We start from the raw sequence: 288358 nt of genomic DNA, 5'->3' as shown, positions 1-288358 counted from the left end.
ACATTGTGTTTTTTGGGACCCCATTTGCAAGTTTTTATAGTTTGCATAGGGTATATAAAACTTTTTACTGAATGAGTCATTATTTTTTGTGTTAAAATAATACACCATCTTTGAAATGTGCAATCATAATTCTCAATGTAATAAATGTCTAATAAAGAATATTACATTGTTCTGATTTCTGCAAAATATTTTAAATGATATTATATTTTCCCCGTGGTATTTGGTTTTCAACATATTTATACATTTCATTTTTTATAGACTTTTAAACCAGACTTTTCTTAACATTTGTTCTACAGGCCTGGTGATAAATATACCAATTCACTAAAAAAATATATGTAAAAGTTATTAATATTTTAAAGTAATGATATTTTACCAATATTATATAGTTTTGATGAAAATGTATTCATTTTGTTAGCACAGAAAGAAAATTATTTGCAACCAGCATGTTTACCACAGTGTTTCCTAGTTTTTTTTTTGGAAACACAAGTGCATTAGAGAGATTACAATTTGCAGTATGGAAAGCTAACCTACTTTCTCTCTGCCTGCTGTTCCTCAGAGACCCTTAATATGGTGCCAAGTCACTCACTGAGATGCATTATAAGTGTTAGAACAATCTTGTCAGCAAAATGGGAATTGGTATAAAGTTTGCCAAAGGTAAAAGTGCTAACTTTAATGGATAAGTAAAAATAAACGCATTACATTGCATTATAAAAATAAACCTATTTTTGCCACTCTGCAGTCCTTTGCTGAAGTGAAAACCTACCAATGTAAATATCAAGGTCATTGATGCCAGCCTCACCAGTGTTTAGTCCCATATATATAGATTACTAATATAAAGTTATCACACATTTCCACCATAAAAAGATGTACTCTAGATAAGCTGTTTGCATAGCCACTCGATTTTTTGGGTTAGGCTGCAGCCTGTTAATATTGGAGGGGGGGGGGGGCAGAAAGGCCTGAACAGTGGGGTAGAATGCTTTGACTTTAACTACTAATGGACAGATTGGGTAAATTTGCACTACAGCAGTAAACCATAGCAACAAATCCATGTCTCCATGTTTCTAATCTATGGCTCCAGTTACAGTGACATTAGTCTGTCACAAGTAAAATATAATAATAAAAGACGCAAACTTTGATACAGGTCTAATTGCCCATAGCAACCAATCAGCAGGTAACAATTGCTAGTCATCTGCTGATTGGTTGCTAGTTACTGCACCAGGGCCTTGTATTACACATGGGGGATTGTATCTTAGTTACTGGAAACTAAAACTGGAAAACACATTTTCTTTACTTACATCTTACATATAACTTTTTTATTTTATTAAACTAATATCCACTTATTTTTCTTTTTACACACTAAATATAATTTGATGCCAAATATAACCCTCTTACCCCTTAGTACTCATAGTAGGGCATTTGGTACATACATTTTTTTCTATTTATTTCTGTATTAGTTCTAAATATTAAACACTAGGTTAGGCCTTTATCTTACTAAGAGCACATTCCCCCTTACCATGAACTGGAGTACATGGAACCCGCAAATAAAAAACTCAACTTCCAAGGAAAAGCCCATTACTTTGAAATAAGTATAGCAATTTAGGACAACGTAGTAAAAATGTTAGGCTAACAAATTATAGTCATCATTTATGAAGTGAATCATTGCGTACTATTAGATTCTATTTACAAGCATACTTGTGCTTATACACATGCTCTGGAATTAATGCCTGCCTTGGTATATTATTAATTCCAGGGCTCCTTAGTGAGTTGCATCTACACAAAAGATTTACTTACATCCAGTAAACAGATTCTAATGGAACTTTTGCCACTAGAAAGTAACACAATTTGCACATAAATGTGCTAAGAAAAACATGACCCTCATGCATAACTTGCCAAAATAAACTCTAATATTGCTCACATTTTGGCAAAAAAATTGGCAGTTTGTGTTTAGATTTTGCACTTTGTATTTTCAGAATAAATGAGCACTGGATACCCTTACTTTCAAAAATCAAACATAGATATGATTTTCAGCCAAGATTGCTCTTTTACTTCTACTGAAGGAACGGCACAAAATATTATTGATAAATGCAGAAGTGGTATTTATAAAATATCAGTTTCAATAATCTGTTACTCACTTAGAAAGACCCTGTCAGGGCCTTATTTGTGGGTGAAACCTGTTCCTATGGCATTAATTTAATCTATGTGAAGACTTTCACATTCCAGTCACTGTTATCCATAAAAGAAGTCGTCCAAGAATGCATTTTTACAGATCAGAAGTGATATTGTGCTGACGAATGCAATCTCCTCAGATAATTGGAGGGTAAGGGCAAGAGAAGTGAAGCAAATAGCCAACAATCAATATAACTGTGCTAGCAATTTTTTTCCAAGATTACTACTATCTAGAATGATTTCACACTATATCAAATAAAGTCTAAATGCACAGTATGTCTGATGTCAAGCAATCATGTTTTGTATTAAAAGCCCTGACCTGACCTCCAAACGGAAATCTTTGTTAGTGCTATTTGGAAAAAAAAATCATTTTGTGCAATAAATTAATAGTACCACACTATTACAGGTATGGGATCCCTTATCCGGAAACCCATTATCCAGAAAGTTCTGAATTATGGGAAGGCCATCTCCTATAGACTCCATTATAAGCAAATATTTAAAATTTTTAAAAATTATTCCCTTTTTCTCTGTAATAATAAAACAGTACCTTGTACTTGCTCCCAACTAAGATAAGATAAAATCAAGATAACTGTTCCTTATAGACCAGAAATAGCTCTAACTTTTTATTCTTATAGCTCAGTGCTCAGTGGAAAAGAGAACATTTAAACCATGTTTAATACTCAGTGTCAAAATTATATCAGTTTTTGTGATTAATATTTAGCATTTTAATGACAGATTATGGTGCTCTCCTGCAGGGATAAAAAGGAGTGCTCATTTTCACATGTCAGCAGTGCCACAAGCAGTGGAGAAAGCTAGAAACCTTGTCAGGAGACAATATGAAGTGAAAGGGGGGGGCTGGACTGCCACAGTGTGGGGGGCAAGTAAAGCCTGCATAACACCTAGTAAAACAAAATGTCAGTTTTTTCTAATTTGCCTTGTGAGGGGATGGGGACCGTAGGGTGGATCATAGGCATGGCCAGGAAGGCTTATGGGGCCCCACAGTTCCTGACTGCATCCCTGTCTTTCTCTGGCTCAGTCTGTTATAGGTAGCACGTTTCCCATTCATGTATCAAAAGAAACTGCAACCTAAAGGAAAATATATTGAATAAGGTTGCCACACTCATTTATAAAAGTTTGCTACCCATGATCTGAGGTTATAGTATTAAGGTGCCACTAAATCAGAAATGTAGCTCAGAACAAACTACGGTAATAGAGTTTGTCAATGCAGATCATCAAGATCTAAAGTGGTTTGAGGTCCTATATTGAGTAGAAAGGGATCCCAAATCTCTTCCACTATCACACAATGATTTGATTGGTGCAATTAGACTAATCCACATGTAGCCACATTGCATATGAAATAATCACTCAGCCTGTGTGTCAAACAATTGGATCACCCAGTGATCAGCCAATCTAATCATTGTTCGATAGTCGGAGAGATTTGGGATCCCTTTCTGCACAATACTGGACATCGACCCACTTTAGATCTTGATGATCTGCATTGGCCAACTATATTTTTTTGTTCTGAGCTACTATTTCTGATTCGTTGGCACCTTGAGACTATAACCATAGTCACTAGATTGTGGGTAGAAAACTTTTATAAATAAGTGTGCCCACCTTATTCAAAATCTTTCTCTTTAGGCTGCAGACAACATTGATTTACGTTAAATGCAATTATATTTGAAGGGTGGCATAATGAACCATTATAACTGCACGGAAATATGGAAAAAGGCATTTTTGCCAATGAAGAGATCTTTATGATTTCATTGTGGTGTCAGTCAAGGTGTTAATAAAGCTTACAGTAGCTAATCCGGCTTTTCAAGAGCAATATTTCAGGTAGTGAGAGGATTATCTAAACTCCAGTGACTTCCCTAATAGCCACTCTTGATATGCAGCCCAGTTGAGCTACAGATGTAGTGGGAAGGAAATAAAGTGTTCTTGCACTATTAGTTATTTTCAGTGGTATCATGCGGAAGATGAGCCTTTTGCTGGCAATTTGAATAGAATTTTTTCAACCCGCTAAAAATAAAGCTACAATAGGATTAGAATCAAGACAATCAGAAATAATGCATGTTAATTACTACCTAAATGAAATATAAATGAATTAAAAATAATAAAATAAAGTGGCGTCATTTAAAGTGTAATGCAAGTTTTGTAATTCACATGCATATAAAATATCTATGTAGCCTTAAAACATAATAACATTGTGTTTATCTCAAATTACATAAGTTATCAGTTACAGAAAAATGTCTGTAAATGTTACCACGTAGGCATATAATTGAGACTATAGGCCAAAAACATAATTTAGAAACCCCCATTTATGATTATCTAATTATTCTTAATCTAGAAACCATTTAAACAAACAATAACCTGCAATCCCCAATGCACTTATTTCTTTCAAATATGACACCATGAAGTGTGACTACATTGTTTTACACTTTTTCAGATTTGAAGAAAGGCTGTGGGAAGCAATTTTCCTTCAGAGCAGCTCACAGCTGATACAAGTATAACCAGAGCTGAGCTATTTTGGGCTGTTTAGAAAATATTATAGGAAGTGCTGATGCAGTGTGCCACTTTATACTGAGCTGAGAAACTACAAAAAACACACATTTCTTTGCTATTAAAGCTCATTCCATTCTACTGACGATTGTACAGGTAAACAACTCTGATTCCAAAAATGAGCAACTGACTGCCAATTAGAAACCAGAGGATCTCAATTACATGAAAGAACTCTACTTCTATCAAATCCTGTAATGCAGACCCTGACCTAAAAGGGATCCTACTTTTTATGGCATGTATCAGGCAAGTTTTTCTCTACTGTATTTCAAAACATTAACTCTATTGGGGAATGTAACAAAAGTTGAAAACGGAAAAAATGCACACTAATAAAAATGTGATATTGTTCATTAGACTGTTATTGCATTGCAAATTTTAATTGCAAACTTTTTGAGGCATGCTTGAAGGTGGTGTAATCTTGGAGCAAACGTACCTAGCTCATGTGTAAAATCCTGCTTCATCTAAATAAACCATTTGAATAGAAATATACATTTTAGCAGTATGTGCCATTGGGTAAACCAAAATAGAAAAATGCCATTTTAAGAATTAAGGGCCACCTCCTGGGATCATAGGATTCACAGTGCACACAAACAAGCCAAGGCTAGGCCATATCAGCCACTTAATGGACAGAGTTCTGCCTTTTGCTTTCAAACTACTTCCTGTTACAGGTAAAGCTGCATTATTTCTGGTCATGTGATCTCTAAGGGAGCACACAGCCCATCACAAAATGGAGGCTTAAGAGAAAGAATGCAAAAGACAATATTTACTGATTGAGAGAGGGTCAGCACTCACAGGACTTCAAAGTGGTGAATACAACAAACACAGTGTCTAAAAAAGCACAAAGTGGCGGGAAAAAGTGGAGATGACATCATCATACGTTGCCAGACACAGGATACCATAGATAAACCAATAAAAAAACTGAAAACATGCAATAAAAACAAAAAGCAAAATACACAAGAGAAATAATAATAAGTACAAGCAAGTAATCAAAAGGTCTAAGCAGCAGCTTAAACAGAAACCAAAGTATCAAAATTAACACGCTACTGTAGCTAGCTGTCAGGGGTGAGCCCAGAAAGTAACAAGTTTGTATCAACAATGTGAAGCAGAACTCTGTTCCCCCCTTGGCTTTGTGAGTACAGTACTGTACTATAATGCACTAGGAAATGTGAGATTTGTGTGATAACTTTTGTGTTCAGTTTACCCTAGCAAAGGGGTCTTGGGTTCAGGCCCCTCCTTGCAGTCGAAAGATTTGGTTATGCCCTTAGCTCATGATATGGATATAGTGATGGGGCCAAGCCCACAGTTTAAGAACCACTGTCCTAGAGTTATGGAAGCATATGAAAAAGCATAAGTATGTGCTTCTCTTTGGTATAGAAAAGATAGCATATGAATACAAAGCTAATGAGGAAAGCATGACACTGTTGTTTGCATTATGGGCCATATTATAGTCCCTTTATTCAGCTTTCCCACATAAAATTGGCACCATGATGTTTGCTAATCGCAGCATTTGCTGATGGCAATGTGACATTTTCTCTGTGATTCATAGCTATTAGGGGACCCTCATTTACATTCTTCAGAAAATATTTTGTGGACATCCTCTGTGGGAGAATAAAATGGCAAAGCTGAGCTTGCTGTAATTAAACCTGTGGGCTTGCTTCCGTACATATCAATTGCATTACAGCACTAATTCACTGGTGGAACAGTAGAGACAAAGAAGTAAACAAACAAAGGATAAATTGCACTACAGAAGCATATTTATGGCATAGGTTTATTTAGTTATTAATAACATCACTGGATATACAAACTATAACTGTAATTTTATAGAAAACACTTGTAAAACACAGCTGCTAGGAGAAGAAATGTTATGCCTGATAAAAGCTACAGAAACAAAAGATTCCACAAAAAATGACTACTGCAGTTAACATGTGAACTGCCAGGCTGTGGTTCTACTCCTATGCCATGCCAAGCAATGTGCTTTTTTTCTGTTGACATAAATGAAATCCAGACTTTGCTACTTTGCTGACACCATAACCTATTTAGAATTACAATTGCTGGCAGTTACATTGTTAAAACTGTTTTAGGGTGAAAAATCACTGCATTTAGCAATGCATTTAGTCACTAAGGTTGGGGGGCTGGCGCATGTATGAGTCCAAAATGAAATCTTTCCCTGACAATGTCCAGGGAAATGACTCCAGTCTAACAGAATTATAATGGCAGTTTAATTAGTTATTCAAAAATAAACATGCCACATTTTGTAATAAGAACATCTGAGGAAATACTTTCAGCAGTATTAGGGGGGTGGGAAATGTAGATAGATAGATAGATAGACAAACAGAGAGAGAGAGAGATTAGATAAATATAGGCACTGCACATCTTCCCATCCTAGGCTTTAATAAGCAAGCAAAACTCCTTACTATCAGTTGCAGGTCTTTGGAAGGATATGTACATCTCTCTCTCCAATTTATCCTAGCAACTAGGCTGAGGATGAACAAAAGAGTAAGAATATGACATTGTATAACATACTAAAAGTTGACATAAAGGTGATCTGCCCTTTTAAGGTCTCTATATGGGTGCTCATGCACTTTTACTCTTAAAATATGTACCTTTAAGGGCTCTGGCACAAGGGGAGATTAGTCGCCCGGGACAAAACTCCCTGTTCGCGGGCGACGAATCTCCCCGAGCTGCCATCACCTGCCATCCCACCAGTGAAAATGTAAGTTGCCGGTGGGATGGCACACGCAGCAGCGCGATTTCGGGATGGCAGGTGATGGCAACTCGGGGAGATTAGTCGCCCGCGAACAGGGAGATTTGTCGTGGGCGACTAATCTCCCCGTGTGCCAGAGCCCTAAGTCTTCCACATGTTTACACTATGTACATTCACACAGCACATCCATACACCTGAAAACCTAATATTCCCTATACTCAAAAACATAAGGCTCTTAGGAGTTTAGTGACTTAAATGAAAGAGTCAAGTCTTGGGCCATGTTCCTTTATACGGTTACTGATCACTTCTGTAACTTTTAATATTCTGAGCACTTTTTGTTTAATTCATTTTCAGTTACTCATTTATTCATTCCTTCGATTCACATGGGCATAAGTAACCATTAAACTATATAGGGCTGATTCACTAAAGTGTGTTAAAACGTGCGATATTTATAGCGTGCGTTAAAAATGTTATTGCGTACCTGGTGGTCTAGCGGGGACGCCCGCCTCTCCATGCGCGCTGGTGCGCGCGTCCTGCTCGTCTGGCGAGCGGAGGTACGCGCACTACCATTTAAAGCCGGCGCAACATGTGACGTCATTGCGCAAGGCGCGAATTTCAAATATTTAAAGGCGGTTTCGCCTCCTGGTTCTCATTTTCTGCTATTTTGACTCTGATTCGTGTTTTGACCCTTGCCTGACTCTGACCTTGCTGATTGCTGCCTGTATTGACCTTCTGCCTGTTTTTTGACTACGATTCCGGAATCTGATTTTGTACTTCGCTGTCTGTTTGGTTTGACCTCGGCCTGATCACCTTGTCTCTTGTCCTCAAATTCTGCATAACGCTAGGTTCCCTAGCCTGCTCAGAACATTTGCCCTGGTCCTCTCACAATAAGTCCTGGCGGCACCCGAGTAGCAGAGGGCTCCTCCCGAAGTGAAAGGTGGCTGTTATAGGCAGAAGAGTGAGCTCAGACCGGGACCTTGGCCTTTGTTCTGAGTTTTGAGATACCGTGCGTGACAGATTCACTATAAGCATACTTGCGTTAATTTACGGCATTTACCGCATGCACGCTAATTAACACCTATTATTATGTGCACTAATTAACGCCTATTATTATGCGCATATAAATATACTGCATATAAATAGTAGCATTTAAATAGTAGCATATAAATAGTAGCATAAAAATAGTAGCCGCCTATAAATAGTAGCATATAAATAGTAGCCACATATAAATATTTATATGCGGCTACTATATATATACGGCTACTATTTATATGCGGCTACTATTTATATGCGGCTACTATTTATATGCGGCTACTATTTATATACGGCTACTATTTATATGCGGCTACTATTTATATACGGCTACTATTTATATGCTACTATTTATATGCGGCTACTATTTATATGCTACTATTTATATGCGGCAAACTGGCACCTGCATCACTCTAGGGCCAACACAGACTTGAATAAATCCCACTGCAAAGTCCATGTTGTGTTGCCAAATGCTCATTAACTGTACTTTTCTATAATTACCGCCTGCCTCAAGTAGGTGTTAATTTTCGCACAGACTAATGCGATATTTAGCGCGTCTAAGGGGCTGATTTACTAACCCACGAATCCGACCCGAATTGGAAAAGTTCCGACTTGAAAACGAACATTTTGCGACTTTTTCGTATGTTTTGCGATTTTTTCGGATTCTGTACGAATTTTTCGTTACCAATACGATTTTTGCGTAAAAACGCGAGTTTTCGTATCCATTACGAAAGTTGCGTAAAAAGTTGCGCATTTTTCGTAGCGTTAAAACTTACGCGTAAGTGGATACGAAAAACTTACGTGTAAGTTTTAACGCTACGCAAAATGCGCAACTTTTTACGCAACTTTCGTAATGGATAGGAAAACTCGCGTTTTTACGCAAAAATCGTATTGGATCCGAAAAATTCGTAAAGAATCCGAAAAAATCGCAAAACATACGAAAAAATCGCAAAGTACCGATCATTACGAAAAAAACGCAATCGGACTCCATTCGACCCGTTCGTGGGTAAGTAAATCAGCCCCTAAGTGTTTGTGAATCATGCGTTAGTATTATTTCTGCTGTAGTGTAGTGAATCGCTCGCTAATTGTCACGTCTATTTTACCGCAAAAAAAGCATGCGATAAAAATTATCGAACTTTAGTAAATCAGCCCTTATATGTTGTATGTTTAACTTTATTTATAAAGCATTATAAGAAAAAATCATACCTCTTAATATTTGAAAAATGTAAAGAGGGACAAAAATAAATGCTGTACTGCGTGCTCTGATTTTGTTTTTGCCCACGCAAATTTTAGTGACCCTACCCCCTAAATACCACTCCCATTTTACAAAATTTGGCAGGTTATGTAGAGTTTGAAAATATTTCTGGGGGTTTTGGGGCCTTGTTTTATATGTTATTACAGTTACTAATGAAGGTGAAATTGCCCTTTAAGATGGGCCCAAGAGACCTGCTTAGCTCATTAGTTAGAAGTGTATCTAAGTGCAGGTATTGAGTATTCTGGGCTCTCAGCCAAAGGCCTACTGATCTAATTGAGTTTTAGAAACTTTGTATCTTTTTTGGAGTTCAGGGCAGGAGATCAAAGGGAAATGAGGGACTTTTCAATAAGAATCTGAGACTTCGGGCTAAGCTGTTAAAATCAGGAGGTATGAAAAATAAATAAGAAGATATGATGGTAGTAAGGCCCTGCCACATAGACCTGCCATCCTTGCCACATAGAGCTTACAAACTACTGTTTACAGAGCCAGTTACCAGCTGTAATACTTTATATGAAAAGTGTTGATCTACATACAGTTTTGGATCAAATAGTCATTTGGAAAGATTATATATCTATCTATCTATCTATCTATCTATATATATATATATATATATATAAATCAACTGGCGAAGGATCCACGCTCTCAGGACTTACGTGCAAAAAATAGAATCTTTATTGAGCAACAAAAACTGACATTTCGGCTGTGGCTACAGCCTTTTTTCAACTTTGAGAAAGGCTGTAGCCACAGCCAAAACGTCAGTTTTTGTTGCTTATTAAAGATCCTACTTTTTGCACGTCCTGAGAGTGCTGATCCTTCGCTGGTTGATTTTGGTGTTATTTGCCGTATGGACTGCACCCAGGCACCTTGATCTACTATATCGTGAGTGCCGACTTGCTATGGTGATTTTATATATATATATATATATATATATATATATATATATATATATATATATATATATATATATATATAATCTTATTCTAAAAACCTCTGGGTGGGGGACTGTATAGTTAATAAATCAGCTTTGAATCTAACCCACACGTTACTCCAGAATTCTCATGTCTCTTTAGGAACTAGTACGTTCAATTAATCATGTGTGGGAAAGTCCCTAATAGCCAAGTCCAGAAAAATGTAGATTCCAGCTTTTTTTGTCAAGCCAAAATAATATACACAATAATATATCATATCAGTATGTTCTTTGTTGTTCAAGCTGATTAATATGATTTTAGAAGTGAATATAAAATTGAAGATAATTGTTTCCTCTATAAGAGGGCACATTCTCTGCAGAGAAACCATGGTAACAGGAAAGGCTTATTCTGGTACCTGGCTGCGGAGTGATCACACTGCATATAGAACAGGCTTTTTGCACCTAGCAACACTATATTTCTCTGCTCTTTGCTTCCCTCCCGTGGAGTTGCCCTTAGTGCCCTTTAACATAAAAATACACTCATAGCCCCTAAGTCTTTTGGTTAAAGCATGCAGTAAACTGAGCAGGATAAAGAAGCAGACAATAGCAGTCAATAAGTCTGCATGGTCAGAAATGTTAGCTGGTGGATAAGAGGGTGTATGTCCATTGCCTGTGGAGCTGCTGTGCAGGATGACTCCTCCCCTTATCAAGTATCGTAAATGCTGACATTAATTAGGATCTTTGTACAAAACAAAAATGTACAGAATTTACATGGGCTGCATAAAATACAGCACCGGCACAGTATGCAGTGTGAACCTGACAGTTAGGCATGCATTAACTGATCCCATGACATACTGTATTTAGGGTTACCACCTGGCCATGATGCTTGGTGTTAATGTTAAAGGTAGATGACAGCCTGGGGCTTGCCTTGGTCACTCTTAGGTTCCGGTCTGACTCTGTTGCAATTAAACTTAATGGCAGGCAGCATGGGATGCTAAGGCATTCCACTGGGGCAGGAACAGCCAGATGACAGCCTAAATGGAAACTTCATCATGCAATACAGATTATTAAAAAAAGGCTTACAGGGTAACCCTTTTGAAATAAAAAATAACAAAAGTGGTATAAAGGTGATACCTTTATTGGCTAACTAAGATAACCATAGCAAGCTTTCAGAACATTTTAGTTCATTTTTCAAGCTGATTACCTGTAGCATTTCTTTTATTTATTAAAGAGTGAAGGACTTAATTTGTCCAATTCAATATAAGAGGAAAGATTAATAATGGAAATTGCTAAATGATTATTTGATACCTGGATTAGATATTTAAATATGTTTATAACAGGTACAGTACAAATATTCAAAAAGAAAAAAAAATCTTTATATTTAAAGGACAAGGAACGTGCTAGCCACTCTCCACTTCTCCAGATGGAGAATGGTCATACAGATGAAGAAGGTGGAGGCTGAATTGGAGAGGATAATATATATTAAATAACATAGAGTAATATAGAACACGCTGGAGTTGGGCTGTGTTACGATGCATAACAAATGAATATATAAACGCCGAACTTGTTTTCTTTTTGCGGGTACAGCCAAGGCGCCTGCTGTGAATTGCTGCTGTGATTTTACCTGCTTTCACTGGCTGATTCTGTCCTGAGTAAGCAGTGTGCAACAGTATAGATAAGTTGCTTTCAGTTGAAAAAATTTTAGGTTCAGAAAGCGCAGTTGTGTCTGCCATGTAAGGGCTGGCATATTGGTGGCCAACTAGCATTATGGGCCATTCAGTGACTGCAACAGGCCAAGAAAGCTCTGTATGTAATGCATATACAGTATAAGGCTGGTATTGAGTGTAGAGCTCTCTTGCAGCCAAGTGTGCTGCCCCTTGCATGAAGGTGCAATTAATACAAGCATGCTTATAAGGCAAGGGCTCAAATGTTCCCTCTAATTCCTTCTTGGATATGTGTGCAAAAAAGTACATTTTAAACTTGTGTGCTCAAGATAGAATAAATACAAAAATTTCACACAAAATGTTGTGCGTGTGTGCAGTGACCTCAAAATGTGTGTGCGCGCACGCACGAATGAATGGCAAGGGCTACATAAATAGAGTTTTAATGTGCACAATTCTGTGATCATTAACACATACATTCTGCAAAATAGCCCTATAAATGGATATTTAATTTAACTTACTGAACTGCATTTACATACCATTGTTAAAACACTACAATATTAAAAGGATTGCAAAGAATCTGACAGTATCCTTTATATAATATGAATTTTGATGATTCACAAGACTTTTAAGTACAGCCAGAATGTGATGTCCAGGCTTATCTGTATTTGTAATTTGGAAGGAATCATAGAATTCCAATTGGTAAAAAAAATAGAAATGGTCCACTGGGAAGTATGCCTTGTTTATAAACCACTTGAAAGCCACTCAACATAACCATTTCTGGAAATAAAATGATTACACAGTTTCTAATGCAAAACAAGAACACAATGTCTTTGGCTTTTCTGTTGAGAACAGCATGCTAATTGACAAACAGAACAAACCTGTGTTCTTATTATTTGTTTTAATCCCAAACAGTATGGGATCCATTCAGCAGAGTACTTACTATGATTTGTGAAAGCTACATAAGCACTAACAGTAATGGGTCTCGGAGAGGGAGAACTATAAAACATAAAGAGCTGCAACCACAAAAGAAGCAGGTTAGAATGTTGGGTTGTAACACCTAATCAAAATAACAATGCATTGTCAAAATATTATGAAAAAATATAAAAAGTATATTTAAGTCCTATGAGAAATATGCATGGCCAGTTGGTAACATACTTTATCTTAAATGAATAGTGTAACTCCATAATTTTACTGTCAAAAATAAACTATCACTCATCTTGTTCAGCAAGTGGAAGTAATACAACCAATCTGATCCAGGTTACTGACTGCAGGCTTTACTGTTAAAGCTAGGCTAATGGGTGCTGCTCAGTCCTGCTAAGACAATGAGGTAACAAGCTTAGAGTCTCAGAAGCCCTACCTGCCAGTGATCAGACACACAGAGGTTATTGTTTCAGGGCATCCCCAGGGGTTGGATTAAAATTACTATATTTTTTATTTATTAAAGTCAGAACAATATGCTCATTATCCTTTTCTATTGATGTGATCATGCGTTTCTTTACAAAGAAAGAGTTTCACTATTTAGAGCTAAATTACACTGTAGATTTTATAGGATGGATTGACAGATTTTGTGGATCAGATAAAGTCTAACCAACAAAATCAACCGTGTAGATTAGCCTATACACTAGTCACTGACCTAGAAGCTTACACTCTAATTTTCCTAGCTACTGTATATGCATTTACTCATTTTAGCACTTATAAACAGCATCTGCCTGTTAGAGATTAAGACCTAAACATGTAAGATTTTGTAGCCTGACTCAAATTTTGATCTAGTTTAGAAAAGTTCAATAGCTTGTCATAAGTATCATCACTGAAATTGTCACGAAAGAGAGAGTGTTTGGATTTCATATTTAAAACACTTCATGTGTTTAAAAAGCCATCTAAGTCAATCGAGAACAAATTATTTTACACTCTAAATGCTAACATTGCCCTTGAAGCCAGATGGTCAAAATGCCAAAGACTTAAAGCTTCAATAAACAAAAAATATCCAAACAGTGGGATCATGGTGCAACAGGAAATCTTTTACAGTTTGATTAAATGAATGCACAGTGGCAGGGCTCAATAAAGTGCTTATCAGGCAATCTATAAACTTGTGCCAACTCTGCCTTCGAAAAGTCAAGACAGAAGAGAAGAAGAAATAGGGGAGTACCCAAAGAAACCAGGCAGTCTACTAGGGCTAGAAGACTTAAGTAACTTTAACACTGTAGATGAGTAAAAGGAGACAACATACACTTATTTTAAACTTTCTAGAAGCAGATTATCTAATAGAAGAATTAACTAATATATTTGCAATGTTCGGGCAAATTCATTTTTTTAAAAAGATGCACTCTATATAAAAATACAGTATATAAGAAAATATGCAATGATTTCATTACGACATTTGCTACATTAAAACTTTTTAAAATGTGTCAAGTATTAGTAAATCTAGAGCAAATGGACTAGCTAAGTAATCAGTAAAGACGTTTCACTACTCATTAGAGTGTCTTTTTTCGTTCAACTCTCCCACTAATCCAATCCCAATAACACATTGTAAATCTTCAGAGAGGTGAAAACTAAAACTCACAGAGGTGTGAATGCTGTGGAGTTACAGTGATAGGATTACCAAGGTATCATGCAACTCATAGAGACAAGTGTTACTTGTCAAAGTTACATGAATGGATGTGTGAAGTGTTCTAAAATCACCTGGGTACACTTTACTAGAACTGACCATTCTAAAGATTCATTGACCATGCACTTGTATTATGGACATGTTAAGTGACAACCCTCTTGTAAAATATGCATAAACCTGTTTACTACCTGTTTATTATACTTACCGTTTCGACAATGTCTGCAATTTCTTTCTGTTTTCCTTCTTTCCCCGCCCCTCTTCCTTTCTGTATCCCTACCTAAAAAAACCAATAAAGAAAGAATTATAAAAAAAAAAAAATCACCTGGGTACAGATGCTAGAACAGCATTGTATGTAGCAGACAGATGAGGGCTGATTCACTAAGGTGTGTTAAAACGAGTGCTATTAAAAATTTTATTGCGTCTAATTTTTTGCGTCTTGCGTCTTAAAGGATACTTGCGTTAATTTAGATGCGATGCTGTTTGTGTTATTTAAGTCGTGAAGACTATTTTCGTGCGGTATTTGACGCAACACACGCTAATTAACGAAGCGCGCACAAATTGTCACCGCGTGTGAAAAAACTTACACCATATTAGCCATACACGACATTACTTTCGTAAAACTAATGTTCTGAAAATGACCATTTCCCTGCAAACTGGAGGATGCATCACTTTAGACATATACTTAAATAAATCACACTGCAAAGTCCATATTGTGTTGCCAAAAGTTCATGAACTGTACTTTTCTATAATTACCGCCTGCCCCAAGTAGGTGTTAATTTTCGCACAGACTAATGCGATATTTAGCACGTCTAAGTGTTGGTGAATCATGCATTAGTATTATTTCTGCATGTTAATTAACACTATGCAGTAAAATTAACACATTCGGTTGCGTGCTATTTAACGCACGCAATATACGACTTAACGCACGCGATAATACTTTAGTGAATCGTGTGTTTTTTTGCGCGTCAATTTTAATGCAAAAAAGCATGCGATAAACATTATCACACTTTAGTGAATCAACCCTATGGTATCAAAGGTTCCCACCTCTGTTTAGGGATGTATTTTTTACTTTAACAAGAATAGCCTCTTTTACCCCCTTCTTTGACCAAAATGTGAACTTTGCTATCTTCAAAGGAGTGTTTCTTGTCTTGTAGGTGTAGAAAGACAGCTTGCCCTGTAGCGTTCACCCTCCTATGCAGAGCCATTCACTTGGTGAGCAGTTTCTTCGTCTCCCCAATGTATAGGTCTCTGCACTCCTTGCTAGGCTGGACTGTGTATACCACATTACTTTGTTTTTCTTTTTTCAGAGAAGCACTGAAAGCTTGTGGCTACCTAGACTGGGCCTTTGTCAAAACAACAGCAACTAAGCCCAACAGAAACACCAAAAAACCATCCTGATACACAAAGTAGGCGCAATATAGTCATCCCATATGTAGCTGGAGGATTTTCAACAAACACTACATCCCTGTGTTTTTCAAACCTAGAAACACACTGAGACAAAAACTGGTACACCCAAAGGATCCAAGACTAAAAGAAAAATAAAGCAATGTGGTATTGTAGTCCAGTGTAGCGAGAAGTGCACAGCCCTATACATTGGGGAGATGAAGCAACTGCACACTTTACTGCTGCACTTCAAGTTGGTGTGATAGCACCCCCATCCCTTCCCCCTTCAAGAGCTGATCAGCAGACAATCGGAAGGTAACAAAATAGCAGCTCCCTGTAGATATCAGAATAGCATTCAATAGTAAGAAATCCAAGCCCGGCTTGGATTGGACACAGGAGTAGAAGAAACAATAGGTTACCTGAAAGCAGTTCTAATGAGTAGTGCTGGCTCCTACACACCAATATTAAAATTATAAGAAAATAATTTTTTTGTTTCAAAAATAACATTTTATTTTTATATTTTATTATTTGCTATGCACACAGTGTAATTTAGAAATAAATAGTACACCATAAAAATTGTGACAGAATCCATTTAAATGGAATACAGTGTGTCATTTACTAACACTGGCTAAAACAGCTCATTCTTTCCTTTCACTTTCCGCTTTCAAAACTTTACACTGCTCTTTGGAGGGTCAAGCTAAGTGAAAGCTTTAATCATACAAAATCAATACTCATTTCTCTGCAGCACTAATTTACAGCATGAAGCTGCAAGCAAATTGATAAGAGTTGGCAACGCATTTAAAAACTCTCTTACAATTGATTTATTTAGCCCTCAGGGTGAGCAAGAGCATCATGCACACTGACAACACAAGATGTACAGCAGTGAGGGAAGGGTCATCATCGTAGTTGGCATATGTGCAGATTTAGGTCAATGTTTATACTGTACACATGCTAAAACAAGTAAAAGACTTGTAATATTGTGTATTTTTTTTTCCACAAAGTCCTAATTTTGAATCCTGTAACACATGAACACGTGAGTCCATGGTGCTAAAGACATTTAACTTTTATGCATTTAAGGGATACCTGTTACCCTTTCTACCCCTCTAATAAACCCCACATTCTTTTTTTTTTATTAAAAATCCATACATGTTACAAAGGTATTTAAAAATCTTAGCTATCAATCATATATTACTTGCCCCTAAAAGCAGAGAGGCATGGTAGGCAGTTACTTTCACTTTCCATTCTGCACTTCCTAGATGTCACGGCAATCCTCTCATCCCCCCTCCCTCCTCACAGTCTATAGTTGTGTAGCCTGTGCATGGGCATGAGCATTAGGTCTCCCACTCTGGCACATAAACAAAATTTTGGGATGAGGCAAAGCCTGCCAAAATGGCACCTGCCTGCTTCCTGTGATTGCGAATTCCAAGACTGGAAACAAGATTTGTATACTTTAAATAGTGTAAATAACATTCATTTTGCTTGATTGTGAATTCCAAGACTGAAGGAAACAAGATTTATATACTTTAAATAGTGTAAGTAATGTTAATTTTGCTTGACTAACATGAAATGAATTCCTAGCATGACCTAGATCCCCTTTAATAACCTGAGTAATATTATAATATAACCGGTTGTATTGCATAGGGTGATTGAGCCAGTAGGAGATATGGGTAATGCATATTTTAATTGACTCTTGTTTAAAATACATCAGTGAGACTAATCTAATTGCTGGACACCACTAAATATAGCATAAATATAAATGGTGACCAGGCGTAACAGGTATTATAAGACACAAAAGGGCACATAAAAAATTAAATAGAGATCGCCACAGGTCACAGTGGGAAATCCTGCCCATCTCTATTAACTTGTAAGGCATATTTATCAAATAGTGAAAGTTCACAATTTGAAAAAGCCAATAGAGAGTGTGGAATTTTCCTCTGACAACCATTAGCAAGCTCAGTTTGACCTTTTGATAAACATTCAGACGTTTCAGATTTCCAGCCTATTGGTTATATGGTTTCAGTTTATGGTGAAATTATAGGGTACCATAAAATGAGCTCATGCTTTTATTCAAAGAGGATGATACTTACTTATCATCATGACATATAAACTGGAGGCCTCAGCACAGATTATCTCTTTCTTCTTTAAGATTTGACTAGAAAATGATATAAAATGATGCTGGTCTCTATAGTGTGAGAGAATTCTCTCTTTCTCTGTGCAGTGCAAATGCAATGTACATTTTCAGAAGACAGGCCAAAATCTACTGTAGCATGCAAAGGCTATATGATCCTGTAACTGCTGAAAAAAAATGTACATCCCTTAAGTGTTAAGAACTTGCCATGGTGAATAGAAGAGGGCAAACATAAGTTTGTTCTCTAAACTACAGTGACGTGAATTCAAACGTCAAAGGTAGGTCATTTAAAGAAAAGAGAAAATTGCAAAAGATTGCTTTAATGCTTTATAACGGTACGGTGATGAAAAAATCAATCAAGATGTCTGTCTGGGTGCTTGCTGAAGTTTAATCACTTGTGATGGAGGCCAGAAGATGTATCTTATGATTGGAAATGGTATTATCTAATCAGAACCCAGGAAGGATTAATCAGCAGTTTCCACAATCAACTAAAAATAAATATCTAAATAGGAAAAGAACAGGAAGAATAGTCGTCTTAGTTAAGGATGAGTCTCAAGGATCATTTGTTCTCAGCAAGAAAGGTTTTAATGTTAGGTCATGATAGTTCTCAGATGAAAGTGTTAGAAATACCATTTGCTCTGAACCAACCCACTTTTACTTTTTGTTTTTACTTTTTCACATACAGTTTATAAATGTTCAGTAGAAACTGTTAAGAGGTATGTGCTGAGAGTATGGGTAACTGTACTGCTGCAAATCTTTTTTTCATTCAAACAAAAAAGCATCATCCCCAAAAAATGTGGTCAAAGGGATGACACAGGCATGCTTTTATGATTTTAATTCTGTTTTAATGGATTGCTGAATTACAGTGCTGGAGTCCAGAGTTAAAGTCTAACTAAGGCACAAATGCAAATTTTCTATGGATTCACCCTTTATTCACACATACAGGAAGGTTGTATGGCTCCTAAATAATTGACTCTAGTCTATATAATATGGAGGTAACCGCCACAGAGTGTAAGTGACCTGAACTGCAGTGGTGTATAACTAAAAAATACTGACAATGCTATTACATCTATGTGGTAGGCCAGCGCTATCCAACTGGTGACCCGTGCCCCCCCTCCCCATGTGGCCCCCCATCTGCCTGGATGCTGTGACTGCTTACCTCCGTGTACATTTTAAATGGTATCAGTATTGAGATCATTTGGCTCCCTGCATTGTTTACACTTCAGATTCAGGCCGTAAGCCCCTGTATTGTTCACACCTGTAAGAACCTGTATTGTTCACACATGTGAACCCCTGCATTGTCCACACTTGTAATACCCTAGATTGTTTACATCTCAGATCTGTTACTGGTATAGTCATGATAGGTTTCCCTGTCTCCTTCTCACTACTTTGCCTGCCTGTTCTACCCTGTCTGTGTGTGCCATACTTTGCTTGATCTACCCTGCCTGTGTATGCCATACTCTGCCTGCTCTACCCTGCCTGTGTATGCCATACCCTATGCTGCCCGTGTGCCATACTCTGCCTGCCCTATGCTCCTTGTGTGTGCCATACACTGCCCGTCTTATGTTGTTGCTTACAGGGCCGGATTTCTACTTGGGGCGCCCCAAGGGCGGTTGCTTACAGTACCTACCTATGTATGGGGCCCTCCAACCGGCCTGACTCACCGAGATCTGGGAGTAGATCATCCAGATGATGAAAGGAAACACCACCCTGCACTTGTGAATTAGAACAAAAACAGTTATCTTACTGAGCTGCCAGATACCACAAAGTATTGGGAAAATAAACAAATAAGTTAATCACAAAGTCTACAAAAGACATTCGGCTACAGAATAAAGGTTAACATACAAATTCAGCAATATACAAAGTGCATTTATCTACAGAACGAAGGATAACATCTTCCAAGGTTTACACTTAATCTTTATAAAAAAAGTGCCAGTATATCCAGTGGTTTGAAAGAAATCTGCATATACTAAAAATTATAACAATATAAAAGCCCTAAACAGTTAAAAACACTTTAAATGGTAAAATACTATAAACCTGGCCAGGTTTTCCTAACGTTACACCCCTTTAATCAGACTTTGATATAGGAATATACTCACTGAGAGAGCATCTATGCAATTCTAATACGAGTCAGTAGCGTTGGTGTAACGGTAACCCTATCTGTTTCGCACATGCACGCTTTCTCAAGGGATCAGTGAAAGTGAGGCTTAGAGCGCATTGCATCTATAAATATGAGTTTGTTAATCACCATTGGACAAAGTGGCCGCTTGTCATTTTCATCATACTGAACAATCACATTCCACCTTGGAATACTTATTCTGTTTAAAGGCAAGGCTTAAATTGCATCCACAAATAAAAGCTACATTTTTTTTTTCATCCACAAATAACACAATAAAAACCGCCAAAGTTAGAGAGGTAAAGCGTTTACATCCACAAATAGCACACTATTAGCATACTTAATATAAAAAAGTATTATACTTTTATTAATATTATTTCACTGATACCCATAATATAATAAGAAGCTTTTAATACTATAATATTCATTCAATCCAGCTGGAGAAATTGTATTCAAGGTATATATCCAAAAAAGTTCATGTTGATCTAAAAAACTCTCTCGATTACCCCCCGTCATATCTCCTTCTACCTGTTCTAAGGCCCATGCTGTTAAATGTTTCAAATTTGTTAAATGTTTGTTCAAATTTGTACTTGTTTTATCGACCTTGTTGGCAAACATCCCGTTCTTGTTTTTACGCTTTTTATCAATATTATCAACTCCATTATTGTTATTGTGCAAACCAGAACATCTGGACCAGGAATTTGACAAAAAAACATGAAAGAAGGTTAGAATCTACAAATACTAGATACAGTTTCTGTGAGACCCACTCCATGTTTTCAGCGAAGACAATTTGATAAAGTGCACTTACATAGACCAAAAATCCATAACCTGCTACTTTTACAAATTCTCTGATGATGAGTTCACTACTATATCCCTTCTCCAGGAACCTCATATATAAAAAAAAACAACTCTGTAGGAAGAAATTTTCATCCTTGTTGTGTTTCTGTCTAATCCTAATAAATTGGCTTTTAGGTTTATTAGACAGCCACTCCAGTTTGTGGTGGCTACTTGTCAAAATGTAGGAATTTCTATCTACTTCTTTGAAGTGGGTTTTAGTAATCAACTTATTGTTCTCATTCATTATAACTCAATCTAAAAACACCACTTTGTCAGGGTCTGCAGAAAAAGTAAAAAGTAACCCCTCTTCATTAGAATTCAAATTGGAAAGAAATCTCTTTTCTGGTGACACCTTTGTGTCCCAAATTATTAAAAGATCATCGATAAATCTCCAATATAATACTAGACCCTTTAAACCTCACTTTCACTGATCCCCGAGAAAGCACACAAGAGCGAAATGCGTAGGGTTACCATTACACCAACCCTACTGACTAAAAATTGCGTAGATGCTCTCTCAGTGAGTATATTACTATACTGAAGTCTGATTAATGGGGTGTAACGTTAGAAACACCTGGCCAGGTTTTTGGTATTTTACCTCTTAAAGTGTTTTTAACTGTTTAAAAGTATATGGAGATTTCTTTCAAACCATTGGATATACTGGCATTTTTTATAAAGATTAAGTATAAACCTTGGAAGATGTTATCCTTCATTCTGTAGATAAATGCCCTTTGTATATTGCTGAATTTGTATGTAACCCTTTATTCTGTAGCTGAATGTCTTTCATGCACTGGATATAAAATCAAGTGAGTCCATATAAGACATGCAGTTTTTACTGTAATAAACTATTTCATAAAAGAGGGAAAACTTTTTAGTTTTATATCTAAGAGCGTTGTTACTAATAAATCATCCAGATGATGATCAGGCAGGTTTAAAAATCCCATCGGGACTAGGATCACCTTTCCCCAACGACCTGCATATTGTTGTTGTAATCTGATTGGATCAGCCCAATATCACCCACCTTAAGATGGGCATTCATGTTAAGATGCACTTGTTTTGGGACCTCACCTCATACATGTATGCCCAGCTTTAATGAATACTAATGTCTTATTTTTTAGGTTAAAAAAATCCTAATGACCTTTGTTAATGCTTTGTCCCCTCGCTCCAATGACCACATGAATAATAACAGTTTGGAACATGCACACTGGTGAGCTTATGCCTGAGGCAGTGTTATGAGAAGGAACACTGCACAGGCACAAGGGACACTGCATAATCTACAGAGGCCTATGTCTGTAAAGCTAAAACTATCAAGAAACAGGCAAAAGCCACTGAATGAATATTTATATTATCTTTATATAGTATCCCAAGAGATTATCTGCTTGCACATTTGATATTCAGAAGATGCAGCTATAAAATGCATTTACATTTCTGCAAAATAATTTGGTGGCCGAAATGCAAATTAACACTTTTCATATCTGATGCCAATTTCGAGATTACATGACTATATATTATTTCATTATAAAATTTGAAAGAGATTGCATTTCAACCACCAATCCTTCCATACCTCACTTTCGATCCATCCAGAATAGGATAGTAATAGTGTCTACTTGCTTTCAGTTATAATGAAATGCCCTATGTACTTTTATGGGTTGTATTAATTATTCACTAAGTACTTTTTATTATCCTGGAAATAATAATGCATTCTATTTGTATAAACTGCTGCTTTTAAAAAAATCTATGATCACTTTCTTGAACAAAATCCAGCCAATCAATGGTGAAAGGTCAATCGATAGCATACATTCGCTTGCTCATTTGAGTTTCATCAAGTGAAAGCAAATAAAAAAAAAAATCAGCAGGGCATGGGGGAGTGTTTTCATACAGCAGTCTCTATAGAAACAGTAAAAACCAAGAACAGATGGGAGCAGTTGCATTGCATTTTGTTACACAGAAGCTGATGCGACTTGACAGGTGCATAGTGTAGCCGTGTCAATTCTTCAGCAGTGCAGGGGTAGCATAACTTGTTTTTTTTTTTGGAATAATTTAAACAATTAAAAAATGTATTTACAATTATAAACAAATGAGAATTATTTTTGAAAACAAAATCTAATATGAGCTCCAAATTAAAGGTGGCCTTCATGGTTTTTCAGTTACCCCGTTTCACCTTTCCTTGCTGGGAGTTTCAAACAGACATTATTACCTTTGTTAATGTATTTGTGAACTAAAAGGAAATATGATCTTTCATTTGCATGTTATATGTATCTGTATGGATATGTTCTAATCGCTTGTCAAAATGGAATATTCTAGTGCCATCTTGTGGTCCTTGACTTTTAAACTACTGGAAAACAAAAAATGTTTTTAAAAGCCAAAGTTCTGCATTTGTGCTTGTAATGAAAGGTGCTTGTGCTTACATAAAGTAAACACATCAGATCATTTTATGTTCCCACATAATAAATATTAAAACATTCAGGTAAGGGTCTCACTAAGGCTGACACAACACAGGTAAAAAATTATAAATGTGCTATAATAAGTGCATTAAAATAACCAACATTTGAGGCTTACTGAAGAACCTTAATAAAGGGTCATTCATCTATTTAATGAACTGGCAAATATATCAAAGCCTATTTCATTTCTGTTAAGTGTTGGGGCTATGAAACATGAAACCAACAAGAGTTTTTCCATCAATGTGATATGCAGCTTTGTGGGCAGCAAAAAGCTTGTAATGCCCCTCCATGCACTCACATGATAATCGCTTCTACTTTGCCAGTGCACCGGTGGGGTCTGGTAATTACCATGTAAGTTTACAGAGGGGATATTGCAAGAACCACTGAGCAAGAAATCATAAAACACTAGTTTTGCCTGTCTGTGCCATACAGTTCAGCCGCAGGGCTGAACTATAATACAAGATCAATTTAAAAGGTCACAAAAACAAACACCTTAATAAAAATACTGCAGGTATTTGGGGACTTGCCTAGTCAATACATATAATTTTTGTTTTTACTTCGTTTAAAAAAGATTTAAAAAATCCAACAATTAAAGAGGTTAGAGAATATACCTAGAGTTTGAAGCTGAGGTATTCTGCCTTTTGGGCAACAGTAAGCCTACTGTAACTACCTAAGTGATTTTAATTCATTTGAACCTTTTCTATACTGGGCATTTTTGCTAAAATATTATAAAATCAGATTACCAACTGCACCATGCACTTTGGGGCCCATTTATCAAAGTAGATCACTTCCAAATACAAAAAAATCAAATGTTTTCTAAGTTTTCATACTGTGCGTATTTTTTGAGACTTTTTCGTTAATTTGCACAACTTTTTCGTACTTTCGAGTCCTATGGGAGGCTTCCAAAGACATGCACAGAAGGATCAAAGTCAGAAAGGTTTTCCTGCCATTTACGATCGTTCGGATATGAAAATTTGTGACTTTCAGATCGCCAATACGATATTATCGTGACTAATACAATTTTTTCGTAAGCATTTTCGTGATATTTCCGATGATCGGAAATTATCATATCCAATCTGAATTTTACCCCATAATTTGGCCAGTATTTGGATCCCAAGCACACTAAGGCAGTGTGGGAAATTTTCACATACTAGTTAGATGATCAGTTAGTCACAGCCTACTCTGCCTACTTTCTCCTTGGATCTACTCCTCCGCAGTCCCTGTTCTGCCAAATTTCTCCAAGATCCTTGGAAGAAAGGTGCCTCTCTTCCCAGCAACCCCCACTTGCAGACTCTCAATAGAGACCTGGTCTAGACACCGTTCCACTCATGGGCCTAAACAAAGGGATTAATTCATGCTTCTACTGAACTCATGAATCAGGCATGTCCTCAAATGTTTAAGATTGGTGCCCTCCATTGTTAATATAGGTACTACTGATTTCTATGTGATATTCTTGATTATTACATTTGTAGTAAAAATACTTATTTCTTTTTTAGCACTTGACCATGGACTACTTGGTACAGTTTGCTACATGCCAGCCAGAGTTTTTGGCATGGATGAAGCAGCAACACCACCTTCTACCCCAAAGGCTCATCTGTGACCAGAGGTGGCCCAAGCCGCCCACACCCTGCGTGCACAAATGCACACATACACACCATTGAGGGGGGAGTGCAGCACTAAAGCATGCAGATGGCGTGCAGAGGGGGGAGCAACCAGGAAATCAGTGGTGGGGGTAAGAGATCCCAGACTAGGGGTTGGCAACAGAGGTACCTGCCTAGTGCCCCCTCACTGTTGTGCCCTAGGCAGGTGCCTCTTCTGCCTACCCCTAGTTCTGGCCCTGTCTGTGACCTACCCACTCACTGAAAATCTACCCAGCACATGGTGAAGTAGCTTTTAGAGCAGCGATGGGTGGTCAGGAATTACCTGCTGGAGCTGTTCCAGGGGTACACAGCCTGGCTACCTCAGTGGAGAGCAGTGGCAGCAGATGTGGAAGCTCTCCTTGAGCAGGCCACTTACTTTGTTACAAGGGCCAGCGTGTTTGATCAACTTCATCCTCCTGGTCAGCATGCAGAATGTAAAGAGGCTGCCTAATATGTAGGGTGATGGAGATGATGAGTGGGTGTCTGCAGAGAAGTAGAAGCAGAACAAGGGTAATCACCACTGACATCACCTAAGCAATTGTCCATGGCTAGAAGGAGTAAGATAATGTGGTTTATACAGAAGGCATTCAGGAAAAGGTTGGTCAGGGCACATCTTTTGATGGGTGGCCACCCAGCTAAACCCATGACACAAGGTAAAGTTGGGGGATTTCCCTTTACCCAGCTAGAGAGGTACAGGAACAAATTGTGGCATGCACAAAGAATTCTGTGTGAACACATAAAATGTAATACTTATTCTGACCTGAGCACATGTTTTTAAATATTTAATATATTTAATATGCATCCACAAAATAATGTTTTGTAATATTAGACAATTGTCCAGAAGCAGTTAAATGCAGATACATTCTATGGTTGATGCACCTTCTCTGATGAAGCATTTTACCCTAAACTGACATTTCGCACCCCAGATGTGATATCTTTTGCCTCTCTGGAAACTCTGGACTATAAGGTAAGTAACTCTGGCCCAGTAACTTATTTTACTGGTCAAATATCACCCTGGCTTGTGTGTAAGGCTATGTCCTGCCATAGAATAGAGAGAGAAACAAAAGAGAATACTTAATTTCTATCCTGGCCCTCTAGCCAAGTTCTTAGTTCTTTTGCTTTTGGAGTGGAGTGGATAACTGCATTCATACCAATACCAAATGACTGCTAAATGCGATCCTGTCCTGAATATTATAAAAGTATGTTACATACATCCATATTTGATATAAATATGTTATTTATACAAAAAAATGGCCACTGGTTGGTCGGTGTATAGAGGCCAAGGCAATCTGTCAAAAATATGATTGGAAGGAAATGTGTCCTTATATGAGCAATTACTGATAATTCCCAAAATGACAATGGTCCTTGGTTAACCCAGAGTTGAATCTAAAATTACTTGTTAACAGCTAATGTGAATAAAGTACAGAGCCAGATGGTTTCTTCCCAAGGGTACTTGCAGAGCTTTGTTCAGTAACAGGCAAATATATTTTAACAAGCTTTAACTTCCTCTCATCGGGTATTGTAATATAGGAACAGAGTATAACTAATGCAGTGGCAGTTTCAAAATGTCAGTTAGATTTTAGCTACCATTCCAGAAGCATTACATGAGCCCTGACTAAAGCAATCTATCAAATCAATCAAGCAAGAACAAACATCAGACACTGTGTATATGTAGTTTGCAGAATATCTGAAGGGCTCACTCATCAATAAACGTGAGGTCAAGGTCTGTCACGCTTATCTGACCTAAGCCTTGCACTTTGAGCCAGAGACTTATGAAAAAGACTTTGTGATATTAAGCCAATCAGCCTGCACACCCATGTGTCTGAATTGTGCAGCCAACCCAGCTTTAATGTAATAAATGGTCTACAATTTGCCACTAGAAACAGCTGACTAGATTTTTAAAAAAAGACATATGGATTGGTATGGATAAACATATGTGGGGAAACTTTGGGCTTTTTATTACATTATCGTCAGAAATCCACAATTTGGCAGCACACTCCAGGCAGAATAAAAGCCGCAACAGTTAAAGTTTAAAAGTGTTCAGTCTCTTTTAGCACATCTATAGAGCTCGAGGTCTAACGTGTTTTGTGTTAGCACACTTCCTCAGAGACCTCCTTACCTTAGTCAGCACAGGAAATATATCCATAAAATAACCACGTAGTTGGGTTCAATAAATACAACAATTAATAAACTGATTAATCAATTAATCAACATATCTTCTGTAAGCCTATTTCATGTGCTGATTTATTAACATAATATTGTTCAGCATGCTTATAATAGATCAAACATTGTGTTAAGTTAAAATGTATTGTAGGAATCTTAAAACACACTTTGTTAAATACATTGTTGCAGCCCACTGGTTAAAACATTTCCACTCTCAAAAGTAGCAACTTATATCAAGTTGCTACTTTTTTAGCAAGATAGCAGCTCCCAGTAGATATCAGAATAGCACTCAATAGTAAGAAATCCAAGTCTGGCTTGGGACTCCTCCAGTTACATGGGAGTAGAAGAAGAGGTTGAGTAAGAGAAGGGTTAATGCTGGCATGCTGGGAGAAACTCCAGAACAATAAAGAAACTGGGCTTGTAAAGCTAAATGTAGTAGGGAAGCAGCAAAAATAGCAGTTCCACAAAGAAGCAGACAGAAGCATTTGTCAGCAAATGGCATTGTCTATCATACTAAAGTTTGAGGGTGGGAGTAATTAAATTAAGTACCACTAAAGCTGCTCAGAAATTAGATTGGCTTGTGGGAAGTTCAAAGTTCACCTTCCAGCCAATCTGATTTCTGGGCAGCTGTACTGGACTGGAACTTTAAGGGAAAAACCAGCAGCACTGAACCTTGCAGAAATGATAGAAGAGGTCTGCGATGCATTCTGACAGTCAGAAGATTCACTGCTACAGGGTTTTAGTTTTTTTCTTTCCATTTTTTAGGTTTGGGGATGTTCATTTTAAACAAATGTCCAAAGTTGAACAGCCTGTGCCATGACAAATATTTTTTCTAATTATGTTAGGAAAAACCCAACCTACTGTTCTTCGACTTCCGCTTTTTCTTATTATTCTTAGCACCTCCATTTTGTAAATGCTACTCCTCCTACGGTTTTAGGGGTACAACACCCAAACTCTCCACACTTCTTCGCCCTATAGTGGAGCAGGTTGCTTGTGATTTTCTAAGCGATCCCGCCTCTGTCTTTTTGTGGTGCCACTCTGAACTTTGAAGCTACAACCCCCCAAACTTGAAAATGTAATCATTGGGTCTCCCCAAATGAAACAGCGACATTTGTTAGATGACCCAAAGTGGGAGGAGCCAACAACAGCCAATCAAATTTCACCCATTGACTTTAATGGGGAAATTGAAACTGCTGCCGCACTTACAGCTTTGAGGCTACACTCCCCAAACTTGAATCACATAGTCATGGGGTCAGCCTGAATAAAAATATGATGATTGTTGGATGCCCAAAAGTGGGCGGAGCTGTGAACAGCCAATCAGATTTTACCTATTGACTTGGCGGAATTTCAACCTGCTGCCATTCTCACAGTAATAACACCAGGGTACCCGAACTTATCACAGTTGATCACTAGAGGGCTGCAGTTTTAGGTTTGAAAAAGTGGGCCGAGCATCCAACAGCCAATCATATTTTACCTATTGTATTCTATTGGTTTGATGCCAGGGTTCCCAAACTTTGCACAGACAGTCAGTCACTGGGTGACTACATACTCAAGGTTGGAAAAAGTGCATGGGGCCTCCAAAAGCCAATCACACTTTTTTCATTGTTTTCAGTGGAGAAATTTTAACTGCTGCCATTTTCACATGTATAATGTCAGGGTCCCCAAACGGGGGACAGCCAATCAGATTTCACCTATAGACTTCATACGTTTAAATTTAAACTGCTGCCATTCTTTAAATATTAATACTAAGGTCCTCAAACTTTGCAGAGCTAGTCACCAGGTAACTGCGGTTCAGAGTTAGACAAAGTGGGAAAAATGGAGCCACCAATAGCCAATCAGATTTAAACTATTGATTTTCAATGGGGAAATTCAACTTGCTGCCATTCTCACAGTATTAACACCAGGGTCTCTAGGGGACTGCATTTTTAGGTTTTGCTTGCTGCCTTTCTCACACTATTAATGTCAGGGTTCCCAAATTCTGCACAGTCAGTCACTGGCGTATTCAGGGCAAGAAAAAGGGGGTGGAGCCACCAACAGCCAATCACATTTAACCTATTTACTTTCAATGGTGAAGTATAAAATGCTGTCAGTCAATTTTTATGCCTGAGTCCCCAAACTTTGCAAAGTTGGTCAATGGGGGACTGCAGTTCAAAAATAGGAAAAGTGGGTTGGGCCACTAACAGCCAATCAGATTTTATCCATTTAATTTTATCGGTTTAAATTTAAAATGCTGCCATTCTCACACTATTGTGACAGGATGCCCACTGTTTATGCGATGAGCGGCTAATCTCCCCAAAATGCCATCTCACCGGATAGAATGTAAATCGCCGGTGAGATGGCAAATCGCGGTGACTAATCTCTCTGTGTGTCACAGCCTTAATAAGTATGCCCTGTCTGGGTAGTAAACAAAATGGCAGTTGCAGTGCCTAAATTACCTTTTTGCTGTATTCAGAAGCCCCTAGGTTATGTGTTACTTTGTTTGATATTTTGTTGGGTTGTAGTTGGAGAGCTGGTAATTGAAAGATCCTAAAAATATGAATTGGTCACTGGAGCACTGCAGTATGGAACAGAGAGATCAAAATGTTGCTCCTATTGATGCTCAATCCCGGCAAGCTCACAAGAGCAAGCTGCAGAAAGAGAGTTTGTACAACTGTATTGCTTTATTTATTTGTATTGAAACATTTGCTTTTGTGAGTGAAAGATATTTATTTGTGAGCTCAGTGTTTGTAATTCTAATTTCCTGGAGAGCTATTCAACATTAATTTGCAAGGGTACAAAGTAATCGGTGCAAATGGTTCTTCCTGTGACTGGTATAATGGAACAGAGTGTACTAAGAGAAAACATAAAATTATTGCATAATAGCTATCCCATGTACCCCCAAATCACAGATCTTCACATCTGACCAATAAGAGTGCACCATTTCACTGTACTGGAACCCTACAAGTATTTATAAGTTGTACTTCAATGTGCCCTCTATTTACCCCCCCCCCCAATCACATACTTGTCCCTCTGATCAGATACTTTTAGCTGCCGTAGTAGCTCAGTATTATAAGCATTTTGTTTTAAGCTTTGTTATACAGGTATGGGATCTGTTGTCTGGAATGCTTGGGACCTGAGGTTTTCCAGATAAGGGGTCTTCCATAATTCAGAGCATTACTTCTTAAAGCTAGTTAAACATTGTCACCCCCAAGTGACTTTAATCGCCTACCTTTTACCCCGGGCTGGTGCCCCTGTACGGAGAGAACAGCACCAGCCCGGGGTAGCTGCAGCGCTTCCTCCTACCTGCTTTGCTAGCGCGAGCATGCACAGTAGAGTGAAAAGCAGAACTTTAACAGAGAAATCGTTTAGTCGAAGCAGGAGGAAGCACTCCGCTACAGGTACCCAGGGCTGGTGCTGTTTTCTCCTAACAGGGGCACCGGTACAAGGTAAGCGATTAAAGTCACTTGGGGGTGCCTAACATTTTGGCACCCCCAATTGACTTTGCCTTTCCTTGTCCTTTAAAGAAATAGGTTTTAATATTACAAATAAAAATAATTATTTGCTTAAATAAACTTTGTGAAAAATGGTATACCCATAACTGGATGATAGATTTCCGGTTAATAAAACTGATACCCGATCAATAGAGAGATCAAAGGACAACTGCTATCATGAAGACCTGAATTAGCTCATTGATGGAGAAATTGGAAGTGGTGGGATGAATTTATTTAACATGTACATTTATTGAAAATTCAGTTATAGGGAAAGGATGCCTAGTGCAATACATATATGGGATCCGTTATCTGGAAACCCTTTACCCAAAAAGCTTCTAACTATAGGAAGGCCATCTCCCAGAGTTAGTCACTGGGTAACTGCAGTTCAAGGTTAGAAAAAAGTGGGTGGAGCCACCAACCATCAATCAGATGTCACTCATTGACTTTCAGTGGGGAAATTTAAATTGCTGCCTTTCAGACACTATTAAAACCAGGGTCCCTAAAATTTGCACTGTGTATTTACTATATTTTTACAAACCAACATGACGTTTGTTCTCAAATTTCCCTTTCTAGTCTGCTATTATTTAAATGATGTCGTATTTAAAAATGTTTTAAATCTTTACAGGACAATGACAGTGGAAAACATGTTATACGTATCCAGCTTCCTGAGATAGAAATTGTCTTGCATGAGAAGCTTGTGAAACTTCCAGGTGTCAAAATTTGTTTTATTTGGTTCCTGGTTTTCTTATGGTTATTAGTGTTTGTGATATAATTACCAACTTTTACTTACTTTACTAATTAGTAAAATTTTAAAGTCCCTTATTTCACAAGTATTTTACTAGCCTTGATGGAACAATGATGTTTGATGCCAATTAAATTAATAAGATTTAAATTAATACTAATATTTACTTTGGTACACCAGTATATCATAACAACTGTATATCATAACAGTCACCATATATAGGAGCAATCACACTAAAAAAGATATTGTCTGCCTGGGTGCTGGTAACAAATAATGTAATAGTCCCACGAAGTACAGCACTCATAAGGTCTTATGCAAGCAAAAATATATTTTTTTAATATAATTTACAAACCCGACTTTTTGGTCACTGAGTGTGACCAAATGTCGAGTTTGTAAATTAAATAGGAACAAAATATATTTTTGCTTGTATAAGACCTGTTGAGTGCTGTACATATATACATACTATATATATATATATAGTGGATTAATTATTACTGAGGCCCTGTGACAATATGTGTTTTTAAATAGTTATTGAACATTATTCTATAATATTTTCAGATTATTCAGTGCAACTCCTGCATTAGCACATGAAAATAATGTGTCATCACAGGAGCCTAGGGATTATGAGGCTGATAAGAAGAATCCTTTAGAGAGTGTTGCTCTCAGATCTCCTAGTGTAAGTGCATTATGTTAATATTAAAAGGCTGTTTTTCCTATATGCAACTTTTATTAAGCAACTTGCCCCTTCCCTAGGGACAAAGCACCTACAGTATATAACATATATTAATTTAGAAATCAAAGGCAGGCTTGGGCCTGCAATAATGCAGACTTTAATTTTAAATAGATAAAACAAAGGCAGTATTTGAGTGTCTATAGCAGCCTACAGCTTATATCAATAAGTATTCTTGCAGTCACAACTATAAACAAAAAATAAAAATATAAATAATTTATACAAATCTATCTTATCTGCATAGTTCTGAGATAAGGGTATACCTGACAGCAAATAAGGAGTAGACCAGTACCTATAATTAAAACAGAACCTATTGATTTATTTGGTTACTTTCCTGATTTATGAGGAAAGCAGACTCTTAAAAAAATTTGAATCCCTAGTCTGGGACTTTCTACAAAGAAAGACACAATGTAATTTTACATATACATTTTTGATCTTTATCTCTATTAACAGCAGTGAAGTTGTTCCTATCAGGTCTCATGGAGCAGACCATGAGAAATCTAACAAGGAACCATGCTGTAAGGAACTAGTGAATGAAGAAGGAGACAGAAAGGAAGAAGAGAATGATAGAAAATGAAACAGACAGAAAGGAAAGAAACAAACAATAAGATAGAAAATGAAAAGGCAGAGAGTAAGGAATTAGTGAATGAAGAAGAAGATGACAGAAAGGAAGAGGAGAACGATAGATTAGAATTTAAAACAGACAAAAAGGCAGAAACAAATGATAAAATAGATCATGAAAAAGCAGAGAGTGAGGAACTAGTAAACAGAAAAACAGAAAACAAGGAAAGTAATAATGAGGAAAAAAAAACTAATAAAACAATAAATAGAGAATCCTATACTGAAAATAATTAGGTATATGAAAGCTTAATTAGACAAGCTGAAATTCTTCAAGGTACAGATTTTTTATCATATTTTTATTATAATTTTTATGATAATCTAAAAAATAATCAGTATTAGTAGCGTAACTATATATACAGCAGACCCCACTGGGGGTTTTGGGGGGGGCCAATATGATAGTTATTCCATACTTTATCACCTGGTAACCATATATTCGTCATATATCCTTCCATATTTCAGGATAAAAGCTAAAAATGTTGAAATTAGCCCCTTTATTTTCTGTACTGCATATTTTCCAGACAACAAGCTGTGCAGCATAGATTTAAATCTTTCCTAGAATTGTAGACTTTATAGACGTTGTGCAACTGTAATATTAGGTCAGCACCATAGATTCTATGTGTGATAATATGTAATATGTATAGGAAATGTACATAAATATGGGCTTTAGACGTTCCACTCTGTTCCCCTTTTTAAACACTAATAATACTGTTCTTTTTTCCAGACTCTAAAAAACTTTGTGAGAGCAAGGAGAACTCAGATGTAGGATTTAGTCCTCGATTTGTAAGTATAATACATTTTTAGGATTCTTTTCTGTGATATAATACATATACTTTCTTAAAGGCAGGCGCAAAAAGAGGAATTCCTATTCCTTCAAATATTATTTTTGTTCAACATTGATAAACCCCTTTAGTGCTAGAGCCCAGGATTGAGATATAAATAGTATAATAGTGTAGTTAGCTAGGCACAATAGTCTTAGAGACTGCCCTTATAGATATGCAAGTTGATATGAGGTATATAAATAGGCATTAAATCTCATTACAGCACCCTATTGGGAGTTAGAGCTGTATTTTACTCATCAATATTATTGCCCTTTTAAAAGCCTTCTAAACTTTCAAAAAAACTTTATAATACTATTAATAATAATAATGTGATAACTGAGATTTTGTACCCACTGTATTAAATCACAAGCATAATAAAACTAATTGAGGAACTCTACTTAGTTACGGAGTATACAAGTATGTTACAACTCACTTTATAATTTCATCTTGTATCACATTCAGTCTGAGCTATGAGCTTGCAGTATAAAGGCTTATTCTGTAAATGATTGCCATCAGGGATATTAATCCCCTTCAGAAGAAGCTGTGTGTTGTAGTTCAGCAGCTGTTTGTGGATCTAATATAAAGCACTAGGCAGAACACCTTACCTAAATCAACCTATAACAATAAACATATCCAATAATGTTGTCCTATCTCCTTTTCTAGCCTGTGGATTCCGTTATTGTTGAATCAGCTCCTGTACCAGAGAAGACTAGGTATGTTCCACAGTGTGTTAAGATTTTATGCTATAAATCATGTCTAGATTCTGGTTGCATTTAAATCCCCTTTGTTACAGTAAGATGAATGTATACTAGCTGAAACTTGCAACTTCCAGGAGCAAATACATATACAGTATTTAGTTTAAACCAGTGGTTCTCAACCTTCCTAATGCCACAACCCTTTAATACAGTTCTTCATGTTGTGGTGACCTGTTAATGCTATGTGGATCACTCTCGCAACGAAACACCAGAGAAAAACTTGTAGTTGATCAGAAGAGAAAGATTTATTTGCATGCATAAAATTATAGCTAAGACCAGTGCTGTCCAACTGGCGGCCCGCTGTGTGGCCCCCCACCTGTCTGGCTGCTTTGATGGCTTACTCTTGTGTAAGCTTTAAATGGTATCAGTACTGTGATTAACTGCCCCCCTGCATGGTTCTCACCTCAGATTCAGGCTGTATTGTTTAAATATGTAATCCCCTGTGTTGTTCACACCATTTAATCTCTGCATTGTTCACCCCCTGCAGTGTTCACACCTCAGGCTCAGGCTGTAATCACCCATATTGTTCCCCTGTTCACACCTCAGGAGCAGTAGAAACCCACAAATAATCCCTGCACACTACAAAAAGAACATATACTGTGGTGGTACTTCAATTAAAAAGTTTTTTAATATATAGTTATTGTGCAGACTGTAGGAGCAGTGCCAGCATTGTGTCACTGTAGGCTGCCTGTGTGTGCCATACACACAGGCATCATAGGGCAAGCAGAGTATGGCACACACAGGGAGAGTATGGCACAAACCAGCCAAGAATGGCAAACACAGTGAAAGTATGGCACACGCAGGCAGGGTAGGGAAGGCAGAGTATGGCACACACAGGCAGGGTAGGGCAGGCAGAGTATGGCACACACAGGCCAAGTATGGCACAAACCAGCCAAGAATGGCACACACAGTGAAAGTATGGCACACAGGCAGGGTAGGGAAGGCAGAGTATGGCAGACACAGGCAGGGTAGGGAAGGCAGAGTATGGCACACAGGCTGGGTAGGGAAGGCAGAGTATGGCACACACAGGCAGGGTAGGGCAGAGTATGGCACACACAGGCAGGGTAGGACAGGCAGAGTATGGCAGGTTTTTGCTGTACTACAACCATTAATATGGGTATGGTCATGTGATAACATGGGTGTGGTTTCAAGTGGGTGCGGTTTCAAAAAGGGGAGTGGTCAAAACTGGCTTCCATTATCGGCCCTCCACCACGTAGGTCGGAAAAATTCCGGCCCTCGGTACAACAGAAGTTGGACAGCACTGGCTAAGACCATCAGAAATATGTGTTTTCCGATGGTCTTAGGTAACCCCTGTGAAAGGGTCCCAAAGGGGTCGCGACCCACAGGTTGAGAACTGCTGGTTTAAACAGTGAATGATGTGTCCTCTATTTTAGAATATAAAGATATTGTGAGTCACAGTGGAGTTCCTTGACCATATAAAATGCCCAATTGATTTTAGGTTAAGGGACCTCTAGTATCCTTATATTTTAAGAGTGGTGGGACATTATTTATTATGATACACAAGTTTCAGTGAGAATATGTATATATTTAACACTTAAATATTTTAAATTTGCTTTCAGAGTGTCTTGGACATCTGTTGAGGACTATGACCTGCAGTCTTTATTGGGTGAAGGTGGCTTTGGCAAAGTGAGTTGATCAGTCACTAAATAAGATACATACATATATGAGCAAATCTCTAGTTTTTTAATTGATTTTGTCTCTATTACTCCAGGTATACCTTTCAAGGTGAGTTAAAGAGCAATGAATATGATTCTTTTTTTTTTAACTGTTTCATATCGGCTTAATTTAAGGAAATATATTGATATAATTATAAACAGGACATCTTGACAGTGATTCATACTATTAGTATGTGGGCCAAACTGTTGGACATTATGTAATTTAAATGGAGGGTCAATCATTAGCCAGTTGGTTGAAACCAATTGGCACATTCTTTTATTTGTTTAATTTTCAGGCTAAACCTAGAGAGGAGTATACTTGAAGAGGCTAAAAGAGAGAAAAATCCTTTCCTTGTTGGCCTATTCGCCTCATTTCGGACTGAACATCACCTTTGCATAGTAATGGATTACTGTGCTGGTGGGGACTTAGCTATTTGAAATATGGTGCCTTTCCAAGAGAGAGCTGTGTAAGAAGCATTGAATGAGGTTCTTTTGAGTAAGGTTTTCGCAGTAGAGTAATAACTGCACCAATGCACTGCCATTTGCATGGGCCTACTTAAAAATATATCATGCTGTTCTGCATATTGGGACACTTTTGCTTGCCACCCCTGGTAACCTTAAGAGATGAACTTCCAATTGTCACTAGGAAATCTCTTTTTGTTTCCTGTACTCATTTGAGTGCCGTAGATTTAAGTGCAAGTGCAATCATGTCTGCCTCCTCGGATGCAAAAAATCCACTTCCACTTGTGCGTTTCTATAGAAGTGAGTGGGGGTATATTGTTTTGCAATCAACTATTAATGCAATAATTCAGAAATAAATGTGTTCAAAGCTGTCATGTAACATATGCATGCACAATTGCTAGCGCTTATTCATTATGCCAGATCTTTAACATGGCATGTTATCCCCTTTATCAGATTGACAAAAAGATAAATAGGCATTGGTTACATGCATCGTCATTGCAAGCAGTAAATTAAAATATGCAGAAATTGTTAGAGGTCTCCAAATAATTAACAGCTTACAACATGTGTCAGTCATGTTATAAACACAACATGCCACTTAAATGTGCATTATTAATTGCAAGCATAAATTCAACATAGCACATCCATTAGTATGACACAATTTTCCTATGATATGCCATATGGATAGCATGTATATCTACTAAAGTCCCAGAAGACCTAGTTAAATCACACCAGCACTTACTAGAATTAGACACACCAGCAGTAGCTGTACATATTAGTAACTCAGCTGGTATTGCTAAAAATAATTTATTCCCGGCCTATGCATATCCATATGCAAAATTGCTCATGAAGACTTCAAAAAGATCACTTTCAGTCTTTACCAGTCAGGGCCACTTTAAGATCTAGTGAGCTCAGAGCAAAGATCTCAAAAAGCAACTCAAGCAAAAAAACTTTATTAATGAGAAACAATTTTCCGTTAAAATGGAACAATACTTCAATTAAAGATTTAGGAGTCCAAATCACTGTGGCAGGAAATGTACTCCATTATTTGATACATTTGAACAAGATCTTAAAAAAGGTAATCAATCATGTATATTGTGGTTTGAGAGGATTAACATAATTTATATGCTGATCCTTTCTAAGATTATTAATGCATATAGTACCTATTATAGTCTCCTATACCTAGGAGATTTATTTGGAAAAAATATGTCAACTTGAGTAGGCTTTCTCAGTTAACAAGATTCAAATCTCTTGGTCAATGAAAGATGGCTCATCACCTTGGTTAAATTTATAAAGAGGAGACCTAGAGGTTTCATGGAACTAACTTAAAGGAGAATGCAAGTCAAAATTTAAAAAGCATACTGCCCAATAGTCCTCCTATTGTTTAGTAAAAATGCCACACTTTTGGCTCACCTAATCAAATATTTACTCAGTCACACTTACTTCACATATTCTTGAACAGGCAGCCATCTCTAAAAAGGTATTCTCCCTTCCTTTCCCTCCTTGCTTCATACTGCACATGTGTTTCATTCCCTCCCCTCTGCCAGATTCGCTTCTGATTGGCTGGTGGGCATGTGTTGCTCAGAACAGCAGACAGGATCAAGTTACACACATGCTCAGAGAATAGGAAGGCTGCCGCTGGCAGCCTACAGGAAGGGCAGACAGATTTCAGTGATGTCACTGTAGTCTTCACACTGCTGTAGGCTGCCAGCACCATATCTCAGAGAAGCAAGCAGGGATCTGGGAATTTAGATATGCAGTAAGTACTTAAAAAGAATGCCTTAGACTTACTTTTAATTTATATTAACCTTTCATTGTCCTTTAAATAGATGAATGATTCTCAAGACCTAAATTTGAGTATATATGTAAAAATGCTTACATTCACACTCTATGTTTGGGCTAAAATAAATGAAAAGCAAGATAATATATCATACTCCTCTTAGGGCCAGTCTGCAGGGCCCAATTGGGACAATTTTGGCTGGGTCCCCTACTGTTGCCAGCTGGCACAGGGTTCCATGGCTGGGTGTGCAAATAGTCTCTGTCTGTCGCTCTCTCCATGTGAATGATGTTGTAACCCTGCCTTTTTTTTTTTTACCTTTCTCTTGTTCCATTGACCCCCAAGCATGGTGCACTAACACCAGACGTACTATATACAGTGTAAGACAGTGATTATAGTGTTCTTGAGGGGCCAATACAGTAGTGAAAGTCGGTGCATACCCTGGGGTAGCAGTATGAATGAAGTGTCCACTTTGTGTTTAATGTCCCAGAACACATAGCGTAATTATCAGGCAATTGTTGTTGCTGGTGGGCAGGATAGCTTTATGTGCTTATTCCTGCTGGTGTGGGGCCCCCATGGGTGCAGGACCCTATTGGGCCCCATAGGTCAAATTGGCTTAAGGCCTGTCCTGGCCCCTCTCTTATTAATTCCTCTTTATGATAACTTAGATTTTCCACCGGGACAAGGACATATTACTTAAAAATGAGCAAAGAAGAAAGGTAAACCACTAAGATTAAATTTTATAGAAACTGGTAACATAATTTCAAAAGGTGAACTAAAATCTATATATGGTACACATCCAAAATTAGAATTGGAAATATAATCAGATTGTACATTTTATACATACATTTAAACTTACAAAAAGAGACCACTTACCTGGTGGTCCTGGTGGATAAGGAAGAGGTGGTACTGCACTGCATTGCATTTTTTTTAAAAAAAGATATTCATTATCAAGTTTTGTTATAAAATGGAAAATACACTTGAATAGGTTGTTCACAAAAATGAAGTGGAAACAAATTTATGAGGCTAATATAAGAATGAAAATGCACAAATTAGGATTTAAGCTCATATCAAGATGATAGTATCTTCCAAATTTGTATGTAAAAATGTATGGCAGATGTGAAAGAGAAAAAGGTACCTATGTACATATTTGGTTTGAATGTGAATTCATTAAACCATTTTGGAAATATGTTGAAAAAAAATTAGTGTGAATTGAGTCTAAAATAATACTGTATGCTTGTATGCTTGTACTGTATGTATCCTTGCTCTATAACACAGAAAATGCAGGTGTAATTACTGATCCACTGACAAAACATTTAATAGCAGCAGCTAGATTAATGATTCCATGTAAGTGGAGATGAAAGGACCCCATTAGTAGGGCAGAATGGTTTAAGGTTGTATAAGAACTTAGAAATATAGAAAGGTCACTGCCCTTAAAAAGGAAAAGTGGTAACTCATTTGAAAATATGGAGATCTTTGTCTGCTTTGTGTGGCTGATAGCAATAATATTCCTGCATTACAACAATATAACAGATATTGCTCTAAAAATGGAAATTTTCCATTTTTTCTCTCAATTGCAATGGTATCTTTTTACTATATGTTTATACATTGTATAATTTGCATCTTTAGAATGTATTTCTTGGTTTCTTTTCTTATTATTTGAGGAAAAAAAAATGAAAAAAACAATTTACAACTAATGGACCGCCACCATTAAAAAACGTCAGATCTTTTGTTTATGTGGTTTAATCTTGTAGATGATTAAAATAAAGGTTCTTCCATTTTTGTGGGATGCAAAAATCTAAAATTATAGCAGACAGATGGTGAGCCCCCTGTCCTGGTGGGCCTTGGGCAAATGCCTCTTTTGCTACATTGTTAAAATGAGCCTTTTAACGATTTCTCCTTTAGGGAGGACAGCTGAATGATATTGGTTTATATTTGGCTGAGATAATAATAGTGTATAGAAGAGGGCAAGGCACTGGTGGAAATTATAGGATAGGAATCCAGACTTGCATTCCTTTAAAAACGTGCCTATTTAATTTTTTTGTATGTGCCTTTAGGTGCAATCTCCGCTTTTGTTGCTACAGCTTCTTGTAAAACCTCACTATGTCTGTACCAAAGGTTTGCATGACTCTACTTCTTTCAGATTTTATTCTTTTATTTATTATGCTCAGGTAGCAATTCTTCTTCTGCCTAAATATTTTTAAAGATGTATGCAGTGTTGTTTCCAGCCTATAGGTTCTACATATAGAGAGATGAGAATTACAATTTTCTATTACCCCTTACATAAACATATACTTCTCACAACTTCTTCCCTGCAGATTTAGTTCCTAAGTCACATTGATGTCATAATGGTTTGTGCAGGTTTACAACTGACCTAAGTCATATACACAGCTTTCTGTAAGTATTTTTTAATATTAAAACTCTAGCAACATTTAGCTTGGGCAGGATCTCATTTACGTTGCACACACTGACACAGGAATGAGGGTGCAGTCCCTGCTGATGTGGGTTGCAGGAACTGTGCACTTGTGGGTGCTAAGTGACTCACAGGTGTGGCTGGAGGGAGGACCCATTGGCATGGGCGGTGGGAAAAATCCATAGGTGTTGGTGGCAGAATCCATAAGGATATATTTCAGATATGTGCTTTGTTCATCTTTGCAGAAGAATTCTAAGAGTTTTACTTAATGGCAAAATAATGTCATATGGCATAATATTTTATGCATTTGATATTGTTTATCAGAGATAGATCTTAAATATTATATTTTGATTTGAATAGGTTAGGTGATAGATTTATGGTATAACACCATCCATTTAAAAGCATTATTCAAGACAAAGTGCTAGTCTATCTTTCTTGTAGAGTTTCATAAGTGCATGAAATACTATAATGCAGGGGCTGCAATATCTTTTCACATATTACAGTAGAAAAATAATAAACATGTTAATTAGACGCTAGGAAAAAGCCATATTTTAATTTTAATATATAAATATATTTGTGTGGGGAAAATGTAAATGAGGAAGCAGAAAGAAACAATATCGTAAAACAAAACCAATATATTCATTACACCAATGCAGGTACAGGTATGGGACCCGTTATCCAGAATGCTCGGGGCCTGGGGTTTTCCGGATACAGGGCCTTTCTGAAATTTGGATCTCCAACCTTAAGTCTACTAAAAAAAATTATTTAAACAGTAATTAATCCCAATAGAATTGTTTTGGCTTCGATAAGGATTAATTATATCTTAATTAGGATCAAGTACAAGGTACTGTTTTATTATTATTATTTTATTATTATTTATTATTGTTTTATTTCATGTTGAAAAGGTAGAATTATCTGCTTATAATGGAATTTATGGGAGATGGCCTTTCTGTAATTTGGAACTTTCTGCATAATGGGTTTCTGAATAAGGGTCTCGATACCTGTACTATATAAATAGCCAACTATTAAGAAACAGATTAAGGAACTTCTCACTGGTACTTATTTCAAAATTAAATGGAAGAAAATGGACACTGAAATGTTTCTATCACTTCACTTAATTGAGAATTGTTAAGAAATCTCGAGTTGCCTTTACCATTAAAGTCTATGGAAAATGTACAGAAAAGTTGCATTTCTCGACAACGGACAGCAAGATAAATACTTAAGAACTTACGCGAGAAACACTCTGACATCTCTAACACAACAACATTAAGAAAAAAAACTTTTTCAACAAATCTTTTCTAAAGTTTATACACTTCTGGGAAGGATCTCCTCTGGATGTAGGAGTATTGTTGGTTGGATTTCATTCCATTTAGCCATAAGAGCATCTGAAGTTGGGTGATAAATTTGGGTGACCTAACACTTTGCTACTGAGCTGTTATTGTCCAAGATGTTTACACTTCAGAATAACTTTACATATTTGATAAACACATCTCATTATGCTGCAACATTCAAAGTTAACAAGATCTTCAATATGAACTATAATACTGCCAATACTGACTTATTATTCAGTTTAACTAGCAGGTGGCACCAACTGTTAAGGTTGGACTGTAGGAGATTCCCCTTCAGGAGCTTATATAAGGATGTGCATGATTCGAGACTTCCTCTTTGGCCTAAGAACTACATAACAAAAGAGGAGACCACAGGAGACTAAATGGTAGGCTGTATCCGTTGAGGGCTAGAAGGTGAGTTAGGAAATTATCAGCTCACCTTAAAATTGAGTGATATCCAGGTTAGCCAGCAAGGCTGTCTGTTTTCCTCATGAGGAGTCAGTGTTGGGGTAGAGACCCAGGTGACTGTGCACCAGTTAGGGATTGGAGTGTTCAGGAGTAGGTTGAGGAGAACCTACAGAAGCTGTATTAAAACAGCTTGGGAGAAGCTTTTGTACTGTATGCTGGACATGACAGAGAAGTAGGGGGTAAAGCTTTATTGGGAGAGGAGGCTCCCCTCAGGCTCTGCTAGTGCATTTTTCACATGTGACACTGGAGGCTTCTGGAGAGGGACCGCTGTGAGAATGTGAATGTGTGCAAATCCTCTGGAGAAGTGTTTAATAATGTAACAGATATACTCAGAGTCCAGCTTCCAGTACTCTGGTCTGCAATCTGTCATCCCTGTATAGAGCTGTTCAATAAAGTCTGCCTTGGTTCATTGCACCATCACGTGAAATGTCTACTTCTTACTGTAAATGCCTATCAAATTCCCTTTCCTGTGATGGGAGTCTACCAACCATGGCTCAAGTAAGCCCTTTGAAAAAAAATTCTTCCATAAAAGAAATGCTGATGTGCCCCATTGGATATGGTATCATTACCTCTGAGATTCTGAGTTTTTTAAAAAAAAAAATTTTGAAAAAAACAACATAAACTTCAGAAAAAAATCTGAGGCACAACAAATGTTTTCGGTCGAGAATAATATAAGGAAGATATGTCAGCCTTTTATAAATCTACACTGTTCTTTTATGGACTTATTTATCAATTTTTGAGTTTGTGAATTTGAGTTTGTTTTTCTAAATCAAATAAACTCGCATATCAAATGCTCACTAGAAAAACTTGTTTGAATAAAAAACTCGACTTTGCCTGGGACAACTCCCATTGACTTCTATAGAAACTTGCAGGCATTTAGATGGCACTTTTTTAGCAGTTAATAAATACCAGACATTCTAATTTTTGGAACTTGAATTTGAGTTTTTTTGCACAATAAAACTTGAACCTTAAAAAAAAAAAAATCAAACTTGGATGTTGATAAATCCATACCATCTATCCAATGTGTGAAAAATCATCCACATTTAAAAAAAACAAAAAAAAACTCCTGGGTACCAGGAGAAGCAACAGACTGCAGGTTTAATTTCAATTATATTAACTATTATAAAGCTTAAAATAAATTTATGATACTGTTGTGGATTAAACTATAATAAATTTTCACTTTTAAATTGAAGTACAGAGCTTTGTATCTAACTCTCTACAGGATAAACATATTTATACATTGAATTCTTTTAGTGCAATGTTCTTTACAAGCCTGATGCAAACATGCAAGTGTTTGTTTGCAGTCCAAGGAGTCTGCCTCAAATCCAGACAGTGAAAATTAATACCCATGACTATCATCTGTCAGGTAAGTATTTGCAGTGTCTTCTTTCCTTAGATATATCTATCTCAGTATCTGTATACCATTTGTGGTTTTCTTTTTCTGAGCCAGAATAATGGCTAATAATATCCCAAAGCAATATGTCATTATAAAAGGGCCAAACCTGGTAAATAAACTTTTTGAGGTTGCAGTCAGAACCACAGTACACAAAGTAATATAGATTTAAAATGCTACAAATCACCCCTTCTTCAGTCCATTAGGAACTGCCCCCCAGCAATGGATCCTGTATTGTGACTGGCATGCATTGCTCAAAAATTCAGCAGCACAATGTTTCTTGTTTGTCTAGTGTCTGTCTTCAAATAAGCAGATGCTACAAAAACTATAACACTAGTTATCATTCACACTGCACTGCACTTTCTGGTATCATGTGGTAGTTACATATCTGAGACACAGGGCTGAACATCTTGGGCAAATACCAGGACACGTTTATTACAAGTGACACCTTTTTATCTCTATCATCATAGGTTAATTTATTCATTAACGGAGACCAGGATGGATGGATTATTTTAACTTCTTCATTCTTCATGAAGGAAGAATGTCAGAAATGAACACAAAGAAGATTATTTTTTACAAGTGCCATTTTAAAGTAATTGTATTTATAGGACATTTAAATGACCATATTTTTTTATTCATATTCTAATTGATTCTTAGTTATACCAAAAGTTATGTTTACCTGTACTGCAAGTTGGTTCCCTATAGGGGTAAACTCTTCAAAATCTCTAGCACTTCAGAAGTCACATGGTGGACTTAAAAATACTTAAAGAAAAATCTTCAGCACACCACTTACATACATGTTCTCAAAGGGTGCTTGACTTCCACAGCCGCTCCCAAGCCTTTTTTCCATGTATCTTTGTAAAGGGAAAGAAGCACACCAGTGTGTCGGCAATGCCTTTGAATAATTAGTTGCAGAAAAGAACAAACAGCACAAGCTTTCGGGGGTTCACCTGAAGAAGGGGTCACCCCCAAAAGATTGTGCTGTTTGTTCTTTTCTGCAAATAAATGATTTAAAGGCATTGCCGACACACTGGTGTGCTTCTTCCCCTTTGCAAAGATACATGGACTTAAAAATACTGTCAGGCTTATGTAGGGAAGGAAGTTCTAAAAACTATTTATTCCCCCCACCTTTTTGAGGTTGCATGTGACCATAGCCTAATGATCAAGGTCAAGGACTTTTGCCCAGTTATTAAAATGGTCCTGTGGGCAGTGATTATAGAAAAGTGCCCATTTACCTTGAGCCTAAACAGGCCCATTTGAGCTTGCTTAGCCTAGTCAACAGGGGACAGCAGTTCAATTAGTGCTCACACGGAAATGTCCTGCTGCAGAGCTTTTTCACTATATTGCCACAGAAAGCTACCTTCACCACTTTCCTGATAATATGCTCTAGGCCTTCTATGCCCTCTGCATGAAAGCCTTATATGAATAGCCCTGCTTTTTTTGTTGCATATTTGTATGACCCTAATAATAACATTTTGCTTCATTAGGAAGTCAGGGCTAAATTGGTTTTAAACAAGATCCACTAAATATTTTTCCCTAGCCCCACATTCTATTTAATTACATCAATACCTTCACTGATAAATGTCACACTAAAAAAATATTTTGCTTCTTCCCTAGCATGACTTGCCATTTTTCACAGTCATGTACATAAAATATTGGGCGTCCATGCTGTAAGATCCATTTCATATTCATCTAATTAACATGCTTCTTTGTACTGGAGTACCCAAAGAAAGCCAAAGCTTGATTAGAATGGCTAATATAGATATCTGGATTGAATTAGTGCGGATATAGTAATAGTAGCAGAAGAGGTAATATGATTTCTCCAAGAAACAATGTGCAAGGAAAAACAGTTCAGCCTTTTGCTTCTTAAGCAATCTGTCACATCTTTAAAATAGGTTCAAAAATAGAAAACAAAAAGTGAAGGTATCATCTGTAATTTACTCAAGCCCTTAGTACACAGTCCCCAAGGATCCTGTTATTCTTTATTGCACAGAAAAAAAACCCACAAATGGATTATATTAATCCCTAAAAGATTTGAGATTAGTGCTTTGCTTGCTGCTTCCTGTATCTTTGTATACCATTATATAAAGTTCAGCGTTCCTATTTTTACAATAACCTCGGGCAGTCAGTATTTCGTTTTGTGACCTCTCTGCACAGAGATCAAACATGAATCACCAGCGTTGCTGAGCTGTAGAGAGGTGGGAATCCAAGTGGAAATATTGTCCAAATAACATATAGTTAGCCTACATTAATCAGATTTTCTTTTATTTCTAGAGATGTGCTGAATCACTGCTTTTATAAAACCCTGTTAAAATACTGAAAATATAGTGATTCTTTAATGGTAGAATAAACCATCAATTTAAAATGCAACAAAACTGATTTGGGCTTTTTTCACAAAGAACAAAAGTAGTTCACTTTGGGTGAAATGAACAGAAATGGCCAATATTTTCCTCAGGACTGGACAACTAATAAATCTATTACGTTGATTGGCATGTTTATCTGATCATCATGAGTATCCCCTCCAGCACAATGGAGACCGGGAGCAAACAAGTGGGCTGCGGCCCTAGCTTGGGAGGGCAAAGGCCCAGCAGGATTTTTCACTGTATTTAGGTGTACCAGTCCAACCCTGGGCACAATGTTAACTAAATAATGGGTACAAAGAATGGGGGTTATGCAGGGGGATAGCAGTGCAAAATGTATACCTGGTTACTACTTCATCATCCCTTCAAGGTACCGTTTGAGAACACCCTGATCATATGCAAAATGCATGATCTGTTTTTTTCTATTGATGAGGGAGGTGGGCACACAGAAAACACAGTAAAAACATAACTGCAAGTTTAAAAAGTGCTTCATACCCTTAACTGAGTTAGGAGTTTTCCAAAGATATCCAAGTCAGGGACACTCCATTTAGATTACTTATCTTGTCTATTCAGGCCCTCTGTGTTCATATTCCAGTCCCTCATTCAAACCAATGCTGGGTTGCTAGGTAATTTAGACCATAGCATAGCTGTTGAACATAAAGCTAAATATTTCAAAAACAACATAATAAAAAATGAAGACCAATTGCAAAATGTCTCAGAATATTACTATCTACATCATACCCATTTGGTTGCATTATTAACTACCCTTGTGAAATATGATTATTTATAACAAATATTGTAATAACTAGCAAGTAGAGCCATGCTAAAATGCACTTGTGTTTCACATGCAGTTTTTTAATCCAAAATTCGTTGACAGCACATCTTTCATAACTCCACAGGGCATATTCTGAAATACTCCATATTCACAGAAAAATGCCTTTCTGTGCTATGTGAATAATTAGGTGAAAAAAAATCCTTTGTTCCATACTCAGTAAGTCAAATGAGGCTGACTGAATCAGCATGTATGCCTGTAATATTTTATGTGCATGCCTGGAATAAATGGCTAGTATTGTAGAGAAGAAAAAAAATGTTTTTTCTACTGCAGCATTTGTGAAGGTATTGATGTAAATAAATCAAATATGGGTCTAGGAAAAAATATTTAGTGGATTTTGTTTAAAACAAATTGAGCACTGGCAGCCTAATAAAGAAACATGCTATTGATATGATTTGTTTATATATCCCCAAAATATTATGAATCACTGATTCACCACTGTTTTATATTCCCTCCATAGTAAAATACATATAATGACAATATAATCACAAACCATCAGCTGGCCTACAGCCCAGAAGGGAACTAAAATAAACATAGGAAGAATATAAAATTTGACTTTTAAAGGGAATTTTGTCACTTTTTTTCCTTCACTTAAATCTGTTTTTCAAAAGAGCAAACAAATTTTTTGAGATTTTTTTTGACATTTTAAAAATTTGACACAAGGCCAGCCCGCCACCTAAAGGGCATTTCCTCTTCCATCTGGCACAGAAGAGTGTGCCGTATTTTCTCCCCCTTGCCACTCACAAGGAAGAGCGGTCACTTCCCCCTCCCTGCAGCACCGAGCCCCATGTTACATATTGCACACAGCCAGAAAGTCCCTCAGCCTTTACAAAAATTGTTTGCACTTACTTTTGCATATAAAGTGTTTTGCCTGATATTTAAAAGAAAGAAAAAACATCGAATTTTTTTTGTCTTGTACATTTATATGTTGCAGCATATGATTTAGCCTTTGTTCAATGATTGTAATATGTCACAGAGAGATCCTTGCCCTCTTTGGTGAAATATGGACATCACATGCCAATGGCTGTTGCAATGGTGGGCACTGGTTGTTTTTTTGAGTGGTTCTAAATAAATGTTCTTTATTTACATAAATATGGTTTTTGGTGGAGCAAGGATCCTTAAATAAACATTCTAATAAATCTGTGGCCAACCTTTACCTCACAGTATCAGTCTCTCTTTACTGTTGCACTGCAAGTTGAAGTGATGTTAAACCCCCCTCTTACCCTTCCATCTCTGCTCTGGTAGAGAAACCATCCTGTATTTTAGCAAGCGTGGAAACTGCCAATACTACCTCCTATGCACTTTAGTGTGATAGTGTATGGGGAGATTTGTCGACCATGGGAAATATGCACTGCCTATAGGCAACTGTGGTGTAAAAAAGGCCCCTACAAACCCCACAGTATGGGTGGCCATCGGGTCCTAAACTTGCATTGTGCTATGCTGACAATTTGGAAAAGCAACTGAATGTTTATAATGGACTAAAATTGCTGCCTACACACTACCATTAAAAAATGTAAATAGCAGAACAAATTATTGGCAATGCGAACAGTTTACTATAGTGTTAAAAATTACACCATAAAATTTATGACAGAATCCCTTTAAAGAAAAGCCATATGCAATTGCTAGAGCACAAACTGCTAAACTCCACAGGAAATTTTGTAGTGTTTTAGTGGTGTTAAACAAATAAACAAAACGCATCCCACAAGTCAGGTGTAGTAGTGTGGGTCAAAATATAATTGGACTGATACAAAATTTGCAAGTGTAAACTACATAAAAGACTTGCCATCCACTATATTTTCTTAGTCATTGTATTATAAACAATTAACAAAACTTTTTTTTTTTTGCGTTGAAATTATCCTACCATTAGTTAGCTAAGATAATTTAAAGGAGAATGAAAGACAGAAATACTGGGGGGTTCCAGGTTATTAGCCCCCCCCCCCCCACAAGTAACTGGGTAACTTTGAAAGGAGACATATTGAATAAATGAAAAATACCTAATCTTGCAGGCAATTATGAATAATATATAGTGCTGGTTTTACTTTGCTCTAAAAATTAATACTGTCTGCAAAAATGTCCCCTTTATTGGAGTTCCTTATATATCCTATCAGGTCCCTCTTTTAAATGAGGGGTGGGCATGTCCTAATGGTCTCTGCCAGAAGCGCAGTAGAAAGGATAGCCAATTACAGCCCTGCAGTCACACAAGCAAAGACAGACTGAAGTTCCCTATCAGGTCTGCCTACCTGATTGGCTCCTATACTACAGTGCAGGGTACAGAGTGTGGCTCCCCTGCACATCTAGAGAATTTAGCCAGCACGAAGCGGATCAGATGGGTGGGACTAGTATGGTTTTGGGGGAATTTCCAGGCCCGGCGAGGCCACAAAGGCCTGGGCTTAGGGATTCCCCCCCCCCGGCGCGCATGAGTGAACAAACATCTCCCCGCTGCGGCAATTTAAAGCAGTGGGGAGAAGTCCCCATTGCTCTGTATGGCCACTAAATGTCAAAGCTTTGTTGCGGTGGGGAGGCATGCTGCCCCTAAAATTGTGCCGCCCTAGGCCTGGGCCTTTGTGGCCTCACCACAAATCCGGGCGTGTGTGTGGGGGGGGGGGGGGGGGGGAGTACAGGGTGCAGAATGGGGACAACCTCGCACCCCCAGTAGAAATCCGGTGCTGGGAATTTCTCAATAAATCAGTCCAAAGCACAACTTTTTTTTAAGCACAATCCTTCTATATTTAGAGGAGTATAATGCACTGGTACATTCTTAAAGGAGAAGGAAAGGCTACGTCACTTGGGGGTGCCAAAATGTTAGGCACCCCCAAGTGACTTTAATCGCTTACCTTTTACCTCGGGCTGGTGCCCCTTTTAGGAGAAAACAGGGTACCTGCAGCAAGCATTTCCTCTTCCTTGTTCGCGCTTGCACTTGCACAGTAGAGTGAAAAGCCGAACTTTAACAAAAAAGTCGGTTTTTCACTCTACTGCACATGCGCCAGCCCAGGGATTTCGCAGACAGAGCGAACACGGAAGGAGGAAGCACTCGCTCCAGGTACCCCGGGCTGGTGAGGTTTTCTCCTAACAGGGGCACCAGCCCCGGGTAAAAGGTAAGCAATTAAAATCACTCGGGGTGCCTAACATTTTGGCACCCCCAAGTAACTTAGCCTTTCCTTCTCCTTTAATTTTCACATGATTTGTCTTTCTTTAAATTAGAAAATCAGATGTTGATGGCATCAGGCACCATATCTATTCAGCCATGTGAAAAAAATGATTCTGTAACTTCCAATTGATTTTGTAACTTGATGCAAGTTATTGTACAGCGACAGGCCACTGTCTCAAGTTGAGTATAATAGGAGCTCAAGCAATTCCCAGGTAAGAGACCCCCAGAAGACAGTCTGCGGCTAAAGGAAGCTCATGGGACATACCAGGGGCCAGAAGTTGGCACCAGCACTATCTCCACAGCAGAGCAGCAGAAGGGGGAGGAGCCAGCTCGTTCCCAGACAATACAATCCCCACACACATACACGCAGTGTATGAGCAGTAAGAAGCCTGAATCTGTCCAGTAGCCAGAGCGCTCTGCTGCTGCTGCACCGCATACATGTCTGTGTCCCTACGCACAGGGCAGCACTTCCCCACCGACAGGAGCTGTAGCAGCTGCACCTTTCATCTCGGGAGGCAGAGACAAACGCGGCCTCAGCCCCAGAAAGCTGCATGACTGTTTGCTCGGTCTCTTTCATCTGATGCTAACAGAGGTGAGCCATTGTGTTGCTATTAGCAGGTAACGCTCTGTCCCTGCACGCTGTGCGTTGCATTGCTTTGGCGCTACACACTTCTCAGGGAGGGCAGGGATGGGGCTGTGCTGTGCTCTTGGGTCCCTCCAGTAGCGCGGCCACTCGCTGAGGTTCCTGGGGATGTAGCAAATACGACTCATACATGTTGCCAGCCAGGGGGTTGCTAGGAGGAGAACAGAGAATTAATGGAGAGGTTTCTGGCAGTGCCTGCTCTTGCACCTCATAGAGCAGGAGTAGCCCTGACTGCTGTTGTATTCGCTGTGCCGCTCGGTGGCTCTTGCTGTGCATGTATGTGCTAGTCAAGTGCTAGCGTATTAGCAGCTGCTGCATTGCTGTATAGTGTATTAGCGCTGGCATAGCTTTGTGAGTTTCCTGGTTGCGTAAACAGGCTACCCAGAGTTCTTTTCACCTGGAGCAGCAGGTTCTTAATTAACATTAACAACCATTAACTGGATTGTTTCTGTCAGAATATGATTTTTCCCTACAGGTTAATAAACACGGTGCTTATTTACAGCCAGTTCTATAAAATATTCCATACTTGCTTTTATAAAGCTGTTGGGAGTCACAATGCAGTAGCTGTAAGTGTATGTAAAAGTACAGGTGGCACACACCAACAAATCATTTTTCATGCCCTGAGTACAGGTCTCAAACACCAAGGTGACTTTTGATTACATTTTAAATTGTAATGCAGGTTAAATTACACTGCAGTAATGTTAAACTGATGATATCAGTGTTATAAGTTTAAACCAATATTATTTACTGAGCATTATGCTGTGGATAATGTATACCCCTGCTTTAACTGATAAGAAGGCATTCACAGTGTATATAAAGGCAGAAGATATACAGGGCCCAGAACTCAAAACTCCAAGTTAAATTTTCAGTATTTTAAAATACAATACACAAAGCCACCTCTTATGTATTATAATCCATTACTCTCCCACTGTCAGTTTATGCTGTTGCCTTTGCATCCCTGAAAATAGCATTGCTTAGCAATAATGCCCATGCAACCCATGCAAAATGGCTATTATTTCCACAATGCACTATAAGGTCTTTACTCCACTGGGGAAACCAGGGGAAGCTAGAATATGTATATTGCAACAGTTTCAGGAGATTTTTCATGATAATAAACTACCCATAATGCATTCTGAGATCATTGTTCACTTGATTAACACAGTGAATAAGCTACTGGTAGTTATGGTTGCTGGCTATAAAAGCTATTAGTTAAAGTCATCTTTGGTACCTTCAAAAAGGCTAAAGGTCCCATAATGCATCATGAGTTCTTCACTACTAGAGGGCAACAGTAAAATTCAAAAGTTACAGTGAGGATAGAGACTTAAATTTGACTAGTACTGGCACAGATGAGTATGGTAATGGCGATATATTGATGTTATTGAGGAATTAAGTGAATATTACACCATCATAATTTATATAGAAGTCGCAATTATCCTATTAATGTTTTTGCAACCAAGTAGTGTAAAGGCCTCATGTTATAATGGCCCTTTTCTGATATCAGTATTAATGTACCTCCTACTATACAGTGCCCCTTCTGTACAATATAAAACATTTTAGAAGTCACTTGAGCAGTTGCATGGCTATATTAAGGAATGAGATTGCCGGCTCAGTGCTTTTATCCAGGTCATTGAATTCCAAGTTGACCTCAAATATCCCCATATATATAACAAGATTATTTTTTTTATAATACATACTTTTTATGTAACACTATTTATAAAAATTATGTTACTGGTTATTTGTGACTTTTATATGGTTATTTACAAGTTATGGTAATGTTATTATTATACACTTTTTGATATTATTCATTATGTAAAGGCATATTAAAGGAGAAGGAAAGGCTAAGTCACTTGGGGGTGCCAAAATGTTAGGCACCCCCAAGTGACTTAGCCTTTCCTTCTCCTTTAAACTGCCAAAAGTTCGAGAAGATAAAAAATGAACAAAATGAGTTTTGCTCATTCTGCAGTATATAAATTATGTTGTGAAGCCATGCAAGTGATGACAGACACATTGAGTGTTATCCTTAAAGGTTCCCTCTGTAACTATGTGGCTGTTATCATTAAGACAAGCCACAGTCTAAATTTAGTATTAACTTTAAATTTACAGCACGGAACCTGGGAATCGGCCAAAAACAGACATGAAAAACTCCAGGCATCACAATTTGAAACAGGAAGGCACAATCTTACTTTTTAGATTCCAGCTATAAATCTTTTTATAGCACTAGACTCGTCCAATGAGCACAGGTAGACAATAACCAGGAACAAATTCTGTGCACCAGGATGCTATAGATAATAATTCTCTTGCTTAAATTAAGAGCTCTGGAACTTGAAGTGGGCTGTGAAAAATGTTACTGAGGACATGTACCTATGGATTTTTTAAAAGTACATTTTAGAATCTGTTCTTTTTGGAAGATACACACATTAGGGTATATATTGATGGGACGGACAAGTCTGTTTGCACATTTTGGCATATTAGGGAATTGAACAGAGAGTGCAAAGTGAAGAAGCATGTAAATGCAAGGGCATTTTTTAAAATTAGCATTTTATTTGCTGTACAGGTTGCTAGATATTGTTCATTAGAAGTAAGACGTTATGCTCTTTCTGCAGCATAAACCAGCAGTCAGAAAGTGCTTTTTCAGAACACATCTTGACTTTCTGAAGTTGTTTATATCCACAGGTAATAAAAAAGGATGATAAAAATAATTGTGAATATATGATTTATGCTGTGACTTGGCATTCATAGCAGTTTATATGAGCAATGATTATGACAGTTAATTGAAATTAAACAAATTGTTTTGTTGTCTAGTTCTGGTGAATTACAAAGATGTTCACTAATGTAGCAAACTTCTATGAGTAACTAGAAGTTCTTTATTTGTAGTAAAATCAGCATTTTACTGTGGTCAGGCATGGACATTTGCTCTTAGGAACCAGTGGCATTATTGCAACATACTGTACAGTAACATAAAACAGTACAACATATTTATTATTTTATTGTCTTGTGCCTAAAGGCCCAATAGACATCATCATGTTGGTGTTCCTAAAACATCTACCAAAAGTTGCTGAAGAAATATGTGGGTATTTAGCAGCATGTGTTTATTAACCTGTGAACCTGGTTTTGAGACTGGGCAACATGCTTGGCATGCTAATAGTATTATTCTAAACCATTGCTGTCCAATTGACGATCCGCGGGTCGCATCTGGCCCTCGGCCCTCCTTTGTGTGGCGTCCCACCTGTCTGGCTGCTGTGACCACTTGCCTTTGTGTAAACTTTAATTGGTATCTGTACTGAGATTAACTGTCTCACTACATAGTTTATACCTCAGATTCAGGCTGTAATTCCCTGTATTGTTTAAACCTGCACTGTTCACACCTTTTGCATTCTCCCTGCCCTATGCTGCCTGTGTGTGCCATACTCTGCCTACCCTATGCTGCCTCTGTGTGCCATACTCTGCCTGCCATATGCTGCCTGTGGGAGGTGAACCTATCAGGGGTTTGTTCTGGGAGTTTATTAGCATTTGGAAATAGTCATTATATGGTCCCTAAGATGTGCAATTATGTGCTGGGGGTTGCTGTGCTATCCAGAGGGGAGGAAGAGGCATATGGATTTAAGGGTGTGCCTTAATATAATATACAGGTATGGGACCTGTGGTTTTTCAGATAAGGGATCTTTCTGTAATTTGGACCTCCATAACTTAAGTCTGCTAAAAATCATTTAAATATTGAATAAACCCAATAGGCTTGTTTTGCCTCCAATAAGCATTAATTATATCTTAGTTTAGATCAAGTACAAGGTACTGTTTTATTATTACTGGGAAAAAGGAAATAATTTGTAAAAATTAGAATTATTTGCTTATAATGGAGCCTATGAGAGATGGCCTTTCCGTAATTCGGAAATTTCTGGATAAAAGGTTTCCAGATAAGGGATCCCATACCTGTACTATAATTCTTTTACATAATGAGTAATACCCCTACAGTGAGCAACAGCCATTTGGGTTTTTCCTGCGATACCACCATTAGTGTGGGTATGGTCTTAAAAGCTCTTGTGATAACATGGGTGTGGTTTAAACAAGGGGCGTGGCCAAACCTGTCTTCCATTATAAGGGCAGGCCCTTGGTACCACAGAGGTTGGACAGCACTGTTCTAAACTATCCTCAACAAGAGCATTCTCAAGAAACATTGGCCAAAATGCAAAGAACTATTTTTTAATAAAAATTATGAAAATTCTGTGCCCTACTGCTATGGCATGACTGAATGAAATGCCTTATTTTATTGCCATGGATACAGAAGTCATAGTATATCACTTTTAGCAAAAAGATACTATCATCCCATTGCAAAATACTCTTCTTATGTAATGTAATAAAAGTTGTAAATGGAAATATATGAGCAGTGCAAATCATTTTTCTTTGTCTATACAATATTTACTTCACACAAATTAAATTCTGCTTTACAAATGTTTTAATTTCTTTTATGACTGATCCACTAGTTGAAAGTTTGTGCGTTTCATATTTTGCCCCACTGTACAGTACAACATTTTTATTAAAAAATGTTTTATGTATAGTATAAAATCAGTATTATAACGGACTTGGATTTTTGTAAATCCTTTTTTCTGGGACTTTTATTATATTTTTCCATATACCGTATATACTCGAGTATAAGCCGAGATTTTCAGTACCAATAATGTGCTGAAAAAGGCACCCTCGACTTATACTCGGGTATATACGGTAGTTTACGTTCTGCGCTCCTTGACGTGCGCTCGCTCGCTCGTCGTTTGCCGCTGTGGAGGACGCGCGCCTGCTTTCAGCAGTGTAACACTGATTGCATAGACCGTATGCATAGAACGTACGGTTTCCATGGTTACGCGCCGCTCAAACTTTCGGCGCAGATGGAGTCCAGCGTGTCAGGGAGATGGAAGTGGAAGAGCTCTAGTAATAAGGATGATGTGACAGAAAGACCTTTGCCTCCTCTTTATAGAAATAAAAGGTAATTTAAAACGTCATTTACAAATGCAGTTCAGTGTGAAAAGCACAATTTTAAGGAGTGAAGAGAGAGGTGTGTGTTATGGCTAACATACTTACAGTTGGGCTTCCATTACTTCCAATGCACATCTCTAAAAGGGAGTTAATTCTATTGGTGCAAGACTGCTTTTTGACACAACTTGCAGTGGCAGCCCTAGAGTTACCATTTAGGGTGATGGTAACTTGGGGGTTCACCGGTGTAAATAGACATGCTTGGGCACAACTCATCAGAAGAGGCAGGATGGATGCAATGGCACTTAAGAGAAGTGCAAGGAGTATATATTCAAGTAACTTTAATATACACCCAATATTTGTGTCCATTTTAGTGTGACTGCACATGCGACTGCATTTGTAAATAACCCCTTATGGTCTCCATAGAATCAGTTGTTCTTGTGCCTCCTACTCCCCAGATGGAAAATCTCTTGTGTTATTACATTTGTCTAATCTAAAGCGCCTCATTTTCTAGCCCATACCTTGTTTATTAATATGGTAGTCATGTAAGCACTTATGAGTATCCTTTTATTAAATAATTTGATTATTGAAACTTAGCAGTAGAGGCTGCATTTCCCCTAGGCTTATACTCGAGTCAATAAGTTTTTCCAGTTTTCTTAGGCAAAATTAGGTACCTCGGCTTATACTCGGATCGGCTTATACTCGAGTATATACGGTACATATATTAGAAGTATATTAAAAGTCACTAAAGTTTTCCATGCCTATAAAAAAAAAAGGCATGGTGATTGAACTCCTAGGTGACGTCTTATGTATTATACCACATAAGTTTCTGTTAGTTCTCTAAGCACCATTTATAATTTTCAACATCACTAAGCACTTTTTATAAGGTATGTATCTGGAAACCTGCTATCCAGAAAGCTTTGCATTATGGAAAGCCCCACATATGTAAGGGGCACATTTACTAATCCACGAACGCTCCGAGCGTTCGATCTGCATATTTTCTTCTTCGTACCTGCGTGACTTTTTCGTATTTTTTTTTGTATTTTTCGCGACTTTTTCGTACTTTGCTACAAAATTTGTGAGACAAAATCGTATTGTCGCGCCAAGTACGAAAGTTTCAGATTCATTCAAGCTTTGGTATCGTGACTTTCCTTGGGCCAGGTTGAAACTGCACAGTGCCATTGAGTCCGATGGGAGGCTTCCAAAATCATGCACAGAAGGATCAAAGTCGGAAAGGTTTTCCTGCATTTTACGATCGTTCGGATACGAAAATTTCGTGACTTTCGGATCGCCGATACGATATTATCGTGACTAATACGATTTTTTCGTAGGCATATTCGTGATATTTGGGATCTTCAGAAATTATCGTATCCAATCCGAATTTATCCGATTCCGGATTCGAACTCGCGTTTTCATGAATGTGCCCCTAAGAGTAAATTTTTAGCAAGTAATTGTATTTCTTTTCTTTTTCTCTGTGATAACAAAACAGTACCTTGTACTTGATGGTAACTGTATCTGTATGGATTCATATTGGTAGCAAAAAAATCCTGTTAATGTTTAAATGCTTTTTAACAGACTTAAAGTCAGTCTAACAAATAATTTCAAATGCCTCTCTATCATGTAAACAAAACTGTACTATACACAATATAAATTATTTAAATCTTGTTTCCTTCCTTGGGGATCCACGGTCACAGCAAGCAGGGAGCCACTATTTTGTGGGCTAAGATTTGTGTCATCCCATAATCTTGTGTATGCACCAGAATGGGGGTCATCATGCCCATGCACTGGCTGCACAATTGTAAGCCACGGAGAGGTAGGGGGAGTGTGAGGAATACAGTGACATCTAGGAAGTGCTGAATGGAAATTAAAAGGAACTGCCTGTCCCACCTCCACCTGAGGCATAGAGGTGCGGTAAGCAGTATATGATTGACAGCTCACATATTTATTACAGGGATGGATGTTTAAATAATTTAAATAAAATTTGTGAAGTGCAGAATTATTCGCATAGTGAATATATTTGCCCTGTCTGCCTTTTAGATTCATAAAACATGACAAGACTGGGGCATTTAATGTGCAAATATAATTTCTAAATTTTTATTTGCAGTGCCAATGTCCTTAAAGCTTTTTAAATATGGCTTATTCGCAAATTACACCACAACTTTAGTGGCAGAAAAAATATTTGCTAAAATTATTTAGCAAATTGCAAAAGAGAAAATCAGTGATATATTAACGCATAATAAATGTACACAGAGGGCATGCTCATGCAAATCGCATGTCACTGCAATTTGCAAAAAAAAAGAAAGGGAAGACAGCAGCTTTAAACTTTTTAAACAGGGGGCCAGTTCATGGTCTGTTGGAGGGCCGGACTATAGTCCTCAAACTACACCCCCCATCCTCAAACTACGGCCCACTCTCGCTGCCTGCTCCCTGCTGTGGGTTCAAACTACGGCCTGCTCTTGTGCTCTCCCTGCTCCTCCACTGCATCTCCCCGCTCTGTCTCCTCTACCAGATTTCTGCTGTGTCCTCCCGCTCCGCGCTCCGATCTCCCTCTCTCAGCTCCTCGCTGCCGAATTGAGAACACAGCTGGTGCCGGGTAAATTACCTTGAAGTGCCAGATCAGGCCTGCGGGCCGTACTTTGAGGATCCCTGGTTTAGGGGAAAACATGGACAAACAACCATTTGCAAAAATATGCGTTACGGGAACTTTATAAATGACCCAACCCCCCCTATGCCCCCCCACTCCCGGGTCCTGACCTGCCATCAATTTGCAGAGCTGCTCAGTGGAGTTCAAGGGGGTCATCTTCCCTGTCTTCCAATCCTCTTCTTTTAGAGTGGCTCTGTTAGCACACAAGGAGACTTCTGAATAGAATAGCTCTTGCGGGGAGGGAGCTTGGAAGGGGGGCAGTGGAGGAGTGCCTGGGAATAGGGTAGGGTTTAGGTTTTTAAAGGAACAGTAACACCAAAAAATTTAAGAGATTTAAAGTAAATGAAATATAATGTACTGTTGCCCTGCACTGGTAAAAGTTGTGCGTTTGCTGCAGTAACTCTACTATAGTTTATATATAGTAAGCTGCTGTGTAGCCATGGGGGGAGCCATTTAAGCTGGAAAAAAGGAGAAAAGGCACAGGCTACATAGCAGATAACTGATAAGCTCTGTAGAATACAATAGTGTTTTATCTGTTATCTGCTAAGTGCCTGTGCCTTTTTTCCTTTGAATGGCTGCCCCCATGGCTACACAGCTGCATTCTTTATATAACCCATAGTGTGAGGCAAACACACCAGTTGTACCAGTGCAGAGCAGTACATTATATTGGAATTTCTTTTATACACTTGAATTTTTTGGTGTTACTGTTCCTTTAAGGGAAAAGTTACATGCAGCTCATATTCAACCTTTACATGTTGCTATACTTCTGCATTGGAAGGTATTTTCAGACACTTTTTCAGCTGAAGGAGAGGAATTTTCCCATGGGTGACATAATGCTAAGTGCGCCATTGCCCTAAAGCTGCATAATCAACATGGGGCTTTATCAGGCACAGTTGGTGCTTTTGTTACCATAACATAGTTTTGTTTGATGTGTAGTCAGCTTCTACTAGCAGTGCTTCTAATTCAGAGGAGTGGATAAGAATAGTAAAAGGGTGTACATACCATTGAGCTCTGACCTTACATTTCACAGTTCAAAGTCAAAATAGAACATTTATAAAATATGTATCAGCCTTCTGCTGGCTTGGTCCTCTCGTAATATCACATAGCCTGCTTAAATATATATCAGTTCACATTGAATAGGGGCATATTTTTTTCAAAGGTGGTATGTAAAATCCTCATTTGCAAAGCAGCAGTATCTCATTTGATCTATAGATTGTGTCTGTAATATGCAGAGAAACAGTGTTTAAACACTCATCAAAAGAGGCGTACTTTGAGAAGAAAAGCTGTATAACGTTGTGTGCTGACACTTTTATTACCAGTTTGCAGCTAGGCGTCAACTAATGCCAAGTTAATTTTAAGTTTAGCTTCATTAATATACCATATTTTTCCCTGTGCTTTAGTAAGTTGAGCCAGCAGTGGTCATAACTACTGTGGGGCTGGGAGTGCAATGGGGGGTGCAGTTGGCGGTCACAGTACAGGTACAAATTTTGCCCCAGGGCCTTGGGTCAATAGACACAATACTTTGTGTGAGTATATGGACTATAACTACTAATATGGGTCCTGGCTAGATGGGGAATATTAGCGATACAGACATTCCTATCCGTTACCTTTTAGCATTTTCTCTATTTTACTCCTTGTGCTTTTTAACTTGTTTATATATTTATTTATGAGATTTATAAATGTTTTACATTGTGACATTAAAAATGTGTGTAACAATAAACTAACTGCCAATATTCTCCGCAGTATATCTTGGTTTAAAGGGTCAGTAATGTTAGTACAAAGGGTTTATGTAGGCTTTTATTGTTGTTTCTTCTGTATTGGTAATGAATATGTGCTGTTTTATCTGGTTCTGGTGGGTGAAAAATATGCTGACTTTTCTTATCATCAACCCCTAGCTAAGGCCATCTTTTTTTAATAGAATAAAATATATAATATATATATGTGTTTCAAGAGTTTAAAAAGCTGTGGGTAAACTCTTTTTCACACTTTGACAAATATACCTCCATTGTGTCCCGTGCAGATTCCTTTTGATTAGTTTATTAATAAATAAAGACTCCTGATGAGGATCAGTTTGTCTCCTTGCCTTCCATATTTGCCAGTAGCTTCCACTTCTGCCCGAAGTGTCAATATATTGCATTCTGATTATTCTAGTTCTATATCCATGTAAGTTTTATAGACACGTTAAATGCAACAATCTAAAACTAACACTGGGGAGTGCCTAACATTTGGCGCCCCCCAGTGATTAAATCTTTACTTCTCCTTTAATACCAGTGCTATGCCAGCTGCACTCTCAGATTTTACATGTAGTTTAATGTACCGATTTCAACAAATTGAATGATTGCTGTGGGCAATTTTGCAGATTGAATGTTAGTGTCAATGTTGCAGATCAAATGATCAATTTTGTAGATCAGTTGTTAATATGATCATTTCAAAGCTGAGCAGTGACCTAGTTCAGCACATGCGCTTGCATGTAACTGGCCACACTGCGCTGCACAAATTGATCTGTTAGTGTAGGTAGTCCATAAATAAGCATCAGAATGAACACGTTAGACGCAAGTTTTGGTATGAGCAAATTTAGCTCTTACTGTGGAAATCATTGAACTTTGCGCTGGCATTTTCATCTTTGCATTTGTTTAGTATGTAAGCCCCATATAGTTTATTGGATTCTGCAGATCACAGTGCCAAAAGAACTTTGCTTTTATTATAAAATACTCTTTATTACAGTTTTGTCTTAAAACAAGAATCTTTCTCCTTTGTGATGTGCCAGTTAAACAGATATTGCATACACGTCTGAGCCACAAAAAGGCAACTCATCAGGATATTTTCTCTACATTTTTATTTAGACAGTGACTATATAGGTCAGGGGTGGGCAAACTACGGCCCGCGGGCCACATCCGGCCCCTTGGCCTTTTTAATCCGGCCCGCTGATGACGCCAAGTCTCATCACGTGAGACTTGGTGTCATTGGCGGGCCGGAATTAAAGAGACGAAGGGGGCGTAACGCTGGCCTGGCCCTGCCCTCCCCGGTCCGGTAAATGTGGCCCGTGAGCCAAAAAGTTTGCCCACCCCTGATATAGGTTGATGGCATACAGTGCATATGTGTTTTAGTAAAGAAGTGCCCTACGCCTCCCCTGCTACCTCTCAATTGGGAAGTGCCTGTGTGCCAGTGTTTTCACCCTGAAGATAGATTAGTAAGCATTTTTGGACTCAAAGGTGTAAATACTGGCACAAGTCAGGTGTTTTTCATTTAAGTGTATAGGAGGTGACAGGCAGTTTTTGCCATTTCTTCCTTGGCTGGAAAATGCCAATGGAAAAATGTCCAGCATGCCAGCAGCCTAAAGGATATGATTTCACAAAAGTCTGACACAAAAGAAGTTGAAACTAATAGATTAGATGTCAAAATAAGTCAGTTGTTTATATGTGAATATACTGATATCACTCAAACTGAAATTAGTGTTATTTTGCATGCTTGTAGCAATTTTCCGTTTGCCTGTAAGCAAAGTTTGAATTATCTGAATAATAAGCCACAACCCTTATTTAGTCATAAATTGAAATTTGAGCTTGGAGATTAAGCTATGATCCATAGCTACAGATTGATCCAAGCTACAGTAATTGCAGAATGGTTTCTATTGGTTACTGGGTGTACTGTATCTTAATAAATCAGGGCCAATTACATTTAATCCTAGTGATCTGTTGTGCCCTGTTCTAGTCCTAAGGTTTAAAGCTGTATTTATTAGCAGCAATACAGTGGTGTGAAAAACTATTTGCCCCCTTCCTGATTTCTTATTCTTTTGCATGTTTGTCACACAAAATGTTTCTGATCATCAAACACATTTAACTATTAGTCAAAGATAACACAAGTAAACACAAAATGCAGTTTTTAAATGAGGGTTTTTATTATTTAGGGAGAAAAAAAATCCAAACCTACATGGCCCTGTGTGAAAAAGTAATTGTCCCCTGAACCTAATAACTGGTTTGGCCACCCTTAGCAGCAATAACTTCAATCAAGCGTTTGCGATAACTTGCAACGAGTCTTTTACAGCGCTCTGGAGGAATTTTGGCCCACTCATCTTTGCAGAATTGTTGTAATTCAGCTTTATTTGAGGGTTTTCTAGCATGAACCGCCTTTTTAAGGTCATGCCACAACATCTCAATAGGATTCAGGTCAGGACTTTGGCTAGGCCACTCCAAAGTCTTCATTTTGTTTTTCTTCAGCCATTCAGAGGTGGATTTGCTGGTGTGTTTTGGGTCCTGCTGCAGCACCCAAGATCGCTTCAGCTTGAGTTGACCATCACACTACCACCACCATATTTTACTGTTGGTATGATGTTCTTTTTCTAAAATGCTGTGATACTTTTACGCCAGATGTAACGGGACACGCACCTTCCAAAAAGTTCAACTTTTGTCTCGTCGGTCCACGAGGTATTTTCCCAAAAGTCTTGGCAATCATTGAGATGTTTTTTAGCAAAATTGAGACGAGCCTTAATGTTCTTTTTGCTTAAAAGTGGTTTGCTCCTTGGAAATCTGCCATGCAGGCCGTTTTTGCCCAGTCTCTTTCTTATGGTGGAGTCGTGAACACTGACCTTAATTGAGGCAAGTGAGGCCTGCAGTTCTTTAGATGTTGTCCTGGGGTCTTTTGTGGCCTCTCGGATGAGTTGTCTCTGCGCTCTTGGGGTAATTTTGGTCGGCCGGCCACTCCTGGGAAGGTTCACCACTGTTCCATGTTTTTGCCATTTGTGGATAATGGCTCTCACTGTGGTTCGCTGGAGTCCCAAAGCTTTAGAAATGGCTTTATAACCTTTACCAGACTGATAGATCTCAATTACTTTTGTTCTCATTTGTTCCTGAATTTCTTTGGATCTTGGCATGATGTCTAGCTTTTGAGGTGCTTTTGGTCTACTTCTCTGTGTCAGGTAGCTCCTATTTAAGTGATTTCTTGATTGAAACAGGTGTGGCAGTAATCAGGCCTGGAGGTGACTACAGAAATTGAACTCAGGTGTGATAAACCACAGCTAAGTTATTTTTTAACAAGGGGGGCAATCACTTTTTCCCACAGGGCCATGTAGATTTGGAGTTTTTTTTTCTCCCTTAATAACGTAAACCTTCATTTAAAAACTGCATTTTGTGTTCAATTATGTTATCTTTGACTAACAGTTAACGGTTTTTAAAGAGCAGAAACATTTAAGTGTGACAAACATGCAAAAGAATAAGAAATCAGGAAGGGGGCAAATAGTTTTTCACACCACTGTATATGTGTCTAGTTTTTGACCAATGACTTACAAATATTATAGGAAGCTATGCATCATGGGACAAGGCCAGTGTATTCTACTTCACAGACACCCATTTAAGGTTTATGATGCATTTTCCAGCGGAAAGAAACAATTCACTATTTCTGTAAGACATATTTTAAAAAATGAGATTATTTTTTTTAAATTACTCAAGCAGTTATACTCACATTATTATCACAATGCACTATTTAACAAAGAATATAATACTCTCTCCTAATTTTGTAAGATGGTATGTGACACTGATACTAGGTCTCTGCTGTATTAGATAAAGAGAATGGGTGTTGGGGATTCAGTAGGCCAGTTACACTAAACAGCTGAGCGCTCCCAACTCACTATTGATGGTATAGCAAGCTCATTGTGAATGGATGTCCACCACAATTAACATCATTTGAAACTATGGTTTGTGAATTCACTGATTGAATTTTATCTTGCGGAAAGATCTAGATAACCGTGCTCACAAGCAATTAGCAAGGTAAAAAAATCACATGCCTTTCTCCACAGGGCCTATTTACCACACACTGGTCAGCCTCTGCAAAATCACCAGGTAAGACCATAGCAGATATCTGTGCAGACCTAGCTTGAAATTATTTCCATATATCAAATGAAAATCTCATTTAAGTATATGCAGATAATGTTCATAATGCCTATGAATTAATAGATAATTTATAAATCACCAAAGTTCCTCACATTGCTGTACAACGCATTGTACAGCAATTGTTTTTAATATTATTTATAAGCAAATGTTTAAGCATATACTTTTACATGCACAACAGGCCAGACGAAGACAAAGTGTTATATCATCAATTCAGCACAGTAACCCCACTCCTTAAGGTGGCGCTACATGTACGGATATTAATCGGTAAGTGTATGGCAGGAGATGAGGTGACAGATATTGGTAAAGGCCTTGTATATCAGTCATCTCGTTGATTGGGCCAGTTGGAAAATTTTGATCGAGCACCTTTGAAGGCACTTGAGTACCGCCAAACGTTTAGTACTGAATCATCCGACGGGGGTAGAATTCTTTTGTTTCTATCGGCATATCTGTTAGCGTAGTCTACAATCGTAGTCTACGCGTAGTCTATGATCTTTCCTGTGCCTATTGGTTGTAGGAAAGATCATAACTGTATGGCCACCATTAGGGTTTACTCTCTGTAAGTGGTAAAAATGACTACTTACACTAACGGAATTAAGGCTTCTCAGTATTTATTAGGGAAATTCTTTCCTAATATTCAATCTGTCAATAGATTAGAGAGCGGGGGCAGTGGCCATAGTGCTATTTGTTTTTATTAAAACATAAAATATATTGCACTTACATTATTAAAAACATTTTATGCACCTTACCAGTAACTCTGCCTGGTGCAGTAGATGCTTTAAGTCCTTTCCAAAAAAGGTATATGAAAGGCTGGTGTTCTCTTTCCTCAGTGCACAGCTGACACACAGCATTTCACTTCAGTCAGCTTTATCTGAGGCATATATCAGATAATATATTGTACTACTGCTGAATTCTACTTTGTCCAAAATTTCTACGTGAGTGCTGTAGTTCTGTAAGATCTAAAACTTAATTTATAGACGTGGTTCATAGTGCAAAACGAACATTAAGTTGCGACCATTGCATCATGTGTGCAATGCACCGGTAAGAATACAAAGTAATATCAGCCAAATTGCTCACATTTCTCCAAATTTTAGTGCGAGTGGAAAAATGGAACTACTACGAAATAATATAAATCTAGGGTTCCCTTGCATGAGTTTGTGTATATACAGTGGTGTGAAAAACTATTTGCCCCCTTCCTGATTTCTTATTCTTTTGCATGTTTGTCACACTTAAATGTTTCTGCTCATCAAAAACCGTTAACTGTTAGTCAAAGATAACATAATTGAACACAAAATGCAGTTTTTAAATGAAGGTTTACGTTATTAAGGGAGAAAAAAAACTCCAAATCTACATGGCCCTGTGTGAAAAAGTGATTGCCCCCCTTGTTAAAAAATAACTTAACTGTGGTTTATCAATTTCAATATCAATTTCTGTAGTCACCCCCAGGCCTGATTACTGCCACACCTGTTTCAATCAAGAAATCACTTAAATAGGAGCTACCTGACACAGAGAAGTAGACCAAAAGCACCTCAAAAGCTAGACATCATGCCAAGATCCAAAGAAATTCAGGAACAAATGAGAACAAAAGTAATTGAGATCTATCAGTCTGGTAAAGGTTATAAAGCCATTTCTAAAGCGAACCACAGTGAGAGCCATTATCCACAAATGGCAAAAACATGGAACAGTGGTGAACCTTCCCAGGAGTGGCCGGCCGACCAAAATTACCCCAAGAGCGCAGAGACAACTCATCCGAGAGGCCCCAAAAGACCCCAGGACAACATCTAAAGAACTGCAGGCCTCACTTGCCTCAATTAAGGTCAGTGTTCACGGCTCCACCATAAGAAAGAGACTGGGCAAAAACGGCCTGCATGGCAGATTTCCAAGGCGCAAACCACTTTTAAGCAAAAAGAACATTAAGGCTCGTCTCAATTTTGCTAAAAAACATCTCAATGATTGCCAAGACTTTTGGGAAAATACCTTGTGGACCGACGAGACAAAAGTTGAATTTTTTGGAAGGTGCGTGTCCCGTTACATCTGGTGTAAAAGTAACACAGCATTTCAGAAAAAGAACATCATACCAACAGTAAAATATGGTGGTGGTAGTGTGATGGTCTGGGGTTGTTTTGCTGCTTCAGGACCTGGAAGGCTTGCTGTGATAGATGGAACCATGAATTCTACTGTCTACCAAAAAATCCTGAAGGAGAATGTCCGGCCATCTGTTCGTCAACTCAAGCTGAAGCGATCTTGGGTGCTGCAGCAGGACAATGACCCAAAACACACCAGCAAATCCACCTCTGAATGGCTGAAGAAAAACAAAATGAAGACTTTGGAGTGGCCTAGTCAAAGTCCTGACCTGAATCCTATTGAGATGTTGTGGCATGACCTTAAAAAGGCGGTTCATGCTAGAAAACCCTCAAATAAAGCTGAATTACATCAATTCTGCAAAGATGAGTGGGCCAAAATTCCTCCAGAGTGCTGTAAAAGACTCGTTGCAAGTTATCGCAAACGCTTGATTGCAGTTATTGCTGCTAAGGGTGGCCCAACCAGTTATTAGGTTCAGGGGGCAATTACTTTTTCACACAGGGCCATGTAGGTTTGGATTTTTTTTCTCCCTAAATAATAAAAACCCTCATTTAAAAACTGCATTTTGTGTTTACTTGTGTTATCTTTGACTAATAGTTAAATGTGTTTGATGATCAGAAACATTTTGTGTGACAAACATGCAAAAGAATAAGAAATCAGGAAGGGGGCAAATAGTTTTTCACACCACTGTAATTCATAATTCATCAGAACTTGCTGGGTCCATGTGCTGGCATTGCTACATGTTCTTAGAAGCTTGTATGGACAAAAGTAAGTTTGTGAATGGCAAATGTGTGATCAATTTTGCGTCTGTTTTAACGTTTGCTTGGTTCTGGTGTGTAAAGGGTAAATGTAATTAATACCCCTAGACCTTAATAAACTAAGTATTCTGATGGCACTGAAGGTACAGTGGAAGCTCCCCGGGGAAAATATAACCTAATATAAATTTAAGAAACAATATCTAGGATGAAAGAATCACCCATGTTCAGGGCTCACAAATAATGGTTATAATACTATAATGTTATAATAATAATAATACTGGTTATAAGAAACACACTATTGAGCAAAAATGATTAAAAGTACACACCATGGTAAAACCGGTTTAATGTACTGCATCGAGTAAACTATGTTTGATCTACACACTGTATAGATATCCTTTGTATACTGACGACTCTACATGCTGTTCAGAATATGATTGTTAGTAAATGTTTCTTGTTTTGTCTGTTTTAAAACAAAATAAATAAATACTTTAAAAAAAAAAAAAAAAAAGTACACACCATGGTAGAAAATGGGACCTTGAGAATTTGAAGATATTTAAAGTTTACACTATTTTTGCAGTGTTTTTTGGTCAAATTGTAATACAAAGTATGGGTCTACTTTATCACATAATGTAATCTATATATGTGGTTATTCTTGAGCCTTATACAGTATGTGTATTTAGCAATTGCTTATATTGAACATGTAACTTAGGCAAATTCCCCTTGTACCTGAGTACAATGCATGTTATCAGTCAAAAGAAAGAGACTCCCTAAAACAGCACTCCTTACAGAAACTGGATTCTTACCACCATCTATCCCACTTGGTCCCTTGGAGGAAAACAATAATTATTATATAAAAAACTAAAATTAATTTATAATAATTGACACTTCATTGGCCCTTTCCATAAATATAATAAAAAGCTATTAAAATAATTCGGCCAGTCGATACTTAAAAACTATAACTATTTATAAGCACTCCATATATATATAATCAATAGTTTAAATTCATAAGAAACAGTAAAATTAATTAAGAAATCAAACAGGCTTTCCGGTTCATTTTAAATGTTTAAAGGTATGTGAATTAGTGAATCAAGACACACTCCCTTGTGGTGCTTCTTTTAGTTGGTTCAAGCAGGGAGAAAGTTCCAAGTATAAAAAATCTTAGATTCAGTACAGTCCCAAGTTAATATTTTGAATTACTATTAAGAGCAGAGTTATAGGCACTTTAAGGAATGGCTATAATTATGGGGTTCCCCCCCCTTCACCCACCATATATTTAGCCCTATAGGAGATCCCCGGGTTAGTCCTCTTTCACCAGACTATACCAGATTGTCTCTCTGCACTGTGCCGCTCTCCTCCTGTGTCCGTGGTGCACTTACTAATCGCGCCTCTAGAGCTCTTTTCTCCCTTGCGTTCCACTCCTTCAAGTAAGAGTATACTTGCTTCCTTCTGCCTGTGTTCCACTATGCAGCGCATCCTGCAAGCGTATATCAATATTTCCTGGAAAGCTTTTTAAGTCCATATTTTACACTGTTTTCCAATACACATGTTTTTTGAGCTGCACCCAGCGTCGAACAAAAAATAAAAGAATTAAATAATAAAAAAGTACTGACAATTGGCCACATGTGTCTTCCTTTGCTAAGTGTTTTACGTAATCACTTTGAAGTAAACAATTATCAAACTACAATTTACTAATGTTTCTAGTCCTGCCTAATGGAGAAGCAACAGCTATTTGCAGAGCTTTGAAAAATTATCATTTAAAAATAGAGCTGATCCAAGAATATATACAGATGAGAATTCTCTTAAGACACAATTAGTGGCCATGGAGAAAGCTCCTCCTGAGAAAACATACTGGAAAATAAATCCTTTGTAATTACATGCGTATACAATGGTAGTTACTGAACCAGCAGCTTCCTCATGATGTAGGTAGCCTAGCTTCCACCATCCTCTGCCAGTGGTTCAATTATGTACAACAGCTAGTGGGCAAAAAAAAAAAAAAAAGAAAGTGTGCAAGGCATCCTGAGAAATATTAGCCAAGGTTCCAGTAGGGGACTAAAGCATAGGATAAATAAACCTCACCTTTTACATTGATCAGTGCTTCAGTGTCCTGTTATTTTTGCCTATATATATGTATGTGTGTGTTTATATACATAAATATGTATACATATATACATAAAAAATATTCAAAAAGACCCAGCACTCAGAGTGCAAATGCAACTAAATTGTATTATAGAAAAATTGATTTAATATATATGTCATATAGTTGGAAAGCGGTTCAGGGCACAGGAAATGATAACAAATGACTCAAAATGCCTAGAATTAAATTTTCTTACATAATGCCAGCTTTAATATAGTATTTGGGTTTACAACCCCTTGAATTCATTTTTTTTAGGTAAAAGTAAAAAGTCTACAATCCCCTGCAAAATAGCAAATTTTTGTTTAATAAACAAAAAAAAGAAACTGAGATAAATCCTGTCAGAACTTATTACATCTTAATTACAAAATTACAATCTATACAAAGACATTTTAAACAATTCAGAAACTGTTTAGTGGGAATTAAAGAAAAAAAGAAACAATAGAAAAACCTGGTTGAATTAGTATGCACACCCCCTAAACTAATATTTGGTTGAAGGATCTTTTGATTGTATTACAGCACTCAGTTTTTTTGGGGAAGAATCTGATCAAAAATTTTCCAGATCTGTCAAATTGTGAGGGCATCTCCTGTGCACAGCTCTCTTCAGGTCACCACACAGATTTTTAATCAGGTAATTATCTGGACTCTGCTTTGGGTTGTTGTCATTCTGAAACGTGAAGTTCCTCTTCATCTTTAGCTTCCTAGCTTGAAGGTTTTGTGACAGAAAACACTGATATTTGGAGCTATTCATGATTTCCTCCACCTTTATTAAAGCACCAGTTCCAGCTCATGAGAGCAGTCCTAAAGCTTGATACTGCCCCCACCATGCTTCACTGTGAGTATGGTGTTCTCTTATTTTTGCACCAGACATATGTTTTGGATATATGACTAGTTCAACCTTGGTCTCTTCAGGCCATAATACATTTTTTTCCACATGGTTGTGGGTTTACATTTTTAGCTATGCTTGGATGTTTTTCTTTGTGAGTAAATGCTTTGTCTTGTTTTCCTACCCCAAACTCAGACAAGAATATGACGGTCACATGTAGGAAACCACCTGTACTTGTCAAGAAATCCTGCAGCTCCTTTAATGTTGCTGTAGGCCTCTTGGTGGCCTCCCAGACCAGTTTTCTCCTTGTCTTTTGATCAGTCTTGGAGGGACTTCCTGATCTTGGTACAGTCATTATTGAGCCATATTTTCTTACAGCCTGCCAAGTTAACAAAGAATTATTTGGAACCACCATTTATGGGCAGTGGCCTTGTTGGCACCAAATACTGTTTTTTTTCTCTGGTGTTTGAAAGAAAAGATAATAAAAGTATCAAGAGAGAATGATGCACATTATGGTATATAAATGAACTGAAATATACAAAATGTAGCAAAATTTGAAAACTCAATTGAATGAAATTGTGGAAAAAAAATCCAAATACCTTGAATTTATGAGTTTACAAGGTCAAAGAAAAAATTGTAAAAACTTCTGCAAGCTTGTTAAAGTGTTACATTCAAGTTTAAGTTTTTTTTAGCTTTAAAAATACTTGATTTGAAGTTGTAATTCAAGTTCATGCATTGTAGTGCCAAAAGACTTGAATGATGGTAAAAATTAAAATATGAACATTGATAACTCAGTCCCTTTAGTATATAAGGTTTTCAGAAATTTACATATTTTAGAGCAACTATATTACATGAGGCTTTTGGATTAAAACATTTGCTGATCCCCCTTCTCCCTCTCACTACTCATGATAGAAATGAATGAAAAGTGCCATATTTGAGCCGTGACTTGCGAACATGGCTATAAAAACATTTGCTTAGATCAAAATAGTCAAAACATCCATGATCTTTACTTGTGCAACATTGTTCTTTTAACTGTCATTGACTATTTTTCTTTGCCTTTGATGTATATTAACTGCTTACCCTTTCTGGGCTCAGAATCTTTAGGTGATGTAGACAGGACTTTGTAAAACCATGGATTGAATATTTTTAGAGTGGTACAAGGAATGGTTTCTGTCATTTTGTTCTCGCAACTATTTCCAGAGACAAATAAGCCAAACTATGGGAATTATCTTTAAGTGTGACAAGTCATTATGCCAAGTATGTACCATAACCATATCAGTTATTCTAAACTTTTATATCCTTGTGTATTCTTTCCATATCTTTCTCTTTAGATAATATGGCTTCTTCCATACTCTCCTTTACAACAACCAGAAGAATTTGTACAATTTATCTCAATCCTGCTTTGTCTTTTCAGATCATACTGAAACTTTAAGCTATGCATTGACCTGGTCATCCAGTGACTGAATTGGGTGTCCATCTGTGTGTATGGACCCCCCAATGTGTTTTTGAACCATCATATTCTTGTGCAGTTGTAGCATAGGGTATTGCTCAGAATGGAAAACCAGGGTGGACATTGCTGTGTGTGTGTTGTCTGTACCCATCTAACTACTGGATGGGGGTCACACTAAAGTAGTCATTAGGGATGCACCAAACCCTCTGTTTTGGTATTTAGACGAATTCCAGAATCCTTAGGTATGGATTTGGCCAAATACTGAACCAAGTCTGAACCCGGAAGAGGAAGCTGGAAGTGTGATAAATGGGGGAAATGCTGGGGCGCATGTGCAGCGTGCATAAAGTTTGACTAATTGGCACTTTTCATTTTTTAATTACTTGGGGTTTGTATTTGGTTTAGCGAAATATGAATCCTGCTAAAAATGGCTTGGTTTCACTGAATCCTAAACCAGATCCAGAATTTTGTACATCCATAGTAGTCATCCAGTTAATTCAGTGATCCCCAACCAGTGGCTCCTGAGCAACATGTTGCTCCCCACCCCTTTGATGTTGCTCCCAGTGGCCTCAAAGTTGGTGCCCATTTTTGAATTTCTTATTTGGAGGCATGTTTCGGAGGCATAAAGGCCATCTGTACTGCTAAACAGTACCTCTAGTAGTCTGCCAGTCCACATTGGGCTACTAATTGACCAATCTAAGTCCTTATTGGTCACCTACTTGGAAAGATTTTGTGCTTGTGTTGCTCCCCACCCTTTTTTTATTGAAATGTTGCTCACAGGTAAAAAAAAGGTTGGGGATCCCTGAGTTAATTGGATCAATGGAATTGGCCCAAAATGGTTAAATCACTCAAAAATCAGCTATAAATCATTAGGTGGAATGGAAGTATTAATAATGGTAATAAAATGCTTTTTTGGTCTGACACAAAACTGTGTCTGTATAGATGTGGAAACCATGTTAAGAGTTTTCTGGTTATGAGCAAAAGCATAGCCAGGAACATTATTTTCCAGCAGTTCTCCTTTGATGGAAATTCTGTGCTCTGTAGCATGCATAAAATTTAAATTTCAAAGCAGCATTTTAGTATTAATTATACATATTCCACATTCATTATTTTAAGCATGATGATCCTTTTATCATTTTACTTTACACGCCTCTTCATAATCTTTCTTGCAAAGCACCCAACTGCTTAACATAAACATAATTATGCAGAAATGCCAGAAATCGTTTTAGCATATAGTTATTCTGCTGACATCCCTGTGTGTGTGTGTGTTTAAATAAAACAAAATGGACACAAAAGCAATGGTTTATTTTGACAGGGCAAGCATATAGTGTGCACAAACTTTTATATAGGTACAAAATAGTTGAGAATAACAAAGGGTCTACAATATTTTGTTTCTATTTTCCATTTATAATTTTTTTACTGAAATTTTGCTGTTGCATATTTCCCTTTCTATTTTGTTGTCATTGGCTCTAATTTTAGTCTTCCTTAAAACTTAATTGTTTACAGTCTTCATTATCTTTTCCCATAGCACTCCTAAATTGTAATAATCCCTTATTAAAATCTAGCATAAGCATGTTCAGATGTGTAAATGATGCCTTATGTGTATTATGAATCTAAACCTCTGAAGTCAAGTTGATCTAGAGAAACAAATTTGCCTGCAGGGGGTATAGGGATACTATTAACAGTTTTTCCTGGCCTTGGGTAACTTATTTTGATTTGTAAAAACACACTCAGTACTACGAGTACAGAAGAAATTATTAATATGTACATCCGCAAGCAAAGTGCAATTTAAGCTCATGTGCCATTTTTTTCCCCTCAGTGCAGTTGTTTTTCCAGAATCCCAGCGTCATTGTGGTTGCAAAAGGGTAATGCTTTTGATGCAACTGTAGTGCATCTACTGCAATTGTATCCAATTTTGGCAAAATTGATAAAACTGAGCATCTGCTTCATTGCAAACCAAGCACTTGCCATGATTTCAAGTGTTCAGCATGCAACTGATGTGTGTGCCCTATTTTTTTAGTGAACTGAACTGTGAGTGAATGTAAACTGAAGTGTGGCAGTTAACACAGGGCGCTGAGGTAACCCTGGTGCTACCTCCTGGTCTCCTCTGTGTCAGTGGGTGCAACAGTGCTCAATTCAAAATGGAAGACATGAACAACTGAGAGGAACAGAGCACAACTACTATATGGAAGTGCAAGGAGTGCATTTTGAAGCAAGTACATTTAAAGGAAAAGTAACACTAAAAATTTTCAAGTAAAAAATCTATTCTACCCTGCCCCAATAATTGCCCTATCCTTGCAAACCATTTAGTATTTTGAATGCTATTATTACAAAATACCTGTTAAAACTTGGCTTCCGGTCATGCGATACGGCGATGCAGGGGAAGCATCCACTATGCGGCGATAGATTGATCGATCCTAGCCTGAATCCTTCCTATACTGAAGGAAGGCTAGGATCGATCAATCGATCGCCTCATAGTGTTACTTTTCCTTTAATAAAAGTGATTTACATGTAACTGGCTGTGGGGAAAGTGCAGGGACTGCATCTGCACTTGCAGATGTACATGAGCCCTATTACAGTATATGTAATTAAAGAATGAGCAATCCACTGCAGCTTTGCTATAGAAAAACATCCAATTGTTGGTTGTTGTTGTCAGCAATCTAATTAGCAATTATATTCACATCAACTCATATAGCATTATTTAGATCAGTGTTTCCTGAATGGAGCAATAAATTAGATGTCCATGTTAGAATTTCCAGTGGTTAGTTCAATATTTGTTTTTATTGGTATCCATGTCAATGTACTTCTCTTTTTGCCATGCGTTTGTTGCCTTCCCCCCCCCCCCCCCCCCAACCCTTCTGCGTCTGTTCTTTATTGAGGACTAGTATTCCAGTTATCTAATATCTAAAGGGTGGATTCTATCATGATTTCTGTATCCACAATAAACGCCTTTGCTTTTCATATATACCTTTCTTTTTATATGCTCTCCAAGATTTATTTTTAAACCGTTTTAATGCATTTCCTAATTACTGCCTAATGTCAGATCGCTGTTGTCGTTCAGTGCCTTCCTCTCTGCACCTAAAATGTTAGGCTTAAAGGAGAAGGAAATGTAAAAACTAAGTAAGCTTTATCAGAAAGGTCTATGTAAATACAGCCATAAGCACTCACAGTAATGCTGCATTGAATCCTCTATCAAAAGAAACACAGAATTTCTTGATTTCTTGGTTTTTTTTTGTAAACATGATGTTCCAGTGTCCGACTTCTCTCAGAACATCCTTAATTCCTGTGGCCAGAGTCTGCGCAGTTCTCTCCTCTCTCCCCCTCCCACCAGAATGCTAAGAACTCCCACCTCCCTCCCTTAGGAATGTGTGATCTCAGCTATAAAGGCTAGAGCTGCAGGCAGGAAGCCACTTAAAATGGCATCTTGAGCAAACGGAGAAAGCTTCTAAAGCTGTTTACTCAGGTATGTTAATTTTTTCTGCAGAATAAATATATTGTTCTAGGTGGCACTAATGTGGCAGATCTATTGGCAGTAAAATGGCAAAATAACTTTCCTTCTCCTTTTATATACATAGTTTTGACGGATGATTACTTACTAGCATTTCTACATCACTATCTGTACCTTTAGACACAGCTTTTCCCATAGAGTAATGCCATACCCGGTGACATGTGGGCAGATGAAAGTGTCTTATTTGGCTACTTTCTAAGCAAGGTGCCTCATCAGCTCATTTATTTGTATTTGAAGGAGTGGATTTCTGAGCTAAGTCGGCTCATTAACACAATTTAGATACAGATTTTAAATTCAGACTCAAATCAAACTTGTTGTTAAATGCTATGTCCAATCATAGAAACTATGGCTATCTTGTCTTTTGGTCCTGTCTTACATACATACCATTTATTTATTTATAGCTGTCTTCAAACGTGGCATGTACAAATTACCAAAAGTGGCAGATGCAGAAGGCTGAATTTGATGTAATTTTTAGAGCACATTGCTGATAGGTAAATTAATTAAAAACTGACATTGAGATTATATACACCCTATGGTTTTCTATAAAAAAAAAAAAAAGAGTAACACTATGGTCCTGTGTTTCCTCCTTCTGTAAATGATTATAGTACCCGTTTCAATGATTTCCTTCTTTTTTTACTGTAACTATGTTGCTTTGACTTGAAATGGTCTGAATTAAAATCTGTTCACGCAAAATTAGTATTCTACTACCTGATTGCCGTGGTAGTACAAATTATCATGACGATAATTTGGAGCCCACATATGGTCTGAAAGTTGTATTGGTGCATGCCAGCTTAAGTATGTATTTTACCAGGCAGGCTTGAGAAAGGGCAGAGTGCTAGCTGAAACATTAGTCTCCTCTTTAATAAAAATAATTAGTTTGTATAAGTCCTGTGAGTGCTGACCCTCTCTCAATCACATATATATATATATATATATATATATATATATATATATATATATATATATATATATATATATATATATATATATATAGCAGATTTGTAGAAAGCACTCACAGCATAGATAGAATAAAAAGTTTTCTTTATGTTTATTTAGAGCATCGCATCTACGCGTTTCGATCCTCGTGGGATCGTCATCAGGATGGGGAAGGGAAGTGAGGTGCAACCATAAATACAAAATTCAACCAATCAAAAAATCCCGGCAAATTTGCATACTCAATCACAATGTGTGTGTGAATCATTATCAATTTAAATGCCTTATTTATATATGTGTCACATGAAGTTAAAATCTCTGGTGATAGAAACAATTAAAAGTGTACATCATATTACTAATGTGAGTTAATCTTTCATACCATAATATCGCTAGCCTAAATAAACACAAAGGCTAGCTAAACCTCAATATGTCTAAAAGTGAAACAAAAGATTATCACACCCAAAAAGGAGAAGTGATATGTATTCAAATATCATAGACTTAGTGGAGCTAGCTTGCTAGCAGCATAGCCCACTCCAGAGAGTCAGATAAATAAAGTGAATAAGTGCATAAATACAAATAAATATAGGGAAACTTTAAAAAGATTAAAACCATAAGTCCTGTCCATAGCATACCAAATATCACACAGGGATCTCAAATAGGAGGACTAAATCTCAATGGCAACAAACAGTATAAAGATAATCATAAATTAGCTATAAATAGTATATTGCACTCCATCGAGAGTCATTTAGCTGAATTCATAGAAAACACGAAAGTGAGAACATTTCATTAAGACCACGCGGGGCAATAGTGTCCAATCTCCGGATCCACCGGGCCTCCCTTTGTAGAAGTAGTTTGGACCGATCTCCACCACGTGCCGGGAGAGGAATGTGGTCAATTAGAATAGCCCTCAACATGGGCAGTGAATGCTTTTGTTGTACAAAATGTCTCGCTAAAGGAGTGTCAGACTCGCCAGAGGCCAAAGCAGCACGGATCACGGACCTATGATTATTCATCCGTATCCGGAAAGATGTAACGCATTTACCTATATAATATAGGCCACACGGGCACATGATACAATAAATTACATGGTCCAATATACAAGTCAATCTGTGTCGGATCAAATACTTTTTCCCGGTGTGGGGGTGAGTAAATTTGTTGCCCGTAATTAAACATCCACATGTTATACACCCACCACATCTAAAACATCCTGTTTTGCCGGGTTTCAGCCATGTTCCACTTGATTCAGACTTGAGATCAGTCACCATCAATATGTCTCTAAGTGAGCGACCCCGGCGATATGCACATATTGGAGGAGGCATCTGGGTAAAGGGTAAGCCAGAATCCAATTGTAGGATAGGCCAGTGTTTTTTGAGTACATTATTAACATCATGACTCTCCGGCATATAATTAGTGACAAAAACCATCCGTTCAGACTGTGTCTTGTTTGGCCGGACCTCTGATGAGCTCCCCCGTGTTCTCTTAATCGCCTTTTCCATTTCACTGTAAAGAAAGTCCGCTGTATATCCCCTTTCAATAAAACGGTTACACATCTCCAAGGCTTGTTGAGAGGCAATTGCAAAATCAGTATTTATTCTAAACACTCTTAGAAACTGATTTTGCAATTGCCTCTCAACAAGCCTTGGAGATGTGTAACCGTTTTATTGAAAGGGGATATACAGCGGACTTTCTTTACAGTGAAATGGAAAAGGCGATTAAGAGAACACGGGGGAGCTCATCAGAGGTCCGGCCAAACAAGACACAGTCTGAACGGATGGTTTTTGTCACTAATTATATGCTGGAGAGTCATGATGTTAATAATGTACTCAAAAAACACTGGCCTATCCTACAATTGGATTCTGGCTTACCCTTTACCCAGATGCCTCCTCCAATATGTGCATATCGCCGGGGTCGCTCACTTAGAGACATATTGATGGTGACTGATCTCAAGTCTGAATCAAGTGGAACATGGCTGAAACCCGGCAAAACAGGATGTTTTAGATGTGGTGGGTGTATAACATGTGGATGTTTAATTACGGGCAACAAATTTACTCACCCCCACACCGGGAAAAAGTATTTGATCCGACACAGATTGACTTGTATATCGGACCATGTAATTTATTGTATCATGTGCCCGTGTGGCCTATATTATATAGGTAAATGCGTTACATCTTTCCGGATACGGATGAATAATCATAGGTCCGTGATCCGTGCTGCTTTGGCCTCTGGCGAGTCTGACACTCCTTTAGCGAGACATTTTGTACAACAAAAGCATTCACTGCCCATGTTGAGGGCTATTCTAATTGACCACATTCCTCTCCCGGCACGTGGTGGAGATCGGTCCAAACTACTTCTACAAAGGGAGGCCCGGTGGATCCGGAGATTGGACACTATTGCCCCGCGTGGTCTTAATGAAATGTTCTCACTTTCGTGTTTTCTATGAATTCAGCTAAATGACTCTCGATGGAGTGCAATATACTATTTATAGCTAATTTATGATTATCTTTATACTGTTTGTTGCCATTGAGATTTAGTCCTCCTATTTGAGATCCCTGTGTGATATTTGGTATGCTATGGACAGGACTTATGGTTTTAATCTTTTTAAAGTTTCCCTATATTTATTTGTATTTATGCACTTATTCACTTTATTTATCTGACTCTCTGGAGTGGGCTATGCTGCTAGCAAGCTAGCTCCACTAAGTCTATGATATTTGAATACATATCACTTCTCCTTTTTGGGTGTGATAATCTTTTGTTTCACTTTTAGACATATTGAGGTTTAGCTAGCCTTTGTGTTTATTTAGGCTAGCGATATTATGGTATGAAAGATTAACTCACATTAGTAATATGATGTACACTTTTAATTGTTTCTATCACCAGAGATTTTAACTTCATGTGACACATATATAAATAAGGCATTTAAATTGATAATGATTCACACACACATTGTGATTGAGTATGCAAATTTGCCGGGATTTTTTGATTGGTTGAATTTTGTATTTATGGTTGCACCTCACTTCCCTTCCCCATCCTGATGACGATCCCACGAGGATCGAAACGCGTAGATGCGATGCTCTAAATAAACATAAAGAAAACTTTTTATTCTATCTATGCTGTGAGTGCTTTCTACAAATCTGCTGTTTACCCTCTGGTCAGCACCCGGCAAATGCCTTTGGAGCGGTGAGTGCCGATTCAATTTGGACTATATATATATATATATATATATATATATATATATATATATATATATATATATATATATATATATATATATATATATATATATATATATATATATATATATATATATATATATATATATATATATTGGGTGCAGTATGTATGTATATATGTATGTATATATATATGTATATCATGAAATAATCCATGAATTTTAAGGGTGTGCCGGCCATGGATTATTTCATGCTAAATACTCAGATTTTGGCTGTGCACCCCACAGAATATTAAAGCCTTGGAGTGCAGACACCATCAGGACTGATATATATATAATGTATATGTATGCATACCCCCCAACTGTCCCACTTTCCACGGGACTCGGTTTTAATATCGCATCCCACTGTCCCGGATAGTTCAATGAATGTACCGCATTTCTGTAATAGATTACGGAAATGTGGGACATTCATTGAACTATCCAGGACAGAGGAATGCTCTGGCGACATGCCCTTTTATAAGGTTGTGCCCCATGTGTACATGTGACGTCACACGTACGCACGTGGTGCAACCTTATAAAAGGGCCTGTCGCCGCTGCACAAGGAGCAGGAGCCGCAGAAAAAGAAGATGACAACGACTTCGGGGGGCACTGTGTATGGGGCGATTGGGGGCACTGTCTATGGGGGCATTGTGTATGGGGGCACTGTGTATGGAGGCTACTGTCTATGGGGTCAATTGAGGGCACTTTCTATGGGGGCACATTCTATGGGGGGTACTGTCTATTGGGGCACTGTGTATGGAGGGTACTGTCTATGGGGGGGCTACTGTCTATGGGGTCAATTGAGGGCACTGTGTATGGGGGGCAAAACTGGTACATAGTTATAACTCACCTATAACTGACTGCCTTCTCTCTATATTTGTATTTTTTATGTAGGAGTTGCTATATTGTTTTCCTTAGGTAGTACAGTATGAGGATATAGCACATTTTGCTTCTGATCCCACCATTTCAACTATATAAAAGGAGTATTTTTTGGGAAAAAAAATAGGGTGTTGTAATTGGGGTGTGGCATGGTCCTAATGAGGACCGAAACGTTGGTTTTTAAACAATGAGTTTTCAATAAAATTATTTTTTTGAATTTTAAGGGTGTGCCGGCCATGGATTATTTCATGATATATATATATATAGAGTGGCTTGCAAAAGTATTCGGCCCCCTTGAACTTTTCCAAATTTTGTCACATTACAGCCACAAACATGAATCAATTTTATTGGAATTCCACATGAAAGACCAATACAAAGTGGTGTACACGTGAGAAGTGGAACGGAAATCATACATGATTCCAAACATTTTTTACAAATAAATAACTGCAAAGTGGGGTGTGCGTAATTATTCAGCCCCCTTTGGTCTGAGTGCAGTCAGTTGCCCATAGACATTGCCTGATGAGTGCTAATGACTAAATAGAGTGCACCTGTGTGTAATCTAATGTCAGTACAAATACAGCTGCTCTGTGACGGCCTCAGAGGTTGTCTAAGAGAATATTGGGAGCAACAACACCATGAAGTCCAAAGAACACACCAGACAGGTCAGGGATAAAGTTATTGAGAAATTTAAAGCAGGCTTAGGCTACAAAAAGATTTCCAAAGCCTTGAACATCCCACGGAGCACTGTTCAAGCGATCATTCAGAAATGGAAGTGGAGTATGGCACAACTGTAAACCTACCAAGACAAGGCCGTCTACCTAAACTCACAGGCCGAACAAGGAGAGCGCTGATCAGAAATGCAGCCAAGAGGCCCATGGTGACTCTGGACGAGCTGCAGAGATCTACAGCTCAGGTGGGGGAATCTGTCCATAGGACAACTATTAGTCGTGCACTGCACAAAGTTGGCCTTTATGGAAGAGTGGCAAGAAGAAAGCCATTGTTAACAGAAAACCATAAGAAGTCCCGTTTGCAGTTTGCCACAAGCCACGTGGGGGACACAGCAAACATATGGAAGAAGGTGCTCTGGTCAGATGAGACCAAAATGGAACTTTTTGGCCAAAATGCAAAACGCTATGTGTGGCGGAAAACTAACACTGCACATCACTCTGAACACACCATCCCCACTGTCAAATATGGTGGTGGCAGCATCATGCTCTGGGGTCTTTCACGTGGAATTCCAATAAAATTGATTCATTTTTGTGGCTGTAATGTGACAAAATGTGGAAAAGTGGAATACTTTTGCAAGCCACTGTATATAATTAATATATAATAACCTGCCTAAATGCTAGTTGATTCAGAGGAAGCCAAACAAAAACCATTCTGAAACCTCTAATTTGCTTCAGAAGGGGAAAAAATTATTTCCTGACTACAAGATGCGAGGGGACATGATTACTCTGTACAAGTACATTAGAGGGGATTATAGGCAGATGGGGGATGTTCTTTTTTCCCATAAAAACAATCAACGCACCAGAGGTCACCCCTTTAGATTAGAGGAACGGAGCTTCCATTTGAAGCAGCGTAGGTGGTTTTTCACGGTGAGGGCAGTGAGGTTGTGGAATGCCCTTCCTAGTGATGTGGTAATGGCAGATTCTGTTAATGCCTTTAAGAGGGGCCTAGCTGAGTTCTTGAACAATCTGAATATCCAAGGATATTGTTATACTAATATCTACAGTTAGTACTAGTGGTTGTATTTATAGTTTATGTATGTGAGTGTATAGATTGATAGGTGTGGGTTAGGTGTGCTGGGTTTACTTGGATGGGTTGAACTTGATGGACACTGGTCTTTTTTCAACCCTATGTAACTATGTAAGATGGCAGTTGGACCGATCCCTGGGTCAACTTGTACTAAGAGCTATCTCCCATAACCCTGTATTCCCTCACTTGCTAAAAAGCCATCCAACCCCTTCTTTAAGCTATCTAATGTATCAGCCAGTACGACTGATTCAGGGAGAGAATTCCACAACTTCATAACTCTCGCTGTAAATTTTTTTTATGGTTTTTCAGTTAACTTTTTGTTTAGCAGCTCCTCAGTATTTCAGCAACTATTTGTTTACTAGGGTCTTATTTTTTTCTTAGTGACAAGGCAGTGGTTTGATTGAGAGACTGGAAAAAGTATTTTGAAAGGACTGACTAGGTAGATAACTAATGAAAAAGTAACAATAACAATTAAAGTAACAGAGCAAAAGTTTTTTGCCTGCTAGGGTCAGTGGTTAACAGTCTATTTAAGGCTTTTACTTTCAAAAAAGACTGTAATGCTTCTTCCATAAGCTTTCAGAAAGGGTTTTGTGTTCTTAGATAAATGCACCTAGCTGGATATGATTCAGGTGTAGAAATCATATAATCTGTTTGGAGGTCATTTGAGGTTGGACAGATCTTTTGGTCTTACAGTATGTTTGGGCTATGTTAGCCAGCTTCTGCCAATCATGTTTTTCAGGTCCGAGGGTTTCTGGAAGAAAGAAGATATGGATATGGCAAGATACCCTGGAGTTATGGAGGCTTGTCTAAAGGTGCCAGACAGTTTTCTGGGACATATATATATATATCTCATTTTTTTATATATAAAAACATTGTTCTTTTGTGGTTGTCTGGTTTAAACTTTAACCACTGTAGTGAACTGATTTGAACTGTTAAAGGAACAGTAACACTAAAAAATGAAAGAGCTTTAAAGTAATAAATATATAATGCACTGTTGCCCTGCACTGGTAAAACTGGTGTGTTTGCTACAGTAACACTACTATAATTTATATAATAAGCTGCTGTGTAGCCACGGGGGCAGCCATTCAAGCTGGAAAAAAGGAGATAGGGCACAGGTTACATAGCAGATAACAGATAAGTTCTGTAGAATACAATAGTGTTTTATCTGTTATCTGCTATGTGCCTGTGCCTTTTCTCCTTTGAATGGCTGCCTCCATGGCTACATAGCAGCTTATTTATATAAATTATAGTAGACTTTCTGAAGTAAACACGCAACTTTTACCCGTGCAGGGCAGCAGCACATTATATTTTAGTTACTTTTATACACTTTAATTTTTTGGTGTTACTGTTCCTTTAATGGCATACAACTGTTTGTTATAGCCTGCCTATAGAATTCAACTATATACCTTGGTTATAACTCATATTACACTTGGGGGCAATTACTTCACTTGTAACAAAGAGCTGTGAGTATTGATTTGTACTCTATAGATAACGATGTCTCCAGAAATCGATTAGACTAAGAAGTGGTTAGTAAATTCAGGATGGTAATATATTGTAAAATGCTGTTTATTGACAGTAGAGTTATGGCCCTAAATCTTTCACATCTGGAACAGAAATATTGTATGCATCTTCTGTATGCCAAAATCATGTAGGAATTTACTGCAAAAGGCAATAGTTTTTGCCTATTTTCCAAGAGGGCATTTTACTTTCTGACTGGCTGACTTTCATTTTATTTTCTAAAACTAAAGGGGTACTAAACTGTATTTTTAAAATGAAATAATGTGAAAAATAATGAAGCATAAGTTTGCAAATATTTTTGTGCCTGCTTGTTGCCTATAAAGTACATTCAAATAATTGCATAATGTTCCCCAACTAACTCCCTACAACAATAGACAGTTTCTCCTGGCCCCATGTTTGCTACCTACGCCTAGGCATTGCCCCTTGTGAAATACCAGGAAAAAAAGTGTCTCTCTAGTATTCACTCTACTCAAGATTCTTTGGGGGAATACTCAGCCTACTGGCTCAGCATATCACTGACTATAAGGCACACTGCCCTGTACATTTATAGGCTGTCTTGCCACACTCTGTTTGCACGAAATTTTGGTAAATTGGCCTCAAGGTGTTGGGAAGGCTACCAGTCCATTGACTAATTTTCTGATAGTCGGAAACATGGACAGAGCACCTACCACAATAAAACCACCAGCAGAACTTGTGTTACATGCACTCTGAAGACATCTGAAGATGCCATGGGGATTATGGTTTTTTTATGCTTGAAAAACAAGAGCAAAGCTTGATCAATTATTAGCATAAAGTGTATACTCTCACTCTCTTGGGAAGAATGATTTGTACAAAGCAAATATCTGCAAAGTCTCAGCAATGTTCTGGCAACACCTGCAGCAAATTCTGTCTGCACAAGTTTTTGCTTGGTATAATATGGTAACTCCACAAATATTTTAGGCTATCAGCAGTTTTCTACTGTTAAGCATCAAAATGTACTTTAGTACATAACTGAACACCTGGAGACTGCACAATTTTTTTTTTTTAGTCTCATGTTGCTTTTGCATTCATGTAACCTAAAGTGTATCCTGAGTAATGAAAAGTCTAAAGCTTGACATATATTTGTACAGGTATAGGACCCATTATCCAGAATGCTTGGGACCAAGGGTATTCCGGATAAGGGATTTTTCTGTAATTTGGATCTCCATACCTTAAGTCTGCTAAAAAATCAATAAAACATTAATTAACCCCAATAGGATTGTTTTGCATCCAATAAGGATTATTTATATCTTAGTTGGGATCAATTACAAGGTTCTGTTTTATTATTACAGAGAAAAAGGAAATCAGTTTAAAAATTCTGAATTATTTGATTAAAATGGAGTCTATGGGAGACAGGCTTTCCGTAATTCGGAGCTTTCTGGATAATGGGTTTCCGGATAAGGGGTCCGATACCTGTACCAGTAAAACTGTACCAAACACATTTATGTGAAAATTTCGGTCAGGGAGAGGTGTGTTAAAGGAGATGGAAAGGTAAAAACTAAGTAAGCTTTATCAGAAAGGTCTATGTAAATACAGCCATAAGCACTCACAGAAACGCTGCACTGACTTCTCTGAAAAAAAATTAGTTGTGTCTGTAATTCCTGTGCCAGAGACAAGCAGCTTTCTGTTCTCTGCTCTTTCCTGCTCCCCCCTCCCTCAAGAATGCTAAGAACTCACTCCGCCCCTTAGGAATGAGGATCTGAGCCAATCAGCAGGAAGCTGACTCATAGGGGCACATTTACAAAAGCACGAACGCTCCGAGTGTATTTTCGCCGATTTTTTCGGGCGTCCACACGACTTTTTCGTACGGCGCACAACTTTTTCAGACGTTTGCACGAAAAAATCGGAAAGGTTTTACCGCTGTTTACAATTGTTCGGTACGAAAATTTTGTGACTTTCGGATCGCCAATACGATATTATCGTGACTAATAAGATTTTTTCGTAAGCATTTTCGTGATATTTGCGATCTTCCGAAATTTTCGTTTCCAATGCGATTTTTTCCCATTCGTGATTCGGATTTGTGGATTAGTAAATGTGCCCCATAGTCTTACTAACTGAGCATGTTCACTTGGTCTGCATGTCTGTGCAGGAGTGAGGCATTATTGGAACTTTCTTTACACAGCTCAGCGTTTTTTCTTCCTGTTTGGCTTCAGATCTTCTGAATAGGTGAAATATGGGTAGTCTTAAGGGCATTATTGAGAGAACTGAAGGTATGCCTGTAGCTTGAGATTAACTCTTTACTAGCCTTTCCTTCTCCTTTAACGGGGGTTGATCACCTTAACGTTAACTTTTAGTATGATGTAGAGAGTGCTATTCTGAAACAATTTGCAATTGGTCTTCTTCTATTTGTGTTTTTGTAATTATCTAGCTTCATATTCAGCAGCTCTACAGTTTGATGTTTTAGCAACTACTGTATATGATTGCTAGGGTCTAAATTACCAGCAACAACACGGTAGCTTGAATGAGAAAATGGAATATGAAAAGGAGTGGGTCCGAAAAGAAAAGTTTGGTATAAAATGAAAACATGGAAACTGGGATCTGGAGCTCAAGATGGAGTGCAGAGACCTGTGTTTGCATGGTGAATACAGTACTGCTTGCCAAATAATTTGTGTTAAAATTAAGGAAAAATCTGAAAAAGGACATCCTGATGGATTCTCAGCAGTCAGAATTTCATCACATTTATTAACATTTTCCTGACAGTCATGAAAGTGTTTTAACAAATTGCAACGTTTATTAAAGCCTTTTGACTTTTTAATTATGACACATTTATCAAAGCCTTTTGGCTTTTTAACTGTGCCAATTTGTCAGAATTAATTTAAACGCACTGATTACTCAAAGCCTATCCTTTTCTATTAGATGTTAGATTTGAGCAACAGTCATGAACGATACATCCCACCAATTAGTTAGCCCATGAAAATCAGTACAAATAATTTGCTGCTTTACTGCAAATTAGTAGTAGTACTGTGGAGGGGAGAAGACAAAATGCTCAATATTGTCCTCCATTCATTTAAAGAATCAAACCATCAAATGTACTGTTGCCTTCAATGGTAAAACTGTTTAAAAAATACTACTATAGTTTAAAATAGATAAATAAGTTGGGTTTGACCCACACTTGTAGGCTTGAAAGGGGAGTATATTGAACGCTATACCCCCTGTAGCTACCAAATGCTTAAAGATCCTATGTGTGCCAGTAGCCAAAGAAATTCGTTTTCTCCAGTCCTTCAGCTGAGTATTACTCAAATAGTCCCCACCAGAACTGTTGAATTAAAAATAACTGGAAGACCTTGGCTAATTGAAAAATTATATTACTATTCATAAGTTCAACTAAACCATGCAGACTGAATGACTAAACATTAGCAATATCTCCTTAAGAAGGAGCAGGAACCAGGGCTGTGGAGGCAGTACATAAATCCTTCCAACTCTGACTCTGATTTAAAAGAACACAGGTACAAGGTAATTCCTCACAGCCTAAGCTCAGCAATTTTAGAGCTGTATGAAGATGTTATCTTCTGTTGGGAACAAACCAGAGAACTACTGGCTAGGAAGCTGATGCACTACCCTATTGGCCATCCAAGCCTGTCACTGCCAACATGAATGAGGATACTTTTCAAGTTTGGGTTGAAATCTATAAATTGTGTCATTGTGGCTATTTATTTATATTATTGGGTTTTTAAATCCAGACATTTAAACAAAAGGAAAAAAATAAAATAAGGTTATAATAGCTCAGCTGGACTTTACACTAGTGAAACAACTACGCACTGGGCTTTATTCTTACACCAGAGACTCCAACTCCACATCTCTTGAGGGAACACACCTATTTGTCAACTACCCACATTCTTCTAGTGCATTTTTATTTTAGCTATCTGCCTAGGGGCAGATTTATGTTGCAAAAATAGGGAATTAAAGTTGTTCATGTTTTTAAGCGATCATGTTTTTCTGAATTTGAAAATTAATCTAAAATTCTAGTTCCAGTCTGTGCATAGAAAATGCAGCTTAGGGCAGGCAGAGTATGGCACACACAACCAGTACTGTGCCTGCCCTATGCTGCCTGGGTGTGCTATACTCTGCCTGCTCTAGGCTGCCTGTGTGTCATACCCTGACTGCCCTGTGCTGCCTGTGTGTGCCATATTCTGCTCTATGCTGCCTGTGTGTGTCATAAACAGTCTGAGCCTCAGGTGTGAATAATACTGGGGATTACATGTACATGGGTTTATAGCCTGAATCAGAAGTGTGAACAATGCAGTGGGCCTGTAAATTTCAGCACGGATACCATTTACAGTGTACACAAAGGTAAGAAATCACAGCAGGTAAACAGGTGGGGGGGGCACACAGAGGGGGGTGGTCTCAGGCCACCAGTTAGACAGCACTTGTCAAGGGGTTTTTTATCTGCTTCTTTTAGTTGTACTCATTTTAATTTAGTAAAATGCATTATTTGCAGTAGAGAGAAATGTTGATTATGTAGAAAAGGGTATTTTAATGTCAAATCGGATATGGGCAATATTGTGAAAGTGTCTGTTGTAATGTCTTTTGTATTTCACAATCCTAGTGATTTCCAAGTTTGGAATTGTATGTTGCTTGTGCCAGGAGTAAAGCTTTTGATCTGTATCCATGTTAGATGTATGGAGTTATAAAAAGAGGGTCATATTTTTTGCGGATTGTATGTCAGGCTTTATAGGTATGGATAAATAGTGGATTACCCCGGACAGCTTGTGAAATGTTCTTGAGTGGGCTGTGCAGAAAATAATTCATGAATGTGCCTTTGGTTACGATCTTACATAAGTTGTGGAGTAAACATTCCTGTGGTGAAGCCAGTTGCCTATGTACCGTATATACTCGAGTATAAGCCGATCCGAATATAAGCCGAGGTACCTAATTTTACCTAAGAAAACTGGAAAAACTTATTGACTCAAGTATAAGCCTAGGTTGGGAAATGCAGCAGTACTGCTAAGTTTTAATAATCAAAATAAATACCAATAAAATTACATTAATTGAGGCATCAGTGGGGTATATGTTTTTCAATATTTATTTCAAAGAAAACAGTAAACTAGCTCTGTAAGCGGAGAAGAGGGTCAACAAAAACAATATGAGTACTACCCCATGCTCATTGCACATTGGCAAACTGGCAGCAGACCCGGTCCCGGAGCGATGTAAGGGGTAATAAGTATTGCTAGTGGGAGCCTAGGCCAGGGCACTGGAGGGTCTGGTTGCGGGGGGCCTAATTTGCACACAAAGGAGAGAGGGTGCTAGTCTAGAGGGACCCATGGCAGCTGACTCGAGTATAAGCCGAGGGTGACTTTTTTCAGCACATTTTGGGTGCTGAAAAACTAGGCTTATACTCGAGTATATACAGTATCTTAGTAAAGCTGCTTCATTGTATCAGTTAAATTGGGAAATTAACACCTCCATGTAATTTAGTTTATTGGAGGTGAGAGATACTGATCCTGGGGTGTTTTTTTTGTTCCATATAAAGGTTCATATTTTGGTTATCTCTCCCAGGTTAAAAAAAACTTAACTTAAAGTGACAGGTTTTGAAAACTTAATTCAAAACCTGTCACTTTTTCTTACGCAATATTGCCAAAATCCGGCCCTTTCTTTCTACTGTAACAGCTAGGCTGCTCATGCATGCCCTCATCCTATCCCGACTTGACTATTGTAACCTGCTGCTAACCGGCCTCCCTAATTCCCATCTTTCCCCCCTACAGTCTATATTAAACACCGCTGCCAGAATTCTCCTCCTCTCATCCAGGAGAGTTCAGGCCCCTCCCCTGCTAAAGGCCTTATCATGGCTTCCTGTTAAACAAAGAATAGTTTACAAACTCCTTCTCTTAACCTTCAAAGCCCTCCATTCCTCTGCTCCTCACTACATCTCTTCCCTGGTGTCTCCGCACGTTCCTGGCCGTCTCCTTCGTTCCTCGCAGAGCAACCGTTTGGTTGTGCCCCCCACTACTACTGCTGTTTCCCGCCTTAAATCCTTCTGCCTGGCTGCCCCTTACATTTGGAATTCCCTCCCTGATGTCCTCCGGAGAGAATCCTCCCTCAGTCTTTTTAAAACTAAACTTAAAGACTACCTTATGGAGCACTCGCCCAGCACCTGATCTGGAAACTGGCACTTATACTGTAATGTCACCCACTGTGACCTATAGCACTTATATTTGCCTATTTGTGTCTGTTAGTTACTCTCCCATATAGATTGTAAGCTCTACGGGGCAGGGACCTCCTTCATCTTGTGTTTCTGACTCTTATTGCAACTGTACCTTGTATTTATTTGTATTTATTGTTGTACTTTGTATTTATCCATTATCTTTAACCCCCCTGTCTGTATTAATGAATTCTACTGTACAGCGCTGCGTACATAAGTAGCGCTTTATAAATAAAGATATACATACAATACATACATAATCCAAGCCAGTCATTTAAATAGCTGTCAGAAAGTTTTATAGCATTTTTTAAAGCTATAAAAACCATAATTCAACAAATGTACTTTATTGCTGTTATATAAACTTTCTGCACAAACTGCATTTTTAAGTAATTCCGAAAGCAGGATAATCAAATACATTACAACAACATATGCTATTTGGGTTTAGAAAACGTGTTACTGAACAAGCAGTTTAAGTAAATGGTGATGGTCGTTTGAGCTTATTTTGATCTTTTTAAATGCATTTTGCATATGTAGATGTAAACACATTTACCTCCAGCTGCCAGGCTGGCTGCTGCACACGGACTAAATACATAATTGTCTGTAGCTGACAGCTTATGCTTACAGACATTGCATGTGAATGTTACTTACTGTCTTTCCATATACTTTCATATGCCTGGATATAAAAAGATTTTTTTATGGTCTTGATCGTACTATTTTAGTGTGGTGTTTGATGTGTGAAAGCATGTCGTTTATAAAAGGCTAAACTATCTACAAACAAAGAAACATACATGTTTTATTCAAATAAGCAAAATAATAGCTATAGTAATATGTATAGGAAAGATTAAAGCTTGTAATACACAGCCTGATTTTGCTGCTATTCTCTTCTATGTCCAACAAATATTTGTCCAAGGATTAGTCAGATATCTATTCTGCAGGTTTAAAATATACAATTTCCCAATGTGGGTGGCCAAATCAGTCAAATAAGAAACTCAGATCATTTTGTGTATGTCTGGTTTTCTTCTCAAATTTTGTAAACCTGTACTTAGTTAGCAATATAATGTAGTAAAGCCTCCTGTAGTTAAATGTATCAGTACTTATCAGAGGTTAAGATTGAGGAACAGATTTATTATGTGGTGTAAAAAACATTGGTGTCAAAAATTTGTTACACATCGCCAGGCTTTGCATGTACCAAATTGTGTCATTTGTTGATGTTTTTTTTTTTAGGGTGACTTCCACCAGAACTTACCTACACATGGGGGCACATTTATCAAAGTACGATTGAGTTCGATTACAAAAAAATAGTATTTTTTCTAATTTATAGAACTGTGTGTATTTTCTGTGTTTTTTTTTCATTAATTTGCGAGACTTTTTGGTACTTTGTGACAAAACTTATGCAACAAAATTGTATTTGTCGAAACAAGTACGAAAGTTCGAATTTATTCAAGCTTCGGTATCGTGACATTCCTTTGGCCAGGCTGGAGCTGCAGAGTGTCATTGAGTCCTATGGGAGGCTTCCAAAATCATGCACAGAAGGATCAAAGTCAGAAAGGTTTTCCCGCCATTTACGATCATTCGGATATGAACATTTTGTGACTTTCAGATCGCCAATACGATATTATTGTGACTATTACAATTTTTTCGTAAGCATTTTCGTGACATTTCATATCATTAGAAATTATCGTATCTAATCGAATTTTACCTGTTTTGGGATTCGAACTCTTACTGTGATGAATCTGCCCCTTAGTCTTAAGCACAAATGTGAAAAAAAACTTGCAAGTATTTTGTAAAACCTCAAATAATGAGGATTTATTAAAAAAAAAAAAAAAAAAAAACATGAAAAGTCACCTAGTAAAAGCTGTCTAGGTTGTATAGTCAATAAGAATATTTTGACCCATAAAGAAAATACCACATAAGACAAAGGGAGAATTCACAAAAGTGTCGGTAAGTGCACAGTTCTTAAAGTGTTGGTCGCCAAATTGTAAAAACTTTGTAAGCACGGCAAATTCACAAAAGGTGCGTTTTATGGATTTGTCGACATGCCTCCAAATTTTAAAAAGTGTTTTTTACATGGTAAACAATTGTTGATATTGCGCTGTGAAAATGTTTTGTGCACCAAAAAATTTCCTCTATACAGACCCTCTTAAGTCCAATTAACAAATATCAACATCTTTCTACCACATTTTCGTTATGGCAGAGAAATTTTGGCTGAAAAAAATACTTAAAAAATGTCGTGGTCACAACTAAGGTACATATGACACTAAAATCACCACACCTGGTTTGTAACCACTTTTTTTAAAGTTTCGTTAGAGGCAGAAAAATGATGGAAAATTGGTGTGTGGAGTCGGCGCAAATAGGACATTTTTATAACAATTTCCCTTCAACATTGCAGTTTAGGTTTTGATAGCACAGTAGGGTCCTTTTGCTGACTGAAGGAGCTCAACTGCTGAGTTATCAAACATGGCACAGTAGTAAGTCCTCTAGCAGGTAGCTTATTGTTGTCAGTTAGACTCAACAGCATGTAGCAAATTGACTAGGATCAACCTGGCAATGAGGTATTGATTATAGAAATACTCACAATATGAATGGGTAGATGAAGACCCAATTTATATAGAATATGGGACCTATTATCCAGAATGTTCAGAACCTGGGGTTTTCCGGAAAAGGGATCTTTCCATAATTTGGATCTCCATAACTTAAGTCTACATAAAAGCATTTAAATATTGAATATACCCAGTAGGAGTGTTTTGCCACCAATAAGGATTAATTATATCTTAGTTGGGATTAAGTACAAGGTACTGCTTTAAAATCAAAAGGAAATCATTTTTAAAAAGTACAAGCTGGATTCCAAAAAAGTTGGGACACTAAACAAATTGTGAATAAAAACTGAATGCAATGATGTGGATGTGCCAACTTCTAATATTTTATTCAGAATAGAACATACATCACGGAACAAAAGTTTAAACTGAGAAAATGTACCATTTTAAGGGAAAAATATGTTGATTCAGAATTTCATGGTGTCAACAAATCCCAAAAAAGTTGGGACAAGGCCATTTTCACCACTGTGTGGCATCTCCCCTTCTTCTTACAACACTCAACAGACGTCTGGGGACCGAGGAGACCAGTTTCTCAAGTTTAGGAATAGGAATGCTCTCCCATTCTTGTCTAATACAGGCCTCTAACTGTTCAATCGTCTTGGGCCTTCTTTGTCGCACCTACCTCTTTATGATGCGCCAAATGTTCTCTATAGGTGAAAGATGTGGACTGCAGACTGGCCATTTCAGTACCCAGATCCTTCTCCTACGCAGCCATGATGTTGTGATTGATGCAGAATGTGGTCTGGCATTATCTTGTTGAAAAATGCAGGGTCTTCCCTGAAAGAGATGACGTCTGGATGGGAGCATATGTTGTTCTAGAACCTGAATATATTTTTCTGCATTGATGCTGCCTTTCCAGACATGCAAGCTGCCCATGCCACACGCACTCATGCAACCCCATACCATCAGAGATGCAGGCTTCTGAACTGAGCGTTGATAACAACTTGGGTTGTCCTTGTCCTCTTTGGTCCGGATGACATGGCGTCCCAGATTTCCAAAAAGAACTTCGAATCGTGACTCGTCTGACCACAGAACAGTCTTCCATTTTGCCACACTCCATTTTAAATGATCCCTGGCCCAGTGAAAACGCCTGAGCTTGTGGATCTTGCTTAGAAATGGCTTCTTCTTTGCACTGTAGAGTTTCAGCTGGCAACGGTGGATGGCACGGTGGATTGTGTTCACTGACAATGGTTTCTGGAAGTATTCCTGAGCCCATTCTGTGATTTCCTTTACAGTAGCATTCCTGTTTGTGGTGCAGTGTCGTTTAAGGGCCTGGAGATCACGGGCATCCAGTATGGTTTTACGGCCTTGTCCCTTACGCACAGAGATTGTTCCAGATTCTCTGAATCTTCGGATGATGTTATGCACAGTTGATGATGATAGATGGAAAATCTTTGCAATTTTTTTGCTGGGTAACACCTTTCTGATATTGCTCCACTATCTTTCTGCGCAACATTGTGGGAATTGGTGATCCTCTACCCATCTTGGCTTCTGAGAGACACTGCCACTCTGAGAAGCTCTTTTTATACCCAATCATGTTGCCAATTGACCTAATTTAGTGTTATTTGGTCTTCCAGCTCTTCGTTATGCTCAAATTAACTTTTTCCAGCCTCTTATTGCTACTTGTCCCAACTTTTTTGGGATTTGTTGACACCATGAAATTCTGAATCAACATATTTTTCCCTTAAAATGGTACATTTTCTCAGTATTAACTTTTGTTCCGTGATTTATGTTCTATTCTGAATAAAATATTAGAAGTTGGCACCTCCACATCATTGCGTTCAGTTTTTATTCACAATTTGTTTAGTGTCCCAACTTTTTTGGAATCCGGTTTGTAGAATTATTTTCTTATAATGGAGTTTATGAGAGGTAGCCTTTCCGTAATTCTGAACTTTCTGGATAATGGATTTCTGGATAGGGGAATCCTATACCTGTAGTACACCACCCACTACAGCAGGGGATCTAAACTTGTGGATTGAGACAATAAAATGGGTCCCTGTGCAGTTTAGGATTGGCCCCAATAAACTACACTTATTCTTTTTTTCTTTACAGGAAGTTAAAATGAGGTGCATAATTAATTCTGAACTAATCTTTATGTCACAAAACTGATTCACAGACTTAATCTGAGTATTAAGGTTAAGAAACACTGCTAAAGAGAATGCGTCACATTATAGTTGATAAACTGTATCCTAAGCGACCTACATTATAAATTCAGTAAGTAAGGGCTCAGAGTGATTTCTTTCCCTTTATTATTCAGAGGTTTGAAAACATGTGCCGTACAAAAAATATTTAAAAGTTATTCTTTTATGCCATGTAGGTACAATGTTTTGAATAATTTGTCAAAAGATAGCATATATAAATTACATTATAGCAACACATGTTCAGACTAGCCTCCACACACCTCTATTATACACAACCAAACCTACAACTTGCAAACAGCAAATCAAATGTGACCCCATTTCTGAGAACCTGACTTGAAACCAACTTTTTTGTAGAAAAATGGAAGGCATGTTATTTCGATGTATAAGGTCTAGCAAGATGAAGGAAGAGAAGTAAATTAGAAAGATAGCAGAATATTTTGCAAGACCCTAAAGGCAATAAACCCTCATACTTTCCTGATCTCCTACCGGTTGTCTACCTAAACATGTTTTTGCTAAAAACACAAAGCTCTGTTTTTCAGTGTACTATACATCACAATTAAGATACAAGACCTCGCCTCTGTACTCAAGATGAATTTCTGTAAATAGAATATCTTTGTTTAGAACAGATTATCAATACAAACATAAATGTCTGGTTCTTAATAAAGATTTGATTTATGTTTAGCTATTATGCACAATAATGCTTCTAAGAGATCAAGAGGCGATTACAGGTTGCAAACGTGTTTATATGTTATGTTTCTATTTATACACAGCCAGCTATGCAAGGAACACTTACTTTGCAGTTACTGAAAGGTAAAAGCAATAAGCTATACATTACTGACCTTGAAATATCTTCAATTCTTTGATCAGTAAGGATCGTATATATATATATGTGTGTGTGTGTATATACTGTATACATACATTTAGCTGTATTCTTTAAAAGGTAAAATCTGTTGAGAGTTGTGGAGTTGTTGTTCCCAATAGCCAACAGCCAGTAAGTTGGACATCCCTGTTATATTATACATTTCACTAGATTAATCTGAATCTCTACAGTTTGACTGTTCTCTATTGCTTCTAATTACTTTGTAGTTTGTGTGAATTAAAAAAAAAAGCCATCTTATCCACAGTGCTGTTTTACACTCCCTATGTTGCACTCCCTATACGTGGTTATGGTTTTCTTAATTAAACTTGCCTTGTGTTGTTGCATTTGCCCCAACTCTAGTAAGGCTACATGCAGCAGGCCAGGAGACTTATATGCTTCATTCAGAGTAAAACCACTTTAAGAGATTATAAATTGACAGGCAATTGTATTGCCAAACAAAAAAACAACAAAAAGGTCATTCCATTTAAATTTCATTCTTACCTTTTTAAGTCAAATATATAGCTTTATAGTGACTCGAATCTGAGAGACTTGATGCTGCAAACTATGAACTGCACTCATTTTGAAAACTTGCAGAAGTTTCTATATTAAAGCGACATTGGCCCACTTTAGGTGTACTCAGCTTGTGCCAAATATTTAGACTGGGCTGTAACTGCATGAAATGAACACAGTTAAGTAAGACGGCAGTGTTTCCCATTGCAAAAATATCTTACACTGTACCTATAGTATTTATTACTAAAGGAGTTGCTTCAGGGCTCCCTACTTCAACACTTGATGTGAAGAATACACCTGCGTAAAAGCTTATTAATATAACAAGTTTTGTTTTCACTAGTTTTGCTTTCTTGTATTGATTGAGATTTGTGTCTTACATATGACTGTCCTGACATGTAGTTTGCTTAAATATAATTATTATATTGACAGTATAGATTTTCAAATGCATCCATCAAAAAACACTTCATGTCCCCTAAAGGGATCTAGGGAGAAGTTGTAAATTAGCAAAAAAAATAAAATGTATTTCTACTAAAAAAAGTGTGTTACCATGTATTCAAGAAAGGAGGTTTTGGATAATTTGGAGTTCCATACCAAAATTCTACAACACACATTTAAATGTTAAAAATATAAATTACAGTTGTTTGCCACAAAGATGAATGTGTGCTGCAGTTACAAGTGTTGATGTTAATCTGTTAACTAATTTCTCTTTTGTCTTATTACCGGAGTTCTTTTCTCCTGTATCTGCCATTATTTGTATGTATGTCAATTTTTGTACATAACTTCATTTTTAATGTATACCTGTACATGCTGTTTAGGGCTTTATAATACTTCAAGTTAATAGTAATACAAATGTATAGTAGGTAGCACTCTAAAGTTCTATAACTTCAACTCCATAATATGAATGTTATTTAATTTTCTAATATTCCTACCTCTGTTTTAATTATATTTTATAGCTGGAATGCTTATTTGTTCCTTCCCTAATTCGTAAGAGTGAAGACTTAGAGGAGCAGACCTGGACGATGCCATCTGAGATATGCCTCAGGTAAATGTGTCAAATTTAGATAACATCGTGTTAGTCATAATCGTATAAAACAAAATCATGTACAGTTTTTTACAGCATGTTCTCACTGTAAACGGTTTTAAATGTTTTATATTTCATTTGAAGCTGTATAAGTGCAGTTTTTTTTTTACAGTATTTGTTTAAAATCATTTAAAAATCTGAAGTGATCTGCAGGGATGAGTGGGTAAAAATCCCTACAAGAACTGATAGTCAAGAACTCAAGTGTCCAAATATTTGCATGTGCCACAATTACTATATTCTTTGTTTCCATGTTTTAAAGTTTGTAAAATAAATTGTAACTGTGCACTTGTAGATATGTTGCTTTTTAACATGCTGGTTCCTGTAGTACAGTAATTGTTTAATGGTTTTGTTTACAAAATTAACCAAAAATGCAATTTGGCAAGGTGGTTCCCAGACTTTTTTCAACTGTCCATATGAACAGTGCTTTCCCCATTTAGGCCCTATTTGATATGGTGCTGTATCTATAAAGCTGTATAAAAAGTGACGCAAATAACTGTATGTGCAGAGCATGTCACCAGCAACTATGAACACTGAACATTTTGTTTAGTGTGATAACTGCCATTTATGTATTTTCTGTCACATTTTGTTTCTGTTTACAGTGTTCAAGAAATGCTGACAGGTCAGAGGCACTGCCAATCAATATCTCACAAAGATGCTGTCCTGTCTGCTCTGAACCAGCAGAGAAATGATGGAATTTTATGTGATATTACACTTGTTGCTGAAGAACAGAAATTCCATGCTCACAAGGCAGTGCTGGCAGCTTGCAGTGATTACTTCCGTGTAAGTAATTATTACTTATATCCCCCTATAAAACAAGAATGTCCCATGCTGTTTTGTAGGGGACTTTGGGATGGAGGGATTTCAACATCAGCAAGATTAGAGATGTGCCATTTTTCATTGTATTTATGAGCATATAGTGTACACTGAAGCTGTGTTAGGCTAGATGGAGCTAAACTTCTCTAAAAAAAAATGTATTTTATAAAAACTTTAAAAGCTGAGAGATTTTGGAGAAAGTCAGCAAGAATTTGGGACGTAATTCCATTGAATGGGTAAAGCCCTAGCAAAGTCTTGAATGCTAGCATACAGTATGAAGTGTTAGTGAGTGAGCAGTTAAGGGGTAGAACAGTATAGGAGTGTAGCAAGCGATACTGTAAATACTGGGGATTCGTGTAGAGATGTAGGGAGAAGCAGTTGTGAATTAATTTGCATGTCAGACCATAAAGACCAGAAAGATAGCAAAAGCCAGCACAGAGAGTGACATAAAGTCATGGCCAAAATTGTTGGCACCCCAGAAATTTTTCCAGAAAATCAAGTATTTTTCACAGAAAAGTATTGCAGTAACACATGTTTTGCTATACACATGTTTTTCCCTTTGTGTGTATTGGAACAGAACAAAAAAGGGAGGAAAAAAAGCAAATTGGACATAATGTCACACAAAACTCCAAAAATGGGCTGGACAAAATTATTGGCACCCTTTCAAAATTGTGGATAAATAAGATTGTTTCAAACATGTGATGCTCCTTTAAACTTACCTGGGGCAAGTAACAGGTGTGGGCAATATAAAAATCCCACCTGAAAGCAGATAAAAAGGAGAGAAGTTCACTAAGAGGTGTATTTATTATGCTGTGTAAAACTAATTCGCCGAAAAAACGGAGTAAAAAGCAGTGGAGGAACGGTAGTTAGGATGACAGCAGAAATTATTATGGACTGGAGAGATGACAGGCTCTGGTGGGGAAGTTATAGTAGTCGACATGTAACATGATGTGAGAGTGACTCAGAATTTTAGTTGCATCTTAGGCGATAAACTTTATCACATGCCTCTTCATGTGTCTCTTACTGGTCTTTGCAGCTCCTTATTTATTCCTGCTAGTATCTTTATGGTAGATCTTTAACTCAGAGTATCATTACTTATCACGCAAACACACAATTGTATGTACACAGAACAGGGTTTGTGCAATCTTACAAAATACAAAATTACACACATGGAGGACAAGTGTTACAATAAATAAATACAATATATATATACATATATATATAAAAATACAAAAGAAGTAGGTGCCATGTGGTATGCGACACAGTAGGAAAGAGGTCCCTGCCCCATAGAGCTTACAATCCTAGTCTAAGCACATAACATAAATGCACCCATGCACATATAAGTCAGGGATACTTTTTTACTTTTTAGTAATATAATAAACAAAAGCAAACTTAAGTGATTTTAAATTGCCACTTGAACTACTTGATCAGATTTTATTTTTGGCTATATTTGACTCAAATACAGCCTTTGTGAGCAGTAAATGTGCTTCTTAGGAAAGCCATTTATTTCAACTCTGTCAAAAACTAAAGGAATGCCAGTCTCCTGAGGATCGGTGGCAAATCAAGCATTGCGAAAATCCTATATGAGCATGGATGAATGCCTAATAAGTGTTCTGACTGAATTGTAAGTCTTCTGTCTAGAGGTTAGCCTCCAAATGAGAGCTGGCTTTTAAACAAGGTTATATGAGAAGAAGCTGTAATAGTGATAACGACAGACACTTTCTTTACTTTAAAGAGGAAGGAAAGGTAAAAACTAAGTAAGCTTTATCTTTATCAGAAAGGTCTATGTAAATACAGCCATAAGCACCCACAGAAAAGCTGCATTGAACCCTCTTAAAAAAAAGCCACACTGGATTTCTTGTCTCCTTTTTTGTAAACATGTTCTTCGGTATCTGACTTCCTCTCTCAGAAATATCCTTCATTCCAGGGGCTAGAGTCTGTGCAGCTCTCTCCTCTCTCCCATAAGAATTCATAAAGCTCACTCCTCCCTCCCTTAGGAATGTGTAATCGGAGCTACCAACTGCTAGAGCTACAGCAGGAATGTATCAGTAGTGCAGAGAGTTCTATTGCACTAGACTAGCAAGTCTGTGCTGCTTATTTAAATTTTGTAAATGTAAAAATTTACATGGTTTTAAGTGGTTAATAGAATGACAGCTCAGATATGCCTCATCAAAAAGTCCAACAAGTATCAAGCGAGTTTTACTCAAGAGAGTAAAGAAAAAAAAATACATTTCTAAATGCTGAAGATCCTGAAGTTATTGAAAAACAAATTTTTACTGTGTGAGGTTTTATTCCCAATTATAGAGTAAGCTATTTAACTTAATCTTTGTATTATCTTTCATTAAGCCCCCATGGTGTGTTATATTTTAAGCCATTATAACAACAGTATAACCTTTTAATCATCAAGACTAATTTAAAACATGCCTAATATCAATGCTTTTAGCTACTGTAAGATTATATGAGTGCTCTGTATGCCAACTTCCTGTATGCAGCATTAAAAATATACTAAAAGCTTGCATTTCTGTAACATTTTCCCAAACAATTTGTATTTTATTAACATTTCCATTAGCCATATTAGCTATAATTTCCACCTAATAATTTAAGGTGATTTGGCAAACAATACAGTGGGCATAATCAGGATGGTGTGATTTGGTCTCTAGGCCAACAATTGGATCATAATAGTGGTCTAGGCAGACACGTCAGTAAAGGACACGATGAACTTTCCAATGCAATCTTTACCCTAAAATATTTTCTAACCTGTTAAAAAGCTATGGCCATATGTCGGCAGGTAATTGAAAAGGTCCCATGCATACGGCATCACCAATAGAATTTGCTTTGAGTTACAGGTATGGGATCCATTATCCAGAAAGCTCTGAATTATGGGAAGGGCATGTCCCATAAACTCCATTCCTTTTTCTCTGTCATATTACCTACAATACCTTGTACTTGAGGCTAGCTAGATATAATTAATCCTTATTTGAGGCAAAACAATCAAATTGGGTTTATTCTGAAATTTTGTTCAGAAATACCTAGGTTCCAAGCATTCTGGATAACAGATCCTATACCTGTATATCATTTCATATATATGGACTGAGCAAAGTGGCTTGCTAAAAAAAACTTCCAAAACCACCTAATTATATGAGCATGCCAAGAATCATTCATATTTTGAAGCTTACTGGAGCGCTGATTTGGCAGCTTCTATCTGCCTGAGTATGGTAACCTTTAGACATAGACCTGACTAAATATGAGTGAATTAGATTTTTAGGTTGTGAGCTAGGGTCCTTTTAACCTCTTGTATCAATGTTTTTGTACACCTATTTTTGTACACTTTATGGCACTTTATAAATATTTTAGAATTAATTCTGCGAGAGCAGGCACTGAATGAGTAGTCATCCAAGGAGGTCTGTAAAAATCAAAGTTAAAGGAGCAGTTCAGTGTAAAAATTAAAAGGGCAAATGTAATCTATAAAGGCTGGAGTGATCAGATGCTTAACATAATGGCCATAACCCTACTTCATGTTCTACGCCTCTCTAAGCTTTTAGCAGTCAGTAACCAATCAGTGACATGGGGGGGGGGGGGCATATGGGACATAACTGTTTAGTTAGTTTGCTTTTGAATGTGATCTGCGTTCTCACAAACTAACTGAACAGTTATGTCCCATGTGGCCCCCTCTAAAGTCACTGACTAACTAAGAGGTTAGAGAATTGAAAGCAGGAAGTAGAGTTCTGGCTATTCTGTTAGACATCTGCTCACTCTAGCCTTTATAGATTACATTTTTGCATAACTAACTATATTAGAAATATTTTTTATTTTGCGCAGTCTATCCATTTTACCCAGTTTCATTTTTACATTGAACTGTTCCTTTAAAATGTATTTGTGTACAAATAAAGTGGTAGCTTTACACGTTTTTTGTTATTTTAACCTTTTTAGTGCCATAGGACGTAGATTCTACGTCCTAGGTACTAAAGGACCAAAGTGCCATAGAACGTAGAATCTACGTCCTATGGCACTATCGGGTTTACAAGCGCTGCGCTCGCTTTTAAAGCAGCGCAGCGCTTGTAAAGCCTGCACAACCCCCTAGGCAACGAGCAAGTTAGGTCATACTCACGGATCTGGTCCCCCAGCGCCACCGATCCGGTCCCTCAGCCAATGACAGCAGTGGACACGCATTGATGACGTGTCCACTGCTGTCCCTTTAAATGTCGCCGCCCCCGCGTCGCCTCTTCACTCCTGCTGCGCACATGTGACTGCTGGAGCCCCCCTGCTGCCTTCCTGCTGCCTTCCTGCTGGATTGGTCGCCCTGATTGCCTGCCTGCATTGTGTGAGCTGAACTACAACTCTCTAACCACTGTTTATTTTGCTTATTTTATCTCAACTGTCTAAAAATTTTTTTTTTTTTCCATTTCTTCTTCTATCTTTGTCATTATTACACTTTTGCACACATACACACTTATTTACAACTTTCCCAAGCACACACATACACTTACACACACACTTACACTTAGAAAAAAAAAAAAAAAAAAAAAATCTTTCTTTCTTTTCTTTTCTTTCTTTCTTTGCTTTCTTTGGCAGTCTTTTTTTTTACTAAAACTTTATTTCTGATCTTGCTCTATAATTATCTGATTTATTTGATTGCATTTTAGTGTTTTTTTGGCATTTTCATAATTGATTTCTGTTTTTATTGCACTGTAACTTTTGTATTGCTATTGGGTGCTGAATTTGCAGTGACGTTGGTGGAGCCAGGGCTCTGGCCACCGATTTCATTGCAATTATTGTTCTTCTGTTGGTTTAGGTGGTTTTATTGGGTTTTACTGATTTTATGGTGTTTTATCTTTGCATTGTTCTTTATTGTGTTTTTAGTGCCCCAAAAAAGGTTGCTTTTGCAGTGACATTGGTGGATCCAGGGCTCTGACCACCGATTTCATTGCAATTATTGTTCTTCTGTTGGTTTAGGTGGTTTTATTGGGTTTTACTGATTTTATGGTGTTTTATCTTTGCATTGTTCTTTATTGTGTGTTTAGTGCCCCAAAAAAGGTTGCTTTTGCAGTGACATTGGTGGATCCAGGGCTCTGACCACCGATTTCATTGCAATTATTGTTCTTCTGTTGGTTTAGGTGGTTTTATTGGGTTTTACTGATTTTATGGTGTTTTATCTTTGCATTGTTCTTTATTGTGTGTTTAGTGCCCCAAAAAAGGTTGCTTTTGCAGTGACATAGGTGGATCCAGGGCTCTGACCACCAATTTCATTGCAATTATTGTTCTTCTGTTGGTTTAGGTGGTTTTATTGGGTTTTACTGATTTTATGGTGTTTTATCTTTGCATTGTTCTTTATTGTGTGTTTAGTGCTCCAAAAAAGGTTGCTTTTGCAGTAACATTAGTGGATCCAGGGCTCTGACCACCGATTTCATTGCAATTATTGTTCTTTGATTGCTTTTAGTGGTTTTATTCCATTTGATTTCAGTTGTTCTAGAAAGGTCCAGAGGTGCTAAGTTCAGATTGTTCTGGTAGTTTCTATTGCCAAAGGTTAACTCCTGGTCATCTCTTGCTGGCTTGAGTTTATCAAAAGGTTACAGTGAGTTTTTTTTTTCTAGCTTCTCCTATTACAAGTGTTCTCCTATTACATTATTACATCATTACAAGTGTTGTCTTGCTTTTTTTTTTTTTTTTTTGCTTGCTTGTTTTGACTTTGCCTGCTGATTGCTAGATTTGCAGTTGTCTGTATATTTCTGGCACAATGGCCAAACGGTTTTACAGCACCGAGGAAGCTGCTAGGTATTGCATGGACTCCAGCTCAGAGGAATTTAGCGATTCTGGGTCTGAGTATGTGCCATCTGACCACTCTACTGAGGAATCAGAGATAGAGGATAGTGACACGGTTAGCGCAGAGTTTAGTAGTGGTGGCACGCTTACTGCTGAAGAGGCAGAGGCTAGTGGTAGTGCCCAAGATGTACCCATGGATGTAGAAGAGGGTGAGGGTAGCACTGATGCAGCAGTTGGAGAGCCTGCGTGGGGGCCTCCCTGTAATTATGTCCCTGAAATTCCCCCTTTCACTGCAGTCCCTGGCCTCAGTGTGGACACCACTAATTTTGAAATTATAGATTTTTTTAATCTCTATATTACAGAGGCCATCCTTCAGGACATGGTCCGTTACACAAATTTGTATGCTGAGCAGTATCTTGCCAGCAACCCTTTACCGGGTTTTTCAAGAGCCCAGGCATGGTATCCCACAAATATAAACGAAATAAAAAGATTCCTGGCTCTTACATTGGCAATGGGACTCGTAGAACGTAATTCTTTAGCTTCCTACTGGGATACCAATACAGTCCTTTCCATCCCTCTTTTTTCAGCCGTTATGGCAAGAAACCGTTATCAAATTTTATTGCGGTTTCTTCACTTTAACGACAACACAACGGCTGTTGCCCCTAATGAGCCCGGTTATGACAGGCTTTATAAATTGAGGCCCCTTATAGATAGCCTGTCTCAGCGCTTCGCAGAGGTTTACACCCCCTCCCAAAATGTCTGTGTAGATGAGTCCCTTTTGCTCTTCAAAGGGCGCCTAAAATTTCGCCAATATATCCCTAGTAAGCGTTCTCGCTATGGGATTAAATTTTACAAACTCTGTGAAAGCAGCATGGGCTACACTAGTTATTTCATGCTGTATGAGGGAAAGGACACTAATTTGGACCCCCCCGGTTGTCCCACTGACTTGACTACCAGTGGTAAAATTGTTTGGGAGCTCATAACTCCACTGCTTGGCCGAGGTTACCACTTATACGTGGATAACTTTTACACAGGCATCCCTTTATTTAGAGCCCTAAATTCTTTGGACACCCCAGCCTGCGGCACAGTCAACCGTAACCGTAAAGGACTGCCCAGGGAATTGCTGGATAAGAAACTGAAGCGTGGAGAAGTACATGCTCTAAGAAGCAATGAGCTCTTGGCCATAAAATATTCAGACAGCAAAGTTGTTCTTATGCTTACTACTATCCACGATGAGACCATGATTGTCCAACACAGAAGTGGCGGTAGGCCCTCAAAAACAAAGCCCCTGTGTAGTAAAGAATATAGTAAGCATATGGGTGGTGTTGATAAATCCGACCAAATACAACATTATTATAATGCCACCCGAAAAACCAGGGCCTGGTACAAAAAAGCAGCAATTTATATGATCCAAATGGCCCTTTATAATTCTTATGTCGTTTACAAGGCGGCAGTACCAGGCCCCAGATTGTCTTATTACAATTATTTGCTGCAGTTGCTCCCTGCCTTGTTGTTTGGTGATGTAGAGGAGGTTCCTGACATGCCAGGTAATGACAATGTTGCCCGAATGGTGGGTAAGCATTTTATAGCACAAATTCCACCAACACCTAATAAAAGATATGCCCAGAGAAAATGTAAGGTTTGCCGTTCCAAGGGTGTTAGGTGAGATGTCCGGTATTATTGTCCCAAGTGTCCTAGCAAGCCTGCTTTGTGTTTCCACCCATGTTTTGAAGTGTACCATACTGTGGTACACTATGAGAGGACTTGAATTTTGTGTTTTTATAGGTAGGTTATGGTTCTCTGGGTTTGTTGGTGGAATAAGGATTTAGCATATCAGAATAGTGGACTTGGCATGTTCTAGGTTTTTATGCACAAGGTTGCAGGCCTCCAAACTTAGCTGTGCTGGCAAAGTGACGCTGTTTTTTATTTATTGAGTTTATCTTTTCTGGCAGGTCCGTACTTTACTTATAACTAGGTTATAGATATATGTGATGAAAAGTTTGGTAAGGTGTGTCATATTATTGGCAAAAGTTTTTTTTTTTTAGTAAAGTAGGGTTTTATGGTATGTGATTTTGTTTTTTGCACAGGTTGTCAGAAAAACAAAGTGTGCTTGTAGCTTGTGGTTGTTTAGACTTGTTCTTGGGCATTCAGATTTTTGTGTTTGAGCTATGGTTATTCAGGCTAGTTGCAGTGTTTCTTTGGTTATGGGGTAGGAATTGTATTGTGCTGTTGGTATAGCGAACTGAGGTGCTGGGTGACTGACAGGGCGCATGATAAAACTTGTGGTGTGTGATGAATCAATGAGATGTTTTTATCTCTAAAGCTGATGCCACAAGTCCTTTTACTGGCACCTCAAAAGCATGCCTGTCAGCGCAGTTATCTGTGCATAGTTTTGTATATTACTTTGTATTTCTGGGCAGCATTTAACTACTGTAAGTGTAGGCCTTTAGTTTTTTGCAAAGGTTCTTGAGCACAGGATGACAGATACATTACGGTTTTTTGTGCTTGTAGTACAAATTGAATATCTACTGTATGTTCTGGTTAGGTTACACAAGTTGCAGTGGCTCTCTAAATATAAAAACTTTGTGTAATACTGGTGTGCCACTGGTGACTGCTGCACGGCACGTAATTGTGCACATAATTTTATCTCTGATGCTAATGCCCCAAGCTTTATTGTTGGCACCTTTAGTGCAACTTCTAAGGACACTTGCATCATTTATGGGCCAAATTACTATGGATTTTTTTGGAAAATATCCTTCTAAATGTGGTGCAGATTTTGTCATTTCTAAAGTAGTGTAGGAAGAAGCAAAAAACTGGTATCATAACACCACAGGAAAGATGGAACTCAAATCAAAGATGCTCCGCTAAACTGAAATAGGTGAGTAAAGTACAATTTAGGGGTTTATTTGGGGGGGGGGGGTTAAAGTAAAAAAACTGCAAGGGGTGCATAGAGTGCAGCCCCAATATTATGCATTTTCAGGTTTGGCGGCCATGTACTTATGTGCAACCAGACATATGGGGTGTAATTTTATTCAGGGTAACTTGCTAATTGATACTGAGCAAGTTTTTTGATAGTTGCCATTGAGATTTTGGGGAGAAATCTAACTTTATATTTTTTTTCAGACTAAAGTCCAGCTTGTATAGGGAACTGCATCCACAATTTTGCCTGTAGAAAACCAAGAATGGTGTTTCTAAATAGCTGAAGTTGTCTATTTCAATGTATAGTTTATATGGGTTTTTTCACAGGTAAGGGGCAATTTTGTCTGAAAAACTTTGAGATGTGCACATAAATTGCAGCCCCATTATTATGCATTGCCCCTGTTTTGGGGCATTTGGTGGCTGCATCTTTATGTGCACCCATACATATGGCATATCGTTTTATTCAGGGGAACTTGCAGATTGATGTTTAGTAAGTTTTTGGTAGTTGCCATGGAGATTTTGGGGAGAAATCTAGGTTTGTATCTGGTTTTTCCTTGATTTCTGACCAAAGCGCTGACTTCTGCAATGGACCGCGGCCACAATTTTCCATGTAGAAAGAGGAGAGTGGCATCCCTGAATAGCTGAAGGTGTGCACTTTTCAGAAATATATAGTTTGTGGGGGTTATTTTACAGGTAGGGGGGTTAACACTGAAAAACTGCAGGAAGTGCACATAGAGCGCAGCCCCCAAAATTTCAACTGAAATTGCCCTTATGCATTGCCCCTGTTTTGGGGCATTTGGTGGCCACGTCTTTATGTGCACCCATACATATGGGGTATCGTTTTATTCAGGGGAACTTGCAGATTGATGTTTAGTAAGTTTTTGGTAGTTGCCATGGAGATTTTGGGGAGAAATCTAGGTTTGTATCTGTTTTTTTCTTGATTTCTGACCAAAGCGCTGACTTCTGCAAGGGACTGCGGCCACAATTTTCCATGTAGAAAGAGGAGAGTGGTGTCTCTGAATAGCTGAAGTTGTCTATTTTTAATCAATGTATAGTTTATATGGGTTTTTTCACAGGTAAGGGGCAATTTTGTCTGAAAAACTTTGAGATGTGCACATAAATTGCAGCCCCATTGTAATGCATTGCCCCTGTTTTGGGGCATTTGGTGGCCACGTCTTTATGTGCACCCATACATATGGGGTATCGTTTTATTCAGGGGAACTTGCAGATTGATGTTTAGTAAGTTTTTAGTAGTTGCCATGGAGATTTTGGGGAGAAATCTAGGTTTGTATCTGTTTTTTTCTAGCTGAAGGTGTGCACTTTTCAGAAATATATAGTTTGTGGGGGTTATTTTACAGGTAGGGGGGGGGTTAACACTGAAAAACTGCAGGAAGTGCACATAGAGCGCAGCCCCCAAAATTTCAACTGAAATTGCCCTTATGCATTGCCCCTGTTTTGGGGCATTTGGTGGCCACGTCTTTATGTGCACCCATACATATGGGGTATCGTTTTATTCAGGGGAACTTGCAGATTGATGTTTAGTAAGTTTTTGGTAGTTGCCATGGAGATTTTGGGGAGAAATCTAGGTTTGTATCTGTTTTTTTCTTGATTTCTGACCAAAGCGCTGACTTCTGCAAGGGACTGCGGCCACAATTTTCCATGTAGAAAGAGGAGAGTGGCGTCTCTGAATAGCTGATGGTGTGCACTTTTCAGAAATATATAGTTTGTGGGGGTTATTTTACAGGTAGGGGGGTTAACACTGAAAAACTGCAGGAAGTGCACATAGAGCGCAGCCCCCAAAATTTCAACTGAAATTGCCCTTATGCATTGCCCCTGTTTTGGGGCATTTGGTGGCCACGTCTTTATGTGCACTCATACATATGGGGTATCGTTTTATTCAGGGGAACTTGCAGATTGATGTTTAGTAAGTTTTTGGTAGTTGCCATGGAGATTTTGGGGAGAAATCTAGGTTTTTTATCTGTTTTTTCCTTGATTTCTGACCAAAGCGCTGACTTCTGCAAGGGACTGCGGCCACAATTTTCCATGTAGAAAGAGGAGAGTGGCGTCTCTGAATAGCTGAAGGTGTGCACTTTTCAGAAATATATAGTTTGTGGGGGTTATTTCACAAGTAGGGGGGGTTAACACTGAAAAACTGCAGGTAGTGCACATAGAGCACAGCACCCACATTTTTAGCTGTAATTGCCCTTGTGCATTGCCCCTGCTTTGGAGTGTTTGATGCCCATGTCCTTATGTGCACCCATACATATGGGGCATCATTTTATTCAGGAGAAGTTTGTCTTTCAAATTTGCCTTTGTTAGAAAATTTTTATGAGATTTTTTTTTGTCAAATCCACATTTGATCATGCGTCCAAGTTTACGTTTTAGAAAAAAAAAAAAAATGTCAAAAAAAGTTCCAAATTTCACAATGCACTGACAAAAGGTATTTGGCTTTTGAGTGAAAACAACATTGCACCTAGAAACCTGAAGGTCTGTAGTTTCTAAAGATACCAAACATGAGGGGATATTCTAGATTTACATATAAGTTATGCTGCATCAACTGTTACAAGCGCTTTTCCGCTTTGTTCTGGTGTGATATTGTACTAAGTATTGCTTTAGTTTGGGGGTTACTTCTGGACAGGAACTGTGGGGTACCACCACATATTTGGTATCGTTGGACTTGGGAGTATCAGGGCTTTTACAAACAACAAAAAAAAGTGTGTAAAATTAACTTTTCTATGGAAAACAAACTCAAAATATACAGAAATTTTTCATAATTTTATTTTTTTTTTACATATTTCACCCAAAATACACATCATATCTCCAGAAAAATTATAAAATTTGGTATGTATGTCGAAGCCCAATTAGTGACGAAAAAAACAATATATAATTTCCCTAGTTTCATGGAGGTTTTCCTACCAAAAAACATTTTTAAAGTGAATGAGTACAAAATGCTTAAAAAACGTCTGGCACTGGGGGGAACTGAAATGACGAATTCGGCTGGCACTTAAAGGGTTAACTAGGGGAGGCTGTTATTGGAGGCAAAACAATCCTATTGTTTTGAACAATTTAGGCACTGAATATTCGTAAGTAACAGACTGTAGCAATCAATGTTAATTTGTATCTCCAAATATTTAAATCTTCTAACATTGTTAGGAAGCATTTACTAAGGTATTGTCATATAAAGGCTTTTTCATATAAAGCTGCCAAGCCAACTGCAAACATGTTGGGTGAAGGGAGTACAATGATAACAAAACCATAGTATTTTTGTAAAATATATTTTTAAACCACCCACTACAGCTTGGTGAATTTATATTTTATCATAGTTTCCCTGATAACTGCATAGGACTTTATAATATGACAATATTTTTCAGTGAAATTAGTTACAGATATAGGACCTGTTATCCAGAATGCTTGGATCTTCATACCTTAAAGGAGAACAAAACCCTAAAGATGAATGTGGCTAGAAATGCTATATTCTTTATAATAAACTGACTGCACTTGATTAAAATATCAGCATCTTCAAGTAGTAAAAATATAGGTCTTTAGAGTTGTCACAGGAGCTCCTCATCTTAGATTCTGTTAGAACTTTGGAGGACAGTGCACATGCTCAGTCTGCTCCGAGCAGCTGTTTAGAAGCTAAGCTTAGGGGTTGCTGCAAATTATCAAGCAGAAAATAAGGTTTGTCAAATAAGCTGATGCTACAGAGCTAATTATTCAATTCTGGTGCAATTACCCTGGGTTCAAGTCTGTCATGTAATGTGGATCTGAATGAATTACTAATCAATTTACTGTTTACTTTTTACTACATTTATAATTTATATATGCAGTATATTTTGAATTGGTCCCCAAGCTCAGTAACTGAAAGCAGCACAGAGCATGTGCAGTGAATCAGCAGGAAAGAAGATGGGGAGCTACTGGGGCCATCTTTGGTGGCACAGATCTTCCCTACTAAAGGGCTGTGGTTGCCTTGGGCTGGTACAGAAACCCAAAACATAATATACAACATTTCTGCCCTACTTTTTTAGGCTTTAGTTCTCTTTTAAGTCTACTAAAAACTATTCCCCCAGAATGAATACTTAAGCAACAGACAGTTTATATTCTTTTAAGTGGCCTATTAAAATATCTCTCCAAACTGGAACCTGGACTGCAATGTAGGAAAGTGCTCTTGGGCATGTGCAGTAGAGTGAAAAGCCAAACTTAAACAAGAAAGTTGGCATTTTCACCCTAGTGCACAATGCGCTTGCCCCAGTATTCAGAGGAACGAAGACAGATGGAAGAGGATCTCTGTCTTGTAGCTACCCTGGGCTGGTGTGGTTTTGTCAACAGGTCACAAGCCTGGGGTATAAGGAAAGCCATGATGCAGTCCTACTGTGCACCCTAGTTTTGCTATAGAAGTTTCCAGAAAACATAATTATAGATTTAAGGAAATTCACCAATGATGATTTTTTCACTTTTTAAAGCAGTTGCTGGCCAAAAGGATTTAGTGAAAAGTTTAGCAAAAGTTTTATTGAGCAATATTGCTTTAAGAATACAACCCTGATCTTGCTGGACTACAACTCCCTGTATGCCTCTGCCTTTATTATATGTTACATTTTTCTGCGATTTGTAGTCCAGCAACAGCCGAGTATAGTTTGGTAGTTCAGTGCAGCAGGGTTTACATCCCCTTTAAAAACATCACCTTGCATATCATAACTTAATTTTAGGCAATAAAAACAATATAGATTTAAAACTTGATGAAAGAGTAACATTTCAAAGGCTAAAACACCCTTGAGGCATTTGTTAGGAAAGTGATAGAACTGCAGATGTTCCTGTTAAAATAAGTCAAGTTACAGTTTTCTTAGTTGTCATATAATATATATAATATACCCTGGCAAGACTCAAGGGATAAGTATATACACAGGACAGTGCCTTGGGTTAACTGATATTCTAAACATTAGTATTACTCAATATAACACATATTCTATAAATGAATGACAGAAAGAATCTGAAAGCCATAGGTCTATATTTGCACTGCTGGAGGCAAAACAAGATGCAGGGAAAACAAAGAACAAGAGATTTACTCCCGTCTTATACAGCAGTTGTTATATCTGATTAATGGCTAAATGTATAACTATATTGTATCTAGTAGAATTAAGTCTAAAACAACTGGACTTTTCTGAGTTTTTCTTGAAAACGTTTCACCACTCATCCGAGTGGCTTCTTCACTTCAAATGACTGGTAGGGAATTCCCCGGTATTTAAACTCTTGATGGTAGTAGAGTCACAGACATCCAATCACAATGGTTCCATTGAACTTGTTCAGTTAGGTGTTAGCTGAAACTGACAGGTGTAAGAAGGTATGATCCAGTCACAATGGTACCAAGATTCTCATTGATGAAGGTGTTAATCCTTCAAAGTACATGACTGGAAGTGTGAACTGTTGTGAAACTGTCGGGGTAAGGATGTCAACGCGCCATTGTATGTTGGTGACAAGCTGTGTCTCAGGCCCCCTCCTCTGTTCAGGGATGGTTTTTCCAGGTTGGCATAAATGGCCTCTTTCACACCTCTTTCAAACCATCTGTCCTCTGGGTCCAAAATATGCACGTTACTGTCCTCAAAAGAGTGACCTTTTTCTTTGAGGTGTAGATAGACTGCTGAGTCTTGTCCTGAGGAGTTTGCCCGCCTATGTTGGGCCATTCTCTTACAGAGAGGTTGTTTTGTCTCCCCAATGTATAAGTCTGAGCACTCTTCACTACACTGGACAGCATAGACCACATTACTTTTCATGTGCTTGGGTGTTGGGTCTTTCGGGTGCACCAGCTTTTGTCTCAGGGTGTTGCTGGGTTTGAAAAACACAGGAATGCGATGTTTGTTGAAAATTCGCCTAAGTTTTTCCGATGTTCCAGCAACATACATAGTTACATAGTTACATAGGGTTGAAAAAAGACCATTGTCCATCAAGTTCAACCCATCCGAGTAAACCCAGCACACAACCTATACTAACCAATCTATACACTCACATACATAAACTATATATATATACAACCAGTAATACTAACTGTAGATATTAGTATCACAATAGCCTAGGATATTCTGCTTGTTCAAAAACTCATCCAGGCCCCTCTTAAAGGCATTAACAGAGTCTGCCATTACCACATCACTAGGAAGGGCATTCCACAGCCTCACTGCCCTCACCGTGAAAAACCACCTACGCTGCTTCAAATGGAAGCTCTGTTCCTCTAATCTATAGGGGTGACCTCTGGTGCGCTGATTGTTTTTATGGGAAAAAAGAACATCCCCCAACTGCCTATAATCCCCTCTAATGTAACATATGGGATGACTATGTTGTTTCGCCTGCTGTGTTCCTCCCTTCTGTTTGTAGGTCTGGTCTTTCTGTTGGTCTTTGATTTGGTTTTGATGAAGGCCCAGTCTGGGTACCCACAAGTTTTCAGAGCTCCTTTTAGATGTTTATATTCTTTCTCCTTAGCCTCTGCATTGGATGCCATAGTTTCAGCCCGATGATGTAGAGTCCTAATTACACCCAGTTTATGTTCCAAAGGGTGGTGGGAATCAAACAGCAAGTACTGGTCTGTGTGGGTGGGTTTCCTGTATACTTCAATATCCAGGTCCCTCCCCTCTTTGATAACTATAGCACAGTCCAAAAAAGCCAGTTTGCTGTCTTTCACATCTTCCCTTGTGAACGTGATGTTTTTGTCCACCGAGTTTATGTGTTTGGTGAAGGCTGGAACCTCGCGTTCTTTAATTTTGACCCAGGTGTCATCCACATATCTGAACCAATGACTTGGTGTTGTTCCCTTGCAGGTGTCCAGGGCTTTCTTTTCCACTTCTTCCATGTAAAGGTTCGCTACAATTGGAGACACAGGCGAACCCATGGCACAGCCATGTTTTTGTCTATAGAAAACTTCCTTGTGCTTGAAGTAAGTGGTATTGAGACATAGGTCCAGTAAGGAACAAACTTGTTCTGGGGTCAGCTTTGTTCTGCTGCTGAGGGTGGTGTCTTGTTTCAGCCATTTCCTCACTGTATCAATTGCCTCGGCAGTGGGTATGCATGTGAACAGAGATGTTACGTCATAGGACACCATTGTATCATCGATCTCCAGCTTTAACTCCTTCACTTTTTTGACAAAGTCCATGGAGTTCTGAATGTGGTGTACTGTGTTTCCAACTAAGGGGGCTAAGATGTTGGCCACGTATTTAGCAATGTTATAAGTCACACAGTTAATGCTGCTGACAATTGGCCTCAAAGGGGCTCCTTCTTTGTGTATTTTTGGGAGTCCATATAGGCATGGAGTGGCTTCGCCTGGGTAAAGGTGACGGTACAAAGCTGGACTGATGACCTTTTCCTTCTCAAGGTGCTGCAAGCAGTCTATAACCTTCTTCTTGAAGTTGCTTGTTGGATCTCTCTTGAGTTGCTCATATGTGTCCGAATCGTTGAGCAGTGTGGACACTTTGGCATGGTAGTCTGATGTATTCAGTACCACTGTACACCTTCCTTTATCTGCAGGCAGGATGGTGACACTTGAGTCCTTGGCAAGTGATGTCAGAGCCCTCCTCTCTTGCAGACTTAGGTTGGAAGGGGGAGCTTTAGCATTAGCTAGGGCTGCTGATACTTTTAACCGGATGTTTTCAGCCTCATCCACTGGTATCTTATTGTTGTGGATGGATGATTCTGTGGCTGTCATAAAGTCTACCACTGGTACATACCGTGGGGCCACTGCAAAGTTCAGTCCCTTAGCTAAGACATCCTTCTCTGGTTCTGTGAGTTCCCTGTCTGATAAATTCTTTACCCACAGATCCTTGATGTTCTGGCATGTCTTGTTTTCATCTTCCTTCCTCCCTGTTGATTTGTCTGTTCGCTGGGTGTTGTTGGTACGTGATAATAAACTGGTGAATTTGTTTATTTGCCTCTCCTTGCCCTTGGCATGTTGTGCAAGTAGCGCCCGCTCTGTGAATTCAACCACTCTTTGCAACGTCAGCACCGGTAGTTTTGCTGTCAGTCTCTGTTTTTCATTATCAAATTTATGAACCAGGACCTCAATTGAGAAGTTAGTCTGCCTCACCCGTTCATTTAACAGTTGTTTCTGGGCTTTCTGAAGGATCACCTTGGCCCTGACCTTTAACCGAAGAACCCAGACGTAGGCTGCATGGTGTGATTCCCTGATATCGGCATCGTAGGTTAAAACGAAGATGGTTTCTGTAATCCGCAAGTTTTCTGGATTGGATGAATGAGAATCTTCATAGACATATAACTATATTATTTTCTACATAACCATAGACCGGATGATAAAAACTTTCCAGGCTGCGTTTGCAGCTTAATTGGCCTGTGTATGGGGCCCTCTGATGGGCCTGCCTAACCAACCTGTGGGCTAATATCAGCCAGATATTGATAATGTTGCAGTTTCAGCCACAATTTTGGAGGATTTCTGCCCGGTTTTCAACATTCAGCCCCTGTCAGGCTGTCTTAATCAAAACCAGACAGGTAACCCTATTTAGCAGGAATGCCACAGTTTTAAGGTGGTGTGGGTGTATAATAAATGTAATGCATAAATGATAACTCTGCTTGACAAACTATGGTATTAAGATAATATAGCAGTTGTGTGTGGTTATTAGCACAGCTATTCCACTGGCCATTAGCACTGTTTAGACGCTTCTTTATTTACACTATCCCCTCCTTCACTCTCTACTTCACTTCTTTACCTCACTTTATTTTGACCCTGTCCCTTCACCCTCCATCCCTTTCCTAAATATATGTAGAATCCTACTTCTCTCCAAAAACACTGGGTGGCCGCTGAACCCATGGTGTGTGTCTGTGCATGTCTCTATAACTTATAAACAGAGCAGTCAGAACACTTTGGGGCACATTTACTAACCCACGAACGGGCCGAATGCGTCCAATTGCGTTTTTTTTGTAATGATCGGTATTTGGCGATTTTTCGGAAAATTATCGCGACTTTTTTGTTGCCATTCCGAATGTTGCGCAAAATCTGGCGTTTTTTTCGTAGCGTTAAAACTTGCGCGAAAAGTCACGCCTTTTTCGTAGCCATTCCGAAAGTTGCGCAAAATGTTGCGATTTTTTCGTAGCGTTCGGATTCATTCAAGCTTCAGTATGGTGACTTTTCTTGGGCCAGGTTGGAGCTGCAGGGTGCCATTGAGTCCTATGGGAGGCTTCCAAAATGATGCTAAGTCTGAAAGTTTCGCCCGCCGCTTACGAGCGCTCAATACGAAAAAGTCGCGACAAGATACGAGAGAATCGTAATGGCTACGAAAAACTTGCGTTTTTTTCTCGCAAATCGTATTGGTAACGAAAAAGTCGCGACAATTTCCGAAAAGTCGTAAAGGCGCCGAAAAAATCGAAAAAAATACGAAAAAGTCGCAAAATGTTCGTTTTCCAATCGGAATTTTTCCAATTCGGATTCGAATTTGTGTCTTAGTAAATCAACCCCTTTGTTGAACATTCAATGAAAACATTTCATTTTATGGTTATCACGTGAAAACTTGGTGAGATTCAATAGAGTTTTTTTTGTGATAAACAATGATGTAGTGTTCTCATTGAACTCCATCTGGCTAATTTGAAAAATTGGAATTCAATAATTAGGAAGTATAAGCTTTTCTCATCCAATTGAATCTGGACCATCGTCATATAAATAGCTTTATATATTTATATTTTTATCAAAGGACTAGGAACGGCATATGTTAGACACCACCATGTTTTTTTCCAGCCCAGTGCTGCTTTTAGGAAAAAAAAATTATATATACATACAATAAGGCTTGAAAATTGTATACAGTTGCACTTGTGTAAGTCTTAGGGGCTGATTTACTTACCCACGAACGGGTCGAATGGAGTCCGATTGCGTTTTTTTCGTAATGATCGGTATTTTGCGATTTTTTCGTATGTTTTGCGATTTTTTCGGATTCTTTACGAATTTTTCGTTACCAATACGATTTTTGCGTAAAAACGCGAGTTTTCCTATCCATTACGAAAGTTGCGTAAAAAGTTGCGCATTTTTCGTAGCGTTAAAACTTACGCGAAAAGTTGCGCATTTTTCGCGTAAGTTTTAACGCTACGAAAAATGCGCAACTTTTTACGCAACTTTCGTAATGGATACGAAAAACTTGCATTTTTACGCAAAAATCGTATTGGTAACGAAAAATTCGTACAGAATCCGAAAAAATCGCAAAACATACGAAAAAGTCGCAAAATGTTCGTTTTCAAGTCGGAACTTTTCCAATTCGGGTCGGATTCGTGGGTTAGTAAATCAGCCCCTTAGTTTGCCATAGGATGTAAGTAAGTAAGTAAGATAGCAGTGGGGCCCTAAGCAACTTTGCTTCCTGACCCGGTGCATTTTTTTCCAGAAAGGAGCATCGTCTGTTTGAAAAAATGTATACATCTGAATTCCCTGAAAGGTGTCTGACATGATATATTTACATCCCCCATGAACTTGCCTTTCCTCACCATTTAAATATGTATATTTTCATAACTACTGTATGTAACTTGATTAGATTAGAAGCATCTTTTCTTTTTTTTTTATAGGCTATGTTTAGTTTGTGCATGGTAGAAAGCGAAGCTGATGAGGTCAACTTGCATGGAGTCACCAGTCTTGGTTTGAAACAAGCCCTGGATTTTGCCTACACTGGACAGGTACCCTAATTTGCTGTACTACTTCTTATATTTTGCTCTTTTCATGATATGTTTGTGGCACTGTGTTAGTTAATCATGTTACTTAAATCACTTACATAATGGGGGTTATGTGAGGCGTCTCTACTCCACTTCAGAGTTTGCGACTTGCCTCTTCAGGTCTCTTAATGGATGCGCATGCGCAGTGGGTTGCACAGTTATTGTTTGGTGTTCCGGAAGAGGCTGCTGCTGTTGGTGATTTGGTTGACCTTCTGTGAAGATTTTTTTCTGCTTTCGGTTTCCCCCTCCTGTACCTCGCTTGTGTGGACGGATCTCTGGCTTGACTTGGCACGTTTCCTAGACTGTGCTCCTTTCCTTCATCCTTGCTTGCTTATTTGCTTTCTTGACAACTACCTGACTACTCCTGAAAAGTTTAGTGAGTCATTATTTCTTAACAGATTTTCCTTTTCTGCCTGCTTGTTCCTGCAAACTAAAGTTTAAATGCTGATTGTTTCCCTGCAAAGACTGTTCCTGTTAACCCTTGCTGCCTGTGCTTGCTCTATCTGCAAACCCAGTACAAAGACTGTCACTGTTAACATTTACTGCCTTTGCCCACTCTATCTGCAAATTCAGTACAAGTCTGTTACTGGCTGAGTTACTCTATCTGCAAACTCAGTACAAGACTGCTAACCTTTGCTGACTGTTCAATGTAAGTTAGTTGTTTACTGACAATTTTTGAGACTTCAAAAAACAGTATTCACCTTTCCTCCGGCTTGTTGCTCCATTATTAAGCTGACTATCATTCCTGCATAAACCCTTATTGCACAAACCATAATTATACTTACCTTCTGAGTTCCTGTACTGGTACCTTAAAGAACAAACTGACCATTAATAACACATTATTTCTAAGGACAATTTTCCCACTTTAACAGTTTAACTTCTCTGCATGTTCTTGCTGTCTTCTCTTGTCCTGTCAGTATATTTTCATTGCATTTTGTTATCTGGAAAGGAGAGACTCTATTATTCACTGAAGTGATTCAAAATCCATATCCCTATTGCTGCTTGCCACCGGATTCATGATATAAAACATAAATTATCCATCGGAACCTAACAGGTACTTTATCAACGTTCAAATTTTTTTTCACGATTTGAGTTTTTTTTGCAAAAAACGAACAACATGGTAAACATTATAAAAGGTATACCTCCCCCCCACTGAAAAATACTAAGCAAATTTAAGGAAATCCAAGGTGACTTCTAATATCATAAAAGTGTGAATCACTTCTGTTAGGGGTCACAAGAAACAAGAAACTTTTCTTCTATTGAGTCAAGGCTAATCAAAATCTGTTATTTGATGTATTCAAAAACATCATAAGTTTTTTTAGGCAATTGAGCCCTTATAAAACCAGGTTTGATATTTCTGGTCCTCTGACATCGAAGGAGCTGCCTCGAGCAGTTCAGAGGCCAAAAACGCCCCTGCTCAAAAGCCATGCAGCCCTCCCTTAAAGTTGTGGTTTACCTTTACGAACTTTTAATATGCTATAGAATGACCAATTCTAAGCAGCTGTTCAATTGATGTACATTAATTTTTGTATAGTTTTTGAATTATGTGCCGCCATCTTCTGTCTCCTTCAAATTTTCAAATGGAAGTCACTGACCCCAGCAGCCAAAAATCTAAAGCTCTATGGAGCCACAGATTATAGTTATTGCTACTTCTTATTACTTATTTTTCCATTCAGGTCCTCTCCTATGCATATATCAGTTGAACCTTAGCAACCAGATTGCTGAAATTCCAAAGTGAAGATTTGCTGAACAAAAAAGTGAAATAATTAAAAAACAAAAATTAATAAAAAAATGAAGACCAGTTTCAGATTGTCTTAGAATATTTTTCTGTACATCATACTAAAAGTTATCTCAAAGACTAACAACCCCTTTAATCCCCTCTACTACTAAATTTGTAAGCATGGGTGAGTAAGGGGGCAGCATTGGGAAAGGCACAGAATTGCCTTTGATATTGAAAGTTAAGCACTAACTTTCACCTATAGTCAACCGGATATATCCTCGTACCTACCACGTAATCTGTCTTTGCTTGCTACAGAAGCCTATGGTAGACAAGGAACAGCTTTTTTTGCCACATATAATCAGGGCCGCTTTAAGGTACCAGTGGACCCAGGGCAAAGATCTTCTTAAAGATCTCATTAAGATTAAAGTAAATAAGTATATATTTATATTTAGTCTGCCAATTCTGAAGGAAGTCAATTGTTATAGCATTTGAACGGTTTGATTGTGGGCCCTGTGCAGTTGCCCCTTTTGCCCATTTATTAAAATGGCCCTGCATATAATTCCCTAAAAGAATATATATATATATATATATATATATATATATAATATATATAATATATATATATATATATAATACATAATCAGACAAGGTCAGCACTCATGACAAATCAGTAATGGAAGCCTGGGTGCAGTCCTCAAAAAGTGTAGACAATCAATCAAAAAAAGGGGGCCGCTTCACACAGGTCTTAACATGAAGTTTAGTAATTTATTAAATAACAATCGAAGAACTCGTTTCGTTTCGGCTACTCCTGCAGCCTTTTTCAAAGTTAACAAACAAACAAAAAACAGACTCAAATTCCCAGTGTGGCGGGAAACCCAGATTGTGACATGAGAGTGACGTACATAACAGTAATATACACACCTATTACGTGTAATTAAGTGAAAAAACAAACCCATGTAATGTCAAACCAAAAGATAAAATCACCAATCAGCAAATTAATAAAATATGTACAAAGCATCATAATTACTTATTTGTGTATATATAAACAAATAAAAATAAATCAAGCTTATTTCCAAATGTCCGTATTCATTTACTTCCGTGTCATTGTTCAGGCCATCAACAACATTGTGTATTATTATAGTTCAACTTTTGTTCTACAAAGCTTAACAATTGGGATAAATAACAGAACAACAGAGTGTCTCAAAAGTACAGACTTAGGGGGAGATTTACAAAGACCCGAACACTCGGAGCATTCATGCAAACACTCCGAGAATATTCACACTGATTTTTTCCGCGCGGCAGCGCAATTTTTTTTAGTGTTTTGATAAATCTGCCCCTTAGTGTTTACACCCAACCCGAGACAGAAATAAGAACCGTGTGTATATCAACAAGACCAGGGTATGAACGGCGGAACTTGATAAAAAAAATAAAATAAAAAATAAAAAGAAAGAATCAATACAGTAAAGAACATCCATACCATGTATATGATGATTCTTGTGTCCAATGTCATCCATATCCCTTAGAGCGTCAGTGTGCAGTGGACTATAGATAATCAGTGTCGCTGCCAAAGTTAGCGCATCCGATGTTTCGTGAGCAGCAAGATCAGTGAATCATGGCCACAATGTTTTTAGTGATAGACGCTATGTTGAACCGGCAAGCTGAGCTTTTTCACTCTACTGCACATGTGCGCGCGAGCGAAGCAGGAAGGAGGAAGCGCTCGCAGCTACCCCGGGCTGGTGCTGTTCTCTCCGAACAGGGGCACCAGCCCAGGGTAAAAGGTAGGCGATTTAAGTCACTTGGGGGTGCCTAACATTTTGGCACCCCCAAGTGACTTTGCCTTTCCTTCTCCTTTAAGGGTTACTACACATGTCTTACAGACAGGGCTGCCATCAGTGGGGAAGAAGGGGAACTGTTGTGCTGGGTCCTGTCAAAATCTGCTTCAGAAGGGGACCCAGTGGCGGCACGAAAGTTGCACAGATTGTGTAAGTTAACATCTGCAAAAGTTGCCTATAAAACTTAAGAAACTGGCGTAACTTGCCTAGAAACTTAAGTAAGCAAAAGACAATGCAGAGAAGGGGCAGACTCCACCTACCACCAATTAATTAAACAACTTAAAGGTAAATTCTACTTCCCTCCAATGAAATGACTGACTCATTTGCACATTTATTTTTCATTTTACTATTTATATGAACTGATTATTATAGTGAAACATAAGCTTCTTATTTTGGGAGCTATTTGCTGAATTTTATTAGTGTCTCCTACATAAAGTTTCCGCAGTGGAATGACTGGTTAAGCAATGGCAGCGCAGGGGCAGGAGGGCAATTAAACTTAGGACAAACTCCAGTGAGTGTAATGAACTAATTATTAATTAGCACATTAATTAATGAAACTCTTACTATCAACTGTTTATTATAGGGGACATCAGCTTCTGTGTAATGCACACACAAGGGGCTTGGCCAAAATTTTTGCACTGTGCACTTGTGTTCTTAGAGGGCCCTATATAAATAACTTGTATGGGGTCTCAAAGTTTCTGATGGTGGCCCTGATTACAGAATATGTGGTCTACCTCATAAAGTGCCCTTGTGGATTTCTTTATGTGGGAAAGACCACACAGAGTCTTAAGGACAGGATTAGTCAACATGAATCCACCATTAGAACTAATAATTTAAAATTATCGGTACAAGCTAATTCTCAAAAACATAAATATTCTATTGCCTCTCTCCCGCTTTTGGTTATAGAGGCTGTGCCTACTCTGATAAGAGGGGGCAACAGGCTTCTGTTTTTGCAAAAACGGGAGAAATTTTGGATACATACTTTACAAACACTTGAACCTAGGGGCATGAATGGTAAATCCAATCTGACTGGATTGGTGTAAGGAGGTTTTAGTATTTTGGATGTGAACTGAAGGATGTACAATGATCATTTTTGATTATGTGTCTTATAAAAAATGTTGCACATGAATGAATGCTGATTAAAGGGTGGAGCAAGACCTTTACAAACTGGCTTTGTGGCTTGGAAAAGGAGCCTGAAGCTCTGAAACCTTGCCTGTATTTTTAATAATAAAGTGTTGGTGAATTTTTATATAAATATATAAAGTGTATATATGTATGTAAATATCATTAAAAATGATGGAATCCTTAGCTGGAATGGTAGTTTATGTGCACAAATTCAAAAGCCAAAAATAGTCACTTAATATCATTAACTTAGGCAGCATTAATTTCAGTTAGCAAAAATGCTAGTTCAGCAGCATACATTTAGATAAGGATTGTAGAGACTGATAGTATAGCAACATCACTTAAAGTTCTAAAATTGCAGCATTAACGCAAATTAGTTTTTGTGACCAACATTTGTCAACATTTGTCTATCTACATTTATGCTGCAAGTTGATGCAATCAAGTCTCAACTTGTTAAAGTATCACATTTTACCTATGAATTATTGCACATAAACTATTACAGCTAATTTGTTCATATATATTGTATACTTTTTTTATACAGATTTTTCATTTATTGCATATTTATTGATTTTGTATATTGTGAACTGTATTGAAAAAATATTTTTGAATGATAAAGTGCATGATTAGATAAATCATAAGGTTATATTAATGGGCTTATTTATAAATCTTCGAGTTTGTGAATTTGAGTTTATTTTTCTAAACTGAAAAAACTCGCATATTGAATGGTTGCTTATTTACTTATAAGGAAAACTTGAATATCTGGAATTTTTTGAGTTACGAGCTCTACAAACTTGAAAAATTAGAGTTTGGATTTGCCTATGACAACTTCCATTGAATTCTATAGAAACTCACAAGCTTTTTAGATGGAGAATTTCTACATTTGAGTTTTTGTGTTTTTTTGCATTCGAGTTTTTTAAACGCAAAGAACTCGAATCAATAACAAAAAATCAAACTCGGCCGTTGATAAATCACCCCTAAGTGTTTAATTAATAGCCACAGTTTTAAAGGAGAAGGAAAGGCTAATAAAGAGTTAATCTCAAGCTGCAGGCATACCTTCAGTTGTCTCAATAGTGCCCTTAAGTCTCCCCATATTTCACCTGTCCAGATGATCAGAAGCCAAACAGGAAGAAAAAACGCTGAGCTGTGTAAATAAAGTTCCCATAATGCCTCACTCCTGCACCAAGACCAAGGGGCTGATTTACTAACCCACGAATCCGACCCGAATTGGAAAAGTTCCGACTTGAAAACGAACATTTTGCGACTTTTTCGTATGTTTTGCGATTTTTTCGGATTCTGTACGAATTTTTCGTTACCAATACGATTTTTGCGTAAAAACGCGAGTTTTCCTATCCATTACGAAAGTTGCGTAAAAAGTTGCGCATTTTTTGTAGCGTTAAAACTTACGCGAAAAGTTGCGCATTTTTCGCGTAAGTTTTAACGCTACGAAAAATGCGCAACTTTTTACGCAACTTTCGTAATGGATAGGAAAACTCGCGTTTTTACGCAAAAATCGTATTGGTAACGAAAAATTCGTAAAGAATCCGAAAAAATCGCAAAACATACGAAAAAATCGCAAAATACCGATCATTACGAAAAAAACGCAATCGGACTCCATTCGACCCGTTCGTGGGTAAGTAAATCAGCCCCCAAGTGTACATGCTCAGTTTGTAAGACTATGGGGCATATTTATTAAAATGTGAGTTTAGAGGTTAATACATAAATACTCACCAATGTTCTATTCATTCCTATGGAATTAGTAGAAACGTATTTACCAAATAGTGAGTTCTAACTTTCATCCATTGACAAATACCTTTCTAAAAATCTTATTGGAATGAATAGAACATGGGTGAGTTTTTATGCATGAACCTCTAAACTCACATTTTAATAAATCTGCCCCATGAGTCAGCTTCCTGCTGATTGGCTCTGATCCACATTCCTAAAGGGGGGGAGTGAGTTCTTAGCATTCTTGAGGGAGGGGGGAGCAGGAGAGGTGAGAGCGATAAGAGCTGCTTGTCTCTGGCACATGAATTACAGACACAACAAATCTTCTGACAGAGAAGTCAGTGCAGCATTTCTGTGAGTGCTTATGGCTGTATTTACATAGACCTTTCTGATAAAGCTTACTTAGTTTAAACCTCTTTCTCCTTTAATGTAAAAAGCAAAAAGATTTGGTTACAAGTTGTCCCTAGCAACACAGGGTTTTCTGCCTCACTGTATTATTCCTTTAGGTTTAATCATACAAGGGGGCTTAATAAATGTATGGGAACTTTTATACAGAATGTTTGGGACCTGGGGTTTTCCAGATAAGGGGTCTTTTCATAATTTTGACCTCCATACCTTTAGTCTGCTAAAATCATTTAAACATTAAATAAACCCAACAGGATTGTTTTGCCCCCAATAAGAATTAATTACAAGGTACAAGGTAGTGATGAGCGAATCTGTCCCGTTTTGCTTCGCCATAAAATTAGCGAAATGGGGAAAAATTCGCGAAACGCATTTGTCGCATTTTTTTTTGTCATCCACTTCTTTTTTGTTGCCCGCATCTATTTTTTGACGCCACGGGCAATTTGACGCAATCGCGCCCAATTTGAACCACGACAAAAAAAAAATTTGCTGCAAATTTTCTCTGAAGCTTTGCGAAAAAATTTGTCAATGGCAAAATGCGGAAATTCGCTGCGAATCCATGCCTGCTGAAAAAATTCGCTCATCACTAGTACAAGGTACTATTTCATTATTACAGAAAGAAAAATGGTAAATTATTTGATTAAAATTGAGCCTTTGGGAGCTGGTCTTCCTGCACTGTAATTCTAAGCTTTCTGGAAATGGCTTTCCAGATAATGGATCCCATACCTGTTGAAAATTTAAGTCAGTAATTTTTCCTTCCTTCTAGTGGCTAACTATTAACCTTTCTGCCTTTGAACAGCAGCACATGTTTAGATCTGTGTCTCATAGATCTCACGTGGGGGCAGATTTACCAAAACTAAAATTTCTCATATTTTTTTATTTTAAAATTCTAAAATTATATTTTAATATGAATACAAATATTTTACAATTCATAATTTTTCAACTTGCTGCATGAAAATTGCAATATTTTCTAATTGTTACATAAAAAAACCTAACGTTTCAAAGCAAAAGAAGGATCCTCAAGGAAAGGGACATCTGCCATTGATTTCTACATGATCTCAGCAAGTTTTCAGATTTTAGCCATGTTGATTGCACCTTTTTTTTCTGTGAATTTTAGCACTAAAATTCCGAATTGTTAAAAAAAAAATCCAACAGTTAGTTCTTCTTTAAGTGCTGTCAGCTAATGCCACCTTTTCCCACAAGAGAACACGTGAATGAGCTGAATGGCTAAACCGAATTATATGATGTCTAAAAACCTTTCCTTTTCCCATTGTATTTAAATGGAATCTTTAAATATTTTCAACTTCTAAAGGAGGGTGGAATATACACCAGTAATTTCCTGTGTTCAGTTCCTGTCTATCTTGTCAGTATCCCAGGGAATACAATTTAGCTGCAGTTTATCAAAAAGCTTTATATCTCCCACTGGCCTTGTTACAGGTCTACCTCAGTCAAACTCTTTGGTCAAAAATACTCTTATGAATGCTAAAAAGAAGTATGATCAATGAGAAAATCTGGTCTTCCTGTATATACATAAATGCTGTCAGATGTGCATCAGTCATCATTTGTCTGGCTAATGCTGACAACAGAACAACATATAAGGTACACAACAGAAACTCAAAATGCATTTGGTGCCATCTAGTGGTTAACAATAACTAGACAATCTGCCATTAATAGAGAATTACTGCAGATTTTTATAATACAGGTATGTATTAGTTATCTGAAAACCGATTATCCAGAAATGTCCAAATTATGGGAAGGCCTTCTGCCATAAACTCCACTTTTAGCAACTAATTCACATTATTGTAATGTATTACAATACATTGTACATTATTAAATGTATTTTCTAATTTTCTGTATTAAAAAACTAATACCTTGTACTTGTTCCTAAACATGATATAATTAATCCTAATCAGAGGCAAAACAAAATAAATATTGGGTTTATTTAATGTTAATTTTTTTTTTTTTTTTTTTACTAGACTTAAGGTATGGAGATCCAAATTAGGGGATACCTGTAATACTGTATACAGACATATTATTTTTAAATTAAAACGTAAAGAAATAAAATGGAACCACTAATGCTATGCATGCCTTTTAGCACAAACAGTTTTCAATTTTGACAGTTTTCTTCACTGTGGTTACCATAGTTCCATCTCCTGCTTTGTTATCTTTACAAAATAAACTAACATAAATGATTCAGTAACAGCCTACCCAAATCCCAGGGTTAATTCAATGCATAATCCATACTACTATATAGGGATTTGTCCCTGTAAGGCCACAACTTTGTTAGGTTTTTTTCTCAGGTCAGTACTTTTGTTAGGGGAAAAATTGTGCTGACTTGGGGATCTTTCTATAACAGCACCATGCTGCCATCTTACCCGACTTTCCCAGTTTTCCTGATTTGGGAGCACACACGCACACACACATACACTCACACACATCTATTATATCTATTTTTCATTTACTTTTAATGAAGCTTGCTTGAGTTCTTTTTTTTTTTAACTATGTTTTTATTTGTTTTCAAAGAAAAACAAGTTAAGACATTACGAAATCAATGTAAATGTGCAATATCTATTTTTAAGGTTAAAGGAGAAAGAAAGGTAATCAGTAAGGTCTATGTAAATACAGCCATAAGCACTCACAGAAACACTGCACTGACTTCTCTGAAAAAAGATTAGTTGTGTCTGTAATTCCTGTGCCAGAGACATGCAGCTTTCTGTTCTCGTGCTCCCCCCTCGTGCTCCCCCCTCCCTCAAGAATGCTAAGAACTTACTCCCCCCCCTTAAGAATGTGGATCTGAGCCAATCAGCAGGAAGCTGGCTCATAGTCTTACTAACTGAGCATGTTCACTTGGTCTGCATGTCTGTGCAGGAGTGAGGCATTATGGGAACTTTCTTTACACAGCTCAGTGTTTTTTATTCCTGTTTGGCTTTAGATCTTCTGAACAGGTGAAATATGGGGAGACTTAAGGGCACTATTGAGACAACTGAAGGTATGCCTGCAGCTTGAGATTAACTCTTTACTAGCCTTTACTTCTCCTTTAAATAAGTACACTTGTTCATATAGGTTGTGGTAGGCGTGTATGTTAGATAATAAAGAGGAGTGAGGTACGTATATCTACTTTCGCTTTTCGTAACTATTTTTGCCAAGGGTTCCGCATATACTTTTAACATAAATTTAGTGGGTGACAGTAATTGACCTTGGGGTCTACAGTCTTATTGGTAGCTACCCTGTGCTTATGCTGCAGATTAAATCGTATCCACATGGTTGTGTAAAAGTTGTCCATGGTACGAGTCCCACAGAAACCAGTCCTCTAAGAAGGGTAATGTTTTATCATGGCCCTTAAGTAATCCATGTTCTATACATGCTGTATCTTGTTGACCAGTTCTGGTATGGATGGCATTGTGGGAGATTTCCAGTGAGCTGCTATCAGACAGCGTATTCAGCTTGCTTGAGTTCTGAAGATGTACTTCCCATTGACTTTCTTGGCATGTCAGCAGGTTTTTGGTGGAGAGATTTTATATTCAGTGTTTCACTTTTTTGTTTTTAATAAAAATCACAATTGGAAAAAAGTTTTCACAGTTGCAATTTTTGCCAATTGCACCCCCCACTGATATATACCACTGATCACCCTAAAACAATGTCATCATCATATAAGGAACTCTGAGGAAGGTAAGGGAGACTTGCACTTTTTTACATATGTTAAATGTATCCACATGTGTTCTTGATTGGTGTGTACAGAGAGGCTATGACCAATGTTCCTTTTAATTCCTTTTTGATATGTGCTCTTATGGACAGTGAATATAAGGTTGCCACTAGTGATAAGCAAAACTGATGTGTTTCGCTTTGCTGAGAAATCTGTGAAACGATGGAAAACTTTGCTAAATGGCAACATTTTGCCAAATGTATTGATGTCAATGGGTGTAGGATTAAAGTGGGAGGAATAAGTATTAAAATGTAAATATCTTCATAGTGGAATAGTTAAAAAGAAACAAGTCATTTTTTAGCAAAAGGAACCAAAATATCGGTGGTAAGTTCTACTTTCCCTTTTAATCTATGTGTATCTGGGCAATCACAGGCAAGCAGGGACACTCAATGTACTGTACATTTTGTGCATTTAACCTGTATGCACCTATATAGATTGCACGTTTGCAGGGTCAAGTGTGCATGCTCTGGTAATGTATGCAAAAGTGTGAAGTGGCACTTGTTCAGCATTCCGTTCATTCTGGAGATACGTCATTGTTGCTGATGCTTGAATTAGTGTGAAATTAAAAGGACAGACGTTTTCTCTAACACAGAATCACTTTCTCCACATGTCCAGTGCACAGGCCTGTAGTTAGTACCTAATGCATATACTTCACTTTGTAGATCCTTTTGGAGCCTGGAGCAATTCAAGATGTGTTGGCTGCTGGGAGTCACCTCCAGTTGCTGGAGCTCTTAAACCTGTGTTCTCAGTACCTTATCCAGGTAAGGCATCAATAAGGGCAAAAAGTGTATTAACTGTTATTTTATAAAGTCTTGCTCAGGCAATCTGTTTTATACTCATGGGCTAACATAAAAATTGTTGCAGTATTTCACATTATTTTAGCTGCATTGATTGCAGTGCCCCAAATACTCATCCAGTGTAGCCCAGCAATGACAGGCTGGCCATACACTGAAAGATCTGCTTATTTGGTAAGCTTGGAGATAAGTGGATCAATCCCTGATATGCCCATCTTAAAGCCCGAGAGCCAAATTATCAGATCACAGTAACGGGAATGCATGGCCACTTTAAGTCAACATTTCTACAAATTGTTATTTTTTTCTATGAACACAGGTAGGAAAAGCAGCCATGGTACATTCATTCTCCACATTCACACTTAATTACTTAAATTTGGATTTCTTACAATGGGGGATAACCTTAAAGGCCCACCCAACACTGTTAGTGATGTAGATAACTGCAACTAATAGTCCATTTCAAATATGTCTAATTGTAACCTGGCATTATATAAGTATTAAGTGCAGTGTGCTACACATGATTGGCATTTCTAAGAACATGTTTTAGAACTTTTTCAAGGGTGCTTTGACTTCCACTGTCATCAGACAGAAAACATTGGCGGTCAAAACATCCTTCTTTCCTGTCACTGATTCCTATTGTAATCTGCGCGGATATGCAGTGCCTGAACCACATGTCTGCCTGTCATCTCTATATCAGCACCACACACCCATGTCTTTAATATTGATGAAGTGACCATGGCACTGGTTTTACCTCTCAGATGGAACATTAAAGGAGAAGGAAAGGCAAAGTCACTTTAAGTAACTTAAATTGCCTACCTTGTACCCTGGGCTGGTGCCCCTGTTCCGAGAGAACAGCACCAGCCCGGGGTAGCTGCCAGCGCTTCCTCTTCTCGCGCACGAGCAATAGAGTGAAAAGCCGAACTTTAACAGAAAAGTCGGCTTTTCACTCTACTGCGCATGCGCCGACCGCTGGCATTTGGGGAAAAGGAAGGAGGAAGCTTACGCTACAGGTACCCCGGGGGCACCAGCCCGGGGTACAAGGTAAGCGATTAAAGTTACTTGTGGGTGCCTAACATTTTGGCACCCCCAAGTGACTTTGCCTTTCCTTCTCCTTTAACAATGAAGTTGCAAGCTTTTTAATATGTGGGTCCCTTTATTAAATTATATGCCAGTGTTGCCAATAGAGGTCACATAGTTTTCCCAAAATGTTTTCTACAATATGTTGTGTATTTCACACCATATGAAACTTTCGTATTGATAGTACATATTTTGCATCATAAATTGATTGAGTGTGGTTTCAAGTGATAGTAGTAGTAGTAGTATAAATGCAGGGGTAAGGTCAAGCTTCTGGTGAGTGAGTATCATGGCATACTCTACACTATAAAGACAAAGGAAGACAACAGGCAACTCCATGAAGCGGCAATTGAAAAATACACTTTAAATCTTGGTAGTGGCAGCATCATATTTTGGGGGTGCATCTCTGCAGCAGTTCCTGGAAGAATTGTAAGGCAGAGGGGAGCTTGAATTCAGCAAAATGTGGTAAAATGCTAGAGGAAATCCATATGAAGTCTGCAGGAATCCTGTGTCTTTGGAGAAGAATTACTTAATAACAACAATGTTAAAGTCCTGGAATTACTCTGGAATGAGTCAGTGTCCAAATCACAATAAAATACAGTAATTTGATGATTGCATATACAGTATCTAAAATTCTAGTTTTCTCACTGTTACTGTCCTCTCTGGTTACAGCTTTGTTTCTAACCTTTTCCCTTACTTTCTTACTTTGTAACTTTGCTGTTAAATAATTACTCTTTATGCATTACTATAAGGGAAATATTATTTTCAAAACAGATTTATTAATAACTAAGGTTTTGTGGATTTCTTTAAATGACACTGGAAAAATGACATTTCTGCATTTAAGACCTTTTTAGTGCTTTTTTACATAAATACCATACCTATATAAACCAAAAAATGAGAAAGTTAGCTTGTTTTTATGCAAATGTTAATTTTATGTATTATTATTTTTTAATTTTGTATACAAATCTTCTCCTTACCCCTAATAGCATGCTTGTAGGCAACATTTGTTACACTTCGCAAGCTGGTTTGTGGGATTTCTTCTCTGTGCACTTTCTTGTCCAAATTTCTGGATTTCAAATGGTTCAGAAATGGCCTCTTTCCAGCTCTGTATGGTCCCAGTCCTTTCCATTCCTTCCCTGGGAACAGAGCACAAGAACCCACACACCCCTTAGTGTTCATTCGGGCAGCACTTTCACCTTTTATTACAAGCTTCTGCTTCTTCTAATGTCTAAATTTCCAAACTAACAACCTAGATCGGCTTGAGTCTGCTATTTTGCTTAGGAGCAGCAGGTAATTATAGTTTTTGCATTATATTTATCAAACAGAAAATCAACAATTGCCCATACCTTTCTGCAGGTGCAATTGAACATCCAATTCATCACTGTTATTACTGACAAACGGGTCTGTTAAGAGCTTCTTTGCATTTAGTCTGTCAAAGAGTGAGAAAAACCTTGGACCAGATTCAGTTCAGTGACAAAAGTTATCTCAGTTTTTTTTCCCACAAGATAAGTTTTTCTGAACTGAATTGCATCTCAAATTGAATTTTGCCCATAATTTTTCATGTAATTTTTCTCACTGAAAGAAATCTGGCCACTTGTATGAAAAAAATGACATTGAATAAACCTCTCCTTTATAAGGGACTTGTTGGTGGTCCTAAATGTATCCATCAACGAACCATGATAATGTGATACAGGGCTTAGCACCCCTAATTACAACAGAGGCTACGTGAAGCTGTTTAAGAATGCAGAACTATAAGAACTTGTTGTGCCGGCCAAAATTTCTTGCAGTGTGTATGTGAGGGTGCTGACCAAATATGTTTTTGTCAATAAAGCACCTTTCAGCAGCAAGAACTGCATTCTGGCCCTCTCTCTCAGTAGTTTTGTATGGTTTGATATAAGGAAATATGTCAATTGCTATATCTTTTTGCTCTTTTTTTATGGAAATATTACCTTTATTCAGACTGCTACATAGAGTAAACTGCATGCAAATGTAAGTAAACCCATTCAATGTTGGTATGTGTTTATTATAGCCAGCCAATGAACAACGGGGCTTACCCCTGTGTGTTTATTTCAAGTGAAGCAATGTTTTGGGAGCAGACCCCTTTGTCAGGTCTTGCCTTTGCGTTTAAAATAGAGACTTTAGGCACAGTCCACATTCTTTTTACACCTTGCACACTGCCTTCCTACCTTGCCAAACTGCTAAATGCTAATTTGCTAAAGGCAGAGAGGGGTCGTCGCTTGGAATATTTAGCACAAAAGAGTCCATAGTCCTGTCGCTGGGGGACTGCGGTTCAAAAATTGGAAAAGTGGTTTGGGCTCTAACAGTCAATCAGATTTCATCCATTGAATTTCATTGGTTTAAATTTAAAATGCTGTCACACTATTTATGCCAGGGTGCCCAAACTTTGCAGTTTGTCACTGGGTGACTTCGACTCAAGGTTAGAAAAAGGAGAATTTTAATTACAAAAAACTATTATTTTTGTGCATATTTTTTTCATTATATTACACTGTAATCAGACATGGGCAGACTTGATCAGTGCTAAGAAGCTGTGTTTATTCCTTCCAACTCCAATTGCAAAGAAGCCAGATTTACACAGATCAGCTGGGATTCTCATGGCTGTGGAGAGTTGGGGAAAAGCTTATGAAAAGCTTTATTGAGCAATATTGCTTTAAGAGTGCAACCCTGATGTTGCTGGACAACAGCTTCTAGCATGCCACAACCTTAATAATATTTTACATTATTCTAGGGTTTGTAATCCAGCAACAACTGAGTTCCCTGTTCTTTGTCCTTGCCTTTCCTGCTATTGTCCATTTGGCTATTCAAGCTGCTGGGTATACCTCCTAACCACTAGCTAAACTTACTCTACACTACTATTTTCCACTGTGGGTTCCCAACCAACAGTAAGTTCAGCAATATCCTCTATACCAGTGATCTCCAACCAGTGGCTTGTGAGTAACCTGTTGCTCCCCAACCCCTTGGATGTTGCTCTCAGTGCCCCCAATCCAGGTAGTTATTTTTGAATTCCTGACTTGGTGGCAAGTTTTGGTTGAATAGTAACAAGATTTACTACCAAATAAAGCCTCCTGTAAGCTGGAAGTGTGCATAGAGGCTACCTAATAGCCAATCTTAGCCTTTATTTGGCACCTCCATGAACTTTTATAATGCTTGTGTTGCTCTCCAAGTCTTTTTAAATTTGATTGTGTCTCACAAGTAAGAAAGGTTGGGGGGACCCCTGCTCTATACCATAACTGAATTCTTGTCTGTTTGTCTTGCCTGTACCAGGACTCAGAGACTGCTAAACCCCTTGTGTTTCATTGTAGAATGTAGCTTGATCCACCCTGCGTTTGCCTTGTTTGTCTACTTTTATCTAGCAGTGTTGCAATACAGCTAAATTTAGTTTGAAATCAGTCCTGTCTCAGTCTCAGCTTTTTTTTTTTTAACCATAGAACAACAGAATAAGAAGTTATCAACATTAAAGCTACATAAATGACAACTAGGTCAGATGGGTCATTACAGACTGAACAATGTACAGGTATAGGGTGGGTTATCCAGAAACCCATTTTCCAGAAAGCTCCAAATTACTGGAAGGCCAACTCCCATAGACTCCATATTAATCGAATAATTCAAAATTCCTAAAAACTATTTCCTTTTTTTCTGTAATAATAAAACCAGCACCCTATACTTTATCCCAACTAAGATTAATAATTAATAGTGATGAACCAAATTTTTCACCAGTGATGGATTTGTGCGGAATTTCTGCATTTTGCCATTGGCGGCTTTTTTTTTTTTTTTAAAAACGGACAAAAATATTCACAGTGGGAAAAAAAAAATCACAGCGCATGGAAAAAAAAAAAAAATGCGGTCGTCAAAAAAAATTGTCAAGCATATCAAAAGAATGATTTGCATCAAAAAAAATTTTTTTCACGTTTCGCTAATTTTGCGCCGTTTCGCAAATTTTTCACAGTTTCACAACTCATCAGTAATAATTCGCTCACTCATCAGTAATAATTAACATTTTTGGAGGCAAAACAATACAATTCAGTTTAATGTTTAAATGTTTTTTTTTAGTAGACTTAAGGTATAGAGATCCAAAATAAGGAAACCCCCAGGTCCTGAGCATTTTGCATAACAGGTCCCATACCTGTTTCTGTAACAAATAAAGTGCTTTGCCATGCTCTGCCACAATTGTACCAAAGTTTATCATTTAAAACAAGGCTCATGGGTAAGCAGAATGACGATTGCGCACATCCTTAGTCACCTGATTGTTGCCTGGCTTGTAAGGCCCTCCATATTTGTGACCATATTACACATTTTATTATCTATTGCATAGGATGTGAGTTGATCAGATACTCTCACCAACATATCACCAAAAAGATATTTCATCATTCATCAATATGAAGAGTAGTGATTAGCGAATCTGTCCCGTTTCGCTTTTCCAAAAAAATTGTGAAACTATGAAAAATTTGTGAAACGCGGGTCACATGCAACTTTTTTTCATGTGACGGCACCTATTTGACTCGACCACACCTATTTTGACACAACTGTGCCTAGTTTGACGTGACCATGCCCATTCTGATGTGGCCATGCCTAGTTTGTTGCGACCGCACCCATTTTGACACTACTGCTACTATTTTGACACACTGAATTTTTCGTGCAAGTTTTGCGAAAAATACGCTAGTGGCGAACTGCGGAAATTCGATGCGAATCCATGGCTGATGAAAAAATTTGCTCATCACTAATGAAGAGATCATGGGTTTCTTGCAGTTGCGCTGAGCTGAAGGAAAATTGTGTTGTGTTCCTCCAGTACCCACTTTGAACAAGTGTTTCTCAAGAGAAAATCTGAAACTAAACCTAGTAACCTTTTACTTCCTGATCCCTTCCTGATGAGCACAATAAAAACAAAACAAGCAGTCTCCTGAGAAGCTCTCAGTAGTTAACTGGCAAATAATTTTCAGCATAAGCCCTTTTTATTAAATTGGTAAAATGCCCCTTAGCAAGCACTGTTATATATTTATTTTTGCAATAATAAGGATTGTCTCCTATCTAAAAAGCACAAAACAATCTATGGCCCACTTTCCCAGCTGCTTAAAAATGGTTATTTTTATATGTTTGATATTCTGACATTTAGATGGATTTTTGGGACTGTGGCCATCATACTTATTTAGGGACATGATTTCTGTGTTACTTGACACAGTGGCAGCTTGTAGATGTAATGCAAGGAAAAGTGCCAGATCCCCCCCCCCCTCCTTTATCCCCTCATTACAGTGAAATAATGATACGTTTGCTAAGCAATTGCAGAATGAGACCTGGAAATGGCTAAGGAGATTGTGAATGTCAGTACGTTTTAGTGCAGGTTAAACGCTAGTGCCAAATTCACTGCAGCCTGTTTTACAGCATCACACCTCAGCATGGCTTAAAGGGCCCGTCGTGCCAGTCTGTGATGCAGCATCCTGTGCCAAGCTTCAGCAAATCTTTAACACATTCTCTAGGAAAAGTGTAAAACGTGTAACATTTTCTCAAATGTAATCACTTAGCTATTTTTGCAAGTAGGGTATAATCAGGCCTCTTGCTGAATCTGGTTAGTAAGAACACAGTGAAAGGCTGCCTGAGCGAGCTTAACACTAATTCCTATATCGGATGGTTAATTCCCTCACATTACGGTGAAGTGTTTTCAAAATGCAGTCACATAATATTTGCCTATCTATAATCTTGTAATAACATGTTATACACTGTAGACTGTGAGAAATGCTTACTAGGATACCACACTTTTTCAAACTAATAGTCTATTTTATACCCAGCAGAATTTATATTAAACAGGACTTTTACTTGGGATGTATTGTTAGAATTCCTAACAATAATCCAGTTTCCAGTAAATATTTTTTACTTAGAATTCAGAGGTCAGAGGTAATTTTTCTTTGGCACACCACTTACTCCGGGCCACTTCCAAGTCAAACCACCCTGTAGAGACTTTTGTAGAGAAGAGAACACCAGCAACACCTTTAACACACTTTGCAGAAAAAAGTGGCACAAGCTTTCACAAATATCATTTGCATTCTTAACCAAAATGTACTCCCCTGCCCATGAGGCAGGGAGGTGCATCTTGGTTAAGAATGCAAATCATATTTTCAGTTTGTATGTCAGTATTGTCTTTCCAGTTTTGAAATGCAAGTCTCAAATTAGCACTTAGGGCCAAAGGCAGAGACAAGCAGCAATGCCTGCAGCGAGGAAGGTTTTCTGTTCCCTTGTGTGATGATTGAAAACAGGTATCCTGATATTTACTTGTATTCATTGTGCCTGGGAGTCCACTAGGTGGCAGCATAGGACCATTACTTCCACAGGGGAAAAAAAGCCCAGGCAAGTGAATAGTAGAGATAGTATTTATTCTCATTATTAGTGTTCTGAATTGTTAAGGAGAAAGCAGCCATTATTCGCACTCTGGCTAAAATGAATTGTGAATTTTAACGAATATCTAGGATACTTAAATGTTTTAACAGTGGAAATTGCCATATTTGCCCAAGGATGGCCATTCATCATTATACTTGTGAAATCATTCATTTGTTCTAATTTGAATGTAAATGACTCCAAGGTTTTACAAATAAGGTGACAGACTCACATAAATGTAATTGCTGGGTTCATCTCCCTCTTTTTATATATCACTCATTAGGTTATGAATTAAATACATCTTATTAAACTAGGGGCATGTCCAAAGATGATATTGTAATGGCAAATTACTGTGTGCTATTAGAGGTGTATTTTTATTCATGGACATTAATTTGTCATTAAAGCGGCATTAGTTTAGCACTTTTATGGGAATTACGTGACCTGAAAGAGTAGCTGACTGCTGGAACGGGGAGAGAATAGGATGCAAGTGGCAGACATATAAGGATTTGTATCAGGCTCCCAGACAACACTGAATAATATATCTGTGCAGAAATTCTTTTGTGCTCTCTAAATCTTACCTGAGATCCACACTTTTGGAGCATGATGCCATTTCCATTAAATGTGCAATTCCTTTAAATCCTGGCAGAAAGAGTGTCAATAAGTCAATCAATATCGAAAGCAAGACACGTAGTGTAATATCCATATAAATTTAACAATATAACCACCAGTAATAAAACAACTAAATGCAGGACTAAATCATGTTCTTGGTTTGTTATTGGGAAGAAGCGAATATGCTGCTCTGTGGCCTGTGTGTTCCTTTACCCCTAGTGCTTACTGGCATCAAAATTGAAAACTCTAAGGGGATGCAATAGCTAATTTGAAGTGGTAAAGCGAGGTGCCTGTAGTGTGTGCAAAAAAAACAAAGTGGTAGGTTTGCAAAATCGGTTACACTAAAAAAGGACAAGAAATTATATTTATTAAAGGCATGTTGGCATTTTACTGGCAATAGAAAAGCCACAATAGTGCAAGCTATAACACTATTTATTCTGCAGAAAGCTTTACCATACCTGAGTAAACAGCCATAGAAGCTCTCTATTTTTGTTTAGCTTGTGTGCTACAGCTCTAGCAGCTGGTAGCTAAGATTACACAGCACAGCTGGGATGGGGAGCAAATTGTGATGGGAGGAGGAGCAGGAGAAGGGGAGAGGAGAAAATTGAGCATACTCATGCCCCTGCCCGGAAGGACTTTTCTGAGAGCACGTGTACAAAAAGAAGAAAAGAAATCCTGTAGTTTTTTTTTAATAGAAACTCAGTGCAGCTTTTCTGTAAGTGCTTAGGATGTATTTACATAGACCTTTCTGATAAAGCTTACTTAGTTTTTACCTTTCCTTTTCCTTTAATGGATTTTTTCCCCAGTTTTTCTTTCAGTTTGCCTGTCTGAACTGCTGCTAACCATAATATCCTATGGAAAATAGGCTTATCACAGTTTTGTGTTGTATGCGTGATCTGGATGAAAGACACCTTTATAGACATATAAAATATTATTTAAATGATATGAAGTCTTTGGCCTAGATGGGTCTATTGCATACCTATTTTTTGTATTAAATTTACACCAAATGCTCAGATATAAGGTCGGATGCATTCTAACTGTTTTGCCTGATTGTAATTTTACAGTTAAGCTGCTTTGCAAAAGGTCCCTGTTTTAGTGCACGGTAAGCAAATAGTATGCTAGCCATGCGCTGCTGCATCTAAGTACTGCGAAGGTCATCTTTGTGTCTGTCCTCCCATAATAAATCCTCTCCAAATTGGTGTTAGATGGTGACTTTGAATTTCCCTGTCATTTGGTAACTGCATAGGGCCCATTAAACTATCAGTTGCTCTGGAGGAACACTTATGTTTACCTTTAACCCACTGAATGAACCTGCAGTGCACTGTTTTACTTTAGATGTGCTTTACTATTTGTTTACAAAAAATAAATGGTTCCTTTAAAATTAATTGTATTATTATTAATTGTATACTGTATTATTAGCAAAGATTGGTAACATTTGCCTGTTTTGTGTTCCAAGATAAAAATATTGCGGGGCTGCCTGTGTAAATGAAGAACAAACCCTACAGGAGTGCAGCTATAAATTTCCTTTTTTCTTCCTATCATGCTTCACCCACATGGTGCTTAAGCCACAAATGAAAAATTGGTGCCCAAATACTAGACCTTGCCGCATGCCTGCTTCTCTGTTAACTTCATACATATTATATTTTGTCCTTTTTCTGCATTTGCTTTGAAACATTCGCTCTGATTAACTATTTATTAGTTTTTGTGGAATCCATTTCCATCTTCTGTATTTTCTCTCCCCCACCTTCACTTTGCTGTGTTCCAGATCTAGCATTCCCAGCATGGCTTCCCTGTAGAGGCTTGTGTTTTCTCATTGCCAGACTTCTTTCAGTCTCACTTCACACTGCTGTGACTGTGATAATCAGGTACCCGCATTTCTCATGATACCACCATCAGTTCCCCTCTTAGCTGTTGGTTTTTCATGTTGAGCACATATCTGCTTTAACATCTATTTTTTACACATGAGGTGTTTCTTTTTTTCAATATTCCCATCCACACTATATACTATAATTAAATAAAGAGGATAAATTTGTTGATGTAAGAAACCAGATTTTTCTTTTACAAATATTGAAAAGCAGCCAGGCTTGTCCTTACTGGATATGGGGCCCTGCACAAATGATCCTGCGCTGGGCCCCATCATATAATAAAGTAGGAATACTCTGTAACCTACAGCATCTAGCTGTTTTTAACTAAAATGTTCAAGATGGTCTTTCTTTATACATGCAACCCTGTCAAGAATAATGATACATCTGTGGACTGCAATGATGTTTCTCTCCTGCACATTGCTGCTGCTTTCTGGTTGCAACTGCTGGCTACTCCTTTATATACATTTTATTTCATTCAATAAATTGGAGTAAAATTAACTCTAGAGTAGCAACCCAGAATTATGCTTTTGTTTTGTCTTGCCATATTTCACTGATCAAAGCTACTTACTGTGTGGTTACTATGGATTATAATTCCATAGTGAAATCACACAAATTACTCTCTAAAGGGCTCATTTACAACCACAACTGCTGTTGCACAAAAATGGACACATTTGTTGTACGCAATGACTCATTGGGGGGAAATCACAAAAGTGGAGATAGCCCTTTTTTGGAGTAAAAGTGGTGGAAAACACATTTTGTTTGAATATATTGTAAACATTTTTATTAAAAGGAAAAGTAAAGCCTCCCAGGCAAATTTTTAGTTTTAGCAGCAGCAGTGCCCCTTCTTTAATCACTTCACTGACATTTGCCCCAACTTATTTGTGCCCCCATAGCATGTCCAGAACTACAGAGCTGCTTGACAGTGTTGGCCCCCACCTGTTCCCAGCAGCCATCTTGGTGATCAGCAAACAGCACATACACACTGGCACCCAAACTGCGATACTGGGGTGCAGGGTTGGACTGGCCCAACAGGGCACTGGATAAAAACCCAGTGGGCCCTAGTCCTGTTGGGCCCCTTATCACCGGGCTTGTTGGTGTGGGGGCCGGATTGCTGCTGACCAGTAATGAGTAGGGGCTAGAGAAGACGGTATTTAGACCCTTAAATCTTGTTACAGAAGTGGAATTAGACAGAAATATAGAAAACATTAGAAAGCCCAGATTGTCCTGAAAAAAATGATGTATAGTTTTCCTATGCAAACCAAAATTACCCCTCGGGAAATGCCCCAAGGTGAAATGACAAATAGCATATGAAATGCAAAATCCTGCAGGTAAATTCCTTACCCCAAGGCTCGTGTTTATGTGGGACTGGATTTGATGGCACTGACAGATTTACTAAGAGCTAAAGGCAAATTCATAAAAAAAATGTCGGGAAAATGACCAATTCTGAAAACTGTCTGTTTAAAAGACTAATTCACAAAAGTGGAGATAGAGGTTTGTGAATTATGTGGAAAATCTGACAAATCTATCTCCACTTTTATTTTGTCTCAATATCACCACTTTTGTGATCCATATTATCCAAATAACTTCTAACATCTGTGTTTGGAACATCTGCCATCTCAGGTTTCTTTCAGAACCTGTTTTACCTTTATACATGTACAATCTATTTAAACACTAGGACATGCACCCAGCCCATGCTATTCTGTCTTGAGACCACATGTATTTCATGCCAAACAGCTATTGTCAGTAGTGATGCTGAAAAACTCTGAAAATGCAGCTAATGCACAACTTTGAACATGGCCGTGACTTTTTTTCATGCAAACGCAACTTATTTGACACACGGCTTTTTCCTCACTCTGGGAATCTTTGTTTTACAAATAATTTGCCAATGGCGAAATGTGAAATTTCTCTGCGAATCCATGCCTGGTGAAAAACTATCTCATCACTAATTGACCGTTATCTTGTGTGGTGGGTGCTATGAATATGGTGCTTTAGATGAGCTCCATTTGTTTATTGGAGCAACAGGACTGTAACTTTATTTCAAGGGGGAGCTTAATAAAGAGACCATATAATATCTTTTCAGAACAGCTCATTACACAATCAATGTATAGTTTACTTTAAAAATTAGATTTTGTATGTTACATACATTGTACCTTGTGTAGACCAATGAACCCCAACCTGTTGCTCTTCACCCCCTTTTGATGTTGCTTTCCATGGCCTCAAAGCTGGTGCTAATTTTAAAAAAGCAAAGTTTGCTGGAAAGTTTTAGAGGCATAAAGGCACTCGTTTATTCTAAACTCCTGCAGGCTGTTAGTCTAAATGGGGTTACCAAAAAATCCAATCGCAGCACTTATTTCGCAGCACGCAGGAATTTATTTTCATGTAAGTGTGGCTTCCCAACACTTATTACATCTAAATGTGGCTCATGGTTAAAAAAAAAAAGTTGAGGACCCCTGTTGTAAACATTGCAGCTGTTTTTGTGGGTTTTTAATTTTAGAGCTTCCAAACTTGATTTTATAACTACAATGTGCTTGCTAGGGCTTAATTACTCTAGCAGCCAGGCAGCATTTTGAAATTCAGCTAGAGATCCTGAAAAGAATGATTAGTAAAAAAACATTAGCTTAACAAAAGAAAATGGTTTCCAACCAGATGGAATTTTCAGCTGTAGGCCAGAAAGAGGAAGAAGGAAGGCTTATCATTCCCAAACCAATAAAAATAAAGACCAGTTGAAAAGTTAATTAGAATGGGTCCTTTTATAATATACTAGAATTTTATGTGAAGTAAGCCTACCCTTCAATGCTCTAAACTGTTCTTAGGGTGTACCACTTTTCAATATAACCATATATATTTGTCTAAATTTCCCAGATTAGCTAATCTCTCTAGTGGTGTGGCTAGCCACAAAACAGATGCTGCTGCTGCTGGCGTGACCCACCCACAGGGTACACAACCTATACTGAATTACTGTGGGTAAATATAGCTTGACCTGGTACCTTTTACTTTAGTAAATCAGGCCTGGTCAACATCCATCATCCTCTGATGTATCCACACGAAGACTCTTTATTACAAATAATGAATGTCTGCTTTTATAGACACACTACAATTTGTGAAGCTGCACTGTTTTTGCGGATGTATAATAGCCTGATTTATAATTAGTGTGTTTAATCCAGAGACAAAACAGCTGGAGCCACAACTGATTCTGGTGCAGAGTTATTGATGGCTGAGCTTGGCAGTCACATTTCTAAAGCTATATACACACTTTTTTCCTGTCTTAATTATGCATTCATTAAAAGCTTTTGTACTCAACTGCATAAAGTAAATATTTTCTTGATCTCTGTAGTGTGCTCCCAGACTGTAGATTTGCACAGCAGGGGCCTGATAATATGAATAAATTCTATATCCCCAAGGAGATTATCTTTCAAAGGAATTTTTTCTTTTTTTTTTTTTTTTAGAATTGTCGTTATTTCATGTGGTTCTTCTAGTGTTTGTTTGCTGTGGGTAACACAGTTATCTTTGCCTTAATGATGATCAGATTCAGTTATTGATTTTATTTAGTCTCTTTGGAGATTATCCATGTTGATCGGTTATGTGCACATCAGTGTTTATTTGTATAATACCTTCTGTATAAAGATAATTTCAGTGTTAACATAGGATTACCAGCACAGATCTCAGGCGGAGTGATGCTAGAGTAATAAATAGAATGTATTAAGAATAACACAATTTCAAAGAACTTACGGTCTGATTTGGATATGTGTTAAAAGGAAAATTATAGTTACTTTATTTACTGAAAAGTTTTATGACTTCAGAGTATATTTTTAAACTGCTGTGCTATTTTTTTTACTGCCCGTGGAACCAGTCGTTTATCTCACCCTGATAAATGTAGAATGATTACTGGAAAGGGTGCATACAGTTATATGTTTAAAAAAATTGGAGTTGCTCTAATAATAAAGTATAATTTATGCTGTGGTTGGAATTTGTTGGTTTTTATTTGCTTCCAGAGTCTAGCTATCAATAGTTTGCACGCTGTTAATAGATGAAAAGTCCATATTTACGTCATCAATCGCAGTTTCGGTCCCCCTGTTGTGTGTAAAACACTTTCATGTAAAGTGCTCTCCTTGAACTTCTGTATAGTTGCATTTAGCGCCACTCAGACCTTCCTGCCTTCCTTTCCGAATAGGGCACTGCTGCACCTATTGATGCAGGGGAACTGTGATGAGCAGTAGCTCCAGGGTTTCCTTTCACAGCCAGTGTCACTTGACGCCCTTACATCTAAAATATCAGCATTATTCACACGGCAAACACTGGGAATGATGCCAGGCGGACTTCTGCGGGATTTGTGCAATTTACAATTGTGTCAAGAGAAACACCCGCAGCAACACTGGAATTCTGGAAAAAAATAATGAATTGTGGTAAAAAAACATAGTGATTGCGCTCAAAATTGCACTTTGCAGGCATACACAAGCCCTTGTATTTCCAATATGCTAAAAAGTAAAATGCAATTAAAAAAATTAAAAAATTTAGAAGGTGCTTCCTGTTCCATCAGCAAAATTGTCCCCAACCTAGTAGAGCGAACTGTTGGACCCATAGGGTGTCTGTATAGGTGATTTTCCTTCCGTTTTATTAAAGCTTGGTGAATATGGATAGCCTGTAATATTTATTTTACTTTATTTTTTATTTAATAAAGTGTACTCACTGAATTATATATTTATTCAGAAACATGTAAGGAGTTAAAGCCTTTAGTTATTTTTCATCAACAGTGACTTCAATTTTTCCTTTTTCTTTTCTCTCTGTTCGCCTTTTGATGTCATATATTGTTCAAATAAAAATGTTTTACTGAAATGAATTCTGTCCCGTAATTAAAAATAAGTTAAAAATTAAAACAGTCTAATTGATATGTGTTTATTTTAACTCTTCGAGATCTGAAATTGCATGTGGTTTGTCAAAAAGAACTATTTCCGGCCCAAAAATGGCACATGGCAATAATTTGCATCTAATTTACAGTAGTTAAGTTATTGAATTGTTACTGGATTTATAATAGGTATTAAATAAATGGCAAACATATGGTAACACCAGTTGATTAGGTTTAATTGAATTCATGTTTGAGCTTCTCCAAGAGATTCAGGTTAGGAGTTAAAGTTGCTTTTTTCCCTGCTATGCCAAGGGTCTCTTAGTGGGCACCCAGGCATATAGTGAAATCCAACCTGTAGTAGGGACATACTCTTAGATGACAATTTGCCTTTTGCAGCAAAATAACAGTATCTGTGTGTTTATTCTTCCTTTATGTGATGTCATCATTGTGTGCTGTAGGAAGTGAAACAGGTAATTGTCCTGAAGGTCAGATAATAAAAAGTGCTTTCTTGCCTGTATGCTTGCTTACCCTGAATAAGCTGAATTCCTTTTTCCCAATGTAATTTCCATCTGTGAAGCAGAATTAATGAGACTGATGCTTTGCCTTGGGCGTGTGTGCAAATGAAACAATGATGTCACACAGACATAGCAGAGAATGGTAGAAAACAAAAAGCAAATATATTCTTAAACTGAACATTTTCCAAATACATATTGGAAACTGTAAGCCAGTCAGAGTCAAATGATTTTGAAACTGAAAATTGAATGGGGAGCCTTAAATTATAAATGACCTCTTCTAGTATAAATGCCATTGCAGAACAGCTATCTAGCCCTTTGAAATCTACAATCCTTCCAGTGTAACCAGCTGTTAATCTTAGCCACCTTGTTTACTCGTCTCATAGCAATGGCTTTTCTAGAAAGTGCAATTACTTACAATTTGTGCTCTGAAAATATATTCTGTAAAAAAATAAATAAAATGTAATGTTCTTATTTATATGGGGATACTAAATGAGCACAAATATGGGATTATTGCCAAATATGTGTCAGCAATCAGGCTTGCCATCCAACTAATCCTTCCATGGCAGGTCACAGAAGAGCATCGCCTTATTACAGGGCCAGGCAGGTGACATTACCATCAATGTACAACAGCTCAACTGCCTAATAACAATAAGCTCCTTCGGTGAAATGGTCTCTTTCTGTGTCACCCACTTATATTAATACTATATTGCTTATATTATACTGAAAAAGGTATGCCCATGTGTTTGTACGCTCAAAAATTAATTTTTTTGTTTGTGAATGACTTAGGGATATGCATTAAAAATAATAAGGTAGTAATAAATGTTTTCAATGCAAAAAAAATGTTACGGACAAATTATGCACAAGTTTTTTCCAACTTAATAAAACCAATGACTGAAAACTAAGTTAGCTTTAGCAGAAAGATCTATGTAAATACAGCCATAAACACTTTTTTTTCTAAAGTTGAAAACTTCTGCATATTTTCTGCAATATTTTCGTACATTTGCATGACTTTTTCGTACTTTGTGACAAAAAGCGCGACAATTTGTGCAACAAAATCGTATTTGTCGCGCCAAGTACGAAAGTTTCGGATTCATTCAAGCTTCGGTATCGTGACTTTCCTTGGACCAGGTTGGAGCTGCAGAGTGCCATTGAGTCATATGGGAGGCTTTTTAAGGCTTTTACCTTAAAAAGCACAATACAAAAAATCGTATTTAATATGATTTTTTTTTTGTATCATGCTTTTTAAAGGTACTCAAAGGTACTTTGATAAATCTTCCCCTTACAGTATTGCTGCCCCGAGTCCTGTGAAAAGAAACACTGCATTCCCTTTCTTCTATTCTGGACACATGGGCTTCTGTGTCAGACTTCCTTCTCTTAGCTCAAACCTTTTGGGGCATGGCACGAGTCTGTGCAGCTTGCTCCTCTCTCCCTACACCCCCCTCCCCTTAGCAGCAGCAAAGTTAAGGCAACAGTAGGGGTGCAGGCAGGGAAGTGACATCAGCTGCTATCTTAAGCAAACAGAGAATGTTTCTAGGGCTGTTTATTCGGGTATGGAAAAGCATTCTAATAAATAAGGAGTACTAGCTTGCACTATTTTGCTAATCTCCCTATCCCCCTCCCTCCTCCGTACTCCCCCCTCCCCTTAACAGTGAGGTCAAGGCAGCAGTAGAGGTGCAGGCAGGGAGGTGACCAAGATAGTATGGCAGCTGATATCTTAAAGGACATGTAAAGCCTACATTTGCCTACAATGTTTATCAGTTGGACATGTCTCCCCCACCAAAATGGCATCATTTGTACTGCATAGATCCCCTCCGTTTGCCAACACCATCACATTTTCCTAAAGCAAATAGCAGCTTTCACCCTGTGGCCATTTTTCCTCTGATACATAATCAGATACATTTAAATCTGCAAACAGCATACACACACAGACCCTTATTCAGCATATATTTAATCAAGAATGCAGGCTCACGCAGGCAGAACTGTATTTGATAAAAGTTCTGCTTTGTTTGAGCTGAGCTCAGGAAAGAAAGTTAGGAGAAAAAAATTGAAACAGACGGTTAGAGCTGAGTTCCTATGGGAACCAGCAATGCCATCTCTTCACTGGCTACTAGACTGGAGGGCGTGTTTAGTAATCTGAGCTTAGAACAACTGAGCATGCCCAGAGATCAAAGCAAATTCCTGAGGGAGGGGGTCGAGTGGGTTACAGGAAGAGAAGGAAATCTAAGTGATTAAGGGGATGCTGCAGCCTTACTATTAACCTCTGAACAACCAGTGTGGCAGGTACTGAAAGATTCAAAGAGGCTGTTCACTGATTACATTTTTGTGTGTGGGGTTTACATGTCCTTTAAGCAAACAGAGAATACTTCTAGGGCTGTTTACTAAGGGAGGGAAAAGCATTCTGTTAAATAAATCTAGCTTGCACTATTGTGGATAATCTATTGGCAATAAACTGCCTCAGAAGCTTTCCTTCTTTTTTTAAAGCAAATTTGACATAGGGCCCTTCCATTAAATAAATGCATGCCATCTTAACATAACTTAGCCATTTATTTTATGTTATAAAATGTTATTGTTAAAACAGTATTTTTTTTGGCATCTCAATCTCATACTTATGTTAACATCCCACTATGTCAGTCCTTCTAATAGGAAATTCCTGGTGCAGTTGCTGCAGGCAGGCAGCGCAAATGTTGTGCAGAAGTATCATGACACTACGAACTAAAATGGAATATTCTATTAAGCAAAATATATACAGTAGAACCCCAATTTTAAATTTTTTTTCTCCTGGTTTATGTTTTCCCCAAATTTACATCATTTTAATGGGGTACCCTAGAAATTGTAAAATCGGGGTTCTACCTAAAAATGGAAATGAAGACATAAATGGTGGAGTAAATGTTTATTACATATGTATTTTCTGCATGCATGCAAGGAACTTATGTCGGAGTCACTTTATACATATAATATATTATTACCATGCCCTGGTACAAACTGTTTGTTTAAGGAGCTATAATATAGTATTTATATAGCCATGGAGGCTGCCATTTAAGTTTCAATTTTGCTTTTAGGTTAGTCATGTTTTTCAGTCTTCCCAGCTATCTCCTGGCTTTTTAAAGAATTGGCACATTGACCTGAAGTAAGCGGCTGGGGGTGCACCCACAGTGATTTTGTTCTCCTTTTAGTTGAAATAAGTACATTTCAAATGTCATCCATGGTACTCCATACATCTGTAAGATTAAATCCCTTCTCATATAAATTGCAATTTCTTGACCAAAATATATAATCATCACATCTAAATAAAATACTTTACATTTATGGTGTTATTGGTCTTTTAATTTACATCTTTGCTGTGAAATACATTATTAAAAAGCATGTCACATAAATCTTGTGGATTATGTAGAATTTTGATTTTGTCCAGTTGGGCTAAATGAGGTAAAGTTGTACTATACAATGCCTGTATTCTGCAATTTGTATGAATAGTTTTTAATCAAGATAGTGTTATACAAAGGTGGAAGCTATTTTTTCTCTGTAGGTTGGTCTTAATTTAGGCTATATGGTAGATTTCCTTAAAGCTTCTTTCTGGGGCTGGGTTTATTTGTCTAATGTTAATGCTTAATTTTGTATTTGTGTTTTCCTAGGCCTAGTTCCAGGAAACAATGAAACAATGGGGATCATTTATAAATTTCTCTCGGCGAATATTTTTTTTCGCAAATGGTTGTTTGAGCATGTTTTCCCCAAATGTTTAAAATTTGCACTTCTGTGCCCGCCTTTCCTTTTTTTTGCGAACCACAATGAAAGGTGAATTGTGCACAAAAATTTGTGCATGAGCTGCACGAGTTTATTATGCGCTAAGATAGCACGGATTTTCTCTTTGTGAATATAAATTCACAATTTGCAAAAATCAATTTAGCAAATATTTTTGCACCACAAAAGTTGTGGCGTAACTTGGATGGAGAGTGTGCACATACATATTCATAATTTCAGAATATGCCATATTTAAAAACTTTTATGGACATTCGCACTGCAGATAAAAATTTTGCTATTATGTTTGCACATTAAATGTACCAGTCTTGTCATGCTTTATAAACACGGGCAGGGCAAATATGTTCACTGTGCGAATAATTTTGTGCTGCGCAAATTTTATATAACTAGTGTAACTATAAAGATAAAATATAGGTATACTTTATTGTTACACTTTGGTGAAAAAGATAAGCAGCTGGATACTGGTATACGCTAATAAGTATACGGAACCAACTTATATATATATATATATATATATATATTTTTTAGAAAATGTTAAGAATTTATGGAAACTTGAAATACTACATTTTAACTGTACCAGGCAGCACTTAGGACACATATAAAATATATTTTTCATATTTATCCTTTGCAGGAACTAAATAGCTTTAACTATCTGGATCTGTATAAGCTGGCAGACCTGTTTAACCTAACTTTACTGGAGACTGCAGTGGTGGAATTTCTTGTTAAACATCTGTCAGAGCTTCTGAAAAATCACCCTGAAGAGGTTCTTGCACTGCCTTTTCGGCTTCTCCGAGAGGTTTTGAAGAGTGATCAATTAACTTCAATGAGTGAAGAACAAATATGGCAGGTAGGTGGCTGTGTAATAGTGCCAAATAAAATTCATTGTATACAATTATCAAAATAAGTTTTCTGTAAACGACTTGGTTAAAGTTAATGAATAAAAAAAGCAATAGGCAGATACTTTGTAAAAACAGTTAAATAGAAGTACATATATAAATAGCTGTAAAACCATAGGAAATGGGGCATATGGTTAAGTGACAAAACACACCCATATTTGTTCCTTGTGGATTTCAGTGGAACTGCAAGTCAGGCAGTTGCCAACATGGAATAGTACAGTTGCCCTTAAATATGTTAATATATCCATATAAAAGGGATATCAGACATTTTTCATCTGACACCAGCCTGCGGCAGTCAAGCTTCTTCACCCCGAGTGCATCTACCGTTCAAGTAAATGGATGGGTGATTCCAAGCCTTTTGTACAGCTATTAAATGTACTTTGTGTTCTGTCTTATATATTACTAAGAGCTTTACAGTGGCCAACCAGGCTGCAGTAAATCTTCTGCTAAACTTCAGAGCCTGCATGATTCTTACAAAGGGAGTTTACTGATGCTTTAAATTCCTACCTGAGTTTAAAAGAGAAAAAGAAATTATTTTTTTTCTTTCTCTTAGTAAGTACAAATTGGTAGCTATTTCAGCTGATTTGTTATAAGGGTTACAAGAAGAATAATATTGAAAAGCCAGATAATTGTAAGTTTTCATTTCATGTATTGCCTTATTGATTTTTCTCTTCTAATAATGGTTAGCAATCACAGAAATTTATTGCAGAGATTGCAGAAATTCATTTCTGCCAGTGCAAACAACTTTTATACTAAATTAATTTTTGGATTATGTTTACTTGTTTGTGTTACAAAGAGCCCTTCAGAGGTTAAGGTTACATTTAGTTGTAGTACCTGTGTGTATATTTATATATTCCCAAGGAGCTTCCCTTCGTCTGAGTGTTTTAAAATGCTATTATCTTTATTATAAATATAAACACACAGCAAAGAAACCACAGCCCCTTTAGGGTTTGTGCAGTCATAATAAAAACTGTAATGAACAAGTGTGACATAGTTTTTGATTATTAATGTATTGAATGTCTAGAAAAGACATTCAATACATTAATAATCTAGAAAAGACACTGTTGCCACATATTATGAAAGAGGCACTGTACACAGCCAGGTGTAGAATGGTAGAAATGTCAGGCTTCCCCAACCTTTCTTACTCGTGAGCCACAGTTAAATGTAAAAAGACTTTGAGAGCAACACAAGCATCATACAAGTTCATGGAGGTGCCACATAAGGGCTAAGAGTGGCTATTAGGTAGCCTCTAAGCACACACAGCAGCTTACAGGAGTAGTAGGTATTTGGTAGTAAGTCTTGTTTTTATTCAACCACAACTTGCCACCGAGTCAGGAATTCAAAAGTAACTACCTGGTTTGGAGGCACTGAAAGCAACATCCAAGGGGTTGGTGAGAAACATGTTGCCACAGATTGGGGATCACTGGTCTATGTGATAGGCAGTTGATGGAAAGGTGGGCAGCTGATCTCTGGGTGTCCTGAACAGGAATCAAACCCCTTTTCATCAAATAGTCTGGCAAGGATGTCCTTGTTGTATATGCTTTTATTTGGGTTTGATTATAGTAAAGGTAATGGAAGTGTCAGTCCATATTAGGGACACATTTTCTTTGTCAATCTTTCCTATTTATGTGTTCACCTCTTTGAGGTAGTAGTACACATTTGCTGGTTTCTTTTATTTTATTTATCCCTTTAGAGGTTAATAAAGCATCTTGTTGGAGATTTCGACTGGCATGTTTTTTCTAGCAGTGTATGTAGACAGCTTGCTAAGAAAAGTTGCATCTTGATTTGTTGTATTACTGAATTAAAGGTAAAGCGGAAAGATGTCAAGGTCATTTAATTATTTAAGAACTCCAATAACATTAAATTCGGTACCTGTCCATATTAGGATGATTGATTGATTGATGATATCATCAAAGTTATTTGCTAAATTTAGTCAAAATTATGTGCCTTTATCCCAATGGGATACGTACCCAACAGATTTTGGACTGCTTGTAGTCCCATGACATCTATAGTGTGAAAAATGACAGGTATGGGATACCTTATCTGGAAACCCGTTATCCAGAAAGTTCCGAATTACAGAAAGGCCGTCTCCCATAGACTCCATTATAAGCAAATCATTTTAATTTTATAAAATGATTTCCTTTTTCTATAATTATAAAACAGTACACCTTGCACTTGATCCCAACTAAGATATAATTAATCCTTATTGGAGGCAAAACAAGCCTATTGGGTTTATTCCATATTTAAATGATTTTAGTAGACTTAAGTTATGGAGATCCAAATTACAGAAATATCCCTTATCCGGGAAAACACCAGGTCCCAAGCATTCTGGATAACAGGTCCCATACCTGTACTAGCAATGTGCCTACTCAGGGCAGCACAACAGATGAACAATAGTGATTCAGAAATAATCATGGGCTGGTGCCTTTTTAAAGAAGAGGAGTGCAGATTGTAAGCAATTGTGGTCACTGTTGGGTGCCTAATAAACTGCCAAACAAATTCTGTACCTGTAGTTGGAGGATTGTATATATGAAGTATTGTTGCCAGAAGTCTCTTGCTTTAAAAGCATAGACACTAGTTAGAATAGTGTGTGATAATGTTAGCATATTCTTTCCCAAACCAAAAAATAATGATGTTAAGAACCAGTTCTTAATTTACTATCAACGTTTTGTATGGGTTTTGTAATATTGCACAGTGCTGCAGTGTTAATTATATATCAAATGTGCAGCAGGTTTACAACAATAAAATGCCCCTAGCATTCTAAATAAGGACTTAGGTTATTTGATCTGAGGGTCTAATTTTAGAATGCATACTTATTAAACATGCATGTTCTCTCAAGGAAAAAAAATCTCCATGCTACATTTTTGAATAATGTGGTTTTTGAATGTAAAAAAAGATATTGTTAAAGGCATTATACATTTTAATGATTTTCATTGCTGTGGCTCAAAATGTTTTCCTAAAAATACTGATAGAGCCAGAAGTCAAGTCAAGTCAAGTCAAGTAGGTTTTTATTGTCATTCCAACCATATACAGTACAGTGCACAGTGAAACGAAACAGCGTATCCAATAATGTTATTTAAGTCTATCCCACATAATATATCGAAAGAGGCATTGCGATCTTAAGAAACTTCCCTAAAATGACTTTTTTTGCCCCTAGATCTGCTAAGAAAGGCATTCCAAACTTAATAGCAGATGCAAGTGTATTGTCCAATGAGAATCATGCCTTCCAGTGCTATGTCAGTCATCATTTTTAAACTAACATACTGAGGTTACTAAGTTTTGACTGTGTGTATTACAAGGACTTAAATAGTGGTGTTTGGAGCTAGAGGACATGAGATAAGTGTAAACAGGGCACTAAGGGGCACATTTACTAACCCACGAACGGGCCGAATGCGTCCGATTGCGTTTTTTTCGTAATGATTGGTATTTTGCGATTTTTTCGGAAAATTTTCGCGACTTTTTCGTTACCAATACGATTTGTGCGAAAAAACGCGAGTTTTTCGTAGCCATTCTGAAAGTTGCGCAAAATCTTGCGATTTTTCGTAGCGTTAAAACTTGCGTGAAAAGTCACGATTTTTTCGTAGTGTTAAAACTTGCGCGAAACATTGCGCCTTTTAAGTTTTAACGCTACGGAAAAGGCGCGACTTTTCACGCAAGTTTTACCGCTACGAAAAAAAATCGCAAGATTTTGCGCAACTTTCGGAATGGCTACGAAAAACTCACGTTTTTTCGCGCTAATCGTATTGGTAACGAAAAAGTCGCGATAATTTCCGAAAAGTCGTAAAGTCGGCGAAAAAAATCGCAAAAAATACGAAAAAGTCGCAAAGTGTTCGTTTTCCAATCGAAATTTTTCCAATTCGAATTCGTGTCTTAGTAAATCAGCCCCTAAATAGAGCCAATTTCATATATAATGTCTTTCAGAATTTTAGGGAATGTCAGAATATGTAAAAAAAATCTTTATTAAATAGCTGCTGAGATTGCAGAGCAACTATGTGCTCCTCAAAGCAAGCAACCACCAGTCTGCTCTGACGTACAAGACTGTAGAAACATTATTTCATATTGGCCTGGAAAATTGACTGATGCAGTCACCGGGTACTGAAACAAAAAAGAAAGAACCAAATGTTTTTTTCAAGTTACTCAACGCTTCCTGGTGGTTGAATTTGTAAGAGCGATCTTCAATGTTGTGTAGATAAACAGTGATCTGCTGCTCCCTCTTAGAACAATTCCCCCTTAGGATGGGCCTCAAAAGCGTGCACAATGGTAATCGTGGAAGCGCATATAAAATAAAACAAATAGAACGCAATCTAGTGAAGTACGTCAAAATAAGCCAAAAGAGAGTTTTGCATTATGTAACATTGTTACTCCACAAGCCTCTTTTCTGGTTTTCTTTCTACCCCATCTGTTCATACTCAATAAAAGGGTGTCATTATGGATGAACCGATGCATGGGGTGAGCTGCTGTCTCTGAGTCATTGCTGTTAGCATCAGTGCAATATTTTTAATCTTGTTACAACTGTTACATATTGTCATTATCACTCATTATACACATTGAAATGTATGACACTTTATTGCCTCTTTAGAGTAATTATATTTGTAATGCAAAAAATTATTTTTAGTTTTCCCAGTGATCCTTGTGCAGTTGAGTTTGTTTTTCCCTGAGGCTGAGGAAGGAAAATTGCAGTTTTGGATCCTTCCTGGTGGAAGCTATATTGCTTACTATATTACTTTATTTTATGTTGGTATTATTTTTTGCATTCTGGCAAATATTTGATAAATTGAATTGAATTAATTATAAACTTTACTTCAATAACATTTTCTAAATGCCTTTCCCATGGTGACTTTATAAAAAAAAAAAAAATAGGGATCCCCAGCCTTTTATACCCATGAGCCACATTCAAATGGAAAAGCATTTGGAGAGCAACACAAGCATGAAAAATGTTCTGGGGGTGCAAATAAGAGCTACAATTGGCTATTTGGTAGCCCATATGTGGACTGGCAGCCTATAGAAGGCTCTGTTTGACAATTACACTGGGTTTTATGCAACCAAAATTTGCCACCAAGCCAGGAATTCAAAAATAAGCACCTGATATGAGTCCCCTGGGAGCAACATCCAAGGGGTTGGTGAGAAATGTGTTGCTCACGAACCACTGGTTGGGGTTCACTGCCCTACAGTATGCATCCTTCTGTTTTCTGTTGACATTGATTAGGTAGTTACCTAGCACCAGTGCAATTCCTTGGGGGATTGTTTGGTGTGTACAGCCTCATCAGCTTACTATGGCACATTTACATACTAGAATTCTGCTAAGGTGCAGCAGGCATAAAGGAAACTGGGTACCACAACTCATTAAATTGCAGCAGTGTGTGTAATCATTATGTCTATTTCATCTGTTCTACTTAACAGTGGGTTACCTACTGTACTTATATTTGGTCATTTATAAACACTGGGCAAATATGCACCTGAGCAGTAACTCATGGCAACCAATCAGATGATTGCTTTCAGTGTTCAACCTGCTTCTGGCTGAAAAATCTAACCACTAATTGGTTGCTATGTATTTTTGCCCAGGTGCAAATTTGCCAAGTGTTTATTAATGAGCCCCAGTGTTGTGTTTTGTAACCCCTGCCTATTCACAGACCTAACTATAGCTATATTTTTGCTCATGTAAACTCAATTTCATACCCTATACCTCACCATGAGATACTGCTAAAACCCACGGGTTCTCTTATACACATTATTTTGTATAATTGGATTGAATCCCTTCTCTATAGCTCCTTTTGTTAGACCTATGTTTTTTACAAAGGCATCAGAGTATAGGAAAGTACAAACAGAACACTATAATGCTTTTCCTTAGAGGGATAAAAGAGAACACACCATGTGGAGAATAGGTTTTTAATAAACTCCCTTACTTTCAATAGCTATGTCATTGCTGCTACATAATTCAAGCATAAATTAAAGAGAGTACTCAGACAACTTTTATAAAGAAGGAACATAGTAAACTGATATGTCTGATATTAATAAATGTGTGCTGTTACTTGGTCCTGAATTTTTATTTTATTTTTGTTTTGTTTGCAGAGAAAGGTAATCCTGCAGCTCCTATAGTTCATTTTTTTACTGTCCCCAGCTATAGGCTATCTTCTTATTCTTGGTACTTATAGATAAATTAATAATGACCATATATATCAACCTCTTAATATACTCATTCAGAAAGCAATAAGCATTCTTTTTGCTTTATCTTAGTAAATAAGTAATTCTTCAGAAACGGCAATAGCAAAATTAAATTCAGGCCTTGATATTGCCTGAAGAGCCACTAAGTTCATTATTTTTACAGAGGTTATATTGGTAATGCAATATACCACGGACAAATCTAATATTCATCTGAGGGGAAAATAGAGGGAAGTGAGGATTAGTGTCAGGGTGTTTTATACAAGTTAAACTTGATGTACAGGCTGAAGATAAGTCTACAGAATTTCATTAAATTGCTGAATTGTTCATTACTGAATATTCACTGTGAAATAAAGCACTCATTGACTTTGACAAATATGTAGTCGTTCCTGGTGCAAAATAAAACACATATAAAAACCTTAAGAAATCTTTAAAAATGCAATTCTTTAAATTTAAAATTTTATACCTGAAGATCTCTATTTTATGTCCCTATGCTTTTAATGTCCAAGGTGTTTTAAAATAATGGTGTAAATGATGGGGTTAGTTTATGTTAAAAAAAATATAGAATTTTGTAAATACCTCCGTTAGCTCTTTGTTATAGATAATTTCAGTGACCACAATGCGCACTTAATTTATGCTAAAGGACAACAACAAAGCTTTATAAATTTGCAATTTATTTAATATTAATAGCTATCCACTATATATATATATATATATATATATATATATATATATATATATATATATATGTTGGTCCTCTAAAATAGCAATATATATATATTGCTATTTTAGAGGACCAACAGAAGTTAAAATGGAAAGAATCCTAGAGCCTATCAATAACAGTGGAGTTATGCGAACACATAAATGAAAATATAAATTACCAAACGATGTTTCACCAGTAAGAAAGATTATAAAATATGTCCAACAACCCCCACCACAGAGAACAAGAGGCTCAGGTGCATCACCCTGAGCCTTCAGCTGGGGGAGCGGATGTCACCATTTTTTGAAGAACAGGCACTCACTGAGCAAATCTTCAGGCAGAGTTTTTTATTAAAAAGTAACTTTGTTGGAGTACCGCCTTACACATTTTGTATTCATAAACACTTAATCATAGGTAGATTGCAAATTATTAAGTGTCTGTGAATATGAAACCTGTAAGGTGAAACTGGAGAGGAAACAAGTTAGGGGGGAGCGAGCGCGGAGACGAAGCTGCAGAGAGGCTCAGCCTTGAAGTTAGACAGGCTGGATAATAGTGGAGGAGCAGCAGCTGTAAGCTCTAGCTTATAAACAGTGTGTACTAACGTAGGAACGCGCTGTTTATAAGGATATAACTTACTGTTTGGTCCCATAGGGACTCATATGACAATTACCAAGCTGTAGATTATAAAGAAATAATATTCATCAAGACTGTGCAGAAATGAGACAGAATAACCATAAACTATTGACATAAGGTGCAATGGCCCACTCCACTGGGCAGCCTTTGTAAGATGCTAGGCTATTTTATTTTATTATTCTTGAATCAAACAAAAAGTGGGCTGAGTAGAGAAGGGATAACAGTCTGTATGACATTTTGGAGGCTTTAAGTGTAATGTAGTATAAAGCTCATAATTATCCCTCAACAAGTGAAGTTATGAGGGTAGACAACCAAAAAAATGAGAAAAGATAAATATTATAAAGTAAGTAAATTGTTTGCTTTACTTTGGACCAATTTGGTATGAGTTTTCAAAGAGTAGATTTTTATTAGCATGTGTAAATTTTATACTTACATACCATGTTGTTAATATACCATTTTATAAATAAATGTTAACTTCTTTAACTATCTTAATACAATTTATAAATCAACAAGAAAATTGTAATACATGGTACACAGTATATGGTACAGAAAAAAGATACATTTCAAGGAGAGATATGGCTGCAGCCTGCAAAGAAAAAATGGTCATAAGGCAAAGTTCATCAAAAGGCATATTTGTTGTGCGCCTCCTTTGGCCAAACAGTAGCATAACATGTAATCAAATGAGTGTATTACAGAGCCTCCATATTTCTACCCAGCACTTCACCATTAAGTCAATGAACAGTGCTTGTCTGACTTATTTTTGCTTATAGTTTTAGTTAATAAAAAATGTTATTACTTGAGTTAATGATGTAGATAATTAGATTACTTGTATAAGACCCAGTTCCTTAAATTCTCTGTTTGTTACCAGGAGTCAATTATGCATTGGAGAGTTATCTGTGTACTAGTAATCTAATTATCTGCCTGATGCAGACCAAACATGGCATAGCGTAGGCTTCCATGAGTTTAGCTTAAGAAATAACTTGATTAAAACAATAGACAAGAGGTATGTTCAGCACACACCCTATGCATTGAGCTCATGTTGTGTTGTACAAGGGGGTATGTTGCCCTTTTAAAAATAATGGATTGAGCCTATAGGACGTTCACTTGAATTATGCTAAATTTATGACTATTGGTAGAAAGTTAATCATATATATATATATGACCCCATCCTTTTTTGTGCATCAATAGATTGAGAGCACTGGCCAGTTTATGTGAGCTCTAAGTAGAAAGTACGCGTTTAGTACTTTTTGAAGAGAATCAAGCTAAGATACCACATGAATGCAGTGAATAGAAAAGGAGCAGATGTATGATTGTTCATGGGATTGATGATACAGTACCTGACATCTTCTTAATCAGCCCCTGCAGTGTGTTCTAGTATCCAGCCTGCCTCTCATTGCTAAAATATGTTGGGAATAGAGCTTGGTAATCAAAGTCTGCAGTCAGGATATTGAAGTTTGGCTGGTTAGGGCATGGATCAGCCCACCTGCAGCATCACGGAAACAAAGCTGGACTAAAATGAGTATGATATATTTAATATTAGTGCATTTTTACTTCTCAGCATTGATATAGGAACAAATCATTACTTTTCAGCTCTTTATCTGTAAATCCTTTCTTAGAACTTCAAACCTATACCACCTATAGTGTACAAAACTTACTTTTATAAATGGTTAAAGATATACAATTATTACAAACCACATATACTGTTGTGAACATTAAAAATAATTGTAGTGATATGGTCATAACATATAATGAATAAATGTCTCTTTCAAAACATTATAACTTTCTTGAAATTATTGCTAAAGCGATACTGACAGTAATGTGTCAGAATTACTAGTAATGTTAAAAAACTGCAATTAAGGTAACCCCAACCCACTTGCCACTGCCAGCTCTCAGCCAATGATGGGAGTGAGGACCACTTTTGTATGCCACCCTAGTGTGATCCTTTTCATAGCTTGGAGTATAACTCTAAATACTACTGCGGTTTACTGAAGGATCTGGATACCTTCAAGTGACAGAAGTGGTTCTCAGTGCTAAGGTAAGTTCACCAGGTGTAGGTAACTGCACGTTAAAAAGTTAACATTGTTATTACAGTTGGATTCTAATATTTCCATTAGAAGTTTTAATTCTTTTTTGGTATTGTTAAATGGATTAACCTTTAACATTTAATTATTAATCTATTTATTCCAGCTGTATCCAGGGGAAGTGTTTTACAATATGTACAATATGTATTGTGTCTCTCTGCAGATACTAAATTCAGCTGAGTCTCTGTGCTGTTTATAGTGAAATAAAGTACTTGTAAACTTTTTTTTTAATGTATTTTAGTTCTATATAGGTCAAAGAGTAGTGATCAGTCGGCACATCCAGCGCAAGGCGGACACAGATCAAAGATCAAATCAATGACATTTACTGCATTAGGCTTTTTAACCTCAGGGGCCCTAAAAGGGATTATAAATCAGTGTAGAATCATATTTTCTTTCATTCTGATTTTTTTTTTTATTTTGAACTTCTTTTATTACCTTCTTTCATTTTGGGTGGAGATCCCATTTAATCACTTGGTAAAACAAAACAAAAAAATCCTTCAGTTTCAGAGGAGGCCATTGCATTCCTGAAGACAATAGATGAAATTCTTGCCCCAGGGAAAGAACGTTATCGCAACTGCTTCTCATGTGCATTATCAAAAATATGCAGAATAATCAATGCCACTATGTATTATTGGACATGCATAACATAATAATGAGACTATAGATCCAGGTTATAATGCTTCCCATAAAGTATCCTTTGTTTATTTTCATCATATTTTGTAAAACTGTTAGCAGTTTTTATTCTCTTCACATGGATACATAAGGCTAACTACAGGAAGCAGACTTTAAATGGTTTATAATACAAAGCATTTTCTTTAATGGAGAAAGAAAGGTAAAAACTAAGTAAGCTTTATCAGAAAGGTCTATGTAAATACAGCCATAAGCACTCACAGAAACGCTGCACTGACTTCTCTGTCTCTGTGTAAGAACTCACTCCCCCCCCTTAAGAATGTGGATCTGATCCAATCAGCAGGAAGCTCATAGTCTTACAAACTGAGCATGTACACTTGGTCTGGGTCTCGGTGCCGGAGTGAGGCATTATAGGAACTTTCTTTACACAGCTCAGTGTTTTTTCTTCCTGTTTGGCTTAAGGACACTATTAAGACAACTGAAGGTATGCCTGCAGCTTGAGATTAACTCTTTTTATTAGCCTTTCCTTGTACTTTAAATAAGGGTCAAAACAAACCAGTATGTATGAGCAATGCGGGTGCAACACTTTCTTAAAGGGACAGCGCCCTTACCTTTACTCGATAGGCCAACTCCAGTTATGAAGTAAACAGCCAGACTTGTCCTCATGCAAATAACTTTATTACAGCCGATGGTTACTGTTACCTTCTCACAGGCAGGAACTGGAGCATTTCAAATTATACATACAATTTGTTCTCCTTTCCACAACATCCAGTCCAGTTACACTGTTTCAGTACATTCACTTTTCCATTCCGGTACCATGGACCTAGTCCCACCTATCCACCTGGTGGTCCGGTATCCACTATAGTACCCCTCCACTCTCTTTAGTGGTCTGGTACTCTGCAGTGATACCCCTCCACTCTTTCAGGATAGGCATTTTCTCTACGGATTCTGGCCAGAAGCCTTCTGCACCTCTTCTAGCTGTTCCTATACTGGCACTGGATTCCCTGACTAATGGGAGAGCCGTTAGAACCTAGTTCCTCATTTTCCTGGTTGGGGCGGAGGCTCGCTATTACACCCCTCTAACTTAGACTAGCTATTCCTCTCTACTGCCCAGGTCCTGACTCACCTCCTGTTGATGGATGTTGATTCGACCCCGCCCACCTGTCAAAGACCCTGAACCTGGGTGTGGCTGCTCCTTTTATACCCTCCTGCCTACACTGCCCTCTGGTGGCCGGAAGTCTAAATTACACTTAACTTTTCCCAAGTAACTATGCTGCCACCTAGTTGTCAAAGCAACTCCCTTTACCCCATTCCCCAACATACATATTAACACACATTTTTCACCTTCTTACAAGTAATTGGTAGTTCTTTATAACTTAAAAAAAATAAGAAAATGTATTTACTACTTAAAAGGATTGTGTCATGATTTTAATGCTTAGGAAACACTTTGCAATGGTAGAAAGAAGTAGAATAAGTGTGCGGCCTATTTTGTTTCAGTTGGCAGAAAGCTTAAGAAGGTCTACATGACTCCCTTCCATGTCAGCTCACTGCTCGCCTATAAACTGTTTCTAACACCACCTTCTATGGGAGAGTAAACTGCGTCCTATTCTGAGCCCTCCTAACTCATTTTGTTGTTACGTACAACTGCAAAAAAAACCAGAATGCATCCTCAGAAAATTTTGCAGAAATGTTTTCTTTGATTATACTTAATGAAGAAAGCAGAAAAGTAATGAAATAAATGAATCTCTAAGAATAAATGCAGACACTAAGGAAGCATGAGCATTCCACACATGACGAGAATTGCACATAAAGATATTAGAGTTCATTTAACTAAAGTTGCAGTCTTGTGAAAGTGGACACAGTCATTGCATTAATTCATGCCATTCATTAAAGGCACTGTGTCCAAAGACACTTCTTGCACTTCCATATAGTTTCACTCTGTGCCACTGGATCTGTCCTGCCTCCTGTATCCAAACACCAGTAATGATGCAGTAAGGGCTCCAAAAATTGTCAGTGCAATTGCATCTGATTTGTTAGAATGTGCACACACAACTGCTACTGTATTGACACACCAATGCAATTGTGTCAGATGCAGGCATCTCTTAAGCTCACAATTATGCTAGAATGGTGGGCAAAAAAACATGGCAAATTGTGTCTGAAACAGCACTTTGTGCAATGCATTTGTGTAAATAGTTGTTTTCTTCATCTATGTTCGTCATATACCTTGTGTATAGTAAATGTGTGTGTAATTTTTTTTTTCAGATATTTATTTCTAAATCCATGAAAAACTTGAAACATCACTAACCGTTAATATTGCTGAAACCAATTATGGGGGGGGGGGGGGGCAGCACAGCAGTAAAGAGAGAATGCATTCTATCAGAGCACAAGTGATATGGCTGAGAACACTTGGGAAAGTAAGAAAATAGCTCATGTCAAATTCAAAATTAAAGATAAAAAAATAAAAAGTTTGATCTTTTGAAAAACTGATTTCAGTGCAGAATCCTGCTAAAAGAGCACTATTAACTGATACATTTTGAAAAAGAACATAGTTTCCATGACAGTATTTCTTTAAGAAAGACCAAAATAATCATCTGATGTTTCTCTGGCTTTTACTTAGTAGAGCAACATTAGAAGGGTTTCTTCTCGTTCCGAAATTTTACCTTTATTTGTTTTGACCGTTTACATTTCCCTTAAAAGCTTTTCAAGGTCCCTGATGCAACAGATTTATCTAAGGATAAATCTCTACACCTTAACTACACTATATCCTTTCTGAAATCTACTGAGTAATATTAGTAAACAAAACTTGTACGGGTATGGGACCAGTTATCCAGAATGCTTGGAACCTGGGGTTTCCCAGGTATGGGATCTTTGTATAATTTGGCTCTCCATGCCTTAATTCAGCTAATTTAAATAAACCCATTAGAATTGTTTTGCACCCAGTAAGGAGTAAATATATTTGTTGGGATCAAGTACAAGGTACTGTGTTATTGTTACTGAGAAAAAGGATACCATTTTTAAAATCGATTATTAAACTGGAGTCTATGGGAGGTGGCCTTTGCATAATTTGAAGCTTTCTAGATAACAGATTTCTGTATAATTGATCCCATACCTATATTGGAATTTCAGTTTTTTAGTTAACAATTAAGAAGTTTGGAATTAAGTTTGTGATGCCAACTATGGGGAATTGGGGGGCACAAAATAGTTTAATAGGGAAGGTTTCGAGCCTCCTATTTTGACAATAACTTACATATTTAAAAATTATAAAATAAATAGAAATAGTAATCAGAAAAAACTAAAGAAACTAAAGTTTGTGTAAGGGTTTACAAACCCATCCATTACAGTGTTATGCATTAGGGTTAAAGGATGTATACATAAGCATGATTAACATGCTTCTTTGCCAGCTTGTAGAAGAGAGCAGCAGAGCAGCACTTCATATGAATAAAAACATAAGCTATAATTTGGATTCCAATTTTGTTGATCTCATTACATACAAGTAAGCAGTAACAAACTGTTATGTTAATCAAACAGCACTAAGAGGTGAAGTTCCACACCCAGCAAATCTATCCTCCTTTTTATACTTTTCAAGAACAAATTTGAAGGAATTATGCTCCATGCAGCTTTGTGTCTAAAGCTTTTAATGGCACCTGTGTTTTGTGAGTCTGCTGTGTCAAAACTCATAAAGCCACGTCAAACATTTTTCTAGAGGTGCTCATAAGGGGAGGGCACGGGGGAGCCATGATTTTAAGAGTAATTTCAGATTGTAAATGAAAAAAGAGAGGCACGACTGTTCATTTGCACCAATCATGCTTTCCTTTCATCTGCTCTGATTAGGCTTGGTGCGGTTTCATCAAACTACTCTATCACTGAGCTGTCACTCGAGCCTTCTGTTGATTGAAAACAATCAGTGCTCTGATGGCACAATTATTCTGACCCTTTAACTAGAGGCTGCTGTGATAATGAAAGGTTGATTATGATAGTTTGTGCCTCTTTCAGTTTGCCAAGAAGGTTAATTTGGGCATCAGACGGATGTTTAATGGGCGCTTGCTGGCTACACTGAGGTAAATGAGAACGTGCAGTCTTCGATATTGCATGGATATAGTTTGCCTGCCAATCACTGTCATTTAGACTTTGTGCCTTACACTCTGGAAATCACATTTTTTTTCTTATAGATTTAATTTATTCACTGCCCTGAGGAAGTTCTCTCACTCTGTGACCTTCACAGCAGCTCTCCTTATTTTTTTTTTTTTTTTAAGGAAGCAGCTGAAAAACAGCATATGTAATAATACTCACTTTATTCTCCAAGAGATAAAAACTTTGTGACTTCCTATTAATATCATCATTATAGAAAATTTCTACCTGTGTCCCAGCTACTTAGCATGCAGAATGTCAGATAACCCTGTTACATCAATTAAATGGCATCAGATACTGCACAGCTACTGCTTAGAAATCTTCACTCCGTGTTCCAGATTCATTGTCTCTGTCCCCTAGCCTACAAACACACTCATGCTGAACTGCTTAGATTGTTTTTAATAATACAGTAAGGTTGGTGGAACGAGTGTTTATGTTTTTATGGGAAAAATAATTATAGGTAGTGGAACCTAGATATATTCATTCTATATATTTAAGAAGCTGAGGGTTGAACATATAAATGTGCATATGAAATGCAAAAAACGATTAATGGAAGGGGTAGGTAATTACTGCTAATAAGCTAGAAGGATTTATTTAATAGTTTCCTAATGCAAGAGAAGGACTGAAGCACTTAGGGGATATGCACATGAAGCTGTCGCAGCTTATAGTGTTGCATTTGCAAGTGGCTGTCAGGCTTTGGATATCAATGCATTTCATGCATTTTCCCCAACTTAAATAATTTATGGCATGTACTGTAGGAGAACCAGCAGGTGCAAAGAGTATTCTAAACCCTTAATACCTGAAAGGTGCAATGTGCAGTCTTAACTTGCTGTAGGGCAGGGGCGCAAGTGCTTTGTGTATGGGCTCTCAGGGGCACCATTTGTTTTCTCCAGATACTGCAGAAGAACTTTATCTAGCTCAACAAAAAGAAAAGTACAGGGAACACAAATTATCTCAATAGCATACTTTGTGTGTTAAACACTTGTATGCTATCTACCTTGCAATGGTAGGAAGGAGTAGAATAAGTATGAGGCCTATTGTGTTTCAATTGGCAGAATGCTTAGGAAAATCCATGTGAATCCCTTTCATTTTGGCTCACCGTATGCCTATAAAACTGTTTCTAACACCACCTTCTATGGGAGAGTAAACTTTCCTGTTATGAGCCCTCCTAACTCATTTTGTTGTCTCAAACGTTGTAACATACAACCTCAAGAAAAACAGAATGCATGCTCCAAAACATTTCCAGGAATTTTGTCTTTGATTATTCTTCATGAAGCAAGTTCCAAAGCTGATGGAAAATTAATGAAATAAATGAATCTATAAGAATAAATGCAGAAACTAAGGAAGCATGAGCATTCCACACATGACACGAATTGTCATGATATTAGAGCTCATTTAAGCGTAGCTGCAGTCTTGCTAAAGCATACACAGTTTTTGCATTTGTTAGAGTGTTTATAGACAACTGCTGCTGTTTTGACACACCAGTGGAATTGTGTCACATGCAGCTGTCCCTTAAGCTCGCAATTATACTGGAATTGTGGACAAAAACATGACAAATTGTGTCTAAAACTGCACTTGGCGCAAAGCATTTGCGGTCATGAATGACCCCTGTTGGTCATTTTAGTAAAATGATGAAAAATACATACATTCATGTAAATAGATTTTTTTATTAATCTGTAATGAATAAAAAATGAATATAATATACCTTTTGTATAGTGTGTGTGTGTGGGTAGTATATAGGAATTCATTTCATTCACTTCATTTTTTTTTTTCTTTTTCAGATATGTATTTATAAATCCATGAAAAATACTTGAAAGATAACTAATAACCATTAAAATTGCTGAAACCACAATTATTCTTATAGTGATATGAACACTAAAAAACTCTTCAAAATATGAATGTACATTAAAAGTTACCTATAGGCCATGTTGATTATATTTTAGTGATAGAGCTGTTTTGTAAGTAATTGTTACTTGAAGTTCCTAAATCTGACTGTTTTGCCAACCTGACTGTCCCTTCTCAACCCGTCAGTTTTAACTTCTAATGAAAAATGACTCCTGCTGCACAAATATGGCAGCCCCCTCATAGAAGAACATAGGGAATCAGACAGAGCTGTCAATGCCCCTATTTCTTCATGAGTTCCCGGATTTTAGAGGCTCTCCCCCATTCTCCTGTCCCCCAGCAGCATTCTCTCAATTTTTCCAAAGTGTCACAAAGTCCTGTGGTGAATATTGGGTGAGCACAAACAGTAAGCGTTCAATTATGTAATTTGATGCATTTGTGCATGCGAAGGTGGAATTTTTTGGCTTCATCTGCGATTTCACTCCTGGAAGTGTGCATGCTGTCCGTGACATCACTTCCGGGTATCAGGAATATTTTTGGCAGTGAGCTGATGTCCTCCAGGTTGGCAGTTGGCAGTTCTGGCTCAAATAGGTAATGTAAAACATTTGTGCAAATACTTTAAAGGCCAAATTATAACTACCATGACAATGCTATGATAGATGTGAAAATTCTGGTGTCAGTATCTCTTTTAAATTAAATTTGCCTTGGATTTATTTTAAAAAGTGAAATGCAAAAAAAAAAAAAAAAAAAAAAAAAATAATAAGGTTCAAATGGCATAAATTTGTTTCAAAATCATTTCTTCTAGTTTAAATCCCTCTTGGATTATAGGCTTGCACAGTTACTCTATTTGATCTGGAGTTAATAAATACTAGGAAAAAGTCAACCTATTTAGCTAGATTTTAATCTCCTTAGTTCTTGTTATTGCATGATAGTTATTCTTTCACCCTGATACAGAGCTTCATTATCTTGCTGCTAAATTTTCATCCCCTAGGTACTGAACTAACATTGATCTATCTGAGAATTACTTTCCTTGACTCGGTTATATAACCCTGATTATTAGACTCCAATTTAATTTATTACCACATTTCTACTCTCCTCCAGTGTCATTTTCCTCTATGTCCTACTTGATTTTAATCAAAGTCATTTTAATATGTTTTTTTTGGGCATGACTGTTGGCTTACTCTCTCACATTTAAAGTTGAAGAATGCCCAAATTCTAATGTGTATTTCTTCTCAGCGGGTCATGTAAAAGGTAGAGACATGTTTTAGTTAGGATGAAAAAAAGTGTAAGTTCCTGGCTGTTTTTAAAGGTGCAAATCCACTTTTTTATTCCTGATTATCAGGAATTTTTAATGAATTGACATCTTTTTAAGAATCATAACTGTGTTAATTTGCCATGACAGCAAGTTCAGTGTGCAAAGTGCAATTTGGAATACAATTTGCGAAGTTTTTAGCAATAATGCAGCATCATTGTATTGAAATGGATGCTATTACCCTTGCTTTCTAGAGCAAATTGGGTGCAATGTTGCACCTACCTTTTTCAGTTTTTCAAAGGTTGCCTGCATTCAAAATAGTGTTTGCATGTAATTCACAGGGTGCAAGTCTGTTACACCTATTGATGGTTTTGCTGTGGGAACCATGGAGCTACCACTAGGTCCAGGGTGGCAGGAGTACCCCAGCTTCAGAAGGTATCACTATACACCATTCATCAGAGATGGATACAATTTGCACCCTTATGGAATCCTAAATGCATTTGGACACAATTGACTTTTCAAATTGGGCTAACATGTGCTCCTACATTGCCTCTATTTCTGAGCACTATATATATTGGGTGGCTACCATAGACTGAATGTGATTGAAAATTGATACATAATGGGCCTTGTGTGGCCATCTGAAGTACAGGTATTGGATTTATTATCCAGAAAACTCGGGACCTAAATTTTTCCAGATAAGGATTCTTTCCATAATTTGGCTTTCCATAACTATTGCTCTGTGAGGCTACAATTTTATTGTTACTTTTTGTAACCTTTTTTCTATTCAGGCACTCTCCTATTGATAACAGCCTCTCATCCAAACCAATCCCTGATTGCTAAGGTAAATTGGACCCTAGCAACCAAATTCCAGACTGGAGAGCTCCTGAACTGAAGTAATAAAAAAAACTGCAAATACCGTATGTACTCGAGTATAAGCCGAGCTAATGAGCTGAAAAAGTAACCCTCAGCTTATACTCGCGCATATACTAGCATATATATGGTAAATCGATTCGCTCGTTGCGCGCGCACCCGTGGCTGGCCGAACGTGCCGGTGTGCGTGCACGCGGCATCGTAAGCGACACATCGCTGCTTACGATATCGCGCGCATTCACGGAAGATATGGGTAACTATCAAAACTAGGTGGACCGGATCCTGGGGCAAAGCCAGCTGCTCTCCCACAGCTGCGCTACAGACAAAGTAAATGTGCTGGGTGCCCGGGGATACAGAGAGAGAGGTGCCCGCTGCCAATGCCTCTCCATGGCATGGTTTTTGCAGTTGTACAGTTATGTCCGGGGCTCAGTAGGACTATACTTAGTGGGGGAGGGAGCAGGCAGGGGCGACTGGCCTGGGAGTCGCTCATACAGGGGCCCCTTGTAGGAAGGACGAGTGTGGGAGAGCGACCTGTTGCCTGTGCAGACAGAGCAGGCAGTGTGTAGAGCACAGGCAGGGGGGGCGCAATACACAAACTGAAGGGGGGGGTAGGCTTTATACATAAATGCTAGTGACTCCCAGCACCCTTGGACTGCTGTTAGTGTGGGGATGTGGTTGTAGTAGTTCATTCTCTTTTGTATTGGACTGTCCCGCTATGTTGTAGAGTTATAACAGTCTGTATATGTCATATGCGTGAGCGCAGCATCGTAAGCGACACATCGTTGTACCATTAAGAGATGCCACAGTATGCTCTGAGCTTTCAGAAGGAGCCAGTGCTACACATTAGAACTGCTTTGAGGTAACCTATTGTTTCTCTTACTCCCATGTAACTGGGGGAGTCGGCTTATACTCGAGTCAATAAGTTTTTCCAGTTTTCTTAGGTAAAATTAGGTACCTCGGCTTATATTCGGATCGGCTTATACTCGAGTATATACGGTAATAAAAAAAAGAAGACCAATGGCAAATTGTCTCAGAATGTTACTCTCTACATTATACTAAAAGTTTACTCAAAGGTGAAGCAACCCCAATAGGATTATTTTGCCAATATATATATACAGTGAGGAACATAAGTATTTGAACACCCTGCAATTTTGCAAGTTCTCCCACTTAGAAATCATGGAGGGGTCTGAAATTCACATTGTAGGTGAATTCCGGAAATCACATTGTACGATTTTTAAAGAATGTATTTGTATTGCACTGCTGCACATAAGTATTTGAACACCTGAAAAAATCAGTGTTAATATTTGGTACAGAAGCCTTTGTTTGCAATTACAGACGATTCCGGTAGTTCTTGACCAGGTTTGCACACACTGCAACAGGGATTTTGGCCCACTCCTCCACACAGATTTCCTCTAGATCTGTCAGGTTTCTGGGCTGTCGCTGAGCAACAAGGAGTTTCAGCTCCCTCCAAAGATTTTCTATTGGATTTAGGTCTGGAGACTGGTTAGGCCACTCCAGAATCTTGATATGCCTCTTATGGAGCCACTCCTTGGTTATCCTGGCTGTGTGCTTCGGGTCATTGTCATGTTGGAAGACCCAGCCACGACCCATCTTCAATGCTGTGACTGAGGGAAGGAGGTTGTTGCTCAAAATCTCACAATACATGGCCCCATTCATCCTCTCCTTAATACAGTGCAGTCGTCCTGTCCCCTTCGCAGAAAAGCACCCCCAAAGCATGATGTTACCACCCCCATGCTTCACAGTAGGGATGGTGTTCTTGACATGCAACTCATCCTTATTTTTCCTCCAAGCACGGCGAGTGAAATTTAGACCAAAAAGTTCTACTTTGGTCTCATCTGACCACATGACTTTCTCCCATGCCTCCTCTGGATCATCCAGATGGTCATTGGCGAACTTCAGACGGGCCTGGACATGTGATGACTTGAGCAGGGGAACCTTCCGTGCAATGCATGATTTGAAACCATGACGGCGTAGTGTCCTACCGACAGTGACCTTTGAAACTGTGGTCCCAGCTCTCTTCATGTCATTGACCAGCTCCTCCCTTGTAGTTCTGGGCCAATTCCTCACCTTTCTTATCATCAGTGATACCCCACGAGGTGAGATCTTGCATGGAGCCACAGTCCTAGGGAGACTTTAGTCTTTAGCCATTTTCTTACAATTGCTCCAACAGTTGATCTATTTCACCAAGCTGCTTGGCAATTGCCCCGTAGCCCTTTCAGCCTTGTGGGGGTCCACAATTTTGTCTCTGGTGTCTTTTGACAGCTCTTTGGTCTTGCACATGGTAGTAGTTGGAGTCTGACTGACTGTGGGGTAGACAGGTGTCTTTAAAAAGCTCAGACAGGTGCTACTAATTTAGATTAATGAGTGGAGTAGAGGGGGACTATTTAAAGGCAGAGTAACGAGTCGTTGAGAGCCAGAATTCTTGCTGATTGCTAGGTGTTCAAATACTTATGAGCAGCAGTGCAATACAAATACATTCTTTAAAAATCATACAATGTGATTTCCTTAATTTTTTTTTTTTTTAAATGCTGTCTCTCACCGTGGGAATGCACCTACCATGTGAATTTCAGACCCCTCCATGATTTCTAAGTGTGAGAACTTGCAAAATCGCAGCGTGTTCAAATACTTATGTTCCTCACTGTATTAGTTGGGTTCAAATTAGAGTTTCTGTTATATTATTACAATGAAAAATGAAATTAATTATTTTTGGTGATTTACATTGCATTTATGGACCTTTCTAATATAAGTCCAATAGAATGAACTTATTTCAGAAAGGGGGGGTGTTTATTCATTTAACTTCAGACATGCCCCTGCAATGTATTTAGATTTTTTCCCACAGCAGTTCCCCATAATGGATGAGGCCAGCACTGCTTAAATCTCACAGTTCTGCAGCCTACTAAAAGATGCATGTTTTCTCATTGTGTGCTACATGAATGCACTGGGACCTTATAAGCTCCACATGTATGTATGTATGTATGTACATCTTTATTTATAAAGCGCTACTTATGTACGCAGCGCAGTACATAATACATACATTAATAAAAACGGGGTTATTAAGATAATAATAAATACAAAGTATAACAATAAATACAGATAAATACAAGATAAATACAGTTGCAATAAGTTAAGAGTCAAAGACACAAGAGGATGGAGGTCCCTGCCCCGTAGAGCTTACAATCTACATGTGGAGGAACTGGTATAAATGCTGAATAATCTTGCTGTATAAACATGTTGGCACTATATAAATAAAAGATCACAATTTAATGTTTATGCAAAACAGCATCTCAAACCAACAGCCCCCTGTACTGTACTGGCACCAGTTTTGCCCTCCCCTTGCAGCTCCCAATAAGGGATATTTAGTTTCCTGAACCTCAAAGTAATGTATCATAAGAGCTAATTCTCACCCCAAGCACATCACATCATTCCCCGCAATGATCTTCTGCATAATATTCTGCCCCATAGCTCCCACTAAATAATCATTAGCACAGATGGGATGAACCATATATCTATTGGATGAAATTATTGAGTCAGCAGATTTTTCTGTATATGGCCAACTTGAAGGACATATAACACACAAACATTTAATCAGTCAACAGCCTCTTTGAAATCTTTCAATACCGGCCACACTGGGTGTCCAGAGGTTAATGTGAAGGCTGCAGCAACTCCTTAATCACTTAGATTTCCTTCTACTCCTGAAACCCACTCGGCCCCCTCCCTCAGGAATTTGCTTTGACTTCTGGCTTGTGGGCATGCTCAGTTGTTCTAAGCTCAGATTACTAAACACGCCCTCCAGTCTAGCAGCCAGTGAAGAGATGGCATTGCTGGTTCCCATATAAACTCAGCTCTAGCTGTCTGCTTCATTTTTTTCTCCTAACTTTCTCTCCTGAGCTCAGTTCAAACAAAGCAGAACTGTTCTGCCTGTGTGAGCCTGAATCCTTGATTAAATTTATGCTGAATAAGGTGTGTGTGTGTATGCTGTTTGCAGATTTAAATACAGTATATCTGATTATGTATTATGGTTTATGTATCTGATTATGTATGAAATGGCCCCCAGGTGAAAGCTGCTATTTAGGAAAATGTGATTTGGATGGGGGAGACCTACCCAACTGATATACATTGTAGGCAAATGTAGGCTTTACATGTCCTTTAAGATGTGGTGAATTAATGACGGTCTGATAACTCTGATGACAAAGGGTCCAAATTCTTTTTGAGAATCTAGGGGGCAAATTCGACGATTACAGTGCCATATGAAACACGTCTTGTTTACTGTACATAGGTAAAGATTCCAAACATTCATATAGGGGTAAATAGACTGGATTGGATGAACTGCAACTTGTGGAAATTATTTCCCAGATTATATTTTCTTAGTGTTACAGGACTGTGCTTTGGAGATAAGACATTTAACAGCAGGCATATTAGGACATGATGAGAATAATAAGCAGGATGAGCTGTTAGCATATGCATTTATAAATGTTTTTGTGCAATCAGGGATACATATGATGTTTTTCAGCAGGCTTAGGACAGCAGTGTTCTTTGCACTTATTACAAAAATGTGATATTTCTTTTTCAGGGATATCAATGTATCTAATCTAGCAGCATAAACTACAATTTCTAGCATGCCTTGGGTTAGCAAGGTTAGCAGCTGCTGTGGAGAATTACAGAAGAGTGTTGTCTGTATATATTTAACAAACCTTTAAATTATTTGATCACTACAGATGTCAAACTTGCAGGCGTATAATTGCCAGGTTGAGACCATAAACCCCTTTTGTAAACATTGGAATTGCTTCAGCTTCTTCAGTCCATTAGTACTATAGCAGATGAAAGAGAGACTATAGAAATAGGAAATATTTGCCTGGCTGAAACTGAACTAAATGCTCAAAGTAGGAGGGTATCCCATCAGGGACTTGGCGCTTAGTTCACATTAACATTGTTTAAGTATCCTATCTGGTGACTTCCTCTGACAGATTTTTAGAGCTAAGGCATCACTATTACTACAAAGTGGGTTCTGTAACTCTAAATCCATTATTGTATATATTAAGGAAAACTAATTTTTACAAATGGATTTGTAGTCCCTGTAACCATAGTATTTCCATTTTTTAATAGAGCCGTACAGCTTCAGTCATAACCTTTTTCCAAGCACAACTTCCTTTATACTGGGTTTCCAAGCATGCTTAACATATTAACATACCCTTTCTTTTACATTCAGAACTAGGTATGGGTATGGGATCTATGCACCGGATTTGCAATTTTAAGCAAATATTTAAAATTTCAAAAAATTATTTAATTTTTCTCCGTAATAAAACCTTGTATTTGATCCTAACTAAGCTAGCATAAATGCATTTTGGAGACAAAACAATTCTATTGGGTTTATTTAAATTTTAAATGTTTTTTATTAGATTTATAGTATGGTGATCCAAATTACAAAGAAAACCCTTATCTGGAAAACCCCAGGTCAGCTCGTATATCATTTAAGTTATATAATTTTGCACCTCATGCAGTTTCTGGAATTCCACAGTACTTTACAAAGGGAAAGCGCATGAGCTTGAATCTGATCTTTTCCACGGTAAGACTTACACTCACTGGGGCACAAACTAGTAACACTTACTATAGCTAACCCAAGAGAGGATATCATTACAGCTTTTGTCATGATGACTGTAGGAGTTTTATGGCTGTACTAGCCCATCATAATTGATGAAGGCATTGCTGTCTCTGTGTCCTGTGGCTCAGCTTATGGTACAATTAAGGTGTATCCTATTTTAGAGCAGCATGTGGCATTGAGACAGGCAATCTATCACATGTTACATATTATGAAAGAAAGCATTTATACTGTAAGGGTATATGATGAACTCTAACAGAGTATTCAAATTGAACTGTTTGGAAACAGTAGCGTCTTACTCAAAGGTCACAACTCAAGGTTAAAAAAGGGAGTTTAAAGGGAGCCCGAATTTATTTAATCATTTGAAACAGCATGCAACATACAACTGACCTTTGGATCATTCTTATGTTCTATAAAGGCTGGAATTATGAGCCACACACTACTTCACACCAGGTAATAAATAATGGTCATCTTCCTATCAGCACCAATGCGGAGATTTTTCATTTGTCCATCATATATTCCTGCCATTGAACAAAGCAAGAGCTAGACAAAACCGTGTACTGGGCAACAATGACAGCACTGCATATAAAGTTAAAATGAGTAGCTCATTATTATACACATTGGAACTATGTAGTTTGCATGTTTATTAAAGATATCGGGCTATGGGCTTATTGCCCGGCTACCATACAATCTAATGTGGCATGTAGCACACACAAAAGTTAATTTATGGTTGCTAAAACAAGGGACATTATGGCTATGTGACCAAATACTTTATTATTTGTATAGAACACAGCTCTATTAGAAATTTCTGGGGTAGGATAATTCTATCCAGGCTGTAAAAATAAAAAGGAAAACATTTTGAAACTGAAATCCTTTTAATGCAGAATTTTTCTGCACAATGTACGAGTTAACATTTTCTCAGAATATGAAAAAAAGAAATATTTTGATCTTAGAAAGGTTAAAGGGATATGGAATTTGCCCTAAGTATAGCTTGCAAAGTTAAGTGTTCATGTTCATAATCTCTAAATGCCATTTGCTAAAAACAATTTGTTGCTCCTTTTTAAACACTGTGTGCTCGCTGTTGACTGACTGACTGTTGACATTTGCTGTTGATAAACTATGGAAGTGCTATTTAGAAACATTTTATGTGCCTATTTTACTTCTGCAGGGGCTGTGAAGGAGATTACTATGGACATATTTGTGAAGTTAAAAATAGAGTAAAGTACTTTTAGGCGTTTATATAAGGTTCCTTTTGATTACTTTGGTACAGTGTCCAGTGCAGCATTTTTGATCACAAAACAAACTTCCTTCAAGCTGTCAAGTTGGATAAAGCTTATTGCTTTCAAGTGATATTTTCTCCAATACTTGATATCCTACAGCATGTTGGTCACAATCCTTTTGCTACAAAGAGAGATATAAGGTCATGTAATAAATAAAGAAAAGTTTGCCCAGGTCTAGTTGTTTGGTTTCAAACAGCTAGCAAATAAACAATACCTGCTGATTGGGTGCTGTACCTGTAGCAAACATTGCATCTTTTACATTAGATTACCCTCCTTTGTGTATATAGGTAATAAAACAATTTAGCATAATATTTTATTTATTATGCAGGAAATAAGTCTGGCTCTCCTGAAACTAGATGAGCCCAAATTTAGTTAAATTCTCCACCGTGGAAAGGGTTAATGCATGAAGGCAGCCTTACTCCATTAAGAACAGATAATAAATTCTTCCAGTAGCAATAAACCCCTGGTTATAAATTGAAGTATGCTGGGAGCTGAAGTATGCTGGTTGCAGTCTGAAAACATTTGGGTAACGCATCACTGCTATGGGAAGATTATTGTCCCCTTTAATGATTACTATCCAACCTTTCCATCTGTCAGAAGAGTGACATGCATTAGCCAATAACAGCTTGTTCATCTCTTTAGTAAAACTGTTAGAAAGCATCTTTTGTTAAAATGCTGTAAAATGATTTAATATTTTATATATATTATAGAATTTATCTAATTGTGGACTGTTTTATTTAAGCTGGCTGTCAGGTGGCTGGAGCACAATTGCCGTTATCAGTACATGGATGAGTTATTGCAGTATGTTCGCTTTGGCCTCATGGATACAAACACGCTTCATACAGTTGCTCTTTCTCATCCTTTGATCCAAAGCAGTGAAACTGCAACAGCACTTATCAACGAAGCCTTGGAATATCACCAAAGTATCTATGCACAGCCTGTATGGCAAACTATAAGGACAGAACCACGTTTCCAGTCCAACACACTTTACATTGTAGGAGGCAAGAAGAGAGAGATCTGCAAAGTTCGAGAACTTAGGTACTTTAATCCAATTGATCAGGAGAATGTTCATATTGCAGGAATAGCAAACTGGAGTGAGTTAACCCCTATGCCAGTAGGACGAAGCCATCACTGTGTTGCTATCATGGGCAACTTTCTATTTGCAGCAGGTGGAGAAGTGGAACATGCCTCTGGTCGTACATGTGCAGTGAGAACTGCATGCCGATACGACCCTCGCAGCAATAGTTGGATAGAAATTGCTCCCATGAAAAACTGCAGAGAACACTTTGTGTTGGGAGCGGTAGGTGATTTACTTTATGCAGTTGGTGGTAGAAATGAACTGCGGCAAGTTTTGCCATCAGTGGAACGATACTGCCCTAAGAAGAATAAGTGGACTTTTGCACAGTCCTTTGACCGATCCCTTTCATGTCATGCCGGATGTGTGGCTGATGGCCTTCTGTGGATATCAGGTGAGTGAAGAGTTTAAGCTGAAAGCAAATATTTTTATATTCTTGTCATACTGTATGTAAATGGATGTATGAAAAAAGATGAATATTTAATAACATTTATTTTTTCTGACCTTTGTGGAGTTCTTCTGAGTGCCCGGACACCCCTATGCTGCTGTTTGGATGTCCAGTGCCATATTAACCATGAGACAAAATAAGACTCTTCCCTAAGGTGGCAGTTTAACAAAAGAGGCACAAAACTGTACCTGATAGCTCTTTTTGTCGATCCCAGCCTTGGGTCTGCTGCCTCAAGATGTGTAAAATTGTGCTGTGACTTTGGACAAGCTTGATTACAATGATGTAGCTCTCTGAAAAGAGTCAAGCAAAAATAATTTTTCAGGAAAGGAACATTTTGTTCCTATTTCTGACTGGAAGAATGTGCATTATTACTTTATAATGAGGGTGCAACTAGCATAAGATTGTCATGACCACCTCTATAAGGTGAATGTAACACTCCTATGAAGTGAAGAATCCCTAAACCTAAACAAGCAGAATTTTATACCGAGCCATTATAAGAAAACTAGCAGGGCATAATGCTTTTTAGGGAAGTACTCCTAATAGCGCTCATTGTATTTTCTTTACTGCATAAGTGAAAACGTGTATTATTGCTCAGGTTGTCAAGAAACTGACAGTCCTCTAAAAGGATTGTACTCCGAACAATTCAGGCATTTGGCAAAAATCCTCATATTTATATATGAAATAACTTTCTGTTCACTTTTTAACTGTACTCCTTGCAGAACTCTGTAGCAGTTGTTATTATTTAAGCAGCACTTCAAGGATACATTACTACGTACGAAAATCACATTTGGGCAGAATGTACTGTAAATCTCCTCTGCGCCACTTCAAAGTTAGAAGGAAAGTAGTTTTTGATGCGCATATAAGATGCATTTTTAATGGCAGATATATCTATAGAACACTCATAGAATGGAGATGATTCCCTAGGGGATGGAGATCAAAACTGCCAATCAATAAAATATACTTGTTAGGGGAAACCATGGAATTTGTGCAAGTTCTTTGATTGCAAGGGACACAGGAGCAGCATGGGGTATCATAACCTAAGAGCAGGCAAATCAGACTGATGACTTTCAAAGCCAAAAATACTGCTGCAGGCAAGGGTACTCCAGACTGGGAGAAATGACAACATATAGGAACAGTTCATTTCGTATCTATTTTTTCTTTGTCAAATCTGTATGCAAATCCTCTGCATCTCATTTCAGAAGATTAATCTAAAAGTGAGGCGAGAGGTATGTGAAGTGCATATAATTATCAAAGACCTCCAACATAGCAGGGAAAAAGAAAAATATTCATGGCTTTAACTGCGTTTTGTCATTCTTCACTGACAATTTGGTGTCGCTCAGAAAGACATGCAGGTAATCTGGATACAGTAATAAGAGGAGCACAGGGCACAGGTATAAACATAAAGAAAAAGATATCCTCTTTATAATAAAGAGCTACATGAAATGTATTTCTCTATAAATCAGCAATAACGAATGAAGGGCAGCTGATTATGACATTAGAACACGCTTTCTGTGCACAGTTGCATTTACAGGTATGCCGATTATTTAAAACATTTTCATAGATATCAGTCAGCCAGCACAAAAAATGGCTATATTTAAAAGGTAGTAGTTTTCTTTTGTAGTGCTTAATAAAGCCTTCATTAAGAAAAGCAAAATGGTATTTTCCATTTTACATAAAATACATGGAATAGACTCAAATTTTATTTAAAAAAATATATAAGCTTTTTTTAAAATTATGAGTACAGCTAAAAAAAAAAAATGTGAAGCCGTTTTGAGTGCCTATCAAAGGCATGGTAGACTGAGCACTGCACTGGTAAAGCAGTTTGTAGGCAAGCTCCAGCACCTTTAAAGCCTAGTTCATATTTTTATCTTTTGCGTCAGTGCCCTGCTTATTGGGCAAAGGTGCAGTATCATTGGACAGACAGTCAGGTTTGATGTTAGACTGAGGCCCAGCACCTTTGAAATCCCCTAGATAAATGTTTTTTTTCCAGTGCCACAGTGTTTTTCTGACTGGATGATTTGTGAAAACAGATTAGTTTGTGACATTCTCCTTGGTTGGGGGACAGACCATGGAAAGTTGTGTTGCTTACCATGTCAAATGAATAATTGTGAGGACCTGAGATATGCAGGACCATTGCAAAGTAGGGTTGTTCTTTAAATCAAAAGAACTCATGGATACAAGAGTGTTAACTTGCATTACAAAAAGGGGGTACCAAAAAAACCTGGGGTTTGGGCTGTGAGAGGTAAGGGCAGTTTGAAAATGCCTTGGGAAGATTATTCAGGATTGATGCTACCAGTCATGGTGTTGGGCTCATTTACAAATTCTGTTAAAATGTAGAAAACCCTGGTGACAGATCTGCCCAGAAGCTTCGTTGCCTTGTTGTAGGGAATGTGCCATAACCTGCCCCCCTATAATATGAAGCATAGCCCAGCACATGCTAACAAATGCTGGCAAGAAGCAGATATGTGCTGGGTGCGTATTATTTGTGGAGGCGATATAAGCAAAGCAAGTCACCAGAGGCAAATCAGGCTCCAGGCAGGTCCTTACAAATGAGTCTTTGTTCTGTAGTGCCCTTATGATGTGAAATGAAAGACTCCTTGTCCATAGCAAAGGGATTTTTTTTACTGATTTAAAAAAATGTATGATATTTAACAGATTTGCCACAAGCCAATTATTACTATTAAAGTGTTACACAAATACATATTTCTGCTGTAGACTGATATCCTGTAAGGGATAAACAGTAGGTAAAAAAAATAAACATATTATTTCTTTAGTGTTCTATTGTTGTCCTTTATATTAGGCATATTAGTAGTCTTCCAGTTGGTACAGAAGCAGCAAGGCACTTTTATAATGAATTCCTGGGTACATAGGAGATGCAGTATGTCCTGCTGCTCACTTCCAGCTTATTTAATACTCCTGAGAATAAAAATTATTGACTGAAGACAACCTTAGTGCCTAATACATAAGGTATGTTAGGGGTAGTTGGGATCCCATCTCAGTAATCACCTTTTCTTTTCTATGACATTTCAGACATTTCAATGTTTGACTGTGCTTAATAGCTATTTTTGTACACTGCAGGTGGAGTAACGAACACAGCACAATATCAGAACAGATTAATGGTATACGACCCAAGCCAGGTAAGATGTGCCAATATACAAACAAGGGCTAAGGAGTCAGCAATATTTTGCCAACCACTAAGAATGCATATGATTTATACACAGTGAATGTTCTATACATACAGATACAAATACAAATTTTCTTTTAATTTATAGCAAACGCCATGCATGATGTATTTAGTTATTATTCTGCAGGCGCTCCTATCTGTCTGCCAAATGATTAGCATTTGTTTGGACTGTGACAATAATGGCATTTGCAATGTATAAACCCTTACACCTGGGTATGTGTTCTATACACACAGAGAACCATATCTAATGAAGGCAGTCTACAGCCAGGGTTGGACTGGCCCACTGGGATACCAAAAAAAAAATCACAGTGGGCCCTGACCCCTGCTTGGCCCTACCCACAAGCCAGCCACCACCATTCCCAACTGTGCTACTTACTTCGTTGTTAAAATTTAAAGACCACCATTCCCAGCTGTGCTATTTACATTGTTAAAATTTAAAGATGGCTGTGCATTCCACAGTGGAATGCATGGGCATCATTCATTTTTAATAGCAAAGTAAGTAGCATAGTGGAGCGGGAACGGTGGTGGCTGGGGCAGAAGGGGGAGCAGCCAAGGCTGGTTGGCGGGCCCTTGAATCAGGTACCTGGTCGGGCCCGGGTACTCCAGTCTAGCTCTGTCTGCCAAAAACTATTTGATCCTCCTTGTATTTATCCAGTCTTTACAGAAAGAATACAGTAAGGATGTTCACAATTGGAGAGCCCCAGTTTTAGCAGTTGCAAAAGCAAAAGTTAGTTATATACATATATTCCAGTCAAGGTGGAAGTAGCTCCAGAGTTTCCCATGTTTCAAGTGACTGGCAAGACAAATTGCTTTGAATCAGAACACACAAGGGATGGCTTTACTAATGGTGCTGATTCACACAACAGCTGCAGCAAAAATTGCACTTGTGCTAGTGACATCTTTAGTCTTTTGTTGCCCGACATTCACTTCCATTTAACTTGCAATTACCTGTTTAGCCTTATGAGACATTGTAGCCACAGCAAATACATAGGGGTTACGTAATAAATGGTTTTGCTTCTTGTCTAGTAACCCTAGCAACCAATCTGCAGTTAGAATTTATTGCTCAGCTGCTTGCAAACAAACATCTGAGTGGTTGCTATAAGTAGATGTGGGCAAACGTGAGATTTTAATTTAAATTACCCCGGTAGAGTGCATATCTATATAAGGTTTGCTTTCATTACAAAATGTAACAATGTTGCATGAGATTATAGAACTTTTACTGTGAAATAGCAGTAAGCTGCTTGTGGCAGAAACAGGAAGACATTCTAAATTATAAAAAACAAATACATACACAAGCCAAGTGCCCCTTTCATGTTGTTAGTATGTTATGGTGGCACTGGGGTTAACATTATATTCTCCCAAGTTGGTAAGTCTGGGATTCTATCACTGCCCAGGGCATTATCTGTATAGAATTTCAGGGACTTGTCCTAGTGCAAAAAATTCATAGCAACCAGTCAGCTTTAAGCTCCTTACTGAAGGTAAACTGTATTGGGGCAGATTTGCAGAGTGCTAGCAACAGAGCCCTGATTTAAAGGGATTCTGTCATGATTTTTATTGTTTACTTTTTAAATTCTAAATTACACTGTTTACATAGCAAATAATTTACTCTACCATTTAAAATTTTATTCTTGAACCTATATATGTCATTTTTTTAGTTGTAATATTGGTGTGTAGGTAGCCATCTCAGTGCATTGTGCCTGAGTCTGAGCTTTCAGAAGGAGCTAGCGCTACATATTAGAACTGCTTTCAGGTAACCTATTGTTTCTCCTACTCCCATGTAACTGGAGGAGTCCCATGCCGGACTTGGATTTCTTACTATTGAGTGCTATTCTGATACCTACTGGGAGCTGCTATCTTGCTCCCTTCCCACTGTTCTGCTTGTTGACTGCTGGGAGGGGGTTGATATCACTCCAACTTGCAGCTCAGCAGTAAAGTGTACCTGAAGTTTATCAGAACCAGGTAACATGGCTGTGGCACCCTGGGAAATGAAGAATATGGCTAGCCCCATGTAAAATGTCAAAAGTCTTTGTTTTTTTTCAGCTCTATTAACTGATGTTTTTTTGAAAAAAACATGTTTTCCCATGACCGTATTCCTTTAATGACTTGCTTCCCACAGGCCTGCAGCAGGATTATTAGAGTCTAAGCTCCATATTAAGCACTGTATAATAATTGAATGCCTAGAAGAGGGGAATATTCAAATAAATAATAACCTAAAGAATAGATTCAAAGTTGCAGAAATTAAGTGGTTTTATTGATGCATAATATAAGGGCACAGTATGCTGTAGATATAGAGGGTTTAACCTTCATAAGGAAAGCCACAGCTGTGCCTGGTTACCTCACTAACACACTGTTGTTCTGTTACAAATGCACAAACAGTTAATAAATAATTCTGTTTAATGAGGGCAGCTTTATGTTTGCACACACACAATTTTATTTTTTTTTTTTTTTCAATTCTGTTGGCATATTGTTTACGGTGGTCTCTGGCAAGCCACATCTGCTTGTACCCGCTCTGAATCTCAATAGCTTTATCATTCAGCAGTGGGGCACGGCTTTAAGCAAGGCCTTTGTAGAGAGTCAATAATGACTGCCATCTGCCACCGAGCACAGAGCTACCTGATAACAGACAGGCTCTGGTGACCTCTGCCTACCCGCCACTGATTAGTATTCACACACTGACGCACAAGAGCTGACCCTTTCCCTACCCTCTGCCTCTCTTGCTCCGCGGCTGATCACCTGGCAGCCAGTGCAGTAAGGAAACCAATGCTGTGATCAGGGCAAGAAAGACACTGCAGATTTGTAGGCATTTCTGTCTTTGTATCTTGGGCTAGGCAGCTGCTCATATAATATTGTAAAACCAATTCATTGGGAGGAGGTTTTCCATATTTCGCATATACATACCGATAACATTTTAGCATACATTTGATAATCCAAAAATAACATTGGGGTTATTTATACACACATTTAAAATATTTTATGTAAAAAAAGGTGGAAAATGGTAAAATAAACAGTGTATTTATAAATGTTTGTTCTAGTCTATGTGAATTAATATAATGCATGGCGATCATTAAACCATAGTATTTATAAAAGTGTGTTGCCATTATTTTGTCCTGCCTCATAAAAATCAATGGGACACATTTAGATGGAGAAGAATTTCTGGTATAAATAGCTCACCTCACTGACACATATGACATAATGTATTGTGTAGTTTTATCATTTTGCATGATTTTACAGGGTGTGTCATGGGTCTAAAGGGGTAGTATATACCTCTTTTTAACATTAATTTAATTAACAGGGCTTATACCGAACATGAAAAGGCTTTTTGGTGTATTGCACTGAGCAGGGCAAAAACTGAAGTTAAACAAAAAACATTTTACTTTCTGGTTTAATTTACAGCAATGGTAAGGGAAGGCTTCTCAATAATGATGAGTGAATTTTTTCAGCAGGCATGGATTCCCTGTGAAATACCACATTTTGCTATTGCCAAATTATTTTGCGAAACTGCAGGAAAAAAATGTGTAAAAAACGTTTCAGGCGTGTCAAAAAAAGTGGCGGTCACATCAAAAAAGTCATGGTCCTGCCCCCAAAAAGTTGGGTTGTAGCTGGATTTTTCAATTTTTTTTGCTAAAAGGGACAGATTTGCCCATCAGTGCTTCTCAGTGGATTTCTGATTTGTTTTGACCTTGCTCGTAAGGACAGGAAGTAGAATATGGTTATACTTTTAACTTCAGATTTGTCCTGTTTAGTGCAAGAAATCACAAAAACACATTCTCTTTTTAATAGGCAAATATAGCAAATATGTTCAGCAAAAGTCTTGTCAAATGAGCTCTTTAGCACTTTTGTCCTTTACATTTTTATTTTAGATTTCATGATTTTAGCAGTCTTGACACTGATAATACTATTCAGGTAAAACCAGTGTGCCCTCTAGTGTTTAGCCTGTGAGAGGGGCAAACAGAACAAAAGCTTATTTGACTAAAGCAGGAAGAGTCTCTTGATGTTCCCTCTGCTCTATTTAACTTAGTGTGACTGGAGTGATACAACTAAGCAGGGGAGCTTCAAGAGATGCTTCTTGATTCAGTTAAATAAGCTTTGTTCTGCCTGGTTGAAATAATATGGGTGATACATATGGTAGTGTAATAACTGATAACTTCAGGATATCTTTAAAAAAAAAATGACAAGTGTTCAGAGGGACACTCTGAGCACACACTAGGTTATATGGTAGGGTATATGTTTCTTTAAGATATGATATTATCAGTTGTATAGTGTGACATGCTGACTGCCTGTACATGTAATTTTTGGGGGAAATTAGCTATGGTAGGCATGCATATGATCTGGAGCATAAGAGACAGGGACACCATGTCTTCAGGCAAAACACAGGTTTATTTTGGGCAAATTCTTCCCAACATAAAGCTTAAAGGAACACAGTTCATCAACATACAGTGGATATGAAGAAGGATTTGTCCCTTCTTCAGGGCTCTAACCTTCCTGGGTAACTCATACTCAGGCTTCACCTTAAGCCTTGCTGACTCTTCTCAGCTCTCATCCACCTGGTCACGACTCCCTCTGCTCCTTGCAGTGGCAGGAGGCACTCCCAGCTCCTCTGGGAGTTCCCAACACAGGCAGCCATCCTGCCCTGTGCCCTGCTCTGAGGGTAACCTTCTCTGAGTCAAGAACCAACTTCAACTCAAAAACCTACTGTGCAATCCCACAGCCCTTTTATTTGCTGCTCACCTGCAGCCTAATCAGGCAGCTACTTAGAGCTGGCCAAATGAAAACAAAAATGGAGTACGGAATGGGTGGTCTTTACTACTCTCCCTCCATTCACTCCAGGGACCTATTAATTTGGCTTTTCCTAAGCCAGTAACTTAAACACAGCATTACCTGCTGCTACTTGTATCCCACCTTTTACACTGGTGGAAAATACACCAAATAATGAGCTTTTCCATTGCATCTCTCACAGTAGATATAAAACTGTATATGTCTGCTAACGTTATAAATGATATAGCTGGTAGCTTTAATATCTAAACAGGAGAACTAGGGAAGATGATTTGTGGGTCAGTGGGATGCCAAATGATTACATCCCAAGGATCACACAGGGAAGCGGAATATGGATATAAGTTCTAATTGCATGGCATTCAGCTTGATTCCACTGATGTATACAGTAACAACTGACATTCAGAATATCATTATGTTAGGACACGTGAGACAGGTTTCATGGTTTCTTGTCGGTCATGTTAATTGCGGAAAGAGATTTTATGGGGTCTCAAAATGCAGCATTGTGTTCTGTGAGGAAACAATTGATGCTTGATTTAAATGCCCTTTATTGTTGATAAGACTCATAAATATTTTAATGTGCCATACTCACATTCAATGAGAAGGTAAAGTGATGTTGGTAAGCCTCATACAGTAGGGGGCCATAATAACCAGTCACACAAAGGACAGAATACTACCACTAGCTGATGTGTTCCCCGATCTGACAGGAAAATCAAACCTGCCCAAGCGAGATCTGACCAATTCTAGGCTACATATCGGTAGGCCCATCAGGTGTGCACATACACAGGCAGATAAGATGAAGGTCTAATGACCCGAATTGGCAGCTGAAATCTGCCCCTGTATGGCCACTTTAAGTGTAACACTTTATCCTTCACTACTAAAAACACAAAATGATTCTTACACAATCAGCTTATTCTTTGTATTAGGCTTGTGATCTCTTTAACACCATGGTGAGCCATTATAGACAGACTTCCAAATGACATTGGCTTCATCTATACAATGAATGTGCATACATATTAAATTAAATCTTGCAGTAATACATTACAATGCAGACAAATATTGCCACATTATTTCATATTTCACCTGGTGGGTACCATTTTGAATAAGCAGTTCTTGTAATTCAGTGCATAACTAAACTGATGACCTTGCCTTAAGGGAGCAGGGCCTCTACTTCCCATCTCTAAAGGGTTCACAACCATTACACACATTCCCCAACATCCATGCCTAACCTCATTAATGGTTTTCTGGCTGAATCATGGGCAGTTCTTTGGCCTGAGGTGACTCCTGTGTTGCCCTAGCCTTTACCTTCCTGTGCCAGAGTGGGTCCAGGCAGCCGCATTGCTTGTACAGAGAGAAGTGGAATTGCAATAGAAGAGCTGAATTTACAATGTAATAAAAAATTAATCTCTTAAAGTTACCAGGATTGGATTTTTGCCACCCTTGATTATTTTGGGGCACAAGTTTCTCAACCTCATGTCAGCAGTGCCCCTAGGCTACATGGAAGCAAGTTCTCAGGGAAATACTGAATTGTAGGTTAAAAAACATGGCAAATTGTGGCTAATCAAGGCACTTAACCCAATTATTAAATGAGCCAGAGTACTGACTTGAGCTGTATGCCTATAGAAAGCTTATAACATTGCTAAATAAAATGCACATTTCTAGAATAACACAAATTACAATACTGCAATGTCATTTTAATATCCTAGAATAAATGGATTAGCCGTAGCCCTATGCTGCAAAGAAGAGTATATCATGCAATGGCGGCTGTACAGAGGAAGCTGTATGTGCTAGGCGGCAATGATCTAGATTACAATAACGATCGCATTCTGGTACGGCACATTGATTCCTACAATATTGACACCGATCAATGGACTCGTTGCAACTTCAATCTACTTACAGGTTAGTGCTTCCTCATAGTAACATATTTGTGGCTGAGCAACTGCACAGGTCCCCCGTCAAGTTTAACAGCTTGTCTTTTATTTCTTTTCCTTAAATTTATTTGGTAAAAGCTGTTATATTTCTGTGTCTAGTCAGGTCTGGTGTCAGTCAGGCAGCTAAATCAGAAGAACCAGGGACATTTCATAAGTGCACGTTGCTGGGCTTCACTCCTTGCCAATAGATTGCATTCACATATTCTTCTGCTTTCCCTACATTTTGTATGATCTTTGCATCTTCAGTCTAGGGAGCCATTTATTAAAAAAAAAAAAAAAAAAATGCAGTCTCTGTGTTTTCAAACCATTTCAGAACTGCAGTTGTTGTACAGGATCCCCTTATCCACTTCCCTTGAATGAGTAGGGTTTGTCTTTTCATGATATCTTTTATTCCTGAGCAGTAATAACACAATGTGCGCATTTTAAATAAAAAAGTTATGATTACCGCACAAACCGATTTGTTTGTGATTGTTCTTAGTGACTAATTCTAAAAAGACCAATGGCATGACAGCAAACTTATTATTAAAGTGTAGTGTTTTAAAGGGTTCAGCATAAAATTCACTCAGTTTGAGACTCCCTTCTGCCTTTTGACAAATGCTCCCCGAGTGTTTATGTCAGCAAGCAACAAATCAGCAAGTCCATACCTATATCTGTTTTGTGCGTGGGCTTGGGTGGCTTCACCTTAAATCACAACTCATTGTTCCTCAGTTGTCCTTCTGCTCTCTGGGTTCTTTGCAGATGTATTGAAATTGTTAGGGTTCCTTCAGCAGTAAGAATATGTCTTGTTAAAATTTCTATATTTCACCATTTAGTAAACCCCAGTATTGTGGCCCTGTTGTTTCTGATTGCTTTAGACCTTCATTAGAGTGTCAGTCAAACTGTTAAAGGACAAAAGTTACAAAAGAGGGGTTACCATTATTGTAAGGTTCTAGTCAGCTTACAAAAAACTAAAGACTGGTGTCATTGCAAGGTAGTGTTTACAGACTTTCTTCCCATTGGGTCACAATGGCCAAGCAATAAGCCTGAAATCAGACCAACCATCTCTGTGCAGGTTTGGGCCCTTTAAGTGTTGAAATTGAGATAGAAAACTGATGTATGCATATGTTTGTATTTTATAGGCCAAAATGAATCTGGAGTTGCTGTGTATAATGGAAGAATTTATTTAGTTGGTGGCTATTCAATTTGGACAAATGAACCTTTGGCATGCATACAGGTAAATAAATGGTAAAATGTTACTTTAATGAGGCTGTTTAATATATTAAATCTGTTTCACAAATATTTTTTTTCCTCACTGTTTTTGTTTTGTATTTATTAGCAAGGTTTGGAGAATCAATTAAAGAATACGTCTTATCTGGAAAACTCAAGGCCCTTAAGCATTCTAAATAATAGACTCTGTACCTGCACCAATGACATTGCACCATTAAAGTGGTTTTTAGAGTTTTATTTTCAAATAGGTCATGGCCTTAAACCAGCCATTTCCTCACACACTTGCTGGTAGGGTACATGACAAGTTCCAGGTGACCAGATAGCAGTTAAGCTGGACCTCCCACCTGGTTACTCAATGTTTAATGGCCTGAAGAAGCCAAAACACCTCCATTTATAACTATTACACAATGTTGTGAAATTCTGATTTGCTGTTGTCTCCCATCCCAATGTAGGTTCTGGACGTAAGCAGAGAAGGCAAAGAGGAGGTGTTCTATGGACCGACATTACCATTTGCTTCCAATGGTATAGCAGCAAGCTTTCTGCCTGCTCCCTACTTCACATGCCCCAATCTGCAGACTTTGCAAGTTCCTCACCATCGGATCGGCACAATGTGACAGCATGTTAACATCAAGAAAAGGAGAAAAGCCTCTTCAACTATTTGCAGTCTAGCTGGAAATACAGTGCTTTTTCAGGTGGACAGAATAAAAAGAGCTTATCAGCTAACCGGGGGAACTTAAACAAAGTAGAAAGTTGTTGATGCTAAGGTATCAGGCCAATAGATTGTAAGCTCTTTAGGGCAGGGAGTCACTGTGCCTAATATGTGCAGAATTGCATACATTCTATATGTTATGCCATGATGTTGGAAATGCAGATCAAAAACAATGAGATTATATGCAAACTGATAATTTCCCCGTGCCCTGTTTTCAACATACTGTATCCTATAATGTACATTAGCTAGAATAACCACTGGGCACATCAATGGAACATTCTCTACTGTACAACCTCTCTATGCTGTGCAATTACTTTCTGATTATAGAAATATATAAGGGCAAGGTCATAACACAAAGCATTTAAACATATGCAATGGAATTCATGTTTGTGTTATAATATCCAAATATATATATATATATATATTTGGATAGCTAATATATATACGGTATCAAATGTACTGCTGTGATTTCATTGGCAGATTATATTATTTGGAGCCAATTGACTGAGGTTCACTTTGAAATTGTTTTCTTTTTAAACTTGTAAAATAACACAAAAACTTAAATCACAAAAAACCATGTTTGCTGCTAAACTACTGAAAAGCACACATACGTGCACATACAGTAAATAAAATGGATATATACTGATCTGTTTAATTTCTGATGCTGTCTCCTTGTAAGCAGTTTATTAAAAAAGGTGTCTGATTTCACCTCCACTTTAAAATAAAATGGCCCTAAATGTTCTTCCATTTATTCTGCAAATTAAGAATTTTTGCCTTAAGCATATATTTAAACAACCTGGAGTTTGATTTGCAGTTATTGGAAGCAGGTCCTATTTACCCCTCAAGTGTAGCCAAACTGAATTCCTTTTGTCCCAAGGTAATTGCCCTATACTGTAAGGGCAAACAAATCCAGGACTCTCTCATTATTATATGTGAGCCAACATAAGCGGTAATAAAGCCAATTGCAACCAGTCAGTAATTAGATTTAAAAGGTCACCAAAACCAAAGATGATTGGTTGCTATGGCCAACATCAAAGATGATGCTGGCTTACACACTATAATAAAAATACCCAATAGTTGGCTTGAAGTCCCCTTGTAAGAGCTGAGGACAGTCTAAAATCTAAAACACCAATAGACACTCCCTGTTGCATTTACCTCTGCCGGACTGAGGTTGCTGCCTGCTGGGGCCCTACCGAGTGAAGAGTGCATCTGTGTGAAGACCAGTTGCTGTGTGATCCCTGGGCTGGCAGAACCTAAAAGTGGTTGCTACAAATCTTGCTGCAGGCCATTCAAATGAAAAGTCATTCTTTTGTGGACTGTCATTTTTTGAAGATGACTAATGTGTCCAGAAGTGCTGAGGGCTCGACTGTCAACATTTAAAAAAGGTTGCATGGAGGAGAGAGGAGGATCTCCCATCAGGAGTGGAGTGGCTGCTGGTTAGAAAGGACCAGTCATGAATTAAGCAGAAAAAATAGGTACACCCAAGTCTATGTACATGCTGCTATGTGCAGCACTAGCTAATTATTTTTATGAAATGAATCTTTAAACCTTGAACATGGATTCCATCACACAATAACACTGAGCAAACAATGTTTATAAAGATATAAAGGCTACATGGAATATTTTAATGTACAAAAATATTTACAATATAGCAGATTTTTTTTTTTAAACAAGAGAATGGCTACAAGGAATAGAACCTTTCTTACATAAAATATAAAAGAGCCCAGTATTCAAGTTATGGGGGGATGATGTTGGGTTATAAATAACCAAGTGCAGCATTTGAAGACCAAATGGAGATGTGTCTGACAGAAGATTCATGTTTTAGATGTCAGTAGGAGCTTTATGGGAGAGGATTTTGGGTCTCTGGTTAGGCAGCCAAACTTGGTTTGTTAACCATTCACTGGTGCTGAGAGAACATTAAAGGGACCATTTTAATCAATCCAACGTCTGCAATGCTGCTTGCCCCTGTTCTCCTAAAAGTGACAGCAATCTTCTGTAAGCCGCCCTGTGGAATGGAGAAAGAACAAAAGGCATTTAAATAAAACAAAATGACCCTTTCTGACACTTGTGTAGTGTGTAGCTGTTAAATGCCCAGTAGTGGTGGGACAGTGTCTGGGGGTCTCAGTAACCATGCCATTATATAGAGAAGCTCTCAATTTTTATACACACTCCTTTCCTTACAGCAATGGGCTCTTCTGACTCATACGAAGCTATATTTGAGAATCATTTAAGGCTCAAGGTAATTTATTCTACCATTACACATTATAACAAATATCCCTATTCCTTGATATTTATAGTTCAGCTTATACTTTAATCCTTGCATTTTTAGAATGGAGACACTAAGGGGTAAATTTATATAAATATTAAATCATATTTTTGTGGCAAAAAAAACACTGACCTCAATTTTTTTTCAAACTTGGATTCTTTATATTTATGAAAAAAATCTTAAACATTCAAACAGCAACTTAAACCTGCTGAGTTCCTATAGAAGTAAATGGGAAGTGTATATTGAACATTCAAGCATTTTATTACATAGTGCATAGCGATACCATAACTCTCATCACACATATTCCCCCATAGTAACCCCGATTCAGATGGATAATCTCTATACTGGCTATTTAACAATTAGCACCAGTCACCAACCAATTAAAATAAATTACCCTAAGCAAATACAATTCAGAAATATCACTTGATTATAATAAATGCTTAATGGAAACTATAGCCTATGCAAGTCACATAAAGCCCAGAGCCCATATGTAAAAGACTCTTTCATATAACTGAAGCCTTCTAATGAAAAATGTACTTTTCTAGTAGCATCCAGTGCCAGTGGATAATCCCATATAGAAAAACTGCCATTGAAAGTTATAAACTCCACCATGTGATACTGGTAAGCCAAGAGCACATACATGTTACATGTGCAAATGCATTCATTGGACAGATCGGAGTCTGTTATTCCCACTCCCACACTGCTTCCTGTTACAGCTGCATTATTTCCGGTCAGGTGATCTCTAGGAAGCACACAGCCCATCACAAAAAAAAAAAAACTATTTACAAAGGAAAGATATTCAAATTTGGCAAGATTCTTTTATATTTTCCATATTAGGATATAAATGGTGGTAGATATGGTGGTTATGTATTTGTTCTAAACGTAGTTTTCCTTTAAAGGTCAAAAAATGCCATAAATAACGCTCACAATTGGACTTTCCGTTGTACAGTGTATTTAAGTGTCCGGCCTCCAGAATCTTACCTTGAAGAAGCATTTCTGCCCAGCCCACGCTTATGTTCTGAGTCCATTAGACTTTGAGTGATTGTGGGAATCAAGCTGATAACAAGAGGCTGATCTAGCACAGATATGGTTTCCAGAATGCCAAAAATATGCTGGTCATACAACAAACTGTTCTCTTGGATAAACTTCCTAGAAATTGAATTTAAAAAAGAATGAAACCCAGATGCAGATAAAACCCTTAGCTCACTAAACCACATGCAGAAACAGGATAACAATATATATATATATATATATATATATATAGACAGTGATGGCTCCTGCATCTTTTTCATTCAAAAATAGCATTTTTTTTGTTTATCGTTTAACAATCACTTTATGAATTAAATATTAGATAGATGCCCTGCAAACTCACTGGATTGCTAGCATTTTGTATCATACTATATACCAAGCCCTATTTATTATTGGGTTCAATATTAACTTATGTGTTTGCCCCTTTAGGGAGAAGTGTCAATTATTTAAATAAATGTAGCTATAATTCCACCATTGCTATATTGTGAGCCTGTAGCTCCAGGACACTTACCTTAAAACAGAAGCAAGCGTAGTTGCAGTTTCCCCTGTCTGGTCAGATTGGCAGTTTTCTATTATACACTGTAGAACCTCTGCAGAAAGTTTTCTCACTAAAAGAGGAAAACAATGTCATTTCCTAACATGTTCTGGTACCTGATTATTTCCAGATCAATACAGTTAAGAAAAAAAGAACAGCAGGCCTATTAAGTTTATTAGCAAGGCAGACAGTTTTGTCTTTATATCCTGTTTTGACATTGTTTGGCAATGATAAATGTGGCAAATGCACCATATGAATATTAAGGTATTTAGGATTAAAATGTACTGCTGAATGTAGAAGGGCATGAAGGGTAAATAAAAGCTGTTTGGGTATTTCGCTGAAACCCCCTGTGCTATACCCCACACTTCCCGCTATGCAGACTCAGGGTGTGAGTCCTCCTGTGGTCGTTCATATAAACACACCTTTTTAACAAATTTTAATTTACTGTACACACGCAAATACACTAGCGTGCAAGGGTACACACAACCCTTATTTTGTTGGCGAATAGGCTGACAAGACCACCCTTAAATCAGAGATTCCATCCAAAACAGAATGCATTCTAATCTGATCTTGCCAGCCAACTATAAAACACTCCCGCAGGATGGCGGATTATTGACCTGGTCCGAGGCATGGAGACTACATGGGCTTCTATGCAACAATACTGAAGACAGGTAATTACTAATTAGCCATGTAGTATCAATACTAAATGAGTTATATACTTAAAAAATGTTAACAGCTATGAAACATAATGTAGTCTGTAGTATAAATAAAAGCCAACTACCATTTAAATAGGGAGCAGGGTGATCATTTCTAAACAACGGAGATAAAAACCCCAAAGCAGCAGGTCGACATTTCTGCTCTTTTATCAGACTTGCAATTCAGATTAGTACTGTATCCTTTAATTATTTGTGGTAACCTTTTCATTATTGTAATAGTCCCAACAGAGTAATGCTTCAAAGCACAGAATACATTGTTCATTGGCTTTGCTTCACCCTGAGTGATACTACAGTTTCTATGTGTATATTACACTTGCTCATCTCAAGGTCAGGGGCCCTTGTATCATACATACCCTGTGGCTCATTGACCAGTATCAAGCATTTAAGCACAGACGGAAGAAGAGCCTCTGCATCAAATGTATCAATATTTTTGCTTTTGTTTAAAGCATCAAAGATGAAAGACAAGACAGAGGCCAGGCGAGGTGGGGGAGCGTTACCTCTGAACTGGAGGTAGTTTTCACTACAAAGGAAATAAATGATTACTACAACAATGAAACACAAAGCACAATTGCAACCAGTTATGCAAATAGACCAATGTGGATTTTTGTTTTTTTTTTTCAAATTCTGAAAGATATATAATATTTAAAACTCTTTTAGTCAACATTTATAATGAAGTTAAGGTAGTAGGCACAATAAGAAGGAAGGAAGCAAGTTATTTGTTATGCTAAACTGATTAACTGGGTAAAATAGTCAGACTGCAAAATAAAAAATATTTGTAATATAGTTAGTTAGGCAAAAATGTACTCTATAAAGGCTGGAGAGGGCAGATCTCTAACATAATAGCCAGGACACTACTTCCTGCTTTCACCTCTCTAACCTCTTAGTTAGTCAGTGACTTTAGGGGAAGGGGGCACATTGGATATAACTGTTCAGTTAGTTTGTGAGTACGCAGGTCACATTCAAAAGCAAAGTAACTGATCAGTTATGTCCCCCCCTCAAGTCACTGATTGCTTACTGACCTCTAATAGCTTAGAAAGCTGTAAAGGAGGAAGTAGTGTTCTGGCTTTTAGGTTAGACATTCCTTCACTCCAGCCTTTATAGATTACATTTTTGGCTAACTACATTGAAAAGGTTTTTTATTTTGCGCAGTCTATCCATTTTACCCAGTTTCATTTTTACACTGAATTGTTCCTTTAAAGGTACGCTATAGCTATAGGATGGGAAATAGTCTTACCTTAAGACTTGCATTATTATCCTTCTGAGATGTACAGAGTGCTGGCTCTCCAGAGTATCACTCAATGCTAACAGCATAGGATGATTCCCACCTGCTCCAGCAGAGGGAACACTAGGGAGAAATCGCCCAAAATATTGCTGAACAATCGTTCTCAGCTGCTGCTTTACATAGGCACCTTGTGCTTGAGACTGACGGGATATTATGGACAAACCCTAAAAGGATAAAAGAAACCTTCCCAAATCAATGTATGCATTAATCACACACACAACTTACTGTTGCTTTCCAGAAAGTAAAGTAAATGTAAAAGTAGTGTAGCCAGCTGTAAGACTTTGATGCCATATACACATTACATATCTATTTTACAATATTGAGAAAGATAAAAACAAGAGCATATAATAATAGGGTTTATTGTATTCACGCTTCACCGTAAAGGACACATGTTTAATGTCTTCACCTGTAGAAATTGGGGCAGACTTTCGCGGATATTGGAGAGCATGGCTGGCGGCAAATTCTTATCTTGATGAAACAAAGCATGTGGCAAAAGCAGGAAATCAATGATACGGAACAGTAGCTGCTGTGCTTTGGAAGTAGCGAGCATCAATGCCCAATACCTCACCAGGCATCCTGAAAAGCAGATTGGAAACACAGTGAAACCATGCATACTTAGTGCTCACTGCATACCCAAAAGGGCAGCGCAGTTCCTTTTTGTGCTTTGCTTTTGGACTGTGACACAAAGCACCACACTACACTCAAAGTATCGCAGCAGGGAAAATCAAAGCCTGACAATCTGATTTATTAAAACAATAAACATCTTTGTGAAGTTAGGAACTAGGTTTAAGTCAGAACAGAACATCTGATAAGTAACTGACTGATAGGAATTCCCAAGTATCAAACGTACCACTAAATGGTTCTCTCTAGAAATTACTCTTTTTTTCACCCACTACAAATAGAACCACCTAATTCTTAAAAAAAACTGAAGACAAAACACCTAGCTTATGGATTAGTGTTTGGCCAATAGTTAACAGAGCCCCGTTCTACACAACAGTAACAGTACTCAGGACACTATGTTGAACTGCCAGCTGCTGGTGAGATGCAAATCGGTAGCAAAGCATTCAGAGGGAATAAGTCACCACCGCTAAAGGAGATTAATCATGGGGTTACTAATCTCCTTGTGTGTCATCACCCTAACTGTAACTAGAACTGCTTAACTGCTATTGCTATAGGTGATCTCTGGGAATTATAGTTTAACAAAGGCAAAAAAAAGAAATTTAAATCATACAAGGTTACTGACCCAATTATCTAATGCCCCAGAATGACTGGACTGGTTGACTGTTCTTGCTGAATGGAAAAGGGGAATCTTGAGGGTAATGAGAAATTTCATTACTCACCTATAGTCCTGTAAGTGATTTGCAAACCTTCAGGGGGGCCTTTCTTGGTAAGATATGGCTTAATATACTTTAGAACATCTCCCAGGTACTCCTGACATTTTGAAACCATGGCCGACTTTTCTGCCAGAGTCTGCAGCCTGCCATACATTACCCCGGCTGCCTAAAGGAATTCAAAACAAAATGTAATTACGTCAGACAGACATCTGTTTAAAACAGATGAAGAAGCACTTGGAGTTGCATTCCCCAGGTTTTTATTATCAGCTGACAGCAAGAAATGCAGTAAAAAAGTGTAGCAATGACCTTTACTATAAGTACTAAACTAATGATCTTTCCGCCTAAGCCTGGTCCTACCCCCCCCACTTTTCTATCTCTATTGATGGCACGCTCATCAACCCTGTCAATTCGGCACGTTGTTTGGGGGTGATCTTGGACTCCAGTCTCTCCTTCTCTGACCACATTAACACCACTGTCAAAACCGGTCACTTTTTCTTACGCAATATTGCCAAAATCCGTCCCTTTCCTTCTACTGCAACAGCTAGGCTGCTCATGCATGCTCTCATCCTATCCCGACTTGACTACTGTAACCTGCTACTAACCAGTCTCCCTAACTCCCATCTTTCCCCCCCTACAGTCTATATTAAATACTGCTGCCAGAATTCTCCTCCTCTCATCCAGGAGAGTTCAGGCCCTTCCCCTGCTAAAGTCCTTATCGTGGCTTCCTATTAAACAAAGAATATTTTACAAACTCCTTCTCTTAACCTAAAAAGCTCTACATTCCTCTGCTCCTCACTACATCTCCTCCCTTGTGTCTCTGTACGTTCCTGGCTGACTCCTTCGTTGCTCACAGAGCAATCGTCTGGTTGCGCCTCCCACTACTACTGCTGTTTCCCGCCTTAAACCTTTCTGCCTTGCTGCCCCTTACATTTGGAATGCCCTCCCTTATTTCCTCCGGAGAGAATCCTCCCCCAGTCTTTTTAAAACCAAACTAAAAGACTACCTTTTGGAGCACTCGCACAGCACCTGACCTGGGAACTAGCATTTATATTGTAATGTCACCCACTGCGACCTACAGCACTTATATTTGCCTATTTGTGTCTGTAAGTTACCCTCCCATATAGATTGTAAGCTCTACGGGGCAGGGACCTCCATCCTCTTGTGTCTTTGACTCTTATCTTATTGCAATTGTATCTTTTTTTTTATTGGGGCTTATTGTAATACTTTGTATTTATCTATTATCTTAATACCCCCTGTTTGTATTAATGTATTCTACTGTACAGCGCTGTGTACATAAGTAGCACTTTATAAAGATATACATACATACATACATACATACAAGTATTGCTGAAATTCATTTAGCAAAAATGGCTAATTGTATGTGGGTGTTTCACAGAACTATATGCATTTCCATCTTGGTACTTGCTTACTTTGATGAACTGTAGCAGCGCGCTCCTGGGATCTTGTTTGTAAGACAGAGGTAACACCTGCCCTTTGGATAAGAGGTTTTCAACTTCTGGGAGTCTGAACACAAGTCGAGTTAATTCTCCAAGCTGCTCCATGATTGAGCTCTCTGTTAATATGTGAATAAACAGAAGGCTAAAATTCAATGCAAGGCAAAACAATGTGCCTGCAAAGGCTTGTCCCTTCAGATTTATGAAAATATTCACATGGAACGATATCACATAGGCACATCTTACTGTACTTACTCTGTTCAGAGTCTGTTCCCCCAGGCTGGTCAATATAGATTTGCAGGACACATCGAATCCAGGTACGAACAGACAGTGCTTGGAAAGAGGAGTATCCAATGCCACTGAAAGCATCCATAAATTCACTACAAGAATTGAAAGCATTAAAATTTACTAGTAAAATAGTACAATGATGCCTATCCATACTGACTCATGACTGTTTGCACAATTTTAAACAGACTGGTTATGCAGAATAATAAAAAAATGCTCATATATAATTAACAGAAAGCTCCAAATTGCAGGAATGCCATCACCCACAGACTCCATTACAAACAAATTATTTCTAATTTTAAAAAATGATTGCCTTTTTGTCTGTAATAAGACAGGACCTTGTACTTGATGGTAACTAATCTCCATGAATGACCCAAGCATTCCAGATAGAAATATAAATAATATTTATATAAATACATTTTATTTGCAGATGTAGCATCTGCCATATTGGGTGGAGAATTCTGATGAAGTGTCTTTCTTGGCTACTGCCTATCGGTATATGACTGCGATGGCCAATTGGCATGAGTTTAGAATGCTCAATTATTAATGACAAATTTTAGTGAATGTAACCCTCATTATAATGCCAGTTGTGGCTTTTTTATTAAGCAGGAATTATCGTGAAAAAATGCCACTGTAAACAAGGCATCATTTTATTTAAATGGAGCAAAAGAAAAGTCCTTCAAATTCATAATATAAATGGGTGCAGCATAGAGAGGCTCCCCAGTGGGCACTACAATATCTGGGCTTGCTAGCTAGAGGCTATTAACATGGTGTTACTGTACAAAGCTTTTAAGATATGTTATAGATTAGTTTGGATGAAATATATTGGCACATATTGTTTCTTAATTGTTGTTATTGTTTTTTAACGTGCTATAAACACAATCTGGGGATAAGATTTTTTTTTAGTTCATGATTAAGCATTTAAAGCATATTTGCTTCAAGAATACAATTCTGATGTTGCTGAACTACAGCTCCCAGGATGCCTTAACCTTAATAATATGTTAAAGTATTGCAGGGATTTGTAGTCCAAAAACAACAGCATGAAGTGTGATTGAGTACAGTAGGGTCCGCTGTCTGATCTTTTTAAGATCTACAATCAGAAAATAAGATGCGATTAATTATCCAATCTTAACAGAAAATTGATGGTAGAATTAAGAAATTGTTATTATGGTTCTTACCCGTTTGGCAGCACGTGGTTCAGATATCGGGACACCAGTTGAGGTGTAATCATGTCATCCCATCCAAACAGCTGAAACATCGACACAAAAGGCTGGGGCTGGAGCTCCGGAGGGGCGCTGTTAGGCATGGCCAAAGCCAACAAAGTGTAGCCTAATGATAAACCAGCAGTCAGGATGTCAGGCACAAGCAGCTATCATTGCTGTAGTTGATTTACAGCTTATTTACAGCATTGTACAAACTCATTCACTAATTCAGAGTATACCTGATGGAATTGGATTATTTGCTCAGTATCGAAGCAATAGGCATGCACAAATGGCTTCCAAAAATGCAAAAGCAAGAGCTTTATTTCATTTAAAAGGAAACTTGGTAAGACAAATAAAGGGAATATAATAATTTTATTGCAGGTTCCAATTTCAACATACTGGAAGCTGGAAGCAGTTGATACAGACCTGCAGCGGTGTCTGCGAGCTGGGATGGGGGTGTCTGTGAAAGCCTCAAGTTCTTCAAGAAGGGGAAGAAATTTCTCCAGAGACCATTGGCCACAGCTAGATGGTGCTCTTTTACCACTAACAAGGTCTGCGCATGGCTGCTGTTATTCCCGGGTCCTTGTATAGATCGGCTATGGATGTTACTGAAAAGAAACACAACTTACAGTACATCCTTATTTAGCAGTCGGAACGGGCAGAAAGCTTCCGCAGCACTAGTTAGGGAGTGCTTTGAGACGCAACATCCTAGGGCAAAAATTGGCTGCAAATGTCAGGAAGTTAAAGGACAAGTCAACCCATAATATAATTTTTTGCCTAATAAAAGAAAACAATTCTAAGCAACTTTGCAATATACATTCATTACAAATTTGTGATGGTTTTTTACTTATATGTATATATAATTGCTATTAGAAGCAGCGTTTGCCAGTCCTTTTCTATTCTGTGCCCTGGTGGCTCTGACACTTGAAACAATGTAACCCAAGCCAAACTGACAGACCTGCCTTGCTAGAGGAGGAATTACATTTACAAATAACTTCATTTTGGGGTTGACATGTCCTTTAAACTTGACTGGCAGTTTATGGTAGTAAAATATATTTGTTTAGAAAGTCAGATGTGAATAAGCATGTACAGTGTTTTGCATTCTGCACAGGCACTTGTGCATCAGTATTGAGGTGGACCTGCCCAATGGTTTGCTACATGGTTTTATAAAGGTCTGAGCATCATCGGCTGCTTAGCACATATGGCCTCAAATGAAATGGATAAAGAAATTAAAAAACAAAACATATTGAGAAATGTATGTCCTAATGAGTGTCCTATAACAAGGTGTGACAAGCTAGGCCCTTGTTTATCCTGCACGGGGACACACTGACAGCTAGACAGCTGCTTACAGTATAATACGGAAGTGTAAAAGCTGGGGGCAGCTTGCTCTGACAATTCGCATGTGTGTACCCTCTGTAGAAGGATACATGTATGTTCGACACAATGCCATGGCTCCAGTCCCATCGTTGTTAGTACAGTAAGGACAAACGTGGCAACTATACAAAGCATCTCTCTTCTGCAGACAATGTGGCATGAATTCAATAATACACTCAATTTTCTTTGATTCCTCTAGTACTGTGCTTGCTACTTAATCTAATTTGGAAGTTGTGACTTTCTAGAGGTTTAATAGAGATATGTCTGCAGGGAATCAATGTTCCCTGAAAAGGGGGGAGGGGGAAAAAGCATTAACAAATTTGTCTGGCGGAGGCAGATTCAAAGCATTGCAGCAGTGGGCTGATGAACTAAATAACATGCTTATTAAAAACAATCCGAAGGAACACACCGTCATTGCTGTTTCCATTTATCTTCTGGTCAAGCCAATTCGGAGCGCATATTACTGAACTGCCTATATTATTACATTTGCTTTATTAAATTCTATAAACAGCCCTGGAAAGGCATTGCCTAGATGTTGGGAAGATAATCCTACAGAGTAATAGACTGACTTCAGACCTGAGCGCTGTTGTGAAAAATAAAAACCGCCGCTTATCCACGCTCTCATTGGCAGATCCCTTGTTGGGGTCGGATTTATTAAGAGCAGGGCTGTGCAACTGGAAGCCTGTGCAGCATATGCAGTTATCCAAAGCAATGGTATGACCCTTAGTCTGACTATGGCTCTGTAGGCTTCTTGTTAGAATTTGCCCATTTTATATTCATTTTCCTCTATTTTAGTATACCCTTACATCACAGAAGCACTGAATTAGCACTAACACACTCAGTAATGAAGCAGGTTATATACACCACCCTTTTCCTTAGTAACAGGTGACAGTGCGTTAATCCGTATAAACGCCTGATTAATGCCAACTGGAGAACCAGGCCTGTACATTATTGAAATGCAGCTTGCAAGTAACAGAGACATGTGCAGATGTATGTGGGGCAATGATTTCAAGAGGGTCTGGTGGGAAGAAACCAGATTCTGGTCAAGAACTTTATCTTCAAGGGAATAATATCTGCTTTAAAGGAGAAGGAAAGGTAAAAACTAAGGGGCGTATTTATTATGCTGTGTAAAAAAAATGGCGAAAAAATTCGGCACACATTGCCAAGCTTTGCTGTGTAAAAAATGACGCAAAATCTGCGTAATTTTTTACGTGGTTTTTCTTACACTGGAAAATACGCAAAATAACGGCGTAAAATCTGGCGTTCGGATGCCGGTCTTCTCGCTGAAAAATCGATGTAAAAAGCTGTGTAAAATAAACGTTGAAGATTGGCATCCGAACGCCAGATTTTACGCCGTTATTTTGTGTATTTTCCAGTGGAAGTAAAAACACGTAAAAAATTACGCAGATTTTGCGCCATTTTTTTAAGCACTTATAAGCCTCCATAAGCACTCACAGAAACGCTGCACTGACTTCTCTGTAAAAAGATTAGTTGTGTCTGTTTTCCTGTGCCACAGACACGTAGCTTTAAGCTCTCGGCTGTTCCCCCCTCCCTCAAGAATACTAAGAACTCACTCCCCCCCCTTAGGAATGTGGATCTGAGCCAATCAGCAGGAAGCTGACTCAGTTTTCCTAACTGAGCATGTTCACTTGGTCTGGGTGTCTGCAGGAGTGAGGCATTATGGGAACTTTCTTTACACAGCTCAGCAATTTTTTTCCGGTTTGGCTTCAGATCATCTGAACAGGTGAAATATGGGGGAGACTTAAGGGCACTATTGAGAGAACTGAAGGTATGCCTGCAGCTTGAGATCAACTCTTTATTAGCCTTTCCTTCTCCTTTAAAACTACATGCTAAATTCAAATGACTGAACTTAATTGTGTGTCACTTATCAAAAAATCAATGCAAACATGGAAAAACAAAAATATTAGCAAATATTTTCTAAAAACTTAAATAGTACATGTATATTTAAAGGAATAATGTAGGTCTCTAAAAATATATTGCATAAACAAGCTCATGTGTTAAACCCTACTTCTTCTAAATAAACCATTTTCATAAAAAATTACTGTTTTAGTAGTATGTGCCATTGGGTACTCCTGTATAGAAAATTGCCATTTCAAGAATTAAGGGCCACCTCCTGGGATTATAGGATTCACAGTGCACACAAACAAGCCAAGGCACACATACATGCTAGGCCCCATCAGCCAATAAATGGACAGAGTTCTGCCTTTTGCTCCCACACTACTTCCTGTTACTATTAGAGCTGCATTACTTCCTGTCATGTGATCTCTGAGGGAGCACACAGCCAATCACTAAATGGTGGCTCAAGGGAAAAGATGTAAAATGGCAATATTTACTGATATAATAATCCAGTTTGGCGAGATTCTTTAATAGGCCACTTAACATAATATAAACTATCTGTAGGTAAAGCATTCATTCGGGGGTTTTAGTTTTCCTTTAAAAAAAAAAAAAAGGGGGGGGGGAGCTTGTAATAAAGAAACAAAAATAGCAGAGATATGTTATTCTGGGGGCTCTTTAGAGTAATTTTAGGGGATTTTAAAATAGGCTTACTTATTTCTTAAATAAACTAGTGCTTGAGACAAAAAAAAAAAAAAAGGGGGTCAAGGCAAAAAATTTGATTGTTATGTGCCATTTTTTACTTCTCACCTTATTAAATAGGCCTCAGTGTGTCCAGTAGCATTACATAACAGTATATTATACATCCAGTTAAAATGTTAACTATCATTTGGCTCTCCATGACTTAACTGGCTACACTCAGAAAATATAAAAAGCTGGAAATTACTACAGAGGTTTTTTCTTTTCAGCTACAGGACATGATTTTAGTGTGATTATAAGAGCTAGCATGCTATTGAAGGTTGCACTACTAAAATGTACCAAAAAAGTCATTTTGTGTACAGTTTTTCTTATTAAATGCAAAGATAAAAGTGCTATCGAAAGCACTGTGACAGCTAATTAAAAAGAAATAAAAAATGGTCTGATCTGTACAGATGACTACTTAGATAAATACAGAGGTTCATTTCTCAGTTATTTTTCCTAATGTTTCCAAGATTTTATTTCCCTTTCTCCCTCCCCCTATTAATAGGGAACCAGGGAAACAATTCACTGACATTTATTATACATATAAAAATCATGATTTTATTTAAATGTAGATATAGAAGTTTGTTGCCCCATGCTGAAAGGCTTACAAACCAGAATACTGAATTAAATTCTCCATAGATATTTTATATAAGAGAATAAAACCTCTTAGTATGGGGCACATCAGGGTACAGGACTCCAGCTGGACACCTTTAATCTATACCATGATGATTAACGTTAAACACAGCCACATTTATGCTGCACATTTCCTATGCTCTGCATATGCTGATCAAAAACCCTAGCCCTATCTAGATGCTTCTGAGGAAGTGGCGAGAGGCCACGAAACGCATTAAGCGTAGGGTCCAAGTGCTCTGTACTAGAGAAAAGAATGGATGGTGCACCACACAGGAAGATACTGCAGGGAACTTTGAGTCCAAAAATTTAAAGTAGACTGGCCAATTACTGCATTAATCTCTTTCCAACTGATGTCTGAGGGACTCTCGGTAAACGTAATAGCACAAGCATCGCTTTACTAATCTAAACAACCTGGAATGGATCAAATCTCACTAGTGTGCACACACATTATATATTTCACCATCTCTCTAGAATTTATACAAGCGGATAAGTGACTAGCTTTCCTAATATAACTACATATATATTGGTTAGATCTGAAAAGTAATATATAAACAACTTGGCAATTAAGCTTATAATGCAATAGAGGGCATAACATGCACACCCCAAAGGACTGCATGTGAGTGGTTCCTAGAAGCCACATGGAAACCTACACCCATCAACATAAACCTGGTATGGCAATGCAGAATCCACAAATTCAGTTACATTTAAATTCAAAAGACACAGAGGTCTTGGAACCTTCACTTTTCTTTTATAGATATGGTGTCAACCAACAAGTTATCAGTGTTCACTAGGAATCCTGCCATTACATACAAATGTATATTAAAATAGTTCATGATTAGTTTTACACCACACATTAAAGAAGGAAAGTGCAGGAAACTGGGCATTGCCATGGCTAGTCTCATGCATGCGAAAATGTATCTTTCACTTAATAACATAACATGTCCACATTGAAATATGCTGCAGGGATACTGGAAGTTTCCCTTAAAATATTACTTCCCATAAGCTTTCAGGTCACAGAATAAATCTCCTGACCAGAAACAAATGGCTACCCCTAGATAGTGGCATTTATCAAAGGTGCCATAACCTAACATTTTTTTTTTTTTTTTTCAAATCCAACATGAATTATTTCTACATTGGAAAAGAAAACTTACATTGCACAAAACTGGTACACCTACTAAAGGATTTAAATAGGACAGAAGCAATATTAATCTTAACATTAACTCATTAATGAGTGCACAGAAAATAATCACCTGGCACTACACAAGTGAACAATCTTTAAACATTGTAATACCGTATATACTCGAGTATAAGCCGATCCGAGTATAAGCCGAGGTACCTAATTTTACCTAAGAAAACTGGAAAAATGTATTGACTCGAGTATAAGCCTAGGGTGGGACATGCAACCGCTACTGCTAAGTTTCAATAATCAAATAAATAACAGATAAATAAATAGAAAACTTTAGGGAAAGAAAAATGCTACAGCAGCAGACAAAAGCAAGTTTGGGAAGGCTAAGGAAGCTGCCATACTAATTATAAAGTACTTGGACCCCAGTGAACAAGTCCCACCACAGTACTACAATAGTAGTTACAAGGGCAAAATAATTCTTGATGCTGGACTTAATACAAATTAAATTTTTGTAAATAACACATCACAACAAAAGGACAGAACAAAATCATAATTACTATGTTTGTCAAATGCAGGGTTACATCTAGTCTTCAATGCTGCCATCACAATGCCACAATTGCCCCTAGGGCACAATTTGGACGTAACATTTGGGGCTGAGCTAACAAGCTCAGGTCTGAACGAAGCAAGATGGGGAAGGTGAGAGGAGGTATTGGTTTTGCCATTGGTACTATTAATTATCAACTACTAATCCCACCCCTTCAGCAGACAGTACAGAATTGACTCAAATTCAGTTACCAATGGCACCTCCTAATGCGTGTATCTGAACTTACCCCGAGGGAAATGTTTCTATCGCTAGTCACTCGGTTCTCATTCCAAAGCAAATCGCTTCGCGCAACACAAGCGTGTCAGTATGGAACTACCGGTAACTCCTCCCACTGGCGCTCTGTCAGGTACGGAAGCCTGCTGAGGCCAGAAGAATAAAGAGCGTTCCGGGTGGGACTCAGCGGTTGCTGATCACGAAGGGGAACCAGGTAGGGAAAGGAAAGAGCAGGCAAGGAACCGCTGGGAATAGATACTGTGCAGGCGGCTGCTATAGGACTGCATGCTGGAGGGAAGCCGTTGCTGCCACAGGTCTGCACAAACCCACCTTATGCACAGGGAACCCCCGTGACTTCATATTTATTTGCACAATGAACTCCCAGATGAAGCACACGCCGAGCTGAGGTGCAGGAGCCTATGGCAGCATCTTGGTGGCGTCACCACTTGCACACTATTTTAGGACACAGGTATACTCGAGTATAAGCCGAGGGTTAATTTTTGAGCACATTTTGGGGGCTGAAAAACTCGGCTTATACTCGAGTATATACGGTAATTTTTATATTGATGTGGCTGCCTTAATCTTGTGTGAACCTGTGAAATGTCTATGTACAGACCATATACTAAGGAGACAGGGGACCTACACTAATCAGAAACTCAGCAGCAGAGCAACACTGTGTCCCTATAGCAGATGAACTGAAAACAGCACGCACATGTCACCATGGATCTTCTAGCCTTGTTGGTTAGTACAGCCGTTCAATTTGCAGAGAACAGTTTAGTGAACACTGTCAGTATAAAGGAAAATATGCATGTCCTGCTATGTCTAATTCTGCTGAGCTCCCTTTGAATCTACAGGTCTATAGTTTTGTGGTATTTATTGATTTATTTAATTGTTCTAAAATTAGTATCCACTAGTAGGCCTGTTAGCGTTGGCATCCACTAGTAGGCCTGTTGGCGTTAGCATCCACTAGTAGGCCTGTTGGCGTTAGCATCCACTAGTAGGCCTGTTGGCGTTAGCATCCACTAGTAGGCCTGTTGGCGTTAGCATCCACTAGTAGGCCTGTTGGCGTTAGCATCCACTAGTAGGCCTGTTAGCGTTAGCACTCACTAGTAGGCCTGTTAGCGTTAGCACTCACTAGTAGGCCTGTTAAAGAATCTTACCAAACTGGTATATATTTTAATAAACATTGCCTTATACTTGTACCTTTTTCCCTTGAAGCACCATTTTGTGATGGTCCATGGGCTCCCTTGGAGATCTCCTGCCAGGAAATAATGCAGATCTAACTGCATACCTCCCAACATTTGAAAAATGGAGAGATGGACAAAAAGAAATGCAAATATCTTTTGACCACACCCATTTTGTGACCACACCCCCTAAATACCACACTAATTTTACAAAATTAGGTTATTTAAAGTTTGAAGACATTTTTGGGGGTTTTGGGGTCTTGTTTTATGTGTTATTAGAGTTTTACTAAAAAAGGTGAAATTGTCTTTTAAGTAGCAAGTCTCTGTTCCCCCAAGCTTATTAGTTACAACTGTATCTAAGTGCAGGTGTAGCTTGTTAAGTTTTCTGGGCCAAAAGCTACTGTTTTAATTAAGTTTGAGAAACATTGCATCTTTTTAGCCTTCAGTGCAGGAGATCAAAGGGAAATGAGGCACTTACAAAGGGAAAGAATCCGGGACTGTGGGCTGAGCGGTCAAGATCATAACTGTCCCGCGAATATCAGGACAGTTGGGAGGTATATAACTGCAACAGGAAGAAGTGTTGGAGTAAAAGACAGAAATTTGTCCACTAAGGCACCGTGAACAATATGATCCCAGAGGCGGCCCTTAATACTTAAAAGAGCAATTTTCTACTTAGTATTACCCACTGGCACATACTACTAAAAAACTAAGATTTTATGAAAATGGTTTATTTAGATGAAACAGGGTTTTACATATAAGCTGTTTAATGTTACATATTTTTACAGAGACCTACACTCTTTAGGGGTATAGTTTTCCCTAAAATATTATACATCTATATATTATATATCTAATGCACGGACATAGATTATGGCACACTGCATTTATATTGACCCCCCTATACAAGGAGGGGGTCAAGGTTTTTTTTTTATGGCTTAAGTGAGTAATTATCTCCCCACTATTGTCACCAATATTGCGTCAGTCTGTTTCTCAATCTGTCTGAATAGTATGTGCAGCAAGAAATATTTTAAAATGTCTTATCCATGTTTTATTTTATTATGGCAGTTTTTTTTGTTTTTTTTTTTATAAGACTTTCCTGTTATAGACCAGTATAATGCACCTATAAATTATGCAAGCAACTATACTCATGTGGCATATGATGAAATGATTATGTTCTCCCTATGCTTTTCTCCCACACTCCAAAAACATACAGGCAGGTTAATTGGCCCCTGATAAAACTGATACTACTGTGTGTGAATGATCTTAAAATGTAAGATGTAAAATTAACCTGTCCAGCAGTTATTTTGTTGAGGTTCTGCAGAAAACAGGATTTCAGAAACACTTCTAAGAATGAGCGGCATAAGTCTTTCCTTTAACTCTTCTTCAGTCTTACAGCAGGGTGGGAAGGATTATCTTGACTGTGTTTAGAAAACGCATGATACTTGATAAACAGTATCTACTGTAAACCCCTTAGGAAGTGTAAAGCCACATGAGTTGGATTTATACCAGATAAGGAGCCAAGCCAGCTGTAATCTCATTTAGACCTGATCTGATCCTTCCATACTGTAGGACCAAAGCAATTGCCACTGTGGGTGCAGCTGTCTGAGAATTACTGCCTGCTGTGTGCAGCATTTATACCATAAATGCTCCACCTTTAGACCTGCCTACATATAATTATGACAGACCTTGGACAGCCTTTATTCATTATGCTTGATTTGTCACAGTACACCACATGCCATTTTAAGAAAACCCCACTTTGGTGCATATGATGCCCAGCTATTATATCTGCTTCTAAACAATTATCACTGTTTACAAATGCATATAACAAAGGGGTCACAGTATCAAGAGCCTTACCAGAACATAAAGATGCAGCATTTCCTTCACCTTCATATGGTTCTCAAATCCTCTGTGACTCCTAGTATCTTTGTATTTCACAGTAAAGGGTACAATTTCTATATAAAGCTTATAAAACAACCCAGCGAGATCAAGAACTGAACCCAAACCCTAATCCACATATTAAATAAAAAAATCATCATAAAAAAAAAAAAGTGATCCCTTCAGTTATTTGGGGATTTAAAGTCACCAAAAAATCTGGTTTGGCTAAATCTGGAGGTTTTGGATTAAGCAGCAACCCAATCCATACCCTAAAGTTGCTGTATTCCTAATAAACTTTCCCGAAGGACTGTGCTTTCTAAAAATTCCCAGGCTGGAATTAGTTTCTGGCATGTCTCTGTATAAGTACTGCTATGAAAAATACAGGTATGGGATCCCTTATCCAGAAAGCTCCAAATTACTGGAAAGTAATTTGGAAAGCCAGTCTCCCGTAGACTCCATTTAAAACAAATAATTCAGAATTTTAAAACAGATTTCCTTTTTCTCTGTAGTAATAAAACAGTATCTTGTAATTGATCCCAACTAAGATATAAATAATCCTTATTGGATGCAAAACAATTCTACTGGTTTAATTAATGTTTTATTGATTTTCTTTGCCAGAGTGTTTTAGGCAGAGGAGAAGCACCCGAAATATGGTAAACACCTCACATTAGCAGTAGGGGGTGTCATTTCAACCGCTCAAAGGCCTGGAACTAGTGATGGGCGAGTCTCTCCCCTTTTACTTTGGCCGGAAAATTCACAGAATGCATTGAAGTCAATGGCTACAATTTTTTTTTCCTGTGCGTCATTTTCTTTACAGCAATTGGAGTCTATTGGCGTTTTGTGCTGCAAAATCAGGTGAACATTTTCTCTCATCATAAGGTACTACACACATAGTGCTTGTTGTAGTGGCTACAAAATGCCAAAAAATAACCTGCCATAGACAATACTGAGAACTGTCTCTGCTAAAACACACGCAGAGACAATTATCAGTATTGCCTACTTTGTAGTTGACAAGTGGGTGGATATAAGTAGCTCCGTGTGTCATTGCCCAAAAAGTTTACCATGGGTGTAAATGGGATCACTATCACTTTATTATTTGTATAGTAATAAACACAGATTTGTATGTCAATATACTCTTGGGAGTTCTAACAATCATTTGCAACCCGATATTATATTCAGACAGGAACCTGCATTATAAGACCCAGCATTTTCTTATTATTCTTCCCAGATCTATAAAATGTATTGGAGAGGACACAAACAGTATGATAGCCAAAGTTTAAAAAAATGTTGGAAGCTGTAGTAAGGCACAATAACCTAAAATTATCCATCAGAATTTTGTTTAATAGTGGAACACATAAGCTGCAATTTGATTGTTGCAGTTGCTATACTTTAGCAGCCAATTTGCTTGGTCATATTCCATACTGTAACTGCCAAGCAGCTAATTCATACAAAAGCTGGGCTCATGTAAGGCCTATGACACAGGGCATCCTAGGTTGCCCCCTGACAGCTGTTTCCAATTCAGAAATGCAGATTTATATATTCTCTGCCTACTGGCGACAGCATCTATAATGGACAGCACATTTCAAATCCAAATAAATGGAAAATGGCAGAGATATTTTGACAACCACAATTGTCACTGCCACAGACATGTGCCATTACAGAAAGGGTACTGTAATCCTACAGTTTCAGATAAGGTTGAATAAAGCCAGTCTAGGAATAATGAATGATAAGGTAATAATTAAACAAAGAAAATGGATAAAATGTATACCTTTACATTATATTAGGGATATAGTTTCATCTTAGACAGAAAATAGCACAATGCCAAAGATCAAACCATGTGCCACTGCCCTAAGGGAATAGGGGAAAAACAAAAGTGCAGTGTCGCTAAGAGCACTGCGAAAATTATTTTTCCAGATTTGCCTCTCTCCATGTGGAATACTCCTATAAAACCTTTACATTGCTATCTTTGCTTATTATAGGGGGATGAACACTATGCACAGAATTGCCCTTCTTTTGTTGCATTTCCCAAAGAACTAAAGCAATGGGTTATCAGTGTTCTAATTCTTTTAATACTTTAGGATTATGCCTCATGCGATAATAACAATCCAATAGCAAGAAAGCAAATTCTATAATTAAGCTTTAATTGTTTTGTGAAGCTTGCATTAATCACAAAGTTTAAGTACCAGGGATGGAATTATAATAATTCTGTAAAACAAATTTAAACTAGCTAAGTAGGTCAGTACTGCTAACATGCACCACAGGACCTCTGGGAATTCATCCGTTAATGGCTATTTGTGTGCAAATGAGCACCCTCTAACCTCCTCACAATCTTATGTAGCTGAAGGGCATTTCTTCTAGCTGGAAGCATCTTCTTACATATAAAGACATAAATGAGGCAATTTGATAGGAAATAATTAGTCAAACCACCTTTCAATTTATGTTCTATTCAGTATCAACCCCAAAACATTTTCATTGCTTTGAATATAGAAATATTCTGTAAGAACATCACAGCCTCAGTTGCTCATAGTAATATACTTGGAGCAATTGTCACCCATACTGTCTGCACACTGCTAATGCTGGTTGGACCTGTGCATAAAAGCATGAAGTTCATTCTGATATGAACAGCTTCTCGGAATCATAAATTACATAAATTGACATATAGGGGGCTCATTCGTTAAAGCACACATTTTCACCAATTAAAAGCACGATCGGAGTAACCACGATAATTTCTGATGTGCGCAAATTGTGCGAAAGCAGTTTTCTGGGTCGTACGAAAATATTGTGGTTGCAAGCCGAAAGTCACAATTTTTTCGTATCCGAACAATTGTAAACAGCGCAAATACCCTTCTGGCTTTGAAACTTCCATGCATGATTTTAGAAGCCTTCCATAGGACTCAATGGCCCTCTACAACTGGCACTTCAACCTGGCCAAAAAAAAAGTCATGATACCAAAGCTTGAATGAATTCCGAAATGGTTGTAGTTTTTGCAAAAAATATGACTTGGAAGTTAACAAAATACAAAAAAGTCATACTATTTTAACAATATTATCGTGATCAATATGAAAAGTTCTAACAATTAGAAAAAATATGAATTTCTCTCATTTGAAGTCAATCATGCTTTAATGAATGGGCCCCATAGCAGCAGATTTACTAAAACTGCATAATTGCTAATTTATTTTTTTATTTTCAAATTCGACTACAATTTGTTTAAAAACGCAAACTTTTCGAATTGTCACTGCAAAAACCCTGACTAACGTATTGTTGCTGTGAAAATTCAAAAAAGTCATGATTTTTGGACAAAACCCAGGGAAATCGCTAAATTTTTGAGACAAAAGAAAGAACTTCAAGGAAAAGGAAGGACCTTTGCATGAACTCGCCAAGTTTAATCTGGCAAATTGTCAAATTCAGATTTTTAGCCGTTAAGATCAGATTTTTTCTCTGCGACTTTTTCTAAAAAAAAATTCAGTAAGTTTAAAATTAAAAATCCATGGTTAGTAAATGAGCCCCCTATTGTAGAGTTTATTTTGACACTGGATTTGCTGATGAATAAGTAACCATAAGCTATTTCTTTTTCTTCAGTCCCAAAGGCAGCACCGATGAGAGAGACACTCCTCCTAGTAAGTAGGAAATACACTATGACATAACAAACAATTTCACCACCACCGTAAAGCCTTTCATCAAACAAGGTCAGTGATCAGATAAAGGATGCACAGGCAAATATATGTGCAATACCTTCTGATTGTTAGGGAAGGGAAAGAAATTTGCTGCCTTTGGAATGTAGGGTGATTTTTTTTTTTTTTTATTGCAGTACAAGTAGACATTTTTGTATTTTCCTCACCTCCCAAGTCATTATTGAAAAGAAAGATCTGTATCTAGAAGCATCCCTAAAACTTTTAGCTGGGTTTTTGTAACTTTTGAAGAGCCTGAACTATAAAAGCAAGATGGTTTTGAAAAGTTTCTTTTAAATTTGCCTCCGAGTAAGGAACTATAGTAACACCCTAGGTTGTGAGGTATATGCTAGTGCTGTGATCATTATCTTTGGAAAAATTCTTGGTGCACCTGTGAACCAAAAAATTTAAGGCTGAAGGTGTTCTATTTGTAGAATTTGTAATGGCAAGATCTAAGAAGGATGTTGAACAAAGTCAGAATTTTTAATGCAGTTTTGTGAAAAAAAATTTGGTGATGGCGAAAAGCAGAATTTTGCCAAGAATTTATGTCTGGTTAAAACATTCTCATACACTTCACCAGTGTACTGGTCATGTATGAAAAAAGTTACACTACTCTGATCCGTACCCACAACTTAATTCAGAGACAGAGATATAAAAGGCAAATACAGGTATCGGACCCCTTATCCGGAAACCCATTATCCAGAAAGCTCTGAATTACAGAAAGTCTGTCTCCCATAGACTCCATTATAATCAAATAATTAGGATTTTTAAAATTGATTTCCTTTTTCTCTGTAATAATAAAACAGTACCTTGTATTTGATCCTAAAATATAATTAATCCTTATTGGATGTAAAACAAACCTATTTAATTAATGTTTTATTGGTTTTTTGGTAGACTTAAGGTATGAAGATCCAAATTACGGAAAGACCCCTTATCCGGAATACCCTTGGTCCCAAGCATTCTGGATAACGGGTCCTATACCTGTACATTTATAAGGTGTTAACGATGTAATTTTTAGTAACTTTCCAATATAAATAAATTCAAAATGTTCAATATTTTAAATTGTCAGTAAAATTGTTACTGAAAGCAGTACTGTCTAGATCTTTATGTTTATATTCTGTGCACATCTGGTTCTGGCTCCTGCAACAATGTAGTACATGCCAGCTGTTTAGCAGACTTAGAGAACTGGTTCAAGAGAACAGAAAGAAAAATGAAAGACTAATCATTTTAATAAGTGCTTTGAATTGTAAATAAATGTATAAAATACTTTTATAGTCTTTCATTTTTTGCACAAGAGAGTTTGGGTGGAGATTCCCCTTAAGAATGTATGAATAATTGTATAATACACAATTACATACATATATTAAATATATACAAATATTTATCATATAGAAGTGCACCTCAAGAGTCTTACCAAGAAAATGGAACATCCAGTATTATTTTTTTAAATAATGATGTAATATCTTGGAGGCAAAAAAAAATTTGACACAGAAATACCTTTTTTTTGTAACCTAGTTTGCAACATGGCATTCATTTTTGGTAGCATAAAAATAGAAACTGAGCAGTGAACAGGAGTGCACTGTGCCTATGGACTATATAATATAAACACATTATAGCCGACAATGTAAAACATTTACAGAAACATATCCAAATGCTTTAATGCATAAGGCGGGATGGCTTAAACAACCTTAAGCAATGCTTTATCAGGCTGCAAAAGGCAGAGGAAACATTGTAAGAGGCTGTTCTGCACTGCCGAGTAGTTAGCAGCCAGCTTTGGACTACTGTCATTATAAAGGCAAGATGACACCGTTCTCTAATCCAGCCAAAGCTGATAAGTACCATCAACCTGTCACTTCCTACACTTCAAAATTCTCCCATCTTAGCTTCAAAGAGTTTTTACATTTCGATTTCTTTTGCTGGCAGCCTTTCATTCTCCCACGGTGCTCTAATGCAGCATTTGCACACCAGGGTGACTCCCCACCTGAATAGCAGGTCATCCCCTGCTCACTGAGCTCATCTGTGGCCCATGTGCTAGGCAATTTAGATCCAATCAGCCCTTATTTAGCTCAAGAGTAATGAGCAGCATAGTGACACAGAGTTAAGCCTGACCCTCAGGACACTGCTCATCAAGCAGTAAAACTGTGACAAAATCATTCATCTTCTACCCGCTGGCAAGAAATAATACTCACATTCTCTGTATTACTTTTCAGGACACAGAAAAAAAAAAACCCTCCTGAATTTTCATGATGTGAGACATTAATTTGCAGAGAGCTGAATTCCCTTAAACCCCCTACTGCTATGAGCGCACCACAGGGAAATAGGCCTTAGGAGACTGAATAAGAATAAAGAAAATTGCTCCAGCTTTCTTTTCATTTTAAATAAGCCTTGTATCTGACATACTGTACATACACAGAAAACCTGCCAAGGTAAGGAAAGAAATGAGAAGTCACTGTAATTTTAAAAGTGATTCTTTCAGGTTAAACACCAGAAAATGGAAAAGGTAAAAAAGTAACATGTTGCATATTATGGATTAGAAGACACCTTTTCTTGAAGATGAAGTGTTTAAATATCTAACTAGTAGTCTAATAGCTTTGGATTCCACATTTAATCACCCTACTGTGTTATGGTTACTGTTCTGTCCTTTTTATAAATGCTCTTAATCATTATATCTCGAGGTCTACATGGGTCTAATTGGCACCCAGCCCACTGACCCGCAACAATTTTATCAGCAGGTTGACCTGCTACCCATGGGCTGCAAAAACAAAAAACAGAAGTGGAGTCATCATCAGTGCGGTCATCCAAAGGCGGCAGATTGCAGCAAAGGCTATTGTGCTGCCAACACCCCTACACGCATCCATCTACAATTTCTTTCTGGCTACACATGAACCTGCTGGACTCTATTTTGATATCTTTCTTTTCAGGACTAGAGTACAGTATTTTCTGGTATGTGACAGGCAGAACTTAACCAGAACACATAACTAACACTGGCACTGGTAACTTTGTCTGTATGTGCGTTTTTGGTTTGTGACCACAGTGACTAAGTGGTAATGTACTACCGTACTACTCACAGGTACATATATCATTTAGTCAATTAACAGTACACTTGATCACATTACCACAAAAAAAAAAATCTGGTTTTCTTTCTAAACTATGGCTAACATGGTACAACACTTGTACCATGGTGCCACAGTGATTCACATGAGCCAGAAGAAAGACTATAGTACTTAAAAGGAGAAGGAAAGGCTACACAAGAGTTAATCTCAGGCTGGAGGCTTACCATCTGTAGTCTGAAAGGTGCCCTTAAGTCTCCCCATATCTCCATGGATTACAAGAAGAGAAGCTAAAACCGATATAAAAGCTAGAAGCTGTGTGCAGAGTTAAGTTCCCATGATCCCTCGCTGATTGCCAGACTTCAGGACTTGCAACCGAAGCGGCACATGCGCAGTTGTCTCTTCTGTGGGCACGCACAAGCAGGCGCGCTCCCTGTCAATCAGATCTCCTGAGCCGGCCCCTAGAAGCGTGCACTAGCAAGCGGTCTCGTTGCTATGGCGACGCGCTGTAAGCAGAAGCCTCCGGCGGCGTTCATTCATTCAAGGAGCGATCGTGGAGTTTGCTCTCGCGCCTAGGCTGGGGGGAGGGAGGAAGCTTGCGCATGCGCAGTAAATACACCGAAGGAGAGGAAGTGGGCATACAAATTCAAAGATGGCCGCGCCAAACCTTAGATAACGCTGAAACTTTCAGGTTAGATTTTATAAGTTTCTCTTACTATAATTGAGCCCAAAGTGTATCGTTTTTCTTTATCTATACTAGGACTATGCAATGGTACCATTTATAAAATTTGCCTTGCCATCTCCTTTAATGTGACAGTTTTTCTATATGGTATTATAGAAGAACACATACAGGTATGGGATCCATTATCTGGAAACCTGTTATCCAGAAAGCTCTAAATAACAGAAAGGCCATCTCCCATAGACTCCATTTTAATCAAATCACTCAAAATCATAAAAACATATTTCCTTTTTCTCTGTAATAATAAAACAGTACCTTGTACTTGATCCCAGCTGAGATATAACTATCCTTATTGGAGGCAAAACAATCCTATTGGGTTTATTTAATGTTATATGATTTTTAGCAGATATCTATTGGACAGGTTAGAAAATTTGGTCAGGCGAGGGCTGCATTAGTGTGTTTGTACTCTTTTGTAGCATTAAGTAGTGTCACATTTTTTAACTACTATTTAACTACCATCAACCTGTCCATCTTGGGTAACTACGGCCTCAATAATTTGGGACTCAATCAAGTCTAAAAACACTTTCACACAACTTTTGTACATATACTTCTTGTAGAAAAATATAAAATTACTTACCGGAGTCTTGCTACAGCAGTTTGCAAGAAATTTAGGACAGAACATAACTCTGACTCTCTACAAGCTGGCAACATCATGCTAAAGCCATCATTCAAAAGTTTTTCTTCAGAAAGCTGAAGGTTGTGGCTGGTTTCAAATACCTCTTGTACACCATCAACATATGTGGAAAGCAGTGTCCAGAGTGTGTGTTTTTGTCCAAAATCGCCCTTTGTCACCAAGAACTCCTTGGCAGTTTCTCGGAAACTGTGAGAAAGCTTTTCTGCAAGAGCACTTATGTCCATGTTTTTTTCCACGTATATCAAAAGAAATGCAAAATTACCCCTCCACAGAAGAGCCCGCTGGGAAGTACTGAGATGGCCGGGGACTAAAAACTGTAAAAGGTCTATAACACGACTAGCAACATCCTCGGTGTCTGCCACAATTGCCAGTAATAGGAAAAGAATGAAAAAGTGCTGTAGTCCAACCTCTGTAAGCTCCTGCATTTTTTTCTGGTGGAATTTGGAATAAATTCTGTGGAAATATATTTAATATTAAAAAAAAAACACAACAACAAATATGCAATATTTGATAAAGAATTAGTTCCTAAATTTAAAATGGTTTTATTAATTTGTATTTATCTGGATGTCCGAATATGGAGTTTCTATAGCCACTAAGGTTTATTAATTTTAATAAATAGGGTTTACACATGTGGATACAAACCTTTGATTTGATTATTTGCCTCTCTTGCCTATCCCAGTATTTGTTTACAATCACATTATTTAATTCTATGCTTGTATTCTTTATCAGGATAAAAAGCTCTAAATCTATAAGACCAATAACTCATAAAAAGCCTGAAAAATAGCATATAAAGTGATTTGTCATGCCTCTGCTTATTAATAGTGCTTAATAATGCTGCTGGTGATACAGAGCACCTCTGTATTTTTTATATCATTAGACGATTCCCTGTATATATCTCACTATATCTGATTGAAATGATCAAACAGGTAATTTAGCTGAACATCAGAAGTTTGCTGTGATAAACATTTGTTTAAAAAATATGCAGACCTTCCTTTAATCTGCTTCCAAGGATGGGCACCACGGCTTTCTTTGTCTTTTTTCATCAGTCGAGCCAAAATCCTCAGGAAAATTAGGTAGCTGTTATCAGACTTATACAGGTCAAGAGAGGGCTTATCAGTGCAGCAGCTCCTCACCACCTCCAGCATAGAACAAGGGCTTTTACTGACACATGCCAATGTTTGTAAACCTAGCCAGCGGATGGTAAAAGAACTGTTCTAAAGAGATTGGAAAAAATAAATAAATAAATAAATATTATATATATATATATATATATATATATATATATATATATATATATATATATATATATATATATATATACATACACACACACACACACACACACACACACACACACACACACACAAAGGATGGCACACCGTTACATAACATACCTCGGGTGCTCGGTAAAGGGTTCCAATAGTATAAAAAAGACCAGCAACTCCGGGATTTCTTGTGAAAAATCAAAACATATATTCAAAGTAGCATAAACAGCCTGTTTAATGCTACTTTGAATATATGTTTTGATTTTTCACAAGAAATCCCGGAGTTGCTGGTCTTTTTTATACTATATATATATATAAAATCCCGGAGTTGCTGGTCTTTTTTATACTAATATATATAAAATCCCGGAGTTGCTGGTCTTTTTTATACTATATATAAAATCCCGGAGTTGCTGGTCTTTTTTATACTAATATATATATATATTAGTATAAAAAAGACCAGCAACTCCGGGATTTTATATATATAGTATAAAAAAGACCAGCAACTCCGGGATTTCTTGTGAAAAATCAAAACATATATTCAAAGTAGCATTAAACAGGCTGTTTATGCTACTTTGAATATATGTTTTGATTTTTCACAAGAAATCCCGGAGTTGCTGGTCTTTTTTATACTATATATATATATTATGAAAAATAAAGAAGAATTATTCTGTCAAACTAACGTTTCGGCTGATTCCACAGCCTTTCTCAAAGTGAATATATATATATATATATATATATATATATATACACAGGGTTGGAATGACAGCACACGCAGGATGTTTTTCAAGAAGAATCACAGAGGTTTAGATAAATAAATGTGAGGCTTTATTCAGTCCGACGTTTCAGTTCCTATCTGGAACTTTCATCAGGGACAGTTCCAGATAGGAACTGAAACGTCGGACTGAATAAAGCCTCACATTTATTTATCTAAACCTCTGTGATTCTTCTTGAAAAACATCCTGCGTGTGCTGTCATTCCAACCCTGTGTATCTACGCTTTCAGCACTGGCACCCAGGTATTATCTTGCTCTTATGGTGTGCAGCTTTCCAGCAACTCGTTTCTATATATATATATATATATATTCACTTTGAGAAAGGCTGTGGAATCAGCCGAAACGTTAGTTTGACACAATAAATTCTTCTTTATTTTTCATTAAGACCTGTGAGTGCGGCATCTATTTAACATATATATTATATATATATATATATATATATATATTTAATTAGTGTTCAGTATGATTAAAAAAACATCTAGTGTAAAAGAATATTAAAGCTAGCCTACATTTAAGGAAAAATTATCTTATTTAACAAACTAGATGTAAAATCTACTTTGAAAATTAATCCTCAGAAATGTTCTTGTTACATGGGGAGCTCCGATTGCCACTACAGGTATGGGACCTGTTATCCAGAATGCTTGGGACCTGGGGTTTTCTGAATAAAGGGTCTTTCCATAATTCGGATCTCCTACCTTAAGTCTGCTAAAAAATATTTAAACAGTAATTAAACCCAATAGGATTGTTTTGCCTACAAAAATGGATTTATTATATCTTAGCTGGGATCAAGTACAAGGTATTGTTTTATTATTACAGAGAAAAAGGATATGATTGTTTATTTGATTAAAATTGAGTTTATGGGCATCTTATCAGCAACAGTTGGGTGGGTAGGCATCATAAATATTTGGTTTAATGGTATTTATTTTGATTGCAATTTGTTTTAAAAAATGAAGATCAATTGGGAAAATGGGATGGGATGTTCACATTTGGATACGTGAAACAATCATTATTGGTATCGTTATTATCCTAAAGAAGACTTATTTACCTGGCTATTATACCCGATATTATATTTCCATGGAGGAGCAGGGCTGTTTAGTAAGTTTAGACGAGTTATTTAAGAATGGCTGATTATTAGAGAAAATGGTGGAATCATTGTTTTATTAAGACAACTTCTGAAAATACGTATAGAAGATATGCTTCCTAAATCCATAATCCATAGCCAATCGTGCCCTCTAATCCTATTTTGCAAACCTTGTTTGTTAATTTACTGTAAGACCTCTGTTATTCATATCATTAATGGAAAATTGTGTTAAATATCAAGCTCTCAATATATATTAAATGCTCAAGAAATTAAACCAAGAATTTGCTGTTTAAAGCAGACTAGTAAAGAAACTGACAACAATGGGAATATGCCAAAAAAGCCATACACCTAAGTGTTACAAAAAACAGCCTTGTTATTTGTGGCACATCCAAATGTCTTAAAAAAAAAAAAAGTGAATTTAATTGCCAGATGGATAGGGTTGCTACACTGATTAAGCATGTAAAATGAAAATTTAATTCAAAAGCTATTTAGCACCTCACAACTCCACGTCCACACAACCTGAAAGCAAAAGTGGGCTACAGCAACAAAGCAACACAAAAAAAAAAAAACCAAATCAGTGTCTGCCAACAATTGCAAGATTCTCCAATTATCCAACATATGTGATATTGCCATCACACAAATTATTAAAATAAAAAAAAAAAAAAAAAGAAACAGCTTCAACTATGCAGGTAACAGCCATCTGTTTATTAAGTCTGAGCTTTCTTCTAGGTACATGTCATAGATGTAGAGATTGTTTTCCATACTCGCAGTGGTTAGGCATTTTAGATTAGATTATATATACATACTGTATAAGGGAAAATTGTATCATACTTACCGTGATTTTCCTTTCCTGGGAGTACTCCATATCAGCACTATCTGGGATATCCCCGCCCCCATGCCCCATCAGAAGGATCCTCCCCAAAGCTTTAAAAGCCACCCCCACCCCCTCTATGGCGTCTTTGTTACGAGCTTTAAGACTACCATTGCATAAGGGATGGGAACATGCTGATATGGAGTACTCCCAGGAAAGGAAAATCACGGTAAGTATGATACAATTTTCCCTTTTCCCTGGTCGTACTCCATATCAGCACTATCTGGGACATAGCAAGCTAATACCCAGTTGGGAGGGAAACTAGGCTCTGGCAGACTTCTGGATGGTACTGCAATAACTTTGCTGAACGTCATAGTAACCTATCCATTGTCATGCTAACAACTTCAGGAAAAGAACCTAGCAATGTATTGAAGACTTCTAATAGGATTGGCTGATCTCAAACCAAACCAGGAGAAAGAATGAACAGTGATACTAAGGAAAGAAGATCCTGCTAGGACCCAGACCTACACACACAGTGAGTGTGACCCCAAACTGACCATCTCATCGCCACTTGGTTAGAGGTGGACAGTGCCTGACACACCCTAAGAACAAACTCCCAGAATTTCACAAAACTATTTAGAGACATACCATTTGACAGCTGTGAAATTCACCGCAAGTGGAAAATACCTGCTAAACCATAGCAGAGAATCCGGTCTCTATACATATCAGTATCTGGAACTAATGCAACATGAACATTACAAGGTAGAAGATATGCATCATGAAGGAAGTACTATAGGCAGAAACCATGTGAGCCCTGTCAGACCTTTATGAGTCCTATATGTGCTTATGCTGACCTCTTGACCGCTAGTAGCACTCTATCCCATAACAATCTTTAAAGGTTGCTCTCATGCCGAGGTCACATACTAGAATGATAACCCTCCACAAGAGTAACCTAATTCCAGGAATCTCAGGTACTGCAATGACAAAACAGTCCCTAATTTTTGGGCTATATGCTGTCCCTTTATGGGGACTAGCATAAAATGAGACAAGCAGGGCAACCCATGACAGAAGACATGAACGGCAATGCCACTACATATGATATACCCTGGACGGGAAGGCATACTCATAGCCACCATGCCGCTAAACTAATATATAGCATAGGAACAGGAAGACAATCCCAGCCAATGTAGACAACTGGGTAGGAATAAGGAATGTCTTTCAAGTATGAGTTAAGGTTAGAGCTTCTAGACCTAACCAGTGTGTATGCCCTGTATTCGGACTAATTTGATGGAAGTCAAAAACACCCTGTTTCAAGCTTCCCAGCTGGAGGCACCCTCACCCAAGGGAGAATACTTCAGGGCAAGTAATTTACTGTTGCGCAGGCAATACTATGGGCCAGATAACTGGGCCCTAGGCAGGGAGATGTAGGTAGAACTTACCTCTAGAGACTATGATGGCACAGTCCATAAATTGGAAAGCATAGGTCATCCCAAGCAGTGCGAATGTGACATCCCTTGAGAGACCAGGTCATTCCCTGCCATATGCCCTGCAATCAGAACAGTGTATAACAGAAAACCCAAAGAGCAAACACGTGTCCTCTTGGGGGAACTAGGTATGGAATGGCAGCTACCCCAAAACATTTACTTACAGCATGTAATTGGAAGCCAGGTGAACCTTTATATATTCTCAAGCCCTGTAGAATGTATACAATATGCCTAAACAGCTGTAATCCCACAGCCAATTCAATGCAAGGGTTAGACCCTCCGAACCCAACAGAAGTGACAATGATAGCTTAGCAAGGTAATGCATAGTCTATTTAACGGCTGCTTGCTGGGCAAAAAACACCTAACCCCTGTCAACAAAAAACAGCTTCGAAAACAAGCGTTTAGCTGTGAAGCTATTCAAGGCAGAGAAGATACCCAGCAACATAATTAAGATGTAATGTACATGCCATCTTATTACCCTGCTTGAGCTACTGCGATCCCGCAGATGCCATGAGATTGGCTGCAACCTGCCAGCCTTTAGCTCCCAAGAGGCAATACCAACAAGTGTACTGGCACCTTTCAAAAAAGGCTAGTGTTATACACTAGCAATGCGGAGATTCATGAACACACTGATGGGTTTGCTTCAAACCGGTCATGGAGCCAGCCCCTATTTAACTATTTAATGTTTTTGGACTGACTTACCATGTAGATCAAACTCATGAGAGAGCCCTGTCGAACATGCAAGTCAGATGCTGTTCACCAAGTGTATATACTACTAAGTGATGCCTCCCTGCGGCACAAAGGAACGCATGTTGCTGGGCTCTAGAATAACTGCAAACTCAGAGGAATGTTTGTTTTGCAGCATATTATGGATCATGGTTTTATGCCAGGCTCAATAATTACTACAGGCCCAATGGCCCCACAGTTGAACTACAGCATGTGAGCATAACCCTTTTGGTTCAGATGTAGTTATAACCGTAATGCATTCCGCTTGCATACCCACAGGGCCCAATGAAACCTGCAGCTTGGCCCATACATACTACCTGGTCTTAGAAGTACTGCAAAAAAGGCCTACAAAACCCAGAACTGGCAACAGCTTATGAAGCTTATCAATAATAGGACACAGTGAACCATGAATTGTGCTGCAGCTTTAGGCATGCTAATAGCACAGATAAAAGAAATGCTGGAGATAGTACTCTGTTTGGGCTGCAGATTCATAAACATGCACATTGCCCAGTACAGCAAACATTCAGTCAGCTAAAGCTCTAGGTATGCTTACTGCCCAAACTGGTACCAGACTCTGGTTGCTGCAGAAACTAATGAATATTATTTTGTACCCCAGCATTTGCAGTTTAAGCATGCATAATACAGGAACCATGAATTGTGCTGCAGCTTTAGGCATGCTAATAGCACATATTTGGAGATGCTAGAGATGCACTCTGTTTGGGCTGCAGATTCATGAACATGCACATTGCCCAGTACAGCAAACATTCAGTCAGCTAAAGCTTTAGGTATGCTTACTGCCCAAATTGTTACCAGCCAATGGTTGCTGAAAAACTAATGAATATTATCTGGTACCCAGACATTTGCAGTTTAAGCATGCATAATACAGGGTTCTACAGGGTTGCTGAAGAACTAATGAATATTATCTGGTACCCAGACATTTGCAGTTTAAGCATACATAATACAGGGTTCTGAACCTTAGAAAAGTGAAAAAAAAAAAAAAAAAAATCTGCTGGTGATTATTGTACAGAGAAACATACAGCATAAGTATAGGAACACTTAATGGCAATGTGCCCATGCATAGCCTGAAAGAAAACTACATGGCAATACACTATTAACACATATGCAGATAATGCTAATCACAAATCAATAATTGTGTTAGTTTACTGGTAGCAACACAAGCCTGGCCTGGGGACCCCAAAGCACGGCCAATAATTGCTGCTAGCTGACAAGGTAGGATTACAGCCCTCTGCAGTGTGCTACAAAACACCTTTAAGTGATCAGAATAAAGGGCTCTCGATTTCTATAATACTATAGCTCTCTAAGCCAATAGTTATGGCCTACCTTAGGCATCAAAAACTGGAAAGAGGTTCCTAAAGGAGGACTGATATAGGAAACCAGCAAACAAAATCAGTATACAGAACCTTACCTTCCCAGCCTATGGTGCTATACTCTGGGAACTCAGGACTGGAATGAGAGCCACAACACCTTTGGCTAATTACATAATTACCTTCAGCAGAGGTACTCTGGTTACACCCCGATTAGCCAGTAGGGTTATACTACAGACCCTTATACAGAGTTTTAAACATAATTAGCCAGGCTACTACTAGCGAGGCACCTGAACAACTTCAGCCCTAATGCAGCAATACAATCTGGCTACAATCGTGATGGCAAAGTACTGGATCCATGTGCATACACATAATTATACCCAGCTAATGCAGATACAGATCTCAGAGTTACTTCAACTCTATAATGCCCTGACTACTATAAACACCTTCCACAGTAAGTGAAATATTAGTGCATTACCTGGTGTAGTAGCAGTAGCCATAACACAGAACTGGTGCAACTCTCTGGGAAGCTCAGCTGGAGTGTAGCTGATCACGTAATCACATTCACCTGAGGCTACTCAGGAATGCATCTAATTAGCCAGTTCTTAGTAGTAACTACACTACAGTGCCCTAGCAACCATAACACAATGCGGGCAGCTGAAAGGAGTTGACGCATTACCCCATGTATCAGCAAGTAGCCATGACACAGGACTGCTGCAATCTCTGGAAAGCTCAGGTAGAGTGTAGCTTAGCACATAATCACATTCACCTGAGGCTACTCAGGAATGCATTTCATAGGCAGTTCCCAAGGTTACTACATGGCTCTGCCCTAGCAACTGTAACACAATCCAGAGCAACTGAAAGGTTCAATGAATCACCCAATCTGTCTGCAAGTAACCATAATATTTGACTGGTTACATTCAGCTAAAGCTATCCAGGTATGTAGCAACTAGCAGGCAAACTAACCCATTTGTAGTACATAATGCAGCCCAATGTTTAAAGACAGTGGGGTGTCAGGCCCTTTTTTTTTTTTTTTTTTTTTTTAAACACCTCTTAATACAAAACCTTAGGAAAGACTTTGTGAGGGAGGCAGTAGGCTTTGAACTCTGGCTCTATTAAAAAAAAAAAATCTCTCCACACAGTAGAACAAAAAGGAATATGGAGATCGCCAGACTCAGGCCACTAACTAAATGTTGAGGACTGCTAACTTCCACCTCCCTCGCCCATCCGCAAAAATATTAAGTGTGTCGGGCCACACACCATTGCCACCAGACACTCACGGCCTGGGAGGGCATACGGATGGGGGGACTAGCACTTGCCATTGGATGCCATTATGACAAACCAGAAAGGCACATGGGATCAAATATACCAACAGCATTGTCCTACCTTATCAAGCAGAACAGAGCCGAAGATCCCAGGATATGAGGTAATGTGCAGGGGAAAAGATCTCATGGACCAAAAAACCCCAGTCCCTAGGTGCCATTTCCGGTCACCTAATGCTTTCCCAAGGCTAAAAAGCAAAAACGTTGCTTCCAATGGAGCAAGGAAAGCAGAAGGAAAAAAAGACGCCATAGAGGGGGTGGGGGTGGCTTTTAAAGCTTTGGGGAGGATCCTTCTGATGGGGCATGGGGGCGGGGATATCCCAGATAGTGCTGATATGGAGTACGACCAGGGAAATTGTCTCATCTAAGATCTCCTTCTAGTTATATTTGCTCACTTTTTAAGTCCTGTGAGTGCACTGCCTTTTTTCTTCTGTACATGTTTTCTTGCAATTTGCACCCTTGGTTAAAAAGAACTTTAAAAATTTAGCAGCACTTGTAGTGATGGGTGGCTGGTTAGGTCAAATCCCTGTGGGAATCATAGGTCCACCTGGTTTGGGCCAAAAAACATCTCCTGGTATGGGTTTGGAATGTAAAACTTTGGAGGTTTGACCTTCATCACTAAACCTCTCGCAGACAATATAACAAATGCAAAACACTTTGGGGCGTACTCCCCTTGTGTAGAGTGAGCAACAAATTCAGGTGGAAATAAATTTCAGAATAAAGATTAAAGTATTCTTGCAATTTACCCTGTAAACAATAAGTATTAAGACTGACCATTTATTAGGTTTCCAAGGGGAACACAAAAAGGCTGAAAAAACGTATACACTACATTTTAAAGCAGATGTTTTAAACCTATTGTTGTCTTTAAAATATGATGATGAGTGCTTGTCTAATGGAGGAGATCATTTATCATATTGTATAATGGGAAAATTGTATCGTCTTTTAGTGTATCTATAAGACCAAGAAGCTTGGAAACCTATACAGTTGTCTGCCCTGAAACAACTTTTTAGAAGGCTGAAGAAAAACTGGGGAAGGTAGGACAGAGTCTAGTACATAAGGGTTGGGATAAGTTTCTTGTTTCCAGTGCCCTGGCTTCTAATAGAGATTGACAAGTGTGTCCTCTAGGAAAGAAGGAGAAATAGTGTGTTTAGTGTTTTTAAGTCGTTGCATCTACCCTTTGCTGCCATACAATATGAATTAAATTATAATATGATAATACATTTCTTAGCTAGTAAAATTCAAGAGCTTAACTAATTTTCTTTGTATCAAGGCTTTACTGACCAGATTTTTGCTAAAATATTCCCACAGTATGGTTCCAGCAGTAAGGTTCGACTCCCAGATGTCACATAAAGACAAGCAGCACTGCAGATGCATTCGAAGCTCATCCTCACGCACACCATTCTAAGCGAGGTAACAAAAAAAAAAAAAAGTTTAACTTGCAGTAAAATAATTAGAACATATGGAAGAGACAATGGACTATTATCAAATATTTAATGGCAAAATGCTTTGTTATTTGGTGAAAATTGGCATTAAAAATACTAATTTGATCTCTTACTTTTCACATGTTCTAAATTTCTAAAAAAAAAAAAAAATTGTGAAAAGTGTATTATGAATATGCACACTTCTTCCACTCAAAACAGGTATAGGTATGGGATCCCGTAGCCAGAAACCCATTCAACCCTAACCTGCCTGACGTATGGGTCAATCAGCACATTACCTGAGCTTAGGGTCTGTACTCGCAACATAAAATTGACAAAAGACTAATATATATTCAAAGTACATAGAAGCATAGAAAGCACTGCATCTGCAATAGAATTAATAAACATAAATTGGTGTAACTAATATGGCCCGGAGCCCACAGGAAGAGAGAATTTCAGGAGGCCCCTGCACAAACCTCTGCTGGCTGTCTGCTTACCCCCTAAGATAGCTAGTTCGCAACGAGTGGCGAGACATTAACTTGGGGGCTAGGGAGAGGACTACAATGCAGCACACCTTGATCTATTGTATAGTACTTACACCACTGTAATCAGTCCTGTAGCATCAGCTACTATGACATTTGTAACCTTACTTGTCTATTTTATTTTACAGATTTCCAAAAACCCCTAGTCTAAGTTTCTCAACAGCAGCTCTGTGCAAACAAAGCATGTGCAGTGCCACCGCCATGCAAAAGATTCCTAACAAGATCCAAGATGGGGAGCTTTTGAAACATGGATCATTAACCTTGAAACATGGATCATTAATGTGGCAGCACTCCTGTATCTCTGGGCTGATACAGTAAGATCAGTAAAACATAGCTATTCAAAATATATTTATTTTTTTAGACTTTAGAGTTCTCTTTTTAATATCATAAGACATCACATCAAATCACAGTAAATTAACAGGTACAGTCAGAGCATCTCTTTAATTGACAAAAATTTTCACTTTACCATCGCAAACACTAAGCTACTGTAGGGATTACTGCCATTAATATTATATTAGTTTTCACAACCACAGTTATGGCTACCAGTGAGTAATGGCAGCTTTTGCCATGTAGAAATATTTGTAAAGAGCGGCAGGTACTCAATTTATATGCAGTGGGGAAGCGTGCTCCATCAGCAGCTCGGGGGGGCGCGCAATATCGTGACCATGGAAGGTTGCACCCCCCAAACCCCTGCATATAAATTGAGTGAGTATGGCTCCTTACAAATATTCCTTTTGTTGACTGACTTTGCCAACCTAAAGGATCCAGTTTTGTGAATTGTTTGTGAATTGTTGTGCAACCTTATATAACATTATTTCACATGTAACTTGAGCAGATGTCATGTATCATTGTTCCTTATTTGAAGAATTAAATTCTTTAAAGGACATATAACCACACCCCAAATAAATGTAATACATAATCTTTGAAATTTTTAAATACCTGCCACTCCATTCAGCCCCCTCCTTTAAGAACTGACTTTTGGCTCTTGGTTAACTGAGCATGCTCAGTTCTCATCAACTCAGGTTACCAAACACAACCTCCAGTCTAGAAGCCAATGAAGAGATGGCACTGGTGGTTTTCCTAGAAACTGTGCAGTTTGCTGGAGAAACATGGTTTTTTCTTCTAACTTGGAAACGTTTTATTATAATTTTATTTTTCAACCTAAATTTTCAAAATATGTTAGGATTTGTGTAATTCTGTACTACTAAGGGTTCTGTAACAATAAATAGGCCTCTAAATGTCTAAACAAATGGAGGAAAAGGACATTTTCCTTATTATGAAGACATATGGCAAACAATTTTTTTATGCATGAAGATACAACTGATTTCTTAAGTCCAAATTTTCAAAAACTGCTTCAGATATTCCATTTATGATAGGTTTACCCCAGCAAACCATACATTTTTGGAATTTCTAAAGAATCCCAAATGTGTAAATATCTATTGCTACTCAAAACTACCAAGCTTCGATTCTTTCCTAAATTTGTTCTTATAAAATTTCCCACAATGCTTCTAGTTTACAGGATCTTATCTCCCATTTCATTAGGTACCAACATAAAACTTCTTAGATATGTATGCCAGGGGTCCACTAAACGATTTGATGACATTTGCACATAGGACTAAGTAAGTAGTCCTTACTTAGTCCGAAGTTCGAGGTATCCCAAAAACTACTTCAAGTGTAATGGAAGTGAGAAGTTTGCTACTTTGTTACCTGTGCATCACTTGACTTCTTAAGAAGGTCTTCAATAAATTTCCAGTTTGATGATATCTGGACCTGGATTAGTAGTAATAAAAATAAAAAAAGAACCATGTATTAATTACCAAAATCAAAGTCAGAAAGTAAATACACCCCCCGTGCCCCTTGTATATAGAAGAACAGCATTACATTGATTAAATGTCCAGTCTATTTTAAAATGTTGCAGACTAACTAATTTACTTTTTCTAGATAAATTATTAGTGGTGCTACATAGAAGTCTTCTAAATATACCAGTGCACCAGTAAACAGATGATTATGGTCAAAACACACTTAAAGGGACTGTATACGCCTAAAAACACTTTTGCTAAAAATGAGCATTTTAACAATACTTGTGTTAAAATTACATTTTGCCTAAGGCTGTCAAAATGGATTTAAAGAGACTATACATTTTCTGCTTCTTATACATAAAAAAAATAATTTTAAGGATTTAACAAGACCCAATCTGAATGTATTTTTTGGCCAAAACATTCATATTATGCCACCTTCAAGAGAGTAATATATAACACAAAAGAGCGAGGAATAACCAGTTAAACATCCCCTGATAACAGCATTATTGGTGATGTTAACCGTTCACAGGGTGTACAGCACTTACTGCTTCTTCCCGATTCCCATTCCGATCAAATGTATACAGCGGTGAGAGGTGTGCAATAAGCCACCAGCTTAGTCCTAAAGGGTCTTTACATTGCACTGTTTTTGAAATGCGATGGGATTCCATACTGTTGGAACCCTGATTAAGGCTTTTCAATAGTTTATTAACTCGGATCCAAAAACTCTAGGCAAAAAAAAAAAATGAAAAACCAGTAAGTTAAAATTTGTGATTAAATATAACTAAACTTGAATGTATGTGTGTGGAAAAATAAAACAGACAGTTTAACAAGATAAACAATTTACCTCAGAAGAAGATCCTTTACTTCTATGATCAAGAAGCTGAAGCAGTAAAATCCACATTTCTTTAACACAAATACAGTGGTAGATTTGATCATTTAAAGCTTCCGATGGACGTACCTGAAAAAACAAGGCATATAAAGGAAACACTATATCAAAATATTTTTATATCTTATTTTTCTTACAGGGAAAGAAAACCTTACTAACCACCAGGTAGATGCAAGGTAAGGATAATACACAGGAACACTTACCGCTCGAGCTCAAGTGTGCTACTCGCGGACCAACTCCCAGATGGTCCCAATAACAAAGATCTTAAAGAAAATAGTAGTGGAGCACCACAAGGATAAAAGTAAAAATCAGTCTTTATTCCATCAGTAAAAGGCACACGTAAATCCAAATGGACCTACACTTTACGAGTTTTGTGGCATTCCGCCACTTCCCCAAAAGCATCAACAATCTATACTAGGGAGGAGTTATATAGACCCACAAGGATTACCAAAAATTACTACCAAATCACATTAACCCTTCCCCCCACAGATATTAAAAAAAAAAAAAACTCGCATCAATATGCATTAAAACAAAACAAAAGTACAATATTACAAAATGTAATTACAAAACCACCGGAAATTATCACAAAAAATGAATATAGAGAGGGAAGAAGGAAAAGGAAAGGGGGTGGAGGGCTTGGATAGACAATTAAAGTAATGTTTAATATTGTACTTAAAAAGGTAAAGAGTACAATATTAAACAATTGTTTATCCAAGCAGGTAATATATTTAATAACATGTTCCTATGGTTCCCAATATGTAGGGAAAACCATACGTAATGTCTCTACACGGATTTTGAAACATGCCTCTGCCCTGGAGAGAGGAGATTTAAGATCTGCAGTGTCTATGCACATTATAGAGAGGGATCCTCTTCCCTCTCTATATTAATTTTTTTGTGATATTTCCAGTGGTTTTGTAATTACAAATGTTTTTTCTGTATTATATTTTGTAATCTTGTACTTTGTTTTGCATATGCATATTGATGTGATGTTTTTTTCATTTTATATCTGTGGGAGGGAAGGGTTAGTGTGATTTGGTAGTAATTTGTTGTAATCCTTGTGGGGTATATATAACTCCTCCCTAGTATGGACTGTTGATGCTTCTGAGGAAGTGGTGGGATGCCACAAAACGCGTAAAGCTTAGGTCCTTTCGGATTTACATGTGCCTTTTACTGATGATGGAATAAAGACTGATTTTTACTTTTGTCCTTGTGGTGCTCCACTGCTATTTTCTAGCCACCAGGTAGAAACATACAAATTTACAAAACACTTTATCTACCACCTGTTCCAAAAATAAACTATAACTGACACTATGAAGATGATGGCATTTACTTCTAATGTGATTTAAGGGCTAATTTATTAAGCGTAACCACAGTTGCTGATGCGCTACTTTTAACCCAGTTGTTGCGTGAATCATTAAAAAGTACTTGCATCCAAAGCCTCTCCTCTTACACTGTTTCCAATTGGGTTATTGGACATGCAAATAAATTGGAATATGAAATGTAGTAAGCAATACCTGAGCATATCTATTTGCTGCATAATAAATCAGATCGCACAGCAAGTCTTCGCAGAGCTCTTCAATCAGACTCACGTTAGTCAAGTTTTCTCCAATCAAGTTAATATACTCGTGTGCATATACAATTTGTCCTAGAAAATATATAAGCCACATTAACGTAATAAAACGGCAAATTAAAAAAAAAAACGATGCTATTATTTTCTTACATGAGAGCAGGGTTTAGCCTAATTCTCAGGTGACCCAGATTACATCTGTAATACATTTCATAACTAAAAATTGTTCTAGAATTATTACTTCATTTTAAATATAGTTTTCTATTGGAGGCAAACATTTTACTGTATGAAATGGAATTATGGAAACCACTCCAAGCATCACTGGGCACCACTGATTCATATCCAAAATCGGACAAGCACATCTCCCACAAAGTCCATTCTACATAGCTATTTCAAAAGTGTTTTAATGTTTTGCTTTTCTCTGCAAAAGGCCCCATACCTGTATTAAGAGTCCCTGCATTAGAGGTTCAAATTTCATAAGTATTTATACAAAAGTAAATTTGTTTTTCTGCCTCTGATCTGGCACTCAGCAAAATAGATCAGAGTCAATGAAATCTACCTCTTAACCTGGCTGCCTTGCACATCAACAGTGAACAACAGTTCATTCCGAGCATATATACAGTACTATAGTGTAATCCACAATGGTAAGTATCACATTAGCACATGCTTACCTTGCATCTTATCTCCCAAAATCTGAAGAATTTCTAAGATGGACCAATGAACATCAAAGTGAAGGTGGAGTAAGTGCCAGGATGCTGGCAAGACCTTAGCAAGCAAAGCAAATAATAAGTTGAAAATCAACAATACAACAATCCTCAGTATAAAAGCAAAAGACCTCCTAACACACATTTCAATTGTGCTATCTTGCACAAGTCACCATATTCAAGGCTATTGTGTATTAGAAAAAATGTCACCCCCTATACCTAACTCCACGACATGTCAACTGGGTTGTTGTGGCCAATTTTATTTGTTGTTGTTTTCAATTTTATTTTTTGTGTATGTTGTGTAAAACCTAATAAAATTACTAGATCTGTAAATGATTTTTGTTGTAAAAATCCAACCTGCAATTTGTGCACATTTAACCAAGTTTCATGCATGTACATTTCTAAACACTTTTGTAAGTGGGTTCACTCTCCATAAAAATACATGCACACAGCCCTGGCTAATAAAAGCTTTTGGACTTTATTTTTATAAACAGAATTAGTACCATTTTACTGGAATGTAAAGCATCAGTATCAAAGCTGTAATTAAAAATAGCTACTCTTTGACTACCTCCAGCAGGTACTGCAAATAGAAGTAAAAAAATGAAACTAACCTTTCCATGATGCTGGAGCTGAAGAGCTGCCTGAATATTGTTTGGGAGTTCACAGAGGTGTCCAAGATACAGCCTTAAACCATGAAGTTCTTCTATTAACTTAGAGGGAAGTTGGGCTTCCAGTTCCTCATAAGGGTGAACTGGGATAGTGTCCATTTTTTGGGGTGGATCAAGAAATCTGTTAAAAAAAAACAAAAAAAAAAAAACTTTCTGAAAGCGAAATGTAAATTCTGAACAAATACAATACTACTTTGGCCAAGAGCTTAAAATATTGTCAATTTTAGCAGGCCTCTAAATTAAAAAGAAACAACAAAAAAATAGATGCATTGAAAGTCCTACAGATATTACTGTAGCTCATCCTATGGCACAACAAAATCAGTCACCATTAAAGGTGAATTTAACCCTTCAACATACACAAGCCACCCTCCATTAGCCTCCATCCTCATTTGCTTCCTGTATCACCTATTACAGTCAAAAGTGTTCTTATGTGTATACCTACTATAAAAATACAAAGTAGTGCAGAAGGTAGGCAGGCACTATTTTGCATAACATTGGATTTTCATCTGTCAGTTTGCAGATAAAGAGCCTGCATAGTTAAAGCTTTTCCTGGATGTAGATTCAACTGTGTATGCTCCTGCAGGCTCTGAGGAAGATTTATTATGCAGTGCAAAAAAATGGAGACAAAATCCACCACACATCGCCTGTAAATAACAGTGTCAAATCTGGCGTTTGAACGATGTGAAATAAACACACCCTTGATAAATTTGCCATTTATTTTACACAGTTTTTCGGTGAATTCGTTTTAAACAGCATAATAAATAGGCCCCTCTGTGCCAACTGTCAAAAGAGGATCCTAAGTGGTGCAAGATGGTGCCTGTTGACACTGCAGCGCTAACACATAGGGACCTGCAGGCAAACACATAGGGACCTAAGGTTTTCAATGACCCAGAAAAGCAACAACTGTTTCCAGATATCATAGGAAATCATAATCAACTTTATGTAGTTCACCTTTATGTTAACTGTATGTATGATGTAGACCAGGTATCCACAAGCATGTAAAATATTCTTTGGAGATGCCAAATAAGGAATGTGATTGGCTATTCGTTAGCCCCATGTGGACTGCTGGCCTGCAGGAGGCTCTGCTTGGAATAAAACTGTGTCTCTGTGCTTCCAAAACTTGCCCCCAAGCCAGAGATTTAAAAATGGGCACCTACTTTGAGAGCACTGGGAGCAACATCAAAAGGGGTGGGGAGCAACATTTTGCCCCTGAGCCACTGGTTGGGGTTTACTGATGTAGACAGTAATATTCAAAATAAATGTTTAAGGCATCAACATTTTTCTGATTTTTTAAATTTAGCTTTTTTTGTTCAGCAGCTATCTGGATGCTAGAGTCCAATTTATATATCACACAAAGCAGGCTTTTTTTTTTCTTTAAGTGTTTGTTTTGCAATGTCCTACCACTTTGGTCAGAGTTTTCAAAAAGGTGAACAACCCCTTTAATGTAAAGGTGAACAGTTCAGTGTTCATTTTGCAGCTGCAAAAGCTTTTCTTTTTCTCCTCAGTGTCCCCCATCTACAGAAGAAGTCAAAAGAATACAAGGGAATTTTGGGTGCCTCTGGTTTTAGGTGCCCAAATTGTCATAAAAACCTGAAATCATCCTCAGTTGCCCTCTGTGAGAACTGCAGAAAGTGGTTATTCAAATCCTGTCAAGCACTACTGTGCTGCCACTGGCAACTTAAACAATCAATGCCACAAATGCGACTGGGTACAATGGAAACAGCTTTGTGCACAATTGCCTTATGTAAAGATAGCATTTAAATGGCCACAGAGCAAGTAAGGAATGAGTGTCTTAAGGTGGCCATACAAGGGCAAATTTCAGCTGTCATTCTGGTACCTTCAGAACAAGCCAGGGGCTTATCTGCCCATGTATAAGACCCACTGACAGAAATCAGCAGTTTTTGAAAATCCCCTTATTAGCCAAAAAAGGCCCAGCATATGGGTGGCCAAATCAGGTTTAAATCTGAAACTGCAAACAGTCAGCAACACCATCATAGAAGGAAAAGCAATGTAAAAAGTCTACAGTCAGATTTAAATACATATGTAAATGAATAATAAAAATTAAAGTTTAATTGCCCTTCTTACCTGTAAATAAACACTTTGACATAATGCAAGAACTGGACACACTGGCTTCTTATTTCCTCAGCCTCAATGTGAATGTTACTTAATTGTCCTAGAAAGGAAGTCACTGAATATAAGTAGCCTGTTATAAAAAGTAAAACCCTTTCAATTGTAAGCTCTTGCAAAACAAACGTAGGAAACCTGAGCAATATATAATTACATATATCAAGTGTAGCAGAACAGCACGAATAAGGTTAGGAAGAAATGTTTGCCCCTCATGAGGCTGGAGTGGCAGCAGGCCTGCTAGGGGTTTTGCGGGCCTTTAACTGGAAAAAAACAGTATAGTGTTTTGATAAATCTGAAACTGACATGACATGGTTTATCACTCCCTTCCCACAAAACAGGCTATCTTAAAAAGTTTCTACTTGAGATATAGCAATTCTGTTGCAAAAACGGCAAATGTCAAGCAAGTTTGTTTATTTCTGCTGTAACTGACATTTTTAAATGGCTTGAAACAGACCCCTACAGATTGACAATCGTCAATCCCCATTTGCAATTTTTATTGGGGATTAACAGATTTTGAATGATAAACATACACTTTCCTGGAACTTTGCCAACTTAGTTGGGATCAAGTACAAGGTACTGTTTTATTATTACAGAGAAAAAGGAAATCATTTTAAAAACTTGAATTATTTCCTTTAAATGGACTCTGTTGGAGATGGCTTACCCTAATTTGGATCTTTCTGGATAATGGATCTTATACTTGTATATCTGTCCCTAAAATATGGTAGAAGGGGATTGTTCTATATTTAGAAGGGAAAGTGCTGACACTATCACCTGCCATTATATGCAACAGGCACTTGTCAGGACATTTCAGTTAGTTTAGGTGCTTTAACACCAATTTTGTTAAAATAAGAAACCTAGCAGGATTTGTGCTAGTTAGTTAACTTTCTGCATAAATGGTTTCCATATAACAAAGTGTAGCAGAGAAGGGTGTACTCTATACACAGTCAGAAACATTGTAATTTCTGACAAAGATGATAAAGTATGCAAGATATGTATAGATTTTTTTTTTTTTTAATAGACACAAACACAAAAGCGCCAGGGGTACAAAAATGCATCTACTGCAGTCATGACTGGATTCATAGCTTAATTGGTCTACAGAGAATGCCTCAGAATATGCAAGTCCTAGGGGTACCCATGGGTGTTTAAACATGCTCTTGCCAAGTGGTGTAGCGTTATTCATTACAAAGCATGGCAGCACTTGTAACCTGATTTCATTCTGTTCAGACAATACAACATAAACCGTGAAAAAATAAAGTTTCTTTTAGAATAACTTAACTAAATATATTAAAATACTTACCAGGGTCCAGTGAGAGAGGTTGGCACAAGTTTTCCAAAATATCAAGTTTCTGCCTAAAACAAAAAGACAATTGTAATTAACAATGACAAATATCAGTTTACCTACCAACAGTATACATTATGTAGAAATAAAAAAATCATTTCCAATATAGATGGAATGGTCAAAGGAAAAAATTCACTCTAAGCTGCACACAAATTTTGAAAACAGTGCACAAAACAAATTGTGTGTGCACAAAGAATTGTGTGATAACACAAACTTTTGTATTTATTCTGACCTGAGAATACAAGTTTGAATGCGCACACAGCCAAGAAGGAATATTGCAGAGAACATATTTATATATATCACCTAAACAATCCAAAGAGAAGATCAGTTGATTCAACCAGAGCAGTTTCAGCCACCCACGGGAAGTCAAAAATCTCCACGGTATCAGACTCATAATCAGTCGGAGAGGGGTCAAGTCTCAACAGAAGCCTATAAAAAGAAATAAAAACCAACACAAAAATAATGCTTTGCAAAAAACGTACTTTCTAAATACCATCCACAGCTGATCGCTGTGTGTAGTGACAGGCATGAACGTTTTTACGCTGTTACTGTACATTTGGGGGTATATTGCCTTTAAGCAACCAGGCAGATAAAGTTTGAACTAATTATTACATTGCATACTCAAACTACTGCCTGTGCAAAAACCGAGTCAGTCAGTGCTATCCAGGAGCAGCATGGGCTCATACACAGTGCAGTCACACGGATCAGTGCAATATGGCAGTCTACATGGGCCAAATTGCACAAAGTTTTTCAAAACATCACAAGGATATCCTAAACACATATTCCTATAGAAAGCACTCCTTTCCTTCCATTATTATACCCAGGTAAAAGCTAATTGGTGAAATGATGCTACAGCTTACTGAAGTAGCAATCAAGTTCACAAATTCTCAGCAAAATGCAACTTTTTGTTAAGGTGCCTGCATATTTCTACCACTATAGTTATGGCGGGATTTCAGAAGGATGCATTTTAGATAACCCCAATAGCTTTAGCTATATACTGAGTTTCTATAAATCGTTGGAACTATGACTGATCAGCTGCTACAGCAACATTTTTAAATATCTATAACCAAGTATTCAAACACAGTAGGGACAAAGGCCTATGTCACACATGATGTTTTTCTGAAACTAATGTGGTGTAAAAATGCATGTGGAAATTAAGATCATTTGTGCGTGCATAGCAGTCAGGTGTATTTGATGCCTTCTACTCGCCCACAAACCTCTGCATAGGGTTACCACTCAGCCCAGCCTGTAAATCACCCGCTAGGACCAGGAGTACAAATTTACTGCCAATGTAAATTTGTAATACCCTACAAATCCCTCCCTTCCCCTCACCTCTTAAAGATTACTCCTTATACGTACAGACCAACCTGTTACCCGCCATTGCCAATTCTACCTTTGCACTAATGCACATTTCCCACAAACCACTGCCACACTATGTCAATCCAAGCTTGTTATTGTGTATTGCTGCATGTAATAACATGATGTGCAATAATGTCTAACAGGTCTGGACTGGCAATCTGTAGATTCTGACAAATGCCAGAGGGGCAAATGTAAGATGCCACAGACAGTTACTATTTGGTGGGCTGGTTGGGGGCTGTTAGAGCCAGTGTGTACTTAAATCGCCAGGGCTTATTTTGAATTCCAGTCCAGGCCTGATGACAATTAAACCATCTGTAGCAAAGTAGCATTGAGCACTGTATGTTTACATTAGTAATGACTTGTACCAAAATACCTACACTGAATCCTGAACAAAGGGGGATTAAATAGTGGGAAGGCAGGATTTGTGTAATAACATTATGTAATGTTGCCAAAAGAAGAGTTGCACAGAACAGGTCCAAGTAGAACCCACTAGAGAGTAATTATAAGGTGACTGTCCCATTTAGTAAAAGTCCGAGGGTCCCATGTTGCAGACCTTTGCATGTCTAGAGAGAGTGTCCCTCTTCACGGAAATACGAACTGTTTTCAAAACAATTACCTTTTCAATGAGCCACTTGATAAATACGACGATGAGGAAAATGTATTGCCATTCCCCGAGCAGCTGGTTGGGGCACAGGAGAAGCGGGGAGCCCTGCATGTTTCATCCACTAATAGATCCGGTAAATATGGGGAGAAGGGGGGAGTAAGGGAGCCACTGAAATCCTGTGTCATGGCATCCACCGCTACTTTCCCGGGAAAAATTCAGACAGCAAGAATGATACTTCCCTTAGTTCCCGGCCTTCGTGCCTTACGTCACGACAGCGGGGACCAGTCAGAAAGCGCTCAGGTTGTGCATAAGTTTCTCATTGGTTGGGGCTGCAGCAAAGTAGAAGCTTTGGGGAGAGTGTGGACGTCAGGGTGGCGCTTGGAGAGAAGGGAGGAGCTGAGCGTAGTCTGTGGGAGGTTAATATTCGGCTTTACGGAAGAATGCTAGGGTTACATTTGTTCGGCTTGCTTTCAGTTGTTTGTATACTTTATTCTCGAAACTTTTTAGCAATGTTAGACGCCTTGAAACATTTGACCCGACCCGATTCTGGGACCAATGAGTCTCGATAGAGCGCCACTCTATGCCTCGCCTGGTTATATTTTCCAGTAACTAAGAAAGTAGTAACTACATTTCAAGGCGTAGGTACACAAGGGGAATGGTGAGTTCCGTGACTAGGTAAAGGGTAAAGTTTCAAGACCAGGTTTACTAAAAAGTGTTTATTATAAAATAAATAAATAATCACCTGAAGGGTTCTATAGTCATTTTTTGCCACATTCTTAAAAATAGGATCACACCAAACTATAAAATAATCTCAAGGTGGTATAAATGCCCCGAAATTTTACACAAAATTTACCCCACGGTCACAGACCAGAGCTGGAGATGTGGAACCGAAATAGGGACCCCTTTGCATATTTGGCGGACATGTCATCTACCGACCCCATTCTGGGAACAAATATTTAAGGTTATCAATTCCTCTACAGGCTTAGACCTGAAACCAGATCCCTTGATAGGCAAGATCCCTTGATCACTCTTAGGTTTTTGCCTGGGGGCTGCCATGACAGTGATACCACGCCACTGGAGATGTATTACCCCCCCAACTATAAGTGAATGGGTTAAAGAGATGGGAAATGTTATGCGAATGGAGGAGCTGCTTAGTAATGTCCAAGGGACACCAGATAAGTTTGTCCTGTCCTGTCTCCATGGGTTATGTTTCTAGAATCATATAGAGATGAATAAATTAATGGGCAGTGTCTTCCATGCCAACCCTGATATCTGGCCTGTCTCACCGTCTTACAATTTGTCTGCCACCTCCTCTGACCACTGGCCTAATCATGGACTTGCTTGCAGCTGCATTATGACCAGTGGCCAGTTTAATTTGCTTGCCTCTCATCCTGCCACATACTTAGTAACATAGTATGCTAGGTTGAAAAAAGATGTACGTCCATCACGTTCAACCATGATACCTATATATAACCTGCCTAACTTCCCACAACCATATATTTCCTCACTTGCTAAAAAAGCCATCCAACCCCTTCTTGAAGCTATATAATGTATCAGCCAGTACGACTGATTCAGGGTTGGAATTCCACAACTTTACACCTAACCTGCTTGCGCAGTTGAAGCGGATTAAGGGAGAGGTGAGGGGGGTCTAGGCAGATGCTTTTTGCGTCCGGAGTGTATAGTTCTTCTTTAACATGAAGGAAAACTTCACTTCTAAGGGGCTTTTTCTACAACTCTAATACCGTTTAATCACATACATTAAATATATGTTGACTGATATCTATACTAAACTAAATGTAGATCTTAAAACCACCGTAGCCATGGATATTGTGCTTGTTTAAGAAAATATCCAATATCCTCTTATAGGAGAAGGAAAGTAATTTTGGCATTTTACTGCCAATAGATTTGCCACATTAGTGCCACCTAGAATGCTATATTTATTCTGCAGAAATATGCTGATTTATTGAAAATGTCTGCAAAACCCCAACTAGTCCATTTACCATTGTTATGGGTAAATCTGCACAGCAAGGGTAAACCTGCAGATTTGTGCACCCCTTCAGTGCTCAGTGCAGTCTCAAGGTACCCTTGCATTCTTGAGTGGGTCTTATCACTCAAGATAGTGAACATAGTAAACATGTGAATTGGCAGCCTTTAAAATTAGACTACTTAATTTTATATATAGTGATTGGAGTTTAAAAACTTTTATACATTTCAGACAAAAAAAAAAATCAGTTTATTAACAAATAACCTTTTTTGTTTCTTTAAATCTGTAGTGCATGTTTGACTTTAATTACTGTGTCAGTATTTTGTGGCTTAAGGGATGAATGTGATCATCAGTTCTTGTAACTGAGTGTGCTATACATTATACTTATATATACTTTATTACATAAAACAACTGGATACTAATGATATTGTGATACTAATATCTACAGTCAGTATTAATGTTTGTATATATAGATGTATGTATGTGAGTGTATAGGTTGTGTGTGCTGGGTTTACTTGAAAGGGTTGAACTTGATGGACTCTGGTCTTTCTTTAACCCTATGTAACTATAAAATGCATTAAAAAAATGCAAATATATACAAAAATGTTTCTGCACACACAAAAGGTTACATTAAAAAACAATTGTCTTAGGCAACTTATTCATTTTTTCCAGTTTATTAAACTGGAACTTTCAGCCTCATTGAAAATGAATACAGCAATTTGATTTTTGATTGTGACAAAGCAACTGCAAGTTTTATCTTAAATAAGCTAGTACTTGAGCAAAAAAAATGTGGATGTGTAAGAAGAGTCATTTGTGCTTAGTTTGTGTTTTTTTACAGGATGAAGGTTTTTTTTTTTCTTTTTTTGTATCAGTCTCTCAGACTAAATCATTGGCCCTCTGACCCTTCAAACTCACTTTTCTTTAAGTGGCTGTTAAATGCCAACTTTTGCACAGCCTGCAGTACACGGTATTGTTGTTCATACTGTTGCTTATACTGGAAGTATTGACTGTTCTGGTTAGTATAAAAATCACACCCATCTATATTTGTATTGGTGCTACAACCTCTTCCTTTTGTTGCTACAGTACTACCAATGGTTATTTCCTCTTTTCTTTTTCCTTTAATTGAACTGAGGAAGCAGCTTGGATGAGATCTCTTATCTGTGCACTTTTACACAAGGAGGCTTATTTATCAATTTTTGAATTTTAGAGGGTTTTTTCAATTTTGAATAAACTTAAAATTTTACCAAACTTCAGTGTTTGCTTATGTATTAAAAAATTATTATATAAAAATCAAGATAAAAATTTCAATTGTTTGACAAACTCTCAAATTTTTTTAAAAATTCAAAAACCTCAAATTGAAAAAATTGCTTGCATTTTGCCTAAGACAACTTCCACTGACTACATGAAGTTTTTATATGCCAATAATTATCAACCATTTGAATTTTGAAACACATCATTTGAATTTGGGAGTTTTTGTGCAAAAATTTGAATAGTGGAAAAAAAATTGAATGTTGATAAATCAGCCACTAAAAAAAGGAAACATTTTGTAACTTTGGAATGCCCTGTTCAAATTTACATACACTATTTAACACTTTTTGTGCTGGTTGTTTTATACCTTTATATGTGCAACCTCTTTCAGACCACCACTTCTGATTAAAGTATTTTTTCTAAAGAAAAAATTATTCATATAGAGGTATATTGGGGTACTCTGCCAAAATACATCATTTTCTGAAATTATGTAGCATTTTTCCTAAATTCTAAACTTTAGAAGTTTTGAAGTAGGGTATGAATTGCAGTTAGCTATATGGTAATTTACTAGTCCAGTTGTTTCCATATAAGATTTAAGTTCCCACCTCTGTCTAATTTCTATGCAGTCAAATCTAGGTTCCAGTCTAATTAAAAAAACTCTACATCATAGTTAAATAAAACTGTACCCTGGATTACACTGATTTCCATATGCAGATTTAACTGCACTGACAGCCCTCTTCTTTTTGCTTCTCCCTCTCCCCATCTCTCCCCATTTCTCTGGCTATGGACATAGAGAGTGCTTCAGGAGCATTCTCCTGAGACACGCAATCATATATACTTCAAAATAAAATAAATGCTTCTTTTGTTTGGAAAGCACATCTTGCTTCGTATAGACAAGGCTTTTCTATTTCACTTGAACTTCTTCAGTCTCCGGAACTAACCTGTCTTGGTTATGAAGACAAAACAGCATGCATTGGCCAACAGATGCTACTGATTTAAGCACTGCTGAAAAGGAGAAATCATGCATCGTAACAAAATGTTTCTTTATTTACCATGGCAGCATACCATTTTTGCAGTAGATGAACATGCATTGCTCCGGACCTCTAAGTGACCCACAAAATCATAAGAAATAAATCATCTCCCTTAATGGGGACTAAAGGTAAGCAAATTGCATCTCTCTTCTGTATGTTATTATAAGAGAAAGCTTTTTTTCTGTATTCGTTTGCAGCATGCTATAGTTCATGAATACTATACAATCATTAGATGTATTTTTCGGTTTTAATCAAAGCAATATAGCAATATTATACCAGCAGCTGTGTCTTGAATGATCATTTATCAAACAATGATTTCATGGGGCTTAGCAGACATGTCATATACACTATCTTTTTGTGTGGGTTACCCTTCAGCAACTTATTTTTTTTTTTTAAATAAAAGCAACAATTATTTTAAGAATGTATGTATATATTTAACTTGTATGTAAATATTTTAAGTTTGATTAAAACCATAGTTCCCTGCATAAAGCAATTAATTCTACAAAATTAAGTACTGTGTTTAATTTGACTGTTGTGGAGCAAAAGAATAAGGTGGTAATTTTTATTGTACTATTCAGTCTCAAGATGTTCCGTGTGTTAATTGGGTTAAAAAAAATTGCAGTACTTATTAGAAATTCTAATTCCACAATGCAGCACTGACAATACGCTAAGCTTGTGAATTATTCACATCTTTAATTTGCTCACTTAATGACAGTGTTCTGTAATCAGAGAGCAGAGTCTGCTTCCCATGCATTATGTATGATGCTCAGGACTTAAACGCAGGACATTATGAAGCTCTCAGTGGTTCAGTAATTAGTTTTCCACAAGGCGGTACTTAGACATTAAAGTACTGAAACGCATATTTCAAATAAAACGCATGCTTTAAGTAATAATTTTTATCCCCAGACAGTGCTAGTCTAATATTTTTCTAAAGAAACACTTATGGATTGTTTTAAAATGAACAACAATAACAGTTACATGAGAGAGATCGTAGGTCATGGAAACTTTGGAAAATTGCTGCCTCAGCACATATTACCAAAGGGCAAACTTTTATTTTTACCCCTTGATTAACCTGTCCCTAACAATTCCATTCCGCTAAATGAAGAGTAAGAGTGGGATTTACCCAGCCAGACTGTGGCAAGCTCTTGTTTAACTCTTTGGTAAATGTGCCCTTGTAATTTTCATATCTTTCTAAAGTTGCAACCCTTTTTGATGCTGTTTCAATGCGACAAGTTGGAAAATTCTTAGTTTTGTGACCTTTCTGTAACTTTTTCCTGCACTGACTTTTTCAGTTCAGATTTAAATCACAATCATTATAAATCCATTGCATATATAATAAAATATAGTTGATTACATTTTCTTTCAATCTACACAATACTTATGGTGTATTCTTAAATAAATTATCATTATAATGTTTGTACTCATGCATAAAGCTATTCTAGCAAGCACTCAAAACTTACTTATTGCTATTGTTGCAGTTTTTTAAAAGTGTCCTCAATCTAAAAACTGTTTAAAAAACATAACTTTGATTAAATATGTTTTGTGTTTTTAAATGTGTAAATTTAAATCTAGTGTGGACTATCCCAAGTCTATTGCCTAAGTTATTTCTCAAGGAAGCTTAAATGTTAATTTAAAATTTCATCTGGAGTAAAGAAATACCTTGATAGGCTTTAGCAGTGTTGAGAAGGAATAAACAGGGCATTGTGCTTAGCATAAATCTTTGCAAAACTCCAAAATTTTGCCAAAATGCATTTGAGTCAACAGGAAGGTGAAATTACATTGGAGTCAAGGTATTTTCAGGTCTTCAATAGCATAAACATTGCCATACATTATTAATAAAACAACTTTCCACTGTCCTACAACTGTTCTTTATATAAAAAAAAGTTTCTTAGGAATTTTTCCAAATTTGGTTGACTAAAGCTTCCTTTTAATCATCCAGTAATTATGCTCTGTACTGAATGCAGCTCCCTCTTCAGAGTTCAAAGAAGCAGATGTGGAAGCAAGGTAGAGATTAATGACATCTGCTGGAAAAAAAAATTAAAATTTTGCAGCTAGAGAAACTCTAAATAAATTCTGGAAGATTTGGGAACACTGGTGGACTCAAAAGTTCGAATTCTACTCTGATTCATAAAAAAAAAATAACAATTTAGCTAAGCCTTCACGTGACTATACTCAGGCCCGTGTATTGGGGCCTTAGATTGGTCTACTCCACCGATATTGTGATGATAAGTTGGGCATATTGGGTAAAGATCCGGTCATTTAGGGACCTTCCCATAGCAACTAATCCTCAATTAGATTAGAACAGTCACCTACACATTAGAAAATAAAGGAAAATATCTGAGTGATTGCTATGGGTAACATCACTGGTGATATTTATCTTCAATGTTAGTAAACGTGCCCCTTATTTCTTTCTTTTATTTTCTTACCTCCTACTAACTAACTACTCCAAATTATTTAGGCAAAACCCGGCTTCTGATACATTCCTTTAAAGGAGAAAGAAAGGTAAAAACTAAGTAAGCTTTATCAGAAAGGTCTATGTAAATACAGCCATAAGCACTCACAGAAACGCTGCACTGACTTCTCTGTAAAAAGATTTGTTGTGTCTGTAATGCATGTGCCACAGACACTGCAGCTCTCTGTGTTCTGCTCTCTCCTGCTCCCCCTTACCTCAAGAATACTAAGAACTCACTCCCCCCCTTAGGAATGTGGATCTGAGCCAATCAGCAGGAAGCGGACTCATAGGGGCTGATTTACTAATCCACGAATTCAAATCCGAATGGGAAAAATTTGGACTGGAAACGAACATTTTGCGACTTTTTCGTATTCTTGCGATTTTTTTCGTAGCCGTTACGACTTGCACGAAAAGTCGCGACTTTTTCGTAGCCGTTACAAATTGCTTGTATATTGTCGCAACTTTTTCGTATTGAGCCCTCATAAACGACAGGCAAATCTTTCAGACTTTGCATCATTTTGGAAGCCTCCCATAGGACTCAATGGCACTCTGCAGCTCCAACCTGGCCCAAGAAAAGTCACAATACTATAGCTTGAATGAATCCGAAACTTTCGTACTCGGCACGAAGGCTACAAAAAAGTCGCAACAATTCGCGCAAGTCGTAACGCTATGAAAAAGTTGCGACAATTTGCGAAACAGTTGTAAAGGCTACGAAAAAGTCTCGACAATTTACGAAAAAACGCAAAATACTGATCATTACGAAAAAAACGCATTCGGACGCCTTTGGACCGTTTGTGGATTAGTAAATCAGCCCCATAGTCTTACTAACTGAGCATGTTCACTTGGTCTGGGTGTCTGTGTAGGAGTGAGGCATTATGGGAACTTTCTTTACACAGCTCAGCGTTTTTTCTTCCTGTTTGGCTTCAGATATTCTGAACAGGAGAAATATGGGAAGACTTAAGGGAACTATTGAGAGAACTGAAAATATGCCTGCGCTTGAGATTAACTCTTTACTAGCCTTTCCTTTTCCTTTAAGTCAGACCCAGAGAACAGAAAGGGAAAAACAAAAAATGCTTTTAACTTCAGTAATAATTAAATAATAATTTTGAAAACAATTGGAAATGGTGGAGGCAGATTTACTAAAACTCAAATTTATCTGACATTTTTTTTTTTTAAACTTTGAATAAACTTGTTTCCATGAATGTCAGACACATCAAAAAATCTGAACTGAAGAAGCAAATGCGGGAAAAAGTTGCAGAAAAGTCACAAAAACTGAATTTTCAACTAGGCACACAATAACCATGACTTTTTCATATTGTTGCAAAAAAAGACAGTGACATAAATCTGAAAACCACTAAAGATTTGAAGCAAAGAAAGATCTTCTAGGGAAGGGACATCTGTCGTTGACATGATCTCAACAAGTTTTCCTAGCTTCAAGAAGACAATATCACTTGAAATGGTAATTTTCGTTTATGGGTAAATCTTACTTTCGTTTCAAGATTAGCTTGGTCCTATGATAACGAAAAGTTCTTGAAGTGTATGGCCAGCTTTACTTTGTCCCTAAATTGGGTTTGCCTGCAGCTGGATTATGGGTGTGGTTGGGGAATATAGTCTGATGGAATAGTCAGTATTATAAGCCAGTCCCTGCCTACGCTGCTTCCTGTGGCTTAACCCAGATGAGCCACAGCCTGTAAACACCATGTCCCTGTTTCTAATCTGGGGAGTTCCCGACAGTAATATAACATAATGAACTTGAGTTAATCTCTGTCAGAATTGCTGTCACGATTAATCACATCTGTAGGAATGGCAGTCGGGAACCTTTGTTTCAGGTAACCAGATAAAATCATGCTTTACACAAAAACAGAAATGAACTGCAGTGCAATAAAACTAGTAAAATAAGTGTATCAAAGCAAAAATTAACAATGGTAAGACAAAAATGAGGGATAAAAGATGTCCATATGCAAGCATGAAATCAGGGCTAATGACAGAAAAACAAGTTAGGCCAAGGGTCATACCAAGAGATCAGCAGTGACCATGTGACAAGGCAGCATAACCTCACTAAATAGGAGAAAGATAGGATACTCACAATAGTGTTGACAATTACAACAAATAGTTCTACCCTACGTTTTTGCAAGAGAAGGCCTTACCTGCCAAGAATGTAATACCTACAGTATGTTCTTTGTAGTGAAGGCTTTCTCTTTACACTGGCAGCTTTTTCTGGGGGTGCAGAGAGTCAGATGCACCCCAATCTCATCAGCAATAAGCTAAGGGAGTTGCCAAGTTGATCCTGCAACGTAATTGTCACAGGCCCTGCCTTCTAACAGCAGACCCCACGTATAGAAAATACAGTGGATATAAAAAGTCTACACACCCCTGGTAAAAGTCAGGTTCCTGTGCTGTACAAAAATGAGACAAAGATACATCATTTCAGAACTTTTTCCACCTTTAATGTGACCTATAAACTGTACCAGTCAATTGAAAAACATACTGGAATCTTTTAGGTGGAGGGAAGAAAACCAAAAAAACTAAAATAATGAGGTTGCATAAGTGTACACACCCTCTTCTAACTGTGGATGTAGCTGTGTTCAGAATTAAGCAATCACATTCAAAATCATGTTAAATAGGAGTCAGCATACACCTGCCATCATTTAAAGTGCCTCTGATTAACCCCAAATAAAGTTCAGCTGCTTTAGTTGGTCTTTCCTGACATTTTTTTAGTCGCATCCCACAGCAAAAGCCATGGTCCATAGAGAGCTTCCAAAGCATCAGAGGGATCTCATTGTTAAAAGATATCAGTCAGAAGGGTACAAAAGAATTTCCAAGGCATTAGATATACCAGGGAACACAGTGAAGACAGTCATCATCAAGTGGAGAAAATATGGCATAACAGTGACATTACCAAGAACTGGACTTCCCTCCAAAATTGATGAAAAGATGAGAAGAAAACTGGTCAGGGAGGCTACCAAGAGGCCTACAGAAACATTAAAGGAGCTGCAGGAATATCTGGCAAGTACTGGCTGTGTGGTTCATGTGACAAGTAGGTCCTTCCAACGGACACGAGGGCACCCACTCCGTTTAGAAGAAGGGAGGTTCCATTTAAATATTCGGAAAGGTTTTTTTTACTGTGAGAGCTGTGAAGTTGTGGAATTTCCTCCCCGAATCAGTCGTGCTGGCTGATGCATTATGTAGCTTTAAGAAGGGGCTGGATGGATTCTTAGCAAGTGAGGGAATAAAGGGTTATGGGAGATAGCTCTTAGTACAAGTTGATCCAGGGACTGGTCCGATTGCCATCATGGGGTCAGGAAGGAATTTTTTCCCCTCTGCAGCAATTAGAGAGGCTTCAGATGGGGTTTTTTGCCTTCCTCTGGATCAACTAGAAGTTAGGCAGGTTTATATAGGCATTATGGTTGAACGTGATGGACGTATGTCTTTTTTCAACCCAACTTACTATGTTATGTTACAACAATCTCCCGTATTCTTCATATGTCTAGGCTATGGGGTAGAGTGGCAAGACGAAAGCCTTTGTTTACGAAGAAAAACATCCAAGCCAGGCTACATTTTGCAAAAACACATCTGAAGTCTCACAAAAGCATGTAAAGAACACCATACCGACAGTGAAGCATGGTGGTGGCAGCATCATGCTTTGGGGCTGTTTTTCATGACAACGACCCAAAGCATACATCCAAATCAACAAAGCAATGGCTTCACCGGAAGAAGATTAAAGTTTTAAATTTTCCATGCTGACTCATACCCAAAAAGACTTAGTGCTGTAATAAAATGAAAAGGTGCTTCAACAAAGTATTAGTTTAAGGGTGTGCATACTTATGCAACCACATTATTTTAGTTTTTTTGTTTTCTTCCCTCCACCTAAAAGATTTCAGTTTGTTTTTCAATTGAGTGGTACAGTTTATAGGTCACATTAAAGGTGGAAAAAGTTTTGAAATGATTTATCTTTGGCTCATTTTTGTACAGCACAGGAACCTGAAATTTTACCAGGGGTGTGTAGACTTTATATATATATATATAAAGCTAAGGACCAAGTACAGGCCCTTGCAGTACTACACTAACAACAGTGGTCCAATAAGAATATGTTTCATTTACCACCACCCTTGTAATCTATCCTTCAGCCAGTTCTCTATCTAAGTATCCATGCATTTTATAAGAAGGGTCGATGATGGTCCTGCACTACTGTTTTTATACAATAAATTACCTGAGGGAGAGCTATTAGGTATGGCTTGATTGCTTTTCTGGGAAGGTTGGGCTTTATTTTACCTTTTTCATATAGTTCTTTATCTTGTAATTTTTATATTGCTAGCTTTTAGTGTTATATTCTCAAAATATTTTAGTCACTTCATACAAAAACTTTGTAAAGTGTGAAGTGTTACATTCTTTTTTCTTTGCTTGCTGATGGTTTTTTTTCTTTAAGTAAGCTACTGTTGAGGCACTCCTCTGGAGACATCAAACGTTATCTCATATATATATATATTTCGGCCTTAACTTATTTCTTAAAGTACCACATTGTCTTCTTTTGCTTCTTTATTATCTAAACTAAGTCATTTTACAAAAAAAGAAAAAAGTCTTATTTCCTGCTGGTAATAAGTTTGCTTATTCAGAAAGTTATATCTTCTTCCGTTCTCATGCTTGCTATCAGTTATTGCATTTGCCTGTTAATAAAAGTTTGAAATATGTGCCTGCCAATCAGACTTGTACTAATCTGCAAAATATTTGTTTATTTGTGCCTTATCTGTGCATAAAGACTATGCATGAGTCTGTTGATTATTAAGCTGAGTTGTGAAAATTGCATTTGTAAGCTTAAAATCTTATTTGTAATTGTTTAAGAAAAAACTTGTTTCTACAATTTAAATTACATACATTATACACTGCTTTCTGCTCCCTTGGTCTCTCTTTTTACCTGCATTCTAAGATTATAAAACACTGTTGCCACACTCTGCTTTGTGTGCTATAGACTAATCAATTTGGTTTACTATAATGACTTCATAAAGCTTTAAATATTCAGATAAGGATCAGCAAATGCAAACGGTATCTCAAGTATAGGAATTGCACCAAACTACTGTTGTTCTAATGCATGCAATAATAAGACTGGGTTGACATTCTTTTAGAAGAGCTGGATGATGAATGGAACAAAGCTGCACCTAGCATGTATTTTGTTAATCAAATTGGTCCTGAATGATTTTGTTGAATGTGAAAGTGAAAGTGCTTTTTAAGTAAAATCACAAAAGCTTCAACATAGTAAAAGGAAGCTATGCTCAAGGCTGAGCAGAGTTAGTAACAAGCTGAGATAGAACCAAAACAAACACAGATTATGATGGAACAAGCTCAGATGCTGCATCTATAGCAAGATTGTGAATATATGAGTTAGCTTTAGAGTGGTAAGGCAGAGAAGACTTTTAAGATGTTGTTGTGTTGTGCTTTCAGCTGTCTCTTAATTCTGGCATTTCTGAATAGCTTCCAGTCACCCAGCCCAGCACTGACCTTTGCAGAGACTTTTAGGTTCACACTTACCTTAGCAACTACCTTATCAGAGGCTTGCATTTCAACATTTACTTCAGCAAGGACCTTTGCAGAGACTTGCAGTTCCAAAATTACCTCAGCAAGTACTTTTGCAGGTATTTGCAGTTTACATTTACCTCTTGTTCCTCTTTGTTGGTTCTCCTGTTTCCAGTGGGTAGTTGTTATGCAGGAAAAGGACTTACTTAAGTAAAATGGCAGGCTGGTATAAACTGACCCAACATACAGTTCATCCTTATGCTTTTTCTGCACTTTGTAAGGAGTAAATAAATACAAATTCAAATAAATATTGATGCAGCATTTTTTCTACTGTGGTCCAGTTTGTGCCAGCCTGCCATATTATTTAATAAAATGACCTAAGCTTTCTTTCTGCTGGCCTATATGACTTGTTTATTGATGTCTATTACTTGCTTGCTTGCTACCAGCATACGTTATCTAAAGTGTTCTGTTTTCCCTTTCTATGAAGCTGACTGAAAAACTTATGTGTTAATGTATATGAAAATATACTATGATATATAAGTTACATTTAATCATATTGGTGTTCACCAGTGGTACTGTTTTCTTTCTTCATCTTCATTATTTCCTGTGTTATAAGTTTTGAAACCAAATTACTGCTACTTACCAATATTCTGAGCCAAAGATTTTCTCTTGTGTTTGACATCCTCAGTAACTCCTTATTATAAATCCCAGGACTCCAGTAAAATATCACTATTGAATTTAAAGTACAAGTCAACCCAGAATATCATTTTTGCTAATAAAAGAAAACAAAATTCTAAGCAACTTTGCAATATACATTAATTTGTATATATAATTGCCATTAAAAGCAGTTTTGCCTTTGCTTTCCTATTCTCTGCCTCGGTGGCTCTGACTCTTGAAACAATGTAACACAAGGCAGCAGGTTGACAGACCATACTTGTTGGAGGAGACTGGCCTTTGCAACTTTGTTTAAAAAGTAACAACCAGGGGTTCAGCAAATGCTGCTTTCAATGCAATTACATTTACAAATAACTTTTAAAGCGCTGAAAATGTTTAATAAATTTTTATTGTAAAGTTGCTAAGAATTATGTTTTCTTTTATAAAGCAAAAACTTATTTTTGTGGTTGACATGTCCTTTAAGTGCATTTAGTCCCCAGTATAGGGTCACCATGTATAGTGTTTCTCAAATAACAAAGAATGGTCCAAATTTTAAAAAATTACATTTTATGGTTTTTCAAATGAAACCATATGGGTAAGATTTAATTTGAGGAGAAGAAACTTTTCTGCTAATTCAGTTCCATTTTTTTCCACACACTTCAATTGAGTTTTTATGTGTTATATAGCGATTTAAGTTTTTCTTATTGAATTGCATCTGACTAAATGGAAAAATGTGGAATCTAATTAGGTGATAAGTGTTTCTCATCATGCTGAATATGGCCCAGTGTGTCATGATCAGTAGAAGTCAAAAATCACAATACTGTTTCCCAAAGTAACACCATCCATATATCGTCCATAAAAAACCATATATATTGCAGATAACATGTTTTTAAAAGTTGATCATTTTTGGGGGTTACTCATAGACATAAGAGGGTTAATTTACTTATTGCACTTACTGCACCAGAATGATCTAATTGCAATTTCAGAGGCAACCGTAATGTCTTTTACCTACAAGGTAGCATTTTTTTCCTAAAATTCCATGAATCTTACCAGAAACATACATGATAGCGAATGTACATGTTTTGCCAATCTTAAAGCCTCCAAACCCAGATTTTCTTATACAAATTCATCAGTACATAGCTAAGAACAAAATGACCCATATTTATTGATTCAAATATATACATGACACATTAGAAGCCAAATTCCAGGTACAAAGATTAAAAGTGTTCAGAGTTTATACAGAAGACAGACACTGTTAAAGAAGAAAAGATTAAGAATCCAGATCAACAGTGTTCGCCACATTTCCTTTACAAATGTAGAGATCTTAGGGAAGAAATCCTCAAAGAACAAAAATAGTATCTTAAAACATAAAGCTTGAGAAAGCACTAAGCATGTTTCTGCTCTGTACCCACAGCTTTTCAGCCCTGCTGTACATCTACACAACTGACTGCCCCTCTGCAAAACATTATGTCTGCCACATTTTCTTTACAGAAGACTGTGGAGTTGATCATAGCACAAGGTACTATGCCTAAACATATGTCATTGAGGTATATCTTAAAGCATTGCTCTATAGTCCTTTAAAGTTACCCTTTCCAATATTGAATGTGTATCTCTGTATTAACAGAGTTAAGATCCCAATATCTGAAGCTGCATGTTTTCATCACTACACCATGATGCACATAGTTGTTTACAAATGAAAAGGACACAAAAAAACCTACTATTAGTTAGCAGAGCCTTCTGCGTAAACAATGTACAGTAGTATTATAATGGTTCCCAAAATACTGCTTCTGCTCAGAGATTAGGAGCTAGGATAGGTAATAATTAAAAGCATCTGTGTATGCAAAAAAATGCCTTCCCAGAAAATAAAAAAAATGCTTAATATCTAGACCATAAATATGTTAAAAAGAAGCTTGGCATATTCTGTTCAAGAAGGCTTTGAAATTCCCATTCAATTAGAATTTCTTCTTGGGTCATGGTAAAAACACCACTGGGAAGCAGACTAATTATAAACAAGCACCTTACAAACATGTTTCTCCAGAAAGGGAACCAGGGTATAACTCTAGTGATCCTTCAGATCAAACTACAGGATACATTTCAACAATGTTTCTCAAAGAAATCATAGGATCATAGTCTCATAATGTGCCTCAGAAGAGTAATGGCTTTCAGAGATATATGCAATGTATATATGCAATTATGAGATTCCAAACAAAAGTAACAGTAACAGTTCCACACCCACAAGATACTTTACATAAATACCTTTAGCATATTCAATTTGCAAAATCCTCATATAAGTAAACTAGACCAAAAATAAAGAAGGTGTTTAAGTGTGCCTCAGTAGTTTTCACAATTAAGAGTTTATGTTCCTATTTACTAATAATGGCACTTAAATAAAGACAATGTTTAGATTCAACACAGAGGTAGAGGTCTTTAATATCTAGAGATCAATGGCACCTCAGTCATTTCCCTATTTGTGTAAGAAAAACTATACCCACAACTATACTTTTTAAAAATTATGTGCCATTGGGTACTCCTAAATATAAAACTGACATTATAAAAATTAAGGGCCGCCCCCTGGGATCGTATGATTCACAGTACATGTTAGGTGACATGAGCAAGAGCTGGACAAAGTTCTGATTTTTACTCCCACACTTCAGTCAGAGCTACATTATTTCTGGGCATGTGATCTCTGAGGGAGCACACAGCCCATCACTAAATGGTGGCACAACGGTAAAGATGTACAAGGGCAATATTTACTGATATATATATTCCAGTTTGGTAAGGTTCTTTAATAGGCCACTTACTATGATATATACTATCCATTGGTAAGTATTCATTCTGGGGGTACAGTTTTGATTTAATAAGAAGCTATATTTTTCCCTACAGTTTTTATCATGTATGTACTAACATCCTATTTGCAATGTAATACTGAATTTATTTTTGAATATCTCTAACATCATTTGTTGTTTTCCTAAAAAGATATCCTTTAATAATATAGTTAGTACATAGCTGAATTGTCGCCATTAGAAAAACATAGTTGTTCTTCTTTTGTGGAAAGTGATGAGCTAGTCAGTCTAATTATTTTGAGTCACAAGAAAAGTCAGAAGTGGAACCTGCCTTTTTCTGTAAGTAAATTAAACCATTTATTCACATTTCCATGGATAATAAGAGGCAGTATACTTGTGGCAATACATATTAATAGCTTTATGTCTCATATTTGCATAATTTACTTATATATATCTGTTCTTTCATTTATTGTTTTGCATTTGTAATATTTTAGTCACAAAAAAAAACACATCTTCACAAGTATAATGCCAATATATCACAATAGAAAAAATTATGCCTTCAGATATAATCTAAAGAATGTAAAACAGTAAATATTACGCATATTGTATCCTTAATTTTTGCCTTATTAACTCAGCCATGGCGCTTTTACATCACATGCAATTACTCTCTACTCAGAATTGTAGATGCTTGTTACTGCAACTTTCAACAGGGAGCTAATCTCTCTAAGGTGACTGGCCTCTAACCAGAAATTGATTTTAACTGCCTCATCACAGAGTAAATTTTTTTTTCTATTGCTATGAGGTTAATAGCATTCAGATATAGTAATCTGACTTGCTTTCTTTTTAATTAAACAATAACACTCATTTTATATCAGTATAGAAAATGCAAATTTTATGGGAAAGAACAGCATGATTTACAGAATGGTTCATTTTGCTTTCTCCAGTAACAAGGGTGTTATTTTTTATCAGTCACTTCATTCATTAAAGCGTGTAAGTAATGTCTTCCACAAATTCAAATATTAATAAAAGCCTGAGTCTTCCATATTCCATGCTATCTGAGTTTAATATAGATTTTTAAATAGTCCCAGTGCAACGTTTATTGTACATTTGTAACCCTGCATCCCACCCTTGTTATTTTTAGTAACCTATGTGAATTTTTATGAAGGCGGCATAAAAGAAAATTTGTTTTTTGCTCAAAGATGTAATCTTGTTTTTTTTCAGCCTTGGAATTCACAATTACAACATGCAGACAGGCGCCATTTAGTGGACTCCGTTATTAAGGCAAGCTTTGCATCCTGCCGTAGTCTTGTTTCTATGCCAGTATGGGGGGACCTGATACCCATGTCTATGCACTGGTTACAAAATTAGATGGTAAGGAGAGAGGGGGAATGTGATGAGTGCAGCAACATCTAAGAAGTTTTGAATTAAAATTGAAAGTAACAGTCTGCCCCACCTCTATGCCTAAGGCATACAGGCGGGGCAGGCAATATATGATTGACAGCTGGGATTTTTAAATGCTTTTATAATGGGTATGGATGTGTTAATAAAAAAAAAATAAGTATGGGTTTCATGTTTAATTTGAAAACGACTTTTATTATACAGCTTTTTATTCCTGGGTGACAGTTCACCTTTAAGGGTGCCAATGGGTGTCACCTACATGAAAAGTTGTTCACCTTCATGAAATTTGTTCATCAGAACATATATGTATCTTGAGACTATAACCTGCCAGCTCTGTATATCCTGGATTCCCCTGCTTAGGGCTGGCAATATATTTGGAATCTGTCTTTTCCCTGTCCTAACCACAGACACCTAAACTAACTCTTTTTCATCTTTTTGACATCATTTTCTCTCATGTTAATTTTAAAATATGTTAGGAATTCAGCAGGAAATAAATTGACAAACAAGCAGAACCTGAAAAAATAAAGGAGAAAGAGGACTTTTTCAACTCTTTAATACGCTTTAGAATTTTATCCACAGGAAACAGATTACACACTTCTTTAGGTTCAGACTGGGTAAAGAGGAAGAAGAGTCAAATACAGATCATGTATCTGACTCATAGCTAGAATTCACAGTCTGATTTATAGAGACTAGTATTGATTAGCATATTGTTAACCAAATGACAAATTGTTCTGGATTATTTACTACTGTAGGTCAGCACCTTAAAAGTAGGATATAGATACTGGTTGGAAACAGTCCTTGGGTAAAAGGTGGACACAATCTGCTTATACATTATGCCTGGATTTTTTCTTCCTTTTTACAGACAATCTATCTTTGGACATTAAGGAGCAGATTTATCAACATTGGAAATTGTTTTTTTCCAAAGTTTAAATTTTTTGGCACTAAACCTCACTAACTCAAATTAGGGTTTCCAGAATTTGAATGTTTGAGATTTATTAAGAACTAAAACCTCGAATGTCAGAATTTAGCATTTCAAAGTTGGCAAGATCATGCTTAAGTCAATATTAGTTGTCCTGGCAGTTTTAAGCAATTTTTTACATTTTAGTTTTTTATTTTTTTTTAATTAAAAGACTCATTGAAAATAAATAAGCACATATTAGAATTTGTTAAAGGAGAACCCTTTTGAAATAAAAAACAACAAAAGTGGTATAAAGGTGATATCTTTATTGGCTAACTAAGATAACCATAGCAAGCTTTCAGAACATTTTAGTTCATTTTTCAAGCTGATTAAAAAGGAACTAAAATGTTCTGAAAGCTTGCTATGGTTATTTTAGTTAGCCAATAAAGGTATCACCTTTATACCACTTTTGTTATTTTTTATCAAAAGGGTTACCCTGTAAACATTTTGACCGGCTAGCATGGTACATCACCTTTTCCTGCATCTTAAAGGAAAACTAAACCCTAAAAATGAATATGGCTAGACACACCATATTTTTTTTATAATAAACTTATTTTACCAGCCTAAAGGTTCAATATAGTAGTAATAATCCAGTCCTTTAAAGTTGTAACAGGGGGTGACCATACTGGACATACTGTACACTTCTGTTAGAAGTGTCTGTGACACTCACATGCTCAAAGTGCTCTGAGCAGCTGTTAAGGAGCTAAGCTTTGAGTCTTCGCAAATTATCAAGCAAAGAAAATGATGTTTATCTGTCATATAAGCTGATCCTAATGGGCTGATGATTATAGTCTGATGCTAATAGCACTGGGTTCAGAGCTGCCATACAGTAATCATTTGTGCTAATTACTAATCAGCCTTATATTGTGTGTGACATTTACTGTATATCCTATATATACACAGTATATTGTGAGTCGGTCCCTATACTCAGTAACTGGAAGTAGCACAGAGCATGTGCAGTGAATCAGCAGAAAAGAAGATGGGGAGCTACTGGGGGCATTTTTGGGGGCACAGATCTTCATTGCTAAAGGGCTGTGGTTGGCTTGGGCTGGTACAGAAGCACAAAACATAATTTACAACATTTCTAGCCTATGTCTTTAGTTAAGCTTTAGTTCTCCTTTAACTTTTTACATTTTTTCAAATTAAAAAAAAAACCTTAAAAAATTCACAAACTTGATAAATATGCCTCAAAGAAAGAAAAATAATAGAAAAAAAAATAATCTTCTAACATAATATTGGCAATATGGTCGCTGCCTTAGACAACAATGTTTTACTTTAGCATCAAAATGGCAGCCACAGCACCAGAAACCAAAAACTGAGGAAAACAGGAAATAAGGTCACTTTCTATACAGTATATTGCAGTACTAATAAGATGTAGTCCCTCTGCATCTCTGGAAAAAAAATGTTCAGTTTACACTTTTTATTTTACTTGTTCATCTGTTTCTGGCAGTGGCACCATGTTGTGATATCATCACCCTGCACTTGTACCCAGTACAGAGCACTGGCACATGGTGCTAAATAGCAGAACACAGGATTGCCAATGTCATTAACTTATCTTTGATGTGAACCCCACAAGTTTGTTCATTACTTCTCATTACTATTAAATATAAGGAAATTAGAAGTCATCAAGGGGTTCTGTTACCAAATAAAAATATGAGGCTTTGGGCGTAGTGCGTTATATAGATCATAGTACTTCAGGGTGATTCCTGGTATATTTATATTTTGCTAAATATATTACATACACCCTAATATATTATATCCCCTGTGATTTATATTACCTAGTATTACATAGGATAGTTTGATTTATGGATGTGCTGTATAAATATGCAGTGAAGTGCTTTTAAATAGGCCACAGAAGTCAAATTTATACTTATTTATGTCTCTTCAGTCATGGTCTTTCTATGTATAACAGAGCCAGGAAATATCAATATTTTTGGGCCTCGTTGTTCAGTATGAGCATGGTAATATAAGAAAAGGTAAAGATATAATGCACATAATTTACCTAGTTTTAATAGCATTTAATTTTTACATATGCCACAGTGTGTAGTTTTCTTTTTTTTAAATAATCACTTAATGGAAAAGTATATCTTAAATGGGCTGTCTTAAGTTTTTATTATTTTTGGTTTTTGGGTCATTTTAGTTTTTTTGTTAAACTCTCCTGTTAAGCTCTCCAGATTGGAATTTCAGCTTTTCAGTAGACAATCTGAACAGGAAGAAAATAAATAAAAAGTAACAATTGCAATAAAAGTGTAGCCTCATGGAGCAATAGTTTTTTGACTGATGGGGTCTGTGACCCCCATTGAAAAGCTTGAACTGGTTAGAAGAAGAAGTCAAATATTTCACAAACTATAAGAATAAAAAAATGAAGTCCAGTTGAAAGATTGCTATGAATTGGCCATAATACAACATACTAAAAGTTACTTTAAAGGTAAACAAACCCTTTAATATATTTTGCTTTTTATCCCTTTTGTTCTATAAAGACAATCTGGGATGCATATATGACAAACAATAAGTAGTACAGTATATCCCTGATCTTATTCGAGCTATAGTTCCAACAACTGTAATTGGTCAATAACATTAACCAAGCAATACACTTTGCAACATATGCAACATGTGTATACAATGAATCCCAATTTGCAATTAATCCCTTTTTATCCTTTACAATGTATACAGTGTTTTAAGGCACATAATAACTTTTTATTTTAGTGACATTATGTCTAATTTACAGTTGAAGCAAGTAGTTCTGGCATGCAAAGAAGCATAAAATTGCCATTCACTTTGCACTTGCCCCTTTCTAAAATGCAATGCGCAGTCAGATTTATACATCCATTTCAAGTTGCAGTACTTTAGGTTGTTGTACAAGGGATACTTGTACTTGTTCACATATCATATAATTTTCCTGACCACTGAACCAATAATTTTATAAACTATTGCACTGCAGGGAAGTGGACAGGACAAGTCTGAACAATGCTCTGGTAAGTGGCCAAGAGTGGAGACACTTGTAGGACAAATAATGCAGTCCTTGATCAAATATATATTTGTATTTTTTGATAAACAGATATGTACTTGTAATAAGGGATTGTTTCATTTGCAGTTAAACTATTAGGAGTATATGCGTTATAATAATAAAACAGTTAGAATAATATAACCAGATATAGACAGTAATGGAGATATGCAAAGGTAGACCTGTAAGTCTTTAGCTGGTATCACAAAATTATTTTTAAGGAGGTTGATCATATATAGATTCTTTTGAAGCAAAGCCACACACACATATAGAGTAGGCTGGGCTGCTTCACATCTATTGAAATTCATATTCCAGATTTTCTTACTCGGAAATGACTTCCGATCATTCTATTATTCCCTTGTCAGCTATTTTAACAGTGCTTTGTTCATAAAAATGGTGCTTTGAAATGCTTTGTGATGCTCCCATCATTTCATTATTGTTGGTCATCTGAGCTGGTTTTTCATTACCTGGGGGTATGTCTCTTCAATTTATTCTTATTTAATCATTTTCTATTTTATTTTGATAAAGCATCTTTATTTTCTTTGTCAGATCACTTAATTAGACCTCCTGCAATATGCTTATCCCAGCAGTTACTTCTAAACGTTTCATCACAAACAAATCCATTAAAAACAGTTTAGGTCTGTGACTTGTATGAGCTGTAAATCTTCAGTACTGTGTCCTAAGTGAATTACAGTAGAAGAGAGAAATTTCATATCACACAATAACCGTACAGTAACTGACCTTTTGTTATAATTAAGTCAAATATAAATTGCATTTCTCCCTTATCAAAAGTACTCCTAAACAAGGTTTACTGACAGTTTTTTTATACAGTTTAATGCAACAAAGCATACTTACCCTTAATGATTTAATTTTTTTATAGCAATATAATATTAATCAACAGTGCCCTAAAATCTGCAAAGCAGCAAGAATATGACCACACTTACATGCAGAACTGTGTGATTTTTTTCAGCAATATGTCTGTGAAAATGCAATAAGGGCATTTTATGAAAATGTTAAGGATTACAGTCTATGGGTGTCAGTTACTGAAGTGCAGAGCGTAAGTAGAGGTCATGGGAGCAGCATCCTATCACTTTGGGGCAGATTTGTGTAGTTTTAGAGGTTTTTGTCTACCACAACTAAACTCATAATTTAAAATAAAGCATGAATGTGTCCTTATTTATTAAATACTGCAACAAAAAAACACAGTTGCCAAATGCTTAAAGAACGCAAATACCACAGATTATGAACTTTATATTACTTAAATAGTAAAAGTAGTAAAAGGACCGCAAAAAAATTTCCTGGGACAACTTTTGAAGTTTTGAAAAAATTGTATTTTCAGCACAAAAAAATATGACTTGCGAGGAAAAAAATAGACCTTTGATACATCTACCCCTAAGGAGAAGATTTATCAAAGTCTTAAAGGGGACCTGTCACCTTAAGAAATAATTCTAAATTGTTTTCTATTGTGTTTGTCAAGCAAAATAAACTTTACTTACACTATATAAATTATTCAAATCTTATTTTCTTCAGCATTGGAATTTACAATTGCAGCAAGCAGGCAGGCTCCATTTTGTTGTTATCAAAGCAGACATTGCATCTATATAAAATCTTGTTTCTGTGCCAATATGGGGAGACCTGATGCCCATATCCATGCACTGGTTACAAAATTACATGGTTAGGAGGGAGGGGGAATGTGAGGAGGGCAGCAACATCTAAGAAGTTCTGAATTCAAAGTGAAAGTAACTGTCTGCCCCGCCTCTATGCCTTAGGCATGTGTGGTTTTTATAAATATGCTTGTAGAAATCCCTTATAATGAATAGAGTGGGTGGGTTTTTCTGTAGTGAGCGCTTATTTCACACTGTGATAAATCTGCCCTCTTAAAGGAGAAAGAAAGGTAAAAACTAAGTAAGCTTTATCAGAAAGGTCTATGTAAATACAGCCATAAGCACTCACAGAAATACTGCACTGACTTCTCTGTGAAAGGATTTCTTGTGTCTGTAATTCATGTGCCAGAGACACGCAGCTCTCTGCTGTATCCTCTCTCCTGCTCCCCCCTTCCCTCAAGGGAAGGACTAAGAACTCACTCCCCCCCCCTTAGGAATGTGGATCTGAGCCAAGCAGCAGGAAGTGGACTCATAGGGGCACATTTACTAACCCACGAACGGGTCGAAATGAGTCCGATTGCGTTTTTTTTCGTAAAGATCGGTATTTTGCGATTTTTTCGTATTTTTTCGAATGTTTCGTTACCAATACGATTTTTGCGTAAAAACGCGAGTTTTTCGTAGCCATTACGAAAGTTGCGTAAAATCTTGCGATTTTTCGTAGCGTTAAAACTTGCACAAAAAGGTGCGCTTTTTTCGTAGCGTTAAAACTTACGCGAAACTTCGCACCTTTTAAGTTTTAACGCTACGAAAAAGGCGCAACTTTTCGCGTAAGTTTTAACGCTACGGAAAAAGCGCAAGATTTTACGCAACTTTCGTAAAGGCTACGAAAAACTTGCGTTTTTACGCAAAAATCGTATTGGTAACGAAAAATTCGTAAAGACGCCGAAAAAATCGCAAAACATATGAAAAAGTCGCAAAATGTTCGTTTTCAAGTCGGAACTTTTACAATTCGGGTCGGATTCGTGGGTTAGTAAATCAGCCCCTTAGTCTAACTAACTGAGCATGTACACTGGTCTTGCTTTTGGTGCAGGAGTGAGGCATTATGGGAACTTTCTTTACACAGCTCAGTGTTTTTTCTTCCTATTTGGCTTCTGATCATCTGAACAGGTGAAATATGGGGAGACTTAAGGGCACTATTGAGAGAACTGAAGGTATTCCTGCAGCTTGAGATTAACTCTTTATTAGCCGTTAATTCTCCTTTAATAATTTTATTTTACACACATAGTCAGAAATCATTCATGAAAAATGTAACCAATGCAGGTGCAGATAAATTGTAGGGACTGCAAATGCACTTGTGGATTCACTTTTGTGAATGTTTAGGAGCATATAGAAGATACCTATTTTAGAGTTTCTGGCACCAAATCTATTAGGTGTGCCTGTGTCGATGAAGGCCTTAGATTACATTTTCAAGTTTTCTGGTATGGGTCCCTGTGGGGTCATTGTCTAATTAGTGTAGTGGTTAGGGTTATAGCTGTCTATAGGCCTCTGTGATGTAGTCCGAGGTATTAATTAGGCTGCACTTCATTTGTATGCTGTTTTTATTATTACCAACATAGCTTCTTTGTAATTGGCTTTGAAATAGAATTGAAAGATTATTGTCATCTTAGCAGACAAATATACAGTATCACCTTTACGCCACTTTTTTATGGTATTGAAAGTTTTACCCTATAACTATAATGGTTGTAGGTGTAGTGGTTATGAAATGACTGTACCATTTAGTTACATTAGGTTGTGGATCTTTTAAAAGACTACCCAAATATGCACAAATGTGTAGGGTTAGGCCAGTGGTCAGGAACCTTTTTGGCTGAGAGAGCCATAAACACCACATATTTAAAATTGTAATTCCATGAGAGCCATACAATATGTTTGGCTGCGGATGCTGCGGGGCAAGGTAGGGTAGGTCCTGAGGATGCGATGCAGAAGAGAGCGTAGCCTGCGCTTGGCGGATAGAAGACGTGTTCAAAGGCTTAGAACACGTCTTCTATCCGCCGAGCGCAGGGGCAGGGTAGGGTGGGTGCCAAGGATGCCGGATGCGATGCTGAGGAGGGCGTGGTCTGCGCTTGGCGGATATAAGACGTGTTAAGGCTTAGAACACGTCTTCTATCCGGCGAGCGCACGCCACACCCCCGTTATTTTTTTATTAAAGATTTGGCAGTGAGCCAGATGCAGCCATCAAAAGAGCCACATCTGGCTCCCGAGCCATAGGTTCCCTACCCCTGGGTTAGGCTATCATTGCTCAACATTTTTTGTGTGGGTGGGCTCCTGGGATCCTCAAATGGGATATTTGCCCTGGGCTCACCAGCTACTCTATAAGAAGAATATAGATGAGCAAAGCAATTCAAGACATTAAGAAATTCAACACGTGAGTTAATAACTAGATGTGGCATATCTTTTTTAAGGATATTACTAGGCTTTTCTGTCCTAAAATTCAGGTTTGAAATTAAATGGGACCGTATACATTCGAAAAAGACCTTTTCTAAAAATGAGCCCAATAAATTGGACTAGTGTTAAATATGTATTAACATATTCATTTAAATTAAAAAAAAACATATTTTCTAAAAATAAATGCTCCTTCACCCTGAAACAGTGAATTTTTTTTAAAGTTTCTTATTTCCCTTTAGAATAAAAACAAACCCTTCCCTTTCCTAAGCTGCAGCCTTTGATCAACTCATTATCAGAAGGCCTTTCAGTAGACAGGTAATTTGTTTGTTTTTTTAACTTCTCCACTGCTCACCAAAATTAGGAAGTGCTAAAATGAAACTGTTTTTATATTCTTGTTTGGAGCCAGAAATAATACAAATCATAGGCAAAATGTTTGTTTAACATATGTTCCATCCATTCAACTTATGATGAAAATACTTTTATACTTTCCCTTTAAATTGCAGTCAGGCAGCAGTTTTGCATGCAATGTAAGATGACGCACATAGACGTGAAAACAAAAATAACAAATTAGCAACTAATTTTGTGTATTGTAGATTAAAATGTCACTGTACTAAAGAGAATTGTAGGGAAGTATTTTTAACAAGATGGGGAATTTAAGGTCCCGTCCCTTAGATTAATAACCACTGCTTTAGCAAACATGTGGTTTGTTATGTGTAAAAAACATATTTCTAGAAGACATGTATAAGCATATAGAGAGCAAATTAATTAAAAACTCTATAGCCCTGTTGATATAAAAATTTCCAGTAATCAAGTGTTTCATAGTACTTTCTCTTGGCTTTGGCAGCAGTTTTAATCAGGATCCACCAGAGTGCAGGGCCGCTCTAACAGCTGCTACTTCTTGCCTGTTAAAATCAATAGAAACAACAGCATAGCAAAGATCTCTGGCCAAACAACAAGCTATGCCATTATTTTCAAAGGTCAGAGGATATTTAAACTTGGATCATTACTGACTCCTTTTATACTGCAGATTTTTTCATTGGAAAAAAAAAACCTAGTTTACCTCGGCTTCCTTTTACAGACAGATATAAAAATGCTGAGTTCTATATTTCTTTAAAGATATCAGACCTTTTATCGACTTACCAGTGTTGGGATTCCGAATATCTTAAATCTGATCCAATGGAATGTACAAACCGTTTTCCCTCTATATGGCGGGACTTGGACTGCTTAATTTATTTATTACTTAAAAATGTCCAGTCCATCCTTTAAGTTTTGTTGAAGGAAATAGATAGAATAATGGAAAGGGAAAAATGTCTATTTTAAATTCTGCACTTTAAAGGAGAATGCAAGTCAAAATTTAAAAAGCATACTGCCCAATAGTCCTCCTATTGTTTAGTAAAAACTCCACACTTTTGGCTCACCTAATCAAATATTTACTCAGTCACACTTACTTCACATTTTCTAGAACAGGCAGCCATCTCTAAAAAGGTATTCTCCCTTCCTTTCCCTCCTTGCTTCATACTGCACGTGTTTAATTCCCTCCCCCCCTCTGGCAGATCCGCTTCTGATTGGCTGGTGAGCATGTGTAGCTCAGAACAGGAGACAGGATCAAGTTACACACATGCTCACAGAATAGGAAGGCTGCCGCTGGCAGCCTACTGGAAGGACAGAGAGATTTCAGTGATGTCACTGTAATCTTCACACTGCTGTAGGCTGCCAGCACCATATCTCAGAGACACAAGCAGGGATCTGGGAATTTAGATATGCAGTAAGTACTTAAAAAGAATGCCTTTAGACTTACTTTTAATTTATATTAACCTTTCCTTGTCCTTTAAAGTTAAATCTACATTATTTAACATAACGTTAAACACAAATACACACATGTAAAGGCATGGCATCTATTATCCCAAAATCCCTAATCTAGTAAACTCCCATGTGCACCTATGCCATTTCCAAAAGTGCTTGGGTTTTTTTCTGTAATTATAAGAGATTACTTTATAGTGATGCCTTTGACCTTTGGTGTTGGCAAAAAGTTTTACAGATAACGTGGGTGGCTAGGGGAAAAAACAAATGGATTATTGACCAAATCAAGCCTGACCTCCCACTTGAAAATGACCTGGATGAAGCTGTGTGATTTTATACAAAACATCAAGACCGGATACATTGAAAACAACAGGTATGCTCTTAAAAGACAAATGGAAAAGATGGGGACTGGGGAACGGATATATTCTCTTGAGAGATATATATATATATATACATTGTGGTAGGGTGTCCAAAGGAAAATGGCAAAAGGTGAGCTCTGCCCTTAAAGGACAATGAAAGGTTAATATAAGTTAAAAGTAAGTCTAAAGGCATTCTTTTTAAGTACTTACTGCATATCTAAATTCCCAGATCCATGCTTGCTTCTCTGAGATATGGTGCTGGCAGCCTACAGCAGTGTGAAGACTACAGTGACCACACTGAAATCTCTCTTCCCTTCCTGTAGGCTGCCAGTGGCAGCCTTCCTATTCTCTGAGCATGTGTGTAACTTGATCCTGTCTCCTGTTCTGAGCTACACATGCCCACCAGCCAATCAGAAGCAGATCTGGCAGAGGGGAGGGGGGGAGGGAATGAAACACGTGCAGAATGAAGCAAGGAGGGAAAGGAAGGGAAAATACCTTTTTAGAGATGGCTGCCTGTTCTAGAAAATGTGAAGTAAGTGTGACTGAGTAAATATTTGATTAGGTGAGCCAAAAGTGTGGCATTTTTACTAAACAATAGGAGGACTATTGGGCAATATTCTTTTTAAATTTTGACTTGCATTCTCCTTTAAGTTCTTCATAGTAGGAGAAGTAAGCTCCAAGAAAGGTGTTTCTAAGAGAAAGTGTTCCCTGTTCAAACAGATCCTGGAAGCTGCAGTGTTCTGGAAGGAACAGGCAGGCCAGTTGCTCCATTTCAAAAGTCCAGCTCCCATACTGGAACAGAATTTCCACAGGAAGGTTTCCTATGAAAAGGTATTTAATTGTAGTGAGCATACTAGGACGGTCTCTCTGAGCAGGGCACAGAGCAGGCAGGCTTACCTGTCTGTGTTAGGAACTAGTGATGTGTGGGCTTGAACCGCACATTACTATTAGGAACTCCCAAAGGTGCTGGGAGTTTGGGGGTATAGTTTTACTTTAAATGTGTAAATGTTTAAGTTTTGTATGCTGAAATGGGCACCCCTGTGTTTAGTGAAGAAAGTGTCTGTTCTGTGGATCCTGAAAGCTTACAATATAGTGTTATTTCAGTGGTGTCCAACTTTCTATACGCAGATGATTATTTCTTATTTTGCATTTTTGAGGTTTATACAGTGAATAAAGTATTGTAAATATTAAGTATTGTAGTATTATATACACAATATCATAGTTTCAGTGAGTCATGTGACAGAAATGACATCACTAAGCACCTATTAAAACTGTTAAGATCACTATGCACTGTTTATAAGCATATTATTTACAGGATATTCATGGTTCTTGTGTATTTTAATAAATATATCCATATATATATATATATATATATACTTACCTTCACTGGTACTCATAGGGAATCACACCAAAGGGGTAATGGTATAGTGCCCTTCTTTAAACAAGAGGAGAGTGAGAAAGAAAAGGAATAATAAAAGCAGCTAGAAGTGATAAAGAGTATTGGCACAGAAGGGAGCGAGAACTCAGTGGGTAACTTTTATCAGGATCAAAATAAGCACTAATAACGTCTACTTCTGTGCTGAACACCAGCAGGAGCACCTTATATAATTAAACAGGGGGTCCTGTATAAACAAGGTACCCCTATGGAATCAAATGCTGTTTTTTCATTTTTTATGTCAGTTGAATGCTCTAGTAGACAGCCTTGCAAGCCTTTGCATGAACTACTTGCTTGCTTCGTATTCATCTGTTTTCATGAAGTAATTTATTATTCCACAAAATAGCTGTATGCACAACTTTGACTCATTTTTAAACCAACTGCTTGCCTGAACTGTTTTATTTTTTACACCTAGCAGTTACCCATAAAAACTACTTCTCCATACCCACCTACTAATTTAAGGGCAAAAATAAGACCCAACTCCAATAAATGAAATTACAAAATAAGTTGTATACAACTTGATTTTGGCTAAGAAAACCAAATATATTTTTCAAAAACAAAATATTATATTAATATACAGTATATTATGAGCACTTAAATCATTTTCTAACAAAGTGGAAGGAGCAAAATAATGACATTTAAAAGGCTATTCACAACGGTACTTGCATCTATATACACTCCTCTATAACCAACTTGTGCTTGCACATGCAACTTACTTCCACCTAATAAATCACATGCTAATGCTATTTCCAGAGCTGTAAGTACCATCATTCTGCAAATATTGTCATTTGTACCCAAACAATCACCAGAAAAATTCAATATGTAGTGATGAGCAAAGCTGTCCTGTTTTGCTTCTCCTGAGTATTTGCAAAACGGCAAAAATTCACCAAACATAATTTCGTGGCTACCGCACAACATTTTTTTTTTACTGCATGCCTTTTATTTGTGTCCATTGGAGTCTATGGGTGTTCTTTGTGGTGAAAAATTTTGCTCATCACTAGCAATTTGCCCAAGATTTACTAATATGAACATTAATTTACATCCACAGTAGTAAAGCATGCATGCAAGTTATTCAGTTTAAGAATACACAATTGCTTTGGAACATTTATGTAATTAACAATATCCATGCTGCTAAGGACCAGGGTTATAATTGACCATTGTCTTCTTTTAAAACATCTCCAAATGCTTGGTATGAGTGTTTCTGCCTTTTTATGGTTGGCATCCTATATCTCTATGCGCACTTTCAGTGTAAATGTTTCATTACCTCTCTACCTGTTGGTCTTAAAGGAAAAGTAACACTAAAGTAAAAAAAAAAAGCTATTCTGCCCTGCACCAATAACTGCCCTATCCTGCAAACCACTTAGTATTTTAAATGCTTTAAAAGAAAATACCTGCTAAAACTTGGCTTCCTGTCAATTGAACTACGGCGAAACGGCGAAGGAAGGAGCAGCAACCACTATGCGATGATCGATTGATTGAGCCTAGCCTTCTTTCTGTATAGGAAGGAGTCAGCATAGTGGATGCTGCACCTTCCTTCGCCATATCGCCGTAGTTCAATTGAAAGAAAGCCAAGTTGTAGCAGGTATTTTCTATTAAAGCATTTAAAATACTAAGTGGTTTGCAGGATAAGGCAGTTATTGGTGCAGGGTAGAATAGCTTTTTTACTTAAAAAAATTTAGTCTTACATTTCCTTTAAGGGTCTGTCCTAGGGCCTCTTCTTTTCTATCTTTACATTCTCTCTCTTGGTGACCTCATTAAATCTTTTGGCTTCTCCTGTGACCTATATGCACATGACACACAGATCTTCCTTCTTGCCCTGATCGCAACCCTGCTATTCCGCTCCTTAAGCTTAACATGTCCTAGGCTGAACTGCTTATATTCCCACCAAAACCTTTTTTCCCACTAGCTGTTTTATATTACAGTTTAAAATGTCACCTTACATCCAGCCCCCCAAGGCAAGTGTCTGGGTGTCACCTTAGACTCTTCTGTCACATTCTAAGCCCACATCACATCCCTTACCAGTACATGTTGCATCTTTTTAAGAAACATTGCAAAAATACACCCCCTCCACTACTAAAACACTGGTCCAGGCTCTCATACTCTCCAGGTTAGACTAATGAACATATTACAGGTCTCCCTGAATCACATCTCCACCCACTAATTTCAATCCTCACTGCTGCTGCCCGCATGATCTCACCTGCATCTATGTCAGTCCCTTCCACCTCACTGCTAAAATCTAACTCCTGTATTCTGGTCAAGTGGCACATTAAATACAGAATTCTTATCCTGTCCTTCAGATCCCTTCATTCTTCTGCTCCTCTCCATATATTAATTCTTATCACCCCATATACTCCCCCTGGGTCTTGTGCTCAGCTCCGGACAATCTATAAAGATACAGTTCATCAAAACAGCTGAGTCCACATAAAACCTTTTTCATTAATTGTTCCCCTCCTCTGGAATGCTTTACTATCTTGCATCAGGAAAGCTTCCACACTAACACTTTTCTCTAAGCTCCTTAAAAAGCATCTACTAGATAAACCTCTTCAACACAACCTTTTCCTATGCACTTATTCCCCCCCCCTTTTTTTGTTTGTTCTCCTCTTCCTAATAGATTGTAAGCTCCTTGGGGCAAGGACCTCATCCAACTGTGTTTTGAAAGCTCTTAGCCCTTAAGCATTGATTTATCTATTGTTACTGTATAACTTAATATAACTTTACCCCTGTTTGTGTTTCTACCTTGTAAATCACTGTGTACAATTGTGGTATGTATGTACATACATTCTTGAATTGTCTTTTTGTTTTGCATTCAAGATTGTTTCCAAAATATTCTGATATCACCTGCATATTCCAATAGAATTAATTAACATATGTGGTACCTATTATTATAATAATATTTAAGCGGATTGGTTCTAAATTGCTGTGAAGAGAAAATATCTTTTTCAAATTTTAAACATGCCAATGCATACAAGAAAAACTGTAGCTCGATAAGTCTGTTTCTTAATGCAGAACTAATTATGAGCTGCTGATTCACAAGGGTGCTGTATTTACCGTTAAGCAGCAGTCCCCAGTACTACGTAAAAGCAGTTTGTTATAATGTATGAAATTATTTTTAAATCCCTTTCTAAGCAGGTCAGACAGCCTGTACAGCTTGGGTCATTTACTTTTATGCAAGTGAATTGTGCAAGGTATCATTCTGGGTGCAATTAACCATGTCTTTTACCCACAATCCAGCATCTTTTCCTACAATTTCAGTGTCATTGTGGCCAAACATTGCAGTTAATGAGTGTTTCTTTGGGTTCAAGTCTGTTGTGAACCCTGGATTTACCATCAAGTTCAATGTAGTGGTAGCTCCATTGTACCAATAGGCACACTTGCACAATATTTTGTGTATTAGGATCAGCCAATCTGTCCTGTTTTGATTTGCCAAAAAATTTGTGAAACTGTCAAAAACGGCGAAAAATTCACCACATGCATTGAAGTCAGTGGGAATGTTTTGTTAGACAAAATACTTTAAAGTCAATAGGGGGACTATTTATTAACGGTAAGATTTTTTAGCACTAAAAGTAGCAGAAAAAAGGTGCGACTGACGGCATTTACTATGCAACAAAGCGGCTAAAAATTCGAATATGACAATTCGCCAACTAAAACTTGTCAAGATCATGTAGAAGTCATTGACAGATGTCACTTCCCTTCCATGGAGAATCCTTCTTTGCTTAGAAACTTTAAATGTTTTCAGATTTTTGCTGCTGTTTTTTTTGTGACACAGTTTGAAAAAGTAATGGTTTTGGTACGACAATTCGAAAAAAGTTGCAGTTTAGTAACTTTGCTGGAACTTTTTCTCACACATACTTTTTCAGTTCAGACTTTTTAGTAAATGTCAGACATTTGTGGAAATTACTTTATTTATATTTTTATATTTTTAAAAATAAAAAAATGAGAAGTTTTTTTCTCATACCAAATGTATTGAAGTCAATAGGCTTTTTCCCACTCCACTCCACTAAAGTAAATGTTTTTTCTTGGTCCAAATGCATTGAAGTTAATGGGAGTTTCTTCTTGTGTTTTTTCTTTAGCCAAATGTGGAATTTCAGTGCATGCCTGACAAAGAAATTTGCACACCCACTACGAAAGTGTAATGAACGTGTACATTTAATGCATAATGTCAATCTGCCTCAGAGCTCAGATGCACTTTCAGTTGTGGTCATAAATAAGCCCTATAATTTTATTACCTATTAAAAAAAAATTATAAATAGACACTATTTAAATAAAGGCTAACAAATATTTAAAAATACAATATAAAGTGCATGATAACAACATTCTGTGGTAGTTTCCTTCAAAACTTATCTGTACCCCCGCAAATATTAAAACATTTGTTATAAGATGTGAGCATTTTTCATCCAAGCAACTGCTTGTCATTTCTACATACTGCTTAACAACTGCTTTTTAACTACCTGTACTTAGAACAAGACTGTGCTATTTAACATTGGCAAGTTGAATTGGTAGTAATTGTGTAATATGAAAAGGGCTGGTAAAACTTTTACAGAAGTAGTGGGCTGATAACAGCCATTTACTGCAGTAACTTCAGCTGTTTGACATTTTATCAAGAATTCTCTAAATTAAAGTGTACCATTAGCTTTCACCATTGTTCAACAAATTCTCCTACAATAAAATGTTTCAATTTACTGTGTGATGGTGCCTGCATGTGTGCGAGTACCTTACTGTTTTTACTTTTGCCCACTTGGCTTTTAGAAGGATCATATAAAAATAACATAAAATAACTTTACCAAACGAGATGTAAGAATGACTGACTTAAGATGGGGTTTACACTTATTTAAAATGGTTTGTTTCGGATCAAATGGAAAATCTGCACTGGATGGCATTACATATATTTAACTGACATTTAAGGCATTTCCACCAGGAAAGGCATGAGACTGAAGGCTGTAGTATAGAAAAGCTGGAGGCATGCGTCAGACCTAAGGGCATATGTACATCCACAAGTGAGCACAGTGAGCAAAGTGTATTTTTGAGAGCAATTGCCATATTTTTTCCCATGCCTTTGTGGCCAGAAGGGGACGATGGGCTTGAGTCAAATGTGCTGCATCTGGCACAATTGCATCCAATTCACCAAAATGAATGCAACTGTACATGTGATTTGTCATAAGTCTGCCTGGTGTCATTTCCAGCCATTTGCTGTCTTCATTAATGGTTTGGTGTGCTAGTGATGTGTGTCTTCTATTCTTTCAGTGGAGCCTAAAGCTTTTTCAGTTTTGTTTCATTTTTTCCATCTTGTTAATCACACCAAATCTGTTTTCTAATACTGCATAAGCACCAAAAAGCAGTAGGGTACACTAAAGAGTCCTCCAGAAGATTCCAATGACTGTTGATGAAGTAATGCCACTAATGACAAATGCTTGGACATTATCTGTTGTTTGCTTGCAGCTATTAATGTATAAAAGTTTTTTTTTACATATTTCTTTGTTAGCCTTTTTTATGATGTAATCACATGGATCCCATTCCCTAGATCCCAGACATGTAAACTAACTCAACATTCTGCAAGCATATGCTTGGCTAACACCAGTATGCAACATGTACTTGAAACATTAGACTTTGTTAAAGCAGTTTATTCTAATGGAATACTTAGAGGAATGAAAAAACCACACAGTATGGACTGGCAGTAAAAATGGGTTGGCAGTTTTCCAGAAAAGCCTGCCTAACAAAATTCAAATGCCATGCTGTAACATTTATTTTACCCATTCAAGGCAGAGGAAAGGTGTAATTATTTTTAATTCAGAAAATTAAGAATTCTTTGCCTTAGCATCAAAACTTATTTCATACAATAGACTGGGTTCTTTGCAAAAATTACAGACATACAATTTATATGTCAGCGCATTTATTAAAATCTGAAATGGAGAATCCTAATGGATTTCCAGTGTTCCAGGAACATTTTCAGAACAGTCAGGAGTGTTTAAAGCCTTTTTGCCTAATTTTTAAATGTGCCACTTTATCAGAATTGACTCAACTGCTCTCAGTCATTCAGTTCTTTTTTGTGGAAAATTACATTTTATTTCAAAATCAGAGTACAAAATTATCAGGTAAATTGATAAGGTGGGGAAAATTGGGTGTCACTTTTGAACATTTGGGGGGGTGTTTTGCATTAACCCTGTTGGTCACTTTTTTTTTTCAGTCAGCCGCAGGTAGAACAAGGAGTACACTTTTGTTTTTAGTAATTGGTTTATTGGATTTGTCAAGAAATAAGAATGTTAATAAATCAACATATGGATCAACTGTGGAAAAGAACTGAGAGAGGGGTTTATTCAAATGAAACAACAGTATAATATTATATAAAGTCCAAATGTGTGTCTGCGCTCTAATTCTAACGTCACAAAGAATTGGTGCTTCTCCAAAAAATGGTAGATACATGCAAGAAAAGATCAGCATGCAATATATGCATGTGAATAGTTCTATTTTATTTCACTGTGCATTTCAGTCCCCCTTGGGACCTTCATCTCAGCTATGTATGGGTTAGTGCCTCGTCCTTGACAACTGGCAGAAAACCCTCCACTATTAAAGCCTTCCCACTCCCCTTCCCACAGGTGTCTTTTGGACCTCAGGCAGTAAGATGATTTTTTTAAACAGGATTCATCTCAGGGCCGTGGTTTTTTATGACTGAGGGCTACTGACTTGTGAAGATATTAAATCATGGGAGCACTTACCAGGCTCAGCACTTACCAGGCCATACCATCAAGTCTATAAGAAATGCGAAGCACTGAAGTAGAGCCGTAATAAAAGCAATCCTTTTATTCAGTCATTTTAAAAATACAAAAATGCATGTACATCCATGAACTCGTTTCATGGCCTCTTACCACTTCCCCAGAAGCATCCTGCTTCAAGGAATGTCATGTCCAGTTTGGGAGAAGGGAGTTTTTCTGGTAGGGCTTATTCCTTAAATTTCATGTAGTTTGCAATGTGCATTGGTAGCGTTTCATTTTGCTCTACCAGAATCTACAAGAGGGTTTCCCATTTGGGAATGTTCCTTAATCATATATCAGGGTAATGCAAGGAACATAATGCATTTAGCTTTTGTGCTTCTCAGTTCACTATGCCTGTTAATTAGGCATGTTTAGTATGGCCCAGGGCCTGGCTCCTAGAGGTTTCATTCAGTGAGTGTCTCACTTTTGCTTTAATCTGTGTAGAATTGTTGATAGTCAAGGTGTAGAAGTCAGAGGTGCCTTACTATAGAATAATCAAAGATTTATCATAGTATCTGATACCTGTAGGTATTTGCTGAGATTTCAGGTGTTTTCCTAAACTAGGCTTGAGTAATTCACAACAATCCTGGAGTGTTTGATTCTGCGATCTCTTACAGCTTTTAAGGTGTTAGTTCATACAATTCCTGTATACTAAAGGTATGTTATCATGGTGGAAATTTTTAATGGTTGCCTTTCAATTTTTACATTTGTATGTAAATTGGATGTAGGATTTAACCTCTGTTTTGCTGTAGTCTTAAATTAGTTGCATAAGCTGGGTTAGAATGAGAACAGAATCTGTGTGCTCTGGACTTATGACAATATTCTGTAAGTTGTCTCAACTATTAGGTTTTCAGGGATCGTTTTGATAATATTTACTTTTATTACTGTCACACACAATGGCCCAAACCCCACATAGGGATGACCACCAGGGGGCCACAGGGGCCACTGGACTGGTGTTTTAAGTATAGATTAGGAGGAAGGAGACTGGAAGGATGCCTGCACACAAAAACAGTTTATTAGGGCAACATAAAGAGAACAACAACTGTTGAATAGAACAGGCAGGATAATAAAAGTAAGCAACTTACTGGCTCAGAAGGAATGGTTGAAGAACAAGCAAAAATACAAGCAGAGTTCAAAGTAACCAGCAAGGAATAGGCTATGGAATCTTGATCAAAAACCAAAGTATAGGGACAGGGTCAGGGTACCCGGCAATCAGGAACAAAGGATAGAGTGACCAGCGGGTACAGAGACCTGGCAACTGGTAACTGGCAAGGTGAGGAGCCAGGCCAGTTTGTAAATAAAGGCTCTCTGCTGGGTGGTTACTAGGGATTGGCTGCAGCTGCCAATTAATACAGAGCAGCTGAGTATAATTAACAGTACTAGGAATAGCCACAGGAACCTCAGAACATGGTAAGCCTATACCTACAAACTGCCTGAAGAAGGAAGAGGTAAGGCAATAAGGTAAGGCTGCAATATGCTGGTACCTGGTTCAAACCCAGCAAAAGAATAGACAGAGGAAAGATATGTTACATGGAGATGGCCAGGGTAAAAGGGAACATTGCATCATACTTACCGTGACTTTGCTTTCCTGGCTATCTTCAATGTCAGCAAGTTTTGTCCCCACCCTGTTCTCTATCATAAAGGAACCTGGCAGCTTGGTACTTAGACACCTGTGTAAGAAACTGAGATAGCTTTAAAGTTTTTGATAGGGGAGGGTCTTCTGCCTGGGGTCAAGGGGGAGGCACTAACTCATATGTAGCTGATATGGAATATGGCCAGGAAAGGAAAATGACAGTACGTATAACACAATTTTCCCTTATACCTTTTATAGATTAAAGGTTAAAAACTAGTACAAGAAAATGCTCTCACATTATAATGCTATTAGGTTTACACATGCAGCTCTCTATAAAAAAATTCATATACATTTCATTTCTTTCACAGTGCATTTTTAAACCAATGCCCTTATACATGTAATTAAATATTAATTAGACTTCTAATATACGCAAGTGAGTGGCACATTAATAATGCATGGTATACCTAAAGGCTGTGCCTGGGAAGCCGATTGGCCACCTTGGGTTTGTATAATTATGAAGTTTCATTATTAAGAGTGTAGGCAGCTGAAAGATATGCTTAGCTTCTGGGACTTTGAAAGCGTAAGCCATCTCATTAGGGAGATGGGAATAAGGCAAAATATGAATATTTGTTAGCAATAGAAAAAAAAAGGAAATATTAGTCTTATTTCATCTTAACAGCATTTTGTTTGGTATCAAGAACAATCTTTCATTTTTTACTGGAAATCCACATGTAGCTTAATACGTTCTGCAAGATAGCTGGATCCTGAATATAAGAGAAAGTCCAGGGTTCTTGGTGGAACGTGTGTTGTGCATGCAATTAAATCTCAAGGTCAAACAATTTACAGACAATTACTTTTCTCACATCTCCAGAAATGCCTGCTTACGCGTCTTTAATTTTAAATGATACTGATATTCCAATTCTCCCCAAAGGTTAATGCTGACTAAATCCAGCTGTGACCTGACACGATGCGACAGCGCACTGCTTAATTATCCTCTAGATAGTCATTTACGTGAAACCATTAAGGAATAGACTGAGCAAAAGATTTAGGACCCTGAAAAAATTGTTAGCCTACCTTCTTTCTTCTTTCAAAAGGGGATGGTCTGAAAATAAAAATAAGATGCCTGCTAAATGTTAGTCATTTGCTTTGATGGCAGAAAATTGTTCATCCCACTGTGTTTTTCCAGGTTAAGTTGCTAACTAGCTCATTTTATCCGTTGCCTCCGGCTGGCGCTAAATGTCAGTGACAAATTCTGTGCTTCTAGAATGAATTAAGTTATACACAAAAGCAATGAATTGTACATGGTAAAAAGTTGGAAAAAAAGAATATTTTCTATTAAATACTCCTATTATCATCAGAGGCAGATAATGTTTTCAGATGAATCTGACAGAACGCTTCCAGCACAATCCATTCATCACTACACTGCAGTTTGAAAGTGTCTGTAAAAAATCCTATAATTATTACTAAATGGTTCCAGATAAATGCAATATTGCTAATAAGCATTGTCTTTGAAACTCTAGGTTACAGAGTTTATTTTGGTTTACTCTAAAGGTAAAATGAATCCATTTTTAAAAACATTCCCCTACGCATGAAAGACTACTGCATAGAAAATAAAAAAATAAATAAACTGAATTGTTTTTAACAGACAAGTCTTATTTATATACAAAAATATATTGGTGTATATAGCCGAACCAACAAAATATATTTATACATTTCTTAGATTGGTCTATAGCAAGACTGGATCCACAGTAGAGTGGGGCTTATATTATATAGTATACATGCACCCTTGGCTCATTATAAAGTTTTAAGAGAAGACAGAATGCTAATCTTGCAGTCATTAAATATAAAATGTCTGTATTATGTACCCTTAGTATCTAATATTCTCTAAGTCTTATGTCTTTTAATATTGTTATTACATTGAATGCAGACACCAATATTGATTGCTTGACTGGTTCATATAAATCTTTGTTAAATTTCTTTATTCAGTTGCCCCTTTATTACACCAAGATAAGGAAACTAGGTTCTCAGATAAATTGGGGAAAAATTGGGATAACGCACTGCTAAGACAAATGGGTAAATACTAACAACAGTTGCTGAAGTACTTACCTTCCTTCATAAAATTTTGAATCTTTTTCTGAGTTTGAATGGGTAACATGTTGCATGTTAATTAAACTCAATAGGATTGTTTTTCCTCCAATAAGGATTATTTATATCTTAGTTGGGATCAGTTATAAGGTACTGTTTTATTACTTCATGCTGGGCAAGGAGTTAGCAATTGGTACATTTGTGATTTCCTGCTGAAGTAACAAAATACAGTATATTCATTGAATCTGAATCTACAGTTTAGCATGAAGAGAAGATTTAACTCACTGAATAGTTTCATCGGGTCTTTATTTCCTTTTAATTATATTACATTTCTAAATGCTCATTCAAAATTTTTCCTCAGCTTTAAGTTACATTTCTAATCAATAATGCTATCAATAAAAAAAAACTTTGATTGTTTTCCTCATAGTTCAATTGTTCATGTCCATAAGTTCCACATCTTTTTACTCTTTCCAGCTCGTTGATATTATATAAGCCCACATGAGTGTTGGAAAATGTCTTTCTTAGTCCACTGGATCCATACCATAGACACTTATTCATCTTTTTAAACTGAAAAGGAAAAAAAATAATTGTAGCTGACCACAACTGCACACACAAAAACCTAAATACATAAAATGTGCTACCAGTTCTTTTTACCTATGTGGTGGAGGGCTGATAATAAATGTCAGTTTTAGCCACTCCCTTTTTAAACCACACCTATTTTAAACCACACCCATATTAACACAAACATTTTAAAGACCATATCCACATTACTGATGGTAGCACACCGAAAGTGTGTGTCTTTAGCTGTTGTTGTAGCTGTACTGGAGGCTTCAGTAGTTACAGAAAGCATCTGCTAAAGAGCCTTTGAACATCACACTTAAAAGACTTGTTACATTGAATGCAGTCACTCAAATGTGAATTTTAATATGTACAAATATTTTTGTAGTTATGAAGTACAAATGAACAAATGTTATTTTTCGTCCAATAACCCATATCAACACACTGGATATTTGCTTTCATTATTCTAAATGATTCAGGACAGGAAAAGCTAGTGGATAATTTGCTGTTGTAGATTATGAATCTATGGACATTTGACCATAAAGACCCTAAAGTGCTTTATACTCACACCTTCTCTTTTCTCAATGAAAATGTAGCAACATATATATATTAGGGATGCACCAAACCCACTTTTTTGGGTTCGGCCGAACCCACCCCGACGGATTCTAACGATTCTAACGGTTAAAAATAGCGAACATTTCCCCCCCTACCATTTAACCCTTCTGAATGCTAATTAGCATGTGCTGATGTATGCTAATTAGGATTTGGTTTCGGACGAACCAGAAGGCTGGATTCGGTGCATCCCTAATATATGTATATAAACACATTCATGAGAGTTCTGCTCTGGCCATCCTACAGGTTGTAGAACTTTTGAACATGAGGTATCACAAATCTCACTTCACAGAATCCATACATTTCTCACTAATATGTCTTTGAAATGTAGAGTTTCATTTTCAAATCATACTGACGTAAAATCCCTTCATCAAATTACATGAAGAGAATAGATCTGATCTATCAACCTTGGCTGATCAATAATTAATCTTTCTTAGATGGTTTATCTTCCACACTACGCATTTGTTTAAACAGAACACCTTGTTACAGAACAGTAAGCTCTACATTTAGTAGATATTAAGCTCTAGCATTCATTGGCATACACTTAATATTACAGAGTTGTCAAAATCATTATGTGCAAGCACTTCACTCTAAAAGATTAAAGTTATGTATTGGAAAGAGGGTGGTGGGGAGACGTCACTGATAGCTTTTGTATTCAATATGCTAAATGGATTACAGGCCATGCAGGAGCCAGCTTCTTGTTTGGTTCTTGGTTGAACCAAGTGATGGCAAATAAAGAGGGCAAAAATTTGGGCCAGAAATGTAAGATGCTGCCAAGATTAGATGCAGATGTATAAAAAATTTTAACTAGGGATTAATGATTTTTTTCACTAAATAATATGTTTTAATGAAGTGCATGTATCATACTGTATGGCTTTGTAAAATGCGCCTCTTGTTCAACATTGATTTGACAGATAAGAGAAGGCTAATTTTTCTGGTGAGTTCAGTGGCTACATACAACTATAATATACTACTAGTTTAGTATGTCCGTGCTTGTTTTTATGAGCAGTCAATAAATCTGCCCTTATGCCCCTATAAAAATGCATAATAAATTATTGGATTTCTTAATGAACTAGAAAATGGGTGCAGAAAATAGATAACTGGTATAGTTGGCAAAGTCCCATTTTGTTTAAAGAACAAGGGAAGGGTTTTAAATTAAAAAAAAAATTATCCTTTAATCTATTGATACCCTAATATGGGAACATCCATCAAATTTGGATCTTGATTTGAATATGTAAATTGTTTGGTTCGGCATTCTACCAAATCTTGTGGGCAATTTGGCTTACATTTGAATCCAGGCATTATAGATTTTGGGCATTTCTGCTAATAAGAGGCCATGGAGGTCCAATGACACAGTTGCAAAGACATTTGTATGTCAGAAATTAATGAAACGATACTGGCAATCAAACCTCTGCCCCCATCAAATTCATTTTGACAGAAGAAAAAGGTTTGACTTTTAAAATGCATAAATGGAGCAGTGATGCCTGATTCCTAGGGCAGAGAAAGTGGAGAGAGTCATAATGAGATGGAAATGCAGATTCAAATACCCATAAATTAGTTTTTATTAAAAAATGAAAATTGTAAAAACCTTCCATGGTCATTTCTTAATGAGCAGGGACAAATATTCCAGATTGTGTAGTTTATGTGCATTCATTCTTACACCGAAGTAAAGATTCATTGTTGTATTAGTTAAAGTTCAATAGTTTAAATAACAATTACAGGAAAACAGAACCTACTGTGCAAAGGTGAAATATAGTATGCATTCACTAATACACATTGGAAAAAAATCTGTTTCAGCTTACGAAATGTTTTATTCTAATTCAAGATAACACATAGGGGCACATTTACTTACTCACGAACGGGCCGAATGCGTCCGATTGCGTTTTTTCGTAATGATCGGTATTTGGCGATTTTTCGGAAAATTGTAGCGAAAAAGTTGCGACAAGATACGAGCGCATCGCAATGGCTACGAAAAACTTGCATTTTTTCGCGCAAATCGTATTGGTAACGAAAAAGTCGCGACAATTTCCGAAAAGTCGTAAAGGCGCCGAAAAAATCGCAAAAAATACGAAAAAGTCGCAAAATGTTCGTTTTCCAATCGGAATTTTTCCAATTCGGATTCGTGGGTTAGTAAATGTGCCCCATAGTGATGCAAAAAACTTATCATGAAGATAAGCATTCAGTGTCCCAAATTCTACCTTTAAGTTGAAGGTTGTGATCAAAGAGAGCACCAGGGATATGGTCACATGGTTGGGTAATAAAAACACTTACCAATGTTTAGCTATAAACTACAAAAACTTTCGTAGAGACTGTGCCTTAATCAAAAGTGACCTCTATACTTGGGTGTAAGTGGGTTATAAAAAAAGTATTTTCGAATAAGTAGGGAGGTAGATGTCCTATTTAGAAATACTAGAAATTGTAGATGACAAAAATTACAGGATAATTTCTAAGAAGAATACTGCAATACGTTATTCTTACCTGCCAGCTATATAGATCTATGCCAGCAACTTATATTTTTTGCATTCTATTAAAATGAATAGGAAACGTGTTGCTAGGGAATGTATGATGTTGATCTCTGACAGTTCAAGGATTAAAAAACTGTATGATAACAAAAGCTAGATCTTAAAGAGATTCTGCACCTAAATAATATAAACTGTGGGCACTTTTGTAATTTACATGACGTTTCTATTTTAAGTCCTTTCTGAGATGTTAGACATGGCAACCGTCAACCCTTTGGCTTATTCTGCATTGTTTAGCCAGGTACTGGGGGAAAGCCATTGTGGTAAAAGCCATGGGCAGCATTAGATGTGGAGATGAATCCCTTTATGAGTCATTTTTAAAATAGTCATAAATGTGTTTTCATTTTTCATTGACTGTAAGGTTATTGCTATTTATTTATTTTTTTTTATTATTTATGTCTCTGTTTAGCCACGCTCCTGGTCATATTTCATTCTGTTTTTGCAACTGCTGCCTGGTGGCTAGGGTACTTAAACCCTAGCAACCCTATAGCAGTTTAAATTTCAAATCTGAGAGCGGCAAAGCAAAAATCTATATTAGTGAATAAAGACTAAATATGAATAGTAATTGCAGACTACTCAGTCTAACATACTTTAAGGCAAATTTATCAAAATTCAAATTATTGATTAAGAAATGAAATAAAAAAAACATAGTCGCAAAAATGTGTAAAAAAAAAAAAAAAAAGAATACCTTGAATCATGAACTTATACATTAATAGCTTGATTACCTCCTCCCAAAAATTAAAAAAAAAAATACCTTACAATTAGAGAGCCACAAAAAAAAATACCTAGGACAGCTCCCATTGACTTCTTTGTGACCTTTTTATATGGTGTATTTTTACAATGACTTTTTATGCAGTTTTGATGCATAATTGAAAAAAAATATATGAATTACGGAAAAATTGGAGAACTTTAATAAATGTGGCACTAAATGTTTTTAAAATTTTAAAATGGAAAAAAATGAGATTCTAAAAACATTCAATTTTTTAAATTTCAGTAAAAAACTGAGATTAGAGTAAATAGACTTTCTGCAGTAGTTTTAGTTTTCATCAGTTATATTCCTTCTTTTGCAGATTTAAAAAAGACACCAGAAGTGTATTCCCTGTCCCTTTGTAGTCATATGACATTGTAACAGAGGTTTAAGGAGAAGGAAAGTTAAAACTGGGGGGTGCCTAACATTTGGCACCCCCCCAGTCATACCCTGGGATGATGCTCCTATTGGAAGAAGATTACACCAGCCCAGGGTACCTGCAGGCAAGCACCTTCCTTCTCCTTTCGCTACTATCCCGAGGCTCATGCATGCACAGTAGAGTCAAAGAGCTGACTTTTTAATAAAGCATGGCTTTTATCTCTACTGCACAGATTATTGATTAGGGGTTAGGGATTAAGTCTTTTTATTTTGCACACGTGGAACAATTGCACATTTGCACTTTTCGCACACTGCGAAGTTGAACTGCAGTTCTTGCACTTTATCATGCCAACTATTTGGCCATGGTTCTACATTGCACTACATACATTTCAATTATTACATTATTGTGCTTCATTTATTTTATTCTTTTTCATTTTATTCTTAACTTCTTATATTCTATATTATTCTAATTTGAGGTCAATAAGCATTTCACTGCATATCATAATGTGTATGACTGTGTATGTGACAAATAAAATTTGAATTATATGCAGCCAGTGCAAAGGAAGGAGACAGATTGCTTGCCTGCATATACCCCAGGCCGGAGCATTTTCTTGTCAACAGGAGCACCAGCCTGGGGTATCAGGTAAGCAATCACTGAGGGTGCCTAATGTTTTGCCACCCCCCAGTGATTCAAACTTTCCTTGTCCTTTAACTAAACAATCCTAAATGACTGGGATTTTTTTTAGGATCAGTGATACCATACCATTAACATAACCTATGTATTAGACTGCATACAATATTCCACTACTATAATTTGGTATATTCACTTTTTTTCATTCATTCTTACAAAATATTACTTTAAATATTAACCCCCTACCCTGTCAGCTACGCCATAGAATAAATGATGCATATATATATATATATATATATATATACAGTATATATATATTTACAATAGCTTGACATACATTTATTTTCTTTAAGGAAAAACAAAACATGGGACAAAGTGAGCTAAAATACAGCTTCATACTGATGTTTTATGGGAATAGAATAGAATATAAATGCATAGCACTATGAAGGAGAAATCATTTTTAATGTCCAGTTTTTGACTGAAGTTACTATAGAGTGTACAAATATAAGTGCAGTTTGTTCCTTTGTCAGCGCATTTGTAATTGTTCTTAGGTGCTCAGGCAGTGAATGGCGAAAACAAGGTGATTTAACACTTAGCAATATAATCAATAACCTATTCAGGAACGCTGCTATAGAGAGGTGCTGTTTTACAATGTAATGTGACATTCCAGCAGGACTCTCCTGAGACGGAATATTTAAACAGCAAATCTTTGCTTGGTCTTTTCTAACTCGATAATTATGGTGCTTTTTTTTTTAATTTCCTTTGAGATATATAAGGCCCTACAACTGCTCAAGCACTGATATGATTCTTAGCCTTTGCCAGCAGGGGTCAGTGCAGACTAAATGGTGTTCTATTAAACTGGTCCAGAAATAATTACTTAACAGATTTGAAAAAAGGTGTGTTCTTCTTTTTTTTTTTTTTTTTACAATTTTTAATTTGACACACTTAAGCAACTAGCAAAAATATTAAGAATTTAAGATCACTCTATGTACTCTATATAAATGTTTAAAAATATGTAAAGATTATTGTTTTTACAGGTTTCATTTCTTCATCTACTGATGCACCACACGTTTTACTGACCAATCTGGTGGATTGCACATAAGATTTTCAAGCAAGCCAAATCCTGAACTGACCATATACATGCATATGATATCCATAGTACATGGATGGCTGCTATGCATGAACAGACAGTGGTATAAAAAAACCATATCACAATTCTGTGTGGGACTTTAACATAAAAAAATTCTACCTTATCTGTGCATGTATGGATATCTTACTATACATGTCTTGTTTTTCATTTTTAATGTATTTTTATTAACTTAAAATTAATTCAGCATATTTGATATTGCCTTTGCTAATTATACAGAAATGAGAATTGATAATATCCATGTACAGTATTTGTTTTATATTTTAGAATTCTAGTTATCTAAGAAAATAAATACATATATATATATATTTAAATCACATTATTGTTATATTTAACCATCTTATTTATTTAACTGTGTTAAACTGTTTTATTTTTCCAGAATGGACAAATACAGCCAGTACCAATAATAACTGACAGATATTCTGGTGACTGTTGCCATATAAACTCATTGACCTTTTTGTGCAAAACTGACTTTTGTATATCTAAAACATCTTAGCTAGGATAGTTCCATTTAAAGTTGCTTTACAACATATATACATAATATAAATGCTCCGTGGGGTTCCAAGAAAATAAATTAAATAACATAATCCTCTGTGGAACTTTAACAGAGGAAAAAGATATATATATACCTTTATGCAAATAGAGAAGAATTTAAAGGGCCATAAAAATGCAACTTAATGCTTTATTTAAAGGGATAGTGACATGGTCCAGTTTCAAGAGAAATGTGTCACTATGGCTATATACAGTTTTTTTGCACTGTGTGTCAAGCACTGTCACAGCTTCAAACAGAGCAAAGTTGTGAATGACATTGTGTCAGGGCACTCCCTCTTCCACTTTTACAACCTTTACTTTCTCCACAGAGCCTTAAGGAATTTGTTCCCAGAATCCCTTTGACTTATTTGCATACGTATGAGGTGGTCTCCTTACCCCTTTTAACTTGTTTGTGAATCCCCACTCCTGGCTCTACCTAAGCTGATCAGAAAACCCTGCACTACACTGATGAGCCCCAAGAAGGGTGAAACCGGTCTGTAGTTGGGAATCTGATCAGCTATTATACTGGCTTTTGCTTTAAAAACCCAGTGAGTAAGCTTTTGCCTTTAGGACAAACCCATGCAAATAGGATTTTTCTAAGAGCCTTAAGGAATTTGTTCCCAGAATTCCTTTGACTTATTTGCATATGTGTGAGGTGGTCTCCTTAACCCATTTAACTTGTTTGTGAATCCACACAGTCCCTATTATCGCCAGAACTGGGGACTGGGCGGGAGATTCAAACAGCTGTCAAAACCTCCCCCCTCAGTTCATAGTTCAGATGTGGCCGGTTGGCAGCATATGGCCCTTAGATCTTTGCCGTCCTAGGCCCAACCCTGCCCACAAATGCAGGCCTGGAAAGTGAAATGTAAAACCATCATCTGTCACTATCCCTTTAATGTTATAAATGGTCAAAGAACTTTGCAGGTAGCAACATTATACAGATGTAGGATGTATTATCAGGAATGCTTGGGACCTGTAGTTTTCTGGATAGAAACAATCTTTCTGTAATTTGGATCACCATACTTTGGGGCCGATTCACAAAAGGTTGTTAACACTTAACGCATAGTTAACACTTAACGCACGTTAAAAAGTGATTGTTAATTAAGTAACGATTCATCAAAGTAATTTCGCATGCGTTACTAATCATATGGCATTATTAAAAAAACATTGCGTTCGTGAAGACAAGATGGAGTTTGCAGTCGGATTTTTGTTATATTGTGAAGAAAACAATCAAGTATGTGATTGCCCTAGAGTGATGCATGCTCAAGTTTTCAGGGAAATGGTAATTTTCAGAACGGTAGTTTTCAGAAAGTAACAGTTACGTGCGTAATAGCGTGCGCTAATATCGTGTGCTACTAAATAACGCATAAATATATTGCATGCTTTAAAATATTGCTTAAAAATATGTCATCACAAGATAATAACAACAATAAAATCGCTTATTAATTTAGACAAGTGTCCTTTTGGTGAATCAATCGTTAATTCTCAAAATATGGGATAATATTTTTAGCACATGCTAAAAATAACACTCGTTTTTTCGGCCTTTAGTGAATCGACCCCTTTGTCTGCTAAAAATATTTAAACATGGAATAAACCCAAAAGGATTGTTTTGCCACGAATATGGATTTGTGCAGCTAAGATACCATCAAGTACAAGGTACCATTTTATTATTACAGAGCAAATCTATGGGAGATGGCTTTCCAGTAATTCTGAATTTTCTGGATAACAGGTTTCAGATAAAGGATCCCATATCTGTACCTCAATATTTCATTTATTTGTGATTATATAGGGTGTTGCTAACCTTTCTTACAACAAACTTCATTTTCCCAGCACAGCTGCAAACTATTTTTTTTGGTAAGAACCCTATATTTTTCATTAGGAAGTTACATTTGGTATATTGTTTGAAAAGAAAAACCATTCTTTATTAGACACTGCATTTGATCTTTTACCGTCAGTTATTTTTACTGAAGGAATTACTGGTGCCCATAGCTATATATTAAAGCCAGTAAAGTACTGTTTTAAAAATGCTATGAAACCACATACACATATTTACAGTGTTTAAAAACATTGCCATTGCCAAGTGCAATACTTGTAGGTCTTTTGAGCATCTCATGAATATGTATTATCCAATGCTTCATTATAAACAATAGACTGAGGAGGTCATTGCTTGGACAAAACATGGTTGAACACAGAAGAGTTCATAACAAAAACATTGCAGTGCAATAGATCCCCATAAATCAAGCAAGTTCAGGAATGATAACTTTAATTGTAAAGGCAATGTTAAGGTTTAAGTGAGATAAGCCCCAAAATGATCATTTGTTTGTATGTGCTGTAGGCTGCAACATTACAACCCCTAGAACACCATATATCCAGTACTTGCACCTATCCCTCTGTCTCTTGTACTGAATAGACAGTCCAGTGCAAGGTGTAGAGTTATGTGCTTAGTGGCCCTTTAAGTTAAGTACAGGGCTTTGGATATTAAATCAGCATTCAAACTTTTGTATTTGGAAATCATCAAAAAAGTAATCAAGAATCAAGACAAAAGAATCTAGGACTCAAACTGTAATTGAGAGTTAAATGTTTTAGACTTAAAAAGAGTATTAAACATTTAATTTGCTTTTTTTATACAATACTATAATTACTACTATAATACTATAATTGGACACACACATGTCACATCTCAGAAAAGCAGCTTTTACTGTGCATCTTGTATATATTTACTGAATTTATATCTGTATACATAAATGCATATTCATATCTTGAGGACCGCATGGGTGTTGTGGTTTGCTTTTCAAGTGTTCTCTAAAGTTAGTTTCTAAAGATTTATAATAACATGCTAGTTCTCTGTGGAGATGAATATTGCTATATTATCATTTTTGTTCTTATATAGTGTTGCTAATTATATACACATTACAACATGTTGTGGGTTGTATGATTCACAGCACAGAAGTGTTAGCATTCTATGTTGGTGCCTGAGATGTAGATAGATAAAGAGAAGGTCAGCAAATGTTCAGAGCTAAAATCAGACCTGAGTACAGTCAAAGTAATATGCTTGTGTAACCCTATTTTGGCTACGGTTGTACTTTTAACACGCAATCACCTGCGTGTGGCGCTACAGGAGCCCTGAGCCCCCGCTTATTATGGGGGACAGGTGTAATATAAATGAATGGCGTGCCTCCACCCAGGGTAGGTATAGGTAGAACTATATGTCTCCTCCCTGGGAAAACTCTATGAGGTCCTCCTTGGACCCGGACTCCCAGCAACTCCCGGTACCTTGCCCCTCCCTTGGGGTAGCTGCTTACCAGGCAGTTGAGGATCCTCAGTATATGAACCACCAAGACACTGGTTAAAATGGTGAACCAGATGAACTTGTTTATTGATGCAGGCAGAACACTTCAGAGGATGTCACACAGACGGCTCAAGTCACACACTCTCTCTTTGGGCTACCCCCGGTACTCCCGCCGGATGCTTCCACCTAGGAACTCACCCCGGTCCACGCGTAGGGCCCCTTCACTGGGAACACTCCCAGGTGCTGACTTGGCTCCTCTTACTACACACTACAGGCCCTTAACTCCAGCCATGAGTGCTGGGGGGTCTTAACCCCTCTCTCTCCTGTCGGGGCTATCACTGCCCGTTCTCTCTAGCCTGCCTGTCACTCCTAGAGTGACCTGTTACAGTACCTCCTGTACTAGAACACAAGCCTGTTATACGCTTCTTTACAAGAAGCAGTCCCAGGACGAAGACCTGCTGAAACTGGGTGTCAGCCCTTTTTATACTTTTAGCACAGCGACATCTAGTGGTGGCTGTTAACTTGCAGGGAAACTCCCTTTTCACACATAAACACCCAGGACCACCTTTAGGTGTCCAAATCTCATAAGGCCATCCTCATGGTGCCTGTCTAAAAGGGGAACTAATCCTGGAGGGGCCCAATTCTTTGGGGTCCCTACATTCTCCCCCGGCTGAAACTCTGTCACCTCCTGGCTGACATCTCATACACACTCAAATACTTTACACAGTACTTTTACATCACGCTTCAACAGCCTCTCCTGAGGTCTGTCAAGGATACAATGGGTTACCTGGAAAAAATGTTAAACACAATAAACATTTCCCTTCAACCCCTTCAATCTTTGTGTAAGTCCCACACAAGAAAAATTTGAAAGGACACTTGTTGCCCTTAACCAAATTTAAAACTTATTGAACTGGAAAATCAAAGTCTCCACCTCTCCTTAAGGGAGTCCATGTCCCAAGGTAATCGGTACCCTGGGATACCTCCAACCAATGGGTTGGGCACTCTGGTCAGTCCACACTCCGACTGACGAACCCTCCTGGGTCTCCTTGCGGCCGGGCATCCTCCTCTGGCCAATACAGGATCTCCCTGCTCTCTGATGCAGCCGTCATCTTTGCTGGCAAAAGCTACCAGTAACTGTGCACACGCTTTCTCTCACGCTGACTCACTCTGCTCCAAAATGGCCACTGCGACGTCACTCCTTAAGTCACGCCCAGGCCTCTTGGCGCACTTTCTCACTGATCCAGTCGGTCGCTCCACGCAATTGGGCGGCACCAATACAAACGCTGGTTACACCCCTCTCTCACACGCTTCCTCGCGTGTGCCTTCTCGGTCCCTTTGGCGCCAACAGCCCTGCAACCCGATTGGCTAGGAGCCTTTCCTCACTCCTCTCATGCCAAAATCCCTCTTGGATGTGGATCAGGGTGGCCCAAACTTTAGCACGGATGGAAGGGAGGGTGTAGCACTCACACAAGGCCTCAGTTCCCTTAGGGCCCTTTCTGCTTAATGATTCCTGCTCTCATCTCAGCAGTGCCTCCAAATGTAACCCTATTTTGGCTACGGTTGTACTTTTAACACGCAATCACCTGCGTGTGGCGCTACAGGAGCCCTGAGCCCCCGCTTATTATGGGGGACAGGTGTAATATAAATGAATGGCGTGCCTCCACCCAGGGTAGGTATAGGTAGAACTATATGTCTCCTCCCTGGGAAAACTCTATGAGGTCCTCCTTGGACCCGGACTCCCAGCAACTCCCGGTACCTTGCCCCTCCCTTGGGGTAGCTGCTTACCAGGCAGTTGAGGATCCTCAGTATATGAACCACCAAGACACTGGTTAAAATGGTGAACCAGATGAACTTGTTTATTGATGCAGGCAGAACACTTCAGAGGATGTCACACAGACGGCTCAAGTCACACACTCTCTCTTTGGGCTACCCCCGGTACTCCCGCCGGATGCTTCCACCTAGGAACTCACCCCGGTCCACGCGTAGGGCCCCTTCACTGGGAACACTCCCAGGTGCTGACTTGGCTCCTCTTACTACACACTACAGGCCCTTAACTCCAGCCATGAGTGCTGGGGGGTCTTAACCCCTCTCTCTCCTGTCGGGGCTATCACTGCCCGTTCTCTCTAGCCTGCCTGTCACTCCTAGAGTGACCTGTTACAGTACCTCCTGTACTAGAACACAAGCCTGTTATACGCTTCTTTACAAGAAGCAGTCCCAGGACGAAGACCTGCTGAAACTGGGTGTCAGCCCTTTTTATACTTTTAGCACAGCGACATCTAGTG

The 288358-nt window shown here is 37.6% G+C and overlaps 2 protein-coding genes and 1 long non-coding RNA gene across 6 annotated transcripts; 1 reads left to right on the top strand and 2 right to left on the bottom strand.

Annotated features, from left to right (window-relative positions):
- Window positions 1–50799: 50799 nt before the first annotated feature.
- klhl32 (kelch like family member 32) lies at window positions 50800–187667 on the top strand. Of its 4 annotated transcripts, none has more exons than XM_012963031.3 (12): window positions 50800–51173; window positions 82976–83048; window positions 96969–97057; window positions 97696–97876; window positions 117119–117226; window positions 128426–128524; window positions 148226–148441; window positions 174425–175151; window positions 178284–178342; window positions 184866–185058; window positions 186209–186303; window positions 186749–187667. In XM_012963031.3, the coding sequence occupies exons 2-12, from the start codon at window positions 83004–83006 to the stop codon at window positions 186908–186910; spliced, it is 1974 nt and encodes a 657-aa protein (XP_012818485.1). In that variant the 5' UTR covers window positions 50800–51173; window positions 82976–83003; the 3' UTR covers window positions 186911–187667.
- A 914-nt stretch (window positions 187668–188581) lies between these two features.
- mms22l (MMS22 like, DNA repair protein) lies at window positions 188582–236940 on the bottom strand. Its single transcript, XM_012963538.3, has 24 exons — window positions 236612–236940; window positions 234940–235065; window positions 234595–234647; window positions 233256–233343; window positions 231114–231291; window positions 230470–230563; window positions 229746–229876; window positions 228190–228303; window positions 227891–228070; window positions 227254–227316; window positions 224868–224987; window positions 215788–216014; window positions 214744–215253; window positions 197535–197716; window positions 197085–197235; window positions 195877–196001; window positions 195598–195740; window positions 194174–194333; window positions 193240–193409; window positions 192786–192997; window positions 191905–192071; window positions 190812–190908; window positions 190253–190420; window positions 188582–189010 (listed from the first exon to the last, which is right to left on the bottom strand). The coding sequence occupies exons 1-24, from the start codon at window positions 236782–236784 to the stop codon at window positions 188941–188943; spliced, it is 3702 nt and encodes a 1233-aa protein (XP_012818992.3). The 5' UTR covers window positions 236785–236940; the 3' UTR covers window positions 188582–188940.
- On the bottom strand, window positions 219445–222767 carry LOC116411085. The gene is made up of 2 exons (XR_004222828.1): window positions 222366–222767; window positions 219445–220275 (listed from the first exon to the last, which is right to left on the bottom strand). It is a non-coding gene; the product is annotated as an uncharacterized LOC116411085 (long non-coding RNA).
- Window positions 236941–288358: the final 51418 nt, after the last annotated feature.

Source organism: Xenopus tropicalis, chromosome 5 (genome assembly GCF_000004195.4).
Source record: "Xenopus tropicalis strain Nigerian chromosome 5, UCB_Xtro_10.0, whole genome shotgun sequence".
NCBI lineage: Eukaryota > Metazoa > Chordata > Amphibia > Anura > Pipidae > Xenopus > Xenopus tropicalis.
Note: the sequence above shows the minus strand (reverse complement) of the source record. Positions and strands in the feature narration are given on the sequence as shown.

What these genes read in the sequence shown, in the direction of transcription:
- klhl32 (XM_012963031.3), top strand. Translation starts at nt 83,004, where the DNA reads ATGGATATGGCAAGATACCCTGGAGTTATGGAGGCTTGTCTAAAG. An exon ending in GTTCTCAGTACCTTATCCAG is followed by an intron (nt 128,525 to 148,225) that starts GTAAGGCATCAA and finishes TATCCTTTGCAG; the next exon opens with GAACTAAATAGCTTTAACTA. An exon ending in GTGAAGAACAAATATGGCAG is followed by an intron (nt 148,442 to 174,424) that starts GTAGGTGGCTGT and finishes GTTTTATTTAAG; the next exon opens with CTGGCTGTCAGGTGGCTGGA.
- mms22l (XM_012963538.3), bottom strand. Translation starts at nt 236,784, where the DNA reads ATGACACAGGATTTCAGTGGCTCCCTTACTCCCCCCTTCTCCCCATAT. An exon ending in TGGAAGCAGATTAAAGGAAG is followed by an intron (nt 215,254 to 215,787) that starts GTCTGCATATTT and finishes ATATTTCCACAG; the next exon opens with AATTTATTCCAAATTCCACC. An exon ending in GGCAGAAATGCTTCTTCAAG is followed by an intron (nt 189,011 to 190,252) that starts GTAAGATTCTGG and finishes TCCATTCCACAG; the next exon opens with GGCGGCTTACAGAAGATTGC.